The 288,358-nt window shown below is 38.2% G+C and overlaps 9 protein-coding genes and 4 long non-coding RNA genes across 20 annotated transcripts; 9 read left to right on the top strand and 4 right to left on the bottom strand.

Annotated features, from left to right (window-relative positions):
- Nucleotides 1–40,028: 40,028 nt before the first annotated feature.
- LOC126969817 (uncharacterized) lies at nt 40,029–45,202 on the bottom strand. 6 transcript variants are annotated; one of them, XR_007730455.1, is made up of 6 exons: nt 44,384–45,202; nt 43,147–43,248; nt 42,637–42,738; nt 42,229–42,296; nt 41,685–41,718; nt 40,424–40,528 (listed from the first exon to the last, which is right to left on the bottom strand). It is a non-coding gene; the product is annotated as an uncharacterized LOC126969817 (long non-coding RNA). The 6 variants fall into 6 exon arrangements; XR_007730454.1 differs by lacking the exons at nt 40,424–40,528; nt 41,685–41,718; nt 42,229–42,296 and adding exons at nt 40,128–40,222; nt 41,209–41,276; XR_007730456.1 differs by lacking the exons at nt 40,424–40,528; nt 41,685–41,718; nt 42,229–42,296 and adding exons at nt 40,128–40,222; nt 41,073–41,140.
- A 960-nt stretch (nt 45,203–46,162) lies between these two features.
- Nucleotides 46,163–82,700, bottom strand: LOC126969793 (uncharacterized). 3 transcript variants are annotated; one of them, XM_050815357.1, is made up of 16 exons: nt 82,555–82,700; nt 68,030–68,104; nt 67,170–67,235; nt 62,559–62,645; nt 61,834–62,088; nt 56,985–57,270; nt 55,921–56,020; nt 53,884–54,007; nt 51,810–51,963; nt 51,014–51,129; nt 49,812–49,935; nt 47,786–48,093; nt 47,584–47,710; nt 47,396–47,501; nt 47,070–47,159; nt 46,163–46,336 (listed from the first exon to the last, which is right to left on the bottom strand). In XM_050815357.1, exons 1-16 carry the CDS (start codon nt 82,586–82,588, stop codon nt 46,178–46,180), a joined length of 2,211 nt encoding a protein of 736 aa, XP_050671314.1. In that variant the 5' UTR covers nt 82,589–82,700; the 3' UTR covers nt 46,163–46,177. The 3 variants fall into 3 exon arrangements, with proteins under 3 accessions (XP_050671314.1, XP_050671316.1, XP_050671315.1); XM_050815359.1 differs by having other exon boundaries at nt 49,812–49,932; XM_050815358.1 differs by having other exon boundaries at nt 67,170–67,232.
- A 5,658-nt stretch (nt 82,701–88,358) lies between these two features.
- LOC126969809 (SOSS complex subunit B homolog) lies at nt 88,359–90,714 on the bottom strand. Its single transcript, XM_050815377.1, has one exon. It carries the CDS (start codon nt 90,170–90,172, stop codon nt 89,618–89,620), a length of 555 nt encoding a protein of 184 aa, XP_050671334.1. The 5' UTR covers nt 90,173–90,714; the 3' UTR covers nt 88,359–89,617.
- A 1,146-nt stretch (nt 90,715–91,860) lies between these two features.
- Nucleotides 91,861–100,736, top strand: LOC126969803 (protein Rae1). The gene is made up of 8 exons (XM_050815369.1): nt 91,861–92,454; nt 92,688–92,780; nt 93,809–93,886; nt 96,576–96,671; nt 96,755–96,826; nt 96,915–97,190; nt 98,161–98,367; nt 100,564–100,736. Exons 1-8 carry the CDS (start codon nt 92,323–92,325, stop codon nt 100,645–100,647), a joined length of 1,038 nt encoding a protein of 345 aa, XP_050671326.1. The 5' UTR covers nt 91,861–92,322; the 3' UTR covers nt 100,648–100,736.
- A 34,882-nt stretch (nt 100,737–135,618) lies between these two features.
- LOC126969700 (prolow-density lipoprotein receptor-related protein 1-like) lies at nt 135,619–151,918 on the top strand. The gene is made up of 19 exons (XM_050815247.1): nt 135,619–135,667; nt 135,930–136,072; nt 136,606–136,767; nt 137,864–138,044; nt 138,799–138,887; nt 139,823–139,909; nt 142,173–142,337; nt 142,434–142,602; nt 145,164–145,263; nt 146,231–146,456; nt 147,163–147,317; nt 147,385–147,472; nt 147,654–147,890; nt 148,436–148,551; nt 150,293–150,380; nt 150,965–151,136; nt 151,214–151,430; nt 151,501–151,657; nt 151,725–151,918. Exons 1-19 carry the CDS (start codon nt 135,654–135,656, stop codon nt 151,916–151,918), a joined length of 2,760 nt encoding a protein of 919 aa, XP_050671204.1. The 5' UTR covers nt 135,619–135,653.
- Nucleotides 151,919–152,083: 165 nt separating this feature from the next.
- Nucleotides 152,084–153,693, top strand: LOC126969818 (uncharacterized). The gene is made up of 3 exons (XR_007730460.1): nt 152,084–152,194; nt 152,266–152,390; nt 153,511–153,693. It is a non-coding gene; the product is annotated as an uncharacterized LOC126969818 (long non-coding RNA).
- A 3,075-nt stretch (nt 153,694–156,768) lies between these two features.
- On the top strand, nt 156,769–157,305 carry LOC126969819 (uncharacterized). The gene is made up of 3 exons (XR_007730461.1): nt 156,769–156,921; nt 156,990–157,130; nt 157,205–157,305. It is a non-coding gene; the product is annotated as an uncharacterized LOC126969819 (long non-coding RNA).
- Nucleotides 157,306–159,170: 1,865 nt separating this feature from the next.
- LOC126969699 (prolow-density lipoprotein receptor-related protein 1-like) lies at nt 159,171–166,303 on the top strand. The gene is made up of 8 exons (XM_050815246.1): nt 159,171–159,231; nt 159,940–160,063; nt 160,781–160,946; nt 162,172–162,274; nt 163,184–163,314; nt 165,283–165,487; nt 165,556–165,760; nt 166,106–166,303. Exons 2-8 carry the CDS (start codon nt 159,941–159,943, stop codon nt 166,301–166,303), a joined length of 1,131 nt encoding a protein of 376 aa, XP_050671203.1. The 5' UTR covers nt 159,171–159,231; nt 159,940.
- An 8,873-nt stretch (nt 166,304–175,176) lies between these two features.
- Nucleotides 175,177–179,200, top strand: LOC126969798 (prolow-density lipoprotein receptor-related protein 1-like). Its single transcript, XM_050815365.1, has 7 exons — nt 175,177–175,257; nt 175,350–175,502; nt 175,578–175,743; nt 177,469–177,551; nt 177,625–177,975; nt 178,045–178,368; nt 178,984–179,200. The coding sequence occupies exons 1-7, from the start codon at nt 175,251–175,253 to the stop codon at nt 179,166–179,168; spliced, it is 1,269 nt and encodes a 422-aa protein (XP_050671322.1). The 5' UTR covers nt 175,177–175,250; the 3' UTR covers nt 179,169–179,200.
- LOC126969789 (prolow-density lipoprotein receptor-related protein 1-like) lies at nt 179,198–231,205 on the top strand. The gene is made up of 26 exons (XM_050815352.1): nt 179,198–179,341; nt 180,082–180,299; nt 181,852–182,013; nt 183,182–183,340; nt 183,719–183,919; nt 185,224–185,384; nt 185,459–185,602; nt 185,783–185,995; nt 187,944–188,125; nt 188,480–188,546; nt 188,857–188,918; nt 189,658–189,766; nt 191,683–191,869; nt 192,369–192,565; nt 193,811–194,013; nt 195,909–196,178; nt 196,606–196,760; nt 197,128–197,358; nt 197,468–197,603; nt 198,761–198,822; nt 199,814–199,964; nt 222,832–223,029; nt 223,102–223,297; nt 225,271–225,379; nt 225,832–225,906; nt 230,048–231,205. The coding sequence occupies exons 1-26, from the start codon at nt 179,296–179,298 to the stop codon at nt 230,114–230,116; spliced, it is 3,963 nt and encodes a 1,320-aa protein (XP_050671309.1). The 5' UTR covers nt 179,198–179,295; the 3' UTR covers nt 230,117–231,205.
- LOC126969814 (uncharacterized) lies at nt 226,533–229,655 on the top strand. The gene is made up of 5 exons (XR_007730452.1): nt 226,533–226,906; nt 227,007–228,706; nt 228,807–228,886; nt 229,087–229,406; nt 229,507–229,655. It is a non-coding gene; the product is annotated as an uncharacterized LOC126969814 (long non-coding RNA).
- Nucleotides 231,206–235,020: 3,815 nt separating the features above from the next.
- Nucleotides 235,021–265,642, bottom strand: LOC126969790 (DNA ligase 1). Its single transcript, XM_050815353.1, has 15 exons — nt 265,244–265,642; nt 265,023–265,154; nt 263,860–264,217; nt 263,111–263,365; nt 262,533–262,736; nt 256,891–256,975; nt 243,151–243,295; nt 241,341–241,531; nt 240,264–240,395; nt 239,424–239,544; nt 238,796–238,958; nt 238,008–238,171; nt 237,379–237,620; nt 235,651–235,797; nt 235,021–235,247 (listed from the first exon to the last, which is right to left on the bottom strand). Exons 1-15 carry the CDS (start codon nt 265,478–265,480, stop codon nt 235,109–235,111), a joined length of 2,715 nt encoding a protein of 904 aa, XP_050671310.1. The 5' UTR covers nt 265,481–265,642; the 3' UTR covers nt 235,021–235,108.
- A 1,042-nt stretch (nt 265,643–266,684) lies between these two features.
- Nucleotides 266,685–287,987, top strand: LOC126969811 (non-canonical poly(A) RNA polymerase protein Trf4-1-like). Its single transcript, XM_050815379.1, has 10 exons — nt 266,685–267,167; nt 272,066–272,259; nt 274,242–274,381; nt 274,962–275,024; nt 279,972–280,259; nt 281,748–281,852; nt 282,750–282,955; nt 283,789–283,928; nt 286,232–286,492; nt 287,952–287,987. The coding sequence occupies exons 1-9, from the start codon at nt 266,830–266,832 to the stop codon at nt 286,486–286,488; spliced, it is 1,731 nt and encodes a 576-aa protein (XP_050671336.1). The 5' UTR covers nt 266,685–266,829; the 3' UTR covers nt 286,489–286,492; nt 287,952–287,987.
- Nucleotides 287,988–288,358: the final 371 nt, after the last annotated feature.

Below are 288,358 nucleotides of genomic sequence, written 5' to 3'. Positions count from 1 at the left end.
ATTTAATGATGATTAATACGCTTCCGAGGAACCAACAAAGCTGAGTGATTAAAATGAAGCACCTTACCAGGATCTAGGTACTATGAAAATAAGCAGCAGTTGAATGAAAACTAATTGTTGTCTCGTAATGTCTAAACTGCAATTTTCGACCTGTTATAAGCCCAAGCTCAGGTACAAATCATACCGAGTACATGTACTTAATTATGCTAATTTGACTTCCACATTTACTTAGCATGAGGCTTTTACCTTTTTTGGATACGTTTGCTTCTTTACGCAATCATGTTTATCAGTATATATTATAGAGCAAAGTCCTCCGCTGCGTCTGTCTGTCTGTCTGTTAGCAATAAACTCAACATCATCGATTTTCATGCTGTTTTCACCAATGGATAGTATGGTTCTCGAGGAAGCTTTAAGTATAATTACAATTTGTTAAGTTTTTTTACATTTTTTGTATACATGAAAGATATTTCTTGGAGGTGTTGGAAAAAAATAAGTCGTCTGGAAGCTTTCAAGGAAAACGCTGTCTAAGCCCTTTGAGATTTAACAAAATAATGTATGGTGGAATTATATATCTACAGAAAAGTCCGGCATGGCATATGTCTATCTCGGATAACTCACTATATCCATTTTAATACTTTAAAAAATTGTTATATAAAAACTGTTTACACAAGTACAATATTAATCCTTATCATTTTTGTTACTGCATATTACAAAATCATTCAGAAATGCGTTTTTGTTCATTTTAAACTCATTAACTTTGATATAGTACACATTTCTAATAGCTTTAGACTACTTTTCCCGAATACTTAAATTTTTTTCTTGTGACAGAACAGCGTCTGACGTCAGCTAGTAGATTATAATTAATTTAAAATAATTTACAACTACTTTATGGCTGCTTCACATAATATCGTAGAGTGATCATAAAAGTGAGCGTAAAATGTGCTTTAAAGGCATCATAACACGAAGTGATGCTAGAATCACCCATTGCATTAGTAATGTCTCTTAATATTTTCCTGACTTCCTCTAATAGAACACCATTTAACGTCCCGTTTGTAAATATTTTAAAATGATTTATTATGTATAAATTAACCTATGCTATATCATAGTGGTCGGAGAGTAGGTGATCACCACTTTCCATTAAATGATACGCGATATTTATCGTGGAAAAATTCTTAGTTTTTTGAAGGAGAACGTCCTAATGCTTTGAAGGAGAACGAATAAAAAGTTCATTTTCAAATAAAAATATGCAATCCAAGCATTTTTTAAAGGCTTTATAGTGAGAAATATCCCAAAAAACTATTGAAATAATATCGTTTTTCGTCTCGCATTTCTAAATTTGGTCCATAACTTGAAATAAATTTTTGATGCTGCATTATTGGCTTATTTTGAAAAAGATGATTCACTTTTGCATTATGCATATCGGGGCATTAGAACTATCGCAAATAATACCACCTCTTAACCACAATACGTCGAATTATCAATAATACTTTAGACAATAATACAGGAAATATAAGGAAATTGTTTTTTAGCCGAATAGCAGACAAACTGAAGCTTGAGAAGATGGGCGTCATAAATAGATCACGGCAATACTTCATGCTGGCCCACATTCACACGATAATAATGTATCGCATAACAACCCGATTATGAGAATTTGTAGAGAATTTAACGAAGTGTGTGCTGATTTTGATATATTCTTAACAAATAAAGACTTTTTTTTAAATACTCTTCATAAAACTTTCTAGTTAACGTAAAATAATTTAATGTTTAACTTAAATTTCGTTATAATATAATTACTGTTGTGTCCATTTCTTAATTTTTTTACTGTATTTGGTGAATGATGTGTATAATTTTAATTGGATCTCAGGTTCTTAAAAATATGCTGTACTTGTTATTAGATGATAGTTTTATCTTGTTATCTGTTATTGTACCTACTTGTAAATAAATAAATTCTAGCGCTCTACAAAGCGCAGGTCCGGCCACATATGCAGAATTTCTGTCATCTGGTCTGTCGCGCCCAAGTATCAGTTCGAACCATTTGATCGCGTAGAACGCAGAACTGCTCGATTTGTCGTGGATTCAGTGCTCTGTGAACGTTTAGATCACTTCGCGTTGCGTAGAGATGTCACTTCATTATGTAATGGATGAATCCGAAATAAATTATTATTATTATTATGTGAAGACACACATCCGCATTTATCACGGGGAGTGTTCCGAAGATCTGTTTGACTTGATTCCTACCGCCGAATTTCACTTTCTCACAACATGCAATAAATTACGATATCATTACCACTATCTTGGAGTGTGTGAGCGTGTGGCGTTCCTCCACAGTGCGGTTTTCAAAGAACTTTCTTCCACATAGAACCAAGCTGTAGAATGAGTTTCCTTGTGCGGTGTTTCCAGGGTGATACGACATGGGTACCTACAAAAATTCGTATAGACCTTTGTAGAAGTGATTCCTCTGGTGCTGTAAGATAATGTAGGTGACAGTGATCACTTAACATCACGTATTAATGTCCCGTACGCTTGTTTGGCCTTCTCTTTCATAAAAAATGTGACTTTAATACAATTGCAGGCTTGGCACTCAAACGATAGATTCCTCATTGGCTTTGTTGATCTTCTTGTGTAGTCCTTCCTGACGTTACAATTTATTTTTATGGAAGAATAGGAGAAACGACCAATTATATCTAGTTGCCCCAAATATCTGAATAGTAAACAGAAATAAACAAAACATGTTTACACAGACACCGGCGCACTACACTCATACAAATTCACTGAAATCCTTCATCAAATATAACGGCACGCGAGTGTTAGCGAATGAATCAAAAGAAATCCGACTTGGCGTCTCCCCTTCTCATCTGGTGAGCCTTTATCTTTACTATGAAATAAAAGGAAGGAGTGCCGTATTGTAAGCAATATCTTATGAGAATGAGTGCTATGAAATATGAATTGTATCTCACAAAACATATTATTTCGTTATTACCAGATGTATGCTTACGTTACATTTGAACGATATTAGATTTATGAGATCTTAAGTTTTTTTTTAAGGAATAGGAGGAAAAACGAGCGTATGGGTCACCTGGTGTTAAGTGATCACCGCCACCCACATTCTCTTGCAACACCAGAGGAATCACAGGCCGGCAAAGATGTGAAAAATATATTACTGTTAATGCATCAAAAACGTATTTTTTTTTACATTGATTTGATTTCCGTTATTTTTACTAAAGTTTTTTTTTTATGGAATAGGAGGATAAACGAGCGTACGGGTTACCTGGTGTTAAGTGATCACCGCCCACATTCTCTTGCAACACCAGAGGAATCACAAGAGCGTCGGCGGCCTTTAAGGAAGGTGTACACGCTTTTTTTGAAGGTACCCATGTCGTATTGTCCCGGAAACAAATACAAGGAAGCTCATTCCACAGCTTAGTACTACGAGGAAGAAAGCTCCTTGAAAACCGCACTGTGGAGGACCTCCACACATCCAAATGGTGGGGATGATATTCTAATTTGTGGCGTGTCGTGCGAAGGATTCGGAATTCGGCGGCAGGAATCAGGTTAAACAGCTCTTCGGAACACTCCCCGTGATAAATGCGGTAGAAGACACACAATAAGTGTACTATTTACATAACATAACTTTTATTTTTATATGAATTTGTTTGGTAGTCGGAAAATTATAACATATTCCCTAACCCTAATAGATCAGTGCTGAAGCCTTTGAAAATGATAAAAAGTGAAAAAAATAATGATAGTAGGATGAAACCCATTGGAAACGAAATAACATCTATGAATTCTCTATGAAACGCCTTTTGATGGGCTTAAATTTTCCGAACATTTGCCATTCTAATTTATATTTTATTTACACTTTCGGAAAGTAGAGTGTTTGACAAACAGAAAACAGAGCAATTTTTTGAAAAAAGTTGATATTTTGACGGGTGAATTTTCGATTGAAAATAAGGGTTTTTTCGATATTTGAGTGAAAATAAGGTGAAAAAATCAATATTTCAATTCTAATAAAATACAGTGTGTTTGGGACAAAAAAAAAGGTAAATTTCACCAAATTTCGTGAGAAAAAAAATTAGTTTTAAAAAGATAAAAAAGAAAAACCAACAACTTGGTTTTTTGTATTTTTCACATAAATTTTGAGATTATGTCAAAAAACTGTAAAATCAAAAGTTGTAGATCTTTTTATTACCTACAACTTTGCCATTTGACTTTTTTTCATACAACTTTGCCATTTGACTTGCAGTTTTTCCAGAAATCAATATTAACCGTTTTTTACTTTAAAACGCCCCCTCTTTTCCACTTCCCGACCTCAGACCGCCCGTAAATTATTTTTCCTTTCTTTTTTGTTACATTCTCTTCTGTTTCCAATGGGTTTCATCCTAGGTACTATTATTATTTTTGGTTTCAAAAATTATCGACACTGGTGTATTAGACAACTAATGTCAATTAACCCAAAATACACCTTTCTTAATACCTACATTACTTTTTGAAGTAATAAACGTATTTAATAATATTCGCATTCGTTATTTGATAAAAATCACAGGCAAAAATTAAAATTATTTATTGGGACATTATACCTATAATGTTTGTAATTGACCCTCTAAATATACTTTTATAAATGAGCACTTTTAAAAATAAATAATGTATGTTTATGTTTTATTTTATATGAATCTCTATCCATTATTAAAAGGCATAAAAAGGCATAAAAGGCATTTATTTTCTCAAAATTGATTCCTTTAGAATTCTTTTCGATGTCATTTCTTATATTACTAGATACTAACTACCGCTTCGGAAACAAATGGCGCTCTGAGAGAGAAGAAGCGATGCAAGAAACTCTCCCAGCATTCTTTTTTTGCGCTCTTTTCAATAAAAATATACAATATTGTACAGTCATTTATATCGCTATAAAATAATCACAATCTAGTCCCAGGCTGTCCGATCATTTAGATATTCAGCATTGGAGTAATAGGATTTACGACAGAGCCATTTTTTTATAAAACATTTAAATTTATTTATAGATAATGCCTGAACAGTGACTGGGACTTTATTGTAGAAGTGTACACTTTTTACCCCTAAAGCTATTATGCATCTTATGAAGCCTACTAGAATTAGTTACATGCAATCCCTTATTTCTAGTGTTATAATAATGAAAATCACTATTAAGAGCAAAAAGGTGACGATTTTTGTGAACATATATTAAATTTTCATAAATGTACTGACAATAAACAGTCATAATATTTATTTCTTTAAATTTTTCTTTGAGAGACTGTCTATAACCAATCTGATATATAGCACGAACAGCTCTCTTTTGCAGTGCAAACACTATATCAATGTCAGCAGCATGACCCCATAGTAATATACCGTACGTCATGATGCTGTTAAAATAACTGAAGTACATTAATCTAGCGGTCGCAACATTCGTGTACTCTCTAATCTTTCTAACTGCATATGCCGCAGAGCTGAGTCTATCTGCTAGATGGGCAATATGTGGACCCCACTGAAGCTTTTTATCTAACGTGATACCCAAGAAGACCGTAGTGTCCACAAGTTCCAATCTCTGGTCATTTATAAGTACGTTGGTTTGTACCTCCACTGTGTTTGGTGTAATGAACCGTAAACACTTTGTTTTTTTTCTGTTTAAGTGCAGATTATTCGTCTCAAACCAACGCACTATCTTTGAGAGTGCATTGTTGACCTCGTCATCAATATCCGTACGTCGCTTCACTTTAAAAATAAGTGAAGTATCATCAGCAAACAATACAATCTCATGGCTATCATGTACCACAAACGGTAGATCGTTAATATATATAAGAAACAAGAAAGGACCGAGAATAGAACCCTGTGGAACACCTATTCCCAGAGGTATACCTGAAGACCGTTTGCCATTTACATCGAATATCTGAACTCTTTCGCTTAAATATGATTTTAACAGATTTAGGGCTCTATTTTTCACTCCATAATGTTTTAGTTTTAGGAGTAAAGTTTTATGGTGGACGCAGTCAAATGCTTTGGACAAATCACAAAAAATGCCCAATGCATCCTGTGACTCTGATCGTCAGGCGTCAAAGATGTGCCCAATGATGATGTCTCAATTACGTCCAGATAAAGTACTCTATGGTCTAGATATGTTTCAACATACTCGATCATTGGTTTACAAAAATTATTATTTGAATCCTTTTTTCCTAAAAAATCCTACTACGAATGGTTAGGTGGAAATAGATGCCTCAAACGGAAGCGGGTAAAATATTCTTACAGATAATATTTGTAATTGTAGGTATATATAGAATTATAGATCGTAGATGGACAAAATCAGTAATATGTGTTATTAGTTTATTACGGTATGGAAAGTCCCATTGAGTCACTTACTCAACCGTCACTTATAGACCATTTACTAGATGGAAGATGATGTTAAAAATAGCTGGCCCACAGTGGTAGAAAATAGCCCAAGACCGGGAGAAGAAAGCTTTGGAGGATGCCTTTACCTGAGAAGGGTCCCAGTAGAATAATATATCAATACTAACGATCTATTGAAAAAGTGTAGGTTTTTTTAGTATCATTAGTATAATCATGATACATTATATATATATTTTATTTATTTTCGCTTTGTATAGAGGTCGATAAAGTGTTTTTCATCTTTGTATTAGTTTGTAAAACTGGAAACAAAAGGCTTTTTATTTATTTTTTTTGTATTTGTACATTCATATTCTTTTTAAAGAGAGAGAAAAAGTCTGCGGACTTCTCACCGCAGCAAGTATTGAACCTGCACTACGAAACTCCCTACTAACCCTGTCGCATGCAAGCACTAACAAACACGAAGAAATTTGCTTTTGCGTATGAACAACAATGAAAGCTTCCAAATGTTAAAGCCAAATAAACTTTATTCAATTAGGCTTAAACTAATAATAATAAATAAATATTTACCAGTATGAGTCAAAGAGATAATTTTGTGATAGCGACCCAATACACGTGTACAGTGTCTGGAGTCAATTTGCGAGTGAAGCCCGACGCTGATCCACTGCAATCTGTCCCGAACAATAAGTCGCGTTCTAACAAAAGCCGGCCATTTGAACAAGTCGGAAACTTTTGTAAGTTGGACATTCTACGTAGCTCTTGGCAGCAGCCACGAATCGCACAATAGCTACAATAATCGTTAAGACTATAAGAAAGAGAATTACAAAAACAGCGTACATATTCCCGTATTACTTAAGGTTTTCTCTGTGCCAACTAATTCTCTTTTGTATTCCCATATAGCTATGTATTACTTCTTATTGCCCGAGCATTAAATGAGATTAATAATATTTAATGCACTTAGTTTTTTAAACGGTATAAATAAGTTATATTTTAATCAGTGTGTAATATTATTACAATAGCTTTGATTTTTTTGTTAGTATATTAGTAACTCGATAGTTAGTTATAGTGCATTTATTAAAATTTTCAACACTCAACAATAAATCCAATCTTTTTTATGGAATATGTGGACAAACGAGCGTACGAGTCACCTGGTGTTAAGTGATCACCGCCGCCCACATTCTCTTGCAACACCAGAGGAATCACAAGAGCGTTGCCGGCCTTTAAGGAAGGTGTACGCGCTTTTCTTCAAGGTACCCATGTCGTATCGTCCCGTAAACACCGCACAAGGAAGCTCATTCCACAGCTGCGTAGTACGAGGAAGAAAGCTCCTTGAAAACCGCACTGTGGAGGACCGCCACACATCCAGATGGTGGGATGATGTCCTTACTTGTGGCGTGTCGTGCGAAGGTGAAATTCGGCGGCAGGAATCAGGTTAAACAGTTCAAATAACAAATCTAATATACTCGTAATATACGAAAGAAATAGAATTTGTGGGAAATAATAACAAGTCAATGGTGAATAACGGCCGTTCCCAATATACTATCTACAGATAGAGTTTAATTACTACCTTCTACTGTCAGTAATTAACCGTCAATAATCTGAAGCTGTCCCAATATACCCGATAAGTCATTCTTATCGCCTTATATTGGGATGCGTGAATTGCAATTTCCATACAAACTTTATATAGTTGGTAAGCTATACGTCTTCCCATTGACAGACAACGTGCACGGATAAGGTGAGTTACCGTCGATAAGTTTATTGGGACAGAAAAGACAACGATAGTTACGATTTTTTTTTATGGAATAGGAGGACAAACGAGCGTACGGGTCACCTGGTGTTAAGCGATCACCGCCGCCCACATTCCCTTGCAACACCAGAAGAATCACAAGAGCGTGAGGAAGGTGTACGCGCTTTTTTTGAAGGTACCCATGTCGTATCGTCCCGGAAACACCGCACAAAGAAGCTCATTCCACAGCGTTGTAGTACGTTGAAGAAAGTTCCTTGTAAACCGCACTGTGGAGGACCGCCACACATCCAGATGGTGAGGATGATATCCTAACTTGTAGCGTGTCGTGCGAAGGTGGAATTCGGTGACAGGAATCACGTTAAACAGCTCTTCGGAACACTCCCCGTGATAAATGCGGTAGAAGACACACAATAAAGCGACGTCTCTACGCAACGCCAAGTGATCCAGCCGTACGCAGAGCACTGGGGTCCCCGACAATTCGAGCTGCTCCGCGTTGCACGCGTTACGATTTTTATCTCAAATAAGAGATAGACCGAATATTGGGAACGGCCGTAAATCCATAAGAGCGTTGCCAGCCCTTCAAAAAAGAATTACATTTCTTACTAATTAATTTACCTTCAGGTTAATTAACCTGTTCTTGATTTTCTCTTTTATTATTATTTATTGATTAAACAATATATAATTATCCTGGGACTCCATCAAAATTCAAATTCAAATATTTTTATTCAAATTAGGATTTAAAATCACTTATTGAACGTCAAAAACTACCACCCATTCCAAAGAGACTGCCTCAGACCTGAGAAGAATGGGCGCAGAATGATCATTTCATCATTAAATTCATTTTATATTCTATATAAAATTCATGAATACCACTTTCACATTTATAATTTTCACATATTAAATAAAATAATTGAGAATAAGAAATATACGGTTAGATTATTATTAGCACATATAGATGTAAAATTGTTATTGCATATTAACGAATATGACTATGGTATGGGCTTGAACCCTTTGCTTATCCTAATAATGGACGAAGAAACCAAAAAAAAGATTGTCGCAAACGTCAGGAAATTTCTGTTGTCATTGTCTCTGCCATGATTACGATATCGTCTGCGAATCGAAGGTGAGTGATGTATTCGCCGTTGATGTTGATGCCAAGTCCGTTCAAGTCCAGAACCTTAAAGACATCTTCATGAGACTTATATGTGAGGAACTCCTGGCATTTCCTTGCATTCTTTTTTTAGGTAGGGTTATGAAAGTTGACTTTTGCCAATGCTTGGGGATATTTCCAGTACTATAGATGTAATTATGGCATTGTACCAGTACTGAGATATTTTCCGGATCTAACACTGTGAAAACTGATATTAATTATTATTATTTAGATTATTTATTACAAAAGTAGTAATAATCAATTTCCACTTTTCAAATATCTTTATTATCATAACAATATGAATAAAATGTTCAAAAGCCAGTGTAAGTATATTAAGTCCATGGGTACAACATCATAAGATCTGTTTCACGAACAAAAAGTCCATCACAAAACTTTTAACGTACAGGTACTTAAATTAGAATATTATATAATGACGACCTGTAATGCCGAGTGGTTAGCGATCCTACCTACTAAGCTAGAGGTCCCGGGTTCGAATCCCGGTAGGTGCAAGCATTTATATGATGAATATAGATGTTTGTTTCCGAGTCATGGATGTTTAAATGTATTTATGTATGTTTAAGTAAGTATATTGTATTAAATATATCATTGTCTTGTAACCCATAACACAGGCTATAATATATGCTTAACTTGGGGAAATATAATAAATAAATATTTTTTTTTGTACGCGTAAACGTGATGCGTAGTTAATATCACGTTTAAAATTGATATTTAACAAAAAGTAGTAATAAAATAAACAAAAACATTTGGAGATATTCAAATTGAAAATACTGAGTAATTTAAAACAAGTTTTTTAACAACATTATAAAACCATTAAATTATAACGGTTAAAAATTGTTTCAATTGATTTTTTTTTAATTTCTGAGTTACCCCCAAGTCGCGGCTAAAGATTTTATGAAAATTTATTGAAGTAGGCGTTACTTTGCGGAAATCCATAATTATATGTGGTGTCTCGTGCCAGATTTTGGCGAGAGAACACGTCCTGAGGATGCCTCGTGTAGCTGAGTCTCGTGCCAGATTTTAGCGAGACAAGACGTCCTGAGGATGCCTAGTTGTTCAAAAATAAATATTAGCGGAATGAACACTAAAGAAAACTTAAATCAATTGTATAAAGATTTTATTTCAAAAACTTTCCTCTTTACTACATAAGTATAGATAAATGTAGTATAATATGTTTTCATCAATAATGCGCCGGCAATCGGCATTCTTTAAACTTCGGTCACTATGTCCTAAGCGCGAATTCAATTTATATAAAACATCTGAGTCACTGAAAGTAATTTCCTCTGGAATCCAATAATACCATTGGGCCCGTTGTGAGATTATTTGAACGATTTAATATTAAACAATATGTTATTTTTTGTAATGAACTAATCAATGTCATTTATACTTATTTATGAGTTAAGAATTAAAAAAATACTAGTGTTGAACAGAGACGCTTACCAAGATCTCCGTAATGTTATCACTTGTTTGAAAATCTCTCTTTGTGATAATTTAAGCCCTCGTGGTTGTACATAGAGTTCATTTTCGTGTCCGTTAAACATTCTCCTTAACTAAACATATTTGTTTGCTACGGTTTTATGCTGATGATTTAAAGCCCTAATAAGCTCCATTGTAATATTTATACAATCTAACTCAAATTGTTAGTTAATTTTGTTTTGCTAATTTCGCAGCTAAGGCGGAAATTCGTGTAAATATAGATGTTATTCATGCGCGAAATCTTTACAATTACTGCTAATTATGTAAATTCATACAATATTCTTTTCCACTAGTAGGATGCTTCTTCGCACAGGATGACCAATCCGGCATCCGGGTGTGGTACCCACTCTCTTTCTCGTCTAGTCACATTTTCTCTTTTTTTTATGAAAGAACAAGCAAACAAGCGTACGGATCAGCAGATATTAAGTTATTGCCGCTGACATTCTCTTGCTACACCATAGGAATCACAGGAGCGTTGCCGGCCTTTCAGAAAGACACGCACTTTTTTGGAGGTACCCATGTCATATCGTCCTGGAAACATCAGAAAAAAAGAGTGGCAATTAGTTTCTTGCCACTTCTTCTCATTAAAGCTCGAGCTTTTCCAAAGTGCCAATAAAATAAAAAATAAAAAAACTTTTGACATTCAGAAGTGACATTTGATTTTATTGATTTCATTCTTGTTGTAAGTATTTAATAAAATTACGTACTTAATTTTTCAACAAGTTCTAAGTCCCTCTAAATAATTGAAGTGTTCTATACCACAACACTGCATGACTCATTCGTTGGTTAACCGCAAGCACCATCAGGTCCGTATATCCGCCTTTCTGCTTTCTATTTCTTGTATGCGTGTAGTTCGTGCGTTCGCGCGGTGCCCATGCCTTGCGTAATTAATTACTTACCCAGCTTACTATTAAGTCATTGACACTATGCCTTTCATGCTTTATTTTGTGTACATTTTTCAAACTACCTATTTAAAAGAGTGAGCCACATCACAGATTTAAGATTTAGCCGGTATTACGAGTATGTTAATATAAATGTAAAGAAATATGTTACGAATTCCCGCCTTAACTACTCTTAACAATATGTTATTTTTTAAGTGATAAACCTCACTTCTGGAATTAATTACACAAATCAAATTTTGAAAACAAAATTTATGAACGATGCGGGACTCGAACCAGCCACCTCATGCGTTCCACGCGAATGCTCTTCCACTGAGCCTACCATTCGAGTGACGTCTCGTATATATAATATATAAGTATATAAATAAATATATATGCAAACAAATCTGACAACTGTAAAAGGATCCAGTTGTCAAATTTGTTTACGAATTGACATTTTAATTTCGAACTAAACGTCATCTCGACGGATATTAGAATAGATGCCAATATGTTAAAACACCTGAGAAAATGGTACAATAAGTTTTATTGTGCATTTATATAGTACGTCCTAGGTGGACGCTAACAATACTTGGAAAGCACTCGATACTCGTAGGTCCTTCTAAACTGGAAGTGAGTTTTAAAAATGCTTATAATAGATATGCTACAGAAGCATTTCATGATTCATTTTTCATGATAGCAACTTAGATACTTTAAACGTAGATAGAGTCTCTTTCACTTACGATGACATTTTAGTTTGTCACGCATCTGTAATTGAATTTAATCCATAGATTATTAACACGTCTAGATAGACTATGACACCTTTTTTTATGGAATAGGAGGACAAACGAGCGTACGGGTCACCTGGTGTTAAGTGATCACCGCCACCCACATTCTCTTACAACACCAGAGGAATCACAGGCCGGCAAAGATGTGAAAAGGTACAAAAAATTTGAATTTAGAACCAACCTCCATTTGGAGCAATTCACGCACACTAACACAAAGTGTGATACAAATCGCGAGTGTAAGACGTAGCTTGTCACGCACACTAAAGTATTATTTCGACTTTTTTAAATTTGTGTGCGTTTTTAAAAATAAAATAAATTCTTTTACTGTCGTGAAGATACACTATCCCCGCGTGACATAGGCTTTATTACATTTTGAAAAAAATTAGGGATCCTTACTAAAAGTTCAATAATTTAACCCAAAGTGTAAAATAATGTACGCGGACGACGTCGCGGGTATCGGCTAGTATTCAATAAATTATAAAATTCAGATATCGTCTTGCATATTATCTTAATCAATAATCCTTAAAATGTGTATCCAACAAAACAAACAGCCATTTTTTGGATATTTTTGTCGATCTTCAAAGAACAGAAGCCGCAAGACTTCTGTTATATTATTGGTGTAAGAAATAATACCAATTCCAAATGTACAGCCGCAGTCTGGCAGTTTTCTTCTTCTTCTTCTTGGTTTATTGGCTCTGCGCGTTAAGCGATTGAGCCATTGTCAAGTTTTTTTTTTCTTTATTTCTTTTTAAAACGGAGGAAACTTATTTACTTAGAAAAAAATAGAAAATTACTAGCGAATTTTTTGATAGGATCAGGAAAGGATAGAAAATAATATATACTTAATGGAATACTTATACTACTTATTTACAGTTTAATATCATTTAATAGGATAAATGAGGAAAGAAGTTTAAATACACAAGGTTTATCAGAAGATAAGAGGATGTCAACAGAAGTAGGAAGTGGGATATGACACTGAATAAGACCGGGGTATAACGATTCCCGGTTATTTTTTGGGCATGATAAAAATATATGGTTCAGGTAACCCAACTCATCACATTCACACAGATTCACAATTCCAAATTTCGCCAGTTGAACAGGAGAGCAAACGTAGACAGTTTTTGTTACTGAATGAAATTTGATCTAAGTGCTAAATAACACAGCATGATTTAACATCTTATCCCCTATAATAGATTTTCGTTCACATGCTCGGCTTCCGGCCCAGCGTCGACCGAGATAGATAACTTCCCGATGATTTACTTTTATTGTCATCCACGCTTGATCTGTTTTCGAGCTAATTTAGATATTTTCTTTGCTTTCTCTTTGTTCTGTGTAATTTAGGATTAACAAAACATTTATCTTTAACATAGAAATAATGTTTCTTTTGTTATTTTTTGCCGACAATCTAAAACATTATCTTCCTTATAAATAAACTTGGTATAAAGTTATACCTGGGAACAAAGCAAGAAAATTTTTTATGACAGTAAGGGACGAGATGTGCAGGACGTTCAGCTGGTGGTAATTGATACGCCCTGCCCATTACAATGTAGTGCCGCTCGGGATTCTTGAAAAACCCAATAATTCTGAGCGACACTACAATTGTGCTGGTCACCTTGAGACATAAGATGTTAAGACTCATTTGTTCAGTAATTTCACTAGCTACGGCGCCCTTCAGACCGAAACCACAGTAATGTTTACACATTAATGCTTCACGGCAGAAATAGGCACCGTTGTGGTACCCATAATCTAGCCGGCATCCTGTGCAAAGGAGCCTTCCACTGGTAAAATGTTTACAAATATAGATTTTGCTTTAGAATTATTTATTCGGACGTATAACGTTTCCCGCGTTTAAGAGTTTTTTTGACAGATCGCCAGATGGCGCACATCACACATGACTTTGACTTTGGAATGTTTATGGTTTTCAAGACAAGTATCACGATTGTTCTGAAGCCGCAACTAGGACATTTGCGTTTTTTATATTATATCTATATATATAAGAGATTTCCACGTATATAGCCACTCATCACGATATCTCTGGAACCATTAGAGCTAAAGACTTGAAATTTGGTAGGAATATTCTTTTTACCGAGTAGAGGTCAGCTAAGAACGTATTTTCCAAAATTCCATCCGCAAGAGTTTTTTTTTTTATTATGAACAGAACAACGTCTGTCGGATCTAGCATCTATCTAGGATCTAGTAGCTAGTCACATATATAATAACATGCATGTATCACATATAAACTGTACATTTTATTTATTTAAAAGGATAGACACAGCATTGCATATTTCCTGTATGCAAAAGGGGTATATGGTGTAGTTTTTAACCGACTTCAAAAACGGAGGAGGTTCTCAATTCATCGGTATGTTTTTTTTTTATGTTTGTTACCTCAAAACTTTCGACTGGGTGAACCGATTTTGATAATTCTTTTTTTATTTGAAAGCTAGTGCTTTCCGTCCCATTGTAATTTGGTCCAGATCTGACAATGGCATGCATGAGAAAACCACAAAAGTCTTACATTTGCTATACGTATGTGGATGATAAATTTACAAATAACTCAATAACACGCCAACCGATTTCGATGATTCTATTTTCATTGGAAAGCATATACTTCCAAGGAAGTTTGGTGGGAGTTTGGTTGGGTTCTGTTTATGGAAACCATGAGAAAGTAACGGAACTCTTCAATTCTTAGGAGCAAATTAACGATACTCGGCCGAATCTTTTTATGCTATTAGGATATTTAAGTCATCTACTATAACATAGTTATGGTCAAGTAAATGTCATAGTCGAATATGGTGATAACTATGATAAAGTTAGTGTACTTCAAATTCCCAAAAAATCAAAAAAAAAATTACAATAAACAACCGACTTCAAAAACTATTCCATAGCAATAGGTATAATATGCACTAAAAAGTATAAAAATAATCGCGTATTTTTATACAATCTAATTCTAGTTACGATTATTGTAATTTTTGGAATCGGAATTCATTAGATTGTATAAAAATACGCAATTATTTTTATACTTTTTAGTGCATATTATATCTATTGCTATTTTTATATACTTAGTCAAAATTTCTTGTAGTTTTTCCTCAGACGAAGGTCAAACTTCACTCTGTCATAGTTTTTGAAGAAAATGGCACTGAATTTCGAAGGATTACCATATATTGTGAAGTTTTTTTGAAAATCCCTTCTAGCTTCATGCAAGATTAAGAGTTATGGTACCATAACGTGTATAGTTTTGATAATGTTATGTTACTTATTTACAGAATCACGGACAAAATTTACCGAAATCACTCGTTTTCAGGACAGCCCCTTATAATTTATAATAATAAAATATTACTGCGTTGGTTATATTGAAACATCATAATCTTAATATATATAAATTACGTGACACATTGATTTGTCCGCGATGGACTCCTAAACTAATGCACGGATTTAAATGGGGATTACTTCATGGCGTGCAGTTTAGTCCAACTTGAGATACCTTTTATTTCGATTTGGGACCCATAATTATTTTTATTTCCAATATTTGTCTTGAATGGACGTATTTTCTGTGAGCTCTGAAGACAGTTCTGCTGTGAAACAATTTCATTATAACAACTAGGAGCATACGTTACGAAATAATTCTTGATGTTATGAAAAATTATTGACAAATACATAAAAAACAGTATTTTATTTATTATGTACAGTACAACGTCTGTCGGGTCAGCTAGTATTACATAAAATAACAAAATACTTAATATTACCTAAAACTATTAATAAAACTTGGATTCTCTTCCGATATAAATGTTATTGTTACTGATTAAATTCATCTTCAAACCTTCACCATTAGATGTATTAAATAATTACACAGACTTTTCACACATACCCAAATGAAAGTAACGCCGACACCACAAGGATGCCTTCCAAAGGTTTCCACATTAATTGACACTGACGAAGGTCTGTAAGAGGATTTTTCCTTAGCTGTGAATAGAATATTGAGTAAGTAATCGCTGATTTATAGGTAAGTAATATGGAAAACGTATGTTTATCTCGTGTCAATGTATAATAAAAAGATGTTGATATAATGCTCGGCGTCCGCACAATACCTTTATTTAATGTGAACTGATTGATGCATTAACTGTACTGACTAACTCCTGTGGTTTGTCGACATTACACCACGACGAGTTAAAAAGGACTCCGTGTCACCTGACATAACAGTGAAGCACCAAAACAAGCCGGTAAACGAGTAAATACATAGCCCCACGCACACACTTACACTAACAATGCCGTCGTGCGTTGTGAAAACGTAGAAAGACGATACTATAAAAGTATTTGTGGCCATATATGATTAAATGATAGCTAATTTCACGGCAATTTCTTATCTGTTTTTATAATGATTTTTGTGGATATATTATAAAAAATTAAAATGTCTAACTTTTGACTTAAAAAGAATATATTCTGTAATTTTTAATGCCTGATGATTATAAACACACGCATTTATTAGTACGTGAAAAGAGTTTTTAAATTGAATTAAAAAATTAAATGCTAAATTCTCGGCGTCTAGACATTTAGACTTAATCTGTGTTATTAATAAACGCGAAGTAAATTTATTTCAAATTTAAAACTTTTTGTCTTCTGTCACTACAGAATTACATGACAGGGGGAAGTAATTTTAAACTTGGAGTAACTTTACATTGCTTTAATTTAATAAGTCAGAATAAGAATGAAAAAGACAACCTAAAAGGATGTAATTATTACATATATTATGAATATGTATCTTATCTAACTAATCTCAACATAGACAGATTACACGATTCAATGTGATTTAATTGTCGCGATTCAAAATGCGGACCGGAGCGGTAGCGGATAGCGGGCACCGAGTTGTAAGTCGTCCAAGAGCGATTTATTATTTCAAATTATGCGAACAACTTTCAATTATTGGATTACGTATCAACGAATAACTTAGGGTTTTTCTATCTATGTATATTATATATATAAAGACAGGTTTGGAAATTTTATGCCTCAGCAACCACAATATAATCCCCATAATATATCGTTGGAGTGGTCTTGATGAGAAAAGCTTAAAAACATTTCCCATAGAGTTACAATGAAAATGAGCATTGTTCAATAGAAAGGACCTAATTGGAGCATTTATTTTTAGTTTTAATCGGGCAAGAGACGACGAGCGAGGTGTCACTAATAATTACAAAATGGCAAACTTAATCCATTCTTCACTTTAACATTACCGGCCTTACAAATAAAGTTGGTATAAAGTAATACCTGAGAATAAGCCAAGAATATGTAAAATGTTATTTAATGTTGACTATATCGCTGACAACACTGTTAATAAAATGATAATTCTGAGTTTTCTGAATGTCAAGCAGCCTTGCAAATAAACACGGGAAACTTTAGACGTCCGAATAAACCAATCATAAGCAAAATGTCTATTTGTATACGTTTCCATATTCTTGGTTTATTCTCAGGTATGACTTCATACCAAGTTTATTTGTAAGGCCGTATGAAAAAAAAAAATAGAAGACGTTTCAATAGAGGTATGCCAAAAGGAAAGTGGGTTGGGCATTCAAAAAACAATAATTGGAAAAGATGAAGACAGTTGCATCTTGCAAGAATGAGGTAACGTGAACGGCGGAACCCACCTGTAGAATATTATCCAGAGTTCGAAAAGAATGGAGATGAAAGAAATACGGAGGATGCCTTTACCAATCTTATTTTAAATATACTTATTATTATGTAATTCGTTTAAATTAAGCAATTTAAAGTAAAAGTAAAGTAGCTTAATCAATTATGACTGCCTCGTCGGTAGTTAAGTACGTACATACAATTCCAATTTTTGAGAAAATGGGTGCAAAAACTCAGCGGGCCTCCTTTTATTTATAAAAATATAGTTACAATGTAATATCGTACAATAAAATTTATTATATTAGACCTGATGGCGCTCGCTCTATTCCCAATCTGTGGTATCATTAAGAAAGTAATTTATGTTATAGTAACCTTTACCACACAAACGTTTTTAACAATTCTTTTGAATTTCGTAATACATTTGTTTTGAACATTATCTGGGATCTTGTTGCAAAAGCATATATATACAAACAAATTCATGCAGAGCATCTCTTAAAAAGATCAGAAAAGTAATTTTAATTACTTAATATTATCACAATTCTACCGGATAAGGAAAATTTAAGTATAAAGATAAAATTTCAAATATTAAATATCATTATGAAAAAAACTGAATACGGTCCAAAGAAACAACATCGGGTGCATTGAGCAAATTACCGTCATATTCTTAACAATAGTCATACAAAACGCGTCTGTGATATCTTGAATATCAGCCGAGTCGGTGCCAAGATATAATCCGTTATGGTGATATTATTTGAAACAGTACCACCCCCTGCCAACATTGGATATAGACGAGAACTTAAGACGATGTCGTTCTACTTAGCTGCATGTCTTTATTGCTTTAGTTCAAATTGTTTAAGGAATCCAACTGTAGTTCCGGTCCAACTATTTTTTATGGTTTCTCGCTTTTTATCTTTTTTTTTTCTCGTTTTTTATGGTTGTACATTGCTGGTTCAAAACTTAACTATATTAAGACTGATTTGCGAAATTTAGTTCAATTACCTGAAATCCACCAGTTCCACCACCAAATTTACCAGTGGGAAGCTCCTTTGCACAGGTTGCCGGCTAGATTATGGGTACCACAACAGTGCCTATTTCTGCCGTGAAGCAGTAATGTGTAAACATAACTGTGTTTTGGTCCGAAGGTAGCCGTAGGGCTATGGCTGCATTTGGCTTTGAAATAGTTGGGTTCCTCTGTATTCATTCGACGGGTACGACAAAGGCGCCTACTTCTGCCGTGAAGCAGTAATGTGTAAGCATTATTGAGTTTTGGTCTAAAGGGCCGTAACTAGTGAAATTACTGGGCAAATGAGACTTAACATCTTATGCCTCAAGGTGACGAGCGCAGTTGCAGTGCTACTCAGAATTTTTGTGTTTTTCAAGAATCCTGAGCGGCACTGCATTGTAATGGGCAGGGCGTATTAATTACCATCAGCTAGTCTCGTCCCTTATTTTCATAAAAAGAAATCTAATGCACTATTGAAGGAGCTCTTTAAAATTAGGTATTTGGGTTCATAATATAAAATTATACTTCTCTCAATTTATGTTGAGTTATCTTAATTTAAATTATCTAACAACTTATTAATATACTTATAAGTAAAAATAATTTTCCTATATATACAAAAGTAATAATAATAATAACTTTATTTCTCAAACATTACAATAATTAATAATAGTATTACAAACAATATGTTATGTTTTTTTTTTTTTTAAATTGATAACCCTCACTTCTAGGATCAAAAATAAAATTTGATTACATCATTAATTATTTACATATAATACAGGGAGCAAAGATAACTAAACTAGTATGAACCGGCAAACGTTGTTTTGCCACATAAAGTATAATTCACGCGATAGTTTTATAAGTAATAAAATATTGCCTATATTATAGCCTGTACATCATTTTGTTCTATTGTCAATAGTTTTTGCAGCGCACGCAAAAATAGGTTTTCGATTTTACACCTTGTGTTACAAAATAGCAATTTTATTACGGATCCCAAATTTTGAAAAAAAAACAGCCTATAGCCTTCCTCGATAAATGGACTACCCAACACTGAAAGAATCATTCAAATCGGACCAGTAGTACCAGAGATTAGCGCGTTCAAACAAACAAACAAACAAACAAACACTGCAGCTTTATAATATTAGTATAGATTTAGATAGTTAAATCAATAACACATAATTATACAAATATAAATTGAGTTAGTAAATAATTTGGGACACAACAAAATGTCATACCTTTACAGCTGGTGTAAACAGCATTTACAAGTGTAATTAATATGAAAATGTGAAACAAAAATAAGTCCACCAAATAGCGATTATGAGAACTACTTAAATAATATTTTTATAAAGAATAGAGAGAAGTATTAGTTTTATTATATCGATAGTTAGACCATTGAAGCGTTTTGAAGGGAAAAGTCAATATTTAAAAAATCTGAAATATTAATATATTTTGCATTTATTATCCCTACGTAAGACGTACAAACTGTTTGTATTTATATGAAAATTTAAGAGCCACATATATCTAGCTGCTGTAATAACTTGTCGAGACTTACCTTTCTATTTTTTATTAAGGCACGCACTTGTCGCCCAATAAATCTACCCCTGGCGCCCCACTTTACTATTTTGTCAATTTAGGAGTACACGTACTGTGTATTGTTTCTATCCTTTTGTTCATAAATATATACACGCAATTTGGTTCACGGATTCATTCACGGACGTAAGTCATTAGAATTGTTGTAATGACGAAGAGATATCATATTATCTATATATCTACAAGATATATATTGTATACCGATAAGCCGTAAAACTTTGACCTTATTGCTTGTACTTCATATATAAATCTGATGTGATAAATACATTTAAGTTTGCGGCTTCAACTGAATGGCAGTCTCTTTCCATAAGATAATCTTAACGCTCGGTGTGAAACTATTATTTGGTAAAAAAAAATTAACATACAAACGGCAAACTTAAAAAAAATCTATTCCAATACAATAAAATATACACTAAAAAGTAAAAAATACACTGGCCTGCAAAAGTATCACACTTTTCAAATTATTATTTTTTTTCTTAACTATAGAAGGTAGAGATTTAAGATTAATAACGTTTTGTTGCAAATTTTATAGGCTTAAATTCTTAGAAACTAAAATTATACATTAGTAACATTTTTAACTTAAAAAAGATAAAACAATGAAACATTTTTAGTTTAAAAACATTCAACTAAAATGTATTACATGTTATTTAATTTTTAATAACTGGTATTGCCTCCTCTGATTACAGCTTCGAGCCGGTTTGGCAAACTGAACACTAGGTTTCGAAGCCGATGTTGGGGAATATTCTCCCATTCTTCTACCAGGGCCTGCTTTAGTACCCTGAGGTTAGTAGGTGGTGGTCTGCGATTTCTGACTAGCCTCCCAAGCTCATCCCAGGCGTGTTCAATCGGGTTGAGATCAGGACTTCTCGATGGCCATGCCATCACGCTGATACCGACCTCCTGAATATACTCTTGTACGATATGAGCCGTGTGTGGCCGGGAATTATCATGCATCAGCATCGATCCATCACCCATATTTGCTAAAAACGGCCCTGCATACTCATTGAGAATCTCTTGAGTATATCTTTGCCCAGTTAGGGTGCCATTTTCTATGGCTACTAGCTCTGTTCGACCTTCTGAAGATATGCCAGCCCATACATGTACACTGCCTCCACCGTATTGGACTCTTTCTGAGATGCAGGCTTGAAGGTATCGCTCACCAGGTCGCCTGTAAGCACTTCGCCTTCCATCAGAAGTGTAAAGGGAGAATCGAGACTCATCTGCAAACAAAATTCTTGACCATTCTTCTTCATCCCACCGCATGTGTTCACGGGCGTATCGCAGTCTCGCTACTCGATGCTGTCTCTCGAGTTTTGGGCCACTCGCTGGTCTTCGGGGTTTCAAATTTGCTTCAGCAAGTCTTCTTCTCACTGTACTGTCACTAATGTAGTCCCTCCGGGTCTGAAGTAGCTGTTGCTGGACTTCAACTGCATTTTGGTGGCGATTTCTTAACACAGTGGAAATAATATAACGATCTTCTCGGGCACTGGTACACCTGGGTCTGCTATTACAAGGTCTCCTCAGATGGTGTCCAGTCTCTTCGTACCTTCGCTTTACCTTCTGGACCGTTCGTACCGTCACACCCACCATTCTTGCAGTGCGACGCATACTGATGCCTAGTTCCAGAAAAGCCATGATCCGAGCACATACTTCAACTGAAAGAGGCATGATAAATAAATGTTATGTGCTTTTTAGCATAAATTTTTAAAAACAAGACCCATCGATCTTGAAAAAAATTTAAAACAGAAAGAAAAATGTGAATGGTAAAATTGTAAATCGGAAACGTCCACTTTGAAAAAGGAATGGTTTTGTTTTTGAGGTTTTTTTTTGCAGCCAATTCTTAAAAGAAGGTTACTGACTATAAAGTTTTTATGTACAAAATTATTTTCTCTTTGGAGTCCTTATTATTTCGAAAGTATATCTTGTGAACTTAAAACGTTATCCCAATTTTAAAAGTGTGATACTTACTTTTGAAGGCCAGTGTAGTTGGGTATTCATCTACAACTTAATAATGAACTTATTCTTATAGTTCTCTTAAATAAAATGAAATGAAAAATATAAGAATACCTAAATTCAATCAAATTAATACGACAATATAATGTAGTTACAATTATTGTTATTTTTGGAATCGGTGGCCTCCTGCCGTGGCCCCGCTCTCTTCCCTCGCCTCGTCGCGTCGCGCGTGCGAAATAAGCACATCTCACCTATAACCATGTATGTAGTTAAAAACCTACCTTATCTGACATCGACGGGGACAACACGGGAAACACCAGCTTTCAAATCAAAAAAGAATCATCGAAATCGGTGCGATGCACCCAGTCGAAAGTTCTGAGGTAACAAATATAAAAAATCCGTCGATTTGAGAACCTCCTCCTTTTCTGAAGTGCGTTAAAAATTGTAATTTACTCCACTGCAAATAGTTCTAAGCATCCATAGGGAATTGTCAGTTGTGTTACCTAAGAGCAATAATCCTGAAAGCAACATCACACGGCTCATATTAAATGCTAATTTTTCCGGGAACTATTTTCTCTAAGGGCCGACCGGTGACGTCTCCTCGCAGTCTCATCTTGGACAAGCTCCATTATTTAGAAATTTTATCCGACTAGACAAGTCTTGTGAAAAGCTTTTAGTATAATATTACCAGCGATTCATGGATTATCTGTACAAACGAACAAAACGGACAAAACGGTCAAACAGGCTACTACTAGTTTGCCGTGGCTTAGTAACAAGTTCTCTTTGGCACCATTTCGGATGATGATCTTCCACAAGTTGAATAAAGCTTTTAGTTTTTTACTGATTTTAGCTGCCAATTCCGAATCGGGCGCCTGAATGCACTTGCACGACGCAAGTTTTATTTTATGAAAACAAGACGAGCAGGATGTTCAGTTGGTCGTAATTGATACGCCCTGCCAATTACAATTATTTATACTATTAATCATTTACAGAAAGAATCTTAAAAGCTAACATAGTCCCGCAAAACTGTTTGGACAGTTTGTCTGCAGGATCAAGTCTCTTGTAATACATTAATGCTTATTAGAACATTCATTTTATACAAGTGTAATTTTAAGTACAATGCAGTGCCTTGAAAAACACAAAAATTCTGAGCGGCGCTACAATTGCGCTCGTCTCCTTGAAGCATAATAAAGATGTTAAGTCTCATTTGCCCAGTAATTTCACTAGCTACGGCGCCCTTCATACCGAAACACAGTAATGCTTACACATTACTGCTTCACGGGAGAAATAGGCGCCGCTATAATCATCATAACCATCCTGTGCAAAGAAGTCTCCCACTGGTAAAACTCCCACTGGTTGTATGAACAGTCCCCTTAATTATTATAGCAAGTCCAGTATTATCTTCAATGTTCTATAAATTGAGAATTTCACATGCTAGACAATTATGTTAATAATGTTAAACCGTTTAAATAAAATCCTTTGAAAGCATTAAGACGCGTGTGATTGTTACTGCGTTTTCACATTAGATTTTTTCGTAAAAGTTACATTTTTATTATTATTTCAATAAGCCCGACGTTTCAAGACCTTTCCAGATCTCGTTTTCAGGGGGACTGCAGATAAAATGAGTCAAGATTGTATTTGGTCATATGAAATGAAATGATTTATTTGCATGAATCGTGGTTACATAGTTATTAACAATTGGTAGATACACAGAACAATTCGTCAATACCTAGGTAACACTAAAAATTGTTAGAAAATAAAAACGGCTTAATGTAGAAAGTTGCCAATACTTTTATTGTTTTTCGAAGTAATCTCCGTTCCTCACTACACATCATCGCATTCGATGGAACCACTGAGAAAAGCAGTGGGCCCATTCTTCCCTAGGGGTCTCTTCTATGGCATTTTCGTACGCTTTCACCGCATCTTCAGGGCTCGTAAAGCGAATACCTCGAATGTTATCTTTAGTTCTTGGGAATAAATTCAAGTCGGGGGGCGCCAGGTTAGGACTGTATGGCGGATGACTCATTATCTCGACACCTCCCATAGTCAAATATTCAACAGTCCGTTTTGCGGAGTGCGCTGAAGCATTGTCGTGGTGAAGGAGGATCCTGCTTCGAGGGCGCTGCTGTCCAATTTTTTCCAAGACAACAGTCAAACAGCGATTGACATACCAGTCTGCAGTAACTGTCCTTCCATCTTCTAGCACAACTGTCGCGAAATGACTTTTCCGACCAAAGAATGAGGCAATCACCTTTTTTCTTTGACTTCTTCCTTTCTTTACCTTAGTTGGCCGATCCTCGAAAGGATCTCGATCCCACTGAACTGATTATCTTTTGGTTTCGGGTTCGTTGCAATAGATCCAGCTTTCATCATCTGTGACGATGTCAAATACAGCATTTGAGTCACCGCCGTTAAACTTATCTAACATTTGGCGACACCAGTCCAGGCGAAGGTGCTTCTGGTCGTCGGTTAAAGTATGGGGAATTTATCTGGTACAAAGCTTCCTGACGCCTAAATATTCGTGTAATATTTTTTGAACTTGACTCATACCAATGCCTAGGCTTGCCCGTATCTGCTGATAGGTCACTCTCTTATCTTCTCCTATCATGCGTCGCACAGCACTGATGCTATCTTCAGTAGTCGCTGTTAAAGGACGTCCCTCACGCGGATCATCATTGAGATTGCTACGTCCACGCTTAAACCAATTGTAAATACTGGCACGAGATGGAGCTTCATTGAGAAATGCAGTAATCGCAGCCTATCATAGCTTTGTTGTTGAGTAAGACCACAACGAAAGTCATAATAAATCACTGACCGAAAATTATCTCGCATTAGGTTCATTTTCACGTATAACAAGAGTTTTAGATTTGCCGCTAATTCACAAAAACAAATGACATATGAATGCAATATACTACATTAGGTTACCAAAGAGTTCTCAAATTGAAATTCAATAAAAGTTTTCATTAGCAATGTTTCTAACTGGCCAGTTCTAAACATTTTCTGTGTTTCCCACATAATATAAAACCACCCATAATATAAAATAAACATTAGTTTGTAGGTACCTCTCAAATAATAACATTTAAATTGGTACTATTATTTTTGGCTAAAGAATTCTTTTAAACTATAGAAGCAATTATCTATTAGCCATAATTTTTATTTTTTATGCATTATTATTTAAGGCATCTCTCTAATATTCTTTGGAAGGTGGTTAAAGACCCTAATACACATAACATTTGCATTATTTTGATGAAGCGCTGTTCTACAGTATGGCATCAAAAGGCGAGTTGGATCTCTTAATCCTAATATGGAATAGTCCTTTGCTGGTTTAAAAAATTCACTATGTTTTTTATTGAACATACTAATTTCTAATATATTATATAGACCAGTAAGCGTTATCAGACGGTGCTTTTTGAATAATGGTCTACATGATTCTAGAGGACTGACATTGCATAAGGCTCTTATATATATATATATATCTTGTGCCAAAAAACATTTGAAATATTAGTGGAGTTTATTTGTATTGTTGTCATTGTGAAGTTTAGTGCCATTTGTTAAAAGGCATAAGAGGCATTTATTTTCTCAAAATTTATTCCTCAAGAATTCTTTTTGATGTCTTTCTAATATACTAGATATTACCGCTTCGGAAACAAATGGCGCTCTAACAGAGAAGAAGCGGCGCAAGAAACTCTCCCAGCAACCTTTTTTTGCGCTCTTTTAAATTAAAATATACAATATTGTACAGTAATTTCTATCGCTACAAAATGACCATAATCTAGTCCCAGGCTTACCACATAGGATTTACGACAGAGCCATTTTTTATAAAACATTTAAATTTATTTATAGATAATCCCAGAACAGTGGCTGGGACCTTATTATAAAAGTGTATACATTTACCCTTAAAGCTTTTTTATTTCTTCAGATGAAAGCAGCTATTTAAAAATTATTACATTATTATCAATGAAATATTTCAAATTATTTACATATGACTTAATAATTAATAACGCTCAAAGCTATTATGTATCTTATGAAGCCTACTAGAATTAGTTACAAGCAATCCCTTATTTCTAGTGTTATAATAATGAAAATCACTATTAAGAGCAAAAAGGTGACGATTTTTGTGAAATTTTCACAAATGTACTGACAATAAACAGTCATAATATTTATTTCTTTAAATTTTTCTTTGAGAGACTGTCTATAACCAAGCTGATATATAGCACGAACAGCTCTCTTTTGCAGAGCAAACAAAATTTACTGACAGTGTCTTCTTTTGTTTTTTGATATGTGTAGGTTTGGGTTTTAATTCAGAGATTATTGGAACCCAGGGTTTATCGATAATTTTAGACCGTCTCCTCTATTGAAATTTGGGTGTTTTTTAATTTCAATGGCTTCACGTACCAGTCTTGGGAGAAATCTATTCTCTTTAACCAATACTTTTGGTTGGTCGAACCGGATGTAGTGGTTTGGATAGCCTGTTATGTGTTCATATAAAATGTTAAACTGTTGCACCAACTAGTCCAATTGTGAATATATTCAACGCTAAAAACTGCATTAGACTGATCCGTCTGCACAAATGAGTAAAAAACGAACTGGGCGAGATCGCAGCACCATGTGTAGATGCAGGTGCCCTCCGTTCCCACACAACCCTTTCAGCCACCGACCTCTGCCGCCCTCTCAACACTTCTCTCATCAATAAACTTCAAGATGAAACATCACCACCCTCAGTGCAAAAACCAACTTTACAAATATAACCTATAAATTGTCATACATGTACAACTCAAGATTAAAATGAATGCGATCATAGCACATTGACTTTATAACCAATAAGTTTAAGTTAAGTTTATTAAAAATTAAAAAAAACGTTATTTTTTAATAAAGTAATACAGTTCGATTGGATTTAGATACCACACTATACAAATGATTTAAGTTTTCTTTAGTGTTAATTTTAAATTTAATGTGACCAGCAATTGCTTACGATCTGTTGTGTTTATTACCTGACCAATTATGATACGTTGTAATTATAACCTGACCAATCAGCATTCAGTGCCTCAAGCCCGCTCTCTTCACTTGGTTGACTGAATAAACAATCTGAATTTACTTACCACAATGTATGGCCGCTACGGAATTTGAACCCGCGCGTCTCGAGATACGCCTCAGTGCTTCGATCACTTAGCCAATAGTGCAAATGACGCATCATCCATAAATCTGTAACTCTCGAAATGTGGCGCCATCCACAGAATCTTCGTGACATTTGATAATCACCCTTACTCTCCCTTATTCTTTCATATTTCTTTATATCCCGATGGACAATGTTTATACGAGTGTTAATAGTCCCCTAGGGTTAACTTTTAATTATCTAGCTTATAGCAAATATGCTAATCTAATCATATGTACATAAGTATAATATAACATTATCAAGAATCTATTTATATGCAACAGTTAAGATGTTTATTTCTTAACATTTTTCTCTTTTAGATTCTTTAGGATCTAGTTTATGAATAGCGTGAATAAAGGCTATTCATGCTATATTCTGCAGCACAAAGATGGTATAGATATCGGCTGCACTGCACTGCACATCAATATGCCCTCAACATTTTAAATTAACGAACTAATGAACTAATTTCAAAATAAAACCATAAAGTCGCACGTTCGTTAAATGGCCATTAGTTTTGTGTTTAATCAGGGCCTATTCGAGCAGAAGGAAAGCTTTTGCGGCAACTTTTCTCCGCCGACCCTTTCTTTATATTACGACACCAGAATTCAATTAAATGTAGCGAGCTAGCAGTGATTGAGGCATCTGTTTATTTATGTATTCAACCCAAAATAATTCAATTAAGATAACTACTCACGTTTCTTATCGTCTTCATTCGATTACGAATAGAATTCTCTAGATACTTTGTACCAGTATACTTTGATGGAGGCAACCCCCTCCACAACACTAGGGGTCAAAATATGCATTGCTGGCCTTAGGCGTATGGGGCAAATTGAGGGAGGGGGGTATGCTCTTTACTTCAAGGTATAATAGTATATTACGATACAAGTGAGCTAAGCTGCTCATTATACACGAAGCTGTGGGTTGCAGCCCAAGCAGCAGGCGAGGGTGTAAATCAGCCGAGTGTCTAGTGTCGTCGATTAATTATTCTAAATAGGTGGTTAATTAATCTATATAAAGATAAGAGATTTCCACCGGTCATAGACTCATCATGACTCCTCATCTCAGGAACCATAAGGCGTAGAGACTTGAAATTTGGTAGGAATATTCCTTTCGCCGAGTAGAGGTCAGCTAAGAATTTTAAGAAATTCCACCCGCAAGAGTTTTTTTTGTTCGAGAACAACGTCTCTCGGGTCAGCTAGTTATTCATAAAACAACTTAATAACCTATTTTCACATATACCTGTTTTCAAAAAAATGTGCTTTTTAAGGTATTATTTTCAAAATAACATCATTTGTCTAGCAATAAAATATTTTTAGCAATAGACATCAAGCGCTCAACGCTTTTTTTTCAATTATGTTAACACAAACAAATTATTTTCTACTTAACTTGATTAGAGCGTTTTTCTCTAACTTTAGGGAGTGTTTACTAGATTATGGTTATAATTAATTATGAATTATTAGTTTAAGGTCATTTGTATAATTATAACAAAACGTTATAAAGAATAACTTCATGAAAAGTATTTAAATAAGTACCTAATAGTACCACTGGCTAGTTAGTGGGTATTACCTGTGGGGGGTTTCTTTGCACCGGATGCCGGCTAGATTATGGGTACCACAATAGCGCCTATTTCTGCCGTGAAGCATTAATGTGTAAGCATTACTATGTTTCAATCTGAAGGGCGCCGTAGCTAGTGAAATTACGGGGCAAATTAGACTTGACAACTTATGTGTTAAGATGACGAACTGACGAGCGCAGTTGTAGTGCCGCTTAGAATTCTTGGGTTTTTTAATAATAATGAGCAACACTGCGTTATAATGGGCAGGGTGTATGAATTACCATCAGCTGAAAAGAAATAAAAAAAACAATAGTATGAAGTTCACACACATTATTATAATCGGAAAACTTACAATATACTTATACTAATACAGTTTTCACTTAAATCTGTAATAACAAGAATCTCATCTCACAAATTTTGTACGGTAGAAGAACTGAGCTGCGAGTCTTGGTTTTTTTACAAGTTACGTTTTTATGATAATGCAACGTTTTTCCTTTCAAGACTTGTGATTCCTGAAAGTGCCACGGTAACTTGCAACACAAATACCAAATGCATAAATAACTTTGTAATCTATACTTATATTAATAAGGGATTATTTGTTTAAGTAGTACTTGGGTGTATAAAAATGTATCCCTTGATTTATACACCCAAGGAATACCTTAAATTGATTGTATTCCAAATTTGAAGCTTCTATGTCTGCTAGAAGTTCATAAAACTTTTAATGATCGGTCAGTCAGTCAGACAGTCAGTGAGTGTAAATTGAGAAACTTTGACTAGTCATCATTCTTAAACTACTTGTTCAAATTGAATGAAATTTTAAATATACCATGCTTATACAATGCCTGTTTGGTTACTGAAAAATTCTTCTAGTTTTCTCCATAACGAAGTTATAGAGGATCGAAAATGGTCTGAACTGCCTCGAGAAAAGGACGTGCCGCTGGTTTATGCTCGACTTGGCGGGGGCACTACAGTGTAAGATACGAATTGAATTTTTCACCATAAACGATGCGGGACTCGAACCGGCGCCTCTCGGGTTCCGTCCGAGCGCTCTTATCAATCGAGCAAGCCGTTCCAGTGACGCATCAAACGTAAATTCTCTTATGTCTTGTTCAACTCTCCGGATGTGGCTCCATCTACATACTTTACAATTGATAACAATACTCAATTAGGGGAATTGAGTATTAGGAAATGAAAGATGGGCCGGGTGCTGGTATGGGATGCAACCTGTTCGGACCTAGAGCCTTCCCATTTACATTGAACCAGCAGCAGAGCTGGTGCGGCTTGTGAAGGGGCTGAAAAAGCTAAAGCATGCAAATACAGGGTTTACGCTCCGAATATGATATTGTCCCATTCGGTGTCGAGACCCTTGGTCCGGGGGTCCTATAAGACATCACATCATAGGAGACCGAAGAGCTGGCAGCTACCTCGGACAAAGAATTAGTCTAGCTATTCAAAGGGAGAACGCTGCCAGTACCTTCGGAACCATGCCTAAAGAGAACTCCTTTTAATAATATATTCTAGTTATTATATTATATTTTTTAAGGTTTTCAGTTTTAAGTTCATTGTTCTATCAAAGTATTGTATATAGTTTTAGGAAATTGACCTGTAATGTCGTTCTTTCAAATTTAAACAGTTTGAGAGGCGCGGGTTCGATTCCTGCGTCGTTCATAAATTTTGTTTACAAATTTTATTTTTTACAAGATATTATATGTCAATATTGAAATAGTTGTATATTATAGAGCTGGATATTTTAGCAACAATAAAGGCAGAACAGGTTATTAGATAGCATGCAACGATAGAATCTAACGCTTGACAAATTTGCATAATAATTCCGGCAAAAGCATGGCTGCTCAATTCCTCGTATGAATTTGCATTTGCGACGGCAGTGGGTCTGAGCTGCCTCCGGCGAGGACAGGTGCATCACTCAAATCTCCTCAGTCCTCGGGGGATTGGCAGCACCATATACTAATAGACATGGACATTCTTTAATCGACATAATTACAAATATGATATAATTTTGGACTTAACTATGGTGTGTATATAGTGTTATACTGAAAAGGACCCTTTATCAGCATTTGTTGGAACTATAAACAGCAACACTGGTTTTTAAAATATTTTTTTTAAAAGACATATTAATTTAAAACAAACTATCACTATTATAGAAAAAAGAAAAAGTATTTTAAATGTTGCCTTTCGTTCTTGATAATGTAATGTGTGTCACACAGTTTTGATTTCTATGGATATTTCTAGATACTATAATAATCATAACTCTGTTAAGTCAAGTCAGTAATTGGTTTTTTTTTTTGGGCGATGTATATGCTTTTACAACGTGATCCCAGAAAATGTACAAAACAATTAATGTGTTATGAAACTTAAAATAATAGTTGCAGATGACAAAAATGGTTTGCTTAGTGATACCACAGATTGAAAATGGAGCGACCGTCCACAGACTGTGTAATTAATAACTATTACATTGTAATGTTATTTAACAAATAACAAGAAGCCCTCTGTGTATGGTGCTCCCCTTCTGCTCAGATGTTCTTCTGTTTTTTGTCGTTCACTAAGTTTAATTTGAAATCCCATGTTGATAAAAATAACTTTGGATTTGACTGCAGCCTTAATTTATCATCAAGTAGACCACAAATCTGTTTTCTGCTTTTTCTATATCACTGATATTTAAAGTGAAAAGAAACCAGGTTATATATATGGTGAAGTAAACAACATTCTATCTGACATCGTGTACTGTTCTAGCGCCAATAACCAAAAGTCAAAAAAGTGAATACGCCGAGAAGGGGCCTCCACATGAAATCCATGATAAAGTATATTTTGTGTATTTTTTATGCACAGTTATAAAGACAGTGAAAAAACAAGACTAGAGTGTTATACAGATCTACGAGCAACAAGATTGTATAAATATAAACTTATACTTTTATCTAAATATAACGGGTACGTAAGCTAGACCGAATTACTACGACTCTACGAGTGAGTTTTAATTATTTATAGATACAAGTACGTAGTAATAACGTAAACGTAGAGATCGTAGTTTGTAGTGCCGTATCCGCGTAGCATCGTAGTACTAGGCAATCCAATTATGGCAATAGTAACACAACAAAATAAAGTTCATGAGCATAGCTCATTGAAACTTATACATGCAACGTACGTACACACTGTAGCTCATAGCAAGGAGTCTACCCACTACATTGTACCACACCTATACACAGATACATACATTCATAACCATTTACCAGTGGGAGGCTCCTTAGCACAGAATGCCGGCTAGATTATAGGTACCACCATACAAAATGGGTTGGCACAATGTCATAGCCATCTCTAGGTCATCGCGCGCGTTCATTGGTCCTTCCCCGGTTTCCTGTAAGATATTTCCGTCCGTTTTCTTGAAATCACTCACGCAAACATCCAGCAACCTTAATTTCTTATGATTTAAGGCTTTCCCTGTATATCGACGATGAACACTTTCTTCTCGTGATTTTTCTTTGTTTATGTATCTTTTACACAGAATTAGTAATAGAATATTTTTAATTTAAATCTTTGACGATTTGTTTTCTGATGATCATCTTTAGGTAAAGTATTTCTAAATACCGTTAATTTCATGTTTATATAAACTTATATCTAGTAGCCGTAGCTAGTGAAATTACTCGGCAAATGAGACTTGATATCTTATGTCTCAAGGTGTTGTAGTGCCGCTCAGAATATTTGGGTATTTCAAGAATCCTGAGCTGCACTGCATTGTAATGGGCAGGGCGTATCAATTACCATCAGCTGAACGTCCTGCTCGTCTAGTCCCTTATTTCATTAAAAAAAATATCTGCCTACATTGCTAGCTAAGTATAATATACAGCTTGTGACCATATTTAACATTTACAAGCTAGAGTTTTATGCAAAAGCATTTGATCAATCTTTGAATAATAACAAAATTTGATATTCCTTGCTATTTAATATGAATGGGCTTTTAACAATGCCTTTTGTTGTGGTCCTTGTTATTTACAAATGTGTATCAAACTGCAATGTGAATGCTAGTTGTCTTTCCTTAAGAGGAAACATTAGCTGGAGCCTTTTTTAGATTTAGGAATTCCAAAACAATAATGTGCGCTAATGAAACTTAAAAAGCAGGGTAAGTTTTTCAGCAATTTCTTCCTCTACAAATTAACCAATCCAAAGAAATTTTGGAAGAAAATATATAGAGGCAGAAGGCATATTCATGGTATGATGTGGCGTAGTGGGCAGACACCTTTATAACTGTAACATTTTCCCAGCCATAAATGTTAATTTAATGTTTTTTTATGATATTATTAATTTGTTGTGTCTATTATAATATTGACTGTAATATTGACAATTAAATATAATTACGCCTTTGGTATTTTGTATGTTTTCATCGGTGAATAGTGCTGTGCAACTATGATTTAGGAAATATTTTATAAGATTCATAACAATAAACAAATTTCACTGCTCAAAATTTATGGTCATTTGTATACTTTTATGACTAACAACATAGAAATACTACTAACGTGATAGTTTAATATATTTAATTGTATCGATCGTAGTAGGAATCCTGTAGGTGACAGGAAGGGACGAGCGATTAGCACCGCGATTTATGAATAAGACTGTGAGTTGTACGACAGAACACATTAACAATCATGGAAATTTGTCTTTCATTTCATATTTTCGTGGAGTAATTTTTTGACATCGTTTTTGAAGTGAAATGTACTTAAGTCGCGTTGGGTAATTTTTGCTAGGGGAATGACGTTCAACACTGGCTCAAGCGATTTAAGTTGATTGTTCTATCAAAGTATTGTATATAGTTTTAGGAAATTGACCTGTAATGTCGCTCTTTCAAATTTAAACAGTTTGAGAGGCGCGGGTTCAATTCCTGCGTCGTTCATAAATTTTGTTTACAATTTTTATTTTTTATAAGATATTATATGTCAATATTGAAATAGTTGTATATTATAGAGCTGGATATTTTAGCAACAATAAAGGCAAAACAGGTTATTAGATAGCATGCAACGATAGAATCTAACGCTTGACAAATTTGCATAATAATTCCGGCAAAAGCATGGCTGCTCAATTCCTCGTATGAATTTGCATTTGCGACGGCAGTGGGTCTGAGCTGCCTCCGGCGAGGACAGGTGCATCACTCAAATCTCCTCAGTCCTCGGGGGATTGGCAGCACCATATACTAATAGACATGGACATTCTTTAATCGACATAATTACAAATATGATATAAGTTTGGACTTAACTATGGTGTGTATATAGTGTTATACTGAAAAGGACCCTGTATCAGCATTTGTTGGAACTATAAACAGCAACACTGGTTTTTAAAATATTTTTTTTAAAAGACATATAAATAAACAAATAGTTAAAAAATAAATATAAATATATATAGTTACTAGTTAGACACTTTTTGAATGGGTGAAATTTCGTAATTTCGCGTCACCGAAATGCTTATTTATATCTGTAGCTATACAGCTGCCGTATTGTGTAACATTAGTGCTGTGTATATCTTATAAGTGAAATTGAATGGATTAAGTGAAAAGTAAAATATATACTGTGCATTGTCGAAATAGTGTTTTTGTACGATTAATATATTATTGAAAATAAGTTTTAATAATATATCGAAATTAATAAAAATTAATAAAATATTGTTAATTATTTAAGCATTATGAAATTTCAAATTTTAACACTAATAATAATCAAAGGACAAGATGCGTCACAAGCCGAACGCTTAGATCATTTCTCTCTATCGCTTGTTCCTCTCTCTCTCTTGCACGCTCAGCTCAGTAGGAACGTGACACTTTATCGTGCGTGCAGCCGGCGTTCATCGATTTATGTGTCATTACGTCAAAAATCACTTCAGATGTGATATATTAAGTATTGTGTTGTGGACAACATGCAGAATCTTCATGGAGAAACTGATCGCAGACGTGAGCGGTAGAAACGACAACGAGTCTGTACGTACAAAATTTGTTGTGTTCTGGTTCTAAGGGTTGTAGGTGCTGCGTACAAGTGAAACTACTAAAGAATATCTATAACCAGGCTTCTATAACAAGTTCTAAACAAACAATTTCATTGCTATATCTATTTTTAATGGGTGGTAGTTTTTGACGTTTAATAATTGATTTTAAAAATATTGGATATATACTACTACTATATACTATTTGGAATAAAAATACTTGAATTTGAATATACGGTTGGCCGTAAAGGTGAAGCAAATAATTTAAGAGATTTAAGTGACGCGAATGAGAAATAATCGAAAAGAAGACAGACACAGAACGGTTGGCCTTCGGCCGAATATTTAACATAAAATCAAATAATGTATAATAAAAGTATTATGTTACAGCAATGGAATAAACCATACAAGAGAAGACTTATACTTTATTATTCTAAGACCACGTGTGAAGGAACGGCTCACACGTATCAGTATGAAACAATAATGTGCATTGTTTCGTGTTAAAGGGCGCCGGAGATAGTGAAATTAATTGGCAAATGAGACCAAATGTTTTGTGTCTCAAAGTGGCTAGCGCAGTTGCAAAGCTCATGGTCGGGAGGACAACGAGAATATACTTTACATAGAATACTTAATACTTACAAAACTCACTGTCTTATTAATAAACGCAATGTAAAGTTACTCCAAGTTTAAAATTACGATACGATAAGATACATACAAACGGCGTTACAAATCAAATTGGTACAATGTTATACCTGATAATAAACCAAGAATATGCAACATGTTGAATATATCGCCGACAACACTGTCAAAACAATTAAAATTATAAAGTTTTCCGAATGTCAGGAAGCCTTGCAAATAAACGCGGGAAATGTTATACGTCCAAATAAACCAATCATAAGTAAAATGTCGATTTGTAATTTTTTTTTTTATTTTCCTTGTATTATTGTCAGTTATTCTGCCAAGTTTATTTGTGGGTGAAATTAAATTAAAGTATACATTAAAGATATTATCAAAACTACGATAGTAATAATATAAAATTATAAGGGTCACAAAAACATTCAAGTGAACTTAAGAAAAAATACTCGCGAAAGTAAAATTTAATATGAAAAGGTTCGAATAACGTCTTTGTTATAATCGTGTAAGGGCAAATCAAATAAAATAGGTTATTTTGTTACACTAGATTGAAAATGTAAGGGTATTTGGATGGAAAATGTAACTATTTTCTTGTTCATTGTATGTGAGGTATAAATAATGTGTCAATTGAGTGAGTTGTTTTATCTACAGACATATCTATTTAGGTATTTCGAAGTAACCTACATGTCTACTGTGCCTACTCTGTTTCTTCTGCATATCAATGATATGCTGCAAATCAGCAGTATTGAATGCTATGCAGTCGAAAGCAAAGTGTATGCATGTCTGAAATCGAGACTATGCTTTGTAAAGTCTCGGAATGGGGCCGACAAAAGTTAATCCAATTCATCCCCAAGAAGACTCGTCAAAGTCCGACTCAGTTTCGTGGCCACTTGGAAGAAAAGGCCTCTAAAACTCTTGGTGTACTCAGTAAGGCGAAACAATACTTCACTACAAGCCACCGCCTGCAAATATATAAGGCGCATATTCGGCCTCACATGGAGTACTGTTCTCACTTATGGGCAGGCGCTCCCTAGTAGCTAGCTTCTTCCATTTGACCGGCTACAACGAATCATCGACCATCAAGTCATCCCCGATCGGCTTGACTCTTTGGCGTTGCGTAGAGTTGAGGGTTCACTCTACACCTTTTACCGCATTTATCACACAGAGTGCTCAGATGAGCTTCGGTTTGATTCCAGCGGCCGAATTCCACCACAAGACTTTACGTCAAAATGCAAAATACCACCCGTATCACTTTGACGTCTGGTATTCGACAACCACGCGTTTTTCAAGAAATTTCTTGCCACGCACAGCAACTTTGTGGAATCAATTACCGACTGCTGATTTCCCGAACCGAAAGCACCACTCCCATCCTCTTGCCCGTTTGCCTCCTCTTATATAAAGAAAAAAAATATTCGTTCCGTGTGAGTAATCACCATCAAACATCGAAAACCTGTGAAACACGCTGCATCTTATGGTATAAGTATTATTCTGAACTGTTAAGTATTTTTCGCAGTACAACCGATGGAAGAAAAACGGCTTTCCATTTATTAATACAGGTTTTGATATTTTTCATTTTGACGACTTAATACAGACGACTCACGCAATGATTGCAAGTTCTAAATAACTCGATGTAAATTACTAATGCACGTTGTTTTTAGAATGCCATAGGCCAACTCAAAATTTCACTATATTCTATGTATTCTGTATATCTTGTCCCTTTTATCCATATGATTACTTCATTTGTGACTGTGACTTTAGTAAATACAGTACTCTTAAAATGAGCTCAACCACCTTTGTGGTCTTTTCCTTATTATTTTATTATTTATTTTGAAGCCTTTCAAAGGTTCTTAATTTGCCAGTAATCGGCAATAATCCCGCATAAAATGATATATTCGTCAAAAATAAATATATTTGTATGCAAGGCAACATAGAACGTCATTGATGGCAACAAAAGCCGTGCATGTAGAGTTGGTGTCGGAGTTAAATACGGACGCTTTAATTGCTGCATTATATAAAATATACTGAGATAAAATTCACAAGCATTCGCTAAAGACTTAAAGATTCAGTCTCTCATAAATAAAAAATTTTCTGAAATATGATTAATGCGAACGTCCATAACTTTCAATAGCTAAATTTTGAAAATAAATATAAAAATAATATTATTTAGTGAAGTGACGAGGCATGCAATACGTTCAGGTAATGGATTGTGATACGCCTATTACAAAGATGCGCCATTAAAAATTATACCAGTGGGAGGCTCCTTTGATAGGATGCCGGCTAGATTATGGATACCACAACAGCGCCTATTTCTTCCGTGAAGCAATAATGTGTAAGCATTATTATGTTTCGGTCTCAAGACTGCCGTAGCTAGTGAAATTACTGGGCAAATGAGACTCAACATCTTATATCTCAAGGTGACGAGCGCAATTCTAGTGCCACTCAAAATTATTGGTTTTTCCAAGAATCCTGAGTGGCACTCCATTGTAATAGGCCATGTAGTATCGTAGTAGTATAATGACCTTCAGCTGAACATCCTGCTCGTCTCGTCCCTTACTGTCCTAAAAAAGCAGTGCAGATTCTAGAAAAACACTAAATATAAGCACTACGAATACGCTCTTCACTTTGAGACTAGCTGGCTAGGCTGCGACACGACATAAAAAGTTACCGCTCAGGTAGTAGTAATAGCACTTATTATGGACAAGGTTTACAACAAGCAAAATGCAATAAAATAAACAAAAGTTAACATTTATTTATTTAATTTGGCTGGACAAGTGACAAGTCAAGTAGCGGTGCGGCGTCAAGGAGCTCGCAGCACGTCGGACTGCTCGAGGCGTGGGTACGAGGGCTTGGTTAGGACTCCGCACGTGTTGGCGCGCGCCTGGACTCGCATGTAGCCGCGCTCGCCCCACGCTGCCGACCACGAGTTCTTGAGGATGAAGTGCGGCTCACCGCGACTACTGCCCCAACCTACTGCCAGCACCGCGTGGTTCAGCTTCTTAGGAGACTTTCCACTGCGCGGTGCAACAAACAAATCACGGGTTACTTACATACACGGGTCAAAGAAATTAACATCTTGACTGTTGCTTCTCAATATATTCTTGATAATGTAATATATGTAATATGCACATAAGTGAATTTGCTAGAAACTGTGATAACCATAATGTTAACACCAGGAACTACTACTCGGCTAAGTTGAGTTAGTAAGTCTTTTGCGGAGCGATGTATATGCGTTTACAACAAAATCCCACAAAATGTTCAAAACAAAAGTATTACGTCATTCAAAAGAATTGTTAAAAAACGTTTGTGTGGTAAAGGTTACTATAACATAAATGACTTTCTTAATTATAACACAGATTGGGAATGGAGCGACCGCCCTCAGGCCATTGTAAACAAATTTTTTGATGAAAAAAAAGACCCACTGAGTTTGTTGCGTCCATTCTTCTCAGGCCTGAGGAATTCATTTTGGAATGAGTGGTACGTTTTATTTTGCTTTCAATAAGTGATGTCACACCCTATTTTGAATAAAAATATTTAAATTAGCTACAGTATTCTTGCACAGTATGTAGTTCCAACATAGCTGCTGTACGTAGCTATAGTTATTTATGCAACTGTTGTGTAATAAGGGGTATTAAAACACGAATGTGGGTTATAATAGTATCACATTAATACCTAATTATCAACAGTTGCATGCAAGACTTTATCTACACCCAGAATATGAATACTCTACAAATTATTCTGAAACAGCTAGCTTACATTAAAAAAGCCAGTCCTAGTAACCATAATATCATCCAAAGGAGTGTTATTATGAAAACGGATGCTGTAATATTGTACTGAATTTCATTACAACACTCGTTTGGATGATGGTTATTAGGATATATAACTGTTTTAGAATCTTTCATAGAGGATTTAAAGCATATTATATATATATATATATATATATATATAAGCAAATCGAAATTAAGCTCATTTTCTTATGGTGGTTGATTTCCTATTATGGTCAGTTACCTATTATGATCAGTTATCTATTATGATTCGTTACCTATTATGTTTGGTAACTTTTGATGGTCAGTTACCTAGTATGATCGGTTATCTATTATGGTTCATTACCTATTATGTTTGGTAACTTTTGATGGTCAGTTACCTATTATGATCGGTTATCTATTATGGTTCGTTACCTATTATGTTTGGTAACTTTTGATGGTCAGTTACCTTTTATGATCGGTTATCTATTATGATTCGTTACGTATTATGTTTGGTAGCTTTTGATGGTCAGTTACCTATTATGATCGGTTATCTATTATGGTTCGTTACCTATTATGTTTGGTAACTTTTGATGGTCAGTTACCTATTATGATCGGTTATCTATTATGATTCGTTACCTATTATGTTTGGTAACTCTTGATGGTCAGTTACCTATTATGATCGGTTATCTATTATGGTTCGTTACCTATTATATTTGGTAACTTTTGATGGTCAGTTACCTAGTATGATCGGTTATCTATTATGGTTCGTAACCTATTATGTTTGGTAACTTTTGATAGTCAGTTACCTAGTATGGTTGACTTCCTATTATGGTCAGTTACCTATTATGATCGGTTATCTATTATGGTTCGTTACCTATTATGTTTGGTAACTTTTGATGGTCAGTTACCTAGTATGATCGGTTATCTATTATGGTTCGTAACCTATTATGTTTGGTAACTTTTGATGGTCAGTTACCTATTATGATCGGTTATCTATTATGGTAAGTTACCTATTATGTTTGGTAACTTTTGATGGTCAGTTACCTATTATGATCGGTTATCTATTATGATTCGTTACCTATTATGTTTGGTAACTCTTGATGGTCAGTTACCTATTATGATCGGTTATCTATTATGGTTCGTTACCTATTATGTTTGGTAACTTTTGATGGTCAGTTACCTAGTATGATCGGTTATCTATTATGGTTCGTAACCTATTATGTTTGGTAACTTTTGATGGTCAGTTACCTATTATGATCGGTTATCTATTATGGTTCGTTACCTATTATGTTTGGTAACTTTTGATGGTCAGTTACCTATTATGATCGGTTATCTATTATGATTCGTTACCTATTATGTTTGGTAACTTTTGATGGTCAGTTACCTAGTATGATCGGTTATCTATTATGGTTCGTTACCTATTATGTTTGGTAACTTTTGATGGTCAGTTACCTATTATGATCGGTTATCTATTATGGTTCGTTACCTATTATGTTTGGTAACTTTTGATGGTCAGTTACCTATTATGATCGGTTATCTATTATGATTCGTTACGTATTATGTTTGGTAGCTTTTGATGGTCAGTTACCTATTATGATCGGTTATCTATTATGGTTCGTTACCTATTATGTTTGGTAACTTTTGATGGTCAGTTACCTATTATGATCGGTTATCTATTATGATTCGTTACCTATTATGTTTGGTAACTCTTGATGGTCAGTTACCTATTATGATCGGTTATCTATTATGGTTCGTTACCTATTATTTTTGGTAACTTTTGATGGTCAGTTACCTAGTATGATCGGTTATCTATTATGGTTCGTAACCTATTATGTTTGGTAACTTTTGATGGTCAGTTACCTATTATGATCGGTTATCTATTATGGTTCATTACCTATTATGTTTGGTAACTTTTGATGGTCAGTTACCTATTATGATCGGTTATCTATTATGATTCGTTACCTATTATGTTTGGTAACTCTTGATGGTCAGTTACCTATTATGATCGGTTATCTATTATGGTTCAATACCTATTATGTTTGGTAACTTTTGATGGCCAGTTACCTAGTATGGTTGACTTCCTATTATGGTCAGTTACCTATTATGATCGGTTATCTATTATGGTTCGTAACCTTTTATGTTTGGTAACTTTTGATGGTCAGTTACCTAGTATGGTTGACTTCCTATTATGGTCAGTTACCTATTATGTTTGGCAACTTTTGATGGTCAGTTACCTAGTATTATTGACTTCCTATTATGGTCAGTTACCTATTATGATCGGTTATCTATTATGGTTCGTTACCTATTATGTTTGGTAACTTTTGATGGTCAGTTACCTAGTATGGTTGACTTTCTATTATGGTCAGTTACCTATTATGATCGGTTTTCTATTATGGTTCGTTACCTATTATGTTTGGTAACTTTTGATGGTCAGTTACCTAGTATGATCGGTTATCTGTTATGGTTCGTAACCTATTATGTTTGGTAACTTTTGATAGTCAGTTACCTAGTATGGTTGACTTCCTATTATGGTCAGTTACCTATTATGTTTGGTAACTTTTGATGGTCAGTTACCTAGTATTATTGACTTCCTATTATGGTCAGTTACCTATTATGATCGGTTATCTATTATGGTTCGTTACCTATTATGTTTGGTAACTTTTGATGGTCAGTTACCTAGTATGGTTGACTTTCTATTATGGTCAGTTACCTATTATGATCGGTTTTCTATTATGGTTCGTTACCTATTATGTTTGGTAACATTTGATGGTCAGTTACCTAGTATGATCGGTTATCTGTTATGGTTCGTAACCTATTATGTTTGGTAACTTTTGATAGTCAGTTACCTAGTATGGTTGACTTCCTATTATGGTCAGTTACCTATTATGATCGGTTATCTATTATGATTCGTTACCTATTATGTTTGGTAACTTTTGATGGTCAGTTACCTAGTATGATCGGTTATCTATTATGGTTCGTAACCTATTATGTTTGGTAACTTTTGATGGTCAGTTACCTATTATGATCGGTTATCTATCATGATTCGTTACGTATTATGTTTGGTAGCTTTTGATGGTCAGTTACCTATTATGATCGGTTATCTATTATGGTTCGTTACCTATTATGTTTGGTAACTTTTGGTGGTCAGTTACCTATTATGATCGGTTATCTATTATGATTCGTTACCTATTATGTTTGGTAACTTTTGATGGTCAGTTACCTAGTATGGTTGACTTTCTATTATGGTCAATTACCTATTATGGTCGGTTTTCTATTATGGTTCGTTACCTATTATGTTTGGTAACTTTTGATGGTCAGTTACCTAGTATGATCGGTTATCTGTTATGGTTCGTAACCTATTATGTTTGGTAACTGTTGATAGTCAGTTACCTAGTATGGTTGACTTCCTATTATGGTCAGTTACCTATTATGATCGGTTATCTATTATGATTCGTTACCTATTATGTTTGGTAACTTTTGATGGTCAGTTACCTAGTATGATCGGTTATCTATTATGGTTCGTTACCTATTATGTTTGGTAACTTTTGATGGTCAGTTACCTATTATGATCGGTTATCTATTATGGTTCGTTACCTATTATGTTTGGTAACTTTTGATGGTCAGTTACCTATTATGATCGGTTATCTATTATGATTCGTTACCTATTATGTTTGGTAACTCTTGATGGTCAGTTACCTATTATGATCGGTTATCTATTATGGTTCAATACCTATTATGTTTGATAACTTTTGATGGCCAGTTACCTAGTATGGTTGACTTCCTATTATGGTCAGTTACCTATTATGATCGGTTATCTATTATGGTTCGTAACCTTTTATGTTTGGTAACTTTTGATGGTCAGTTACCTAGTATGGTTGACTTCCTATTATGGTCAGTTACCTATTATGTTTGGTAACTTTTGATGGTCAGTTACCTAGTATCGTTGACTTCCTATTATGGTCAGTTACCTATTATGATCGGTTATCTATTATGGTTCGTTACCTATTATGTTTGGTAACTTTTGATGGTCAGTTACGTAGTATGGTTGACTTTCTATTATGGTCAGTTACCTATTATGATCGGTTATCTATTATGGTTCGTTACCTATTATGTTTGGTAACTTTTGATGGCCAGTTACCTAGTATGGTTGACTTCCTATTATGGTCAGTTACCTATTATGTTTGGTAACTTTTGATGGTCAGTTACCTAGTATCGTTGACGACCTGTATAGCCGAGTGGTTAGCGAACCTACCTACAAAGCTAGAGGTCCCGGGTTCGAATCCCGGTAGGTGCAAGCATTTATATGATGAATATGGATGTTTGTTTCCGAGTCATGGATGTTTAAATGTATTTATGTATGATTATATATATGTTTATATGAATTTATGTATGTTTAAGTAAGTATATTGTATTAAATATATCGTTTTCTTGCAACCCATAACACAGGCTATATATATATGCTTAACTTGGGGCAAGATAATTTGTGTAAAAAGTGTGACAATATTATTATATTATGGTTCGTAACCTTTTATGTTTGGTAACTTTCTATGGTCAGTTACGTAGTATGGTTGACTTCCTATTATGGTTCGTAACCTTTTATGTTTGGTAACTTTCTATGGTCAGTTACCTAGTATGGTTGACTTCCTATTATGGTCAGTTACCTATTATGATCGGTTATCTATTATGGTTCGTTACCTATTATGTTTGGTAACTATTGATGGTCAATTACCTAGTATGGTTGACTTTCTTTTATGGTCAGTTACCTATTATGATCGGTTATCTATTATGGTTCAATACCTATTATGTTTGGATACCTATTATGGTTGGCTACATAGTGTTGTCGGTTACCGGTGTTCTATGTTATCCATTACGGTCGGTTACATACTATGATTTGTTACCTATTACCGTCAGTAACTTCGTATGATTGGTTATCTATAATGGTTGGTCACCTATTGTTATGTTACATGTTCGGCTATCTACTTTGTTGGTAACCTATTATGGACCGGCGCTCCATCGAGTGAATGGTCGATCCTGTTATCCCGAACTCCCTCTTAATTTAAATTAACTCTTGCTCCACTGATTATCTCAACATACAAAATTTTTGTAATTATTATTATTTTAGGCACTTAAAAGTTATACGTATATATTCACTACTAACTGACCCAACAGACGTTGTTCTGTATATAATAAATAAAATAATATTTTTTTATGAATTTGTCAATAATATATCATAAAATCAAGAATTATATCTAAAAATGTGCAGCCTGTTGTTGTAATGAAATTGTTTCACAGCAGAACTATCAAACCGTGCGTCAATAAATTCTCTCATAGAAAATAAGTCCATACAAAGCAAATACTGGAAATAAAAATAATTGTTTGAACGAAATCTGGCCGTTTAAAGTGGGCCAAAATCGCGTCCAAATGAGTCGGCTACGAACAAACATACATACAGGTGAAGCTAATAAAAAGCATTTAAAAAAGAGCACATCACTTGAAATGTCATTATCACAAAGGATAACCGAAGTAAAGAAAGTTCTCGCGCACGTAGCGGTAATCGTCACTCACAAAGATCGAAGGATGCACTCTTTGTATCGATCGACGTAGAGGATGGATCGACATATTGGATGTCAAATGTCAAATATTATGGTTAGGTTCAGAAATTTAATTTGTGACAAAACTTATGATTTATCAATCTACATAAAAATAATCTGATAGATAGTATAACAACTGTAGTTAATCTACCAACTATAGTTAGCTAAAATTAAGTTTAAGTTTATTTTTTTCAAAGTTAGAAAGAAATGTAACAATTTAATTAGTTATACTTTTGAAACTATTCTTTCAATTTGATTTCTGAACAACGTGGCCCACATCAAAGGAAAACAAAATTGTTGTTTTTATTTAATTCCGAGCTTTTTCATATTTATTCACGTTTTAAACCTTCCCTGGACATCCAAAAATAGTCCAAGACCAAAATTAGCCAAATCGGTCCAGTCGTTCTCGGAGTTTTAGCGAGACTAACGAACAGCAATTCATTTTTATATTTACAGATTATTTATCTATTTTTGAAGTTATACTTCTTTAGGTGAGTAATGAAATAGTGATGAGAGTGAAATTTAAAGATGCACGCGCATCACTGTAACACAAAAATAACAGGGTGAAGTTGGTTGCTAAAATTTTCTGACGTCTGCGACATTCGTTATATTTTTTTAGATTCTTCGTCCATTATTAGGATAGGCAAAGGGTTCAAGTCCGCACAGCCGTATTCGTTATTTAATAATTAATTGTCAAAGTCATCGTTACAATATTGTTAGTAGAATAGCACGAGGAATAAATAATTTTAAGGATTTATGCTTTGTTAGACCAAATAGGTATAACTTCTTGAGTGCATACATAAGTAAGTACACACACACTTTTTTTAACCATTATTCATTAGCTACACAAACATTATGCTGATACTATATGTTCCTAAATCTATTGTTTGGTAAATGGTAGCTACCTATAGTGGTAGATGGTAACTATATTTGCCGATATTATTTTTATTGGTATAATTTACTTGATCAGTTTAGTTCAGTATACGTTTGTATATTACGAGAACAAGTATCAGGGGAGGACACTGACCATCTGTCGTCGTACAGGACACCCTTCTTGTAGAACACCACACTCTTCGCCTTCGCATCGATGATGACGACGCTCGGCGCATGTTGTTTGATCGCCACCTTCAATAAACAAACAAACCTTGGTTACTGTTTCTATCAAATCATTTCTTTTTGTTGGGTGTAGCGATAAATGTCTTTTTATGAAAATAGGAGACAAGACGAACAGGACGTTCAGTTGATGGCTGATTCAATTGATATCCCCTGCCCATTACAATGCAGTGTCGCTCAGGATTCTTGAAAAACACACAAATTCTGAGCTGCACTACAATTGCGCTTGTCACCTTGAGACATAAGATGTTAAGTCTCATTTGTCCAGTAATTTCACTAGCTACGGCGCCCTTCAGACCGAAACACAATAATGCTTACATATAACTGCTTCACGGCAGAAACAGGCGCCGTTGAGATACATTTAATCTACCCGGCATTCTGTGCAAAGGAGCCTCCCCACTGGGTTCTATTAACTTCGTTATAATTTTCTCTAGAAGAACGTTAGCGACCTACCTGATGTTTGAAGATAGCAGCTTCACATATTAACATTGACACAACCGATGTGTTACGCGGTAACGCTGTACGCGTTATGCGATACGACCCCAGAGAATACCAACTTTGAATGGAAATTTGATGTAATATCTCATCTGCTCCTAATGCTTTGCAGAATCAACCGTGTCATGGACACGGTGTTAAGTGTCTGCTCTAGATTGTCTTCAGACTGACCCCATCGAGGCGGGACCTACATAGAGCTCTCCATGACTATGTCTATTCTAAAGAAGACGGGAGTGAAGCTGGACAGTACCTTGAGCGCAGGTACACTGTTCGCTGTCACGTTGACATGTGAGCTGATGCGGGTGACGGCTGGGATCACCTGGTCCTTGCACTCCAACACCTGAAAATCACGAAACATTATATCAATATGTGTACGTTAATATGTGTTTATATAGAATATATTTAACTTTTGTAAAAGACCTATATTGAACCCTGAGGAATTTAAATTCTCTTAATCCAAATGAATTTATATAGGCTTTCAGTAGGATTGCAACAGACAAGCAAATTTGATTTTGAATTTATATTATATTGTATGATGCGGGGCAGCACTCTGTATATTGTAGGTAGTTGAGATACCTTCTCCTGGTACGGCGTGTACTCGTCGAGTGCGGGTAGTCCACGGCTCTGCACGTAGTCGTATGCGTTACTGGGCCAGGTGCCTTTGCAACCCTTGGCGCCAAACCTGGAGGACATGATAATGACAGCTCAGTAATGTGTAACACAACTCCTAGTAGGTGTTATGTATGTGTGTGTGGTAATATTACGGTTGGGCGCAGTCGACGAGACACTGCTCGGAGAGCGGTACGAGCCGGCGTGTCTTCACGAAGAGTGCGCCTTCTACAGCGCCGGCCACTGCAAACGCCCAGCAAGACGCACACGAAGCGCCCTGAACTGCAGAGAACAAACTCTCGTTATATAAAACTCCGGGAATCATGAGCACGTGGTAGTAAATACAGGGACACGTACAGCGCACTGGCGATACGGCGCCGCGCGGCCGCCAGTCGAACTTATCGGGAAGACGTGGCTCGGCGCGCTGCAAGTCGCGGCGCTCATGCGGGAATCGCTCGGCCGGGAACCGCTCCTGCGATAGCTGCACTCCCATCAGACTCTCCAGCTCAACGTCGAGCCGGTCCCCGAGGAAGTTCAGGCCGAGCTCGACGGTGGCACCCTCTCTGTTCCCGGACGAAGTGAACCTGCTGTGCTGCATCAGGAGGTTCTTCCTCACCGCCTCCTCCTTGTCGTCAATATACTGACGATCGAATTCTGTTTTAAATCTGCAAAAAAAAGCGGTTTATTAGATTAAAACACTTCATAGTTACATTCTAAATGTCAACTAGGTAACTGTCTGAGAATATTGAATAAGGAAGTCACATTCAATACCGCAACGAAAGGTCAGCCCAGCAAAATACAATTGCAACCATATTATTTCCTCCACATCATTTGCAAATATTGCAATTGGCAATATTCATCTTGTGAAATGATAATATATTATTAAGGTATTCGCCTCGGCAGTTAGAACATATACTATGGAATGTGATTAGTGCCTCATTATGTCTCTTCCTTGGTCCCTCTCCCCTCCACCCACGAAATAGTTAACACGCTGAGGCAGTACCTATCTTACAATACTTACTTATCACTTCACAGTCATAGACAAAAGCACAGCCATCAGGTAATTTAGAGGCGCTTCACAAATTATCGCTATCCGTATAAAGGTCTTTTTCAAACCACAAGGAAATTTTAATGGAAAAACAACAGAGCCTGGGTCAGATATTGGATTGAATACAAGTATTTGCAAGCATTTCGAGTAAACTATTAAATGCCATAAAAAATCATTTACGAATTTCAACCAAAACTCCGCATCAACTTTTCGTGAAATAACCTATGTGCAATGTAGTAGCCCAACCTGAATCTATTAAAAAAATTGTTAACCAAAATGAAGACATACGCAAATCAATAAAATAATTTATGTCGTCACAATATGATGAGATTTTAGAAAAGGTTCATCAATTGGAGAATGATAACGTTGAGCAAAACTATTAAATCTTCACACTTGAACAAAAAGAGCTTCTTGAGAAGAAGTTATCGATTGTGGTAGAGTTCACTACTGAACAGTAAAAGAAAAGATATAAGATTACATTTCTTAAATATTGGATAATTCAATAAGAAACAAACGCGACTGCAAGACCACACAATTGAACACTATCGAATACGATTGACTTACCGAGAAGAGCGAAAGGAATCTTCATATCTGATAACTTAACTAAAAATAGGAGACTTTTTGAGTGGGACGCCAAATGGACGAAAAATATCTGCCGCTTGGACAAGCTATGCCAAGGTATATTTAAGAAAAGCTGAAACTGATGATGAAATATATTGAAAATCACCAAATGGCTATGATATAACTTAATCATCTGGCTGTCATAAATAAATATATTCAAAATCACCAAATGGTTATGATTTTATTTTATTTTTATTTCTATTTATTTATTTATACTTTAATAAAACAGCGTAAGCCAATTACAATATTAACTTGAGAATAAATTACAAACAAAACACATAACACAAATAATAGTTAATAAATATAAAGTTTACTGTAAATAACTAACAATTAATTAACATCCCAATACCGTTCATCCATTCCTCTCACAAAAACGCAAGCACTCTGTTCAAATCGTCGGGCATGATATAACTTTTATCGTAATAAATGGATTCGAAATGCGCGATATCAGGCTGTCATATCTAGAATTACTTGATCCCACATCTTGCAAAGAGAATGACCGCCCCGAGGCTATTTAATGAATAAATTTTACCGTAACGAAAATGTAGGTATATAAAACAAGAGGCGCAGAAGATCTTTTCGACTGGGCGGTAGATTTAGACGTTCATGAAGTAATTTTAAATTATATAAATCCTATTTTTTAATTCTGAGATCAGATGGAAGTCGTCTCGTAACTTCCTATCATTAATGATTAGTCAGAAGAGAACAACGAACCGCTTCAATTTGTCGTCGTATCTCGCGTCCCTCTGCTTCATCGTGAACTCGGCGAGTGGGTCAAGTCTCGCGCGGTGCTCGGGGTTGGATGTGTTCAACGACTCCACCACGTCACAAAGTTCTTCTGGAAAATGTTTAGAGTTTATATGGGCTGTGTATGTCAAGAGCCGCCGAATTCTACCTTCGTACGACATGCTACAAATTAGGATATCATCGCCACCATCTAGATGTGTAGCGGTCCTCCACAGTACGGTTTTCAAGAAACTTTCTTCCACGTACGTGTGGAATTATCTTCCTTGTGCGATACGACATGGGTATCTTCAAAAAAAGCGCGTACACCTTCCTTTAAGGCCGGCAACGCTCCTGTGATTCCTCTGGTGTTGCAAGAGAAAGTGGGCGGCGGTGATCACTTAACACCCGTACGTTCGTTTGTCTTCCTTTTTCATAAAAAACAAACCATCTCCCGTTGTAAGCGTAGCTCTAGTGCTGTTGTATTCCTGGTTGGAAAGTGGGTGCCATTCCATGTTAAAAATCAGGATGACTTAGATGAATGATGAAGTCATCTGGATCGGTTGAATTACGCTACGCCAACGGATGTTTAAGATATTTCATAAAAATATATGTCTGTACTTATGTACGCACGCAAGAAGTTATTCTTTTTTGGCATAATAATACAAAAGTCCATAACAAAAGAAAATATTTCCCGTACGTATAACGTAAAATAACGTTTGTAGAAATAACAATATTGTGATAAAGAAGCTATTAAATACAGCCAATGAAAATATCATTATAACACATTATTTAGTTAAATAACGTGTAATTAAATATCATTAAATTATTGTTATGAAATTAGAGAAAAAGAATATGTTTATTTTAAAACTTGTATATAAAATGAAATTTATTTAATTCTCGTCCATTGGTTATGGTTCAGTAAACATATGACTTGGCTTGACAAGAGGCTTGGTAGCTGAAGTATGATACAAATGGTCTGGTTGACCAGCTAACGTCAGGGTGTCGAATTTGAGTAACGGTGTGCGCGCGCATCGTAAAAATTCACTCTGATAATTTTTCTCTAACGAGCCATAAGAAATTTAACCTCAAAAAGTGATGTAATCTGGATCGATTGAATTAAGCTACGCCTGCCAAAAGGTCATTTGTTCATTCATAAAAATGCAATAAAAATTATTTGCTAAAATTGTTACCAATATTCGGTCTGAAGAAATCGTTTCCTTTGTCGTGCGGAGTGACGACCAAGTACCGATGTTGATATCCGTCACAGTCTGGTCCCAACACCGAGCTGTCTACTGCCACGGTGTACCTGTGTGACGGACATAACTCTTATATTATCAACTCAACTAAAGTCACTAAGTATAGTAATGTTGTTTACACTTTCCATACTAATATCATTAGTATACTCCGGTAAATGGTTAACTCGACTAGAATTTAATTAAATTAAATATTACATTATACATCAACTCTACGTATTACCACGTATTTAGTATCCTAAATCCTTCTCCTCATCGTATTTAGGAACTGGTGGTGATTGGTCACTGATGAATACAGTGGGTCGGTTTCAATGAAACGTTATTTGTTTGATAGGTGATTCGATTATTCAAATTTAAGTTATTAAATTAAATTATTTACACCTTATTATATAATATCATTAAATTTTAATTTTATTCATATTAATGATAGAATTGTGAAATCCGACGTGTTTCAGTATAACAGTAGTGTGTTATCACTATAACATATTTTGCATGTCAATTGACGAAACATATTGGATTATTAATAATATCATGTTAACATCTTAACTACAATGTTTCTTGCAAATCAAATTTCATTTCATTGATTCTACACGAGGTTGATTGTCTCTCTCTTTTTTATCGCGTTTATGATTACTATTAAATTCAAAGTTGGAGCAAGCAGAAACACATTGAGACGAGTTGGGCCCGATGATGCTCAGCACGGTAATGCGGAGGAGTGCGTTGTGCGACCTACACGAGGGGCTGCACGTTGTCAGGTTCACGCCGCGCCAGTAGCAGGTCATGGCGGAAGGTGAGCACCTCCCCCCGCGCGGCGCCAGCCTGTCCCGCGCGTCCTGACACCACGTGACGCCACCGCTCCACCTTCTGCTCGCCGTACTGCTCGTAACCTGCCAGACAGTGATATCTTTGATTTACAGTTCATTGCACAGAGTGAGCCAAGATAAAAGTCGTATAAAAGGCATTCATCATCGTCTTCAGATCAGTCGGAAGACGTCCACTACTGGACACAGGCCTTCCCCAAAAATATCCATGATGATTAGTCCTCCGATGCCGTCATCCAACGTGACCACGCACCACAGCGTCAGAAACAAAGTGCACTCTCCAGAATTCTCTTTAGCGCTCTCTTAAATATACAAATAATTCATAATTAATTATTATAATCTAGTGACAGGCTGTTAAATCATTTAGATACTCTGCAACTGTGTTGTACGATTAGCAGCATAAAAGTATGATGATGAAGGTATATTGTTCAAGGTAAATCTATCACACAGCTTTATTACCAACGGGTTGGACTTAGATTTGATGGCGTCCAAATTTGTCAAAAATTTGCCTAAACACATGAAAAATAAAGTGATTTTCTTGAGATGGGTCTCAGAGCATTCTGAAATCATTTCAATGGTCGATGAGCTCGCAAGAGCTACAGCCAAAGCAGTCCAATATGCTAAATAAATAATAAATACCCTGAGAGCGGCATTCATCACACCCTCAGGAACCAATGTCAACAAGAAGTATTTAAACATTGGAACAACTCAACACCTTTAAGCCATTCCAAAGCACTGATGAAGGCACCAATAGAAACTCGAATGAAGCCCTATCACTGAACAGGAAAAACCTATTCATACTCACCAGGATGCTTACTGATCACTGTCGCCTAAACAGGCACATCTGTGTGGTTGGAATCAAAAACAAAACCTTGCAGATTTTGCAATGAGGCTGATGAAACACCTCTTCATCTCCTCTGCAGTCCACTAATGCATGAGCGTAACACCAATCTTGGTAACTACAACCAGCTACAGGTGATGTTTGTAAAACTCGCGCCAAGAAGATACTGCGGTTTGTAAATACGGCAGGGCTTGACGACGAGCTATGAGTATGAGTGGCTAAAACAATAGTTCAAATCTGGAAGCGGTATTACTAAGACTAGACAAATAGCCACTCCAAACAAATAAAAAAAAAAACTGTCATTTTATTTTCAGGTTCTATAACTACTTTATGAAACCATTCTAAACTTACGGAAAGCAAATTTTATTTATTTTTTTTATTTTCAGGGAACATACAGTCTTTAACAAATGATATAGTTAAAATTAATATCGAACATGAGTCCCATACAGGTTAAACATAAGATTTTTTTTAAAGTATAGACACTTATACATAGTTATCACAATTTTGACAATTATCTAAAATGACTATAATATTTTTCTTACATGTATCTTAAACTTACCAAATGAAAGATGAAATATATCAACTTCTAAAAGAGTGCTGTTGAACAAGTTAATAGTTCTTCTAAAATAGGTATTCTTTGCATAGTTGGTATGACACATGTCTATGGAAAATAAATTGAGGGAACAAGATGATTGCCTGGAATTCTAAAGTTTATTTTATTTATTAGAGAGGGTGAGTCGACAATGTTATTTAATATTTTATATAAGAACATGGTGTCTAAATATCTACGCCGACTGTTGAGTGATCGGATATTATGACGTTTGGCAGAAGCATGACAGTCTTGGAATACATTTCCCGTGCAGTAATCAAGTTGTTTCAATAATTTATTTTGAACTTTCTCAAGTCTAGTAACGTGAACCTGATATTGCGGACTCCACCCAACTGAACCGAATTCAAGTATGCTTCTTACGTACGAGAAATAAAGTATTTTAAGAGTAGAAGGCTGAGTGAAAGGTCAAAGGTCATATTGTCAAACAAAATGTTCAATACATTAAAAAATGACTACCAGTTGGCTTACTCGTATTATCACACAGATCGCCATGACACAAATGGGATAAAAATAATTAATATTTACAAAATCTCACCAGCAAAATTGAACAAGCTGAGGTTGGGCAGGGCTGGCGGAGTACGCGCGCCGTCCGTGGCTGGTTCACGCGGCGTGCGGCCGCAGCGACGGATCGCGACCTCTCCGGATCGGTCCACGCGCATCTGACAACATCACACCAATGACATTCTATATATATGTAAGGATATATCATTCAAAATCTGATAACAGAACGGCAAAAGCCAAGTCAAGCGCACTGTATCTCCCGAGTTAAGCGGGCACCGCTGAAAATCAGTGCTGTTTCATAGCCACGGCCGTGTCACAGATAATCCTGAGTCGATGACCCATTTCGTGCACTGCACAGGAACTCTCCAATTTTAAATCAATTACTATTTAAATACGTTCTTTTGTGTTTGTTACTACTTTTATCTGTTTATATTAAGTGTAACCTGTGTTTTGTGAAATAAATGTTTTTCTTTCTCTTTGAGATAGACAATGCAAGCACTCTTTTCTCCTTACGTCCGTTCCCAATATTCGGTCTATCTCCGGTTGTGGCCTACTTGAGATAAAAAATCGTAACTATCGTTGACTTTTCTGTCCCAATAAACTTATCGACGGTAACTCATTTTATCCGTACAAGATGTCAGTGAAGAAGTTTGCTTGGAAATATCATGAGTGAACTGGCGATAAGAATGACTTATCGGTTATATTGGGACAGCTTCAGATTATTGACAGTTAATTACTGACAGTAGTAGTAGTTAAAGGTAGTAACTTATCTCTATCTGTAGACAGTACATTGGGAACGGCCGTTAGTCGTGTGTCAACTGTTACTGTATGTAATATGAACTGAAGGCTGCTTATTGAGAAATAATATTTGAAATAACTGTAGTAAATGCAATGGAATTTATAGATAAAGCAGTCAAAGCTTGGTATGGTGTAGTTTTTTTATGGAAAAGGAGGAGAAACGAGCGTACGAGTCACCTGGTGTTAAGTAATCACCGCCGCCCACTTTCTCTTGCAACACCAGAAGAATAACAGGAGCGTTGCCGTGAATTTGTGGCATATTACATATTTTGGCTCTGTTTTTATACAACGTGATTTGTCCATAATTTGTATAGAACGTCATTGCATCACACCACTATTACTACACGGCCACATTATCACTGTACCTCGCTGGAACGTGAAGCCCCCTCCCGTTCCCCTTTCAACCCCTCGCGCTCGTCCTGTTGCGTCAGTACGGTTTACAGTTTCATTACTGTTAGGTACATGTCGTGATATTTTCGTACTATCACCGTTTTGTTTTTTCTGTTTTCATTGAAACTTTTTGACTTTTGTTGTTAACTGTTATGTAGTTTCTCTTTATTTTTTTTTTGTGTCGCTTTAATAGTTCTGCTAGTAAAACAAATCCTTTTTAGGGTTCCGTAGCCAAATGGCAAAAAACGGGACTCTTATAGATTCGTCAACACTGTCTGTCTGTTCGTCCGTATGTCACAGCCACTTTTTTCCGAAGCTATAAGAACAATCCTGTTGAAACCTGGTAAGTAGATGTATTCTGTGAACTGCATTGAGAATTTCACACAAAAATAGAAACAAAACAATAAATTTCGGGGTTCCCCATACTTATAACTGAAACTGAAAAAATTTTTTTTCATCAAACCTACTATTTACATGGAATCTATGGACATGTCTATGGACAGGTCTTCAAAAATGATGTCGAAAATATAAAATGTGTGTCACCCCCCCCCCCCTGTAACTTCTAAAATAACAGAATGATAAAACTAAAAAAAATATTGATGTATTCATGCAAACTCCCACCAAAAATTGGTTTGAACGAGATCTAGTAAGTAGTTTTTTTTAAATACGTCATAAATCGTAAACCTAAAAGAATTTTTAGATTATGTTGCTGCTACGGAACCCTTCATGGGCGAGTCCGACTCACACTTGGCCACTTTTTTTACTTAACCGAGATACTTTCATTGATTTTCCATCATTATTATAATAATAATCAGCGTCATCATTCGGCATCACGTACCATACAGAAGACAAAGCCTACGAGAGAAGAGCATCTCTAACTCACTTCAAGGTTCTGAACGCTTCCGTTTGGCTCGACAGTTCTGTAGGTGGAAGTGGACCCTCCATAGTATTCGACGCGAGCAGCGCCCGTGTTGGCGTCCCACCTGAAACAGGAAACAGGAATTATACCTCGGTGCTACCTAGTCTTGCCATAAATACTGAGACAAAGAATAAAAATTCAATTGCAAATACTTAACAATTTAAAATACAAAAAACTTATTCGAAGTGGTCTTTCGGACAGGATTTTTTCGAATTCTTACCCTTACTGCCTTGAACACCTTTTTCGTACGAACACTACGTGGACGGCCAGATGTTTTTCTGTCACAAACAGAGGAGGTCTCATTGTACCAATTTATAGCCCGGTACACAAACATTTTACTAATACCAAGCGTATGGAGAGTTTTAAAAATTGCGTTCGGCTCCATACCCTATGTGTAATGCAATCACAGCGATTCGGTTCTCTTTATCACCCCACTCCATTTTAATATCGCAAAATACTGTACAATGTATTGGCGCAAAAATGAGAACACTCAACGAACAATCATATAAAAATGACAAATTCCAAATTCAAACCTAATATTTGTTTATTTTCAATTGATACAGTATTTATGGCCAGACTAAGTATTTATGTTCAAAATATGATATTTAATCACTTTAAGAACGTCAGAGTCTTCTATGCAATCGATAATAAGTATAATTTGCCTCAGATCTGAGAAAACGCTCGGCTTCTTTTTAGTAAGATTTCTTTACAGTAAAATTTATTAATTAAATAGACTGGGCGTGGTCAATCGATTCAAAAGGTGTGATAATATGATCAACAAAGTAATGTTATAGTAATCAGTTCAACACAAACGTTTTCAAGTTTTTATTTCTGCTGATGAAGTGCTTCCCGACTTTAATATAATTTTACTACGTTTTAAATGTCAGGAAAAACGGCACGTTGAAAAAATTTGTTTGTAAGTATTTATTTTAACCGAAACACCACATACAGTATATATACCCCATAATACCCTATCTACATACAGCGGTGTTGGAGGCTCAATCCGCCTAAGAACTTAAAATTCTCACCAAGCCATGTAGGACTCGGTGTAGTCGGCGCGTGGCACTGTCAGCTCGCCGCTGATCAGCAGGGAGCGGGTGATGCGGGGCGCGGGGGGGTCTCGTGCGGAGAACCGCCCCCTGGCCACGGGGACGGCGGGGGCCGCGTCCTGCTGCGGACCAGGTGCCGCCGCGTCCGCCAACTCCGGCATCTGGTGGCGCTCGCTGCGATCGTGGGCCGACTGGAGAACTGGCGGCAACTCGGGCGCCACGGGAGACTGCGCACGGAACAGCTCCACCAACTCCTCGGACGTGTCTGACGCAACAGATTCATGTTCATTATTTGAAAGAAGAAAGAAAGAAAGAAAAACTTTTTTATTTTGAAACGTATAAGTAAGTAGTTTTGTACAAAGACATAACAAAAAACAAAAAGACTAAAACATTTCTATTATATACGATTCAAAAGATATATTATTTATATGGGGGTGACAATACGATGAATAATGCTGAATTATATTTGCAACCGAAATGCGGGACTCAAACCCGCGCCTCTTAGGTTCTGTCCGAGCGCTCTTATCAATTGAGCCAACCGTTCGAGTGACGAATAGATCGGCAATAAAGGTTTTTAGTCGGTGTCATGGGTATCTTGGGATAGGTTTGTTACTACATACATTAGTTATAAGTGAGATGTGTTTGAGTTGTAGAGATGCGAGAGCGGGTTGCGGCGGAAGGACACCGATTCCAAAAATGGCAATAATCGCAGTAACTAGAATTAGATTTAATGGTTTAGATTTAATTTAGTGCACATTATATCTATTGTTTTGGAATAGTATTTTTGATGTCGGTTGTTCTTTTGTTCAAATTTTTTTTTTGGTCAACTCTCAAGGTTGTTGTTGGTGATAACCTGCTCAACCCCCATAATTGCATTTAAGGAAATTGGTTGAAATTACAATTATTTTATTCAAATAACAAATTGAATAGATAATGCTGATTGTCAGGCGGCACTAACTAACCGCACCCACTAGTAAGTGATCTGAACCTTTTAAACGGACCAAAAAACGACGTAACCTCATTCATGGCGGTTTCGAAAGGTCGAGGAGCTATGTTTCTCCACCCAAATCAGGAGTTTTTTAGTTTTAGAATTACAACAAGTACGTAACTTAAAACAAAACAACCAGCTAAATACATATAAGGCTATAACTTCACAAGGGTGTGTACACAGCATGCTTAGCAGAAATAGATACCTAAAGTATCTAAGCTTAGATCATTTATAGGTCTAGACACACCAGTGGGAGGCTCCTTTGCACAGGATGCCGGCTAGATTATGGGTACCACAACGGCGTCTATTTCTGCTGTGAAGCAGTAATGTGTAAACATTATTGTGTTTCGATCTTAAGGGTGCCGTAGCTAGTGAAATTACTGGGTAAATGAGACTTAACATCTTATGTCTCAAGGTGACGAGCGCAATTGAAGTGGCGCTCAGAATTTTTGGGTTTTGCAAGACCCTGAGCAGCACTGGATTGTAATGGGCAGGGCGTATCAATTAACATCAGCTGAACGTCCTGCTCGTCTCGTCCCTTATTATCATAAAAATAAGACTTGACGATTGTGAACGTCGAAAAAATTTACTTAGAACTAACCTCTATTTTGAGCAACTCACGCACCTAACACAAAGTGTCATACAAATCGCGAGTGTAAGACGTAGCTGGTCACGCACACTATACTAATATTCCTGGCCTGTTTTATCGGTTGTCTAACAGTAAGAGTATCTAATCGTATAAATCATCTAAGTATTTAATGTACAATAATAATAAACGATTTTAAACCAGCTTTATGTAATATTATATTATAAGAGAAATATGTAAATAATATAATTTTGGACAGATAGAAGTAAAAATAATGGTAAAAGCATTTTAAGACTTTTTTTTTTAATTCATTTATACTAATTTAGGATTGTATATAAACTAGATTTTGATTTATAAACAGATGAACTGTGGATGTCCAGGTACTGCACGATTTCCGTATAAAAGAGTTATTGGGTGACGACAGATTCGATAGATAGGGTTGTGGAAGGACAGGTAATTATTACAGAACGGAATGGTAAAAGGCTTTCGATACCTTGAAGACCCATTGGGAACACTTAGATGTAGATTCGACAAGAGGATATTAAAAATTGTGCCATTGAATACATTGAATAAAGTCATAAGGCCATGCAATTTGCGACCACTCGCAAGGCTCATTAACTAGAAATAACATAGCCTCTTTATTACAACATTATGCCTAGGATATTACCGGTCTTACAAATAAACTTGGTGTAAAGTTATACTTGAGAATAAATATAGGAATATGCAAAATGTTGCCTATATCGCTAACAACACAGACAATGCAATCACAATTCTGAAGTTTTCCGAATATAGGCAGCCGTGCAAATAAACGCGGGAAACGTTGTACGTCAGAATAAACCAATCAAGCAGACGTATATTTGTAAGCATTTTGCATATTCTTGGTTTATTCTCAGATATAACTTTATACCAAGTTTATTTGTAAGGCCGTAATAGAATAAGTGACGTAATGAGCGGATGTGCCTAACATATTACAAAGTAAATATAAAGTATAACGTAATGTGCTGTGACACCATGCTTCGTGGCGCCCAACCAGACTCTAGCACCTTGTTAGTTATTTACTCTACCGATGAGGGCCATTGATTGAGTCAGTAGCACTTAACACAGATAGATTTGAAGTACAACTGAAATATGGCGAATACTATATTTTCCCTATACTTTTAATGGCATCAAAAACATAACTTGTAAAAAAAAACAAGTCTCGAAAGTCAGTTCTAGACTAGTAATCACTAACTTTTGATGGCATCTCATTTGTTTCCTACTTTTATCCTTTCCGATACCTTCCACTTCGACATTTATATGTAAGAGTTTCTTTTTGCCAACTCAAGTATTTAGTCCTACCATGGTCCGCACGCGATTTTTGAACGTTCTCGAGATGGCCGTTGATATTAAGGTCATAAAAGTGATTAGCATCGACCGAGTTAAAGCATCACTTATAGATAATGATTGTAGCGTTATAGGTCACTAGACTTCCAAGATCAATTACTTCTGCACTGCAATATCTGGTCCACTTCTTTATGACCGTACGGTTCATCTGATGATAAGTGATCACCGTCGCCCACAGTCTTTTGCATAAACAGAGGAATCACATGAGCGTTTCTGGTCTTTGAGGAAGGTGTATGCGCTTTATCTGAAAGTAACTATGTCGTATTGTTATAGAAACTGATTGCGCAGAAAAAATACAGGGTGGACCAAAAGTCCGTTAGCATTTGAATCGGTTGCCGCGTCTAGCAACGGCGGCGGAGGGGGGTGGAAGGGTTACGCGTTGCAAGAACGGCCAATGGGAATTTAGTACCATGGCGTCATTCAGCGGTAGTCGACGTGCGTTTTGTGAACGCGAGTACTATCGAAACAACGATTCCGCGACCTTAGCTCAACGGAAGTTTTGCAATCTTTACAAGATACGACACAAAATTCAAGCTCCATCAGGTTTGTTAATTAAAAAATGGGTGCTCAAGTTTGAGAAGACGGGTTCAACAATGGATTTACCTCGATCTGGCCGGCATAGAACGTCGAGGGACCCAAAAACCTGGAGCGAGTAAAATCGTCTGTTCGTGACCAACCTGGACTTTCAACTCGAAAGCGGACTGCTGTCCTTAACGTGCGAAGAACATCATTAAACCGCATTCTCAAGAAAGATTTAAGTCTACATCCCTATAAAATCCAAATGGTGCAGGAATCAAGGCCTCAGGACCATGCCACTAGGTTGCAGTTTGCGAACGAAATCGTAGAGCGATTCACCAGTTTTACAAACATTTTTTTCTCAGACGAGGCACACTTCCACCTAAATGGGCATGTTAATAGACAAAATTGTCGTTATTGGAGTGACACTAATCCGAAATTAAGGCATCAAAAACCCCTGCATTCATCCAAAGTCACAGTATGGGCTGCTTTATCAGCAAGAGGCATTATTGGTCCATACTTTTTTGAAGACTCAAAAGGACGTACGGTTACAGTGAATTCCGAGCGGTATATCACCATGTTACAAAACTTTTTCGCTCCCGCACTGCAGGATTTTGTTGATTTTAATCAACGCTCATGGTTTCAGCAAGATGGAGCCACTTGTTATACATGTAATGACTTGTATAACAAGTGGCTCGTACTCGTTAAGGACAGCTCGAGACATTTTTGGCCCAAAAGCGATATCGAAAAGAGGGGACATTAACTGGCCGCCTCGTAGCCCGGATCTATCACCAATGGATTTTTTTCTTTGGGAATATCTTAAGGCTAAAGTTTACGACACAAACCCAGTAACTCTTGACGAATTTAAGGATCGTATTCGCACAGAAATCCAAAACATCACAACAGAAACATGTAAAGCTGTTATCGAAAATTTCCGCTATAGATTGCAGCAAAGCCAGAATAATGAAGGATTGCATATGTATGATGTGATTTTTTAAGAATAAATCCCCCTTTTGTTTACTATCGAAAACAATAAACAATTTCGATCTACTTTAATTATTTTTTTTAATCATCATTCCAATTATAAACGGACTTTTGGTCCACCTTGCATATACTGGTTGCGGGTTTACGTATACAAGTCATTATGAGATCCAATCTACAAAGCGCCCAATAAATAAACACCAAACCAATGATTTTAACTGTCATACTGACGGACAGACAAAGATATGTTGTGTTTTATCTTATATTAACATTCCAAGAAAGATATAAGTCCACGTTGACGAATTAGTGGGCACAGTTAATCAATATATAAAACTTTATAAGTTATAGGTAACAAAATAACAGAGATACTTTACATATGGTCTGTATGCGCGGTGCAGAAACTGTCTGGTCGAGCTCCTCAGGCCGCACGTACGATGGATACTGCTGTGGCTTTGGGGGCGGTGCTGGGGCTGCAGGGGGTGCTGCCGGGGGCTCCGCTGGAGGTGCACCCGGGAACACCGCGCTCTGCGGTCGCGGTGCCGGTTGTGGTTCCGATCTCACGTAGTCCTTTAAATCATGCTCGAAATGAATCTTGTTCGAGTTTTTATCTTCTTCGCTTATTCTGCACTCTGAAATAATATCCTCTTCTGTATAAATGCACCACAATAAATATTTTGTTTACTAAATAATAAAATCTAGACGAGACATCATCAATTATCGTGATTGTTAATTCTATTTAATGTAATTATTGTCATTGGCTCTGGCAGTATGTGGCTGTGGCGGGACAGGCGCAGCGGGGATCGGCAGCGGCAGGTGACGAGCGGGAGCAACGAGCCGCTCGCATCTCGAGCTAAACAATGATATTGTTACGTTACCAGTCTGTGGCTGTGGCGGGATAGGCGCAATGGAGATCGGCAGCGGCAGGATGACGAGCGGGAGCGACGAGCCGCTCGCATCTCGAGCTAAACAATGATATTGTTACGTTACCAATCTGTGGCTGTGGCGGGACAGGCGCAGCAGGAATCGGCAGCGGCAGGATGACGAGCGGAAGCGACGAGCCGCTCGCATCTCGAGCTAAACAATGATATTGTTACGTTACCAGTCTGTGGCTGTGGCGGGACAGGCGCAGCAGGAATCGGCAGCGGCAGGATGACGAGCGGGAGAGTCGAGCCGCTCACACCTCGAGCTGACGAAAAAATGTTAAAGTCATAGTATGTACGAAATGTACTTTACAAACTTTAGATTCCATTTTGAAAATTGTTATCGGAGAAGGGGTCGTGTAAGTATTTGCATGCTTAACCAGTTTACACAGGCTAAAGTGCAGAAAGATCAAACAAATAAGTTGATGAACTAACAATCATTTTTTACGCTATATTAACAATGTCAAACAAGAGCCATAAAATGACAAATCAATGGCAGTTGACAAAATTCAGTACGAAACGATTTAAAGTAAATAAATTTAATTTAATTTATTTCATATAATTTTACGTCCATAGCATGCTAGAAGAATCTTATGACTACATTATCGTTATAAGTAATACATCTTGGAATGATACAATTCATAATTGAAGAATCGTATCTCTCTGCCATAGTGTTCGGATAGGAGGTGATTTCCACTCACTCTGAAAAGCATTGACTTGCGCTTTCGTGAAAATATCATGCACTTCAGAAGCGGGAAGGCCCCGTCATCATCCTTCATCTGTCGTTATATTTGACCCACAGAGCGCTGATAATCCACTTAGTGTAATTCGTCCACATGCTGTACTTGTTAAATATTTGGAAATAAGCTTTGAAAAGCCATACTTGTTTTCCCGTTTTAATCCGTTACCATTAGTTTGATCACAAGGACGAACTTATTTACCACCGTTAGCCTTAAAGACAGAAGCTGACTTTTCTTGGTATTATACAATAAGCCATGCGCTTGAGCATACCATTCACAACAAGAAGGCATCTCTCAACAGTACCATATCTAACTCCTGAGATTAGGTCAAATGCTTGGTGTGAAAAAATGTGAAAAATAGGAGAGATCTAAGAAACAAGCATAAACTGGTGTTCGACCGTCGACGATTCGCATACCATAACAACGTATACTTAAGGTCGGGAATTGCAATTTCAGTATCTAGATCATTCAGAAACCCTAACATCGTGTAGCAAGCAATTATCTGAACGCACATCTATCTAGTTGTCTCATTCGTTACAATTCCTTGGCAATTATAGGAGCAAGGGAGATGGGCCGTTAGTTATTTTCATTGACAAGGTCACCAGTGTTGTTTTTTTAATATTATAGGAACGACAATAGTTTGCCTGAGTTCACGGAGCAGATACGCCTGACGCGAGTGCGAGTAAAGGATTACTAGAACTCAAAATATATGAGGACCGGCAGGTGTTTAATGCTGAAGCCGTTGTAAATCTTCAGTCGTGAGACTCCCGTAATCTTCTTCATTTTCTTAAACTTGACATTTGTTTAGCGGAAAAACCAGATCTGAACCCATGGGTCCGCAAAGATTGCATTTGGGTCAATTCGGTTTCACGCTGTTGAAAAATTTTCATGTAAGTAGGTATAATTTAACATACAGAACACAACATTAAAATTATAGATTTCGGATGTGATCCTCTTCGTATTGTAAATATATTTATGCAATCATGTTAAAATCGAGGACAATTTCAGTCGAAAGCCTTTTTGGCGGCCTTTATACCATTTTAGAAAAAGATACAAAAAAATTGAATTATATTCAATTAATCTTATTAAAATAAGTCCAAATGATTAAACTGACAAAGTAGTTTAGACACATGCACAATACAAGTAATACAACAGAAGCGTAACTCAGCGGTCTCCTTCAAATTTATACCTACGTCTGGGTAAAGCGTTAGGGTTGGTACATACAAAAAGATTGACGACGCGGACGGGGCTTCGCAGCTTATTTAACTCTGACAGCGAACAATCTTGGCACCGTACGGCGCGGCGTGGCACTCAATTATTTGTCTTCCCAAGATTGCTTAGCGGTGTCGATTTGTGCGCTCTAGTATGAAGCTTTGTTCAATTACTGTATTGTGACACAAGCCACACAGCCAAACTTAACGTCGCAACGTGATGGTACTTCTCGCTTGATGGAGCTTCTAAAGTCCTAAACAACAGTACCTACACCTTTGTTAAATAATAAATAATTATTTACATTGTCTTTAAGATGAAACTCAATAAAATGTGTTCAGCTGACAAAGTTGTGGCTGATTGCACAAGTAACCTTAATATTATAATATTAAACCTTGAGGTGTGTTGTAGAATAATTATTATAAACTTAATTTCTAAAAGTTATAATGTTCTAATGTTAGAAGTCATAAATGTTGAAATTGATTCATTGAATTCCAAGACGACGCTTCATAATCAAAAAACGCTCCGAAAGCGCAAATGTCATACGAAATATAATACTCCCAGTTCACAAATAACATTTGAGCGTTAGTTTTTGCTATAAATGTTAAATATCTAACTCGTTAACATGTTGCAATCAATATGTAGGTATATGTTACTGACAATGTTTATGATCCGGTATTCTGTACAATATATAGGCAATTTATAAAATACCTAAAGTTGTCCGTTATTGAATGAAATAGGAATTCTATAGAATACCCAATATGAATCAGTAGGTAGGTAAATTAACGTGAATCGAATTTATTATGTGATAATTTTAATATTTCAAAAGCAATTATCTTTTTATTAAGAGATATTATTTTTACGAGATATATTTTTTTTTTTCATGCAGATCGTTATTTTGTCGTGCTTGAGAAAAATTATTGGTAGATATTTCATAAAAAAGGCCTGTCTGATAAAAAAGGATCGAAAGTTATTTTTGAGTACCAAAATTTTAATTGAATACTAGTTGACCAGACAGACGTTGTTTTGTATAACTATACTAATATTATCAATAGGAAAGATTTGATTGTTTGTTTGTTTGCATTGAATAGGCTACGCAACTACTGAACCGATTTGAATAATTCTTTCACTGTTGGGAGGCTACATTATCCCCGAGTGTTATAGGCTATATAACATTTTCAAAAAAATTAGGGATCCCTACTAAAAGTCCAGTAATGTAACCCAAGGTGTAAAAATACGTACGCGAACGACGTCGCGGGGTATCAGCTAGTAATAAATAAAATAATGTTTTTTATGAATTTGTCAATAATATATCATAACATCAAGAATTATTTCGTAAAATATGCTCCCTGTTGTTGTAATGAAATTGTTTTACAGCAGAACTGTCAAACCGTGCGTCAATAAATTCTCTCATAGAAAATATGTCCATACAAAACAAATACCGGACGACGGAGGACACATCAAAGGAAAACAAAATTGTTGTTTTTATTTAATTCCGAACACTCTCATATTTATTCACCTTTTAAACCTTCCCTGGACTTCCACAAATAATTCAAGACCAAAATTAGCCAAATCGGTCCAGCCGTTCTCGAGTTTTAGCGAGACTAACGAATAGCAATTCATTTTTATATGTATAGATATATATGAGTATACCTGCCTGCCTGATTTTTTGATATTTTTTTAAAGTGATAACCCTCACTTATGGGATTAATTACACAATTTATGAACGATGCGGGACTCGAACCCGCGATCTCTCGCGTTCCGTGCGAACGCTCTTCCACTGAACAAACGATCGAGTGACGTATCGTTGATAAATCTTGTATGTCTTGTTCAACTCTTTTTGTTTTCAAATTTAATTTGTGAATATACAGCTTGTATGAATTAAGATTACCGGTGACAAATGCATTCTATTTGTACTGACTCATAATCTGGTGAACTTTGTTACAAAGCAATTCTTTTTAAAGTTTGAGTATCAACAATTTCATATTAGGTGAAGATACTAGATAATTGTCAAAATTACGTTATTAATAATTGTCGTAAAACATATATATTAGCCTGTTGTATATTTTTATTATTAATTACTATTGCAAATGTGGCTTCATGCTGCCTACCATGATTTTTATATACTCTTTTAACTAAAACAAAGAGTTCCACTTAATGTTTTGAATTCCTCCAGATGACTCAAAGAAAATCATGTGCAGAGTGAGTATTGAATGTATTAGATTATCTGATATTTAAATAAAATACTTTAAAAAAGGTTAAAATGTATATTTACATCAGGTTTTTGCGTTAAAGGTACATTTTGATTATAATTTTATTTAAGCCCGCCTTTTCTATTGAAATTTGGATATTTTTCAATTTAAGTGTCATAATAGCACGCGTTTTAATCCTTTTGAAAGTATTTTATTTAAATGTGTTACACTCGCGTCAATCAAAGAAGTTAATATCATCTGATATGTTAAATAGGTTTGACGACAACTTCTAATACAATAATAATATGTGTTGTGTAGGCGAGCGGCGCGACCTCTTGGTATTTCCCCAAACTCGTTAGGCAGGTGCCCGGTGCCCACTCGATGACTTGCGAGTGCCGGACAATATTATGTTAATAATGCGAAGGTCGGCTTGATGCCGGTAATAGCCTTGACACATCATGGATTTATCCACATTATTTTTATTACTATCGTACCAAGTACGACGCAAGACCAGTTAGTGGAAGGACCGTCCGATGGTCCGGCCGTACCAAATCCGACCGAAAATGAGCGTAATGAGTGGTAAGGTTAGTATTGTAATGGGAAGGTACCACGGCCCAAGGATATAGGGCATTGTGGAGTTGTGACTTACGGATGGGAATGTTGACGGAGAGCGGCTGCCAGGGCCAGGCTGGAGCGCTCGTCTCGCCGCGTCCTTCTGGAACAACGGCATCAGTTAACAAAACTCTTTGCTTCCCCGGGGCATAAAAAGAACAGGAATTCCCAGGCCCAAGGGTGTCGTAAGAGGCGACAAAGGGCTTTACCAGAGAGAGGCTTCTTTGCACATGATGCCGGCTAGATTATGAGTACCAGAACGGCGCCTTTATTGCCATGAAGCAGCAATGTGTAAGCATTATTGTGTTACGGTCTGAAGGGCGCCACGGCTAGTAAACTTACTGGGCAAATAAGACTCAACATCCTATGTCTCAAGGTGACGGGTGCAATTGTAATGCCGCTCAGAATTTTTGTGTTTTTCAAGAATCCTTTGCGGCACTGCATTGTAATGGGCAGGGTGTATCAATTATGATCAGCTGAATGTCCTGCTCGTGTCATCCCTTATTGTCATAAAAAAACACGTGTTGTACTTCCCACTATGACTGGAGATTCATCCGCAAAGCAACTACGGCTCAGCAGACAGCTGATGAGGGACTCGCCCCCCATCTAATGCAACATATGATTTACATTGTTATATTATTTCAAATACCATGTTTGTTTTTCCGTTCAACATGAAAAATCTCATCAAATAAGCAGTTTCCTCAGATCTAGAACCTCTAGCAGCAAACTCAATTCCAACTAGTAAGGTTTTTATATATATTTTGGAATGACGGAAGCAGGTGTGCCTTTATGTCGCCGACCGAAGTCCAATCGTCCTCCCCAGCTTTCTCATGTATGTGTTCCTGTCTTCAATGCCAGCACACATTGCACTGCACACACACATACACACTCACAAACCTGCTCGGCCACCAGAGAGAGAAGACCACGGGTGTCCCCCAGCATCGTTGCCCCCCACCACCAGGGCCGTGACGTCTGTGAACATAGCAAGTAACGGAAATATTACGTAAAAAGTTACTTTACTTGGAGTTTCCCAACGAGATCGAATCAGAAATGAGGATATCCGTAGGAGAACCAAAGTCACTTACATAGCCCAAATGATTGCAAAACTGAAGTGGCAGTGGGCAGGGCACATAGTTCGAGGGACAGATGGAGCTGTTAATCCCGAGCACCTAGAAACCAAAACTCAACGCTTTTCTCATCAAGACCTTACCAACGATATTATGGTTTGTACCTATTGCCGTTGCTGAGGAATAAAATTAGAAAGCTGCATCTTCACTGACATAGGCTAATGTATTGACATATTATGTCATTTAAAAAAAATAGGCATCCCTAATAATATAACCCAAAGTGTGAAAAAAATAGTCGTCAAAAATCTGTAATCACGTGCGCTGCGGAAACTATTGATGATAAAACAAAAAAAATATTCGACAATATTATAGAACATATCAATATCGACTAAAAAGTCCGCAATACCATCTGTCAAACTACTGTAGTTATGCCACTTTAACAATTTTTTTACATTTTAAAAGCTGATAAAAGTGCCGAAAATAATCAAACCATATTATTCATACCTCTGTATAATCCTTATCCCATTAAATGAATATATAAATATTTTATTAAAGACCATTTCAAAACCTGTAAAATACTTTTTGAAATATTAAAATCGGACATTCCATTCAAAAGATATAATGAATTTAAAAATGTCACTCTAAAGAATATAATGCAATAATAAAATAATAACTTAGTGAAATAAAACTTTTATGTTGACAAATATCAATATATAGTCCGACTTAGTAGACTTTCCTGTAGATATACGCGAGTGCAACCGCGGAACATTGCTAGTTAATTAGATGTTTCATTATCTGGGTGACTCTAACATAGCATTGTGAATCGCAAACATTTATTTATTCGAAATAGAAGTCGTAAGAACGTTACTTAATTCGTATATTGTTAAAATGATTCATACATAACAGAATAATTGAAAGCTTTACATAATACGAATTACTTTACATAATAGCATTTTTTGGTTCTTAGAAGCATTATAGTTATTGTGACTTCATACGAATTTGTTATAAAGGTCGGCCCTGATTAGATCACAGCATAGTTAATATAAAAATTAATGTTTATTGCTTCCCTATGCCTTTTGAAACCAGTGACCAGATTGAAGTTAAGCTTCGATAGCGGTCTGACAGCGTCAACAACGGCTCCTGGCTCAAAAAATTTTTCCTCCATATCTAACATGCGAATTGCAACGTGTGCTGGCTACAGCTAGTTGCAAATAAAATGTACATTCATCAATAAACAAGGAAACATCACCAACTGTGACATCAGTAAACAAAGTAGTTAAATCAAGTATTAATTTACATTTTTCGACTACACGTGCAAGGCATTTAGTAATAGACGTTTGAGTATTTTTGTTGCATCACTTTGCATAATATTGTAATTGAAATGATTAGTAAATTTAATTGAAAATAAGAATTTGTAACACCATTCTGTTTTGAAAAGAGCAACCTAAGAGTTTCTTGCTCGTTCTTCTCTAAGGAAATCTGCCTTCTGAATGAGCTGTATGAAAAAATATGACATATTTCAAGCATAATGCAATAAGATATTTTTGATTTGATTTGATAGTGTTCTGACAGCGCTCACGACGGTTCCTGGTTCAATTTTTTTCTTTCATACCTAACATGCGAATTGCAACACAGCTAGTGGCAAATTAAATTTATATTCATCGATATACAAGGAAACATCACTATATAGGTTGTAACATTAATAAACAAAGTTGGTAAACCAAGACGGTGTCTGCGTACCGTTCTTTCATTCACGGTGTCTCTGCTTAAAATATTAATTTGGTGTTAACCAATTTAAAACAAGTCAGTGTAATCCATCCATGGACTATGTCTTACATGACAGCTGACGTTCAGCTGGTGGTATTTAATACGCCATGCCCATTCTAAATTCAAATATTTTTATTCAAAATCACTTATTGAACTTCAAAAACCACCCATTCAATAGAGACCGCCTCAGACCGGCGAAGAACGGGCGCAAGAAACGAAGCGGGCATTTTTTTATAAATATATGGATTACAATGTAATATCGTACAATAAACATTTATAATTAAAGAGCCTGAGGTGGTCACTTCTTTCCTAGTCTGTGGTATCATTAAGAAAATCGTTTATGTTATAATAACCTTTCCCACTTGTGTCGAAACGTTTGTACGTTTTTTAACAATTCTTTTAAATTTCGTACCGCATTTGTTTTTTAGATTTTCTGGGATCATATTGTAAAAGCATATACATCGCCCAATAAAAGACTTACCTACTAACTCGACTTAACCGAGTAGTAGGCATAACAAGTTTATGTTTGTACCTCGTGTTAACATTGTTACAGTTTCTAGCGAATTCCTCAATGTGCTTTTGAACAATCACACACAGAACAAAATCACTCTTAAACAAACAAAATGTACAAAATTCACCATATTATTATAACTGTCCTCAATTGCTCAGTGCTGCGCCCTCATCTGTAGGAAACGATTTTGCATTTCTTTTGCCATTATAATATGACTCTCTTAAAAGTCAAATAATTAGCAAGAATGACAGTCAGATTAGATACCAACATCCACTGACCTCTACTATATACCACTGGACTGGCGGCTGTCAAAATGCTTTTGTGCCTGTTTGATATCCGCCACTTTGGCGCTGTTGGCCATGTAGCGAGAGTCTGCGGTACTAAAACTAGTAATGACAGCATCAGCAAACATCGATAGATGGTGGGAAACTATTTACAAAAAAAACTGTGTAGGTACTTTATTACGTTGATTCTTGAAGTATCTGTGGTGAGGTAGATATTTTTAAGGTGTCGTTACCTGCGTTTAAATAAAATATTACGAGATTGTTAGGCGACAAATGACTGATGTCCTTCTTCTTTTTTTTTATTTTATAATTTGAATTTGTATCTTGATTTTATAATTTTTGTTTTATTTTATATAATTGTGTTCTTGGTGTCACGGAAGTAGAGACTTTGCATGTTGTGACACCTTAATCTGTTGTACATTCAACTCATATTTTGTTAATATTCGATATATTTTAAGCGTATTAGAATGTAACAAGTAACAACTACTAGATGTCCTATAAATAAATAAAAGTATAAATAACACCGAAAACGAACGAAATTAATTCAAAATGCAAATACTTGCATGCGAAAATACTTCAGATTATTGTACGTTCCTTCGCACCTATTTGTATTATACGTCAAAATCAGTTCACTGGACACTTGTGAGTGCCGCTTCAAATAGGCACAAAAAATTTCCTGTAAAACATATTATGGAATCGAATTACATCGCTTAACATACTATTAGTTAATACGTAAGTATCCATCCCTACTATGTGCTGACTGACTGAGTGATATGATGCATTCTCTAATGACAGCCGGTCATACCAGCGTGGGCAACGGAACAATAATTATTATGAGCGTTTCAAGCACTTTGAAGCAGCAGCTTAGATTAACAATCAGTGGATGCTTAATGAGGGCATTACGTGAAACTTTTTCATTAAAAAATATTACTGGCACTTTTTTAATATTCAAAATATTATTATTGAAAATAGTTGACAAGATAAAACACAATCATGTCGCTGAACTGTTAATTAATTAAATGTTAGTAAATAAATTAGTAATAGTTGCCGTGGCGTAGTGCCACTGTGGTATCTGCTGTCTATCGTATGTATTTTGTTTAATTTCATGTATGTGCTTTTACAACATGGTCTATGATATATTCTCCTCTGCTGAATTATATCAAAAGTTTTGTAAGTTAACAGATTTAAGCATTTTGTTAAAATTTAAAAGTAAATTGAGTTATAAGACCTTTTAAAGTTTAAAAGACTTCATTATTTATAAGGCTTGGTAGAGAAACAGATAAGACAAGCCTTATAATCACTTATTGTCTGTATTATTGTTTCGTATCACAATTATTTGCCTTATGCCCTCACGCTATTTAATTATAAACTTGATTGTATCGAAACTTTATTAGAAAAAGGAAAAGAAGTCCACTGGCAGTGAAGGCAGTGGGCAGGGCACATAGTTCGAGGGACAGATGGAGCTGTTAATCCCGAGCACCTAGAAACCAAAACTCAACGCTTTTCTCATCAAGACCTTACCAACGATATTATGGCGGTTTGTACCTATTGCCGTTGCTGAGGAATAAAATTAGAAAGCCGCATCTTCACTGACATAGGCTAGTGTAGTGACATATTATGTCACTTAAAAAAAATAGGCATCCCTAATAACATAACCCAAAGTGTGAAAAAAATAGTCATCAAAAATCTGTAATCACGTGCGCTGCGGAAACTATTGATGATAAAACAAAAAAAATATTCGACAATATTATAGAACGTATCAATATCGACTAAAAAGTCCGCAATACCATCTGTCCAACTACTATGCCACTTTAACATTTTTTTTACATTTTAAAAGCTGATAAAAGTGCTGACAATAATAAAACCATATTATTCTAACCTCTGTATTAATCCTTATCCCATTAAATGAATATATAAATATTTTATTAAAGACCGTTTCAAAACCTGTAAAATACTTTTTGAAATATTAAAATCGGACATTCCATTCAAAAGATATAATGAATTTAAAAATGTCACTCTAAAGAATATAATGCAATAATAAAATAATAACTTAGTGAAATAAAACTTTTATGTTGACAAATATCAATATATAGTCCGACTTAGTAGACTTTCCTGTAGATATACGCGAGTGCAACCGCGGGACATTGCTAGTTAATTAGATGTTTCATTATCTGGGTGACTCTAACATAGCATTGTGAATCGCAAACATTTATTTACTCGAAATACAAGTTGTAAGAACGTTACTTAATTCGTATATTGTTAAAATGTCCATACATAACAGATAAATTCGATTATTCTGCTATGTATGAACTTACATAATACGAATTACTAATAGCATTTAGTTATTGTTATTGTAACTTCATACGAGTATGTTATACAAGTTGGCATGGATTACATCACATAGTTAGTATAAAATTAATGTTTATTTGTTCCCTATGCCTTTTGAAACCAGTGACCAGATTGAAGTTAAGCTTCGATAGCGGTCTGACAGCGTCAACAACGGCTCCTGGCTCAAAAAAATTTTTCCTCCATATCTAACATGCGAATTGCAACGTGTGCTGGCTACAGCTAGTTGCAAATAAAATGTACATTCATCAATAAACAAGGAAACATCACCAACTGTGACATCAGTAAACAAAGTAGTTAAATCAAGTATTAATTTACATTTTTCGACTACACGGGCAAGGCATTTAGTAATAGACGTTTGAGTATTTTTGTTGCATAACTTTGCATAATATTGTAATTGAAATGATTAGTAAATTTAATTGAAAATAAGAATTTGTTACACCATTCTGTTTTGAAAAGAGCAACCTTAGAGTTTCTTGCTCGTTCTTCTCTAAGGAAATCTGCCTTCTGAATGAGCTGTATGAAAAAATATGACATATTTCAAGCATAATGCAATAAGATATTTTTGATTTGATTTGATAGTGTTCTGACAGCGCTCACGACGGTTCCTGGTTCAATTTTTTTCTTTCATACCTAACATGCGAATTGCAACACAGCTAGTGGCAAATTAAATTTATATTCATCGATAAACAAGTAAACATCACTATATAGGTTGTAACATTAATAAACAAAGTTGGTAAACCAAAACGGTGTCTGCGCGCCGTTCTTTAATTCACGGTGTCTCTGCTTAAAATATTAATTTGGTGTTAACCAATTTAAAACAAGTCAGTGTAATCCATCCATGGACTATGTTTTACATGACAGCTGACGTTCAGCTGGTGGTAATTAATACGCCATGCCCATTCTAAATTCAAATATTTTTATTCAAAATCACTTATTGAACTTCAAAAACCACCCATTCAATAGAGACCGCCTCAGACCTGCGAAGAACGGGCGCAAGAAACTAAGCGGGCATTTTTTTATAAATATATGGATTACAATGTAATATCGTACAATAAACATTTATAATTAAAGAGCCTGAGGTGGTCACTTCTTTCCTAGTCTGTGGTATCATTAAGAAAATCGTTTATGTTATAATAACCTTTCCCACTTGTGTCGAAACGTTTGTACGTTTTTTAACAATTCTTTTAAATTTCGTACCGCATTTGTTTTTTAGATTTTCTGGGATCATATTGTAAAAGCATATACATCGCCCAATAAAAGACTTACCTACTAACTCGACTTAACCGAGTAGTAGGCATAACAAGTTTATGTTTGTACCTCGTGTTAACATTGTTACAGTTTCTAGCGAATTCCTCAATGTGCTTTTGAACATAATAGAACATATTCAAGAAATCACTCTTAAACAAACAAAATGTACAAAATTTGCCATTATAATATGACTCTCTTAAAAGTCAAATAATTAGCAATAATGACAGGCAGATTAGATACCAACATCCACTAACCTCTACTATTTACCACTGGACTGGCGGCTGTCAAAATGCTTTTGTGCCTATTTGATATCCGCCATTTTGGCGCTGTTGGCCATGTAGCGAGAGTCTGCGGTACTAAAACTAGTAATGACAGCATCAGCAAACATCGATAGATGGTGGGAAAATATTTACAAAACCTGTGTACTTTATTACGTTGATTCTTGAAGTATCTGTGGTGAGGTAGATATTTTTAAGGAGTCGTTACCTGCGTTTAAAAAAAATATTACGAGATTGTTAGGCGACAAATGAGTGATGTCCTTCTTCTTTTTTTTTTATTTTATAATTTGAATTTGTATCATGATTTTATAATTTTTGTTTTATTTTATATTATTGTGTTCTTGCTGTCACGGAAGTAGAGACTTTGCATGTTGTGACACCTTAATCTGTTGTACATTCAACTCATATTTTGTTAATATTCGATATATTTTAAGCGTATTAGAATGTAACAAGTAACAACTACTAGATGTCCTATAAATAAATAAAAGTATAAATAACACCGAAAACGAACGAAATTAATTCAAAATGCAAATACTTGCATGCGAAAATACTTCAGATTATTGTACGTTCCTTCGCACCTATTTGTATTATACGTCAAAATCAGTTCACTGGACACTTGCGAGTGCCGCTTCAAATAGGCACAAAAAATTTCCTGTAAAACATATTATGGAATAGCCAGTCCACTAATATTTATACAGGTCAGTGCCTACATCGCTTAACATACTATTAGTTAATACGTAAGTATCCATCCCTACTATGTGCTGACTGACTGAGTGATATGATGCATTCTCTAATGACAGCCGGTCATACCAGCGCGGGCAACGGAACAATAATTATTATGAGCGTTTCAAGCACTTCGAAGCAGCAGCTTAGATTAACAATCAGTGGATGCTTAATGAGGGCATTACGTGAAACTTTTTCATTAAAAAATATTAGTCGCACTTTTTTAATATTCAAAATATTATTATTGAAAATAGTTGACAAGAGAAAACACAATCATGTCGCTGAACTGTTAATTAATTAAATGTTAGTAAATAAATTAGAAATAGTTGCCGTGGCGTAGTGCCACTGTGGTATCTGCTGTCTATCGTATGTATTTTGTTTAATTTCATGTATGTGCTTTTATAACATGGTCTATGATATATTCTCCTCTGCTGAATTATATCAAAAGTTTTGTAAGTTAACAGATTTAAGCATTTTGTTAAAATTTAAAAGTAAATTGAGTTATAAGACCTTTTAAAGTTTAAAAGACTTCATTATTTATAAGGCGTGGTAGAGAAACAGATAAGACAAGCCTTATAATCACTTATTGTCTGTATTATTGTTTCGTATCACAATTATTTGCCTTATACCTTCACGCTATTTAACGCTAATAAAGTTTCGATACAATCAAGTTTATAATTAATAAACTTGATTGTATCGAAACTTTATTAGAAAAAGGAAAAGAAGTCCACTAAGTTTCTTGCGCCTATTCTTCTCAGTTCTGCATTCATTTCCGAATAGTAGTTTTTGACTTTCAATAAGTGAATTCATATCCTATTTTGAATAAAAATATATTTCAATTTTAATCAGAAAACAACACAATTCGATACCCTTAGCTTTCATTAATCAGGATTAGAAAAGGTCCTAAAATTATACCCTGTGAAACGCCCATTTCCTTTTGTACAGATTTTCTCTAGTTTAGGTAGGATATCGGATAATAGGATAATGTTCATATTATATTTCTATTAACTAATGGCATAACTTTCTGACCAATGATGATCAATACAACGGTATAATTTCGCAAAATACACCAAGTACATCTCGAGACTCGTCCCAGGTCTCAAACATGTTAGAAATCCAAATATGCAGAAAACAAGCTTATGTGTTAGATATTGATTTGATCAACAGCCACATACTTTATGTGGCTGTTGATCGTGGCGTCTGTCGCGGACGGAATGGGGAACCGGACGGCGGACAGAGAAAGGTCCGCGCCTCGCGAGACCTTGACATTATGTTAGCCCCGACTCGACATCCAAAATATGTTCAATACCAAAGGTTGTTGTGTCATCTTTGTCGGTATATACCTCCGTGGGCCTCTCTATAAATCAACTTGATAGAGGCGTGTCCATGATAATGTCAATATGCGATTTAACCAGCTCAATAATTTGATTGGCTTGCTATATTATCTCTGCAATTTTATTTTACAAATATGTATGTATCTAAATAATATCAGTCTCTAATAGCTAATACAGCGTGATAAATAAAGACCCCACGAAAAAGAAAATATTTATTAAACTGAAAAAAGTGCCAACCCTAATAGCCTGTCACTTTAATGAAACTGAATTTTCATAGATTATTTCAACAGAAGAGAATATAACGGTTTTCTGTCTAATTAATTATTTAGTGCATTTCGTAATAGAATAAAACAAATCGCTTTTAGCACTAACCTCTTAAAAAGATAATAGAAAAATATGTTGTCGATTAAGATCTTACATGATCTGAGTTAAGACCGGTCTGAGCCAAATTGGTTTGTATCCTATAAATAATAATATAAACAATAAATACAACTCATCTCAATTAATCTTCATCAACATATTACATTTCACAACTTAAAGACTATTTCGCGGTTTTGTTCCAGTTCATCATAAATTGAGAAACATGAGCATTTATTCGTAACTCAAGAGTATTATGAAACGATATTAGGTGTAGTTGGCTATGAAGACGACAATTTAAATTGTGCCCGTGAACTGTATCGGTTTTTGCAAAGCAATTTAAAAGACCGACGACATTTCAGTCCCAAAGTGGTTAAAACAATGGTACTTATTTATTCAGTAGTTGCATATTATAATTAATATCCGGACGACCGAGCCTTGCTCGGATTTTTAAGAATGTACAAAACTTGAACAAAAAAAAACTAATAGGACATCTGGATTCGAACCGGGGTCTTCTGCTTTCCGGATCACCCAATGTCCCATCTGAGCTATTATAGTCTTGTATATAATGGCGAAATTTACCTTTGTATTCTAATGTTATTGTAGCGGTTTCTCATTCAAACATGGATAAAACCATTTTTTTTAATTGAAACCTAGCTAGATCGATTTATCACCCCCGAAATCCCCTGCATACTTAATTTTATGAAAATCGTTGGAGCCGTTTCCGAGATTCAGATTATATATATATATATATAGAAGAATTGCTCGTTTAAAGATATAAGATATACACTTGTACTTGTCAAAAAATGTAAGTAATATTAAATTTAAATTAAATTACTCATTATGTTATTGTGACAGTATGTATTTCTCTTTATGTTTCGATAAGCAGCCACGCGCTTTTGTCATTCAGGTAATCATAAATATAATATAGTGTAATAAGCCTTTTCAGTTAAAATTTTCTTTGTTAAATTAATATAATGATTTAAATCTATTAAAGGGCAATTCTTGCATGCAAATTGGTAGTTTATTATAAATGCGGACACCCATTCCCATAAAAGAAGAATGTACTTTTTGTGGACGACACTAATCATTGCCTACGCAATTTATGTTTGTGTCTTGTGTTGAAGGTGTGAAATTCACTCCTCTTTACAAACAACCGTTGAGAAGCAACCGTTAAAATATATATATCCTCAAAAAGCTCCCATAGGGAAAATCTTGAACCTGACTGATAGATTGATCATTGCGCCCGTTTTTGTAACACAAAGATGCTGTTAATATTAATTGTGAGCTGTCTAATCTTCCAGCTCTAAGGACTAGGTTATTTACCGAGAACCACTTTGTTATTCGTGTGACTGTACCATTTATTTCGTCAACATAATTTCTATTTCTGTCCACTCTAAAAATAAGTGAGGTGTCATCAGCAAAAAGTACATCACACAGATTTTTACCACGGTTTGTGCGGTTTTCAAGGAACTTTCTCCACTAAGTTGAATCAGATTGAGGCCGTGGAGTGAATTAAAAAAATACTGCAGTTACCAGTATCGTAACTCACAATTATAGTATTTCTAGTCAGACAAGATGATGCCTTCGCAGAATTTAAAGGTCGTCTGTGTACAATGTCATCTTTGACATTCTAGAGCTAAATAACAATGTTTTCAGATAACACAGTTGTGACGGGTGTAAGGCAAACGCAAGATGCAGAGTCCCAAATCAAAATAAAAACTATCCTATCTCTCAAGTTGATCTAAACTACACTCCATGAAGTAATCCCCATTAAAATCCGTTCATTAGTTTAGAAGTTCACTGGAAACAAACATCAGGACACTGGATTTATATATATTAAGATCACCCGAGAACAACCAATAGCCTACCACAATACAGCCAAGTAACATGGCGAGACATAAGACTTAAAGCTATGCTGGAAAGCTCATGTCAAGAAGAAACGAGATGAGCGAGAGGTCCGCTACAAAACTATGAACTGAATTCTTCAAAAGGAATCAGTGAAAAACAAAGTCACCTTGCATAGACAGATACTTATACCTGTATAGACTTATTGCAAACAACTTTTTGGTTGGTGGCTTACAAACATTCCAATTGTATAACGTTTTTGTAATAAGCTACTTAGAAGTATTATAAATCACCCCTTGTCCGTAAGAAACGACGTCCTTCACCGCGACCTTACGATGTCAAAATTCCACAAAGATTCGAAGCACATTTTTGTATGATTGTAACGCCCCATGGCAAAGGCTTGAAAGTCATGTGAACTCGTCGTTAATCTGATCCTGAATGATTAAAGCTTTTGAAATAGTGTAGTGACAGTCTATAATGCAGTGCAGGGCAACTCAAATGTACTAAGTGTAAGTGATCACAACAATAAAGTGATTTCCCCTTAATATAGACAAAAAGAAAAGTACTAATGGTGAACATATTATTAGTTTAATTCTTTTTTTATTGAGCAGGACGTTCGGCTAATGGTCATTGATACGCCCTGTCCATTATAATGAGGTGCCGCTAAATTTAATCTTATTTATAATAGGTATTATGTGCGGAGTGATGCAGCAATTGTAACTGAATAGCTTTGGTGTTTAATTTACATTGTCTATATTTTAACATGGTCGGGTTAATCGCACTGTTGAAATAATATTTATGTAGCATTACTTTGCGCAGTAATTAAAGTAATTTGTAAAATAATAAAGCTGTAAATATTGATTTAAAAGAGTGGCAAAGAGTTTCGTACCTTCTCAGCGTTTTCCGAAAGAAAAAGGTAATATGTATAACTTTTGAGTTCTGACTCATGTATGCAAAAAAGCCTTTTTCCTGTGTAAGGTTTTTTACCCAATTAAATAAATCACTTTTGATTTTTGAATTTTAGTGTTAGCCTTATGATAGTTTATCAGCAGTAGGTACTTAAATAATACGACAATGTCTAGATAATCAGGACAGCGGTCTAGAATCTAGATTATCAAGAACAAAAGGGATATTTAGTGAATGGCGTCAACATAACCGACTATTACATCATTTATTTTTATTAAAAGTCTGCCATGCTTTACGACTTCTCGACTATAGCGTAGATAAATTTTAATACATATAATTTTATTTTACTCTATACTTATAATGGATTATTTAAGTTTACATTTCCTAAGTTCTTTATATCTTATTATGGATAAATATTCCTGCATTCTCAGTTGACTTGTTATATATACCTGGCAGCTACTAGAGCGTTTTTAGGAAGCAAATCCTTCGTAATCCCAACTTACATTAACTTATTTAAAACTAGCAATGCCCCGCGATTTCACTCGCTTAGATACCGATCTCGTGGTAGTGGAAAGTCTACTAAGTCGGACTATAGATTTATTTTTGATAACATAAAGTTTTGTTTACTTAGTTATTATTTTATTATTATAGTCACGTGACGGTCGGGCGGCGCCTATAGTTCGCAGCAGCTGACCGTGTAGTATATAGACCATTACTCATTTGTGCCAGTGCTCCACGCTATTTTGTTTGTTTTTGACCAGGGCTAAGACACAGAGTTCAATAAAAATATTAGGTGGAGACTTAGTCTACTTTTATAATTTCCCATTATCATTCCAATTTTGCAAGTATAAAAGTAAGATTGATAAAGCGATTTTTATACCCTTTATGGAATATTATTCCAAAAATTTTTAGTTAAATGTCTATAATGTGTAAAAAAGTTTCACTTTTACCGTGGTTTCATAAAACCACACAATCCTTTTTCTTTAGATTGACATTTTGAAATTCGTTATATCTTTTAAATAGAATGTCCGATTATAAAAAAAAAATATTATTATTTTACACGTATTGTAACGGTCTTGAATAAAATAGATATCAAAATTAAAATAATGGAATAAGGAAAACACAGAGATATGAATACTATGGTTTGATAATTATCTGCACTTATATGAACTTTTAAAATGTAAAAAGGTAGTTATAGTGGCATAACTACAGTAGTTGGATGGTAGTGCGGACTTTTTTTGGAGATATCGATACGTCCTATAATTCTGCAGAACATTTTTTTGTTCTATCGTCAATAGTTTCCGCAGCGCACGCGATTAGAGACTTCTTATGATTATTTTTTTCACACCTTGGGTTATAGTATTGATTTTTTAATGATTCCTATTTTGTTTGCAATAGTAATATAGCCTATGTCACTCAGTGAAGATACAGCTTTCTAATGCTGAAAGAATTTTTGAAATTGGTCCAGTAGTTTTTGTGTGAAAATATTACATATATACAAAAACGCATATGTTTCCAGTTTATTATATTACTTTAGATTATTACATAAATTACATAAAAAAAAACTCTTAATTCAAAGAAAACGTATTGACGTATTCGTTTATTACTAAATATAATATTACCGATATTAAAATCGCAATACAAAAGTAACTGTTGATCGTAGATGGGTGAGGTTGTATGTATTTTTAATGCTGACTCATAATCAAACAAATTGATAAAAAAATGTCAAAAAAATTAAAAAAAAATCATGTGGACCACCCTTAACATTTAGGGGGATGAAAATAGATGTTGTCCGATTCTCAGACCTACCCAATATGCACTCAAAATTTCATGAGAATCGGTCAAGCCGTTTCGGAGGAGTTCAATGTTTAACACCATGACACGAGAATTTTATATATAAGATTATTAAATAACCTTTCATACAATTTGACAGTTTATTTTATTTCACTAAACAGCTTACATTATATAAAATCACTGTTTCATTAGAGTAATCAATCAACAGTTTTTATTCAAAGATTATCTAACTAATATTTTGATAATTTCTTTATTTTTATCTCGAGTATATTTTATACATAAACGTATCGTATTATATCACTGACTTATATTGATATTTGCGTCATTAAACTTGGTGGTAGTGAACATGACTAATATAATTGAATAGGTTGTCAATGTTTTTAAAATATTATAGTTTAAAATTTTGTTATCATATAATTTATAATTTATTTATTTATTTTATAATTTACTTTTGATTATTTAGTATCAATGAACGTAGAGGGTGCATCTAGCTGCAGGTAGCAGCAGGGCAAAGGGCACGTCATACGTAAGTTCTACCATTAATGATTGCTTTCCAACAAGTTTCTGCCCGCAAATTAATTTACATGGACTTCAATACAATTGTAAACAGTGAATGCAAAAATAAATAGACAACAAATCATTGTTATAGGATCTGTTGCTTTTAAAACATCCTCGCGGGACTCGAACCCGCGTCTATAAGTCTATGCCCCTTGTAATAGTGTCTCTCAAATATCTTTCGTGTTCACACATCGATCCGTCGGAGTTTTGTTTTATAATATAATTACAAAATATTCTTGCGTTTTCAGTAATAATAATTAATATGTAATAAATATATTTAAAAATAAACGTCGAGGGAATGTCTTCTTTCGATTATTCTGCCTAATAAATTATAGCAACATGTATGTTAGGTAGGATTATAAAATACAATATATTTGAATATATTGTAAACAACTCACATAGTACGTAGAGAACAGGAGACGCCCGCGCCATGTTGGTGCGTCACTGTGACTGGTGCTGGTGACGAGGGAGCCGAGCTGCCAAGCAACTCGCCACCACCACCGGGCCAGTGTCGAGGTCGCCTACCGGCTACCTGACAGCGCAATGTCGCTGAGCATCGCGTCTCGAGAGCGGATCTCGCGGCTTCCACGACATTGCGACACCGCCGCGGTCGTCTGCACTCACTTGTGCCTGCTCGTCCGTTGTTCTACCGTGATACGATGATCTTGTCAACGGCATATCAAGAGTCACTGCCGGATTAACCACGTACCAATAGTAGTATATGCTATGGGCCCAGCGCGAAAGGGGGCCCTGCATATTTAAGCCCACACATCTCTGCCTGAGAGTATTTTTTTGAGTAAAACTTATTAAGATGTGATGTCACGAAAACGTTACAACATTTCCTCGGTAATCGACTATTTCGAATAAAGGTCAAGGACCGGTTTAATCCGGCACTGCCTACAGTGTGCTCGTTCCGACCCGGAGTAACATCTGTGTCTAACCAGGAAGACATCACCAGCCAATTTTGGTATTGTTTCTTAGTGCTGGCAATATGTGAATTGTATTGAATAGTAGGTAGCATTTAGCATTAAGATAAGTAATCTACAAACTTATTATTTATTCACAACATAACAATGCGTATTATTGTTTGGAATATGTACTTAATATGTTTAATCTACATAAAAACTATCACTAAACGAGGAAGAATACCAAGAGTACCCGCAAAAGCTGTACTGAAACGCGTAGATAATATTTTGTACTGCGACCGACATATTTGTGACGTTTGATGTTTTCAGCAGTTGAAGCAGGATCCCCAGCACCAACTAATGTAGCCTCGGCTAAAAATGAGTCAGTGTTGAAGCAAACTTAAGATAAAGTTATCTATTATGATTTTTATTAATCCTTCTAAAAGATTCATCACGTGAGAGCATTCACAGCATTCCAAGGATTTACCTTCTGGATGCCTAGTCTATCGTGTGTCAGAGCGTCAACTTACCTTTACAAAAGGCTGGCAACGCTCCTGTAATTCCTCCGGTGTTGCAAAAGGAATGTGGGCTGTGGTTATCATTTAACATCAGGTAGGTAACCTGCAACATCAGCTGTACGCTCGTTTGTCCTCGTCTTCCATAAAAAACAGCTCCCAACAATACGCGAGACTTATGACTATTATTAGCTTTATTATTCTTTGGTAAAAAGTATTAAGTACTTCAGTTTATCCAGTTGCTATTACTTCAGTTTTTTTTGAAGAAGTAAAAATTCCTTACAAAAATAAGTCAAATATATATAAGAATGCATCGACGGCACGAGCAGCAAATTTTTTTATGCATTTTTTTAGCATTTCGAACTCAACCCGCGGATTCGCTTGCGATTATGTCCTTTTTTTATGGAATAGGAGGACAAACGAGCGTACGCGTCGTCGTCGTATGTCCTTTGATCAATTATCACCGAAATAAGAATTAAAAATATCATTTCTTTCTGACCAGGAACTCATAAGCATTTTAGATTATATACCCAGTCTTGCCATAAATACTGAAACAAAGAAAAAAAATTCTATTAAAATTAAATAACATTTAATACTTTTACAGTGTGTTAGTTTAATACATATATATATAAAACAATTTAATATATAAGAAAAGCTTATTCGAAGTCGTCTCCATTGGCTGCAATACAGTCTTTTAAACGTTGAGGCCAGTTATCAATAGAAGCACGCACTCTTTCCATGAGAAAATTGTTCACTGCCAATCCATCCGGATTGTTTTAGGGGCTCCAGATTATCATGGCGTTTAGAGCAAGCCGTACTCTCTAAAACTGGTATAAATTATAAACCAGTGGGATTAATATCGGGACTAAACGACGGATAGTCTTCAGCTCTGATGAAGTCCGAAACGTTCGTTTCCAGCCAAGACTGTGTAGACCGAGCTTTAGGAACCGGCGCTCAGTCTTGCTGGAAAGACCATTCTTGGTTATTGAATATGGTATAGTTAAGGGGCTTCACTACCTTCTCAAGAATGGTATCTGGATACACTTGTCTCATTTTTTTTAAACCTTTTTCACAAAAGTATGGCTCAGTCACTCCTTCATAGCTAATACCCCATCAAACCATCACTGAAGTCGGATAGTACCCACGTTGCACTCTGTCGACTAATTGGGAAGCTTCCTTAGAGCTTTGAGCATAAATACCGTCATTTTTTTTGTTAAAATGTTGCTCAATTGTAAAAAAGAATCTCATCTGTAAACAAAAATTTTCTGTGACCTCCCTTTGCATACCGCTTCAGTAGTTGCTTCGATTTTACCACCCTATTCTTTTTTAAATTACCACTTAATAAACACTGACGAGTAAAAAAAGGACTCCGCGCCTTGATATTAGGAAGTGAAGCACCGTTATGCTAGTGTATGTGCGCTTACGGGGGATACTAGTTACACAATTTTTTCTCCCTTAAATAATCATATATGGCCACAAATACATATATAGTATCGTTTTTACACTTTTTCACAACGCACGACGGCCCTTTTTTAAATAGTTTATTGAGACGCAAACTGATCTGTTACAGACGATGACAATTCCCACAATGGCCGCCTATCAGCCTGTAGTAGTGTATGTGTGTGCGTGGGGTTATGTATTTACACGTTAATGGGCTTGTTTTGGTGCTTCACTGTTATTTAAGGTGACACGGAGTCCTTATATTTTACTAGTCCGTGTTAAAAAATGACCAGTACGCCTCTTATAGGCTGCAAGTCCTAACTCATCTTTTAAAATACGCGACATGGTTCTAGGTGCTGAACTAGATGAAGATCATCTCCCGAGATAAAATCTTTTGCTTTCGGACAGGACTTGTTCGAATTCTTTCCCTTACTGCTTTGACCAACTTTTACGTATGAACACTACGTGGATGGCCTTTTTCTGTCACAACCAGAGGAAGTCTCATTGTACTATTAATAGACCGGTACACAAACATTTAGTATTACCTAGCGTTGGAGAGTTTTTAAAATTGCTTTTGGCTCCATACCTACTTTATGTAATGCAATCACAGCGATTCGGTTCTCTAAATCACTCCACTCCATTTTAATATCGCAAAATATTATACAATGTATTGGCGCCAAAATGAGAAAACTCAATGAACAATCATATAAAAATGATAGATTCTAAATTCAAATATATTTTTTTTATTATTATTTATTTGATACAACAGTATTTACGGCCCGACTAAGTGGTATACTGACTGGTAGTAAGCTATAATAATTTAAAAAAACCTTTAGATGCGTCTCTCTTGGTTCGTATAAGTATATATCCCGAATAGCTCTTTTCTGTAGCAGAAAAATATAATCATAACCCACATTATCCTATAAAAGTATCGATAACATATGACAAAATGCTGTAAAAGTAACAACAATACAATCTTTCAGTATAAACGTCTAGGAACGAACCCCATTATAGTTTGGAATCTAATGTTATTCCAAGAAAATTAGCGATTTCGACTGACTACATTATGCAGATACTCTAAACTTGGTTTGTCAGTTGTTTTAAATTTATAGGTAAACTGAATTAAGTGCCTAATGTAAAGCAAACTCAAAAACAATAAATATTCCAAATAGGTGATAAATAAAATCAGAGTTTTATGTTTGATTTATAAATTTTAATTAATTAAGAAAATATGTTATAATAAAATTTTGATATAGTAAATCAAAACCCACATAAACAATAATAATTCTGTAACCTTAACCTTTAGCCTTTAAACCATAGTGACCAAAGCCTGCTGTATACACTTAATTTATGTATTAATATTATAATATAAAAATATGTATTCATCAATCAAGGGTTTCCATGAGATCCTTGCACAACTATCTAAGTTATTTTAATAAATATTTTGCCTAAAATGCTACTCAGGACCAGAAGTCTACATAAAAAATAAAAGTAGTATTTTCTTCTTAAAAGTATTATTACCCAAAAATTAAAAATGTATCTGTGTGTAACACGTAGTAATTGTAACTGTGTTTTTAGATTCGATTTTTTCGTAAGCGATACATTTTTATTATTATTTTAGTTGAACCGACCGACGTTTCAAGACCTTTCCGGATCTCGTTTTCAGGGGAACACAGTTTCAATAACACACGCTTTAAAACTAAGTGGTTTTTTTATGTGTTACACTCGCGTTAATCAAAGAAATTACCAAAGTAGGTAACAAAAAAAGGCCATGGAACATAATAGCATAGTTTGCTTAGGAACAAGATCATTAATCGGTCTTACAGATAAGACAGTACTTACTTAGAGGTAAATATCTAAAAAATCAATCTTCCTGACAATTAGGACAGTATCTAAATCACTAACCAAGCTAATGCAATCCTTGTGGTACCTTCTACCACTGACGACTCTCCACACATTGTCTCATATTAGGATAAGTAGGTAGGTACTACTATTGTCTATCTTGAGCTGATTTTGGTTTAATGGAATGTTTCCTTTTTTATTCATAGTTTTCTTTCCTTTCCTTGATTATTTGAATTCCTTTGGTATTTATGATATTTAAAATGCTGAAGACTAACTCAGAACTGAACTCCTTGGACTACAAATTAGATCAGTTTTATAAAACATGATCTGTATTAAACGACATGCCAACAGTGGCAAAATTTCCCATGAAAACAGCGTACATTAAAATTCGTGTCCTGTCAGATTAAAAGCCTGCATTAAAGACAAAGGTCAGTCAGTCATTTTGAATAGAATTGTATTAAATAGAATAGAAGCCATACTGTCCCAAAATTTTATAAGTCGTCTAAAACTAACATCATTAACTGCCGTTCTGAACCTTACTTTGGACCAGATACCCCTTTTTAGTCTCGAAGGAGACTGACCAGTAGGATAATGATAAAATCCTAATAAAAACAAAACTTCAAATTCCACTATAATCGCAAACGACCGGCCACCAAAATTTTTGTGATCGCTACCAGCCCGCTAGCGCACTCATATTTGCCGATCATCGATCGTGGAGCTGTCGTGTGTGAAGTATTTTTTTATGAAGGTAATTTAATGGCCTTAAAACCGGTGGAATCTGCTATATTTCTTGGCATTAATCTTGGTTCCAAATGACAATGGGGCCCCCATACAGAAGGATTGGATAATATACGTAGTTCTGTAGCATACGCGGTTTAAAAGATTAGACAATTAAATGAAATAGATTCGGCGCGACTAGCTTAGTAGTACAGTTACATAGTAGGTATTATGTCCTATCCTATTATCAAACAAATATACCTTTTTAAAAAGTTTATTTTTTAAAAGACTTTTATGTGGTTAAAAGTTACTAATATAATCAGGTTGGTAACTTTCTTAGTGAAACCACAGATTGGGAATGATATGACCACCGTCAGGCTATTGAAATTATAAATTTGATTGTATCGAAATTTTATTAAAAAAGCCCGCCGAGTTTCTTGCGCTGGTTCTTCTCAGGACTGCATTCATTTTCGAATAGTACTTTTTGACTTTCAATGAGTGATTTCATATCCTATTTTGAATAAAAATATTTGAATTTGAATCAGAAAATAACATAATTAGATATTTAATCGTAGTGATCAGGAATAGAAAAGGTCCTAAAATCGTACCCTGAGGAACCCCCACTTTAAGATAGATTCAGAAGACCGCTTTCTATTCACGTCTACCTTTTGAAATCTAAACAGGAAATCGTAATGTTCAATAGTATACTTCTAATAACTAATAGTAAAAATTTCGGACCCATGTTCAACACAATCAAACAAATAAATCACAAAAGACACCAAGCACATTTAGAGGCTCTTCCCAGGCCTTAAACATATTTTATTTTGGCAACAGTGATGTACAAAAAAAAATTCTTATCCTAATACATAATATATAAGGGCCTCGATTGCCCACAAATTATAATATAGTTAACAATTACTGTAAATATTCAGGAAATTAAGAATAAAAAGAAAGAAATAATATTATGTAAGTCAACACTAGCATGTGCAGTTGAACATGGTACTGGGTACCCAACGGTTTAGTGTGTATTAATTGTTATTACAGAAATTATTAATTAAGCATTGTTTTAACTTCAATGAGGTTCAAGAAAATTTAACTGTCCTAGGGATGGGTATCTAATTCTAGACAGACACAAACTTTGAATGTTTCGTTTGTCTGTGTCAAGTAGTCTTAAAGAACAGAATAAAAAATAGTGTAAGGTTGAGTGATGTACCACTGCACAACACAGCCTCCTGGAGTGTACATTTGATATAGTAGGTATTATATTATATGAAAGATGGTATAATGTCATTGTATTGTTGCCTTGTTGTCAAGAATGTATAGAATAGGTCGCTTTAGTTTTAAAAGGGTCATACAAGTGATTGTTTTATTCCTGAACTAAATTATTGAGAAAATGTTAGCTTCTCACAGCCTGAATTTTATTAACAATATGTAATGTCATAATTACTGAAGCATAAAAGAGTACTTTATATACAATAATTATACATTAACAAATAACATGGGTTGTTAATGTATTATAGGTTATCATGGGCTACTATCCTATTTAAAATCAGAGTATTTAATCGCTGTATTTAAAAATTGTATTCTAGTCTTGTGGAAAGGAAAGGGTGTAAAGATACAGAATTTTAATTGAAATATGGAATACATTTTTTTGTTCACTGTATGTACATACAACATACAAAGTTATTTATGATGATAGGGTACATATTATAATACTTATATCTAGATATTTATTGTTCAATACATTTTATGCTATTAATTTAACTACCTACTACATGTTATATGATATGATGATATATACAGTTACTCTATTCATGACATATTTACATAATATGATATGGATTGGATTCCTCAATTAGATATATTAGAAAGATTCAAAATTCAAAAGAACATAATTTCATGAGACAGGTGTTCACATTAATATAATAAATATTATGTACAATGATTTGATATAATGTTCCTGACCTGACCATCATTCTTTTTCATAGTTTTATTTTCTAGAGTCCCATGTTTGGCCACTGTGTATCAAAGAGTGGAGGCAACTACCGTCGGCCATTGCCTCTCTGTTGACCCCGACCTCGCACATAAGTCTTGTGTTGGTGTTTGCCGCCCTCCTCTTGCCGGTTTTGGTTGAACCGTTCATTTTTGGGTGGCCCTTGATGTGGGGCACCCGCGGCAGCAGCGGGCTGTGCGGTGGCGGAGGGCACGCGGCCCGCGTGGTTGTTGTGCGCGGGCGCTGCTCCAGGCGGCGGCGGCTGCGGCTCACTCATGTTGACCTGCTCGTTGAACAACATGCAGAACTCGCCCACCTTCTGGATGTCGCCCGACTTGCCGGCGTACAGTGTCAGCGCGTGCCGCCACAGGGCCGCGTAGCCGCGCGTCAGCCGCACAATGTCGCCAGGCTGCAGCAGTGCGCCCGCCTCGTCCCACACCGACAGGTGCACGCTGGCAGACGCGTCCGCCACGCGCAGCGTGCGCACCTCGCGCGCTTCCTTCGTCAGCGTGGGTGCGCTCACCTCCAGAACTATGAAAATCGCGTTTATGTTCTTCATGCCCGACTTCAGCTCTTTGATTTGGACGTACTCAGTTGTGTTCATGACTTCGAAAGCTTCGTGTATAGTGTGTACTTCCGGAGATAATGTTGGTAAAGGCAGAATACAAGATGAGGTGGCCTTAAGTATTATCTGCTTATATTTCAATAGCTAGCTGCATATATTAGGAATATCGATATAGTGATCCAATTATATGCAACAGGCAATCAAAGTCAATGATTAATATAAAAATAATAAAACCTAATTAAGTATGTACTAGAAACTAATTAACAATTGTAGGCAAAACTAAATACTAAAAGTAAAATAAAATATTGTGTATAAAATATTTAATAATAAGCCCCAATACGTCAATGTCAATATAAATTGTCTGCACAGTTACACTGTCCTGTCTGTCTCTGCTAAATGTCAAAAACAAGTATGAAAAATGAACTACTACTATTTAAAGGTCTAATGGTTGACTTTCCAAACGGACAGAGGTTCCCCACCACAGAACACTTTTACACACTTTTCCCCTCTTACTCCCCTTTACTCAAAAGTCCTGTCTCAAATAAGCTTGAGCTTGTGTCATGTCACCTTCCGAAAATTACACAATATTATTCGTTTCATTTGCAATGGAGCTGGAGATCCTGGAGCCATAGAGTATTAGTGCTAAAAATTAGGCTAGCTATAATTAGTGTAAATGTTAAATAAATCATAAAAAGCATCTATTGTTTCTCTTAATTTCCTTGATCCTCCATTTTAATATTATTAGAACAATAATAATGGAGGAGGCCAAATCGAAAAATGGTGGGAAATTAAGAAAAATAGGTTGTTATTCACGCACTAGGAATAAACGTATCGAATACATTTTCCTAGTTAAGGCGCTATAGTCTTAAGAACTAACATTTTTGAAAATCTACTTAAAATACTTCTACAAATACTACGGTTGCAATTTTATGACATGCTTACTTGGTTTTACGAAAAAAAATCTGGATAGATTTGTTTTTTGAAAACTAGGCTTTTTTATATGAATTGTTATATATTATCGTAAAACTATGATAGCTATCAACACAAAGTAGTACACACAACTGTAGATCTGTTGAGTTACTGGTACGAAAACCAAACAAATTATGTAAAATGGGGCGACACCACCTCTAATGACTTGAGATTAGAGTGCGGCGTGCGGCAAAGAGAGCTAACCTCTCCGGACCTCTCTAGCCTTTATTAATGGCTACCGAGCAAATAATGAATTCAACAATATGGGTATTGTATCCGAGGTCCTCGAGGGTGCAGAGAACGATTTTCATATCATTTTTGAAATCCAAGATGGCCGCCGCGCAAAATTATGCTTTTAATAATATGGGTATCGTATCTGAGGTTCTCGGGGGTGCAGAGATCGAATTTGGGATCATTTTTGAAATTCAAGATGGCCGCCGCGAAAAATTATGCTTTCAACAATATGGATATCGAATCCGAGAGATATTATATTATTAGACATTATATTATATTATATTATTGAGAGATTATATTATTATACTTACAAATATAATAATGTTAAAGACGAAAGTCTTTTCTTCATGAGTGTACATGCGCAGACGGGCGCCATTGCCCATATTATGGTAAACTTTCCTGAATTTACAATAATATAATACTAGGCTATGGAATTGATACAGAGTACTTTTAGTTATACTTTCACGCAATCTAAAAGTACTCTGTGGGCTATACTTGACAAGTGTGAAGTGAGGTGCAGGTGACAACCGACAACAAGTTTGGAGTTAATTTTTTGAATTTAGAAGCATAGGAAAAAATATATTTTATAGGTTAACGCGGGCTATCACTTATCACTGCGGCATTTTAACTTTTTAAAATAAATACAATACGGCACCTAGTGCCTACCATTTTCAGGACACACTCTTATCATCACAACTCGTATGCTTTATCTAAATTATTGTAAAGGATAATATTAGGTATACCTCAGGCTTCACGGTTGTAAATCTTTATTAGAGTAGACATTTAATACGAATTACGATGAATGTTTTATGATTGAGGTTAGGTATCCTTTTTACTTAGAATATGAAAAACTATTGTAATTTTATGCAACAAAAAAAAATTTTCTTCCAATTACTAAGATAACACTAATTTCTTCCGGCTAGTTCAAATTAGTTAAGCTATGCATTTATAGTTAAATAATATCTTGTGTTTAAAAGTAAAGCAATATGTTTGGCGGGAGCAATCCAAACAAGGACCTAGAGGTAGTTTCACCACCAGAGGATACTGTCTCTGCATTAAAGTTCTCACCACCTGCCATACCACAAACTTTTCTCGCAGCAGGCAGCTGGGATTCCCAGGTATGTACCATTTAAACTTAATCACATTTTGTTTTATAAAATCGCCAGACATAAAAATATTCAAGTACTGTTACTACTGTAGGACCAATTGCATATCAACACAGTTTAGGCAATATCTGAAAATTTCCTACTTATTGAACTATTCAAATTTGTCATCAATACTATGGATGTTAATTACCTCAAAAAACATTTCAATGTTATATTTTTTAATTTAAATTGTAAAATTGATGTAGGTGCGGATATGGGAGGTGGAGCAGTCAGGAAAGACAGTTCCTAAAGCAGCTCAAACATTAGGTGGTCCTGTACTAGATGTTGCCTGGCTTGATGTGAGTACTAATATTGTTTAGAAATAGACCATACATTTTTAAAATATTCTGTATATAAATAACTTCATATAATATCACATTCCCATTCAATCAAAGAATTGGAAAAGTGGGCTATTTCTTGAAATTAGTACATAATATGCGCAATGAACTGGTAAGTAACCAGCTGTTACCAAACTTGCCATCATTACCATTCCCTTTCAATTTAATATGGATATGGATGTGCCAGAGTAACCTACATAATGGTAATGCCTGTATTGGTGAAACTGTGCATTAGTATAATGATATTGACACACTTTTACACAAATTATCTTGCCCCAAACTAAGCATAGCCAAAACAAGAGAACAATATATTTAATACAATATACTTAAACATACATAAATACTTATAAACATTCATGACAAGGCAACAAACATCCATATCCCTCATATAAATGTTTGCACCTACAGGGATTTAAACCCTCAGCCTAGCTCAGTAGGCACGGTCATTAACCACTGGTTGTCTTAGTATAATTGTTTCTGTTTTTAGAGTGATGTATTTAGTGAAATTACTGAGCTAATGAGACATCATGACATCTTATGTCTCAAAGTGATGAGAGGAATTGGGATGCCACCCAGAATTTTGGTTGCTACCAAGTACCCTGAGTGTTACTGCATTTAAATGGGCAGGGCATATCACTTAAAATAGGATGAACTGCATCTCAATCATCTTGTCACTATATACACCACTATAGTCACTATATACTGTGTATTTGTCATATAAAATATTGGATGTAGTGTGGATCCACCACTACACATTCAAACTTGTTATTCCATTACAGCATTATTATTGGTTCTATAATTTTAAAAATGCTAACATGAATAAGAAAGACATGTCATAATAACTGAAGTATTATATTGATTAAGCAACTATTGAATGTCAAATTTCGTTATAATTGGAAATGTTTCATACCTTCACAGGTATTATTAGTTAAGTAAGTACTCAAAAAGATTGAAAGCAAATTTTTGTACAAAATCAATTAAAATTTCAGGATGGTTCTAAAATATTCATGGCTTCAACAGACAAGAGTGTCAAGTGCTGGGACCTGGCCGCCAATACTGCTGTGCAGGTGAATTATTACTTACTCTAATAATAAGATTTTTTTTGTCCAATATGAATTTGCCATTTCAGGAATTACTTTATTATTATTATTATTTTGTTTGATTATCATTGAGTTACATACATTTATTTCAATAAAATAGTATTTAATGAATAAAAACGGGTGTATTTGTAACTTTATTTTTACAATCAGTTTTTGTGTTAAAGTAACATTTTATTATTAACAAGCTGACCCAGCACATGTTGTATTGCCAATTAAGGTAAAAAAAAATAATAATTAAAATGTTTGGTGTATAAAAAATAGATGACAGATTCTCAGACCTACCAAATAGATTGTACATAAAATTATCGTACTACTAATTATTCAGTTCTCAGGAACAAAATAATATAAAAATCGTGATTAAACAGGGGTTGATTGTAGAAGAGTGAAAATTTGAAGTTGTATGTATTTTTCAATGCTGAATCATAATAAAATAAAAATAAAAAAGTTAGCTAAAATTAAGTTTTATTACCTCCTGAGAAATATATAAAAATTGTAATTAAATTTCCTTTCTAAATTAAATTGCCTCATTTGAAACTACTCTTTCATTTTGATTTCTGAACGACGGGGGACACATCAAAGGAAAATCAAAATTGTTGTTTTTATTTAATTCCGAGTATTTTCATATTTCTTCGACTTCTAAACCTTCTCTGGACTTCCACAAATAATTCAAGACCAAATTTAGCCAAATCGGTCCAGCCGTTCTGGAGTTGTAGCGAGACTAACGAACAGCAATTCATTTTTATATATATAGATTATTTATTTATCCTGACATTTTTGACCTTTGTATGATCAAATAAATAAAAAGCATTTTATTGAAATTAATTACTACTTTTAATGTAAAGGCAGTTAACTTTCAAAATAATGTTATTGGCTGTTAAATGTGTGTGAATAATATAACTAATGTAGGTATGTGTTACTTCTCAGATTAGTAAATATCAATACATTAGTAATAATTCTTTCTGGATTTGGTGATTCATAAGACAGTCTTATGCTACTTTTGTAGTTTCTATTTTGCTTTTGTTAAATTAAATTTGTAAACAAATTTTATGAATGATGCGGCTCTCGAACCCACAACCTCTCGGGTTACGTCCGAGGTCACTGGCCCAACTGTTCGAGTGATGTATGGTTAGTAAAATTTGGTATCTCTTCTTCAACTCTCAGGTTGTGGCTTCATCTACATGGTCTACTTTACAGTTGATAACCTGCTCAACCCCAATATTTGCATATTTTGCATTTTAAACTGTTATCCCTCACTTCTGGGATTAATTAAATTAAAGAAAATTTCTGGACGATGTGGGACTCGAATCCGCGACCTCTTTGGTTTCCGCCGAACGTCCTACCACTGAGCCAACCGTTCGAGTGACATCAGTAGATCCTGCAGATGAAGTCACAACCTGAGAGTTGAACAAGAGACACCAACATTTATGAACTACACGTCAATCGAATGGTAGGCTCAGTGGAAGAGCGCTCGGATAGAATCCGAGAGGTCGCGAGTTGGATTCCCGCATCGTTCAGAAATTTTGTTTACAAATTTAATTTATCCCAGAAATAAGTTAAGTATATCACTTTAAAAATAACAAATTGTAAAGAACTTTAAAATTAGTCACAGTTAAATGTATTTCTTTAAAATATATTGATAATAAATATTATGTAACTGCTATTGTGGAGTAATTATTAGTTTAAGCGATAAACACCTTTAGAACTAACTGATCTTGGTCAAAGTACAAAATAATTCTTTGAGATCAAAAATAACATCTATCAATTTCAAACTGTTACATTTACCCTCACAAATCTCTTGGAAATGAGAGGTTTAATGAGAAGATGTGGCAAGAAACTTACCAATAGAGCATCAATATAAGATACATAGAAAGATAGATTTGATCATTAAACTCAACCAGTTACCCCAAACAGCAGCACAAGGAATGTAATGTACATATTCCCAAGGAGAACTTTATTCTCGAAATTGTTGAAAAGTATTTCTTATGTACCTTGGACAAATGATCCAGTTAGGCAGGTCCAATTTAGCTATAGAGGTCACAAGTGAATCCAACTAGGGTGAGCAGCATTCGGTAAGCTCTATAAAATGTCTTTCTTTTCTTGTCCCAAATACCAATGTATGTATCTCCAGACAAAGGTTTTTTAATCACTGCGTGTTGCCATTGCTAACTTTGTATATATAATATCTATATATATAAAAATGAATTGCTGTTCGTTAGTCTCGCTAAAACTCGAGAACGGCTGGACCGATTTAGCTAATTTTGGTCTTGAATTATTTGTGGAAGTCCAGAGAAGGTTTAAAAGGGAAAATGCTGCTAAATTAAATAAATACAACAAATTTGTTTTTCCTTTGATGTGTCCATACATAATTTCTATGAGAGAATTTTTTGACGCACGGTTTGACAGTTCTGCTGTGAAACAATTTCATTACGACAGCAGGGTGCATATTTTACGAAGTAATTTTTAATCTTATGATATATTATTGACAATTTCATATGAAAACATCATTTTGTTTATTATGTACAGAACAACGTCCGCCGTGTCAGCTTGTACTTGATAAATATTTGAATGAAACAGAATCTTATAACTATATTTACAATACTATGATTACATTATATGCTGATGTGTGTAATATTTTAATTGTTGAACGTTATGACAGGTGGCGGCTCACGACGCGCCAGTCAAGACATGCCACTGGGTAAAGGCGCCCAACTACACCTGCCTCATGACAGCCTCCTGGGATAAGACACTCAAGGTATTGTCATCAATCTGTTGGTTGTATTTCAAGTTTACTGAAATTGTAATATTATTTCTCACTACCGCCGATATATGTTTCAGTTCTGGGACTCGCGCACCTCGGTGCCCATAATGGCGATCAATCTGACGGAGCGCTGCTACTGCGCGGACGTGGTGAATATGCTTACATGCCACATATACCACACGTGGGTAATTTTTCAATATTAGATTCGCACATGGAGACGCTGTCACTTGTTCACAGGAGTACCCGCTCGCCGTCGTTGGGCTGGCCGACCGAGCAATCTGCCTGTACTCACTAGAGGGCAAACCCTCTGAGGTGAAGCGCGTGGATTCACCGCTCAAGTACCAGCACCGCTGCGTGGCTGTGTTCCGCGATAAGAAGACCAAGCAGCCGGCTGGCTTCGCTCTGGGCAGCGTCGAAGGTCGCGTGGCCATCCAGTACGTGAACCCAGCCAACCCTAAGGACAACTTCACCTTTAAGTGCCACCGTTCCGCAGGCTCGACGGGCAATTTCCAGGTGATCGAATATTAACATTTTAACGTGGACAACAGCAATAGCAACAATCAATTAAAGACTTGGCCATTTAAAAAAAAACACAGTGGTGTAACATAGTTCCAAATTTAAATTTAAATATTCGAATTCTCATTTATTCCAAGTGTGGGACTAGTCTTCTAAACGCATCCTTTAGGTGTTCTATGGGATTGCCATCCCAAAGCGTAATTACCTCTTCGCTGAAGTATTAATTTAATTTATAATGCCAGTAGTATGAGCTCTGGCATTGCCCTGCTTAAAAATAAACTCTTTGCTAGTAAAATGTGAATTGGATACCACACATGGCTTCAGACAATCTTGTATGTAATGAGATTTATTACTTTTATTACTACTATATTTCTATTAATTTGTGATGGTAAGTGACAACCAGATACAAAAGTGGTTTAAAAAATTCACTTTTTAACTCAGTAACAATAATGATATTTTATGAAAAAAACGATTGATAGATAAATAACGTAAAGTTATTTTTATGTTTTTAAAGTGATAACCCTCACTTCTGGGATTAATACACAAATAAAATTTGAAATCAAAATTTTATAAAGCCACAACCTGAGAGTTGAACAAAGCATACCAGATTTTATGACAAAACGTCACTAGAACCGTTAGCTCAGTTGGGAGAGCACTCGTACTGAACGCAAGAGGTCATGGGTTCCAGCCCCATATCATTCATAAAATTTTATTTGTGTATAAATAACTTTCTTAACTTATATCTTGAGAATGGAGTGAACACCCTATTGATGTTTAATACATAAATTAAATTGAAACGGAATTATGTAAAAAAGAGGCCCACTCAGTTCTTTGTGCCTATTCCCCTCAGGTCCATTTTAAGCATACATTTTCGAAAAGGTGATAATTTTTAACGTTGAATATGTGATCTAATTTATATTTTAGTTATATAACAATTAAGAAACAACAATGATCCATTTCGTTTCAGGACATCTATGCAGTAAACGACATAGCTTTCCACCCAGTTCATAGCACACTGGCCACAGTGGGCTCCGATGGTTCTTACTCCTTCTGGGACAAAGATGCCCGAACCAAGCTTAAGTCTTCAGAGACCATCGACCAGGCCCTCACCAAATGCGCCTTCAATCACACTGGTCAAATTTTTGCATATGCAGTTGGATATGACTGGTCAAAGGTATACATTTTTTTTTCCTATCAAAGTAAAGTTCGTTAATTTTATCACTCTGGAATTCTGACGCGTGTAGGCATATAGCATCTATGAACAAAATCTTCGATGGATCTTCTCTCAGTTTCCTGCTTTGAGAACATCAAATCTGTAAGACACGTCTAAGCTTCTGCGGCGTTTTAATAACTTCTTGTTAAAAAGTCGCCTTTTAACATGAATTTACCTACCTGACAGAAAACATTGACATTTAAATATAAATTTGACGTAACTATTTGATAATAATTCATAATTAATTAATGGGCAAATTGAAAAAAAAAATATGATTATTAAAAATATTAATTTAATAACTCAGAATGCTAACCCCCACTACTCTGTGGCACTCACGTAGTGACAGCCAGGAAGCTACCGCAAGTACTCTTTTCACTTGTCGAATACATCGTGAAGATGTTCTTATGATATGATATTCTTTTTTTATAATTTGCCATATGTAACAAATGTAGCCTAAATTTGGTAAAAGTAGCTGCTTATGTCCATAATATCACATAGACACTAATGCTATCTGAATTAGTAAAAATAATAATAATGTGATGGATTATTTGTACATAGAATAAAACTTCTTTTCTTAATTCATTTGAGAGCCACGGTGGGAAATGAATGAATGTCTTTAAGAGTTTTAGGTAAATACTTCTCACTTTAAAATAGTAGCTTATATAATCAATTAAAATCACTTTATTCGTGTAGATCATGGAAATGACACTTATGTCCAAAAATTATTTTTCTTATTAAACTTACCGCCACTTCGTAAACGACACCCCTTTGATAGCTAATGAGAAGAAGTGACAAGAAACTCATTGCCACTCTTTTAAATCAAGATTTACAGCTTCATTTTTTTACAAATCATTTCAATTACATTATAATATGTAAAGTGTTGCAACAAAAATACTCAAACAACAAATAGTCAATGTCTTACACAAGTCAAAATTAAAACAAAACATAATTTATTGAGTACAAAAGTTGCATCATCCACACACCATAAATAAACAGAGGTATTTTGCGAGCAGTTTATTACTGATTATAAAAAAATATAATAACTTTAAGAATAAATTATTATAAATATGATTTTAATAATAAAACTGTTTCCATGTTAGCTGGAAGAGTAAAATTCAGAAGACATTTATTTAACTCAATCATAGAAATTCCATTGAATTGTAGCTTCGTATTGTTGTATGAGTGAGAAAGTAATCAAAAGAGTATAATAATATGAATAGCAATAAAAAAAGAATTATTACAAGTGAAAACTTTAAAATCATAATATATTGTGATGACTTTCTATTTCATCATAAATTATTATTCCATAAATAAAATGTTGACACATTAGATTAAATTGACATTAAAGAAATATATTAATTCTAGTCTTTTAAATAATGACATCTAATAAAAATATATATAATTTAAATTGACCTAAGTGCTTAAAATATAGAGTTTAATAATGTTAAATCAACTATAATAATAACTAGAATTTTGTAATGAATGTAATTTTGCATAATATTAATAATGTAATTCGGCATGCCAGAAATGGCTGATAACATTGATACCTTAAAATTATTTACATGCATTGGTACATGTTTTCTGGCAAAGTAAAGGATTTATTTATTTATTATTAATTATTGCATTGAATGAGTTTTTATGAACAATGACTCGAACCCGCGACCTCTCGCGTTCCATTTTAGCAAGAGCAACATCTCAAGTCAATTTTCCAAATATGCAAATATTGGTATTGAACAGATTAACTGTAAATTAGATCCTGTAGATGAAGCCACAACCTGAGAGTTGAACATAGCATACATGATTTTATAACACTCACTCGAACAGTCGGCTCAGTTGGAAAGAGCGCGAGAGGTCGCGGGTCGCGGGATTTTATGAACGACGGGTCGTTCGTTCATAAAATTTTCTTATCAGTTTTATTTGTGTAATTAATCCCAGAAGTAAGGGTTATCTAAAAAGATGAGAAATTGTTGAGTTTGTAGATATTACAAAATCTTAAGAATTTTCTGCAGATCTTATGATTTCTATCATATATTCAGGTTTATTAAAATTACCTAAGAGCTTAGAATTATTATTTAAATCTGGATAGTGATTCAATACTGGTGAGCCCATTATTTATTTTGACCAATTCCTTTAATTAATTGTATAATGTTATTGTAGGGACATGAGCACTATAACTCTGCCAAGAAGCCCTACATCTATCTGAGGCCGTGCTTTGACGATCTGAAACCTCGTTCCACATGAATGGTGTGAACAATGTGAGCAATCTACAACAAAGGTACAGACTGCTAGTGATACTACTTATGTTTAAGTGAAATAAATATTTTTACTAGTCTCATCTTTTATTTAAATAAATATACACAATAACTAACAACTTTTAATGTGAGTGGCCATGATCTTCACCTCCACCACTAAGTTTCTGGAAGCCCACAGCTACCAATGTAAGTGCAAGCCCCAATGGGGCTCCTCGGAAGAAGACCTTCATAGCACGTGTTGCTCGTGTTCCAAATGCAGGATGATATCTCCAAGCTTCATTTCTAAAAAAAACGAAATTATTAAGGCCACATTCAGATGACAAGCGCTCAACGCGCGCTTACAACTATATACATTATATTCAGGCCGTACACATGCTAAGTTTTGCAACGTGCGCGTTTTAATAAAGCACACGTTGAAGGCTGCGATAGCACTCGATTGTAGTCAACGCGCGCTTTGAGATCATTGGTTTTCTATGTTTCCGTTCAGTTGAGCGCGCGCTTTCGACGCGGATAGACATTTTAGGGTTCATCTAGTTTGTCCGGAAATCGTCCGAAATAGAAATCGAAGCCTTTAGAATGGCATTATTAATTGATGAAATAGAGAAACATCCTGCAATTTGGGACATGACAAGTAGCGATTATTCAGATAAGAATTTAGAAGACGGGCTTGGAAAGAACTCGTCCTTATATTCTGTAAAGGACATGACAAGAAAAGAAGAAATTGTTTCTACGTCCATCTTCTTGTGGAATTCAAACTGAAACAGGTCGGCATGCATTTAACGCCTGACAAACGCGTACTTTGTGAACACTACAAAATATCAACGCGCGTTGAGCGCTTGTCATCCGAACGTGGCCTAAATATAGACCTTTAGAACAATTGGTGGAACCAATCCACAAACTGATCAAAGCAAATAAGGTATACAAATGGCCTTGTACAATAAATGTTAAGATCTTATATTTTTATTTGAAAACTAGCTGACCCGACAGACGTTCTTCTGTATACAGGGTGTCCCAAAACTCAACGATAACCTGGTACCGGGTGAGAGGCCAAGGTATACCAGTTATGAAAAAAATAAGAAAAAAAATCTATGTCACTTAGTCAAGCGATGATAGACATTTTTCGAAAATGTTAAAAATTTGACACCCTTTGTCGCATTTTTAGGTACTGTGATCGCAATTTTCACAATTTTACAGTGATTTTTTTAATAATGTTATCTCAATTAACAGTGCTATTAATGGTAACCACAAATGAAAGTAATAATCATTGTTAACTAAGTAAAATAAATTAAATTTTGACGAGTTATGGTTTATAAAATTTATGTCAGTCAACTTTGACACTCTACGTTGGAAAAAAAATGTACTACACTACCTATGGCAAGTTTTTTTAAAAGATGGTCCATTTAGTCTAGGTTTCAAAATAGTACAACACTTGCCACTTTTCTTGCCAACAAAACTGCTATTTCGTATTTTTTGCGAAAGGAACTCATGGAAAATTTAATCAAAATAAAATGGTAAATTATCGTAACACTTTATTATCCTCCTAAAATTAAAGCAGATGCTCAAATTGTTTCCCTCCAGCACGAATACAAGCTCTGCATCGCCTCAGAAATGACCTGTTCAGCAGTCTTGCAAATCTCCTCGCATTGATTTCTTCTGATGCTGCATCAATTTTTAAGCGCAATTCTGTTACATTTTGAATTGGTTTTGAGTAGACCTTTTTTTTTATGCATCCCCAGTAAAAAAAATCTACTGGATTCAGGTCTGGGGACCGAGGGGGCCATGAAATTGGTCCAAGGTGTCCGATCCATTTACCAGGATATAATTCGTTTAAATATTCTCTTACAGGCCGGGCATAATGTGCTGGGCAACCAAAATTTAATTTATTTTACTTAGTTTACAATGATTATTACTTTCATTTGTGGTTACCATTAATAGCACTGTTATTTGAGATAACATTATTAAAAAAATCACTGTAAAAATGTGAATATTGCGATCACAGTACCTAAAAATGCGACAAAGGGTGTCAAATTTTTAACATTTTCGAAAAATGTCTATCATCGCTTGACTAAGTGACATAGATTTTTTTTCTTATTTTTTTCATAACTGGTATACCTTGGCCTCTCGCCCGGTACCAGGTTATCGTTGAGTTTTGGGACACCCTGTATAATAAATAAAATAATGTTTTTTATGACTTTGTAAATAATATATCATAACATCAAAAATTACTTCGAAAAATATGCACCCTGCTGCAGAATGAAATTGTTTCACAGCAGAACTGTCAAACGGTGTGTCAATAAATTCTCTCATTGAAAATATGTATGGACACATCAAAGGAAAAACAAATTTGTTGTTTTTATTTAATAAAGCAGCATTTTCATATTTATTCACCTTTTAAACCTTCCCTGGACTTCTACAAATAATTCAAGACCAAAATTAGCCAAATGGGTCCAGCCGTTCTTGAGTTTTAGCGAGACTAACGAACAGCAATTCATTTTTATAAATATATATATATATATAGATTATTTTATTCACCATCCTATTGTTAATAAGAATAACTCCACTTGGCTTTGTTCCACTATTTATATTATATATTGTTTTACAATTACAGTAAGTATTGCTTGTAATATAAAAATATTAATGTTTACACAATGGTAGGTAGGTAGTTATTAGCTACTATTATTATTTTATGTACGTATTAAATGTGACCTTGATCATAATGAAAAATACAGTTGCATGCAGATATGACATCTCCACACATGGTAATTTATAGGAACACAATAAACAAAGTTTGTATAAAACAAAATTAAGATATTTGTCACAATTAAGCTGTTGATTAATTTCGTTTTTACTTATTATTTATTTATTTAAAATTACATTGAGATTGATTTCATCATCAAGATTGAGAAAATTATTGATCAATTAAAATAAATAACCAATAAAGGTAAAAAGAAATAAATTATAGGAAACAAACATTTTAGTATGCAATTTTTTTTCCTTTTTTACCTTAATATCTATGTAGTCCATGTCCATATCTGGGCTATCAATAACCTAGTATAGCCCCTTTTAACTATAATATAATCCTAATCAGATTACCAATAAAATTTAGAGGAATTGCATAACATACTTCCTATAACACATTCTTAAATTGTCTCAAAAAAGTTGGGGACAGGATTTCTTATCATTTTATATTCATACTAGCTGACCCAGCAAGCATTGTATTGCCATATAACATATTAAAAAAATCAATTATTAAAATTTTGATGCAACTGATTCTCAGACCTACCAAATATATTGTATTTAATTGCCATCTTGCAACACTATATCGGTTTGGTGGATGGAACAGAATAATGTAAAATTTGTTATACAAAAATAGTTGAAGATCATAAAAGGGCGATAATTTAATTTTTTAATTAATTTTCAATACTGAATATAACAAATAAAATAAAGAAAATAAATGGACTACCCTTAAGATTTAGGGGAATGAAAAATAGATAGTAGCCGATTCTCAGACCTACTGAATATCCATATAAAATCTGGTAAAAATCAGTTAAGCCATTCCGGAGGAGTAAGGTAACTAACATTGTGACATGAGAATTTTATATATAAGATATATTTTAGTATGGTGAGAGTGCTGGCCTCATAACATTTATATCTAGATCTCAAGGGTATTCAATGACTATGTCCATTATAGTGCATAAAAACATAACCATCTCCTATTAAAAAGGCTACTGTATTACAACTTCTTAAAATTATCAGTTACATATCCATTTATGTGCAATTCTCACAATCTGGACTCATCTGTAATATTATAGAACATGCTCCAAGCTTCATTGTTCCAATTATCTATGATTAAAGATCAAAATCAACTCTAGCTACTCAGTGGCATGTAGCAAGAAGGGTCCGGCAGGCAAGTGTGAAATAAGACTGCTAAATAAAGGAATTTTGTAACAGCATTAGAGTTCTGTGGCCGAACTTGTTACTTAGTACTCTAAAAATTGTATTGTTAGGTAAGGTATCCTCCCAGGCATCAAATATATGAATTACGTCAATAGAGTGCATGAGTAGTTAAATGCCTTTATGTGGAACCAGCTTTTTAGCCTGTTAGTAGTAAATTTTTGATATAGAAATGTTGGAGCAATTAAATTACAGGCATAGGTCTAAATTAAGTGGTACTTCCCGATTTGAAGTGGAACTATTTAACCTTGTTTCGTTAGGCCAGAAAATTCCCAATACTCTGTACAGATATTAGGTAAAAATATATGATAGCTAGCTCAGGTGCACAATATCAATCAACAACATACAAAACTGACAGATGCATAAAAATGTTTGTGAAAGACTTTATCAGATTGTAAATATATCAATGATTTGTGATTGAAACAGGTATATGTGTAAAGTTTTCAAGAACTTTTGCATCTTGTGATTGCAATAAGCACTCACCGTATCCAGGGATCTTTCAGACCTTTCTTGGCAAGTTCTCGTTGAAGTTCCTCCAACTGTGGAATCCCCTCAATTTTAAATTGAGTATAAGGTGGTACTTTATAAGGAGCTTCGTGACCCATACCTTTACAAATATTGGAAACAATAAAATAACCAATTTTAATATTATGTAATGAAATCAAAACAAAGAGAACCAACAATTCAAAAATTTAATTAAAGGCTTGATAATTAGTAATTATTTTACCTCTTAAAATTAAATACAATATTGTATTGTACAGCGGATATTTAATACTTTGCTCTAAATTACATCAATATTAATTTTTTTTTTTCCAACTCTTGCCCAGGCCCAAAGATTTTTTTTTTTATTATTTCGTTCTTTCAAACAGGCTATAGCCAGAGGCCTTACGGCCTTGTCTTTAGTATTTTCATTTCTTTGGTATTTATTATTTTCATTAACAATATTTAAGGGCCCGCACCCCACGAAGTTGCACACAAAGATTTTAATACATTATAAGCTTTATTCGCTTTAATTGTAACACTATCTGCTATATTTTTGCCAAGAAAGTTTCTCCCGGCACTGCTCGACGATTTCCCGAGAGAGACCTACATGGCCCGTGTATACGGCATCACCAGTGCTGTCGTCTGCATAGCAATGTATGTTGGAGATCACCAACATATCATTGATATGCAGAAGAAACAGCGTGGGAGATAGCACACAGCCTTGGGGCACACCAGCATTCACGGACTTCGGGTTCGAGCAATTTCCGTTGACAACGCTCTCGGGAAGCCCAAATGATGGAAGTTTCGAGTGGAGCGCCGTGTGCCATACACGATCAAAGGCCTTCGCTATATCCAGACTAACTGCCAGGCCTTCCCCCTTGCTTTCAATAGCCGCCGCCCATCTATGTGTTAGGTATACCAGAAGATCACCTGCCGACCGACAATGGCGAAAGCCGTACTGTCGGTCGTTGATCAACTGGTGACCTTCTAGATATACCAAGAGCTGGCGGCTGATTATGCTCTTCATGATTTTGGAGAGCAGGGAGGTAATTGCAATAGGCCTGTAGTTTGCCGGATCCGAACTGTCTCCTTTTTTTTGGATCGGATGGACAATTTTTGGATTTTGACGACGTGCTTCGATTTCACACGGGCGATTTGCCGCTTAAAAAATCTGGAGGCACGGTTATATTTCATCTTAAGAACTTTGCAGTTCAGATCCTTTGTGCCCAGCGCCGCAACCCAAGTTCGATAGGCCTGTTTTTTGCAGTCAGATGCTGCTTTAACTGACGCATCGAACCAGGGCAGTGATCTGCCACCGGTCGGTACTACAGAGCTTGGTATAAAAATATCGATATCCTGTAGTATCACATCGGCTACTGCAACGGCGTAGGCACTAGGATCATCCGAAAGGAAACAAACCTTGCCCCAAGGGTAGGATGCAAAAAAGAAATACATCAAAGTTAGTTTTTTAGCTTAATGATTAAGATGGCAATCCTGTCTGATGTCTGGCAAATAGCATAATATAATTCCAAGGAGTACCTCGGAATTACAAGGACGGCCTAGCGCCGGGATCGGTTAAGTATACCTACCACACATATATAGATTATCTTTGACAGAAACAAACAAGAAAAATACCGTCGAACTGAGAACCTCCTCCTTTTTGAAATCGGCTAAAAATGCGGTTAGAAAATTATTTCTATTTATTATTAAATAACTCATACTATAAATACGTACCTGCGCCGGTTCTTGGGAATTGTGTATCATCACGGGAAGGATTGTCGCCTATATAAGCATGGTATTGTGGTGATTAAATATAAAACTACAACGTATTATGAAAATTGCATGTTGGCGCTTACATATTCTTGGAAAAAAAAAGTAATATTTTTAAAGTTTAGGGGTTCATTTAGCCCCGCTACTGTTACTATTTACCCAGCCAGGTCTGCAGCTCCGAGTTGTGATATAATAGGAGAGATATGGAACAAGTTTTCAGCTTGCCTCAAATACCTACCAAAAAGTTGGTGCCAGCTCTCGGACTATAATATCACTAGTACGGTCCTCGGTTCTATCTTATTACTTTACTCTTTGGTCTATTGCAAGTTGCAACTTACAAACTGCAAGCTTGAAAGCTGCTTTTGAAGTTGCTTTCTTGCTTTGCTACTAGTTCTGTTGCTATTTGCTACAGGTACTTACTAGTTGCTAGTTGCTACTGCTAGTCGGACGATTACCGATCAGGCTCGAGTTGTATTAATTCTTTTCTTGTATTTTTTGGTGTTGTAGTTTAATTACGATTTCATGCTAAACAAAGAAGTGTATTAAGTTTGTGTCGTTTTAATTTAAAAAATCTGTTAGATTAATATATCTCCATTCCCTTAATGTAATTGAAATATTTCGTTACAATAATAATTATTATTAAACCGGTGATAATTAATGATGTTTTTTTTAACATAAAGGATATTATGGTGTGTCTTTTTTATAGAAACATTAGATTAAACATGGACCATATACTTAATTTGTGTATTGTTTACGTTTATGTAGTTATTTGTAGTGGTATACTATAAAGAACCGGCTGTAACGCCGACAGCTTCTAAGGGCAGGAAACAGCAATGGCTGGACTTGTCCTGTTTGCCTGGTCCGTCCTGCACTGGGGCGCGGGTTTAGCTGTCACCGACAACTCAACGATACAAACCGGTATGTTATTCATATATATAAGAAGAGGTTACAAGTTCCACATACAAACGATTCAACCCCTAAGTTTAAATATTATCGTACTTTGATGCCCTATTGAAATGTACTTAATATGAAACCAATTAAATCGCAATAATCAGGATCTATTTATAAACAGACACTAATTCAGAATGATTAACAGAGGAGCCAGATCAGGAAATAGAAAAGATACTATTTCAATTCAATTTCCAGTGACATAAGCTATAACAAAGCATGTTGTTGGACTGGAGTGTTCTTTGCTAAACTCAAAAAGGTTGTGGGACATCATGTCCACTGAGGGATTTTTTAGGTCCAGATAGACTCATTCCCAGAGTTTAGAAACAACAGGAGTGAAGCTTATAGGCCTGTAGGACAGCTGCATTTCACAAGCTGATATCCCTGGTTTTATTATCATTACTGATTGTGGAAATTCATGCTTCATCATGCTCACTTAAATGTCATTGCTTTTGGTGTAGTGAGGTGGGTCGTTCATGTCATGGCTATACAGGCCTCAGAGATAAGGAGGAAGTCTATTTCATGTTCACACATAAACAGTTTAACTCCATCATTCTTATTGGCAAGACAATCATCCATTTACCAGTCAGAGGCTTCTTTGCAGCGGATGCCAGTTAGATATTGGTTACCACAACAGCGCCTATTTCTGGTGTTAAACAGTAATGTGTATTTATTATAGAGTTTGTCAGTGGGGAACCATAGCAAGTGAAGTTACTGGGCAAATGAGACTTAACATTTTATGTCACAAGGTGGCGAGCACAGTATAAGGCATTAAAAGGCATTTATTTGCTCAAAATTTATTTCTTTAGAATTCTTTTTGATATCATTTCTAATATACTAGATACTACTACCTCTTAGGAAACATACGGCACTCTGAGAGAGAAGAAGTGGCACAAGAAACTCTGCCAGCATTCTTTTTAATAAAAATATACAATATTGTACTGTCATTGCTATTGATATAAAATAATCATAATCTAGTCTCAGGCTGTCCTATCACTTAGATATTCAGCTGTGGAGTAATAGGATTTATGTGTAATTTCGTGCCACTCAGAATTTTTAGGGTTTTTCATGAATCCTGAGCAGCACTTCATTGAATTGGGCATTGTGTATCAATCACTATCAGCTGCTCAACTCGTCCCTTATTTTCATAAAAAAAGGGCACAATACAAAGTGAAGTTGTTTTGTTGATGAGCTACGACACTGGAGAGAATAGCTAATAGTTCTTTGGTCTGTAGATGCCCTGTAGTTACAATTGAAATTATTTTTAAGTGGTTTAACAGACTTAACCAGCTAATCAGAATACTAGAAACTTAAATGCACTCTAATTTACACTCATTTGTAGTAACAAACGTGTATGTGTGATTTATACAATAATTTTATTGAAAGCTTTCTAGTCTGTCTGGATAGAGTTAGCATATAACATAGGTGTACCCTGGGTCTATTAAATTTTGTGTACATTTACTCATTTCAGCTCTGATTTAAATTAAGTTTAGGCATCAGTTTATCAGTAATAAATATGTAAATACTTATTTATTATTTTATGTCTGTATGCTTTTTGGCCCACATTTCTTTTCTTAATGTTCATTGTACTTTTAAGGGTAAGTGCTTAGGCAGTTAAAGATTATGCTGTTTACTAACAACTATATCATAACAATATATATTTTTTTGAATGGAAGAGAGGACAAACAAGGGCACAGGTGGTACCTGTACCTTTGTTTGTCCTATGTGACTAATTAACATCAGGTGTGATGTTAATTAATCAACTCTGCTCACATTATTTTGTAACACCAGAAAATTCATATGACCTTTGCCGGCCCATTAGAGATGTGTATGTGCTTTTTTGAAGGTACCCATGTCATATTGACATGGAAACACAACATGAGGAAGCTAATTCTGCAGCTTGGTAGTATGTGGATGAAAGTTCCTTGAAATATGCAGTATCTAGGCATGCCACACATCTGTGGGGATGATTTCCTAATTTTTGGCGTGACATACGAATGTGTAATTCGGCGGCAGGAATATTAGTTGCTGTTAATTTTTTTGTTAATGTTGCTGTTAATATTTTTCCACCATCATTGTGGTGAATCATTTTTTTTATTAAAATAAGGGATGGTACGAGCTGGACGTTCAGCTGATGGCAATTGATACGCCCTACCCATTACACTCAGGATTCTTGAAAAACTCAAAAATTCTGGGCAGCACTGCAATTACGCTCGTCACCTTGAGACATAAGATGGCGCCCTTCAGACCTAACACAGTATTGTTTACACATTAGTGCTTCCCGGCAGAAATAGTCGCCGTTTTGGTACCCATAGTCAAGTCGGCTTCCTGTGCAAAGGAGCCTCTCACTAGTATGGGCTCGACCCCTCTCCAATTGTAATATAAATTATGAACAAGTGAACGTTGCGGGTAGGGGGAGCTTTCGCCGCACGCACTTGATGCTGTTAGCGCTTCCTGTACCGCCCCCGCGCCCTCTCCCGCAGACCGCGGAGCTACCACATGTTGTAATTCAATGATACCAACAGAGATGACAAACAGAACTATGTTATACTAAAGTTCTTCTTAGTTCGAACAATTATTACTATACTTATATATAATAATTTAGCAGTGGGAGGCTCCTTTGCACAGGATGCCGGCTAGATTATGGGTACCACAATGGCGCCTATTTCTGCCGTGAAGCAGTAGCAGAGCGTATCAATTACCATTAGCTGAACGTCCTGCTCGTCTCCTCCCTTATTTTCATTAAAAAAAAATGTCCACCGAGACCGCGGGCAGTTTGCAGCGGAGATCGAACCCGCAATCTATCAACACGGCCAAAGGGCTGTTGAATAAAATATATTAGATAACTAGCTGAGCCGACAGACGTTGTTCTGTACATTATAAATAAATTACTGTTTTTTTATGAATTTATCAATTATATTCCATAGCATCAAGAATAATTATTTCCCTATTTTCCCTGTTGTTATAATGAAATTGTTTCACAGCAGAACTTTCAAGCCGTGCGTCAATAAATTATCTCATAGAAAATATGTCCATACAAAACAAATATTGGCAACAAAAAAACATCATGAGAACCAAATAGAAATAAAAACTATCCTATCTCTCAAGTTGGACTAAACTGCACTCCATGAAGTAACCCCCATTAAAATCAGTTCATTAGTTTAGTAGTTCACTGGAAACAAACATCAGGACACTGGATTTATATATTACTTATTATATTAAGATGGGAACTGATATATATAACTAGCTGACCCGGCAAACGTTGTTTTGCCATATAAAGTATAATTCACGCGATAGTTTTATAAGTAATAAAATATTGCCTATATTATAGCCTGTACATCATTTTGTTCTATTGTCAATAGTTTTTGCAGCGCACGCAAAAATAGGTTTTCGATTTTACACCTTGTGTTACAAAATAGCAATTTTATTACGGATCCCTAATTTTGAAAAAAAAACATAGCCTTCCTCGATAAATGGACTACCCAACACTGAAAGAATCATTCAAATCGGACCAGTAGTACCAGAGATTAGCGCGTTCAAACAAACAAACAAACAAACAAACACTGCAGCTTTATAATATTAGTATAGATTTGTATATATTTATAAAGCGGCCAAGTGCGATTCGCCCATTGAGGGTTTATTGTAAAGATTTATGACGTATTAAAAAAAACGTATTATTAATAGATCTGGTTTAAACCAATGTTCGTTGGAAATTTGCATAGTTCACTTTAGAAAAAAAATATACTAGAAACTTCAATATTATTTTTGAAGACCTATCCATAGATACCCGCATGGGTTTGATGATAAAATATTTTTGAGTTTCAGTTCTAAGTATGGGGAACCCCCAAAATTTATTGTTTTTTTCTATTTTTGTGTCAAAATGTTTATGCGGTTCACAGAATACATCTACTTACCAAGATTTCAACTGTATAATAATTATAGTTTTGGGAAAAAGTGGCTGTGACATACACGAACAGAAAGACAGACATGACGAATCTATAGGGGTTACATTTTTTGCTATTTGGCTACGGAACCCTAAAAAACCTACCGGCCTTGGACATCCGCAATACAAGAGGTCGACAAAATACGTTCCTGGTCAAGTTCACTCGCGTTTCGCTTACGGCCGCGGTCCACAGCCGCCGAGAGTGTAGTGGAAAGGAGGGAAGGCCATGGGGTTATCTGACCGTCCTCCGATATCTGACGAACAACGACGCCGGTGTGTAAGCCCGCCCGCGATCACAAGCTGAACACAATCGTTATTATCTAGCTCATGTTACAAGTAACATGGCTTCTTTAATTTTATAATATCAATAATCCCTTAGCCGTCATCTTTTAGTTTACTGATACCAATATTATGTGCGGAAAATGAAGAAATCGCGGCAAGAACAGACTAAAACTTCCTGGCCAATCTTTTAATAAGACAAAACAGTTGTGGCAAATTATAAAAAATATAATATTATATTATTCATAATAAAATAATTATCGTAAGATGTTTGCTGCATCCAATAAACGATTCGTAGGTAAATATTCTAAATGGAGAGAGCTCTCCCCTCCTCTTCATCTTATAAATATCAAATATTTTTTGAAAACTACAAAGTTATGCAAGAAACATTCATAAGATATCACACATTCATAAATTAGTTAGTGTACATGTTTCGTCTTGATAGACGTGCAAATATCATGTGATAGATATCATTTTACAAAATTGTATAGATTAATAATCATTCTATTTGAGTAAGTTAATTCGGCGTTTTGTTATGTTTTTTTTAAGTGATAACTCTCACTTCTGGGATTAATACACAAATAAAATTTGAAATTTTTATTTATGACAACCCGAGAGTTGAATAAAGCATACAATATTTTGTGATAATACGTCACTCGAACGGTTAGCTCAGTTGGGAGACAACTCGCACGGAACGAGTCCCACATCGTTCATAAAATTTTGTTTTATAACTTTTATTTGTGTAATTAGGCGTTATTTGGTATAAATCCATAATTATCTAAATATATTGAGTTATCTTAACAGTTAATTCCGCTAAATTTTGTTAGTCTACATGCGCTCTATGAAGTATTGCTTCCATCTCTGATTCTAGTTCACCCCATTTGATAGATTGAGCTCGAACCGTTTAATCACATGCAACCCAACGAATTACTTGACGTTGTGTAGAGTCATCGCTTCATTGTGTGTCTTCTGCCGCATTTATCATAGGGAGTATTAAGAGCTGTTTGACTTGAAGAGCTGTTTGATTTGAAAACCGGATGTACATAAAACAAAGAAATGCGTTTCCTTGTGCTGTGTTTCCAGGACGATATTAAAAAGATTTACAAATTTTGGATTTGTCTTGAATAGCTAACATATTAATAATAGTGTCTTAAACGCGAGTTAATAGTATTATGTTAATTCTCTTAAAATACAAAAAAAAAACAAAAGTATACACAAGAATTGCTCGCTTAGATAAACAAGTGTTTAATTATTATGTTTTATTATAACTGGTCTTTTTAGTTAAGGTTATGTATAATCTTAAATTTAAAAAATCAGATAGAACAAACTAAAAAAGGTAAACAATTCTTAGCTATAGTTCAAATACATATTAAAGTTGAAGTACCTATTATATAACATGGAAATCATGGATCAATCAAGGATGAAGCTTATTTTACGACATCAAAGGCGTGAAAGAGAATAATTTGAACACTTTGGAAAAGGTTCAGCTTTAACGAGAAGAACAGTTAAATTATTTTAATTTACAATCTATGTGAAGCGCTGTAACAAAAATATAAGAGTAAGTATAGTAGATGCATCAATCTAAACACACTGTAAATAAATAAAGCGACAATGAACATAGCATATACATTAAATAGTACAAGTACAGAAGACTCACTCCGCAAAATCAATAAAAGAAATAGGAACTCTTGCGGTCATACAATAAGGTGCAATTCAGATCATATTGCGCTATTAACTTAGATTTTTATTCACCTAGAATTTGCCTCTTTCTATCGCGTGATGCAGTAAAATTGCAAACGAATTTATATTGTAATTACAGCCACTGTAAAATACTCTATTTGATTGAAAAGAGAGACCGTTTGGATGCTACCCACCACGCTAAAACAACAATACGCGCGAATATGTCCTCAGATTGGTATCGTACGTGTAGTTTCAATAGCTCGGTACAAATTTCGAAGGGGAAGTGTAGGTCTAATCGGCAGCATAAATTTTGTAAGTGTCGCGTATTTTCTCTACAACCCACAACTCATGTAAGTCCCACATGCTATTTAATTCATTGTCATAATGGGAATACTAAACTCAAAGTACAAAATCAAATAAACTTCATTCAATTCGGGCTTGATTAGGACCTAATTATTAGGCATAAGCTGAGCTCTTTTGCATCGTCACTATAACTATTTCTAATAAATTATTGAATTTACCATAATATGTTCGGAAAAGTATACCTCTTGAGAAGAATATACAAGAAATTCAACGGCCACTCTTTTCAATCAAACACAGTATTTTACAATGGCTGTAATATACATAACAAATTAGTTTGTAAAGGTGCTGCATTCAACATATGAATAGTCTTTATATAATATCAAATATTTCATAAAATGTAATATAGTATAAACTGTATAAATATAAATTATCGTTTATAGGATGCATCCACTTTTAGAGCTGTTAATCAGATAGAATACCCCAACGAACTATAAAATTTCTTTTCTTTTAATGTGTATTGGTGTTCATAATAAATGTATTTCGGTTCAGTACTTATGGTGCTATCATTCAAAGTAGCATAATATAGTCGAGGAAGATTTGTCAGGGTATTACGATTTAATGCCTCGGTGACGAAGACTTAGCTTCTTGTATGTGTTCGGCAGGTGCGGGCGTGGTCGAGAGCGCGACGTCGTGCAACAGTGCGCAGTTCTCGTGCGCGGACGGATCACGCTGCGTGCCGGTCGCGTGGCGCTGCGATCGCCGCGCACAATGCGACGACGCGTCCGATGAGCACGACTGCTGTAGGTAGCGCCGGCTGTGTGTTGCCGTGTTTGTTGGATGTGTGTATGTAACGGTGTGACGTTGCAGCGTGGAACACGACGTGCAGTGCGGGCCAGTTCCGGTGCGCGCGCAGCGGCCTCTGCGTGGCGGACAGCTGGCGCTGCGACGGAGACGCGGACTGCGGCCCGCACGACGCCTCGGACGAGGACCCCTACATGTGTGAGTTACCTCGCCGCGAACACGAGTCAATTGACGAATTCAAATTCAAATATTTATATTCCAAATAGTATATGAAATCACTTATTGAAAATCTTTAGGACCTAGGTTATAAAAGCGTGAATATTGGCAGTATTGCCCCATAGCAATATACCATAGGACATAGTACTATGAAAATAACTAAAGTAAACTAGTCGCGCCGTATCTATGTCAGTTAATTGTGAATAATATACACTCTATCTTACTCTTCGTTTAAGAACATCCCAAATGTGCTGTATGGGATTGTGGTTGGGACTTCCAGCTGGCCAATCCTAACAATGAATCCCTACCTCTTGAATATACGCTTCCACATCGCCAGACCTGTGAGCGCGACCGTTATCATCCATAAAAATAAATGTTTCTCTTAGAACCGGTATGCGGGTTGTACGTAAGGAATTAGGACTTCTGATATGTACCGGTGTGCATTCAAAGTGCCGTTTTCTATGAAGACTAACACCGTACGGTCCAATACATTAATCGCTGCCCAAAACATAACTGAGGCTCCACCCTAAAGTACTATTTCTTCAAAGCAAAAAGTTCCCCTTGCCTACGCAGTACTCGCCGACGTCGGTCCTCACCATAGTGGTATTCTGGCTTCATCCGAGAATAATACTCTACCCCAGTTTTCTTGAGTTCACGTCGTACGATTTCGAGTGAATCTAAGTCTCTAAACTAACTCTGTACTCGAGAAGCCTCCTCCTGACATCCTACTCCTCCTAATCGTTTGTACACATCTCATTTCCTCTAGAGTCATTTTGAGATCGACATAAGAAGATTTGCGATTTCTCAATGCCTCGTTCACCAGGAAGTAGTCTTCTCGAGCCTCTATGCATAGTTTTCTTCCAGACCCAAGCCTTCTTCTGACGGGACCAGTCTCTTGATATTGTTGCTATGTCCTCTGGACAGACGAACGACTCACATTTAGCGTCTGGGACACATCAGATTCAATACCCCCCTCCTCATGTAGCACTAAAATTTTACTCACTGTTATCGTCCTATCAACCATTTTAGAGACCGCTAAATAATGGTATCAAAACAAAAATATCAAGGAAAAAGTACAATCCGACAGTAATTATCTAAAAATGATTAACGGGTTAATACGAACCATCCATGTGCCAGTAGTATTCTCAAATCATTTAAACGTCTTCGGTATTGTATTTTCAGAAGGGACGGAAAAGATTAAAATCGCCCGTTTATTTTGCAAATTAGTTTATAATATAATCGAAGTAAATAATAAATTGAACATGACAGGTGAGAAGGACTTCAAATGCTGGGGCAATTGGGCGCGGTGTGCGACGCCCGTGGACGGCCGCTTCAGCTGCGTGCCGGTGGAACACTTCTGTGACGGCGCGCGGCACTGTCTGGACGGCAGCGACGAGTGGGACATCTGTGACAACTGTACGTGCTCACAGTGCGGCGCAACATGCACGGACACAGGCGTAGTGTAGCGTACCTATCGGTGGGATGATGGGATGTTTACCGATATGGAACGCGCATTTATAATAGCCTAAACACATGGCCGGATTTGGTACGAACGGATCATCGGACGATCCGGTGGTCGCCTCGCACCAATTGGTCCGGCGTCGTATATTTTGATAAATATATCATTGTCTTACACCCATAGTACAGGCTTTGCCTAGTTTGGGGCACGATAATATGTTTAAACTATGTTAATATTTATTTTATTTTCTTACTTTACTCCTACTGTTTTTTTAACACTTAACATCGTCCTTTGTAACACTTGGCTCCAAATATTTGAGTCCTTGTACCGGTCTATTATTATTATTATTATATAAAAGATTGCGTTATATTATACAATGACAAACGCCTGCGTAAGCCACACACGCACGGTTTTAAGTTGTCGTAGGCACGTCAGTCAGGGGTTTCACTTGTGCTCTTTAGGTACAAAAATATACCGACGAGTGCGCGGAAATCTCGAAGTAAGTTCTCGGGGTTGTCAATCGCTCACCGCGACGCGCGTGCTATCTTCATTCTAGTCCCGTAGACTAGGTTTTCTTTTGTTTGTTATTTGATCGGAGTTTGTTTCTCAAATATGGAAAAACATAAAAATAAACAAAACAAACCAAAATTTTACACCTTGGTACATAATTAGGCAAAGTAATTAATACTTTCTATTCATCGTGCGAGTTTTAAGGTTGTTTTGGAGTTGTTCTTCAACTCTATAGTAACAAGTAAATAGATAAGTAGCGTGAAAGTTTGAGTTTAGCTTTGGCCCAAGTAAGTAAGTACGAGTAGATGGTAGTGTGCGTATCATAGTTTATCAATGTTTAATTAGTCTGCCGCATTTACGAACCGAGTACGATATTAAATGAACCTTATACGCTTCGTGAAAATATGGGAAGCACTTACCGCACAAGGGGTCCACAATAAATACATTCGTATAATAAGGAACATATATGGGAATATGAAAGCTAAAGTACGGACAGAGAAGGTAGGAGATTACTTCCCATTAGAAGAGGAGTCCGACAGGGTGACCCTCTATCACCCAAACTCTTCTCGGCAACCCTAGAACACGTATTTCGGCAGCTCGATTGGTATAAACACGGGATAAATATTAATGGGAAATTACTAAACCACCTTAGATTTGCCGACGATCTAATACTAATAAGCGAAGACCCAAAAACCCTACAAAACATGATAGAACAACTAGTACATGAAAGTGAGCAGGTTGGACTATCAATGAATACAAAAACCCGCATATGCCAATAGAAGGCAAAAAGAAAATATTTAATACTTGTGTTCTACCCAGTATGACCTTACGGGTGCCAGACTTGGAGTTGCACAAACAAAAATATCAAAGCGCTGGAAACCTGCCAACACAGAATGGAACGAAGTTTACTTAACATAAAACTTAAAGATAAAATTAGGCTAGCAACAATAAGAAAACGAACTAATGTGATAGATATAAAATATCATATCCAACAACTGAAATGGAAATGGGCTGGACACATGATACGAAGTAAGACTGAGAAATGGACTAAAGAAGTGACAGAATGGTGTCCAAGATATAATACCAGAAATAAAGGAAGACAGCATCGAAGATGGGAAGATGATCAATCAATTTGGGCAGCGTTACCCCTTAGAATTCACAATAAGTAATATCCACTCGAACTTAGCGCTCTGGCTTATATAGGGCACGGCCGTCTACCGTGATGATGCTAACAACTGTTAGGTGGCACTGCTGTAGTGCCAACTAACTTACTCGAATCAAGTTAACTAAAGATCTAAATATTATATGCTACTAGCTGACCCCGCAATCGTTGTTTTGCCATAGAAATTATTTTTAGAGTTAGACCCTTTCTTGGACATTGCGTTGGTGGGATCGTGACAAAACAAACTATATATGTAAACCTTCTTTGAGCTTCAACGAATCTATTACAAAAAATTTCATTGAGATCGGTCGAGGTAGTTTAGGAGTTATTAGGGAACATACAAACAACCATAGAGATAATTATATTCAATACATGTATCTATCTTATGACAGTTCATGTCGTTGGTAGCGCTTGTTAACATCAAGCTGACACTATTGCTCTTTAATCTGTGTTTCAGTCACAGAGGCGCGGTGCACGGCCCTCGGCTGCGCACACTGCCGCCCCACGCACGAGGGGCTGGCGTGCTACTGCGCGCCCGGCTACCAGCCGCGTGACGGATCATGTGAAGGTGAGACAAACAAACAGTAACATAATACATAGAGTCCTTTGTATTATGTAAATAATACATAGAGTCCTATGTATTATGTAATCAACTTATCACACAACTTTATACATTTTAAATTTGCAACCAAATTAATGAACCTCTCGGGTTCCAACTGAGCCAACCGTACGAGTACGCTTGGCTCGTAAATTTTGGTATATCTAGTTCAACTCTCAGATTGTGGCTCTATCTATCTACATCTATAAATAATCCCTGAAGTGAGGGTTATCTCTTCAATAATAACAACTTGTTTTAACACAAATTTAATTATTATGCACTTGCGGACCTGGACGGGTAATTCATTAATTGTTCTTTCCAATTTATATAATTTGCTTCTATATATGAATTTAATGCTTAAGTTACAAATACACTGGAGTTGTACTGAGTCGTGCGAGTGTGTGCGTGTTTCAGACAGCGACGAGTGCGAGTGGGAGGGCGCGTGCTCGCAGCGCTGCCGCAATACGCCCGGCTCCTTCGAGTGTTCGTGCGCCTCCGGCTACACCCTGCGGGCTGATCAAAGGACCTGTGCTGCTATCAACGGTACGTGTGCCTGTACTTCTTCAAGCTATTATAATTAATTTTTATTTTGAAAATGTAAAAAATCACGAACATCATGACTATACTATGATGACCTGTATAGCCGAGTGGTTAGCGATCCTACCTACTAAGCTAGAGGTCCCGGGTTCGAATCCCGGTAGGTGCAAGCATTTATATGACGAATATGGATGTTTGTTTCCGAGTCACGGATGTTTAAATGTATTTATGTATGTTTATATGAATTTATGTATGTTTAAGTAAGTATATTGTATTAAATATATCATTGTCTTGTAACCCATAACATAGGCTATAGATGCTTAGCTTAGGGCAAGATAATTTGTGTAAAAAGTGTGTCAATATTATTATTATTATTATCTCGGCCATATCAATCGAGAGTGACCTTTCAATTATATAAAAATAAATAGTCGTTTGTGCCGCACACGTTTACGAGTCAAGCCTCGTAACTACCAACAACTCGTACCACTTTACTGTACTCTTCACTAGACTGCGAGGGTTCACGTTTCTGCAAATGATAATTAAATTCCATTCTTGGGTCATTCGCCCAATACAAACACAGAAAGACGCACTATTAAATAAATTATGTATTTGTAAGATCCACGTGAGCTAACAATACTCAATAGTACGAAAAAAGTTATCACACAGAGTAATAAGCAGTGTCATTACGTACAGACCCGCCCGACGAGCCGCTGTCTCTGATAGTGGTGACGCAGACCGAGCTCGTGCGTGCGTGGCCCGCCCCGCCCCCTGACCCCGCCCCTCGGACGCATTCGCACGGCGCACTCAACGTGCGAGCCATTGACATCAACTACTCGAACAGGTGACGCACCCTACTGACTGTTTGCACTGTCCAAAGACATTTAAAGAGAAGAGAGAGACCAGCAATAATTCGGCCTGTCTAGATCTTCATGCAAAATACAATTTTACGTGCAACAATGTATTTAATTTTCGTAGTTTATAAGTTAAATGGAACTGACTGTATTGAGAATTGAGATGACTTGTTGTGCACACGTCCGGGTGGCAGCAGGCGTCGTGGCCGTTAGAGCGATCAGACGAGCCAAACTACATAGTGTCCCCTCTGGATCTGGAGTGCATGGAGCGCCGTGACATGCGCGTTCAGGCGGACCGACACAGAATATGATAATTGTGTTGTACAATTATCACAGATGTTTCGTATAAATTATACAGTAATTCTATCAGATATTTCTATATATCAAATATATTTTGGCGGGAAGCGATGTGATTGGTTATTTATTATCGCGTCATAGACGCCGCGCGCAAATCTCCCACTAAAATTGGTCCTTGACCTCTCATAGTAATCGTTTGTATTGTCGGTCTATTCTCTTCCAGTCTTATTAATAAATGCAATGTAAAGTTACTGCAAGTTTAAAACTATTTCTTCCTGTTCCCTGTATGACAAAATTTTAAATTTGGAATAACTTTACTTCGCGTTTATTAATAACACAATAATTGATGTCTTTGGCACTGTCTACAATAAATGTCTATATCTGCCGTGAAGCAGTTATATGTAAACATTACTGTGTTTCGGTCTGAAAGGCGCAGGGAAAGTGCGAAAGCGCTATTGAAACTATTGGGCAAATGAGACTTAACATCTTAGTTTCAAGGTGACGAGCGCAATTGTGGTGCCGCTCATAATTTTTGGGTTTTTAAGAATCCTGGCGGCACTGCATTGTAATGGGCAGGGCATATCGATTACCATCAGCTGAAAGTCCTGCTCGTCTCGTCCCTTATTGTCATCATAAAAAAAAAGAGTTATTGCTCGGGAGGCATACCCGCGTGACCTGTGTGTGTGTGTGTGTACAGGTCGGTGTGTTACGTGCACCACAGTGTGGGACTGGCGACGCTGCGTTGCGCGCCTGTCGACGACCTTTCGCGAGGCTCCGACCTGCCCTCGCCCGACCTGTTCCCTGACTTGCAATGTGAGTACCGCATTCTGATACCATGCTTCTATGTAATCTGCAATATAAATGATTAACATGTATATGAATTAACTTAAGCATTTCATAACAACAACAATTAATTTGCGATGGGCAATGACAAGACTTATCTGCAATAATAATTAATTAGATTGTATAAATATACGCAATTATTTTAGTACTTTTTAGTGCACAATATATTTATTGTTTTGGAATAGTGATTATGAAGTTGGTTTTTTTTTGTTAATTTTTATTTAAATAGGATTATTTTCTTCATGTAAAAATTATATGATCGGTTATGATTATCGTTCGTACTGCAGCGGTCTCGTACCTGTCCCTGGACTGGATCTCCGGCAACTGGTACCTGGCGGACGAGGCGCGCGACGTGGTGTACGTGTGCGAGCCGACCCTCCGCCACTGTCGCATCTTGATCGACGACGGGCTCAACAAGCTGCACGGGTTCGCCGTCGACCCACTGGCCGGGTAGGTAGCGCCCGCACGCCCGCACGTCGGACGTCGCACGTTATAGTAATACCAACTTGTCTGTGAAGTGGCAAAAATAGGAACTACGGTCGCCATGTTGAAATATCACTCGACTGTCAGTGTCTACTACTTTCGAGTATTCCGTGTATTTTATTGCAATACTTCTGAATTTTAAGCGTGAAATATGCCCTTGGACTTTTGTTCACATTGGAATTAATTAGCAATACTGAAACGACGATGGCGACACCTATCAGTTCACATAGTTGGTGCCACTGTACACTGTGTGTGTCGCAGGGCCATGTTCTGGACGGTGTGGGGCGGCGCCGGCGCGGCCCTGGAGCGAGCGTCCCTGGGCGGCGGTGACCGGCGGCCGCTGGTGAGCCGGCGCCTGGTGTACCCGGCCGCGCTGGCCCTGGAGCCGCGCGCGCGGCAGCTGTACTGGGCCGACGCCTACCTGGACTCGCTGGAGCGCGCGCGCTACGACGGCTCGGGCCGCGTCACGCTACGGAACGGCTACTCGGTGACCCTTATTACGAATCTTATACATGCAATACTATTTGATGCTAGAGAACTAAATAAACTTATACTTGTATCGACTGCAGAGTCAGAAGCTGCACCAGATTTCGGTTCTGGAGGGAGCCGTGTTCGCGCCGCAGTGGGCGGAGCGCAGTGTCACGTCCCTGTCCCGCACGGAGAGAGCGTCCCGCGTGGTGGTCACGCTGCGAGACCGTCCCACCGCCGCGCTCGTCTTCCACCGCCAGCGGCAACCTGTCGGTGAGTGAGCACCGACATCGGTGCTGCGTTGTTGAACCGGCCGCGCTCGTAGACGTTCAGGTTTGCAATTAGTTAAGAAAACTATTTCGTTTTTTGTGTTAATATAATTTAATTTTGTGTTAGAGGAACATCCGTGCGCGGTGAACAAAGGCGGCTGCGATCACATTTGTGTGACGGCATACAGGAACGCGACTGCGCACGCACACTGCGTGTGCAGACACGGATACCGGCTCGTTGGCCACGGCGCCTGTGAACGTGAGTATCGCCTGCATACAGATGCACGCTGCACGCTTACTCAATAACTATATATAACAAAATTTTATGAACGATCCGGGACTTGAACCCACGACCACTCGCGTCCCGTGCCAGTGCTCTGCCAACTGAGATGACCGTTCGAATGACGTATCGTTTATAAAATCTTGTATGCTTTATTCAACTCTCAGGTTGTGTCTTCATCTTCTTCAAGTCAATTTTACAGGTTATCTAATATAAAGTAGATGAAGCCACAACCTGAGAGTTATCACTTTAAAAACATAAATTGTTTAGAATAACTATATATCTCATTCCTCCTGTTCCACCAATGTCGGATTATGTGTTGTCAACGCGTTAGCTATACAAACATTTTGGCGTTGACAATTGAAGGCAGATTACATACATACCATGTTTACATAAGGCTAGTATAAAGACTACATATATATTTTTTTATTTAGTGGCACGGACTATATATTTTTGCTTTGTAATGTTGCTGCTATAATAAAAAACTTAGATATTTAAATTAACAAAAATGCAGGTGTTTAAAATTATTGACGTACCTTTTTGAAACTACTAAATTTAATATTTCATGGGGCATCGCATTTGTGTTTTGTCTAGTGATCGCAAAAATAAAACTCCATAAAAACAGGGCATGTATTTTGTACCCTCTCGATCGATCGAGTAAAGTCGCCATACATGTTAAAGGATATTAACGATTCCGATTGTTTAAAGCAGCAGTAGCAGAGTTTTTCGAGAACCGAGCACAATTTATAGACCTTATTGCAGAGCCAATATTATAAGAATCAGTTGTTATTTCAAGTATGACTAGTATTATTCAGACATAATATCCTATTCGTTAATAACCGTAAACGTCTCAGAATGATAAAAAATATAAATCGGTTTAAGGGTAAATATAAAATGGCTTTATTAAAAAAACAACAGTAAGTCGAAAATTTCAATTACTGTGTATAGAAAGAACTACCCTGAACTGAATTTAAACTGACATTTTGGCACACACTCATATACATATTTATACAACACACATACTCTCACAAATACAGAGGATGATACATTTAAAAATCTTCTATTTCTTTATCTGCATTTTAATAGTTATTATATTGCCCTCTCTTTACTACGTATCCCACCTTACTACGTATTACACCTTAGGGAGATGGGGATGGCTGAAAACCAGCATGAAATAATTATTCCAAGCAGCATAAGCTGGGCCTACTTTTTTCTTTTGTCTTAATGTAGCTTATAAAAACTTGATTTTGTATACTTAAATTAAATTCAAGGCAATGAATCTTATTATTATTGTTATTAAATGGTTGTGATGATTTAGGGCCTTTAGGGGTCACTCTGACCCATACCTGGACACTATTACAAAGGCGTCCCCGCCGTGTAATATTATTTGGTTTCACATACCGCCATAGTTTGGTAATTATTAAGAAAAATTTACTTGGCAGTCCTACGGCATTGCAGCCCTATTATTAATAGGGAAACGTTCAGTCTACCCACAACAAGAATAAATTATGGTCAACATTCTAGTTTGTATCACATTTGTTCTCTGTATAATGAAGTCTGTCAGGAGGAGGACATATTCAATCCGTCAGTCCCTAGGTTCGGAAGACTTCTGCTAGAAATAGTGTTATATTGGCTTTTGGAACTGTATTGTTGAATTGTGTTCATCTTTAGGTTATTTATTGTTTTTAGTATTATATATAATCTAGTTAAAAACATGCTGTGTTCACTTCCAGAAAGAGGCACTTGCCCCTACATGCCTAGAGTGTATCCTGTTTAGTGAACCTAATGAAAAAAAGACGTGTGGCACTCGGGGACTGCCGCGGTAAAGCTATTGCATAGCATTTTTTATCAATTTATGCCATTATAATTATTTATTTATTTTATTTATGCAGTATCTTGTTTTGATAAAATTAAATTAAAAAGACTGACAGCGGGACAGGTTTTTATCTAAATAAAAATACTTGTCATAATAATAAAAATTAAAAAACCGTGATAAAAAAAAAAAATTAAAAAAAATCAAGACGTACCCTAGGCACGAACCTGGCACCTTCTGCACAAAAAGCATATGTGATAACCGCTGTTCCACGGCAACTGTAATGACCGTAGTAAGTGTTAGGTTATTTTCGTTACGGAATTTCTGGATTCGGTCTCCACGCTCAAGGCCCGCGATAGAAGCTATGCAATAGCTTTAAAAAGATATGCGTAAAGTGACAGTACCCTCGTGTCGGCAGGCGTGGTCCTAGAGCGGTGGCTGCTGGTATGCCGCGGCTCACCGCCGCTGGTGCAGAGTGTGAGTGTGTCGCCGGCGGCCGCGCACGCGCACTGGGAGGGAGCCGCGCCCGCCGCGCACGCCGCCAGACCTACCGCCGCCGACGTGGACTTGGCCGCCGACATGCTCTACTACTGCGACGTGCACAAGTAGGTTGGCATGTAACACACATAGCCACCTCGCTAAATCCAGGCCCCGTACTCTATATACAGTATGGAAACAGCTTATATGAAATAAATGAAAATACAAGTCATACTGGTCCACAGAAGTATAGTAAAATTAATAACTTCAACAAAAACTTGAAACAATCGCGGGCTGCGTATAGCACTCGCTTGGACACTCCAACCGCGATACACACATTCCAAAAGCTCGCGTTAAACTGAATAACAAATTACAAATACTTAAATAAAATGATGAAAATAAATAAAGGCGTAAATAGGGCATACCCCACAATTCTAGTTTATCTATACTTTATTCACAATTAATAACCAACAATCGAAACAAGGCATTAAAAACTAGTAGTTTTGTGTTATTCGAATGTTTTATATTTTTTTTTATGGAATAGGGGGACAAACGAGCGTACGGGTCACCTGGTGTTAAGTGATCACCGCCGCCCACATTCTCTTGCAACACCAGAGGAATCACAAGAGCGTTGCCGGCCTTTAAGGAAGGTGTACGCGCTTTTTTTGGAGGTACCCATGTCGTATCGTCCCGGAAACACCGCACAAGGAAGCTCATTCCACAGCTTTGTAGTACGAGGGAGAAAGCTTCTTGAAAACCGCACTGTGGAGGACCGCCAGACACATCCAGATGGTAGGGATGATATCCTAACTTGTGGCGTTAAACAGCTCTTCGGAACACTCCCAATAAATGCGGTAGAAAACACACAATGAAGCGACATCTCTACGCAACGCCAAGTGATCCAGCCGTTCACAGAGCACTGAGTCCCCGACAATTCGAGCTGCTCTACGTTGCACGCGGTCGAATGGATCGAGCAGATACTGAGGTGCACCAGACCTGAGATGACAGCAATACTCCATGTATGGCCGGACCTGCGCTTTGTAGAGCGCTAGAATGTGGGCCGGCTTGAAGTATTGCCGTGCCCTATTGATGACGCCCAGCTTCTTCGAAGCCAATTTGGTTTTGCCCTCCAGATGGCCACGGAATTGGCAATCGCTCGAGATTTCGAGACCCAGTATTCCGATACTAGGCGCGGCTTTAAGAGAAGTGTTCTCGAAGAGCGGTGATACGACAAATGGGGATTTTTTAGTGGTAAACGCGCAAACTTGAGTCTTCTGGGGGTTAAATTGGACAAGGTTCAATTTACCCCATTCCGCGACCTTCTCGAGAGAGGACTCGATAGAAGACACAAGTTTCTCCCGGCACTGGTCGACGATTTCCCGAGAGAGACCTGCATGGCCCGTGTATACGGCATCACCAGTGCTGTCATCTGCATAGCAATGCATGTTGGAGGTGTCCAACATATCATTGATATGCAGAAGAAACAGCGTAGGAGATAGCACACAGCCTTGGGGCACTCCAGCATTCACGGGCTTCGGGTTCGAGCAATATCCGTCGACAACGACCTGTATGCTACGCCCAGTGAGGAAGCTGTAGGTCCACTTGCACAAGCTCTCGGGAAGCCCAAATGATGGAAGTTTTGAGAGGAGCGCCTTGTGCCATACACGATCAAAGGCCTTCGCTATATCCAGGCTAACTGCCAGGCCTTCCCCCTTGCTTTCAATAGCCGCCGCCCATCTATGTGTTAGGTATACCAGAAGATCACCTGCCGACCGTCCATGGCGAAAGCCATACTGTCGGTCGTTGATCAACTGGTGACCCTCTAGGTATACTAAAAGCTGGTGGCTAATTATGCTCTCCATGATTTTGGAGAGCAGGGAGGTAATAGCAATAGGCCTGTAGTTTGCCGGATCCGAACTGTCTCCTTTTTTTGGGATCGGATGGACAAGGGCTGACTTCCATGAATCACGGACTACGCCTTTTGAATAAGAGTGCCGGAATAAACGCGTTAGCACCGGCGCCAACTCAGGGGCACACGTTCTAAGCACGATTGGAGAAATGCCATCCGGCCCACTCGACTTCTTGACGTCCAACGAAAACAGAGCTCGCCTAACAGTTTTCTGTCTGAACTGTACTTCAGGCATAGAGCTCTGACACCGCGGGATGGTCGGCGGTGTTTTTCCGTTGTCGTCAAGAGTCGAGTTGGAGGCGAAAAGAGCGCACAGGAGCTCGGCTTTCTCTTTTGCCGTATGGGCCAGGGTGTCATTCCTCATGTGCAACGGCGGCATGGACGGCTGGTTGAAGTTACCAAGAGCAGCTTTCGACAACGACCAGAACTTGCGTGTTCCGGTCGGGTAACTGGAAAGCTGCTCGCCGATTTTGACGACGTGCTTAGACGTCGCACGGGCGATTTGCCGCTTAAAAAATCTGGAGGCACGGTTATATTTCCTCTTAAGAACTTTGCAGTTCGGATTCTTTGTGCCCAGCGCCGCAACCCAAGTTTGATACGCCTGTTTTTTGCAGTCAGATGCTGCTTTAACTGACGCATCGAACCAGGGCTGTGATGTGCCACCGATCGGTACTACAGAGCTTGGTATAAAAATATCCATGCCCTGCAGTATCACATCGGCTACTGCAATGGCGCAGGCACTAGGATCATCCGAAGGGAAACAAACCTTGCCCCAATGGTAGGATGCAAAAAAGGAACGCATCCTATCCCAATCTGCTGACTTGTAGTGCCAAACGCGGCGGGTCGCTGGTGGTCTGCGACGTTGGCGTCGGATAGGCACTACACTCCTGACCAGGCGATGGTCGGACGTTCCGAGAGGGGCGTCGACAAAGACGTGGTAACCATCGGGATGTGTAGTCAGCAGAAGATCTAATAAGGACGGCATGTGGCTATCCACATCCGGGAGCCGCGTTGGCGACTCAACCAATTGGGACAAACCATACGCCAATGCAAAATTATGCACAGATCGCCCTGCGTAGTCTGTGGTACGTGATCCAAGCCATTCGGCATTGTGCCCGTTGAAATCACCCAAGACTACGATTTCAGCGGAGGGGATCTGTGCAAGCACGACGTCAATTGCCGCTTGAACGCAGCCCATGAGATGATCGGTTTCTGCGTTACCACTATGGGACCTGTAGACACACGCATAGATACGGACGCGGTCGTCTAAATCTACGTGGAGCCAGAGAGTAGACAGGTCCCTACCCTCAAAATTGCCGAGACGGCGACAGCAGATATCCTCCCTAACGTACACACATACCCCGGCATGAGGCCAAAAGTTGTGCTCAATTTTGTACCCGGGGTACGTTAAATATGACGTATCGCTAGGTCGAGATATCTGCGTCTCCGTAAGGAAACACAAGGCCGGCTGCGCCGTCTCAAGCTGGTGTTGGACGGCGTTTAAATTGGAGTGAATTCCCCTGATATTGCAAAAGTCCACGTTGAGCGTGGAGCGGGGTCCCGTGGTGTTACTGCCTCGTTTGTCCTCGGTCATGCGCGGTTCTGTGCCCACCCCAGAATACGAAGGGCGGCCCGAGCGAGAGTGCTCGGGGAGAGATTCTCCGGCTCTGGTAGAGCCGGTACCCTCCTGGGGTAATATCTTTTTACGGACCGCTCTCAAGGGATGGCCTCCGGTCCTCGACACTAACCTATGCGAAACATAGCGGCACTAGGCCGCTACTTCACGCCGGTATTCTGTGCGAGTGTGGTAATTAACCCGGACGAGTCTGGCCCGATTGTGCTGACGTCATAAGACGGCAGCGTGACTCTCCCACTTCTAAAAAGCCCTTAGTCGCCTCTTACGACACCCATGGGCCTGGGACTCCTCTATTCTTTTTACGCCCCGGGGAAAGTACAGGGCAAAAAATTATATATTTAAGAATTAATAAATTAATGAATGGATAAGCTTTGCAAAAAAAATAGTTTACTTTTGTGAGTTCAATACTTACGAAACCACTGTTTTCTGAGTGATTTCCTGAGCAGCGAACAAATGGGAGGCTCCTTTGCACAGGATGCCGGCTAGATTATGGATACCACAACGGCGCCTATTTCTGCCGTGAAACAGTAATGTGTTAGCATTACTGTGTTTTGGTCTGAAGGGCGCTGTCGCTAGTGAAATTACTGGGCAAATGAGACCTAACATCTTATGTCTCAAGGTGACGAGCGCAGTTGTAGTGCCGCTCAGAATTTTTGGGGTCCTTCAAGAATCCTGCGGCACCGCATTGTAATGGGCAGGGCGTATCCAATACCATCGGATGTGCGTCCTGCTCGTCTCATCCCTTATTTTTATAAAAAAATAAATAAAAATAAAAAGTAAGTTGGTACGATTTTTGATAGGTTGCTTTCAAATTACAAACAAGTAATAAATTGTTATTGTTTAGTTCTTCCTTATTCACGATCATTATCTCTAAACTACTTCATAATTTATAAAAATAAAAATTCTGAAGCTGCTTGGTTTTAAATACCTAGGTAGGTGTAGTATTTTTACAGAACAATTTCAAAATAGACTTAAACAGCTTATTATTTATCCAATCCAACTCCCTTTAAAGAAAGCTTATTATCGATAGAAGATGTCCTTCCCTACCTTTGAATAAATTGCGCCGCAGTCAAAGAGACACCGCCGGCACGTGTATCTCTTTGACGGTCGCGGGCGGCGCAATTCAAAGGCTCAAAGTTCATTGAATCATTGACCCAGTTACACAAATCTTACAGGACGTTTAAATTTGTTCAAAATGAAAAGCCTACTTTTTGACAAAACCACTGCACGGATTTCGTTAATTTTTGGTATATCGTCAGCTAATATGCTTACAAGTATGTACCTCCATTTATTTCATATAAGCTGTTTCTTTACTGTATATATAAATATTATCAACAAATCACTAATTATGGACGGACTATATATATATCTCATTTCAAACAATTCAGAAAAGGGTTCGAAGAGAAAACAACTCGATTTGTTACTGTTTAATAATGTGATATATTGAAAGTAAACTGCATTTCCTAATCGACTTGTTTCTCTGTGGTTTTTGAAATAATTTCTCATGCTTATGTCAAATTTACTGAATATCAGACTTGTTACCCTTTGGAATTGAGGTACTGATTTGGTTCTTATAACTAATAAAATAATTTGCTTAGTGAAACTTGTGTGCGGGTGGTCGTTGTTATTTCCAGTTCGGTCGGTGAGCTGATTGTAATATCGATGTTTCTGAATAGGTACGAGATCGCGCGACAGAAACTGGACGGCAGCGCGCGTGAGGTTTTTATGGCAGACGACGTGGACAACTGCGAGGGTCTCGCCTTCGACTGGATAAGTGAGTAGCTGCTCGCAAACCCCACACAAACACCCACGAAGGTTCAACCTAATCCTCGCGGTTGTACCAACTACTGCATATTCGTATGTTATGGGGCTTCTGTTTCGGAAAATATTATTATATAAATAAGAAGGGGCTAACAGACACGAGGCTCACGTAATATCCGCAACACCAGAGGTCAAGAGACGCGTTGTCGTCTTTTTAGTTGGGAGTATGCTTTAATCTGGAAGGTCGGTAAGTCGTATCAGTTCGGAAAAACTGACGCCGGTAATTGATTCCACAAAGTAACTGTGCGAGGTAAGAAATTCCTCACAAAATGCGCGGACGTAAAACGCCCGACGTCAAATTGATGCGGGTGGAATTTCGCATTTTGACGTAATTCGGCTGATGGTTTCGACCCGAACAACTCTGAGCACTTCCCGTGATAAATTCGGTAGAAGATGCAGAAAGTCCCCACAACGTTACGCAACGCCAAAGTACCAAGCTGATCGGTGATGACTTGATCGTCGCTGATAAGAGCCGCTCTTGTGTGCGGCCAAATGGAAGGAGCTGGTACTGGGGAGCGCTCGCCTAGAGGTGAGAGCATGTGTGACTGAATTTTAGGAGTAGTGTCTCGCCTGAGTTTTAAGAGGTCAGTTTGACTTTCTCTTTCACCTGTATTTATTTACAGTGTATGCGAATGGTTACATCTCAGTACCTAGAGTAGGTAGTAAAATATTGCTATTAATTTAACAAAGAATTTCTTAAATAATGATATTCATAATTTTGATGTATAATTGCATAAAAATTTACTTGACCTGTTTTGAACGAAACAACTGGACATTCTTATTTTATAACAAATGTTCCAACTGAAGACCACCCACTCTGATGAAGGCCCTGCAAAATTGAATAAATGCCACAAACGATCGCATCTTTGCTGCAGCTACCTGGCCGGATTTCTAAATTCTTAAGGACCTCGTAGGATTTCGCAATAAAAATCCAGTGGTGTCAGCTTCGGCCACAAAATGTTTGTATCAGACGGTCGATAGAGATAGAGTAGTGCACATGACAGACATAATTTAGAACGATTGCGACTTCCTCAGCGTTCTAAAAACTCCATATATCTTAGCTACTTATATTGCTTAGTAATTCTAAAGGGCCTTTTATTTGTCCATTTAGAATATATCAATTATTTATTTTAAATTCGTACTGTGGTCCTCCTTCACAGACTTTCCGATTGAGCGTATCCAAAATCCAAATCACCTCAAATGATAGCCAGCATTGAAATTGGATTATAAAATGAGATCCAATAACACGAAAGACTTAACCACTAGTACGAAAGCATAGTCAGTTCAACAAATAGGATGGACTAATCTGACTCATATATTCTAGTTCCAATCGTCTATCCTTCTTAAGATATTTATTAATTAAGTCAAAGTATAATTTTAGGGAACGTTGTTATTCTAAAAACAATAAATATCAAACGCAACGATTGTTATCGACACGCATGTCTTTCAATAATTTTGCGCGATTAAGAAGTTTCAACTGTTTACCAAAATTTCTAAAAGGAATCAATGCATTCATGTGTTTTCGAAAATGCGTATTCCTTTTAATGGCTCCAAAATTCCAAAATATAACCGCATTTAATCTTTCAACTGGTAATATGTCTTAGTCAGCCCTACTCCTTCTTCACGGACTTTGGGATCATTAATGCATAATATTAAGTATTTTGAGATAATATTGAATGTGTTGCAGGCGGCAACCTGTACTGGACGGACGAAGCGCTGGGACAAATCAGCGTGGCCCGGACGCGGGGCGGGGCCCGTGGAGGAGTGCGCGCTGTGTTGGTGCGAGACCCCGCCTCCAGCCCGCGAGCCATCGCGCTCGACCCGCCCAACGGGTGCGTGCCACGCAAGCCTTTATCAACCAGTAGCTATGCTAACATTTATAGCTTAAACACATCAGATTTGGTACGGCTGAACCATCGGAAGTGGTCTGGTAGACCATATTCGATGATATGCCGCATTGTCCATCGCACAAAATTATTATTTTTACCGTCCGGACCGTACCGAGTACGACGCCGAACCAATTGGTGCGATGCGCCCACCGGACCCTCCGATGATCTGGCTCTACCAAACCCGACGACGTGTTTATGTATTACAAACCCTAATAATTCGACTTCTAATCTGAACATAATTTTTCATATGTTAAGTGGCATATGAGATTCATAATTATGAATACGTTTTTAATCTTAAGGCGAAAGCATAATATGTAAAAGTACTAACAACAGACATTGTGTCAGTATACAATGTGTACAACAGCTAGTTTCAAACACTGTTTGTGTGTGTCAGGGTGATGTACTGGAGCGTGTGGGCGGGCAGCGGCGGCACGGGCGCGCACGTGGCGGCGGCCCGCGCGGACGGCTCGCTGCGGCGCGAGCTGCTCGCGTCCGGCCTGCACTGGCCCAGCGGACTGGCGCTGCACGCGACCACCATGCAGCTGTACTGGTGAGTGACGCTCGAACGAACACGTGTTAAAGATAAGAGCGGCCCGCGCGGACGGCTCGCTGCGGCGCGAGCTGCTCGCGTCCGGCCTGCACTGGCCCAGCGGACTGGCGCTGCACGCGACCACCATGCAGCTGTACTGGTGAGTGACGCTCGAACGAACACGTGTTAAAGATAAGAGCGGCCCGCGCGGACGGCTCGCTGCGGCGCGAGCTGCTCGCGTCCGGCCTGCACTGGCCCAGCGGACTGGCGCTGCACGCGACCACCATGCAGCTGTACTGGTGAGTGACGCTCGAACGAACACGTGTTAAAGATAAGAGCGGCCCGCGCGGACGGCTCGCTGCGGCGCGAGCTGCTCGCGTCCGGCCTGCACTGGCCCAGCGGACTGGCGCTGCACGCGACCACCATGCAGCTGTACTGGTGAGTGACGCTCGAACGAACACGTGTTAAAGATAAGAGCGGCCCGCGCGGACGGCTCGCTGCGGCGCGAGCTGCTCGCGTCCGGCCTGCACTGGCCCAGCGGACTGGCGCTGCACGCGACCACCATGCAGCTGTACTGGTGAGTGACGCTCGAACGAACACGTGTTAAAGATAAGAGCGGCCCGCGCGGACGGCTCGCTGCGGCGCGAGCTGCTCGCGTCCGGCCTGCACTGGCCCAGCGGACTGGCGCTGCACGCGACCACCATGCAGCTGTACTGGTGAGTGACGCTCGAACGAACACGTGTTAAAGATAAGAGCGGCCCGCGCGGACGGCTCGCTGCGGCGCGAGCTGCTCGCGTCCGGCCTGCACTGGCCCAGCGGACTGGCGCTGCACGCGACCACCATGCAGCTGTACTGGTGAGTGACGCTCGAACGAACACGTGTTAAAGATAAGAGCGGCCCGCGCGGACGGCTCGCTGCGGCGCGAGCTGCTCGCGTCCGGCCTGCACTGGCCCAGCGGACTGGCGCTGCACGCGACCACCATGCAGCTGTACTGGTGAGTGACGCTCGAACGAACACGTGTTAAAGATAAGAGCGGCCCGCGCGGACGGCTCGCTGCGGCGCGAGCTGCTCGCGTCCGGCCTGCACTGGCCCAGCGGACTGGCGCTGCACGCGACCACCATGCAGCTGTACTGGTGAGTGACGCTCGAACGAACACGTGTTAAAGATAAGAGCGGCCCGCGCGGACGGCTCGCTGCGGCGCGAGCTGCTCGCGTCCGGCCTGCACTGGCCCAGCGGACTGGCGCTGCACGCGACCACCATGCAGCTGTACTGGTGAGTGACGCTCGAACGAACACGTGTTAAAGATAAGAGCGGCCCGCGCGGACGGCTCGCTGCGGCGCGAGCTGCTCGCGTCCGGCCTGCACTGGCCCAGCGGACTGGCGCTGCACGCGACCACCATGCAGCTGTACTGGTGAGTGACGCTCGAACGAACACGTGTTAAAGATAAGAGCGGCCCGCGCGGACGGCTCTCTGCGGCTCGAGCTGCTCGCGTCCGGCCTGCACTGGCCCAGCGGACTGGCGCTGCACGCGACCACCATGCAGCTGTACTGGTGAGTGACGCTCGAACGAACACGTGTTAAAGATAAGAGCGGCCCGCGCGGACGGCTCGCTGCGGCGCGAGCTGCTCGCGTCCGGCCTGCACTGGCCCAGCGGACTGGCGCTGCACGCGACCACCATGCAGCTGTACTGGTGAGTGACGCTCGAACGAACACGTGTTAAAGATAAGAGCGGCCCGCGCGGACGGCTCGCTGCGGCGCGAGCTGCTCGCGTCCGGCCTGCACTGGCCCAGCGGACTGGCGCTGCACGCGACCACCATGCAGCTGTACTGGTGAGTGACGCTCGAACGAACACGTGTTAAAGATAAGAGCGGCCCGCGCGGACGGCTCGCTGCGGCGCGAGCTGCTCGCGTCCGGCCTGCACTGGCCCAGCGGACTGGCGCTGCACGCGACCACCATGCAGCTGTACTGGTGAGTGACGCTCGAACGAACACGTGTTAAAGATAAGAGCGGCCCGCGCGGACGGCTCGCTGCGGCGCGAGCTGCTCGCGTCCGGCCTGCACTGGCCCAGCGGACTGGCGCTGCACGCGACCACCATGCAGCTGTACTGGTGAGTGACGCTCGAACGAACACGTGTTAAAGATAAGAGCGGCCCGCGCGGACGGCTCGCTGCGGCGCGAGCTGCTCGCGTCCGGCCTGCACTGGCCCAGCGGACTGGCGCTGCACGCGACCACCATGCAGCTGTACTGGTGAGTGACGCTCGAACGAACACGTGTTAAAGATAAGAGCGGCCCGCGCGGACGGCTCGCTGCGGCGCGAGCTGCTCGCGTCCGGCCTGCACTGGCCCAGCGGACTGGCGCTGCACGCGACCACCATGCAGCTGTACTGGTGAGTGACGCTCGAACGAACACGTGTTAAAGATAAGAGCGGCCCGCGCGGACGGCTCGCTGCGGCGCGAGCTGCTCGCGTCCGGCCTGCACTGGCCCAGCGGACTGGCGCTGCACGCGACCACCATGCAGCTGTACTGGTGAGTGACGCTCGAACGAACACGTGTTAAAGATAAGAGCGGCCCGCGCGGAAGGCTCGCTGCGGCGCGAGCTGCTCGCGTCCGGCCTGCACTGGCCCAGCGGACTGGCGCTGCACGCGACCACCATGCAGCTGTACTGGTGAGTGACGCTCGAACGAACACGTGTTAAAGATAAGAGCGGCCCGCGCGGACGGCTCGCTGCGGCGCGAGCTGCTCGCGTCCTTCCTGCACTGGCCCAGCGGACTGGCGCTGCACGCGACCACCATGCAGCTGTACTGGTGAGTGACGCTCGAACGAACACGTGTTAAAGATAAGAGCGGCCCGCGCGGACGGATCGCTGCGGCGCGAGCTGCTCGCGTCCGGCCTGCACTGGCCCAGCGGACTGGCGCTGCACGCGACCACCATGCAGCTGTACTGGTGAGTGACGCTCGAACGAACACGTGTTAAAGATAAGAGCGGCCTGCGCGGACTTCTCATCAACTTGTCCACATCCTGGTTAAAACTATATAGATTGTAGACCAAGGTGTTTGAATTTCGCAGGTGCGACACGTACCTCAACAAGATTGAACGAATACGCGTGACGTCACAAGGCATGCTGGCGCCAGGCGCGAACCGCGAGCTGCTCGCCGAGCATTCTGATCATTTCCCCTTGCTGAAGCCGTACGGACTCGCTATTGACGGAGGTCTGTTACTACCTGATAAGTCCTTTGATACATATTGGTACAAATAGTAGTTAATGAATATTTCTATTCCTTTATTGTTTAGCTGTCACCTTCGGGCGCTTCTTGCGGTGGCTGGTCGATCCTACAATCTAGAATATTGCCCCATGTTGCTAAAATTTTAAGTTATATGGTATTTTTATAGTTATGTTTACTTTATAATCGTAAATATAATTGCACGCATAATAGCTTTATTTATTTACACTGTGTGTGGATTGATCCATGACTCTAGTACTCAACATCTGTGGTATAATTAATTAATTTACATTTATTTTTTAACTTTTCAAATAGATTGTAATTAAAATAATTTGTAGAGCCATTAAGATTAAGTATATGTTGACTTAAAGGAGTGGCAATTAATTTTGAAAGTGGCAAATAATTCTCAACCATTTCCGGAGTAATGGTAAATGTTAAAATTCTTAACTTTTTCATATCATATTGATTCATTTACTTTTAATAATTTGAGAGTGGTGACGCGTGTTTCTCTGTGACTGCAGACGCGGTGATATGGAGCGAGCACGGTACGGGAGCGTTGCGTCGCGCCCGCGTGCTCGCCGCTGCGGGTGCGAGTGACGCGCGGCTCGTGGACGTTACAGAGCTGCACTCGTTCGCACCGCCGCTCTACGATATCCGGCTGGTGTCGCGGGACGAGAGGATCGGTAACTAATAGTTATTTATGCAACGGTTGTGTAATAAGGGGTTCACACTCATGTGACACTATTATCAATCCACATTCGTGTTTTAATACCTAATTATCAACAGTTGCGTACAAGACTTTTTCTACACCTAGAATATGAATCCTCTAAAAGATTCTGAAACAGTTAGCTTACTGCTAACACTAAAACACCAGTCTTAGCAGTAACCTAATATCATTCATTACTGATTATATACATATAAACTAAGTATTGAAAAAAATATTTATTTTAGTAGTAATTTACATTTTTTGTATAGTGCGATAATTAAAAATCACTCGAATATAATGTCCTTTTGCAGCGTTTAAAATGAATCACTCATTTTTGTAAACAAAACAATAAAATTATCGAAGCAAAATGGCGGGGATTCGAATAACCTACTTTTTTTTTACGGCGCGCGACGTTCTGGTAGTGTGGAACGCGCGTAAATAAAAATGTTCTTTTTTTGAAATTCATACAAATACCACGCATCGAGCAATAAGAATGTGGCTATCTGTTGAAACTCTTTGCGCATGAAGGGATCGAAAAAAAAACTTAGGAGTGTTGTTATGAAATTCAGTACAACATTACAACACTCGTTTGGATGATGTAATGGTTATTAGAACATTGGGTGTTTGAATGTTGGCATTAAGCTGTTGCAGAATCTTTAATAGAGGATTTAAAGCGTGGGTGTAGATAAATATACAAACATATCCGTCAGTTGTTAATCTGGTAATTGTGACATCTTTTATAATTTTAGATATCCATCGACTTTGCTAGCCAAAAGTTATACAAATGATTATCTCTTAGTAATAAAAATGATAAAAAGATTATCATGTATTGCAACTATGTGGTGTGTAATAACTGTGTAGTATTGCGATACCAATACATTATATTTTAAATACAAATAGTCTTGATTACGGCGACGATTTTCTAGAGATTTAATTTTATAAATGTAAAGCCTCTGGCTGTTACATAAACAAGAAACGTTATTTTTGTCTGTGCATATCAGAAAAACAGTAACGGCCTTTTTTATTTATTCCAACGTATCAATATAAATTGTGCTCTTTACGCTCTATTATAGGCGAAAACGTGTGTTCACACAACAACGGAAACTGTGAAGAGCTGTGCCTGTTCGTGGGCGACTCTCATGTGTGTGCGTGCGGAGTGGGGCGGGAACTGGCCGAGGACAAGCGCGCGTGCCGCAATGTGACGCGTGCGGCGCCTGCTCGCTGTCCGCCCGACCAGTTCCACTGTGGACGAGGGTACGTACACACTGATAGCATGGGACAAACACGGGTATTCTCAAACTCCGACCTCTCAGATAAACATAAATGACCAGAAGAGAAGGAAGGGGATATCGATGACATGTCTATTAACTAACTCAGTTTCTGGTAGCGGACACCCCGGTGAATGTGTTTTGAAGTTGTAAATGCGACCCATATAAAATAAATTTATAACATACGCAATTAATATTATAGTCACTCATTGAACGGGATCCCAAAAAAGCTCCTCTAGTGAATGCGAAATCAAACAATCGATACAAGACTAGACATATATTACCGATGTCATTACACTCGCGCATCTTGTCTTCGATAATCTGCATCGGTGACGTTTCAGCAGCTATTGGTTGAAGCGTAATCATTGATTTTTGGGTAAACTTTAGTGTGACCTGGTCATCCACTGAGAGCTCCGTCCCCTCGTGCTCGGCCTTCTTGATGCTCATATATATATCCACTTCAGAATACCGGGGCATTTCTTGGGAAGTACCCTCATCTTCGCTTGGTGTCTTCTTGGCTTTGTCTTTGGGTATCTGAACACTCATAATATTTACAGCTCGGCACTATAGTAATGTTCGGACCACAGCTTTCTGGCGAAATATTGAATCACAAATTTAGAATGACTAAAAAACCTTTTCTTGTTGTTAAAAAATTAATTACAGAACGAAATTTGTGGACTATACAAAGTCTATACAAATAAGTTCACACATATTATAAGTATGTATCGTGTTTTGCGCAGGCGCTGTATCGACGCATCGCTTGCTTGCGACGGGGACGCGGACTGTCCCGACGGGTCCGACGAAGACTCCTCACCCACCGGGCCTTGTGGTAACCCACCAGCTAGATTATCGATTGAATTCAATTAAATGGAATAGGTGGACGAATGAGCGTACAGGTTATGTGATAGTAACTGATCACCGCCTCCTGCATTTGCAACACCACAGGAGTCATAGGTCTTTCAATCACTGGCCTTTAAGGTTAGTGTAAGCGTTTTTCTTCCAAAGTAACCATGTTGTATTGGCTTCAGATGGTGCATCAAGAATGCGGCTACATTTAACTCTTAGGATCACTGCACGTGATGAATGCGGTAGAACACAACTACTACAACAAAAAAAATATAAATAAGAATGTAAACGAATATCTTACTAAATATTTTAGAACAAAACCATCAATCTCTCCCTTGAGGTTCTTCTTTTTTACTCGAGCAATTTTCAGCGTAGAGATTGATTTCGCCAAAAGAGCGCGTAATAAATAAATACCATTTATCTACACCCATGCTTTAAATGAGCGATTCAAGTTTTGACAGCACACCACCGGATATTTTAAACACTGCAAAATAACATAATATTCAAGTGAATTTTAATAATTGCACTATACAAAATGTAAATTACTACTAAAATTAATAATTCTTTCATACTTAGTTTATTTGTATATAATCAGTAAGGGATGATATTAGTTTACTACTAGGGCTGGCCGTTTTAATGTTAGCAGTAAGTTAACTGTTTCAGAATCTTTTAGAGGATTCATATTCTGGGTGTAGATAAAGTCTTGTATGCAACTGTTGATAATTAGGTATTAAATACTCATGTGATACTATTATCACTAACTAACTAACATTCGTGTTTTAATACCCCTTATTACACAACAGTTGCATAAATAACTATTACTCTACAATATTTTTCTTTAAGTGTTGTCATCGTTATATATCAAATAAATCAAGGTAGCATTGTAATTAAGTACGTATCCGTGTTGTGTGCGTGCAGCGAACGTGACGTGTGACGCGACGCAGTACGTGCAGTGCGACACCAACCGCTGCGTCCCGACCACCTGGCTGTGCGACGGACTCAAAGGTGACCTTACCTTATCGCTTCTTTCACCTGCTTCACACATCATATACCTAGTCTTGCCATAAATACTGAAACAAAAAAAATCTATTGCAAATAACATTTATTACTTTTACAGGGTCTTAGTTTAATACATAAATATAAAATAATTTAAAATACAAAAAGCTTATTCAAAGTGGTTTCCATTGGCTACTTACAGTCCTTTGAACGTTGAGGCCATTGATAACTGGCCTTCAATAGTTCTATTGATAGAAGCACGCACTGTTTCTGTGGAAAAATTCTTCACTGCCAATCGTACGGATTGTTTTAGGGACTCCAAATTATCAATGCGTTTAGAGCAAGCCGTACTCTCTAAAACTGACCATAAACCATAATCGGATGAAGATCGGGACTAGACGACGACTCTTCAGCTCTGATGAAGTCCGAAACGTTCGTTTCCAACCAAGACTCTGTAGAGCTCTCTGAGCTTTATGACCCGGCGCCGAGTCTTGCTGGAAGGACCATCTTGGTTATTGAATATGGTGTTCTTAAGGGGCTTCACATACACTTGTGTCAATGTTTTGAAACTTTTTTGACATAAGTATGGCTCAGTCACTCCTTCATAGCTAATACCCCACCAAACCATCACTGAAGTCCGATAGTGCCTACGTTGCACTCTAACGACTAATTGGGAAGCTACCTTAGAACTTGCACAAATACGGTCATTTTGTTTGTAAAAAAGTTGCTCAATTAAAAATTTTCTCATCCGTAAACAACATTTTTCTGTGACCTCCTTTTGCGTACCGCTTCAGTAGTTGTTTCCATTTTACCACCCTATTCTTTTTTTATATTATCAGTTAAGAAATGACCATTACGTCTGTTATAGGCCGCAAATCCTAAGTCATCTTTTAAAATACGCGACATTGTTCAGGGAGCTATTTTCATCTCCCGAGATAAAATCTTTTGCTTTCGGACAAAAATTCTTCGAATTCTTTCTTTTGCTGCTTTGACCACCTTTTTCGTACGAACACTACGTGGACGGCCAGATACTTTTTCTGTCACAAATAGAGGAGGTCCCTTGTACCTATTAATACCGGTACACAAACATTTTACTAATACCAAGCGTATGGAGAGTTTTAAAAATTGCATTTGGCTCCATACCTACTTTGTGTAATGCGATTATATAGCGATTCGGTTCTCTTTATCACCCCACCACATTTTTATGTTGCAAAATATTGAATGAGAAAATTCAATGAACAATCATATAAAAATGACAGATTCCAAATTCAAATGTGATATTTTGTTTATTTTTAATTGTAACAGTATTTGTGGCCAGACTGAGTACATAACACTGTTATAAAGTGACGTGATCTTACGAACCCGAACGACGTTTGTCCAAACCAAGCCGATCCATGTTCACTATGATAAACTATATTATTTAGAGCTGAACCTACATCAACCTAAATACAGCCTCCTAGTTGCGAGATTTGATTGAAAATCAGAGTAAGTTTTGAATATGGGTTTACTCAGATCCGGTCAAGCAGTAAGAGCAAAAGTTATTTGTACAATCTTAGAAAAATTTTAGCATCTTTTTTTTCTTTATTGGTTTAGGGGCTTTTATACGTACGTACATGTCAGCCCCATTATAATCCATCATTAAAAAAACAAAAGAAAAACAAAATTCTGAACTTAACAAACTAAAAAAAAGTTAATAAAAGGAAAAGCAAGTTATATCTACAGTGTTCAACAAATAAGACTTATGGATTCAAACAGACTTATGGCAGCCTTAGATGCAGGACGGGCAAGTATATTTACAAACATGCCCGTATCAAATCTGTTCAAACCCATAAGTCTTAAAATTTTGTCTCTACTAGACTGAAATCGGACAGATCCCTAATTATAGCATCACTAGCAGTGAGATAGCCCCGACTCGTCAACTGATCCTTCATTATATGTCACCATTACAGCTCCATGATAACACAACCCACACGGCTTTAGAAATTTTAACTCTACAATACTTACATTAAGAAGACTTATGATTTTTTATAACATCGATTTAAAAATATTTTAGTAGTATTCTTTTATTTAGTAGTAGTTCTTTGATTAACTCAACATTGGGATGGTAAATAATGTTAATTTTATATCGGTCTAATTGCACGCGTACTAATTCTGTGAAACAAATTTATTACAGTATAAATTATGAAAATCTGCTGAAGCGATATGAGTTAAAAAGTAGTAAGTGTACCTGTTGTAGTAATTAATTGTCTTTACTGCTGTGCCTTTGCGTCAGATTGCCGCGATGGCTCGGACGAGAGTGCGGAGCGGTGCGGGCACGCGACGTGCGGTGCGGCGCAGTTTGCGTGCGAGCAGTCGCGGCGCTGCCTGCCGGCCGCCTGGCGCTGTGACGGAGCGCGCGACTGTGGGCCTCTCGACGACACGGACGAGCGCGGCTGTGGTGAGCTACTGCTGTACTATAATATAACATTCTGCCTAATTCACTTGTCTATCAGGATGTAGACCGTCTCGATATCATTGCTGTGTTGTCTGTCAGAGAGCCGCTCGTGCTCCAGCGCCATGTTCGCGTGCTCGGACGGCGCGGGCGCGTGCGTGCCGTGGGAGTACTACTGCGACGGTCACGCGGACTGCGCGGACGCATCGGACGAGCTGGCGTGCCGCTCGTCGCCGCGGACTACGCCCCGCCCCCGGCCCCGCCCCCACAGGTGACTGATCTTCCTGTCATAACATCAATTATCAAATTGATGAAAACGACACAATTTGTTCTAAGTGTGTCAGCAAATAAAAATCATTTTATCTGATTGTTAAATGACATGTTTATGCAACTGTTCTATTTCGCGTTCCTTATTCCATTAATAATTATCGGAAAACTTGTTTTTGTCTTGTCTTGTGTATATATATATATATATATATATGTATAACTACGTGCAACAAAGCTGTGGAATGAGCTTTGTACGGTGGTTCCGGGACGATACGACATGGGTACCTGAAAAAAAAAGGGTGTACCTCGCCCTTTAAAGCGGGCAACGCTTCGGTGATTCCTCTGGTGTAGCAAGAAAGTGTGGGCCGCGGTGATCACCTAATATCAGGTGACCCGTACGCTCGTTTGTCCTTCTCTTCCATAAAATAGAACCATACGTCATTATCCTCTGTATAATCTACTATACTCTAGTAAGCCTCCTTTGTCGAAGAAGTTTTAATATATTTCTTAAATTTGTGCTCTATGAGGCCTAGTATACTGTGTGGTATTTTATTATAAAATTGATTGCCAAGACCTATGAAACAGCCCTTAACCCAAGCTAACCATTTTTCAAGGCACTTATAGTTTTTTCTTCGATGATATCTTGAATTCGATAATAAGGGTTAGGATGTTTATCAACTTTATTTCCGAAGAGAGCTCTCCTTCATCGCTTCCCAGTAAAACAACAGTGACACGATGGCTGACACAGGTTAAGATATACTAAACCTATTTACTGTTATTACTCCTCCCTCAATATCAAGTTACCTGGTTTTCCAGCGCAGTAGGAACTGTAGATCTAAATAGTCTAAGTTGGGCTTATCATAAAATTATATATTTAATAAAAAATAAATAAAATTTATAATATTTAGTAGGTAATGAAGATATAAATTCGTTTACGGTTCGTATATGTAGTATAATTTGGAAATCCGCTTTCGTTACTCCAGTATATAAAAATGGAAATAAAAATGACATTAAAAATTATAGGTCTATCTCCGAGCTATGTATATTTGCCAAAATCTTTGAACGTATTATTAACACTCAGGTTTACAGCTCTCTTAAATCTACGTTCATACCTGACCAACATGGTTTCATGCAGACTCGGTCGACCACCACTAATCTGTTATCATTTATTGATTACACGACTGTGGATATGGACGGAGGTGGACAAGTAGATGCTATTTTCATTGATTCTAGTAATGCATTTGATCGAATTGATCACTGCATACTGTTATGGAAACTTCTATTTGCCACATGGAAATCTATTCAGATGGTTCACCTCTTATATTGAAAATAGGTCTCAACAAGTTCTTGTCAAAGGCTATGCCTCTTCTTGAAACACTGTTTGTTCTGGAGTGCCACAAGGCTCATTAATAGGCCCTCTATTACTTAATATATTTATTCATGATGTAGGTTCTTGCTTTGAATGTTCTAATTATTTATTGTATACTGATGATTCAGATTGGCAGCTTCTTCAAGCGGATCTAGAAAGATTTGAGGCGTACTTTCTTCTTAATAAACTAGACCTAAACGTGTTAAAATGTCATTAAATTACTTTTTCACGTAACTATAATATAATTGAACACAATTATAAAATAAAGGGCGTTGTTCTTAATTCTGTTAATGAAATTAGAGACCTTGGTTTTACACACACATGACAGTAAACTTACATATGAAAAACACATCGATAATATAGTGAAAAGGCCAAGAAATCTTCTGGATTCATCAAACGAATATGTTCTCAATTTTCTAGCATAAAACTCATTAAAATATTATACTGTTCATATGTTCGGAGCACCCTTGAATATTGTGCTCAGGTTTGGAACCCTCAATATGAAGTTCACATTAATAGACTTGAAAAAATTCAAAACAAATTCTTTAAGATATGTACAATATAGGTGTAATAAATATGATACAGATTATATAATAAGATGTAAAAGGCATCACATACTACCATTACAAATAAGACGTCAAATAGCTGATACAGTTTTTTACTCTAAGTTACTTCACTCTAAGATAGATTCGTCTAAATTAACTTCACAAATTGGTATCAAAGCGCCCAATAACTACACCAGGACAAAATGTACAATATACGTTCCTTATTGCAGTACTAATTACAGGCAACCTTCATATTTTATTAGGTGTCCCCAAGCAATAAATCAGATATTAGCTGACTTGCCTGATTTCGATCTATTTAATACGTCACCAAACGCGTTAAGAGGTAGATTGACGAGGCGTTGGATGAGTGCGTGTTCTCTTGAGTGCTAAATACCTGAATACCATACCATACCATTCATTTTGTCTTCGTGTATTATAACTATATAGTTTTATTGTGTTACTTCTTGATTTTTTTGTATTTTTGTTCATTATTTCTAACACGCTTATATGCGAAAACTGTCAAATGGTAAATAGATGTATACTTTTTTTTAACATATTTATATCATGTAATACTGTTTGTTTTAAATAATAGAATAAAAAATAAGTAAAATAATAAAATAAAATAATTGAAGCTCGACATTCATATTCTAGTTCATCAAACGAAACGGAGCGGGGTGGGGCTTCTGTCGCGGGCGGGCCGCTGTGTGAGGAGCACGAATTCCAGTGCGCCAACGGAGAGTGCATCAGGAAGGTAAGAGAATCAGCTGTTAATCAAACTTATTGATTCTTGTTTACATCACTTACTCCTTAACCGCGTTTTATTTTCATGTCACGATCGCAGTGAGATCCAATGTGTATAAGTGGTACAGTTCACTAAGTGAAATGATGTTGTGTTATGTTCTTATTATTATTTGTAGTGTTAAAATATAACGATAGATGACTCTGTCTGACTATTAGCTCGCGCTATCGTTTGTCTTTTTGTTATTTGTAAATTGAAGACGAATCAATGTGAGGTTGGTTGTTGTTATTTTACTAGATTAGGCCAGTACTGTAAATGTGTGTACCATTCAACCCACCTGTGGTTTAGTGCAATAAATTCTCAAAGTAGTGCAATGTGTTATTGTATACGGCTACTTAGAGAGTTTCGTGTTTGGTACTACGATACGGGTTGTACACAATGTAGCTAGTTCCGGCGTCGGGCTCTCAGTGACCATCAGGGGTGGGACAGACGCCTTATAGTGACGTTTTCAGAAGACTGTAGTGCCATGTGTTAGTTGGCCCGAAAATGAAAGCTTTGTCAGCTGTCACTCGCTTTGAAACCTTTCAACTTTTTTTTATTTGTGTCACTGCCCACTGGTCATAAAATGGCGGCTACTTCTAGCGTTTGCATTTGTATGTAGCTCTCGTGTTCCATTTTGCATATTTACACTACTAAATCTATCCTTTATGTTCTATGTTGTGGCAAAATTAAATAACTTACTCTACGAGCAATTTCAACATGGTAAAAAATTGCAATACCTGCATTAAAAAGTAGAGTTAGTTATTTAATTGCGTCACAACTAAATGAATTTTATAATTTCGAGCTTATATATAGTTATTTTCGGGTCCAATCTCCAGATGGCGCTAGTGTTCAAATAGACAACTCATAATGCGTAGAGAGGGCTCTCTTTTCTCTATATATTATTATACTCTTTGGTGACCACACTTGATTGTCACAGGAGTTCCGTTGCGACGCGCGCGTGGATTGTCTGGACGGGTCGGACGAGGCGAAGTGCGCCAACGTGGCGGGCGGCCCGCCCCCGCCTCGTCCCGCTCCTGCCCCCGCCGACTCATGCGCGTGGCCCGCGTTGCGCTGCGACAACGGCACTCGCTGTGTGCCGCTGTTGCAGCTGTGTGACGGCGTGTCAGACTGCGCTGACGGCGCTGACGAGGCTGACCGCTGTGGTCAGTGATGGGTTATCAAGTTTATTGTGCTTACTTACCCATTTTTGTGATAGTACCTACGTGGGCCGCAAAAGGTGCCCGAAATGGGAAAGATATACTTAAAGTCTAAATTCATTGTTACTAATAATATTCAACTAGCTGAACTCTGCCGTTAAATAGTTGAAAACTATGCTCGAAAGTATTAATTCATTGTTACTAATAATATTCAACTAGCTGAACTCTGCCGTTAAATAGTTGAAAATTATGCTCGAAAGTATTAATTCATGGTGATATATAGTAGCGATTTTCAAAATGACACCACAATGTTAAAACACGTGACAGTCGCATAAAATAAACTGTATTCTACACCCAGAGTTTCAGTTTCAAATTTTATAATATTTAAAAAGGGTATATATGTAGTATTATTTCACACGTTATTATATTGGTAACTCAGTATAAAAAGGGTTCCAAATTAACATTATGGTGTTGATTACGAGCTGTGTTTACGTTGTGGTGTTTAAGAGATCTTGTTGGCTTAGTATTTGTGTTGCATATTTTTCTTATATAAAGTTAGTTATGTTATATATTTAAAAAACATAAAAGAATATCTGATAAATAATTTAAAAATGGTTAAAGTGAAGTGCACGTTGTAGCGTTTCTGTATCGCATGGAGAAGTGTTTTGATCTTAGCGATGTATGTTGAACGAGACCGCTCGTTGTGTGTTAGGCGAGCCGATGTGTGCGGTGTCAGCGTGCTCGCACACGTGTCGTCCGACGCCGGGCGGGCCCGCCTGCACGTGTCCGCCGCACCTGGAGCTGCGGCCCGACCGCCGCACGTGTCGGCCGCACCACGCCTGCGCCGACTGGGGCGTGTGCTCGCAGGTACGTACGTGACGCCCCGCCCGCCACTACCCGCCCCGCCTCGTACTAACACCACGTCGTGTTACAGACATGCCAGCCACAGAAAAGCCGCTACAAGTGCACGTGCTACGACGGCTACCAGCTTGCAGATGACGGCTTCACCTGCAAGAGTATCGGTAACGACCACATTATACTTTAATTATTATTGTACATTTCTAAAATTATTTTAGTAAAAATATATTAATATACATTGTTTTGCCCTAAAATAAGTGATGGTTGTCTTTTTCGGCCGCTGTCATTTCTGCTCTCTGGTGCGGGACTTGCCGCAAGGATGTTAGAGTGACTCGATATGTGCAGAGGGCGGGCCGGGCCTGCTGGTGTTCAGCAACCGGCGCGAGGTGCGCGCGGTGCAGCTGGGGTCGCTGGCGTCGCGCGCGCTGCTGTCGTCGCTCAAGAACACCATCGGGCTGGACTGGCGCCGCGGGTCGCAGTCCTCGCAGTCCTCGCAATCCTCACAATCCTCGCAGCCCGCCGCGCTCTACTGGACCGACGTGTTGGACGACGCCATCTACCGCGGCCTGCTCGTCGACAACTGTGAGTCATCATCATTGTATCAGCCGGATAGTCGTCCACTGCTCGGCAAATGCCTCCTTAAAAGATCTCTACGACGATCGGTCCTGCGCTGACATCATCCAACGAATCCCAGCTATCTTGACCAGATTGTGAAAAGCGTGTAGTGTCGCACAAAATTATCACCCCATCTCTAATGACCAAGGAATACAAAGAACGGAGGATGGGCGGCAGCATCCTCCCGAGAGAGGATCACAATCTAATGCGATTGCCAACCCGCCTGCGAAGCGTGGCGATTATGACAAAAACCCCCCAAATGACAGACACTGTCAGGCTCCAAATGAAAGCTCCCAGTCCTCAACGGCCCAGCTCGTGGTGTCCGCAGAAGCAGCCACGTAAGTGACGGGGCGCGGATACTGAGAATGCCCGGGTTCGGCAAGACTACCAGAAACTGTGAGTGTAAACTCACCAATCTGTGTACACGTGTAGTTTCTCAAATAATTCTTTGTACAAAATTTATGAACGGCATAAAATGTGATATTCGGGTGTGATAAGAGTGTCGGTTGCAGCTCTGAACGACATCAAGGCGGTGGTGCAGGGAGGCCTCTCGAGTGCGGAGGGCCTGGCCGTCGACTGGGTGGCAGGCAACCTGTACTGGATTGAGAGCAGCCTGCAACAGATCGAGGTGACTCTAGAAAAAAAAACACTATTTCTATCCTTTCTATTTCTTTTCTATTCCTTAAAGGCTGGCAACGCTCCTGTGATTCCTCTGGTGTTGCAAGAGAATATGGGCGGCGATGATCACTTAACACAATGGATTTTATTAAAGACCCCTGTGTTATAAGCTATTTTTGTTTTTCACAAAGCTCACTTCCTCCCTTTTTTCTCGGTGGCTTTGATATTTAAATTTTTGATAAGTCTGGACGTTGAATGATTCTTAGTCTATTGTATTCACAAATTGAGGATTTCTACACTTTACTACACTATCAAAGTTTTAAATTAAAAATTAAACAGTTTTTGTTAAATCATCAGAAACAAGAGGAAACACTGAGACATGACACCAGTACTTTATAAAAGTATTCTACCTAATATTTTTATTTATTTTATTTATTACAATGTACAAGAATAGTTCTAGACTCACCAAACATTGTTTTCTCCATTATCTTTGTGAGGTGAAGCTAGTTTCAATTCAAAACATAAACTCTCAATTCTAATTAGATCTTTAAATATATAATTTAGGCAGTTGTCAACTGACAACTGCTAACAGCCAAGTATAAATAACTATTTATACTTGGCTGTTAGCAGTTTTATGAACTATAATGTTGATTGTTATACATATGCATTTTTTTTGGAATAAATTATAATAGACAGTTGACGTAACAAGCAACGAACAGAAATTATCAATTTATTTAGATGCGGTCACTGAGTATACAAGTAGAACGTTCTAACTCATTCATTGCCCATCGTTAATTATATCAGATCGAAACACTTAAGAAATTAATTTTAAATTAAATTACATTATGTAAGTTTATAGGATTTAGTTTTTATACCACGTTACTTTTAGTTTCCTACCATTAAAAAGTTTTGCTTTTATTTTATATCAAAAATATTTTTTCGTGACGTCACAAAATGGCCCAACGGAAGATCAGCGTTGGTTTTCAAACCAGAAAACATGCTAAGTTGGGGCCATTTTTTGAATCGTATATTTCGTTTCAGTCTTTTTGTTTTTGCTTGTTTATACTTATACATTTCAAAATAATAAAAAAATCTTTCCTTCTTCTTTCTTGAGTACTTCCAAACTAGACAGCCGCCCAGACTTAAAACTCTTGTAAGTGCCACATAAGCTTGTCATACAAACACCAACTACATAAATAACTTTGTTTTTCTCTTTTTCTTTTCTATATTTTTTATATGGGATAACAAAGTTATTTATGCAGTTAAATAGAGACAATAAATCGTAATTAACTCCGACATCTATGTAATAATAAAAAAGTAAGCAATAGAAATGATAATAATAGGAGGTTACATCTTTCAACTTACAAAAAATTGCAAATCGTCTGCGTATGCTTGACTTTTCATTTTATAGAAATAAAAAAAAACAGATTCTATTGGTACATTAAATTGTATATCATTTCAAGTACATCAACTCGACTTAAAGCAAAACCTTTCTGTTTACCGGTTATGAAAACTAATATTGGACGAAATGCACCTTGTTCTTGTACCTCATACAACTTAATAATTTAGCACTCCGTTACTCCCTAGCAAAAAAATACTCTCTAATTACTTTTAAAAATAAAACTAATATTATTATGTAAGCATAAAAAAATTATAAACAAACAACAACAAAACAAATTATAAATTTAACCTTTTAATTGAAATAAAAGAGAAAAAAAACTACTTATTTGATATTTTAATTGTACCGCTAGGTGTCACGTGAGGACGGTCGTTACCGGCGTACTCTTATCGCCGGCGATATGGACAGCCCTCGCGCTCTCGCCCTCGACCCCAGGAAAGGTAAGACGATCCTACATACAATGAGTATTAATTAGATCCTTTATATTATATCTAAGCGTAAAAATTTTATTTGAACAAACTGGGGTTCTAAAGGGAACCCTAGCTTAATAGTCAGGGCAAAGAGATTAAAACGCATAAAGAGGACAACTAGACCAAAATTGAAATCGAATTTGGTGTTGTATTTAGAGAGGCTTTTCCAGTGTGAAGTCTCTCACTCCTTGTCCACGAATCTTGCTGCTAGTACCTGAATATAAGCCGCTTCAGCCTAGAAAATTTAAGAAAGAAAAGTAAGCCTGAGAAAGTTCTTTTCTGTGACTGTTAAGTATACTCTGTTAGCTTCTATTTAATTATTCTATTTCTTGCTTGATATTTTCCAATTTTATGTTTGTGTACATCAGTTCGTTGCCAAATCAGTTTGTAACTTGCCAAGGAATATTAAACATGTGTGTGTGTGTTTTTCTTTGGAACCAGTATCTCTATGTAGCTGGTAAATAAAGACTAAATGCCTAAATTTGTAAGTTGTAAGAAACGCTAAGGATATAAATAATATTATCAGTAGTTAGTTAATTTAAAAAAATTGCAAGGTTTCCTGTTTTGGAGTGACTGGGAGCAGAGCGCGCCCCGTATCGAGCGCGCGTCCATGGCGGGCCGCGAGCGGACACGCGTGGTGCGGGTGGACGCTCTGGGGGACGGCGCCTGGCCCAACGGCATCTCGCTCGACCACCGCGCAGAACGACTGTACTGGATCGATGCCAGGTGCGTGCCCCTGCTGCCTTCCTCTACTTCTGTCTTTCGGTAACTGTGGCCTGCTGTAACGCTGACTCACTTCGCAGGTCTGACTCCATCCACACGACGACCTACTCTGGCGACGACCACCGCGAGGTACTGCGCGGGCATGCGTCGCTGTCGCATCCTTTTGCGATCACCGTCTTCGAGTCGCACGTCTACTGGACTGATTGGCGCTCCAAAAGTGTGCTGCGCGCCAACAAGTTTGACGGCTCCGACGTCACCGTCATCCAGCGCACGCTCACGCAGCCGTTCGACCTCAAGGTGGGCGGGACACTAATTTGTGACGGCGCAGTCGCCGCCAGTGGATCTCACGGTGAGTTTTGTGTTTCAGGTGATCCACCCGAGCAGGCAACCTCTGATGGAACACAGCCCGTGCGGGAACAACAACGGAAACTGCTCACACTTGTGTCTCATCCACTCGCCTACAGAGCGCGTGTGCGCCTGTCCGTATCTCATGAGCCTCGCGCCGGACCAGCGCACCTGCCGATGTACGTAAGCTCCCCGGCCCCGGTCGTCGGCCGCTCGCGTGTCGCTAACGTCGCCGTGTGGTTGCAGCGGGCGAGCTGGTGCTGCTGGTGGGCGTGGCGGGCGCCGTGCGCGGCCTCGAGCTGCGCGGGGGCGGCCGCCAGCTGGCGCCCACGCTGGCCGGCCCGCTGCTCAGCACGCCGGCCGCGCTGCGCTACTTCGCCGCGGAGCACGCGCTCTACTGGCCCGACACGGACGTGAGTGCGAGCCCGCTCCGCCGGTGACCTCCTGGCGCGGACCGGCTCTGACGGCGTGTCGTTCATTCGCGTGTTGCAGACGAACGAGATAAAGCGCGCGAACATCGGCGGCGGCGGCGTGACCGTGGTGGCGGACAGCGGCGTGGCGGCGCCGCGCGCGCTGGCGCTGGACTGGCTGGCGCGCGTGCTGTACTTCGTGGTGCGCGGCCAGCTGGCGGCGGCGGGGCTGCGCGGCGAGCGGGTGGTGCGGCTGTACGCGCCCGCGCCCGCCGAGATCACGGCCTTGGCCTCGCACCCGCTGCGGTACGAGCGCTTCCTGCACGGGTCCCGCCGCGACCGTCACGTGTCAACTAATTTGTCCGTTGTGTGCGCAGCGGGGAGATCTACTGGGCCATATCGGAGCGCGGCGCGGAGAAGATCGTGCGCGCTCGCGGGGACGCAACCGCCCGCACGACGCTCGCTGACAACAACAGTGATGTGCATTTTGGCGGCGTCACAGGTGACAAAATTCATATATAATGCACCCGTCGCAACAATGTCGCGAAATTTATTAACCTATGGCATTCACGTAATATACAGCATGACTTGTTAGACACTGACGATCTAAGCGGACGAGATATTTGGCGGTTTGTGGCAAATCTAATTTTAATAATAATTTTTGTTATACAAAAAACTAACCAGTGGGACTCCCTTTGCACAGAATGCCGGCTAGATTATGGGTACCATAAAGGCGCCTATTTCTGCCGTGAAGCAGTAATATGTAAGCATTAATGTGTTTCGGTCCGAAGGGCGCCGTAGCTAGTAAAATTACTAGGCAAATGAGACTTAACATCTTATGACTCAAGGTGACGAGCGCTATTGTAATACCGCGCAGAATTTTTGGGATTTCAAGAATACTGAGCGGCACTGCATTGTAATGTCCAAGGCGTATTAATTACCTTCAGCTGAACGTCCTGCTCGTCTCGTCTCTTATTTCCATAAAAAAGTAAGAAATATATTTTAAGTATTGAACTAAATTGGCAAATAAACTTTGTTATTTTGTTCCTAGAACAGTCAGGTAAATAACACACTAATGCCATAGAATATATAATAGTACAGTGAGATACTAATGCGATAACCTATGTATCATGTAACAAACAAAACAAACAATTTGTTAGTGTTATTGAAACTATACTTCTTTAAGCGCGTTGTTTAACAGGTTGAAGTTGATTCCTTAAATTTTCTAAGGTTTGCGTCATTCGTAATATTTTTTTGTTTGGTTTCTTCGTCCATTATTAGGACAGGCAAAGGGTTCAAGCCCATACAGCCGTATTCATTATTTAATAATTAATTGTCAAAGCCATCTTTGCAAGGTTTTTATAAAATTGTTCTTTCTAAATACGTAGAATAGCACGAGGAATAACTCATTTTAATGATTTTTGCTTCGTTAGACCAAAGAAGTATAACTTCTTGCGTGCATACATAAGTACACACACACATTTTTTTTAAATATATTTATTATAATTATATTATTTATAATTTTTATAATAATTATTATTAAATAAATTTCTTAGTGCGTGTTTAGCCTAACATGAAATGTTAATGTAATATGTAGCTCTGGAGTGGTGTGGTGTGTACAGGTCTGGCGGTAGACACGGCTCGCTCCACACTGTACTGGGTCAACGCGGCCTCCGCCACCATCCAGTACGTGGACCTGCGCACGGCCCGCCTCGCCACGGTTCGTGCACGATGCACGACGCACCAACTACTGCGCATGGTGCATGACGCACGCAGGCATGGCATGACTCAGCTTTAAGGGTGCCGAGTAATGGGCTGGTTTTTATATGGGCTAATATTCATTTATTTATTGGAACGCCAACAGTAGACATACATGCAATGATTATGACTATATATAATCTAGTATATACGTTTTATTAAAGGAGCTTATGAAATCATAATTAATTATTTCCACGGGGGGAATATGACAAGACTTTTTATTAGATTCAAATGATCAATAAAAAATGAATTCAAATTATTGTGTCATTATGTTAGAGCAAGTGTTAATGCCAGTCCTTGCTATACACAGGTATCACTAAAGGTGTGCTACGAATTTGCCCCTGCGGCTGACGCATGTTTAGGTTAAATCACCTGTCACTAATTTTGTCCAAATCACGCGGTCCCGATACAGCTATAGTCTAGCTAACGAAAGCTGAACCTGTAAATAAAAAAAAACCTTCATATGGTATTACCAACTTAAGTAGGAACAAATAATTTGGATACTTTTTCAATTTTTTTCCATAATTCCTTACCTTAGGTAATGGTTTAGGTCTTTCAATTTTATACAGTCATTAATTATACACACATTGTCTCTTGTACACACATTGAGACATGAGTTCTTTGCAGTAAAATGTATTGTTTAAAATTGTTACTTGAAAGTATAAAGGGATCATATTATCAGAACATTATACAGTGCCTGAACAATATTTAATTAAAACCACTACACAACTGAGGCGGCCGCGGTAGCGGCCGGCGAATGCCACAAACTAATTCTAGGCGTTTCCCTTTCTTTCATTCCCATAAAAATGTCCCAACCCTTAAAAATTTCATAATTTGAGGTTAGCTTATAATTCCTTTTTTCTCTGGAACGGTGCATTACCTTGCAATTAGGGTGGTAGCATTATAATCGTGGACTAAAGCTCTATCAATTAAAATATTTTTTACCTCATAATTCTTGCTACGGGATACTAAGTTTTAACCTTTATATTTCCATAGATTCGTCTGAACTACTAACAGAACTATCACCTTTACACTTATGATCAATGGTTCTAGCTCTTTTATTATTCCATCCCTCGTTTTGCTTTGAACTTCAACATGAAGAATATACTCTGTCATTGTCTTTAAATTTTATGGTATTAATATTATGTGACACACGTTTGCTTTTGTTTCTCTTTTTTACTTTGAGTATTTAATGTTTTAGTGAGAATTGTATTAGGCTTCAGTTGAATGTGTTTTACTAGTTAGCCTTAGTCAAGTTTATGTCTATGTACAACTGTTACTATTTTTTCTCCTAATAAAGTAAATAGATATATTATTTTGGAGTGCATGCAATGTGGTGCCAATTAATATGATTGTAGAATATATTTCATTATTTATGACTTGCTGTTCAAGTTTGAAAAATTGTGACCCTATTTTGCTTATATTTTTATTATTTTGAGCATGACGCATGATTTTTGAGAGCCGAGCAACGATTTTGTCAGGTAATAAGCTATAGGTTTGTAGTTAGCCGAATACGAAGTATTGTTTTTTAGTGATCGAATATCTGTCTTCCATGAGTCTAGGACTATGCCTTTTGAGGGCTCTGTAGGGCACTACTAATAAATAACTGCACTGCTACTGCAAGGATACTGCACTAGCTCAATAGTAATTCAACAACTAATTTTGCCACTTTTATATTTAAAAAAAATTGATAGAATGGATATAAGAGTTATTGGTATATAATTAATAGGTAGGTACAGTTTAAGTAGTAAGGGTCAATAGCCGTACAACTAGCACGTGTTGGTGGTAGTTACACCGAATGAAGCCACTCTGCATAATTGTTATTATATAAGTGAATTAATTTCGTTATTCACCAGTAAGCTGCCACATCATGCCAGCAACGCTAAGGACCTACAGGCTATGTTGGAGGAGTTGTATTCTACATCCCTTAAAATAATGTGCTGCAATGCCGAGGCCGAGAGGATATGTGACCTTGCACGGTCAACGGATCGACAGTGTTGCCGAATCCGTCTATTCAGGTCGAGTTATAAGTCTCGAGAGGAGCGGACAGGAACGTGAGATAAATTGACGTATTCAGTTGGGATGGGGGGCTTTTGGTAAACTTTCAGACGTGTTCAGAGACAAACGAGTGCCTTTAAACCGCAAGCGCCGCACATTCAAACAGTGCGTCCTGTAATGATTTATGTAGCCGAGACTTGGACGCTGACTCGGCAGCTCGTCCACCGACTACCAAGTCTCCGTAAGGGCTATGGAACGAGCTATGTTGCGGATTTTTCTACGCGATCACGTTCGGAACACCGAAATCTGTAAGAGAACGGGACTAATTGACATAGCAAAAACCATAGCCTCTAGGAAGTGGAAGCGGGCGGGCCATATTTGTCGTAGGTCCGATGGAAGATGTGGTAAAAAGTTGTTGGAGTGGAGACCACGAAAGGGGTTCAAGAATGTTGGAAGACAGTCAGCAAGATGGACAGACGATTTGATGCGAGTGGCTGGGAAAGACTGGTTGCGGAAAAGTCTGGACCGCACAAAATAGTCTAAAATGGAAGAGACCTATACTCAACATTGGGTAGATCAAGGTTGAAGAAGAAGAAAAAGTTGCCATATCCGATACTTATTTATTTATTAATATATAATAAATAAATAAATAAATCCGATACTGTTAGCAACTTAGAAGATCTCGATTTCTTAGTAGCAGCTCGTGGCAGATCCTATACTGCTCGCTACTCATCTTCCCATTCATCTGATCCTACATTATAAGTTAGTTATAAGAGTTAAGAAATTATATAATGCATTTTTGCATAATTTAAAGTTAGGCATTATCTCAGGATTATCTAAACCTTTGTATTTTTGTATAGTTAGTTTCACGTATTGCATTTGTGTTGATAGTTGTCGCTGGGGGCGGGCGCGCGGCCCAGTGCGGTGGAGGCGTGGGCGGGGCGGGTCCTGTGGGCGGACGCGGCCGCCGGCACGCTGCACGCGTGCGAGCAGCCCGCCTGCGAGCGAGCGGAGACCATACTGAACAACACGGGTGAGTGTGGACCGTGAGGCGCCGACACCATTGGGGGGGCCCCTCGGGAAACCAATCATCCGCCTTTGTTCAGAGGGAGTGATAGCGCTGCGCGTGTACGACGCGAGCGCGCAGGCGGCGCCGGGAGGGGCGTGCGCGCTCCGCGGGGAGCGGCGGTGTGCGCACCTCTGTCTGCCGGTGGCGCCCGCCCGCTCCGTGTGCCGCTGTGCCGCGGGCTACGAGCAGGACGACGCGCGCTGCACACGTGAGTAGCCGACCTTCCCGTTATCTTGTTATTTATAAATATCGATAATAATACAAATATGTTTGCAGCGAGGGATGACGTGCTCGTTTACTCCCTGAGCTGGGAGCTGCGCGGGCTGGCGTTGAACGAGAGCGGCGCCGACGAGCCGCCCGACGCTCTACCGCCGCTGCCGCAGGTTTCGTGCGCCAACGACATCGACTACTATGCAGGTGGGTGGGCGAGAGCCCTGCGAGGTAACTGTGGTGCGGGAGGGCGGGACTCTCATGGGGCGATTTTTCCACAGAGGAAGAGTGGGTGTACTGGGCCGATCCGGACGCGGGGGCGATATGGCGCCTCAAACGGGACGGCAACGAGCGCGAGCGCGTGGTGCGTCCGAGCGGGGAGGGCGGGGAGGCGGGGGACGCGCTGGGAGCCCTGGCCGTGGACTGGCTGGCGCGCCTGCTGTACTGGGCCGAGCGCGGCCTGCTGCTGGTGGCGCGGTTGGACGGCACGCAGCGCTACGTGCTGCGGGACACGGACCCGCTCGCAGTCACCGGTCAGTAGCCGGTCACCGACGATACGATATATAGTAAAATGTTCGTGACCAACAAACAAGTCAACAACCATTAATGCTTTTAAATAAGCTAACGTCACATTTCTCCACAACAACGCGGATTCATTTGAGGCAGAAGTTTAGATTATATTTTGTTAATTATAACATATTTTTACATCTGTGGTGTATATTTACCTCCTCCTTTAACTATACCACAATTGGATAACTTTCTCGACAGTGTTTCTAATATTTTAAACTCTTCTAATAGTAAAACTATTGTAGTTGGGAACATTTAATCTTAGCTTTTTGAAATAGTCTATGCACCGACTCCAAAACATATCCGCAATTAATTCCTTCTAACTATGATAGCAACACAGGTTATAGTTTTGTAGACTTCTTATCAGAAAATAATCTAATACAAATTAATCGCATTAAAAACGTTAACGATCGAACTAACGAGTCAGTATAAGATTACAAGCGGCTTACACTTATTATTTAATTATATTAAATAATAGGTGTAAGTAAACGTTGACAATAGTACAATATTGCAAAGGCCGGGAAATAAGCAATTGCAGGTCGAGTATGAGTTTGAAGGCCGAGGACTTCACTAAATACGGGACAGGCAATTGCCATTTCCCCTCGAGGCATATATAGTTTTTCTCTAAAGAATGCAAAGAAATAAAACATTTTTTAAATTACAGATTAAATTATATTTACCTTTGTCGCTAAATATATATCATGCGAGGCTTTAATTTAAAATTGCATTATGTTTTTGACCGTAAATAATTTCGATTTCTTACTTGTGAATCCGGTCGATTGTCGTTTAATAAAAGTAGTTAAATACCCATAATTTTCAAGTTAATGCCGTTTTAATATGACCATAATGTAAATAGCTTTTTAGTTTTAGCAATCTCATTAAAATACGCCAAAAATACTGTTTCGGAGAAAATTTTCTCTTTTTTCTTGTTTTTCCAACAAATAAATTTTTTTTATACTTTCATGTATTTATCTTTTGACTTCGCTGGAAGCAGGTTTTCCATTGCCGATTTGGCTTCTGATCTTAAATCTAGTGGAGTACATTCTACCTCCATTTCACTCTCTGAACCGTCGGAACTCATTTTATTTATTATTAAATTTATATTTATTAAGTAGGTATGCAAATAACTAATCAAGACAAATTTTCAGCTTTGCCGCCAATTTTTTTTATCATCTGTGCCGACAGGCAATCGCAAAGAGACTATGGTATGCCTAGAATGACAAAGGAGAACCGATCAAAGAGGTTACTGAATCCCCAGCAATAACGCTGTTTCATACAACATTGCAGGAGCGTTGTAATGTTCCAAATTAAAAAACGCTCCTGCAATGGATTTGATTTATTTGCCCGAAAATTCGATACTTCGCGTGTTCTTTTTTCGAAAACAATGACTGCATGTACAATTGATATTTGAACGTGCGGGTGTGTGCGGGTGCGCAGCGCTGGCCGTGGACCCGGTGGCCGGCTGGTTGTTCGCGGCGGGCGGCGGCTGGCTGCAGCGCCTGCGGCCGGACGGCTCGGCGCCGGCGCTCGTCCACAACGGCTCGGCCGTGGCCGGGCTGGCGCTCGACCTGCGCGCGCGGGCCGTGTACTGGCTGCAGCTGGGGCCGGGCGGGGGCGGCGCCGCCGTGTGGCGCGCCGCGTACGAGGGCGGCGCGGGGCCGGTGTGGCGCGGGGGGCCGCTGCAGCACCCGCTGGCGCTGGCGGTGGCGGGCCAGCCGCGCCACCTGTACTGGCTGGACACGTACGACACTCACTGACACATGACACGGCTTGTAACATCCGCCCGCCATTTATAATACCGCCCTTTCAAGGGGTGCGTTTACAGGTCTTTTTACGACAAACTCGACCCTCAGCGATGATCTACTTCTTCTTTATTTAAAGGGAGCGGCGTGTCAAAAACTATTCAGATAAGAAAGTTAAAAGTATTATTATATCTTTATAAAATAGTATGCATCTACGTCAATATGTTGGTGCATCCGATCGACCCACTGAGAAAAGCACTGCCCACTCGTCCTTACGGGTCTGTCTTCGACGGCCTTTTGAAACGCAACCTCAGCTGGGATTCCATAAAACGTTTTCATCAAAGATTTTCTTTTACTTTTGGGAATAAATAAAAATCCCATAGTGCGGGGTCGAGGCTGGACGGTCTGTGATCCATTAATTCCACGTGTAACGGTACAAAATAGTCGATAGTTGCCTGGCGGTGTGCGGCGAGGCGTTGTCGTGGTTAAGAAGGATCCTACTGCGAGGACGTTTCTTCGAAACTCTTTCCATGACAGATGGGAAACAATATATTAAAATTTAGAGAGGATCCTTTTGATCTTCCTGAGTATTGAGATTGAGAACAGCACGGCTCAGTTTGGGAGTCCCAACGAAGATTCCTAAAAACTTTAGAATTCTTTGCATGTGCATAGCATTTTAGACAAATAAGCATATGCGCACATTGCAGCATGGCTGAGGGCGGGTCGATAGCCCGTGCCCGACTGGACGCGGGATCGCTCGAGGGTGGTCTCAACCTGAGCGACCATAGCGTGCTACTGCGCCACGCGGGACACAGTCTCAAAGATTTCTTTGTGAGTACTAGCGAAACGCAATATTATTTTTTTCTTGCTAACTATGCAAAGGGCAATTCTCCCACGTCTTACAATAACATTCAACCCAAAAAAAGGGGTTTACAAATTACGTCTGAATTTTCACAGTCAATTTTTACTTCACAAAATTTTATAGAGAGCGAATGTTACAATTGGGGGGTGAGGTCGGCCCTATATATGGAGTTATATTGGACACAGTGCGCTGCGTAGAAATGTGATTGAACACTCTTTGTGGTTTGTTCTGTATTTAGTTATAATATATTACATCAGTTATTTTATATAACATCGATAAATGCATCTTCTTTTTCTAACATAACAATGATCTCTTCCAACTTTTTCATTCGGTTCTATCTCTTTTCTGGACCATTTTACAGCTCGGATTCCACGTTTTCCTTTCCTTAAAGTATCATGACTTAATTTTCATTATTCATTTTTCTCCAGCCTTAAGGTTGTGCCGTTACCAACACCATTCGCGTTTTGTCATAGTGTGCGTTATAATTTATAAGTAAAATCAAATTTCATTTTTATAAAATGGTTTATGATGTTATGATGTTTTTGAGTTATTCTTACAAACATAATTTAAATGATACGCAGGTATTTCAATTTATAATTATAACTTCATGTTTTTTTTTTATTTTGGTCCTTGAAACCGGACAAAAAATCTACTTTAAACATAATACAGAAATGTGTTATTGGCAGATATGGTCACGCGAAAGCCAGCATGCTCCCGAGCACAGCAACCCGTGCGCGGCATCAGGGACAGGTCAGGGCGGTGGCTGCGAGGCTCTGTGCCTGTGGGACGGACGAGCCCCTCGCTGCGTGTGTCCACACGGCGAGCTGGCGGAGGACGGGGCCTCCTGCAGGCGTGAGTGGATGTGGAGCTGAGGGAACCTGACGCCGACACTTCATTCATAAATACTTACATTTTAATTAATGCATATCAAGTCTTGCAATGTATTTGAAGCGTACCTGTAAGATGTCATCGTAGTGCTAGTGCAGAAAATAAGAATGATTTGAATCGTTCAGAAATATAAAGACTAGTAAAATACATACAATACTATTGAATTAAGACTCTGAAGTTAATTCAGATATTTTAGACTCGACTTATTCTTATAACTTGACAGCAGTGACAATGTAGATACAGTTAAATTTAAATTTGAAAAGTTTGTGCAAAACAATAAATTAACGCTTTTACAGAGTTATAGAACTTCATAGTTACTTTTGGATGACATTACCATCTTAATTTGTGTGTATTAAGTGTATCACCAATAAAATTGTACAAAGTTAGTGAAACTCGTAAATTCTCAATGTTACAATACCTGCATGTCACTGAATTCATGACTCGCTCGTAATTTTACATTCACCAATTCGGAAAAATACATCGTTAGGATTATGTGAAAAAATATTAAAGCGGTTGTCGATATACGAAAAAAATTAATCGTAGTATTCAAAATTTTGTCACAGAGGTTCTTAATCACACATGAATAATGCAAACGTGACCGGTCAAACGAGTTGAGTTATATAAAGATTTGATGGAGTTTTTCTATTTATAAAAAATCTTAGGAAGTACGTTTTATAACATGTATAATAGGTATTATATACATTCTTTGTTTACAATATAAAGGCCTACACCTAACCTACAAGAAATTATAATTAGGTACTTACATACTAAACAAGGAATCAAAAAAAAAACAATAACTTCGAACTTTGACTAACCATCTTGCAGTACTTTTATAAGTTTTTTAACTTCTTTTTTTAAATATCGGGCAGAATGTCAAAAATATCTATGCTAGCTCTTTTTAGCTAAATTGTTGTAGGTGATAACTATTGTACACAAAGGGGCGTATATATCCAGATTTGATGTAGTGCATCTAGGTCGGCACGTTAATTATTCTTGTAATAAAGCTGCTTCATCACGTGACTTATGAGATCTGCTCAGCTTTTGATCTGACTCATAGAATATTTGATGGATTCATAGTACTCTATCTAGCGCTTCTCCGCCTTACTGTGTTTTGGCAATCGAGAAAAATTCCCTTATGAAAACAGTTTCAGCATAGGGAGGAATACAAAGTTATATAATTTATGTGCAGCGTACACTGCGTTCCTGATGTACTCCCGGCTCACCAAAATCGACAGCATCCACCTGGAGGATTCCGCCAACCTCAACTCGCCGTACCCGCCCATTGAGAACAAGTGCGTACCTACTGCCCTCCCCATTACTATCAATCAATACACATATTTATCTACCTTTTATCAATAACTTAATACAAAGTGTTTATGTTGAATTCCCATAACTCATTAATACCTTATAAAGAGAAGATTTATTAGAATCTTAGTTGATTTAAACAATTAGTATGATTTGTTTTTATTATGATTGTTTTGAGTTTCTTATCTTTCATACATAATAATTGAAATGACTTATCATTTATCAAATATCAAAGTCACACACCTTTATGAGAAAATTGGCAACACTGCTTCCTATGAGCTTCAAATTTTGAATGATTGTACCTGCCTACATAGCAATTAAAAATAAGTCACTATCTTACTTTCACTGATTATTATGTCATTTCGTTAACTTTGTAAGTGTAAGTTTGGCAACGTCGCTCACATGTTTCTCAGACTTTTTTTAGCTATAAATTTATAACGTTAAAGTTATAGGAATTCATTATAAACAAGTTGTATATTTATCATGATACTATTCACTACACAGTTTAGCAATTCAAAATTATAACATGGAGGACAGATAATGTCATGTGGAACTGTCACCTTGAGTAATATTTATAAATATAGAAAAGCTACAGCCTAAGTTTATAATAAATAATATGGAGATTTTCTTTACATATTTAGGTAACAGATAAGTTTATTAAGATATTTCTTAAATACTCATGTTTAGTATTATCTGTCACTGTTTTTTCGCTAAATAAATAAATAAACTTGCTTTCCTCTCCAAGCTTGTTTTAAGTGACGATAGTACAAGACATTAAAGGCATTTCACATTAAAAGCCGGCACCGCTCCTGTGCTTACTCTGGTGTTGCAAGAGATTGTTTGTTTCCATAAAAGATAGACATAAGTAGGATGTTGCAAGTTACGTATGTCCGCAGAACGCTGATGCGGAACGCCATTGCGCTGGCGTACGAGTATGAAACACAAACGCTGTTCTATTCTGACATCCAACGTGGCTCCATCAACAGCGTGCACTTCAATGGCTCCGACCACCAGGTGCTCCTGGACAGTGAGTGTTACATGGGCTATACTTTAATTACGTATATATACTATATCACAAATAAAAGATCTTATTGGTTACTAAGCTGCTCGGACTGACTTCGTTCTGTTAAAAGTTAATGCATAGAAAAAAAATGTATACCGTAGGTATTTCCGAGTGATCCCCTTATTTATGTCTTAACATGCATTTTAAATCTGTAATATTTTCTAAAATATTCATTTAAATTACATGCTGTAAAGGGCCGTATTGATCTATGACATAAACCATGTAGGACTTTTTTTGTAGACCTTTAAAGATGTACAATACAGTAGCACCTACATTATTTTGATCTATCTCGCCAGGGTTTGCAATGTAAGCGCAAATAAATGTGTTCGCAAATCACATTAGAAACATTTAAAATCATCAGTGTTTCTCTAATATTTTTTTTATTAGGTCCAAAATTGGACCAATTAGACAGTAAATACAGTGTCTTCACTATAAAGGGTTGGCACGAAACTCAAATAAACGGAGATATTATGCATATAAATCTTTCTCTTGAATTACTCTATCTATTCAAAATCAACATTCGGTGCGTAGTTTTAAAGATCTCTAAGTATACATAGGAACAGAAAGAAGATAGCGACTTAGTTTCATACTCTGTAGTGATTGGCGAACTTGACAAATGTGCGAGTGCCTTCATAGTGAAAGTGTGTAGCAATTCGTATCGGTTACGGAATATTACAGTCAGCAGATAAGTCCACAAATTTGCTGTGCGAGGTAAGAAACCTCTCAAGAAAGGCGCGTTTGTGGAACAAGGGATATAAACGTCGTGCAGGTAAAATTTGGCTGGTGGATTGGCTGAAAATAAACCTACAGACTCTTTACATGAAATATGCTGTAGAAAAAAGAGAGACCCACATCTCCACGCAACTCATTAGCGTACTGCACGCCAAGCCGATTGGGAATGAGTTAATCTTCGATGATTTGACACGATTTTCTTTGTTGTGTGTGATGAAATAGAAGGAGCTTATTCTGGGGAGACCAACCCAGAGGTGAGACAACTCCAACGAGGCCGTGTTAATGTCTTTAATTTGCAGCATGCATTTGTTTGAAGTAAAGTAGTGTCTCGCCGTAATTAGTACACCAAGCCCATTAGAAGCCAGTTTAATCTTCCTTTGTCTTCCGTTGGTACCAACGGAACTGAACGTCACTTGATAGATACCAAGGGTGCCTGTGGTGGAAACGTTATGAAGTTAGATCGGCCCCGCTCGATAAATAATTTATATAATGTCTAACGTGAAAAGCGTCTTGCAAAAGGCTTAAATATTATCTCTCGAAATGTTGAGTCTCACCGTAAGCTAAGTCGTCAAGGTACAGGTAGTCGATGGCTAAGTCATCCAGGATTAAGTTAAAGGGAGAAAAGAGAACCTGCAGGAGATCTGTTTTCTCTTGATTCTCGCGAATTATTGACCCCGTGTTGTGGCAGATTGTTTATTTAAGAAGCCTTGGCGAGTTCCTGATGGAAGTCGCACAAGTAAGTCGTCCTGTCATTATTCTTTGATTGCACATCAGTAAGCCTTTGGACGGCTTGATTTCATTCCTGTTTCGGTACGAGGGTGTTCGAAGTAAATCCATCGAATAGCATTTTATAATCATTATTGCTTATGAAAATATCATTACTTTTAGCCATGTGTATTCGGTTAGGCTGTACACGTCTAACCATTGATCAGGCCGGTCCTAATTACCAGTCATAATTTTATTTCATTTATTACAATTAACGGGGCCGGTTCTAGTGCCCATTATTACCATAATAACTTAGTCGATGTCGAGGCTGTGCTGTCGTAAGATAGATGTAGTCGGCTTTTAGATTCTGGGTTCGAGTGTCCCGCTGCATTTGCCACGAGTAAACACAGCCAGGGCATCCAACATTCCGGTTGTGGACGATTAGGGACAGATCGAGCCAGCACGCGTTACTCATGGTGTCGTGTGTGCCCGCAGAATGCGGCGCAGTGGAGGGTATGGTGTTGGCGGCGGACAGCGGTGTGCTGTACTGGACGTGCGCGTCGTGCTCCGCACTGCGCTCCGCCCCGCTCGCCTCGCTCCGCGCCGCCCCGCTCGCCCGGCGGCGCCAGCGGCTGCGCACCGTGCTCCAGCTGCGTGCCGCCGACCGCCCGCGCGCCCTCGACTATGACCCCTGCGAGAAGTACGTAGTGGGCACGCCCGCACCGGCCACAACCGCCGACCCCGCGTGATGCGACATCGTGCTTGCAGGCGGCTGTACTGGACAAACTGGAGCGAACGGCGGCCGCGCGTGTCTCGCGCGCACGTCAGCGGGCGAGAGGTGCAGGACGTGGTGACGACCGACGTGCTGATGCCCAACGCGCTGGCGCTGGAGCACGACGCCCGCCTGCTGTACTGGGCCGACGCCCGCCTCGATAAGATCGAGCGCATGCGATACGATGGCTCGCACCGTCGGGTGAGGACATAGCGGGCACTTCACATATTAACTGAGTCTTACTATTGAACAAAACTTTGTAAATAAGGTTCTCATCACATTGTAGAGAAGGCAATGCCTGGGAGAAAATATCTTTTAGATATACGGACTGCATCATTTTTTAGCCCCATACAGCTTAATCATAGAAAATTTTCAACTATAGACGCAACTTATACATAGTTATCACAATTTTTACAATTATTCAAAAATAATATATAATATTTTTCTTATATGTGCGTCTTGAACTGTTCTGTGCGTTAAGCTGTTTTATGAATTATTTTCCCATCTAGACGTGATGGTCGTTCCTCATAGATACGTTATTCTCAGATCGTCAGCCGCGAGCTGGCGGAGCACCCGTTCGCGCTGGCGGTGGGCGGCGGCTGGGTGTGGTGGACGGACTGGGTGTCGCGCGCGGTGCTGCGGGCCGACGTGCGCGGCGCGCCTGGCGCCCGCACGGTGCGGCGCGGGCTGGCGCGGCCCGCCGGCCTGCTGCTCGTGGGGCCGCGTCGCCAGCAGTGTGAGTGACGCAGGCCGCACGACGACCGACCCGCGCTCGCCCGACATCCGCTCTGACACTACTACATTTCAGGCTCGGCGGACCCGTGCGCGGTGCGCAACGGAGGCTGCGCGGAGGCGTGCCACGTGACGGCGGAAGGCCACGCCGCGTGCGCGTGCGGCGCGGGCCGTCGCCTGGCGCGGGACGGCCGCACGTGCCACGCGCCCGCCGCCGCCTGCCCCGCCGGCATGTTCGAGTGCGAGGAGGGCGGCTGCCTGCCGCAGGAGCTGGTGTGCGACGGCGTGTCACACTGCAGCAGCGACGCGCCCGCCAGTGACGAGGACCTGTACTACTGCAGTGAGTAGCGCCTGGTTCACTATCATACCGGTCTTAATCTGAAGGCGTGGACGGGGGCTATGGTTAGTGGTTGCAGGCGTGTGTTCCTCCGCCTACCGCGATTTCACGATACCTCAATCGACCGCGACGCTAAAAGATGACTAACCGTTAGTTAGGCCTGCCAGTTAGGTTTAACGTCTTTGTCTTATCTGCAAAAATCTTCAGCATTGCAATCGCAATTCAGTTTCCAGTGTCCATTCCCTGCATGCTTTTTTTTTGAACTTACGGATTGAATATGTCTTCCTTCTGACAGACTTCATTATACAGAAAACAAATGCGATATAAACTAGAATGTTGACCATAATTACTGCGTGTTGAGGGTAGACTAAACGTTTTCCTATTAATAATACGGCTACAATGCCGTGGGACAGCCAAGGTAATTTTACTTAATAATAGAGAGAATAATAGAGGACTGTCTATGTGGCCATGAATCAGTTTGTGTAAAAAGACAAGGTCTGACACTTTCCTACGCTGTACGACACACGTCATGCCAATATGCACAAGTCTAGATTCGTAGCAGTTTAATCGACGACAAAGATTACTTGAATATGAGAGATGATATAAGAATTTCGACTGCACCTGTTCTAACCTCTTAATATGAACTTTGTAAGAAGGTTTCCACACCGAACTGCAATACTCTAAAAGACTGCGCACGTAGCTGTTAAAAAGTATCTCCGACACATCAGAGTCATTGAAAAATTTAGTTTGTCTAATCACAAAACCTGAAAGATGAGATGCCTTTTCGGAAATATAGTCAATGTGCTCTCTAAAATCAATTTTTGTGTCAACCATGACGCCTAAATCTCGCATTGTACAAACTTCTGTTAGTGGACACGCATTTATGAAGTAAGTAAGTAGTAAAGAATTTCGTTTTCGAGAAAAGTTTAAGTAAAAACATTTTGAGGAATTTAAAACCATCCTATTACTAATACACCAATCGCAGATACTATCAAGATCACTTAGTAATATGATCGTATCTTCTGTAGATTTAATTTCACGATACATTTTTAAGTCGTCTGCAAACATTTGAAATTTGGATTTTAATTTAGTCGCCAGATCGTTCACAAAGACCAAGAAAAAACGGGGCCCTAAATGGGAGCCCTGTGGAACCCCTGATGGCACGGCTCTTGAAATTGACTTAAAGCCACGGATCTTTACAATCTGGGAACAGTTCTGCAAATAGGATTCGCACTACCGCAGTAGAGAGCCACATATTCCTGCGTGACCGTGAAGTTTTTCTATGAGCAGTACGTGGTCAACCACATCGAAGGCTTTTGATAAATCAGTGTAAATAGCATGCAATTCGTGACCATCTGTGAAAGTTTGAGTAATGTCACTAACAAAATCCACAAGATTCGATGTAGTTGATCTACCAGGTAGAAATCCATGCTGTTGGGGTATGAGCAAGGGTTTAAGGTGGAAAAAAAATATTTTTCTGAATGAGTAATTCAAACAGCTTACCGATAGCAGACAAAATTGAGATGGGCCGGTAGTTAGTAATATCTCCAGGATCTCCCTTCTTGTGAATTGGACTGATGTGCGCAACCTTCCATCTTGAGGTAAAAGTTCCACATAGTAAAGACTTAATGAAAATAATTCGTAGCGGCTCAGCCAATTTTGTGCCACAGGCCTTTAAGAAACTAGGAGGTTTAGAATCTGGACCAGGACCTTTATTTGCATCTAGGCTTTTGAGCGCTGATATGACATCTGAGTCTGTGAAACGACATAAACTAAGTGACATGTGGCATTCGACGATTTCATTGTGTTTAGTTCTTGGGTTTGGGTCATGCTGATAGGTTGAGTGAAAGTATTCTTTGTTGTCTGGGAAAAGATGCTCGCACACGTACACTGGTTATTTGCTTTCAGCAAATAACAGGTGATTTGTATTGAGTTTATCTTTCTCGTGAGTCTTGGTGAAAGTTTTCACTACAGCTAATACTGAGTCACGTACAAGGGGACTCGCCAACTTCACGATGATGAAACGAGGTCGGTTGGACTCCTGGTTTCTCCTTGCAACACGATGGAAGTTCACAAGGTCTTGGGATGACAGGACAGCCGACGGTATTTAACAGTTGTTGAACTACGGCTTTCAGGTTCTCAGTCCTATACCCTATATACTCAGTCTGTCTAGATATCGCTTGAGCTCCTCGTTCCTATTCAGTGGTGGGGAGTCGTTTCTAGGGCTGAAGGCTACGGCCTGACAAGGTGTAGTAGTTGAATTGTCGCCTCGTTTATTTGTTTTGCAGTCGGGGCACTTTCACGACGGCTGTATGTATTGGACTCCTTTCCAAACGTTTCCGAAGGCACTCCAAGGCACTGGTAATGGTAGGTGTTGCTGCACTTGCAACTAATTCAACTAGATTCTGCTTTATTTTAGCGTTTCGAATTGAAATTGAATTTATAATATTATAATACAAGTTCAAACCTCTAATTATATAGTAATTTTAATTACCTATCAGTGTAAATTTACAAATTACATATATGTTTCAAAAGGGGTAAAGTTCCATTGATGTGAAGATCACTTTCAATGTTGTCGTATCAGATCTGTCTGTTTTTTTAAATGAGAAGTACTCCGTTTATGATGCCGGTACAGGCTTTGAGCAGGAGACTGTTACCAGTTGGTACTGGGTACTGTGCCGACTGGGTTTACGGGCATATGTTACGCTGTCCTAAGAAAATAGCATAACAGGAGATAAACAAAGGTTAAGGTAAAGGAGGTCGCATTAATTAGTAGTGGTGGTGATTTGTTTGTTGTGTGCCAGCGTCCCGCGAGTGCGGCGCGGGCTGGGCGGCGTGCGGCGCGGGCGGCCGCTGCGTGCCGGCCGCGCGCCTGTGCGACGGCCGCGTCGACTGCGACGACGCCGCGGACGAGGCCAGCTGCGACTGCACCGCCGATCACTACAAGTACGTATCCCGTTACTGTTTGTTGTGTGCCAGCGTCCGGCGCGGGCTGGGCGGCGTGCGGCCGTTTGCTGTTTTCCGATAAGTAAATTGTTAAGTACCGCTTCATCGTGATCACTTGTTACACTCAGGTGCGAGGACGGGTCGTGCGTGCCCGCGAGCGCCCGCTGCGACGGCGCGGCGCAGTGTCCGGACGGGTCGGACGAGCGCGCGTGCCCCGCGGCCACGTGCGCGCCGCCCGCCGCCCGCTGCGGCGCCGTGTGCTACCCGCCCGCCGCACGCTGCGACGGCACCGCCGACTGTACCGACGGCAGCGACGAGGCCGACTGCCCCACAGGTACACGTGCTGTGCTATGGCGACTATATTGTAATCTTTATCTACACCCATGCTTTTAATCCTCTATTAAAGATTCTAAAACAGCTTATTGCCAACATTAAAACACCCAATGTCCTAATAACCATTACATCATCTTCTCTTTCCTTTTCAATTTCAACCAGGAACAATCCTGAGTATGGCTATCAGATTAAAATACATTCATGTATACATTTTCCTGGTCGATCTGACTATTGCAACTGTCCAAATATTCAAAAAGCTGACCATATTAAATACCTAGGAGTCTACCTAGACAGACACCTGAGATGGGACATACATATCGATAACCAGACAAGCAGAATAAGGAAACTAATATATATTTTTAAAAGCTTACGACATGTCGCAGATCCGGAACTTATAAAAAACATTTATGTGTCCTTAGTCCAATCGCTATTAATATATTGCCTACCGGTATGGGGAGGAGCCCCTAAATCACACCTAATAAGTATGGAACGGGCCTAAAGATGCATACTTAAAGTAATGTTTTTAAACGTTTTAGGCATCCCACAAAGGAGCTTTATCGTGAAAATAGGCTAAAACACAATGAACTCCCATATGACACAATACGCGAATAAATTAAGCAAAAAAGGCTCCGACATAATGTCTTTCAAATCCCATCAAACAGAACAAAATTTACTAATAAACAAATCCCTTTCTTATCAAGTTCTCTATATAATAAATTAAATAAAACTAAGTTTTAATGGAATAATTATTTATTTTAGTAGTAATTTATGTTCTTTTGCAGCGTTTAAATTGAATCGCTCATTTTTTTGTAAACAAAACAATAAAAATATCGAAGAAAAATGGCGGGCATTCGAATAACCTACTTTTTTTACGGCGCGCGACGTTCTGGTAGTGTGGAACGAAAATTTTTTTCTTTTTGAAATTCATACAGATACCATGCATCAAACAATAAGAATGTGGCTGTTTGTTAAAACTCTTTGAGCATAAAGGGATTGAAAAAAAAATAGGAGTGTTGTTATGAAATTCAGTACAACACCACAACACTCGTTTGGATGATGTAATGGTTATTAGAATATTGGGTGTTTTAATGTTGGCAATAAGCTAACTGTTTCAGAATCTTTAATAGAGGATTTAAAGCATGGGTGTAGATAAAATAATAAATATACGATATTATTTATTATTACTTATATTTCAATAGGTTTAGGATACATTTAAACTTGTTTAATTTAAATCTAGGTAATAATTTAGATACCTTACGTTACTAATTAGCAGATAATCACATATTCTTTTAGAAAATATTATATCTATGTATATTTCATACATGTAATGAAATATACAATAATATACCTTCACTAGTATGTACATAATTATCTGGTGGTATACATACCTACCTACATATTTACTCATTACTACTACTACCTTTAAATTATATTTTACCTACTTAAATGGAATACTATATTATATTACTTAGTTATTTTTCCGGCAGATAGATTAAGGGTTGTGTAAGAGCCAAAGGAATACTTTTCGAATAGAATAACCTTAGATCATTTAGACGTCTACATAGACTGTGACATCTCTGAAAACGTCGAAAAATAATTAGATTGTCAGTTAACTTCAATTTTTGTCACGTTGTCTATCTACTACGTTGTTATCCAACAGAATTAATTACGTTTCATATATCGCTGAAATTACACTTAAACTGCGTCATAAAAACTATATTTTTATTTGGTTGGAAGTGGAATCAATTTCGTGGGTGGGTCGGACCTGATACTGTGTGGACGTTTGCAGAAACAACTGTACCAAGCCCGGTGGACGGTGCGGAGTCGTTCGGTGAACAGCCAGTGCTGGGCTGCAGCTCGGAGCAGTTCCGGTGCGGGGCCACGACCGCGGGCTCCGGCGCCGTGGAGTGCGTGCCGCTGGCCTGGCGCTGTGACGGCCGCGTCGACTGCACCGACGGCTCCGACGAGACAGAACACTGTGGTAACCTTCTTTTAGTGTTCAACATTAATAACTGGTGTCTTAGGCTGAGATTTATAGACGAACTTATACTGTAATCTAAACAAAATGGAGAGCAACAATTCCTTGCATCATTACAACAGCTGTTGCTCGACTGTTGCTATTGTAATTTTGATGACTGTGACATTTGACAGTACTTCAGCTTTTGTTGTGCGATGATGACAGTCTTAGCTATTTCCACTACTTTTGCTGCTAAGGCTTTAATTCGTGAGGTAGCCACTGATGTACATGTAACAGATTTGAATTTATGTTCGCTGTTCTTTGACTAATGACTGTCTTAGATCTTTGAATTCACATTGCCTGCTTATATTCTCAAGATCCGTGATAAAATCATCTTTTACTTTCTGATGGACATTGCTTTCTAGTGAAAAATGTCTAACGAACTAAAGTAGGATTTTTTTATATATTCAAAATAGTTGTTGCTCTATTCTACAGCATTGTTGTTTGCAATATCGGATGAGATATTGAAACTTGGCAATGACCAGTTGAAATTCACCACAATTTTTCTATCACCCATAGCTATCACGCATCTAAAAATGCGTTCCGTTTCTCATACCAAATAAGTTACCAAGACCGCATTCCACTTTTTCAATAACTAATTATCAAATGAGTTTTGGATGCTGTTATAATTTAGTATACTTTCTAGTGTAAATGTTTGTTTAATAATAATCGAGAATGTATTGTATAAAGTAGACAGTCCTCTTTTATTGAGTAAAATTACCTTGGCTGTCCCACGGTACTGCAGCCGTATTATTAATAGGAAAACGTTCAGTCTACCCTCAACACGCACAAATTATGGTCAACATTCTAGTTTATATCGCATTTGTTCTCTGTACAATGAAGTCTGTCAGAAGGTAGACATATTCAATCCGTCAGTCCCTAGGTTCAGAATACTTCTGCTAGAAAAAGCGGATTATTGGCTTGGGGACTGTGGGGTTGAATTGTGTTCATCTAGGTTAAGTTAATGTTTTTAGTTTTATATAAAATCTAGAACACATTTAAAAGCATGCTGTGGTCACTTCCAGAAGAAGGCACTCGCCTCAACATGTTAACATATTTTTCTGTTTTATACAACATTAAGAGTGTATGCCGTTTAGTGAACCTAAAAAAAAAAAAAATGAAACGCGCTAAACTTTTCTATTATTAATTGTCAAAGATATTGTTTCTTATTATATTATATCTTATGCACAGTTATAGAAACAGGTATTGACAACAATAGACTTAATCGTGGACTACACATTAAGATTTCTTCTCGAACATTAGCTCTTCCCAAAGATGTCTGAACGTTAAGTTTGTTCAAATATAAATTTAAAATACTTATGTTTAATGTTTTGTATGTTCATAAGCACATTGAGGAATTTTTTAGAAACTATGACATTCATAATGTTAACACGAGGAACAAACATAAACTTGTTATGCCTACTACTCGGTTGGGTCGAGTTGGTAAGTCTTTTGTTGGGCAATGTATATGCTTCTACAATGTGATCCCAGAAAATGTACAAAACAAATGTGTTACGAAATTTAAAAGAATTGTTAAAAAACGTTTGTGTGGGAAAGGTTATTATAGCATAAACGATTTTCTTAATGACACCACGGACTGGGATTAAAGCGAACACCCTCAGGCTCTTTAATTATTAATGTTAATTGTACGATATTACATTGTAATCCATATTTTATATAAAAAAAAAGCCCGCTGAGTCTCTTGCGCCCATTTTTCTCAGGTCTGAGGCAGTCTCTTTTGAATGGGTGGTAGATTTTGACGTTCAATAAGTGATTATAAATCCTATTTTGAATAAAAATATTTGAATTTGAATATTATAAAAGTTCGTAATAAACGGGAACAGGCTGATATACTAAAAATCCTGAAACATTCAAGTATTCCGGAATTTCACAAAATTAAATCATTTTACCCCACTCTGCGGGCTTCTCAAGAGGCACTGGTAGACGATTTCATATTCATAGTAGTAGAAGGAAATCATTATGTCCAATGCTATGTTTTATTTTCAACGCAACAAAAGCGTACGGTAAATCACAGAAGACGTTATATGCATTGCAAGATGTCTACCAACCCTTAAATATATAATGAATTCAATCAATAACAGCATCCTTAGTTGAACGCTCTTATTGTATAAATGGTAAAGAAATTATTTAACATTTATATTTCAACAGCCTTGCTAATAAACTTAGTGTAAAGCTATACCTGAAAATAAATAAATATGCAAAATGTCCTCCATATATATAATACAATGTTAATTCTGAAGTTTTCCGAAAGTCAAGCAGCCTTGCAAATAAACGCGGGAAACGTTATTCGTAGAGTGAATAAACCAAAATAAGCAAAATGTCTATTTGTAAATTCTCAGGTGTAACATTATACCAAGTTTATTTGTAAGGCTGTATAGGTTTACTGAGAGTGGGTAGTACAAATATTGGTCTATAGTTAGTGAGATCACTGGTTATACGCTATTTATGAATTAGCTACATATTTTAGTGTTTTATGAAATTCACCATATTTTCACTAGTTGATAGCTAGTTCAGATGCAACAGAGAGAGAGAGAGAGATTTTTAGAGAGAACTGCACAACTGGTATTAAAGGGCATCTACCGTACTGTCATCAGCATAACAATGCATGCTGGAGTATAGGTGTAGGATAGCACACATTTTTGGGAAACTCCAGCGTATTCGCGAAAGGTGGTGGTACAAAGTAACGCATAAATTTGGTGGTATTAACACTCGAGAAACCCAAATCAAGTTTCGAGAGAAGCATCCCGTGCCACCATAATTGAAGAGCTAAACTAACTCATTTGTCATTTGAAGCACATCACAACGGCAGCGTGGTGTGCGCCGCGGGCCAGTGGCGGTGCGGCCCGCGCGGCCCGTGCCTGGCGGCCGCGGCCCGCTGCGACGGCATGCCGCAGTGTCCGCGCGGCGAGGACGAGGCGGCGTGCTCGTGCCCGAGCGGCGCCTTCCGCTGTGCACACTCGCCGCTCTGTTTGCACACGGTTATTATATTTTTCGCTCCGCTCAGCTAATTTTTTGTACTCACATTTATCTAATTAATTTAAAACATTCCGGTACAGAGTCTGTACTGCGACGGTGACGTAGACTGCGAGGACGGCTCGGACGAACCGCCAGGCTGCTCGGCGCGGAGCACCGCAGCGCCGCGCGCCCGGCCAGAGGAGGTCGCGGGGGAGGCGGCGGCGGCGCTGCTGTGTGCGGGCGAGCCGGGGGCGGTGGCGTGCGCGGGCCGCTGTGTGCCCCCGCAGCTGGTGTGCGACGGCCGCAACCACTGCGGCGGCGGCGGCGCGGGCGCGGACGAGGACCCTCTCATGTGTTGTGAGTCGACCTGCACCTATACCTGTGTGTGTGTGTGTGTGCTCCTGGGCACGAACACAGGTGACATTTCATAAAACGTTACGTGTCGACAGCGTCGTACGTCCGCGCTTTCGGAGCGGCTGTGGCGCTGGGCGAGACGTGCGTGCGCGGTGAATGGCGCTGCGGCAACGGAGCTTGCGTGCCGCACGACGCGCTGTGCGACGGCGTCGACTCGTGCGGCGACTACACGGACGAGTCGCACTGCAGTAAGTCAACACGCAGTGTGCGGCGCGGTGGGTGTCGTGCGTGCGGTAAGTGGTGACAGCGGGTGTGTGTTGCAGACATCGACGAGTGCGCGGTGCGGAATGGCGGCTGCGCTCACTCGTGCTCCGACCTGCCGGTGGGGCGCGCGTGCTGGTGCCGCATAGGATGGCGGATCGGCGCGGAGGGAGCCTGCTCGGACGTGGACGAGTGTCTGGAGGACGACCCCTGCGACCATCACTGCCGGTACATGGCTATATTCATTTTAAAACACTTGAAAAAGATTGGTGTGTAGTAAAATCATATTGCCTAATGGATCGGCTATATACCTAGTATTGCCATAAATACTGAAACAAAGAAAAACATATATTTGTATTGCAAATAACATATATTACTTTTATAATGTGTTAGTTTAATGCATAAATATGAAACAATTTAAGATGTAAAAAATTAGCTTATTCGAAGTGGTCTGCATTGGCTGCAATACAGTCTTTTAAACGTTGAGACCATTATCAAAAGAAGCACGCACTCTTTCCATTCTTCACTGCCAATCGTACGGATTGTTTTAGGGACTCCAAATTATCATGGCGTTTAGAGCAAGCCGTACTCTCTAAAACTGACCATAAATCATAATCCAGCGGATTCAGATCAGGACTAGAGGACGGCCAGTCTTCAACTCTAATGAAGTCCGAAACGTTCGTTTCCAACCAAGAATGTGTCGACCGAGCTTTATGACCCGTTGCCGAGTCTTACTGGAAGGACCATTCTTTGTTATTGAACATAGAGTTGTTAAGGGGTCCTTCATAGCTAATACCCCACCAAACCATAACTGAAGTCGGATAGTGCCTATTGTACTATTATTGTGTGTATGCTTATAACAAACAGCCTAGGCTCAATAGCAACAAAATAAATATCTATACCCGCCATTAATCTTAATCATAAGAAATAAAGTCCATTATCTTAGAAAATTACAAATTGCTCAAATTAATAAAAAAAAATATTGCCCAAAATAGAGCCTAGTTAAATTTTTTTCGACGTTATCACAGCTGTCATAGTCTATCTAGACGTATAAATGATCTAAGAAATTACTGTTTACAACATTTGATTCCATAAAAGATAGATAGATTGGAAATGAATGCAAACTTGAGAAGAACGGACGCAAGAAACTTATTGGGCTTCATTTCCTTTTTTAATTAAATTTCGATTACCGAAAATAGTTTCGTATCAAGTGAAACACCAAGTTTTTGTATTGTATTGCCTCTATCCGCATATTCACATTTTAACTGGTATTTGAATAAAATTCGAAAAGAAAATTTTATGAACGATGCGGAACTCGAATCTCTGGCGTTCCGTGCCAGTGCTCTGAAGTGACCTAACCGTTTGAGTGACGTATCTTCATAAAATCTTGTATGCTTTGTTTAATTTTCAGGTTGAGGCTTCATGTACAGGTTTGGGTCCCGCAGCGTTCATAAAAATTTGTTTTCAAATTTTATTTGTATATTAATCTTAGAAGTGAGGGTTATCACTATAAAAACAACAAATTGGTATTTTAATATTTAAGGATGCCGATAATATGTGGTTTTATCATCGAGAATTTGAACACTGTTATTCTTATAACAGGTTCTAACAATATTATTTATTTGACTCCGATATTTCATTTCAATTAAATAATTACGGTCACGGTAGAGCTGCGATTGAAGCAAACAAAACTCTTGACAAATTGTTATTTGATACTGATGGTTTATGAAGCTCATGTCAACATACTATGTCATTTAATTTGTTTGGTGAACTAAAGATGTTCACACAAGTAAAGGTATTCCAAATTTAAAACTTTTTGTCTTTATCTTACCTTTGTCTCTACACAATTACATAACAGGGAGATTAAAATGATTTGAGTTTTCTTTAGTGTAAATTCCGCCAATATTTGTCTTTGGTTGTATGGCAACAATTATGAACATTGTTTATGCACAGGAACACTATCGGCAGCTTCGTGTGCTCGTGCGTGTCGGGGTACGCGCTGATGGAGGACGGCATCAGCTGCGAGCCGGTGTCGCGTGAGTTACTAATGAGTCGTGCTCGGGCCGCCGCCGGGTGGAAGTCGGGACTAACAGAGTGTGTCGCTTGCAGCGATCAAGGCGTCGCTCATCTTCACGAACCGCTACTACATCCGGCGGACGGCGCTGCGCAGCGAGGCCGAGGCGCGGCGCGGCGAGGCCAGTGCGGCGCTGCTCGTGCACAACCTGACCAACGCCGTGGCGCTCGACGCCGACTGGGCGCGCGGCTGCCTGTACTGGAGTGACGTCACGCGCCTGGGCAGCTCCATCAAGCGCGTGTGCCGCGCCGGCGTGCTGGGCGCGCGCCCCGCCTCCGTGTCCGTCGCCGCCGACGAGGTGTCCGTGGTCGCGGGCGCCACGCTGCAGAACCCCGACGGGCTGGCGGTGGACTGGGTCGCGGGCAATATTTACTGGTGCGACAAAGGTACGTTACTCACATGTGACTCCTCCGTGGACTGCTCAGAGGACAGGTATCACGGAGCTCTGTGTGTAGGTACGGACACGGTGGAGGCGGCGCGGCTGGACGGGCGCTACCGGCGCGTGGTGGTGCGCGGCGGCCTGAGCGAGCCGCGCGCGCTGGCGCTGCACCCGGCGCGGGCCCGCCTGTACTGGTCGGACTGGGGCCGGTCGCCACACATCGGCCGCGCCGCCATGGACGGACGCCACCGCCGCGTGCTGCTGGCCGACGGCCTGGGCTGGCCCAACGCGCTCACGGTGGTGGCCGCCTCGCAGGAGCTGTACTTCGCGGACGCGCGCGAGGACTACATCGCGGTGGCCGACCTGGACGGAAACAACGTGCGCATCCTGTTCTCCAGAGGTGAGAGGCGTCTTTGCATTACTTTGCGGATGATTGTTTACGCTATATTTCCGAGAGACATATCGAGATACACGAAATGAAAAGTCTTTATAAATTTTTGCCATTAATTATATTCACCTAAATGGCAAATATATTTCCTATTCCATTCCTGTGAATTAAAAAATATTGGAAGAAAGAACATCCTAGACTCAGGCTGAGGAATTTGGGTAACACGGTAATACTAGTGAATGATCTTTGGATATTTTATTAATGCGCGGCGCATGGATATTATAATAAGCTTAGATAAATTATACGTCTAGATAGTGTCTCTTGCTGCTAAACAACTGTTGAAAACAGGCCAGGTTTCTCACTTTTATGTGCGTGACAAGCTACGTCTTACACTCGCGATTTGTATGTCACTTTGTGTTAGTGTATGTGTGTTAACGCCTGTCAAAATCACTTTTACTTACTTAGATACTCTGTAATCTTAAAGATTGTATTGTGAAATATTGTTACTCTTCTGATATATATTCGTACCAACTGTCGAAATTAAACTATCTAGGTCAATTAAAATAGTGGCTATTATTGTTGTTTATCAAAATATACTGATCACTGTCGTGTCTGCTGGGGATGCAGAGCGCATGCCGTGGCTGCGGCTGCACCACGTGTTCGCGCTGGCGGTGTGGGCGGGGCGCGTGTACTGGAGCGACTGGGAGACGCGCGCCATCGAGACGTGCCGCCGCCGGCCCGACCCGCGCCACGACCGCCACCACAACGTGCGTACTGCCTGTGCCGCGCCGGCCCGCTCTCGACACGTGTAACACCCGGCTCGTGTAACACCCGGCTCGTGTAACACCCGGCTCGTGTTCGCAGGAGACGGGCCCGCAGCCGCTGGCGGCCGGCGGCGCGTGGCGGTGCCGCACCGAGGTGCGCGCCGTGCACAAGCCCATGGACCTGCGTGTGCTGCACCCCGCGCGGTACCCGCCCGAGCCCGGTCAGTACCGTCTCATGTAATTGTAGGTGACATATGCTTGCGAAACGCGCGACTTGGTGGAGTGGGAGGACACCGATTCCAAAAATAACAATAATTGTAACTACAATATATTTATTATACATTGTAAAAGAATACGCAATTATTTTTTGAAGTGAAACTTCTTTAGAATCGTTGTGTTCTGAAACTCGATGAACGGAAAAAGCGAGACGATAGAGACAGACAGAAATGTAGAGGATTTAACCGGCGTGAGAATGAGATCGAATCAATGAAGAGTCACTCAGAACATTTTCAGGCAGATGGTGTACTTCAGTATTTTCTGGTTCATCGAAGTATTTAATAAACAAATTCCTACAGGGAAACAGATCTTGAGGTGCGATATACACCTATTCTGATTAATTTTTGGACGGTTACGGTAGTAACTTAGATGATCTATGTTTAAATTATCTCGGAGTGCTCTGAGTGCGCTGAATAAACGATTTATCATCAATTTATTTCCCTTCAATTGATCATTAAGTTAATTATGTATTTTAAAATGCCAAGATATAACATGTTAAAATAAAATTCCTTTAAACCTTATTATGATGAAATAAAATATAAAATCTTTCAGTTTAATCTACTAAATTGAGATAAAAAATATTGTTATAATTATTTTCATCAAATTAGTTTCAAAACCTACTTGGGTTTATCTGTTTGTTGAAACGCTGGGAAAAGTGGGAGAGTGAGTATTGTGCTGTATTCAGAGCTGACCGACCTGTGCGCGCGGCTCAACTGCTCGGGCCTGTGCCTGCTGACGTCGGATGAGGACGGAGGAGGCGAGGTGGGCGCGCGCTGCGAGTGTCCCGAGCACTGGGCGCTCACCGACGACGGGCGCACGTGCCGCCCCAACTGTACCTCCGCGCACTTCGTGTGCGCCGCCGCGCTCAAGTGCATACCCTTCTGGTGGCGCTGCGACACGCAGGTATCCCCAACTTGTGTCCCGGCCTCTGAAATATGTGACTGTGTACAGGACGATTATCTACTTAGGAAACATCGTTTCAAGTGTCTTAAGAACCGTGTTGAGAAGTAAACTAATATGTAGAAGTTTAATTCTTTGTCACAACACGGCTTATGCAAATTGGTCGAATAGCAGACTATGCAAGTTAAACTTTCGTATTCAATGTAAGCCAATTGGTGGCATGATAACAGAGCATTGGTAAAACGGCGTTTGCCTTAGACCACATGATCGAAGACAAAACTTCATCAAGACCACGTTATTAATACGAAATAAAACCATATTATCTACTCAAACGTCCGGGCAACTAGAGCGGCTTTTTTCTTTAGACAGTCAAACGTCCAGGCAACCAGAGTGGCCCAGTCGACTTGCGTATTTATTTTGTGTTATAATCTGTAGTATGAATGAATTAGCTTGTCAAATACGATTTTTAAGACTCTATGGTAAGTAATGGTAATAGGCTTATCTTTAAATATCAAGTATCCGAGCAAAAATTAAAAGAAATAATTAATTGAAAATCGGTTTGCGGGGGGAATTGTCATTTGTTTATTTTTGTAGTGTCAAGTGTTTTGTTATTGTTTTGTTTATCATGTAAGTGTAATATTTTAATTACGTATTATATTTGTTTTATATATGAAATTAATCCTCATGATATCTAGTTTCCGATTTTATCTACAAATTACATATAAAATTCTGCTTACGACATTAAATCGACAAGTTATAACAGTATGATCGATACTACTTTTTCGATTTGGTTTAAATATCAAATTTTTATTGTAATCCAATTAATTAACACTAAATCATTGCTTGTAATAGGGACAAAATATCATAAATATAATGTTTATAATATTCAACAATCTGGATGTATTGAGACAACCAAGTATTTTACGTTTTACTTGTGCATTCCGCAGATAAATTGTAGGTATATACTAAGAATGGGTGCTTTATTTTAGTTTAATGCAACAATCCCGTAAGTCGAAGTAATGACATATTAATATCAAAAAATAGGTTATATAGTCTATTTCAATAATAATCAAGTTTTATTAATGTGTGCGCTAATATTTTACATAAAAACTTAATATAATGAAAATGTTATCACATTTCTACCTATAATCTCGAGCTTTAACCTTTTATTTATATATAACTTGGGTTCAAAAACATAATTTATGATTTTACACGTTGATTTTCTATACTTTTAACTACGTGAATGTATTTTTTATATAGCCATAGGTAGAGTCGTTATGTAATTATATCGCTTTTAATAATGATGAATCTCGCGCTCGCTGTCGGATAATCTTAATCGCGTCATCGGACGTTTCGCTACCTGCCAGCTGTCATTAATCGGACGTTGCAATAGTTATGTATTTGTTCAATATCCAGTGCGCTCCCTTATTCAAGGCGAGCTGCCTTTACCCTATCAGGTGCTAGTGTATCTACAGAAGTTTTAACCTAAATAATGTTCGCGAGTTCGCAATCCCTAGGGTTCAAAGCACTACAATTGACCACTAATCGTGCGCAGGACGACTGCGGCGACGGGTCGGACGAGCCCGCGTCGTGTCCGGAGTTCCGCTGCTCGCCGGGCCAGTTCCAGTGCCGCAACGGGCGCTGCGTGCACCCGGCACACATCTGTGACGGCCAGCAGCAGTGTGGCGACGGCTCCGACGAGACCGACTGTGACCAGGTGCCTCCGCCCGCACGCCGCACGCCGCATACTCATGGTCCTTCGAACCGCCACCCTTTATTATGCACAGATGCATCAACACATTATAGCATAGATTTATATATACTACAAGCAAATTCAAAATTTACTTCAAACATTTTTATTCAAAATACGATATGACATCACTTATTGGAAGTCAAAAACTACCACCCATTCTAAAACGAATGCCTCTGACCTAAGAAGAACGGGCGCAACAAACTCTGCGGGCTATTTTTTTCATCGAAAAAATATGTCTACAAAGTAATATTGTACAATTTAACTTATAATTTCATAGCCTGAGGGCTATCCACTTCTAATCTGTGGTATAATTAAGAAAGTATTTTATGTTATAGTAACCTTTACCACACAAACGTTTTAGCATATCTTAAAAAAAAATCTGATGTAATACATTCCAACTACAGATGTACATATAACATTGAGACACTGTTTAAAACTTTATTTTGAAGTCTTTTATAAACAACAATGTACGAGAGCTGTATTTATTTTCTAAATTTCAAACATCAACATTTTTTCAAAATATTTTCTAAAGTTGATGAGAAACCTTTTGTTCGATGTTGGAAATTTCGTCTATTTTAATTTAACTATCTAACATACCGTTGTGATGATAATTCTTCGGCGGACATCTTGGATTTCGAAAATGATCCCAAATTCGTTTTCCGCAACAATTTAAACTATGTGGGTTCTATCTGGGTACTGTATGGGTTTCACACACAAATCCAAATTTGTTCTACTTTTTCCTTTCATTGGTTGCTCTTGGGTATATATGGACCCAGCCTAAAATACGTATAGCAAATCTTCGGGAAAAAAATAAGCTATGTTTTTTCTAATAACGTATGAAGTTCATGATGATCGCTTATTTGATAAAAATAGAAAGGAATGCGTCTATACGTAGCAAATTTTTATCGTTCCGCATAGACCATAAATTTTGGAACAATTTAATTTTATGTATTTAATCCCAGAAGTGAGGATATCACTTAAAATAAACTGTTTAATTATTATCGGTGAATGAATAGTGATTTAATTATAAAAGAGAAATAGAAGATAAGTAGGCTAAATACTAGGCAATTTAATATAATGAGTAGAAAATAATAATATGTGTTACATATTATGATAATATATTGTATTACAGTTTACGTGCCTGTCGACTCAATGGAAGTGCCTTGGCAACGTCACTGCGGCGGTGGCGTCACGCTGCGTGCCCGCGGCCGCCCGCTGCGACGCCAAGCGTGACTGTCACTACGGAGACGACGAGTTGGACTGTCCGCCGCCAACCTGTCCGCCGCAACACGTGACTACTTTATATTGTACACACACACACACACATACTTTTGGCACCTTAACTTAGCATTCTTATGAAGGGTATTGATCGATTTAAAACAAAAACAGTTAACATATCAGTGACTTATTTTTAATCAACATTAAGTTTTACACCAGTGGATTATAGTTGCAACAACAAACTGCCATGTTTGTTTTTTTTTTTTAATTATATCAATTCTCTTTTTTATTAATTAAATGCCGTCTCTTGTTAGATTTCAATTGAGTTTGAATGTTGTGATGTATTTATTAAGAGGCATCTTCACTTTACCATAACCTAATATAACGCATGGCCCGGCCGTCATCCGACATAGACACCATAAGCTAGTAACGCGCGTATTGCGGGTCGCAGCTGAAGTGCGGGTCGGGCGCCTGCGTGCCGCTGGTGTGGGTGTGCGACGAGGACCGCGACTGCGAGGACGGCGAGGACGAGGGGCCGGCGTGCGGCAGTCGCACGTGCGCGCGGGACGAGTTCCGCTGCGGGTCGGGCCGCTGCGTGCCGCGCGACTGGCTGTGCGACGGCGAGCCCGACTGCCCCGCCAAGGAGGACGAGGTGAGCTGGCAAAGAGTACTTGGCCAACAAACAGTTCAGAGATTGTACAATCTATGGAGTCAGATTTTTTTGTACTTTTTGCTTTACTCACCGATTCAATTATGGAGATAATATTAAAACACATTTAATCTATTAGATTGGTGACATTGGGAGATTCCTGTGCACAGGGTGCCGGCTAGATTATGGGTACCACAACGGAGCCTATTTCTGCCGTGAAGCAGTAATGTGTGAGCATTGTTGTATTTCGGTCTGAAGGGGGAGCTAGTTAAATAACTGGGCATAAGAACCTTATGTCTCAAAGTGACGACCGCAACTGTAGTGCCGTTCAAAATTTTTGGGTTTTTCAATAATCCTGATCGGCACTGCATTGTAATGGGCAGGGTGTATCAATTACCATCAGCTGAACGTTATGCTCGTCTCGTCAAATACTGTCACGATACAAAAAAAATTCACTGTTCTTCACTTCAATTTATTTAGATTCATGCTAGCAATAACCTTATTTGACTTCTTCTTTCGTAATTTTTCTCATTATTATATGTAACTTATAATTATTTAAAATGTCATTCAATTTAGAACACTTTCTACAGTCGAGTTTGCCTTTAATTGGATTTTACCTCTAGGAAAATAGTTAATAGCATCTTAAATTATTGCTTAAGATCACAGTGTCAAATCTGATGGCAAATAATAAAATAAATTTAAAAAAGCACTTCGTATTGATTGTGAATTATAGTGTAGGCGGGAGCGGATTGGAAAGGGGATTGGAGACGTGAAGTCATTGTAGTGTGTGTGGTTTACCTTTTATACACATATGCACACACTCATATCTCCAACTATTATATAAGCTCTTACACAGCATAATAAAGGGGCTTATAATCGCATCATGTTGTGTTGTATTTTATAAATAGCATAGTGTATTGTGGATATTTCGTTCTTGTGTGTGTACAGTAATAATAAAAGCTATAACCATAATATGCTGTTTTCTTGTCTTCTCGTTTTACTTCACTTTACTTTGTCTTCAGTAACTGATAAATAATAATTTAATTTTTTTTTTCATTATATTGATTCTGTGCATAACAAAATTTGTAAATTTCTACTTCCTTGTCATCATCACTTTTTTTTGTTTGTTATTATTTAGTAGTATTAAGTTTATGTACTTATACCTCGAAAGATAGACGAAAATAAACAAGAGAAGTTATTACAAAAGTATCAATATAATGACATCTATAAGGCATAAAATCGTGTGTAATATGGGTGATGACTGTCGTGGTGTCAAGTGAATGTGTGACGGGCGGTGTGTGTCGCAGAGAGAGTGCGGGTCGCGGGCCGTGTGCGAGGAGACGTACTTCCGATGTGGCGACTCGCGCTGCATCCCGGGCCGCTGGCGCTGCGACTTCGAAAACGACTGCACCGACGGCTCCGACGAGCGCGACTGCACGCCGCGGAACTGCTCCGAGTCCGAGTTCAGGTGGGCCGCGGGCTTCCTGAGTCCACCCAGCGAGAGAGCCGAGCCGGAGAACTGACCCGACACTGACGTCACAGGTGCGACAACGGCGAGTGTATCCGCGGGTCGCTGCGCTGCTCGGGCGCGGCCGACTGCAGCGGCGGCGAGGACGAGACCGGCTGCGCACCGCACTGCGGGCCCGAGTCGCGTCTGTGCGCCACCACGCCTCACTGCCTGCCTAGGTGAGCGCCTATTGCCACACAACTGCTGTTAAATATTGTTGTAGCAAGTTTGCTCAATCATTACGGTAAATTTTTGCTTGCACGAGCGTGAAACTGCTCTACCCGAGTAATTGCCACATTGGTCTGCTATAAATGAGCCACTGTTTAAGCTAGTAATTGTATTGATTGTCGTGCGAGCAGCAGCTGGTGGTGCGACGGCGACGTGGACTGCCCGGACGGGTCGGACGAGGCGGGGTGCGAGCGGGCGAGCGCGGAGTGCGGCGCACGCCTGGCGTGTGGGCCGCGCTGCGAGCCGGCGGCGTGGCGCTGCGACGGCCGCCGCGACTGTGCCGGCGGCGCGGACGAGCTGCCGGCGCTGTGTGCCAACATCACGTGCCAGCCGCCCATGATCAGGTCACCCTCGCTGACATAACCTTCGCTCAAATAATTACTAGATTAAAGATAACCTCTTAAAGGCAAGAATGTAAGCGACGCGAGCAACGATCATTGTAGTTGACATTTACTTAGAACGTAGTAAAATTCTCTTTGATTGAGGCTGCCAGTGACCGTCGCTGCGAACGGAATCTCGATGTTTGAATAGTATAATAAGTGTCATTTTTCCCTGACTTGTGTCACCTTTTTGATTTATATACAAATTTTTACCAGAAAATCTTTGCTTAATGTTTTTACGGCTTTTCATAATATAACGTACTAAGTTGACTTTATATTATAACGTCCTACTTTTAATCATTCCCAGCTTTTTGTCCAAATCCTTGATTTTTATCAACATCTTTCAATAATATTTAACTATTTTCATTAACACTTGTATTCGGAGTGAAATAATAATAAAGAAGGCAGAAACAAATTGTAAGCTTTATATCGTATGGATATATGTTTTTATATTATTCAATTGGAAAAAACATTAATATTACTTTTTCTGCATATACGCCACACGTGTTGCTAGGCCAGCTAATGCATGACATCATGACGTTTAATGCCATTACGAGATAAAGTATTTTTTATTTGATTTAACTAATGAAATTTTTAACTATATATTATAATAATTATCAGGAAAATTAAGTATAATAAAAGATATAAATTTTGGAAAAGTATAACACAGTCTGTACTACAAAATAAAACAAACTTATCACGTTAGGTGAAATGACGCGAATCGTAATCATATAATGCGCAAGATTGAATTAACCTTTTACAAAGCTGGTAAAAAAAAACAATGTTAATTAAATATGCATTGTATCTGATTCTCAATTACCGATATTTATAAACAGCGCGAATTTCTTCTGCAGCCCACAAATAGTGTTAGTTTCGGCAGCATAGCCCCATAATAATATAGTCTAGTCGATAAGTTGAAAATGATACAAAATAGAGATACTGCTCTTAAAATTATGTGCGACGAAAATTTTCTCGAACTACCTTCAATTGTAAGTGAAAAAAATGTTTAAATATAGGTCGTAAAAAATTTTAGCTTCGTAGAGGCTCCACGACATAACATCTTACATACATAATTAACAAGATCGCGCCATAAAAATTAATAAATATTTCTACTTTGTTTATAATATTTTTTTTTTACTTGAACAAAAACTGAAAATCCAAGTATAAATGTTGTTAGTTAACAATTGTTTAACTTGTTGAAAAATAAACTTTAATTGAAATTTCCCATGGGAATAAATTATTTATAGTACAGAATTTATATATTTTTTTTTAATTTAAAAAAACAATATTCAATACATTAAATAAATAAATTAATGCGCCGTACTCGCTTTTGACGCCACGCGTGCAACCTAAAAATGTTGCGCGCAGACCTATTTTCAGCGTTAAATTAAAATTATAATTAATAATAGAGTTCCGGGAGTTAGTAGTTTTTTATTGGAAATTTCCTCCTCTTTAGGAATCTTTTTTTGAAATTTCTTACATATTAATAGTTTATGAAGTATTATTGGCAATAAACGAAATGCCTTTTTTTTCATCTTTAATTATTTATAACTTTTGCAATTTTTTATGTGCTAATACACGCTTTTAGCATATTTTCTAGGCGTCATTCCGAATCCAATGAGCTATCGCACATAATTTAAAGAGCAGTATCTCTATTTTGTACATATTAGGTTTTCTTGTTATTAAAATAGGCAAATAAACCAGTAGACAATTTCATAAAGAGAATTGTTTACTTTGTCATTCGTAATTTGATATCTTTTGACTTTGCATATTCAAAGTCTCCGAAAAAAACTACGTAAACAACACTTCTTTATGACTTTTTCTACAAGATTATGTTGATTATTAATTACAAATTAAAAATTGATGATATACTTCAATGGAGCCACACATGGTAAGGGGTTGTCTGCCGCAGGTGCGGCGATGCGACGTGCATCCCGGCGGGCGTGTTGTGCGACGGCCGCACCGACTGCGCCGACGGCAGCGACGAAGGTGCGGCCGCGTGCTCGGGCAGGCGCGCTGCCCCCGCGTGCGGCCCCTCGCAGCAGCTGTGCGAGGATGGCCGCTGCGTGAGCGCCGCTGGGGACTGCGACCAGGGTGCGTGTGTCCTCAGGCGACTCAGGCTGAGATCTATAGAGCGTACTTAGACTTTACTTATGTAAATCTTACCTGAGTGTGATAAAACGCGAACTTGACTTTTTCATTGGGCTGTCTTAGCTTAAGCTCAGCATAGTTTCAGCTGTCAAATGACTATAAAAACGAAATCAAAGTTTAAGCGTACACTCATCTGAGTTTTACGTAAGTAAGTTGAATAAACGTCCTAAGTAGAGTCTGAGCAAAGTTTATACACGCTCTGTAGATCTCATCCTTTGTATCGAGTGCTTCCGCTTGATATATAAATACTGGGTTAATGTGTTACTAATACTAATGTCACGCCCCCCGCCTCCACAGATACGTGTTCTTGGCGTACGTGTCCGCAGCTGTGTCTCCACAAGCACGCACACAACCACACCTGCAAGTGAGTTTCTTTCGTACACTAGCTTCAACACGTGATCCGTGAAAATAAGTCCCGAATGTATCCGTATCTGTACCCAGTTGAGACATGAAAGTGTAACCCAGACGCTCTCATTCGTATATATTAGCTAGGATGTAGCTCGAACGAGACTTGAACAGAAAAATTATCCTTTTACGCACATCAAAACTATTATAAAATTATTTTTATATTAAGAAACATCTTCTAACATCACCGCTTGTTTCAGCAAGTGCTCATTTGCTTCGGAGTTTTCATAAGATTACGATCAGTAAATGAATGTGGTGTTCACTTCCAGATGCGCCCCCGGGTACCGGCCACGTGCGCTGCCCGACGGAGGCGCCACCTGCCAGGCGCAAGGTGGGTCTGCCAGCTCACTCATTGCTGTTGCAACGAGCGTGGCAAGGGTCTAACATCATAAAGTACTGTTTATTCTTTTTCCATTTCTCAATATGTGCTCTACTCTCAGACCTGCTGCTCTGGTTTTCAGATATATGATGTTTGAGTATATATTTAATACTAATTGAAAAACTAAAAATTAATAGAATAGAAATAGTAGTAGTAATTTTAATAGTAGCATATTACGAAACTTATATATTTAACTAACAAAAATAAGTAACTTATAATATTTTTTATTATTATTTAATAACGCAATATTTGTATTAATTATTAATTTTGGGAGGCTTAATATTTTACAAAAACAGAAAGAATTTTTTTTAACTCAATTTATTAATACTATCACAAATAGAAGAAAAAAAATGTGTGGCATTAAAGTTAATTATACAAATTTTGTAACCGAGTACTCCGAGCGCTCTTACCAACTGAGCCAACCGTTAGAATGACGCATGGTTCGTAAATCTTGGTATATCTTGTGCAACTCTCAGGCTGTGGTTCCATCTACAAGATCTACTTTTCAGTTGATAACCTGCTCAACCGCAATAATTGCATATTAGTAAATTGACTTGAGGTGTGAAACGTTAATTGCTTTTGCACGGTAACTTTTGCGCACTTGTCTTCTATTCCGCGGTGTGAAAGGTAAAGAGCGGTTAAGCCACGCCCATTTCATTTGAATGTAATTCTGATGTCCGCTCTTACGCAGGAGGCGAGGCCCGGCTGGCGGTGTGGTCGTGGTCGGCCGTGCGCGTGTGGGAGCTCCACAAACACGAGCACGACGCACGCGACCAGCCCGCACTCAACTACAACTCCAGGTGGGCACGGTCGAACATCGCCCTTCTTACATAATCACCACAATAGTAACATTTTTCTTTCGGGAGTATGTTCGAAGTAAATCTATTACAACAGTTACAACTGTTCGAGCATCGAACAAATATTTATTTTAATAATACAATTTAGGTGGATATATAGCTGTATATAGCTATTCGCTTGATCAACAATCTTAAACGCGTAAGGCGGCGAGCAGTACACTCACAGCAGTGACCGAGTGCTCTCATTAATTATATCAGCTAATATATTGACCTAATTCAGCAGTAATTTAATAAAGTAATAGTTAAAATTAGCACAGATCTTCTCTATCTAGTAGCGACCTAATACCGTAAAATAACCAATACGTAAACCGGATATTACCAATATTGCTTAGTAAATATATAATTGATTACTTATAACCATATTGTGTTGCCTTCAGTAAGAAACTTGTGTCTTCTATCGAGTCCTCTCTCGAGAAGGTCGCGGAATGGAGTAAGTTGAACCTCGTCCAATTTAACCCCCAGAAGACTCAAGTTTGCGCGTTTACCACTAAAAAAACCCCATTTGCCGTATCACCGCTCTTCGAGAATACTTCCCTTAAAGCCTCGCCTAGTATCGGAATACTGCGTCTCGAAATCTCGAGCGATTGCCAATTCCGTCGGCATCTGGAGGGCAAAGCCAAATTGGCTTCGAAGAAACTGGGCGTCATAAATAGAGCACGGCAATACTTCAAGCCGGCCCACATTCTAGCGCTCTACAAAGCGCAGGTCCGGCCACATATGGAGTATTGCTGTCATCTCTGGTCTGGCGCACCCCAGTATCAGCTCAATCCATTTGACCGCGTGCAACGCAGAGCAGCTCGAATTGTCAGGGACCTAGCGCTCTGTGAACGGCTGGATCACTTGGCGTTGCGTAGAGACGTCGCTTCATTGTGTGTCTTCTACCGCATTCATCACGGGGAGTTTTCCGAAGAGCTGTTCAACCTTATTCCTGCCGCCGAATTTCACCTTCGCACGACACGCCACAAGTTACGAAATCATCCCCACCATCTGGATGTGTGGCGGTCCTCCACAGTTTGCGGTTTTCAAGGAGCTTTCTTCCTCGTACTACGAAGCTGTGGAATGAGCTTCCTTGTGCGGTGTTTCCGGGACGATACGACATGGGTACCTTCAAGAAAAGCGCGTACACCTTCCTTAAAGCCTGGCAACGCTCTTGTGATTCCTCTGGTGTTGCAAGAGAGTGTGGGCGGCGGTGATCACTTAACACCAGGTGACCCGTACGCTTGTTTGTCCTCCTATTCCATAAAAAAAAAGTAATACAGTACGCGATTAAACAATGATCAGGCCGGTCCCAGTTACCAGGAACCATTCATCTATAATCATTACAGGTCCGGTCCGAGTAACCGTTATAACCATTGTAATCAATATATAGAAAAGGTCCGCGTATTCACCATTATAACCATAATTAAATAATGGTATATATAAATTTTATAGTAACACGACAAGTGTAATAGTTTAGTTTAATACCTTAAATAAGTGTCATTTGCGTGACCTACATGATTAAAGTGATTTTGATTTGATTTATAAAAAGTCATAACTGTGAACGTGAGTGAGAGGCACGAGGAATTTTGAACTTAATCCGCACAACGAGGAACGGAAGCTTTTTTTCAAGGAACTACAAAACTATGGAGTGATCTTCCTTGTGCGGTGTTTCCGGAACAATACGACATTGGTACCTTCACAAAAAGTGTGTACACTTTCTTAAAAGGCCGGCAGCGCTCCTGCGATTTCTCTGGTATTGCAAGAGAATGTGGGCGGCGGTGATCACTTAACGGCGGTGACCCGTACGTTCGGTGGCCCTCCTTTTCTATAAAAAAGGCGAGAAGGTTATTTAGCGATTTTCATTTTGATTCATGTTGCAGTATCGAAGTGTCGTCCCTAGACGTGGCGCCGCTGGATGGTGAGTGGTGGGCGTGGTGGGGCGACAGTGCGGGCGCCATACGTCGCATCCGGCTCGCGGGAACGTCGGGTTCCACCGCAGACCCCGGGGCCGTGCCGCAGCTGCCCTCGCCCGACGTGCCTCTGGACATGGGGCAGGCTGAACTTATCGTAAGTTGTCTCGACTTTTTTTATGACAGTAAGGGACGAGACGAGCAGGACGTTCAGCTGATGGTAATTGATACGCCTTGCCCATTACAATGGATTTATGAAAATCCCAAAAATTCTGAGCGGCACTGCAATTGCACTCGTCACCTTGAGACATATCGGGGATAAAAAAATACCTGAGTTAAAAGAGAATATCTGGACGACCGAATCTTTATTAATAATAAACTTGCAACGGACATCGTGAGAGACCAAAAGTAAGGTATAAAAATGTAAGGAGAGTCCACATATTTGAAGTTATTATCAAATCGCGTACATTAGTCTTCGGCCGCGGTGGTTCGGGGGCGTAACCAAAAATAGGGGCGAGAGGGGGCGGGCGGTAGGCGCTTGCAAGCAACGTGTTGCCGACCGCACCTCTCGCTATTTATGTGGTGTACCTGTAGTAGCAATTCAAGTAGATAGAGGCATATGTTAGTTGCTATATTCACAACACAACCCTGTACAGGTGCAGGAGGATGGTGCGGTGCGGGGTGTGGCAGTGGACGGTGCGGGCGCGCGCATCTGTTGGACGGCAGTGGTGAGGGGGCGGGGCGAAGGACGCGGGGAGGTGCGCTCCGCTGACGGCGACGGGCGCCGCCGGGTCACGATGTGGAGCGAGCGGGGCGCCGAGCCCGACGACATCGTCGTCTGTGTTGAAACCGGGTAACTGAAACACACGACGCTACGACAAGACTACACTACGAAACAGCGCTGTTTTCTTAGATCGGTATTCATAAACTGAAATATGAGGAGGTCCAAGATTGGTCACCAATACTTCTCTATGATCAGTATGTCGAACACAAATTTATATCACTATAAAAAACTAAACTTATATAAATAGTTCCAATGAATGCAGTACCATCGCACTGAATACACACCAATCATTGCTTAAATGTAAACTGGAACTGCCGTAACATGGTGTGCGATGTTCGTAATCGCAGCGAGTCTATTTTGGCCACATGCCCTTTTAACTTGCAGTTGATAGAGATATCCAATGTGGGTTCCTAGCTACCTGGCAAAATATAAGCTTGCCAGTGGCTTGGCAGAAAGTTTCATTCTCCAGAACCTCGGCAGGGTTCACGACAAATGAACGGGAAAATCTCCCTAATTAGCGAGCCGGTTCGCTGTTTTGTTTCCTCCAATAACTGTTTCCCTCGGTAGCGCTAACCTTGGCGGATGTAGTTATTAATAAAATCACTGTTCGAAGTAAATCCATCGAACATATCACAAATACAAGCCGGATCCGGCTCGAAGGACCATGAAATGGGGTGCACTTACGGGTAGATATATATATATATATTGTTTTTATGGTAAAAATATTTATTTACTTAAGGTACTAAATTAATCTATGACACTTGTTAAATAACTATAATTAACGGTTCTACTTGTGAGTACGCGGATCTCTGCTATTAATTGGTTAAAATGGTTACTCAGACCAGTCCTGTCATGGTTATAGACGAATGGTAACTAGGACCGGACCGATCAATGACTACATGCGTACTGCCTTACTGAAGGCAACACAAGGTTATATTTAATTAATTTTATCTACTAAGCAATATTTGTAATATAATGGTGTTCGATGGATTTACTTCGAATAATGACAATACGAAGACATAAGTTATTTATTCAAGTCGATTGCATTACAATTACTATATAAAATGCCTGCTCGAAGGCAAGGATGGATCCGCGATGAGTGAAACGCACCATCTGACATACGATACTCGGCAGGTCTACTATGCGATTTCCACAATCTTTTTTGTACCAACGGAATAATTAGTTAATTTTTATCCTATATTTTGATGACGAGTGATTGCTGAATTAACCGAGCTTTATGTCACAAATACGATATGATGAATGGGAGTGTCACGTGCCGCCTCATTTCGGTAATGTCGTTCGTAACTCCCTCAGCGAGGTGTTCTGGTCGGACCGCGGTGCGTCGCCGGGCGTGTACCGCACGCCGCTGGCGGGTCCGCGCGGCGCGGGGGGCGGGGCCGAGCGCGTGGTGTGGCGCGGCGTGCGGCGCATCACGGCGCTCGCACTGGACGCGCCCTCGCAGCGACTGTACTTCATTGACTCGTACCGCGCTCAGATGGAGAGCGTCAACTATGACGGTAAGTTCGTATTACTAACATCGACTCGGATTTCTGACTCATAGAACGCCTTTTATCACACGTTGGCTATTTTTGATAGTAGGCGCCCATACGTTGGAGTCAGATTCATCTTAAATAAACGCATTTTATCTTGGTAACTGCTGTGATGTGTGTCTAAAGAAAAAGTACAGTAAAATCAATAGAATTTTCTGTGTGGGTACAGACCAAGTAATATGTCTTCTTCTTCTCTTCTCCGTCGGAACGTTAAAGTCTCCCATTTCTCCTATGAGTGTCGTACGAGACTATTATTTGTCGCTTACCTGATGAATTTCTTTTTCTCAATCGGTCACTCTTGTCAGAGTGGTCGTGGTTGGCAAGATGACGCACATTAGTCGCCGTTCATATTCCCAGTTATGGCTCGCACTGCTACCCTTGCGATGCTCCTCCACTTTTACGGTTTGCAGCATTGCGAGAGCACTCCACCATAGGTGTCTGGCTCACTGTTTTGATAAGGTCCGTCCATCGCGTGGGTGAGCGTTCTCTCGCTCTTTTCCCCTCCACCTTGCCCCACACTATCAACCGCTGAATCGATCCTTCATTTCTGGAGATGTGACCAAAGAACTTCAGAATTCGTAGTCTACGATAGCCTTTCTTTTACCTTCAGTTCTTTTAAGATGAGGTTGTTGGCTCGGAAAGCCGTCCAAAGCATCTTCAGGAGTCGTCTCCAACACCACATCTCTAAGGCATCAATTTTGCGGCGGTCTTGAAGTCTAGGGGACCAGGTTTCAGCCCCGTGGAGGAAGATTGGAAACACAAGGCACCTCATAAATCGAATCTTGGTGATTTTGGTGATCCTTCTGTCCTTCCAGATCGTATTGAGCTTCTCTACCGCAGACCTGGTTATAGCACATCGCCTTCGGATTTCCAGCTCACAACCGCCGGTATTGGAGATAGTAGAACCAAGAAAGGTGTAGGTTGGCACCGTCTCACAGTTGGCAATGTGTTGAAATTCTACCCTGTTGTTATTTACGCGGTCTACTATCATCATCTTGGTTTTAACTCTGTTGATATCCAGTCCAAATTCAAGGCTGGTTATTTCCAAACGTGTTAGTTCTTCAAAATCCTCCTTTGTTTGGGCAAGTAGTGTTATGTCGTCCGCATATATTGAGATTATAAATTTTCTGCCCCCAATAGATATGCCTTTATCCCAGTCCTGCAGAAAAATCCGCTTTATATGCTCGGTGTAAATGTTTAATAGCAATGGTGAAAGGATACACCCCCCGTCGAACACCAGCCTCGGTTTTGAAATTTGTCGAATCTATTTCGTCCACCCGAACAGCTGCTGTACCATCTATGTATAATCTTTTGACGAGTTGTATCAAATGCAGAGGTACTCCCATTTGTGATAGTACGTGCCAAAGTTTTGTCCATTTAACAGTATCAAATGCTTTCCGAAAATCAACAAAGCAGATGTATAGAGGGGTATTGAACTCCCTAGCTTTCTCTATGATTTGACGGATCACAAGTATTTGCTCTCGTGTTCCTCTACCTTTAACGAAACCATCTTTTTCGGGTGCGATTTGATGCGACAAATAGACACGAAGTGTTGTATTCAAGATGATGATTTATCATCAACTTGATGAGATTAGCACAGACCAATTACCTCATTACGTGGTTGTATTAAATATATGTCATTATATAATGTCTTTAAAAGCTTCTGTTAATTCGAAATCAACTTCTGACTTTGATTATGCAGTATAATGTTGCTATGTTTAAAAAACTGTCAGTTTTTCTGGGTCAGATTATGGGTTTGTGTTATTGATAATCGTTGTCTGGTTTTTTGCGTGACGTGAAGTGACGCACTCAGATAATTTTTTAAACTCTCGCTCAGACTATATGCGTATGTGTGCTTACAGGTACGGACCGCGTAACACACGCAGTGTTCCGACAGCGGGGTTCAATCGCTGAAGGTGCGGACGTCGCGGGGGACACGGCAGTGGTGTGGGGCCGCGCCTGCGCTCGCATGCGGGTGTGGGAGGAGTGGGTGTGGTGCGCGGGGCCCCGCGGGGTGGCCGCCGTGCCGCGTCGCCCCGCGCCCCGCGCTCACGTGACGCCCGCACCCCGCCACCGGGCGCCAGTCCCCGCGCTGGTCGTGCTGCACCCCGCGCTCTACACTCACCACGACTGTACGTATCTAATGAACCTCAGCGGTCGAGATATTGTGTTCCATTTGGTGGCTGTTCGTGTATAGTGTGGGGTGGCATTTCGAAGATCGGACGAACGGAACTTGTGTTCATTGACATGGTTTGTCAAAACTGTAGATGTAATAGTAGTTAGTAGATGTGTAAAATTTTACTCTAATGCAAGATAGTGTCCGATCCCATGCCGCTGCACAAGTTCGCAATAAGAGTTTGGGATACGTACCATGAATTGGCCTGCACGCAACCTGTATCTTAAATCCATTGAGTATGTTTGGGACAGTTTTTTTTTATTGTAAAAACTAAAGATTGTATGTATATTTTGATCTATCTATATTAATTAATGTTGGTGCTTAATATATTACAATTGATTTTGTCTTACTACTTAATAATGTTTTAATAAATTATCAAACAGTAAAAAACCCGTGCGTTTTGGATGGCGGCAAGCCGGCGTGTCATGACAGCGCGGTGTGCGTGCGCAGTGGGCCCGGGAGCAACGGAGGCAACGCGGCAACAGAATACTCGTGTCTTTGTCCGGATGGACTGCGGCCGATCACGCGAGATACTCATGTGAGACTCCACTGAACATTAGAGTTACAAGAACGGCTATCACTTTTAAGTTAATGCTTAAAAAATGTCTTTATCTTATTAAAACATCAATATCCCAATTTAAGTTGCAATAACTTTTAGATTAAATTTCAAATATTTTTTTAAAGTAGGATTTTCAATCAGTTATTGAACGTCGAAATTTGAAAACCCAATTGAATTACCTCAGACCTGATAAAAATGGGCGTAAGTATCTCAGCGGCTTTTTTTCAATTAAAATTTCAGTGTAATAAAATCCATTTATTAAGTAGCCCGAAGAAGTCGCTCCATTAGTTTACTTTTATCATTATAATACCTTGTCAAGTCATCAATGTAACAATGGTGGTCGCAGGTGGAGTGCGTCATCGAGGCGGCCGCGGGCGCGTCGTGCCCGCTGGCGTGCGGCGCGGGCCGCTGCCGGCAGGGGGCGGGCGGGCGCGCGTCGTGCCGCTGTCCGCCGCTGTGGGCGGGGCCACACTGCGAGCACTACCGCTGCGCCGCGCACTGCAACCAGCGGGGCCGCTGCCACCTCGCCTCGCCCGACTCCGACACTTCCGAAACCTCCGATCCGCCGCCTCTGCAGGTACAATATAACGCTTTATTATTACTATTATCTACTTGAATAGTGTGTTCGATGCGAGGATAACATAAAATGAAGCAGTAGTCAATACTAAATATATCGTGTCGTGCAGTGCTCGTGCTACGCGGGATACGCAGGCGAGCGATGCGAGCAACGTGTGGACGCGTGCGCGCGTGTCGCTTGTGGAGCGGGGACGTGCCGCCAGGCGGGGGGCGCGGCCGTGTGTGAATGTCCACCTAACTATACCGGTCAGTACGAGTAGCCCCAGCGGTTCAAGCCTTTTTTGCTTATCTACAATATTATAATTTTGGTTAAATTTTACTCTTATAACCCTTTTCTTTGCATATGTGCGTAGATGGTTGGATTGGAAAGCGTAGCAATAGGTAAACTCATGAGATATGTTTCGATTTTTGTTTGTTATTGACATACCCAAGTGAGACTTTGTGTCCTACGGGTAAAATAGATATGTTTATTTGTATACCACAAGGCGAAATAATATCCCCTCTTCGTCGCACAATATATGTAAAGGCAAATATTAAATCCAAGTTCATTTTTCATGCGGCGAATTTCGACATCATAAGTAAAGAATTAATATATTACGTTAGAATCCATTCAAAAACTTCTAAAACATGTTGATGTAACAAAATGTTCTGTTGACTTCTCAGAAGGATGTTTTCCTTCAATTTGGAAAAAGGCTCTTATTACTCCTATCAATAAAGGAGGTGATAAGCACGATATACGACAGTATAGGCCCATCTTTTATGTATCATAATTCAAATTGTGTATATTAGATAAAATATTGGAAAAAATTGTAACTAACGAGTTGTCGGCGGTGATCTCCCAAAAAATCTCACAAGACCAGCATTTCTTTTACCGGGCAATAAGTGTTGATACCAATCTTGTATTATATACAGATTACATCCTTGCTTGATATTATCCTGCTATGGATTCAGGATATCTAGTTGACGCGGTGTATACCGATTTCTCCAAAGCTTTTGATAAATTAAACCATACCACGCTTAATTAATAAACTGTCGAATTTCGGTATACTCGGAGATTACTTCATTAGTTAATTTCTTATATTTCCAATAGTAGCCAAGCTGTTGCACTAAGGGGTTATACATCCAGGTACCTGGAAATCTCTTTGGGTATACCACAGGGCTCACATTTAGGGCCTTTTATGTTTCTACTGTACTTTAATTAAATAGAATTGTTTTAAGAACTCTCTTCATTCTCTGTGAACCGATCAAAAACTGCATAACGCATAAATTTATTTAACCAATAACTACTGCTATGTCATCTGTTAAAATCATACTGTGGTGATGCTGAACTAATATTCCATTTTGAATGTTGATTTTAAGCAATTCTGACTTTAATGTATACATAAAAATGTCTTCGTGCGCAGGTGATCATTGCGAGCGCTGCATCGGCCACGAGTGTCTCTGCGACAATTGGTGTGCCAACGGGGTATGTACTGTGTTCTGTTTGTTAGCCGCGCATGTAGCAGCATCTGCGTGTCGCAGCCATAAAGTTAGTATACTAGCGCAATAGACAAACACTCTCCTAATTATCGCGAGACTAAATTTAAAATGTCCATGTGTGCTAGTTTTACAGATGTGTTAGTTAGTGAAGTGTGTAGTATTTTGCTTTAGGTCGATCCCTATGACAAATATTGACAAACGGCGTATATTGACGTATACAATAATTTAATATCTTCTCTTATCACCTGCCTAATACCGACATATTATGATGCCCAATCGGCATCAGGTTGTTATGAAATAATAATTATTCATTTTAAGTAATGCTGCTAACTACTGCTGATTTTTTTGCAGTTCTTCTTTTAAGATCTGTGAAATATGTGAAGAGGCGTTAGATTCAGATATTGAAAAAGTACATCTAAAGTTACATTTTTCCAACCTCCATGACTAAAATCGGCCCGATAAGTACTGGTTACTGTTAATAGGTAAAACTGGATGGATATTATTTAATTATCACCATCATCATCAACTGGAAGATGTCTACTGCTGGACAAAGGCATCCCACAAAGATCTCCACGACGATCGGTCCTGCGCTGCTCGAATCCAACGTATCCCGGCGATCTTGACCAGATCGTCTGTCCATCTTGAGGGGGGCTTTCCAACACTGCGTCTTCCGGTACGTGGTCACCATTCGATGACTTTTCTGCCCCACCTGTCATTTTTCCGTCGAACTATGTGTTCAGTGTCGCAGCTATTTGAGCTATGTCGGTGACTTTGGTTCGTCTACGGATCTCCTTATTTCTGATTCGATCTCGCAGGGAAACGACCATGAGCTTTCTTCGTCTTTGATTCTCGTACGGATTCCTCATTTCTGATTATTTCTTTGATTACTATATCTAATAAGACTGTTATGTTAATGAATAAATAAATAATAATCAATAATTATTTAGTCTGGTAATGATATGAAGCATGTCTGGCAGGGGTCATGCCACGTGGTGGACGGCGCGGCCGTGTGCGCGTGCGGCGCGGAGTGGCGGGGAGCACGCTGCGAGCTGCGAGCGACGCCCGCCCCGCCCCCCCCGCCCCGCAGCAACGCGGTCGGTGGTGACGATCACGACTACAAGCCGCATAGTGAGTACCTACAACTAATTACATTTATAAATTTTATACTTAGATCATTTATACTTCTATATAGACTGTGACAGCTGTGAAAACGTCGAAAAAAATGGGTTTATCTGTATTTAAACGTATAAATTGTCTAAGATTTTATACTTATTATTTTATGAAGAGTGTACGCTACAACCTGTGTGCAAGAGAGAAGACCTGCTGACTCTCTTTTCTTCTTCTCTCTTTGAAGACTATTCACTAGCACTAGGTCTAAACACTAACCACTAACGATGACCTAGGTCGTAGCCAAGTCTAAGGTTTTACTCATCACGACCGGATTGGCCGATTCTCGAAAGCATGAACCCGGTTTTCGAGACTATACTTCTATATGGTTCCACAGTAGTTCCTCTATCGCCATCTTGTATTGATTAGGGGGTTTCATGTTATCTTTGTTCTTTGAGCGGTTTTACTGGTTGACGCTAGATGGCGCTAGTTTCGTTGTGCTTTGTGTGTTCGAAACAAAATCTAAAGGAGATACAGCAAGATTGAAAGGAATTTTATGAACCCATTTTATGAAAATTTTTGTTTACCTCGATGATATAATTGTTTTTTGTGTACGGCTTTTTTAGGAGTTTTCGTTCAGGTTGATTATCTTTATATATAAAAATGAATTGCTGTTCGTTAGTCTCGCTCAAACTCGAAAATGGCTGGACCGATTTGGCTAATTTTGGTCTTGAATTATTTCTGGAAGTCCAGAGAAGGTTTAATAGGTGAATAAGTAGGAAAATGCTGCTAAATTAAATACAAACAACAAATTTGTTTGTCCTTTGATGTGTCCGGATACATAATTTCTATGAGAGAATTTATTGACGCACGGTTTGACAGTTCTGCTGTGAAACAATTTCATTACGACAGCAAGGTGCATATTTTACGAAGTAATTTTTGATGTTATGATATATTATTGACAAATTCATATAAAAACATTATTTTATTTATTATATACAGAACAACGTCTGTCGGGTCAGCTAGTATACTATAATTGTTAACTCACACTAAAAAGTAAAAAATAAAAATAAAAACTCTACATAGTCCCATAAAAATTTTACATAGTTTAGCCCAGTAGTTTTAATTTTATGAATATCTTATGAAAACTTTTGTTTACCTCGATGATATAATTCTTTTTTGTGTACGGCTTTTTTAGGAGTTTTCATTCAGGTTGATTATATATTATTATAATTATTAACTGACACTAAAAAGTAAAGTATAAAAATAAAAACTACGTTTAAAAAAACCGACTTCAAAAACTGAAAAGTATCAAACCTTCACCACGCGTGACTTTGAGCGGAATAGCTTCGTCTAGAACAAAACAACCCAAGCGGACAGACACGCGTGGCCAGACAACCTTAATAATTACAGTAAGTAAGCCGTTTATAATATTAAGTTTTATTTTGTTTAGGGCTTGGCACCAACTTAAAACCTATCAATAGGTAGCACATATAAGTAATAGTATTTTATTAATATTAATTTAAAGGTGTATTAAATTTAATTTTTACTTATTTGATACTTTTAAATTTTTGAAGTCGGTTTTTTTAAACGTAGTTTTTTTTAAGTATAAAAAAGGAGAGTGAAATTTCATAGGATATTTAAATATATTGACTACTGATTCTCAAGACATTATTTATTTATCTATTAAGAAAACGTACAGCTATTAATAACTATGTTGACTATTTTTATAAGAAAAAGCCACTTACAAGTTTTCATATCTTTGATTATAATGTATAATAACTACATTTATGTTAGTAGGTTTTTTGCTTAGTAATTACATTGACTTGAGGTGTTTGAATATATAATTAGATAGCTGGGAAAATAGCTTTATTGTTTCTTTTGAACGAATGCAAGAGCTGCAATAAAGCGCCACAAACATCGCACGACTCACATCGTTTTCGGGGTCAATGGCGGCTTTACAATTGTCGTAATTATACGCTGTTTCGTGTTAACTCGACTATAATTGTAAGTTTCTTTTATTAAAATTTATACAATAAAGTACATTTGGTAAATTTAAATTTATTCAAACAAAAGAAATCTTATAATATTACTAGCTGATCCAGCAAAACTAGTATTGCCATATAAAATAATAAAAAATATTTCTTTCAAATTTTTGGGGTATAAAAATAGATGACGTCCGATTCTCAGACCTACCAAATACATCGTACATAAAATTTATCGTACTACAATAATCATTATATTCGATTGCCATCTTGCAACTCTATTGCGTATCTGTAGATGGCATAAAAAGGCATAAAAGGCATTTATTTTCTCAAAATTGATTCCTTTAGAATTCTTTTTGATGTCATTTCTTATACTACTAGATACTACTATCGCTTCGGAAACAAAGGGCGCTCTGAGAGAGAAGAAGCGGCGCAAGAAACTCTCCCAGCATTCTTTTTTTTTGCGCTCTTTTCAATAAAAATATACAATATTGTACAGTCGCTATAAAATAATCACAATCTAGTCCCAGGCTGTCCGATCATTTAGATATTCAGCAGTGGAGTAATAGGATTTACGACAGAGCCATTTTTTTTATAAAACATTTAAATTTATTTATAGATAATGCCTGAACAGTGGCTGGGACTTTATTGTAGAAGTGTATACATTTACCCTTAAAGCTATTATGTATCTTATGAAGCCTACTAGAATTAGTTACAAGCAATCCCTTATTTCTAGTGTTAAAATAATGAAAATTACTATAAAGAGCAAAAAGGTGACGATTTTTGTGATCATATATTACATTTTCATAAATGTACTGACAATAAACAGTCATTATATTTATTTCTTCAAATTTTTCTTTGAGAGACTGTCTATAACCAAGCTGATATATAGCACGAACAGCTCTCTTTTGCAGTGCAAACACTATATCAATGTCAGCAGCATGACCCCATAGTAATATACCGTGATGATGCTGTGAAAATAACTAAAGTACACTAGTCTAGCGGTCGCAACATTCGTATACTCTCTAATCTTTCTAACTGCATATGCCGCAGAGCTGAGTCTATCTGCTAGATGGGTAATATGTGGACCCCACTGAAGCTCTTTTTCTAACGTGATACCCAAGAAGACCGTAGTAGTGTCCACAAGTTCCAAACTCTGGTCATTTATAAGTACGTTGGTTTGTACCTCCGCTGTGTTTGGTGTAATGAACCGTAAACACTTTGTTTTTTTACTGTTTAAGTGCAGATTATTCGTCCCAAACCAACGTACTATCTTTGAGAGTGCATTGCATACCTCGTCATCAATATCCGCACGTCGCTTCACTTTAAAAATAAGTTAAGTATCATCAGCAAACAATACAATCTCATGGCTATCATCTACCACAAACGGTAGATCGTTAATATATATAAGAAACAAGAAAGGACCGAGAATAGAACCCTGTGGAACACCTATTCCCACAGGTTTACCCGAAGACCGTTTGCCATTTACATCGACTATCTGAACTCTTTCGCTTAAATATGATTTTAACAGATTTAGGGCTCTATTTTTCACTCCATAATGTTTTAGTTTTAGGAGTAAAGTTTCATGGTGGACGCAGTCAAATGCTTTTGACAAATCACATAAAATGCCCAATGCATCCTGTGACTCTTCCCAGGCGTCAAAGATGTGCTCAATGAGTCTAGTACCCGCATTTATTGTTGATAAGCCCCTAGTGAAACCAAACTGATTTTTGTTCATTAATTTACAAAAATGCATTTGTAGCTGTTGAAGCAAAAGTTTTTCAAAAATTTTACTAAAAACAGGCAGCACTGAAATAGGTCTAAAATTAGCAGAGTCAAAAGAACTGCCCGATTTAAACAAAGGTATAACTTTGCTGTATTTCATGAGGTCAGGGAACACACCCTCATCTATGCATTCATTAAATATTATTGCTAATTCAGGTGCTACAATGTCAAGTATGTATTTTACAATATTAGTCGAATGGCCCCATAGGTCTTTTATATTTTTTAGGTTAATTAATTTGAATATTTTTATTATATCGCTACCTGTAACTTACTTAAATTTCAAATCACTGGTACGCGTAATTTAAGCATATCATATGCTGCTTTTGGCGAAGAGTTAAGGTGTTTAAGTAAGAAGTATTTATCAAATTCATTTGCAATTTCTATTTCCGAATTTATAACGCGATTATTAATATTTAAACAGATAGAGGTGTTACGGCAATTCGATCTACCAGTTTCATTGTTAATTACACTCCAAGTCGCTTTTACTTTATTATCACTGTTTTTAATTTTATCTGCAATGAAACGTGTTTTCGCTTCATGACACACTACTTTAAAGAGCTTGGAGTATTTTTTTACATATATTTTAAATTCTTCACTATTATTGTAATGTTTCTCATAATAAAGGTCATATAAGCGTTTACGACTTTTGTGGATACCCATTGTTGCCCAATCATTAAAACAATGTTTGTTGTTTAGTGTCACCGTTACTGGAGTAAAAATCCTGTCAAATTCCTCACAGAAGGAATTGAAGACTAAGTTATAGTGAAAATTAGCATTTTCACCACAGTGTAAAAATGGTATCGTATTTACCAAATTATTTCTAAACCTCTCAAGACGGCTACCCGTAACTGGTATAATCGTCACCTTTTTTGGTCTGACATTGTCCAATCTTGTATTTACTTTTATAAGTTGCCCGCTATGGTCGGACTGAAGATTATTAATTATGAGTTTACTAGTAATAGTAACATCTGTAAAAATATTATTTAAACAGGTTGCTGTTGTAGAAGTGATTCTAGTAGGTTCCCAAATACATTGAACAAATTAAAACTTTGAAATAAATTTTTAAGGCTAGTACAATTGGCCGAAGGTTCAAGCAAGTGTATATTAAAATCTCCACACACTATAATTGACTTGCTGGTTTTGCTAAATTTTGATAGTACTATGTACTCCTCCATTCTATGTTGGAATTGTTCATATGACTCAGTGGGGGGGCGGTATACACTTACAATAATAAATTGTTCTAGTTCTATACGAGCTATCTCAATTAGTTTTTCTATAGATAGATTAACAATATCTCTTCTATTTTCACATTTTAATCTATTATTAATAATAATTAGGGAACCTCCATGTATTGCCCTACTTCTACAAAACGAACTGACTACTTTATGTTCTCTAAAACTAAACTGGAGCTGATGACTCTTACGCCAATGTTCTGTAATACATAATATAGCTATATTAAAGCAGCTCAAAAACAGTTCAATTTGTAATTCCTTACTTGAGATACCTTGTATATTCTGGTGAACAATATTTATGAGCTTTATATTATGATTATCTATAGCAGTAACAATTATATTTGGTGAATGTTGCCTATTTTGTATGATATTGCAAGAGTTGTCCTCCCTTGTCAAATAACTTAATTTAAATTAATTTAAGAAAAATCTTCATTGTTATTATTTTGTACATTAGTACTAATACATTCCCCAATAGAGGCTTGTATGTCGATTATTTTACAATTTTGCCCAATAGTTGCCAACAGAGGAAGTAGTTTGTTGACTAAGACTATAAGCTACTAAAGTAGCCAGCTGTCGCTTAACTCTAAATGGTAGGTTTAGGTTACCATTGGTTATTTTCAGTTTATAATTATTAATGAATTTATTTGTGTCAAATAAAATTAAATTTTCATTGTTGTGGAATGTCGCATTATACAAAGTTGTATTTAATTTAAATATTTTTCTATTTTGCTCCTGTGTCAAATCCGAGGAGTATGGGAATGTACACATCATCACTTTAGATTTTGTGTTATTGGAAATATTAATTATTTTTTCTATATTTTTAATTAGGTCCTTATTCTAATATTATGAGAGTTATTACTAAACATTATACCTATGATCGTGTTTTCTTTTAGATTTATTTTTGGTATGGAATTTATGAGGTTATTGAAAGTTATATTGGGTTTACATATATTTATCACCTCACAATTCTTTGCAACTGTATTATTTAATAAAGGTCCAAACCCTTGGCCAATTTTGTCTGAAAATAATATAAACCTACTTGATGCACTTGTATCCATACTTTGACTAGTTTTTAATGGGGATACACTTAGGTCTTGATAATTTTCTAATGAATGTTTATTAGTTGTGCTGGAGCAGTGGCACATATTATTATTATTGTTTATAAAGGATTCAAAGCGTTCCATGTTTTCATTGCCTAATTTAACTAAGCAATCAGCCTGCTTTATATGTTCTGATATTTGCTCCTGCGCTGAATTATATTTTTGAGTAATGTTTTGCAACATTGTTTCTAGAGAAGATATTTTATTATTTAATATATCTGTATCAATTTTATGTATTGCATGGGACTCTGTTAATTCTTTATTATATTTTTGTAATTTTTTCAGCAACTCTTGGTTTTTTGACCTAATTTTACAAAATTTTGGCCTAGGAATTGGTTATTAAGGAGTTTGCTACTTTTTGCTATAAACCTTTTGATTTTTAAATATTTTTTTATCTTTTTATGAGAATTTGTTGTAATATAATTCTTATTATTAGTGGAGCTTTCATTTGTTAAATCTACAGATACCATGCTTTGTTTTTTGAAGCAATTCAGACTCAAGTATGTTTATGATGGGATAGAATAAAACTAGGTGTTGATCGTAGAAGGGCGATTTGAAGTTGTATGAATTTTTTAATGCTGAATCATAATAAAATAAAAATAAAAAAAAATGTCAAAAAAAATAAAAAAAAATATGTTGGTGTGGGTGACCCTTATCATTTAGCGGTATGAAAAATAAATGATTTTCCCCGATTTTTAGACCTACCCGATATATACACACAAATTTTCTAACAAATTGGTTAAGCCGTTTCATAGGAGTTTGGTAACAAACAAAGTGATACGAGAATTTTACACATATTATACCGGAGTGGGTGTGCCTTAGTGCACCAGCTTCTTACAGCTCCTTACAGCCTGTATCACTTTCCCACACGATGTTGGATGAGATAGCATCCGTATTAACGAGGTGAATTTTTAAATTATTAAATTTGTTAAACGCCATTAAATATTCTATATGACGCTTATAAACTGTTGAAAAACAATAAATTCTATTAAATTATAATGTATTCTTGCAATAGGTTATTTTTTGCGTCGTTTTTTATTGTTAAAATGAGCGATGACGTTATCTCGTGCTTGTAATCTTTGTTCATCAATTCCGACTAAACACAAAATATACAAGGCATTTAATTTTTAAAGGTCAGTCTCAAACAATGATTACCATTTAACTGCATATATTTCTAGCGAGCTGCGTCTTGACTTAGTAAACTCTAAACTGACTTTTTATAGATCCGGTTTTACTAAAAAAAAATATATAATTTTTGAAGTAATAGGCCCGTAGAAATCGACAAAGAAAAGGCTAAATCACATACTTAAATCATTTATTATACGACTGGATAGACTATGACAACTGTGAAAACGTCGAAACAAATTCAGGATGACTTTTTACCTCCATTTTGAGCATCGCACGCACATTGATATACATGTCACTTTGTGTTAGTGTGCGTGCATTGCTTGCGTGGGTGCGATTTGGAAACCGCGAGTGTAGGACTGACTTTTGTAGGACATAGCTTGTTATGCACACTATATTACATTTCAAAATTCTTTATTAATAAACTGACCCGGCAAACGTTGTATCGAAACATATTTTTATAAAAAAATATGAAAACATGTCTGTCTCGCAATTTTCAATCTGTAATATCTTCGAAAATATTCATTTAAAACATATGCTGTAAATGGCCATAAAGATCTATATTAAATCAACAATATATTTAAGGTATTTAATTAGATAAGGATTAATGCCGTATTGGTTAAAATCGCTTCAAAAATTAGCCATTACTTGTCGTAAAAAGTAAATGACAAAAAAATGTTATTGTGAGATATCCATAAGAGATAGACATATACCATAGTGGAGTTTTCTGTAGACCTTTTCAATGTGTACAATACTTAGTACATTATTTTGATAAATCACGTAGGGTTCAGCCTGCGTTTGCAATGTAAGCGGAATAAATCTAATTATTTACGACATCACATTCGAAACCTCAAAAATAAAAGTATTTCTCCACTATTTAATGGATATTTTTTTACATATAAACCTTCCTCTTCAATCACTCTTTGTATTAAAAAAACCGCATCAAAATCCGTTGCGTAGTTTTAAAGATTTAAGCATACATCGGGATATAGGGACTGAGAAAGCGACTTTGTTTTATACTATGTAGTGATGATTAATACAACAGAAATGTACAGCGATTTTTGTTTGAACATTAAACATGAGAAGGGCTACACAACTTTGAGGCTAGGACAAAGAAGGAACGCATATTAAAGTTTTAACAAACATAACAACATAAATCTCGTTAAGACAATGTTTAGCTGCTACATTTAATAAAATAAATTGCACGATAACATCCAATACGTATTATTTGAAAATAATTACTCTTGTTGCAATATATATTCACAAATCTAAAGGTTATAATTATGTACAACTAAACAATAAATGTGTCATGCACACTAAAGTCGGTTGCCTAGCAGCAAGAGGTTCTATCTAGACGTATAACGGCCGTACCCAATATTCAGTCTATCTCTACTTTAGATAAAAATCATAAATATCGTTGAATTTTCTGTCCCAATAAACTTATCGACGGTAACTCACCTTATCCGTACTCGCTGTCTGTCAATGGGTCGACGTATAGCATACCAGCGATAGAAGTTTGTATGGAAATTGCAATTCACACATCTCAATATAAGGCGATTAGAATGACATATCGGGAGGGACAGCTTCAGATTATTGACAGCTAATTACTGACAGTATAAGGTAGTAATTTATCTCTATCTATAGATAGCATATTGGGAACGGCCGTAAGTTATCTATGATCGCAAAGTGTGATTTAGTTCTGATTTTTGGGTATGTTGTATGTAAGGTTTGATTCCGCGGTGTGGCCTACATTGTTGCCAATTTAATTATTCTAAAAAATACGATAGCATATGTAAAGAAACGCATAGTTTATTACTTTCAGAGTAACAGGTGGAAATACACCCATTTTTTGTCATTTCCGAGTTGTGTGTAGAGAGCACAAGGTTTTAGAAGTTTTCGCAAATTAGTTTTTTTTATGGAATAGGAGGACAAGGACCTGGTGTTAAGTGATCACCGCCGCCCACATTCTCTTGCAACACCAGAGGAATCACAAGAGCGTTGCCGGCCTTTAAGGAAGGTGTACGTCCTTTTTTTGAAGGTACCCATGTCGTATCGTCCCGGAAACACCGCACAAGGAAGCTCATTCCACAACGTTGTAGTACGAGGAAGAAAGCTCCTTGAAAACCGCACTGTGGAGGACCGCCACACATCCAGATGGTGGGGATGATATCCTAACTTGTGGCGTGTCGTGCGAAGGTGGAATTTACATTAACAGTCACAAAAACATGTTTGAAAACTTAAAATACTCTGGGCTCTAGGTCAGTTTCGACACATAACATTTGTATTGATAACTTATTGGATTTTTATTTTTTACTAGTTGACCCGGCAGAGTTTGGCCTGTCTCAATCGATAAATAAAAGACCTGAACTTTTGTATAAAATAAACTTAAACAAACAAAAGGAATCCTTTTTTTAAGTGTTAGTACCTGTGTTTTAAGGAAGTTTATTTTTTACCTCCTGAGAAAGTTAGAAAGATAAAACTCTAATTAGTTATTCATTTTAAACTATTATTTAAATTTGATTTCTGAACGAGGGGGGACACGTCAAGGGAAAATCAAAATTGTTGTTTTTATTTAATTCCGAGTATTTTCATATTTATTCAACCTTTTAAACCTTGTCTGGACACCCACAAGTAATTCAAGACCAAAATTATCCAAATCGGTCCAGCCGTTCTCTAAGACTAGAACTAACTAGAGACTAACGAACAGCAATTCATTTTTATATATATAGGTATATAGATAATGGCAATTGTTAGTCATATTATTATATACTATTTAATTATGTACTACGTATTTAACTTTGTAACACATTTGCGCATGTCCTTAATAATTGCGCACGTTATCCGTGTGTCGGTGTATTCAGAATTGATTAAGTTTTACATTTTTGTTTTATTTTATATGCAAATAGGTGTAGTTAAATGCGGATGGATGAGGAAAAATATAACGTATTTATAAATTATGAATTTAAATAAGATGCACCGAAATATAATAAAAATTGTAATTAAGTAATGACGGACAGGTTAGCTAGGTAGGTAGGTTGGCACTTGGCGGCCGTGACTCTAGATCGGCAGGAGCTGATCACTCGCTTGTTACACCATCAGGTCACGCCCAATACACGAATATTCATTTAATTTTGTCTCCTTATATAATTATCTCATTATCAATTAATTATTCAGTCTTAAAAAATTAAACACTCTTAGAATCGATTGTTGAATAATAATTTCTATAATAATTAACGCAGTAAGGTAATTAATACAACCTCGACATTTGCGGGGCGTTGTGAAGTGGCCACTGGCATGGATACCACACGGACTTGGCTGCTGATATGAAAGCCTCGGTCACTTCATGGTCGCGTGCATCCGACACTATATTACAAGTGGGAGGCTCCTTTGCACCGGATGCCGGCTAGATTATGAGTACCACAACGGCGCCTTTTTCTGCTGTGAAACAGTAATGTGTAAGCATTACTGTGTTTCAGTCGTAGCCGTAGCTAATGAAATTAGGGCAAATGAGACTTGGCATCATATTTCTCAAGGTGACGAGCGCAGTTGTATTGCCGCTCAGTATTTTTGGGTTTTTCAATCATCTTGAGGGGCACTGCCTTATAATGGACAGGGGGTATCAATTACCATAAGCTGAACGTCCTGCTCGTCTCGTCCCTTATTTTCATAAAAAAACTGTCACGTTTATAAATATAATGCCAATTTTTTTATTTTTTTATTAGGTTTAAATACGATCATTTACAATAATACCCACATTATAATATATAAAGTAGAACTAAAACTAGGAACTAAATGTAGTTATTAGTTACAATAAACAAAGCGTTCACAGAAATAACAAATTTTGAGTATTATATAGAATAAGTTATGAATTAAACAGTTTTTTAAAATGAATTATTGAGTAGGTTACATATTTATACACAGTTACATTAATTTTCCATTTTTTTATAAATTGGTGCAAATGGTCTTGCGGAATGTGGGTAAGGAAAAATCTGTCAATATCAGCTACGCTATAAGAATTTAAAATTTAACATAGCCTAGGGAACCTGGGAATTGGTACCTAGGATCGTTCGACGAAGTGGAGGACAAAGTGGAGTAATAGGCTTACGTGGAATTCTTACTGGTACCATTAGACAAAATGTATAATAATGATGTTATACTTACTTACACTCACACACACACGCAAGTTTCACCCAATAAATATCTGATACATTATGTTAGTTTGAAGTATCCCTATCCCCGGTGATGCTGATCGTCGGGGGAGGTGGCTCATACGTAATGACAAACAATATAATATAGTCAGAAAAGAAAGAAAGAAAGCATATATTTCAAACTAGCTGCCCCGACAGACGTTGTTCTGTCGATAATAAAAAAAATACTGTTTTATAGGAATCTGCCAATTATATTTTTAAACATCAATTATTTCGTAAAAAATGCTCCCTGTTGTTATGATGAAATTGTTTCACAGCGGAACTGTCAAACCGTGCGTCACTAAATTCTCTCATAGAAAATATGTCCATACAAAACAAATATTGCAAATAAAAAATAATTATGGGTCCCAAATCTAGATAAAAACTATCCTATCTCTCAAGTTGGACCAAACTGTGCTGCATGGAGTAATCCCCATTAAAATCCGTTCATTAAGTTAGGAGTCCATCGCGGACAAACAACGTATCACGTAATTTATATATATTTAAGAAGATAACACTCACAGGATATACTTAATAATATAGGATAATAGTAAAAACAAACCGAAAAAAGAAAAATTTAACTTATTTAAATAGTAATTGATTTAATGTTGGAGAGTTCCTGTGCAGTGCAGGAAATGGGTCACCGACTCAGGATTATCTGTGACACGGCCGTGACTATGAAACAGTACTGATTAACTCTGGATAAGTGTGCTCTACAAATAATAAATTATTCCAAATAATGTATATATATAACAAAATATATAGATGTTTTAAATTAAAAAGTAGTATTATAATAAATATATAGAAACAAGCATATATCTGTAATAATAGACTTCACCTATGTTTTCACCACCAATGCTACCAAAGCTGATCTTGTTAATGCCGTTGCAACAATCGTGACTTACATTTCCGACGAAGAGAAGATGGAAGAATATTCCAGCATTTGGTTGCATTGTAGCGAAAACTTCCTCTAAATGCAGCACTAGGGTGTTTTAAAACAGCGAGTCCATATTACGAGACTCTTGTAAAGTAAGTGATATTTATAATAGTACAAATACTAATGAGCTAAACAAAACTGCATGAGAAATAAACTGTTCTTTAGATCACACGAATAAATTAAATAATAAGTCTGACTGGAGTTAATAGTAATTTATGAAATTGTTCAACAACGAATTGATATTACGAAATATTCAAAAAATCACCGTTTGCGTAACGAACGCTAGTCGTTTCTTAACGCTCTCGTTACGAATTCGTCAGCTTAATCCCTAAGTACGCACACCTGGTGCGTAATGAAGTTTTACATCAAAATCTTTCATAGCAACGTCTATAATATGGAAAGTTCCATAACGTCCAGTAAATGTGACATTCGGAAAACCTATTTCTGTCAACATCAAATATGACAGATAATAAATAAAGCGGGCGTGTGTAAAGTTTTCATACATTACCTACATCGCGAGCATGTCGACGTCAACTGTGAAGCGAACCCATAAGTTTTATGCAAACTTAAATGTTCATTTTAAAAATCAAATTTGTAAATTATATTATGAATATGAATGTTTGTTTTCAAGGGGGCATATATATATAGTAATGCCCTTTATAACGAGGTATACTTATAAAGCGTTTTCATATTACGCGATTTCATTCAACTCTATAACACGGGCATGCCACCATTGAACACTGAGATTTCACACATACATACTGTGAAATTTATAATAATTTGTACAGAGTTGATAATTAGGTTCACGTAACTTTGCACGTGTGTCAATTGTGTTATTACAAAATAAAAATATTTTGTAGAATATGTGTATTAACACTAATATAATAGTAAAACTAGGTAAACAATTGGAAATACTTGTTACGAATTGTGATTAATGATTATTTTAACTAATTACGAGGTCGTAAAAATGCGTTATACGGGGAAAGTCCCTTATCGCGGTGTCCCTATACCGCATTATGATTACCTGCATATGTTTCAGTATGTAAATGGATAATTTGATGGAACATAGAAATGCTAGAAAAGTGTAGGGGAGGTGACTAAAATGCCATGTTCATCAATATCACAGCTGCGTGTAATAACTCGTAACTACGAGACAGAAACTGAGAGGCAGTCTATTCAATGGATTTTTCCGAATATTTGCGAACAATTGTGGCTCAATGCTTCCATCGCATATTCTTTGGTTTTTGATTTTGCCGTGCGTCCAGCTCTCCGAGCACACTGTGGATGCGCGTGCGATGGTTCCCGTGCTGAACTTCTGCTGTGAATATATTACGATGACTTTCCGCGTCGAATGTTGAGCAATCGCGATGGTAGAATACGTGTGCGTAATAGCTTAAACACATGGTCGGATTTGGTACGGCCGGACCATCAGACGGTCCAGTGGGCGCCCGTACCAATTGGTCCAGCGTCCTACTCGGTACGGTCCGGACGGTAATAATAATAATTTTGTGCGATATACAATGCTACATACCATAGAATATGGTCCGCCACCAGACCGCGTCCGATGGTTCGACCGTATCAAATCCGATCATGTGTTTAGGCTATTATAAGCACGGGCTCACCGGCGTTAGAAGGTCAGCCCCGGCCGCGGTTGTAACAATCTCCGAGCTGCGGTGATGAGCTGTCTGCTCGCTCACTGTGCCGTCGTCCGTCGCTGAGTGACATTCCTCGCAGGCCAGACAGAGCGACCGGCGCCGCGTGCGCGATATATCAACACTTTATTCAAGATCAACATTCGAATATAATATTGGCATTTAAAGAGTCGTCGTGTTTGTGTTGTGTTTGTTATGATGTCAGTTGTGAGTGGTCGCGGTGGTTAGCGGCGGGTCAGAGCGGGGCGCGGGGAGTATGAGCCGGGGTGAGTAACGCGCCAAGTGTTCACGTAGGGATGCTCCTTGCTCACTTGAAACCAGGAACTTGACTTTTGCATTGGGTTGTCTTAGCTTTTTTTATGAAATTAAGGGACGAGACGAGCAGGACGTTCAGCTGATGGTAATTGATACGCCCTGCCCATTACAATTCAGTGCCGCTCAGGATTTTTGAAAAACCTTAAAATTCTGAGAATTGCGCTCGTCACCTTGAGACATAAGATGTTAAGTCTCATTTGCCCAGTAATTTCACTAGCTACGGCGCCATTCAGACCGAAACAGTAATGTTTACATATTACTGCTTCACGGCACAGATAGGCGCCGTTGTGGTACCCATAATCTAGCCGGCATCCTGTGCAAAGGAGCCTCCCACTGGATTGAGATGAGATCTACATAGCGTACTAAGACAAACTTTAGCTATACTCAGCTAAAGTTTATATATATAAAGTTTATAGATAAAACCAGGAACTTGACTTTTGCATTGAGTTGTCTTAGCTTAAGCTCAGCCTAATTTCAGCTGTCAAATTATTATAAAAACAAAATCAAAGATTATGCTAAGCTTTATGTGAGTAAAGTCTAAGAACGCTTTATCTATCTCAGCCTGGTATAGAAATAGGTCGTTAGGTAATTTTAATTAATAATAATATTATTTAAAAAAATATAAAGTGGTTTTGAATCCAAGTTGAAGAAAGTGCAATACAGGGCAGGACGTAGAATCTGCTGACGAGGGCCGCTGTTGTTCACGATTACCGTCGGTTCTGAATCTGCAGGAAACAGATCCACAACATTGTGACTAGAAGTTGGTTGTCGCTTCCTATAAGTGCTGCGACCGGCATCATCGTCACCAGTCAACATATTATAACTATCCTTAATGGTTGCGGATCTATATAGGATCTATGTTCCATATGTGGTATCCCGGATACCACTAAAGGAACACCCGGGTTCGAATCCCAGTGGATTCAAACATTTGTTTTGCAGCAGCCCAAAACACTATCCGTGGATTTGGAACAGTCGAAAGCGCTGTCTCAATTACCTTACGCAATGTGCACAAATATCTGGTGCAAACTGATCAAATATTCAATTATTATAGATCATAACTTCTAATTGATAGATTTATTATTTACATCATAACATATCATTATACAAGTATATAATATAATGATTTAAGATCTGTGTAGTTACGGCCACAGTATATCTAACCCAGTCACAATTTTTTAACTTGGTAAGGAAATAAACGTCAAATAGTAAAACTATCTGGGATTTTTAAATTGCCGCTTGAAAATATTCAAAATTTGGGAAGTTATTGGTTCTACCCCGTTTTTCGAAAATCGAGTTTTCATCGGTTCTCGACGTTTTAAGGTCCTAGGAAGCTTCCCTGACTATTACCGCGATGGTGTCCGTATGTATGTGTATGTGTGTATGGATGTATGTAAACCTCTTATAGGTATAACTTTTGAACGGCTCGACCGATTTATTCGCGGTTGGCGCCATTGGAAAGGGTTTGATCAAACTTAGATTTTGAATACGATTCGGACCGGTAGATTTTGAGAAATCTCAAAACAACTACGAAAATAAAATTTTCTAAATGTATTTCTTTTGGTATAGTGTTTAAACGGCTTTACAGATCGACTGAAAACTGCATGAACATCGGTTGGTTCATTCAAATATGGTTTAAAAATTTAAAAATAATATGGAATAAAAAGGGCTCTTCTTTAGACTTTTGAGCCCGAAAAATTCAAAAACATTGATCGACTTACTCTTTGATCTCGAAGAGCTCAAAACCGTTATAAATACGATTTGAAGCGTTTAGGTATGGAATTACGGGCAATACAGGAATGTCCATTAGGGTCAACCGTTTTCCTTAGTTTTTCTCATGTAGGTATATAACATCATGTCAGGAGATTTGATAATAATTTCGTATGCAGCCATTATTGCCACACACTATCAAGCGAGGGTCAACCAGTTATCAAAATGAATAGACAATAAAAATATTAAAATAGTAACAAAATTAAACACTACTTTGAATATAGAAGCCTAGTTTGAAAAGAATACTTACCTACTATGTGTTCAAAAAACAACACCGAATCTAAAAAAAGTGTTTTATATATTTTTTGACTGTTTGTCTGTATGTTTATTTACGGGCAAAATGCATAAACTACTAAATTAATAAAAAATTAGCCTTTAAAAAAAACTTCATCGAGGCTCGTCACCAGTGGGCTGGTGATATGTAACCTCAACCGGCCCGGTGACCTCGTCATTGGTCGAGGTCGCGCGCGATACAATTACATAACATTATATTTATGTATACCTTGCTACATCTCATCCAAGGTAATTGTAAAGTTGATTCTCAGAACGCAAACATCAAATTTTCTATACGTTTTCCCCATAGTTTCGTTAATCCCCGCCGCGTCGACACATCCGGCTGACACGCATCCGACGCGGACTTCCCCGCAACTAATCACATAAGGTCTCGTCCACACTCGAAGAACGAAAGATCACTTTATTCATGGTCAAGGAAATGACACTTACGAATGTCAAGTTTTCTTTTCTTTTTACATTTACCACAATTTCGCAAAAGGTTGAGTCCTCATGTATGGTTACGTTTACGTATTTAGACCCCGAAATAGGACCCATTTGTCGAGCTCGGGTGTAAACACTCCCTACCGTCTAAAAACCTCCTCTGTACTGAGCCCCAAAAACTTGTTCAGCAAGGTGGGGCGGGACCTTAGAGACCGTATTGTACCACAAGGTGTACCTACGTCCTGTGTACATCTCTAACGTTTTGATTAACAATATGAATGTGGAGGTGAGGTAACAGTTAACGCAGTAGTGCCAAAGTTTAAGAATTTAAATATCATTTACATATTTGTAGACTCTATAATTAACATTTAGCTTCTTTTAAAATATCGAGCTAATTAAAGTGAAGGAAATTGAGAAACTATAATTTATTCCCTTGCATGTCACAATAAAATTTTCTCAAACAGATTTAATTATCTGCGGTTCGGGCATGTTAAGGTCAACCGATCGGTAATTAAACAATACTGCAGGCGGAATTAATTCTATTGCCTCGCTTGCCACTTATTTAATTAACGTGTAAAAATTCACACTTCACTTATTATTATAATGATCGTTGACTGGCCTTATATTAATATACGTAAACATTAAAACACAATGCATAGTAACATATCACATACTTAACACAGTAAAACCCGTGTGTAACAGGCTTTATGTGTCGAAGTAGGCTTTTTTTTTGACTGGTTTCGACTAGGTATTTTAAATTAATATTAGATTTAAATAAAATAAACGTTAAAGATTAAAACATAATTAGAGTAAAGACTATATTTTTATTGTTTATTTAACCCTACGTTTAAGAAACTTTGGGACAAGATTATAAATACAGTCATAAAAAAAATTGCGTAAGCACAAAGTACTCATGTTAGAAGTAAAACCTGCATTGTACATGAACCTCTAAACTGCATATGAAGTACTGGTACATGACACATGATTTCAACCGCTATGAAAGACATTGTGTCTATGTAGTAATACGCCGCGGCCGTGCGCATAACGTCAGAATATATTAAGGTATACTCCTATCATATATAAGACAATCTCTTCTTTCACTATGATCGCCTGGTAGCAAAACACTGTATAATGATTCCTATCTTATTTTCTCCCACGTTAAATCTTATGAATTTGTGTGTCTGTCTATTTTTAGTGTGGCGCTTTTTCGTTTCATCGTCTTTCAAATAACAGCAATGCTAAAGAAGTTTTCATTTCAATAAAACTAAATTCACACATATAAATACTCTCATTGACCACCAGAAACGGTGCTTTACTGGTCACATGCTACGTAGCACAACAAACGGAGCAAGAGAGTTACGATCTGGTATCCTATACGACGACTACCCTACACTGTCACTTCTTCTCCGAATTTGTTGGAAGTATTTGGGTATTTTGGCTTCATTGCTATTTCGCTGTGATTACATCTGGTTTTTGTTTTTAATTAGTTAATTATATATTTAGCTAGCTATGTCAGTCACTGTTTTCTGTCTTAGCGATAAGATTCAAATTAAAATACTTTTATTCAAAATAGGATTTACATCACTTATTGAAAGTATAAACTTCCACCCATTCCAAAATGAATGCCTCAGACCTGAGAAGAATGGGCGCAACAAACTCAGCGGGCTTTTTTTTCATCGAAAAAAATATGTTTACAAAGTAATATTGTACAATTAAACTAATTATTTAATAACCTGAGGGCGGTCACTCCATTCCCAATCTGTGGTATCATTAAGAAAGTCATTTATGTTATAGTAACATTTACCACCCAAACGTTTTTTAACAATTCTTTTCAATAACGTAATACTTTTTTTTATCATTTCCTGGGATGTTGTTGTAAAATCATATACATCGCCCCACAAAAGACTTACTTATAGGTTAATATCTGTTCCTGGTGTAAACATTATGGTTATGACAGTTTCTAGCAAATTCAATTATGTGCCGGGTATATGAACATACATTACATAATCAAGAATATATTGAGAAGATATGATATATATGAATATGTCAAGATGTTAATTTCTTTGAATTTTGCTCTCAATGATTCTTTAGGTTATAAATAGCGCGAATAGCCCTCTTCTGCAGCACAAATATTGTATTAATATCGACAGCGTTGCCGCATAGCAATATACCATAGGACATAATACACTGGCCTGCAAAAGTAAGTATCACACTTTTCAAATTATTTTTTTTTCCTAACTATAGAAGGTAGAGATTTAAGATTAAAAACGTTTTGTTGCAAATTTTATAGGCTTTAATTCTTAGCAACTAAAATTATACATTATTAATATTTTTAACTTAAAAAAGATAAAACAATGAAAATAGACATTTTTAGTTTAGTGTAAAAAAAAATCAACTAAAATGTATTACATGTTATTTAATTTTTAATAACTGGTATTGCCTCCTGGAGCTCTGATTACAGCTTCGAGCCGGTTTGGCATACTGAACACTAGGTTTCGGAACCGATGTTGGGGAATATTCTCCCATTCTTCTACCAGGGCCTGCTTTAGTGCCCTGAGGGTAGTAGGGGGTGGTCTGCGATTTCTGACTAGCCTCCCAAGCTCATCCCAGGCGTGTTCATTCGGGTTGAGATTAGGACTTCTTGATGGCCAAGCCATCACGCTGATACCGACCTCCTGAATATACTCTTGTACGATATGAGCCGTGTGTGGCCGGACATTATCATGCATCAGCATCGATCCATCACCCATATTTGCTAAATACGGCCCTGCATACTCATTGAGAATTTCTTGAGCATATCTTTGCCCAGTGAGGGTGGCATTTTCTATGGCTATTAGCTCTGTGCGACCTTCTGAAGATATGCTAGCCCATACATGTACACTGCCTCCACTGTATTGGACTCTTTCTGAGATGCAGGCTTGAAGGTATCGCTCACCAGGTCGCCTGTAAACACTTCGCTTTCCAACAGAAGTGTAAAGGGAGAATCGAGACTCATCTGCAAACAAAATTCTTGACCATTCTTCTTCATCCCACTGCATGTGTTCACGGGCGTATCGCAGTCTCGCTACTCGATGCTGTCTCTTGAGTTTTGGGCCACTCGCTGGTCTTCGGGGTTTCAAATTTGCTTCAGCAAGTCTTCTTCTCACTATACTGTCACTAATGTAGTCCCTCCGGGTCTGAAGAAGCTGTTGCTGGACTTCAACTGCATTTTGGTGGCGATTTCTTAACACAGGGGAAATAATATAACGATCTTCTCGGGCACTGGTACACCTGGGTTTGCCATTACAAGGTCTCCTCAGATGGTGTCCAGTCTCTTCGTACTTTCGCTTTACCTTCTGGACCGTTCGTACCGTCACACCCACCATTCTTGCAGTGCGACGCATACTGATGCCTAGTTTCAGAAAAGCCATGATCCTAGCACATTCTTCAACTGAAAGAGGCATGATAAATAAATGTTATGTGCTTTTTAGCATAAATTTTTAAAACAAGACCCATGGATCTTGAAAAAAATTTAAAACAGAAAGAAAAATGTGAATAGTAAAATTGTAATTCGGAAACGTCCACTTTGAAAATGGAATGGTTTTGCTTTTGAAGTTTTTTTTCAGCCAATTCTTAAAAGAAGGTTACCGACTATAAAGTTTTTATGTACAAAATTAAATTCTCTTTGGAGTCCTTTTTATTTCGAAAGTATATCTTGTGAACTTAAAACGTTATCCCAATTTTAAAAGTGTGATACTTACTTTTGAAGGCCAGTGTACTATGGAAATAACTCAAGTATGTCAGTTAATTGTCTAAATCTTTTTAACCGCGTATGCTGCAGAACTAAGTCTGTTCGCCAATCCTTCAATATGGGGGCCCCATTGTTATTTGGAATCTAGAGTTATGCCAAGAAATATAGCAGATTCCACCGGTTTTATCACCTCTCCGTTTAACAAAACACTTGCATCTACATTTTTGACATTTGGTACGGTAAATTTAAAATATTTAGTTTTCTTGCTTTTTAACAATAGGTTATTAGCGCTAAACCATTACACGATATCAGATAGAATATCGTTTACTTCGTCATACATAACTTGGTTTTTATTCACTTTGAAAATCAGTGAAGTGTCGTCCGCAAACAAAACTACCTTATGTTTTTTCCTGTTTTTTTTTCCAAAACGTTCTTTAGTCTAGAATAATGAAACAATTTTTTTGTAGTTTTTACGAATCATGTAACGGAAATTATTAAACTATATGTAGTTAGATGCGTTTAAACCCTAGCTGTGTTATCACAAAAAAGTTAAACATGTGTTCAACATTTGTTTAAAAAAAGATCTTTTACAAATCTGTGTCTTTCCGTTGTTTAGCGTTCAACAATCTTATTTATTTATTTATTAGGCACATCAACAGAATACATATTAATACATTTACAAATATAAACATAACATTATTTACAATTCTAATATGCATTCCTTTAAGAGAAATGCACAGCATTGACTAATAATAATAATCTAAAGTGTTTTACAACTAAGTTCAAATGAAAATTAATGTGAAAATAAATTTAAGTTACTAGGTTTACAGTTAATTTATAGTATGACTTAAAATGTTAGTATTTTATTCTTAAGTGAGCCATGAGAGTCATTGAATATAATTATCTACATTTGGGTGTTTTTTAATAAGCATGTTATATTGTTCACCAGCTCTGATAATTGGGGAGTTTAGTCCTAAATTTGATTTTTAAAGAGGTCTGCTAAATGTATTATGAATACTTGACGCGGATACCTCGAAGGTACAGTGAAAGACATTTTATCGAGTAGCTTCGTATTATTGACGTAACAATTAACTATTTTGGATATAAATAAGATATCAAACATTTTATGGTGCGTGTTTAGGGATTTTATCTTAAAGAAAGAAAGGCGCTGTGTGTAAGGACATCTGTGGCTAATTGCACTTGCTAAAAAGCCAAGCGTCTAGTGAATGATCTTTGATAGTTTTCGATGCGTTGCGAATGTATATTATAAAAGGGATTTCATATTACATATTCTAAGTAACTTCGAACTAAAGCGTTGAAGAGATAAATTTTGGTGGATAAGAGCTTATACTCTTTTGAATTTCTTTTAATAAAACCAAGCATTTGTGCAGACTGAGTTACAATATGATCAACAATCCTTTATTTCACTAAGTTTAAGCAATGTTGTAGTACTGAGATTGTGATACGATGGAATTGGTTTCCTTGAAAATCTAACATGATAGCACTTTTGAGTGTTGAGTTCCATTTTATTGTTTGTGCACCACTCTTCAATTCGGTCAATTCAATTAGGTCAGACTGCATTGAATTATATCCTCTGACGATATAATAGTCTTATAAATTTTCAAATCGTCGGTAAATAAGAAAATTTTTGAATAATGTATATGAGAGGCAATATGGTTGATAAAAATTAAAAATAATATAGGATCGAGGTGAGAGCCTTGTGGAACGCCAGACATAGCAAAGTAAGGCTGCGAATTGTAACCATTCACTGAGACCACCTGAAGACTTTTTGCTAGGCAAGACTGAAACCAACTGAGGAGTGAACCATTTATTTCAACGTCGTATAGTTTTTTGATGAGGATGTTGTGATCAACATTGTCAAATGCACTAGCAATGTCTGTGTAAATTGCATCCTTCCTCACCCCGATCCACTGTAGTGCAAAGATCTGATAAGAAACATGCTAAATTTGTTGTAGCGGAACGACCTGCTCAGGTTAATGTTTCATTTAAACACGAGTCGAAGCTCGTTTAACGGATGAATAATATTCATATGGAAGATTTAGATTATATGGTGACAGATAGATGACAGTTGTAAAAAATTGCGTTCCGATCGTTTTGTTTCTGAGCACTTCAGTTTATGTTGAGCTTAACGTTGATTTAGTTAACACTGTTTTTTTAATAGAAAAAGATAACTCCATTTTAGACGTCATTATTGTTAGGTCACCGACGTTGTTATAGTTAGGTGTGTAACAAAACTCGTGTCTAACCTATGTTTAAATTGTTTTTGTGTTTGCGGGCTCAATAGCTGTAGCCGAGTAGCCTTCCAACCAGTGTGGTGATGTCGTGTATTGTTGCGTAGAGTCGTCGCTGTGGTGCTCGGGCGCGTGCCTGCACGGCGGGCGCTGCGTGGCGGTGAGCGCGGCGGAGGCGCGGGCGGGTGCGGCGTGCGCATGCGCGGGCGCGTGGGGCGGCGCCACGTGCGCGCACTACGTGGGCCACGACCACGCCTGTGTGGCGCGGTGTGCGCCGCCCGCCGTGTGCGTGTGGCGACCGGCAGGTACGTGGGGGACGGGAGGTAGGTAGGTAGGTGTGGTGTGGACTACCACTGTGACCGGTGCTGTACCCGCAGACGGGCCGAGCGAGCTGGGCGTGCCGTACTGCGCGTGCCTGGAGGGCGCCAGCTGCAGCGCACCGCGGGCGGGGCCGGGCGCGGCGCCGGACACGGGCACGCCGGGGGAGGGGGCCTGGCTCCACGGGCTGCTGGCCCTGCTGGCGCTGCTGGGGCTGATGGCGGCCGTGCTGTTCCTGCTGCATCGGCGGCGGCGGTGAGTACTGAGCGGAGCGTGGAGATGACATGTGTACACAAATTTACAGAAAAGATCAAAGAATAAGATGATCTACTTCCAGTTACAATCTTGCTTTAAATAACAAATGAGCACTACTTGCGGTCGATAATGCTCTTGAAGACGATAGACGAGAGGGTGTCATGACTTTATTAGACTTTTCCCGGGCTTTCGAATAAATATGCATCAACTACTCTAAACGTAGCTTTTAATAGGATTTTGTAGTCATTTTGTAGTCTTAACCTACATATATTATTAATTAATATGTGTACAATACTATAATACTAATAACAACATTATAATTTAATACTAATAACATACGCAACTATAAAAATAAATTCAAAACTTACCGAAATATTCATATATATTTTCTATACATATCTACTTTAAATGCTTTAATTAACATAAAATACATACACGTAATTAGTGTCATTCAAAAAAAATATATATATATATAAAAAATTATATCAAACTATCCTTACCCCGACGTGCCATGCCGTATCTAGTAGCTCTTAATGCATGTGTTGATCATAATGTTTACGCGGTTTTTTCATTTCTACCCACTTTGTTTTGTATAGACTCGCAGTACTACGAATAAGATACCTAATGTTTATATTGTTTTCTCATGTAAGTGAATATGTTCTGTTCTTAATGAGAATAAAGTTCTTTAACCATATTTTGCCTGATTATTTTTGAACGTAGTTAAGTATTGAATACCATTTTACCTATTTAAAAAGCCTTAGAGGCTGTCGGACTGCTTGCAGTGAGCAGACAGATCTAACACATTTCTTTTAAGCTTTGAATACTTCATAAATCCCTGGAGCATTACCCCAGAATAGATCCCATATCTCAGGGTGCAGTTATATCAACTGTTTTCGTCAGCATATGTAGAGCAAATGAGAACCTATTTAGTTTTTTAATGACATAATCTATATGTGTTTTCCATGACAGGTTGTGTTCAAAATAAATGCCCAAGAATTTTGTGGACTTCTCTTCATTAATCGCTTTACCTTCATAATCTATATTAAATCCATAAGATTGTGTTTTTGTAAGCAAATTTCGTCGTGCATGTTTTATTTAGATTGATTTTCAGATTATTATAATTTAACGACTCTATTAGTTCGTTAAGCGAGTTATGCAATTTTCATATGTTTATGGATTGTAGTCAATAAATATGGCAGTACTATCGTCTGCAAATAGGACCTTTGGATCCTTAATAGTTTGAGGAAGGTCATTTATATAAATGAGAAAAAGCAGTGGTCCTAGAATACTGACTTGGGGCACGCTAAATGTTGCTTTCCGGGGGTCTGATAAATATTTCATTTTGGTTTTAGTTATCAAATTCATTTTAGTTATTTCTGTTAATTGTTGTCTACCAGATAAATATGATTTTATTAAATTAAGAGCATTGTTTCTTATGCCATACGTTTCTAGTTTATTGATCAGTATTAAATGGTACATAGTCAAAAGATGACCAGAGGCTGACTGCTGCTTTGACTATGAGGTTTTTGTAATTAGTCCGTTGATATTTTGTTGTGAGATGGTTATATTTTTATACACGAAAAAGATTATTTTTTAATTCACCGTCACCTTGGATTTGGTCAGAGTACATTTTATTTGTGTCAATATCAATTAAGTCCGTTTGTGTGCCTTTGTCAGTTTGAATTGGGTTGTATTGTGTGTCTATGTCTACAGTTCTTTTAGCGATATAATCTTTTGATGTACCACGTTGTTCGTCATTTTGCCGTTTAGATTTCGTGAAATTTATCTTATAGCCGATGTGCAATATCTGTCTGAGTATAAGCCCACACATATGTCTAGTATAGTTGCGCCTTTTCGGTATATATTGTTGGTAATCTAGATCTAAGTAACAGGCATTGGCGGGCCCGATCTGTTGATGGTTCAAATTACGTCACCAAAACTTACAGTTTTTGTATGTGATCTGTTTTTTCCAGTGGTGCATTTGTGCACGCGCGCCTGCCCGACAACGTGGAGATCAGCAACCCGATGTACCTGGCTGGGGAGGACGAGCCCGCACCAGCCACCTCGCACGCTGCACGCCAGGTACGAGCACGTCACGTCACCTCCACCATGCAGATCTCCTGCAATGATCTCCATCGTCAACCCATGATCCTGTAATGCGTTCTGTGGACAAGACGCTTGGAAGCATGCTCGAACCGTCCACTTTAGACGTTAACATTGTGTTAATATAAAACTTTATCATCGTGTTTATTCGATGTCGAAACAGCTTCGCGTAGTAAAATAATGGTTTTACGGTCCATGAGTGACATCTCCTTCATCGTGCATACTCTCGTTACAAGACAGCATTATGAAACGCTTCGGACGCGTGCGGACAGTATCATATATGTATACAGGCGGCATACAATGTTTCGAGTGTTTTGTACACTTCTAATAATTGGACGTGATTGATCCGTTGAATATATGCAATATTGAGTGGTATTGATAAAATGATTGCAACCTGTAATATAATAATGAAATCGTAATGTTATCGACAGAGCGGCGCGGCCGGCAACCACTTCGCGAACCCAGTGTATGAAAGCATCTACGAGCCGCCACGAATCGCGCCCGAGGTGAGTGCTACCAGCTTGAAGTGAGTGTTTCACGTCCAAGCTGAGTGATCTGTGTTGTAGCTGAGTATTACGCGACCGAGGTATGTTCTCCACTCCTTAGGTGAGTGCTCCCAGTCTGAAGTGAGTGTTTCACGTCCAAGCTGAGTGATCTGTGTTGTAGCTGAGTATTTCGCGACCGAGGTATGTTCTCCACTCCTTAGGTGAGTGCTCCCAGTCTGAAGTGAGTGTTTCACGTCCAAGCTGAGTGATCTGTGTTGTAGCTGAGTATTACGCGACCGAGGTATGTTCTCCACTCCTTAGGTGAGTGCTCCCAGTCTGAAGTGAGTGTTTCACGTCCAAGCTGAGTGATCTGTGTTGTAGCTGAGTATTACGCGACCGAGGTATGTTCTCCACTCCTTAGGTGAGTGCTCCCAGTCTGAAGTGAGTGTTTCACGTCCAAGCTGAGTGATCTGTGTTGTAGCTGAGTATTACGCGACCGAGGTATGTTCTCCACTCCTTAGGTGAGTGCTCCCAGTCTGAAGTGAGTGTTTCACGTCCAAGCTGAGTGATCTGTGTTGTAGCTGAGTATTACGCGACCGAGGTATGTTCTCCACTCCTTAGGTGAGTGCTACCAGCTTGAAGTGAGTGTTTCACGTCCAAGCTGAGTGATCTGTGTTGTAGCTGAGTATTACGCGACCGAGGTATGTTCTCCACTCCTTAGGTGAGTGCTCCCAGTCTGAAGTGAGTGTTTCACGTCCAAGCTGAGTGATCTGTGTTGTAGCTGAGTATTACGCGACCGAGGTATGTTCTCCACTCCTTAGGTGAGTGCTCCCAGTCTGAAGTGAGTGTTTCACGTCCAAGCTGAGTGATCTGTGTTGTAGCTGAGTATTACGCGACCGAGGTATGTTCTCCACTCCTTAGGTGAGTGCTCCCAGTCTGAAGTGAGTGTTTCACGTCCAAGCTGAGTGATCTGTGTTGTAGCTGAGTATTACGCGACCGAGGTATGTTCTCCACTCCTTAGGTGAGTGCTCCCAGTCTGAAGGGAGTGTTTCACGTCCAAGCTGAGTGATCTGTGTTGTAGCTGAGTATTACGCGACCGAGGTATGTTCTCCACTCCTTAGGTGAGTGCTCCCAGTCTGAAGTGAGTGTTTCACGTCCAAGCTGAGTGATCTGTGTTGTAGCTGAGTATTACGCGACCGAGGTATGTTCTCCACTCCTTAGGTGAGTGCTCCCAGTCTGAAGTGAGTGTTTCACGTCCAAGCTGAGTGATCTGTGTTGTAGCTGAGTATTACGCGACCGAGGTATGTTCTCCACTCCTTAGGTGAGTGCTCCCAGTCTGAAGTGAGTGTTTCACGTCCAAGCTGAGTGATCTGTGTTGTAGCTGAGTATTACGCGACCGAGGTATGTTCTCCACTCCTTAGGTGAGTGCTCCCAGTCTGAAGTGAGTGTTTCACGTCCAAGCTGAGTGATCTGTGTTGTAGCTGAGTATTACGCGACCGAGGTATGTTCTCCACTCCTTAGGTGAGTGCTCCCAGTCTGAAGTGAGTGTTTCACGTCCAAGCTGAGTGATCTGTGTTGTAGCTGAGTATTACGCGACCGAGGTATGTTCTCCACTCCTTAGGTGAGTGCTCCCAGTCTGAAGTGAGTGTTTCACGTCCAAGCTGAGTGATCTGTGTTGTAGCTGAGTATTACGCGACCGAGGTATGTTCTCCACTCCTTAGGTGAGTGCTCCCAGTCTGAAGTGAGTGTTTCACGTCCAAGCTGAGTGATCTGTGTTGTAGCTGAGTATTACGCGACCGAGGTATGTTCTCCACTCCTTAGGTGAGTGCTCCCAGTCTGAAGTGAGTGTTTCACGTCCAAGCTGAGTGATCTGTGTTGTAGCTGAGTATTACGCGACCGAGGTATGTTCTCCACTCCTTAGGTGAGTGCTCCCAGTCTGAAGTGAGTGTTTCACGTCCAAGCTGAGTGATCTGTGTTGTAGCTGAGTATTACGCGACCGAGGTATGTTCTCCACTCCTTAGGTGAGTGCTCCCAGTCTGAAGTGAGTGTTTCACGTCCAAGCTGAGTGATCTGTGTTGTAGCTGAGTATTACGCGACCGAGGTATGTTCTCCACTCCTTAGGTGAGTGCTCCCAGTCTGAAGTGAGTGTTTCACGTCCAAGCTGAGTGATCTGTGTTGTAGCTGAGTATTACGCGACCGAGGTATGTTCTCCACTCCTTAGGTGAGTGCTCCCAGTCTGAAGTGAGTGTTTCACGTCCAAGCTGAGTGATCTGTGTTGTAGCTGAGTATTACGCGACCGAGGTATGTTCTCCACTCCTTAGGTGAGTGCTCCCAGTCTGAAGTGAGTGTTTCACGTCCAAGCTGAGTGATCTGTGTTGTAGCTGAGTATTACGCGACCGAGGTATGTTCTCCACTCCTTAGGTGAGTGCTCCCAGTCTGAAGTGAGTGTTTCACGTCCAAGCTGAGTGATCTGTGTTGTAGCTGAGTATTACGCGACCGAGGTATGTTCTCCACTCCTTAGGTGAGTGCTCCCAGTCTGAAGTGAGTGTTTCACGTCCAAGCTGAGTGATCTGTGTTGTAGCTGAGTATTACGCGACCGAGGTATGTTCTCCACTCCTTAGGTGAGTGCTCCCAGTCTGAAGTGAGTGTTTCACGTCCAAGCTGAGTGATCTGTGTTGTAGCTGAGTATTACGCGACCGAGGTATGTTCTCCACTCCTTAGGTGAGTGCTCCCAGTCTGAAGTGAGTGTTTCACGTCCAAGCTGAGTGATCTGTGTTGTAGCTGAGTATTACGCGACCGAGGTATGTTCTCCACTCCTTAGGTGAGTGCTCCCAGTCTGAAGTGAGTGTTTCACGTACAAGCTGAGTGATCTGTGTTGTAGCTGAGTATTACGCGACCGAGGTATGTTCTCCACTCCTTAGGTGAGTGCTCCCAGTCTGAAGTGAGTGTTTCACGTCCAAGCTGAGTGATCTGTGTTGTAGCTGAGTATTACGCGACCGAGGTATGTTCTCCATTCCTTAGGTGAGTGCTCCCAGTCTGAAGTGAGTGTTTCACGTCCAAGCTGAGTGATCTGTGTTGTAGCTGAGTATTACGCGACCGAGGTATGTTCTCCACTCCTTAGGTGAGTGCTGCCAGTCTGAAGTGAGTGTTTCACGTCCAAGCTGAGTGATCTGTGTTGTAGCTGAGTATTTCGCGACCGAGGTATGTTCTCCACTCCTTAGGTGAGTGCTCCCAGTCTGAAGTGAGTGTTTCACGTCCAAGCTGAGTGATCTGTGTTGTAGCTGAGTATTACGCGACCGAGGTATGTTCTCCACTCCTTAGGTGAGTGCTCCCAGTCTGAAGTGAGTGTTTCACGTCCAAGCTGAGTGATCTGTGTTGTAGCTGAGTATTACGCGACCGAGGTATGTTCTCCACTCCTTAGGTGAGTGCTCCCAGTCTGAAGTGAGTGTTTCACGTCCAAGCTGAGTGATCTGTGTTGTAGCTGAGTATTACGCGACCGAGGTATGTTCTCCACTCCTTAGGTGAGTGCTACCAGCTTGAAGTGAGTGTTTCACGTCCAAGCTGAGTGATCTGTGTTGTAGCTGAGTATTACGCGACCGAGGTATGTTCTCCACTCCTTAGGTGAGTGCTCCCAGTCTGAAGTGAGTGTTTCACGTCCAAGCTGAGTGATCTGTGTTGTAGCTGAGTATTACGCGACCGAGGTATGTTCTCCACTCCTTAGGTGAGTGCTCCCAGTCTGAAGTGAGTGTTTCACGTCCAAGCTGAGTGATCTGTGTTATAGCTGAGTATTACGCGACCGAGGTATGTTCTCCACTCCTTAGGTGAGTGCTCCCAGTCTGAAGTGAGTGTTTCGCGTCCAAGCTGAATGAGTCATAAACAACTTCAATCTAAACAGGATGTAATCGTTCGATGTGACCAGGCGATTATTCCGTAACTATTCCAGATATCAATAAACATTAAACATATATCGAAAGTATGTTACCTAATTAGTAAAATGACATCAATAACTTTTTTTAAATCAAACGAGAAGTATCCTAAATGTTAATATTAATATTAAACATACACATAATATGAGATGAGTTGAAATCATGCTCTCATTTCTGAAGCTTGTAGCGACCAAAAACGATATACGACGGTGGTGACCATGTCGTGTTGTCTGCAGGAGCAGGCTACTCTGCTAGGACGGGCCGAGGGCTCCCCGTCCCCCGCCGAGGGCGCCGCACTGCTGTGACCTGCTGACACCTGAGGAGTAACCCTCGCCCGTGATACGCCATCTGGGACTAACACCGTGCCGATGGCGACATCGCAGCTATTGCTTTAGAGTTAATTTTTATAATGTTGTTTAATTTACTGTTTTCACACGTAACACGGACACGTTTACGAAACGTATCAAAACACACAATGAATCTTCCTCCGATATATCTCACGTTGCTGCTATTGTCTTACGGCCGTTTGCAATAACCTATCTTTAGTTTAACTTACTATAGGTAGACAAATTTAATCTTTAACGCTTACTTACATTTCAGTAACCTTTTGACAGATAGTATTGGACTATAACTATATTGGACATTATTATGAATAGATAAGATCTTGTCATTAAACGGTGACAGCAATGTAGCCGTAAGTTAAACAAAGGGTAGATAGGTTATTGAAAACGGCCGTTAGTAGAGTAGGCGTGTCACTCCGGTTACGTGCTTATCATTGGCCAGACTGGCGTGTGCGCGAGGTAGCCTCACCAGTTTACTGGTTCTATATCCAAAATTGACTATCACTCACTGTGACTACGAGTGTTTTGCCAGTGTGCGGCGGGTAATATAATTAAGATAAATTATATTAATTGCAATACTTAGGTTTAGGTAGGCATACATACCTAAACTCTTGTAAAAACCATGGCATAATAACATACTCCGCCTGGTATTGTATTCCCGTGAGATGGGTCACGTGATTGGCCTAAGAATACGTCATCAATTGCGATAAGTGTTCTCAAACTATTTTTGAGTTCAACAACGATATGGACTTCCTATAGGTGTGAGCGACACGACAATAGCGATGAAATGGCGAGCTGTCAGTATGACGTAATATATTATATTGTGGTCTTAGACCATCGTGGGGAGAGAATACAACGCGGAGTATATTATGATACTATGTTAAAAACAAAATAGTTGACTAAGCAAAGAATCATCGATGTTGCTACTATTATTTTTATTAGTTTATATTGATTATTGTACATAGTGTTAGGAAATTCATGAATTTAATGATGACACTGAAACGTTTTTTTTAGTTTTCCTTAATTTCACCATATCATATTAGTTAATTTAATGAGTCGGCGAGAAATTTACAACGGATAACGTTGAAACTTTGAAATGTGACCTCTTGCACAAATGATAGTTTATATTTTAATCATAAATAAAAATATAAATCCACAAAAACACCAAGTTCACACACTGCGATAATTATGATGGTCAATCCAGGACGGCCAGCGTTACGACCGCAACATGGCAGACTTACTCTTTTAGATGGAGGCAGCAACTTAGAGATTCTTGCCCAGACAACCCAAACGACATGAAAATGTTTTTTTATTAGTTAGTTAATTATTTAGATAATCAAAGTGTGTGTCAGTCATATGCTAGTTCAGTACAGTACAGTACTGGGTGGTACACGTACTGGACACGGCGAAACAAGTTTTCCTTTCGCGTTTGGGGTTTAATTTTAATAATTTGCTCCTAGATGTTAGTAATTAGATATTATGGACGTGCCATAATATATTGTAATAATATGTATTTGGTTGTTATGATGTTCCTTTAGAGATCGTCCGCGATCTGTGGGCAGCTACTCGGAAGTGCGCGGCGGGGCCGCGGGCCACTGTGCCTTCACATCTCTTGTTTTATTTTGTATTTCTTGCACGATTGTGTGTTTCAGATATCTCATTTCTACTTAGTTATAAAACTCGTCTTATTTTTAAGACTGTAATTGAAACTTACGCTTTTTTAAAGTACAATTTTATTTTGAATAATAATTGTTATACGATATACGATCTTGTGAGGTGAATCAAGTTAATGATATAATGACAAATATGTAGGGCTATACTTAGTCAAAAATTTGGAGATACGTTCTGCTATCTCAAACATATAATTTGAAACATATCGAAATTTTCATAAAATTGTAAAAATAATCGCTTAACAGTAGGTAGTCAAATCATGTTTTTATATGGAAATTTATACTTAGTATAATGTGATACCTAAAATGAATTCTTAGTTCATACATTCAATTAATATTATTATTAACTTTCGATAAACTTCAGATTTGGTACAATACCTACAATAGATGTATACCTATAGTTCGTAAGATTTTTTTGTAATAAATAAATATTATAGAGTTATGTGTTTTATTGAAATAATGGTCCAGTGATTACAAGGGTTAGGTGGCCTCGTTGGAATAATACAAAGAGCCTCAACCTTCCCTGATATATTGGTGATGCAAATGAGCATAATGATATTGCTAATAATTTTAAAAACCATTTTTGTGTACGGTCACCCCTGCATTCCGATCTGTACAAAGTGAGCGATGCTGAGGTCTTGAACACGTATGAAAACATAAAAATACCAGCCACGTGCATTTCGGATATAATTTCAACAATGCAATGTGGAAAAATTTCCTGGGTATGACAGTCTCAGCATCGAGCACTTTAAGTATGCTGGTGTTCATCTTCCGCGTGTTCTCTCTCTGTTTTACACTTTGTGTATAGGTCAATCATATTTACCGGAAGCATTAATGCGAACTATTGTCATCCCTGTTGCGAAGAATAAAACAGGTGACACTTCTGACATGAGCAACTACCGTCCCATATCCCTTGCTACAACCGCGGCTAAGATACTTGACAGCTTGCTTAATAAGCATCTTGGTAATTATATTAAAATCCATGATGCGCAATTTGGTTTTAGAACCGGTACGTCAACGGAACTTTGCCCATTAAAATGCAGTACCGTTTAGTCATAGGAAGGCTAGGAATAACACCTCCTTTTTCGCGTTTATTATTTCCAATGACCAAACATTATTAAATTTGTTTTCTATTTCCACTCAGTGTGTGTCACAGATTGTGATCAGAATATGGACTCACTCAACCTCTCCAATTGGATTCCTAATTCGCTTATATTTGGTATAATTTGGTTTAAATAACTTTAATGGGATTTATAAGCCAATATTGGTGTATCAAATTTTGTAACTCCAATCAGATTCAGTTTTCAATGTGAACCAAAGATCTTCGTGATAGTCTCCAAGTAACTATATCAGTAAGACATATTTTTTTTGAAACTGCAATCATCACTACCACCGTCCAACTTCAGGCCAATACTGGTACAACAATCTTTTAATTTTAAGTAAAATAATAAGGGTATTGAAAGTGATCCTAACATAAACCACAAATAAAAACAATGTTTTGTTATCCAATCGATAAGTGGTTTGTGAATAAATTTAAATATTGTATTTAAAGCACGGGACGCCTTGATATTCTACTGCCATATCGTCAGTCCGTCATGTCAACATAATGCTAATATAACTGATATGCCCATTGAGTGCTAGTATTTAGGCTTATAACGATAATACATAGGCTGCAGTAAAAGTATCGGGAATGGAATACGAGGGCGGCACTGAAAATTTCGGGAATGAAGGAAGTGACACAACATTACTATTTAAAAATTTATTTATTGCTTTTCTTCGTGGAAGATTTTAATATGACAGGAACAGTGGAAATATTCCATTCCCGATACTTTTAGTGCAGCCTATGTATTTCCACTATTCCTGTTATATTAAAATCTTTTTAATTGAAAACTCCTTGGTTTTAAAAATCGAATACCATTTATTTATTTAAAAAAAAAATTCTCGGTCTTGTCACAAGGTCTTGTCAAACTTGTTTGGTCGTTGAGAAAATGGAATTGACTCGAGAAAATTCTAGAGCGATGATTTATTATGACTTTCGATGATTTCTGCATTTGGTCATGAAGCCCCATCCAAAACCACAATTTATCGCTGGTTTGCTGAATTTCAACGTGGACGTGTCAAGCTCAGTGATGATCCCCATCACGGTCATCCAAAAACTGCAGTCACCAAAGAAAACGTTGATGCTGTGCGTAAGCTGATTGAGGAAGATCGACATGTGACATACCGCGAAATTCAGGCAACTTTAGACATTGGCATGAGTCAAATATAAATAATCTTGCATGAACAATTAGGTGTAAAAAAATTGTTTTCCCGATGGATACCGCATTTGCTCTGTGAAGAGCAAAAAGCGGCTCGCGTTACTTGGTGCGTCAGAACTCTCGAAAGATTCCACGCAGGATCCTCAAATGCTGTATACAACATCGTATCGGGTGACGAATCCTGGATTTACGCGTAGGAACCCGAAACAAAAAAACCAGTCACCAGTTTGGGTGTTCGAAAATGAGTTAAAGCCAACAAAAAATGTTGGCCACGTTTGTCTCCAAAACCGGCCATGTTGCGACTATTCCTCTTGGGGGACAAAGAACGGTTAATGCAGAATGGTATGCTAGCATTTGTTTGCCACAGGTCGTTTCTGAACTCCGTAAAGAGAACTGCAACCGCCGCATCATCCTCCATCACGACAATGCGAGTTCTCACACCGCGCACAGAACAAAAGAGTTTTTAGAGCAAGAAAACAGGATTATTAGACCATCCACCGTACAGCCCCATCTAAGCCCTAATGATTTCTATACATAAAGAATAAATTGCGTGGTCAGAGATTTTCATCACCTGAAGAAGCTGTGGACGCCGACAAAACGGCCATTTTGGAGACCCCAACTTCCGAATGGAATGGTTGCTTCAATGATTGGTTCCATCGTATGGAAAAATGTGTCAATTTTCGCGGATAATACTTCGAAAAGGAATAAATACATTTTTAAATAATCATGTTGTGTCACTTCCTTGATTCCCGAAATTTTCAGTGCCGCCCTCGTATGTACCTGATAAACAAAGATATATCTGAAAAAGTCACAAAAAATAAGAACTCCGGCGTCACAAGTACACAAGAAGTATATACGTAATTCAATATGTTTCCCCCAAGCAGCATCGCCAGGCTGTGTGGTACACAACAATATGAGAGTGATTGAGAACAGAAGCCGCTTTAGTTACAATTATATATATTTATTCAAACATTTTTTTTAATATACAATAACAGTGTTGTTACACGCGCGGCGTGTTGTGGGCGGAGCTAATAGAAGTCGAGCGGTTCGTCGCTGGCGGCGGACTGCGCGGAGTTCTTCACTTGGTCCTGCGCCAGGTACAGCTGCGAGATCTGACGCGCGCTCGTGGCCTGCTCCGGGCTCTTGTCATCGCGCACGCGGATAAACCTGCCGCGCATACAGAAACTACAGCATTACACATCTTCATACCTATGATTACTATTTATCTCATTTATAATTATTGAAATGAAGTAAGAAAAGGCAGGATTACCACTTCTTATTTCATTTCCTGATGAGGAAGCTCATTGCTCTTTGAGCGACACAGTGTTGGGAGGCCCCCTCCCACAAAATGGACCGACGATCTGGTCTTTTCTATTAGTGTAGTAGTGTGTAATTAGCTGTTGATATTCCTTGAAATAAATAAATCAAATATCGCTGGAATACATTGGATGAGGGCAGCGCAGAACCGATCGTCGTGGAGATCTTTGTCCAGCAGTGGACGTCTTCCTGTTGATGATGATTTCATTTCGCATATACTTATAAAAGTATATAATTTGGAGTGCATACAAACCTTGGGAATCGCAGCGAGATGCCCTTGTGCGCGTCCACCAGGCCAAGCGCGGCGTGGTGTGCGGGCGACAGCGACAGGTCCGCACACTTCACCTCCCACACGCACCGCGCCGAGAACCACGCGTCCGGCTTCAGGCTCGACTCGAACCTGCACGCAACATAGATAGCAGTAGAACGATATATGCAGTGCAAGGTACTGGAGGTCTATTACCAAAATCGAAAGCCGAAGTTTCGGTCCGAAACGAAAGAACGACGAACATCAAATTAAATCCTATTACCAAAGTAGTTCGGATCCGAATAGTATGATCCGAATTTCTTTTCGGAACCATAGATATTACCATAAAATATAAAGTTGTAGTTACGATCATATAATCATAATAATGTTAAACAACGAAAAGGTAAATGTCAAGTGAACTTGGGAATAAGGTAAAAGAAAGACAAAATGTCTAATTGCGAACTTTGTATCGATCTCCCGATCCGAAACACTTTCGTTATAGGAAAATGTACGATCCGTCAACTGAAACTTCGTATTTCGATTTTGGTAATAGGGCTCCTGTTGTGGTCCGCTTTGAAGAATGGAACGTTCCAACTTAAGTCTCGAAACAATGAGTGCTGTATGATGTGGTCAAGCTGGAATCGCAGTGTCCGCACTAGCCTGCACTCCAATTCTAGTGCAGGGACCAACCTCTCGGGTTCCGTCCGAGCGCTCTTACCAACTGAGCTAACCGTCCGAGTCAATCGAAATTTGGAATTTCATGTTCAACTCTCAGGTTGTGGCTTCATCTACAGGTAATAGTTATTTATACAACTGTTGAGTAATAAGGGTTATTAAAACACGAATGTGGGTTTATCTATACCACTACTACTTGTTTACTATCGTTGTTTGCAAACAATTTTACAATTGGTCGAAATAGCTATATTAGAATGTGTATGTTTGAGTATTAATTATCTATGCTATCTATTGTCCTATATAAATTTGGTATTTTATTTGGTCTCGAACTTTGATTGATAAATATCTGTGACCACTTAGTTCTAATGGAAGCTATTGAGCATTGAGCAACCTTGGGCCCGGCAATATGAAATATTCTCATTTCTGTTCTTGTGAAGTATCAGCTCGAAAGCTTTACACTTGGTCAAATGAACGCGTGCAACGCTGCTCAGATTGTCGGTGATCCAGTGTTCTGTCTACGGCTCGATTACTTGGCGTTGCGTAGACGTCGCTTCATTGTGCTTCTTCTAACACATTTTTTACGAGAAGTCTGATCTGGTGCCTATCACGGTATTCCATCTTCTCATCATTCCACAACCTGAAATATCATTATAACATCTGCACGGTATTTCCCGGACGATACGACATAAATATTGTTAAGAAAAGCGCGCACCATTTCCTAGAAGACACTCCTACTCAATAGCAGGAGAATGTGGGCGGCGGTGACCTCTTTACGTCAGGACCCGAACGCTCGTTTGTCCTACTCTTAAATCAAATATCTTATCGTTCACTCCCACTGCTTCTAAACATCCAGTATCATTTCAAGAATGTTGCTATAATTTTAAATGAAATGTAAATTGAATGAAATTCTCCAACTCTCCAACTTGAACTGTCAAACGTTTACTGTCAATGTTAACTATTATGGATCACTACTGATTTTAGCATACCATTTATATTGTTATTTACACCCGCAGGATCATCGACTTTCATTAAAAAGAAGTCCTCTCTGGAACAGTTTACCTATAGTAGTTCCGGGGGGCGTCAATGAGATCCTTATTGAGGTCCTCACTGAGCGTGGCCAGGTCATTGTCGGAAAAGCCGGTGCCGATCTTGCAGAGCGACTGGTAACTGTCGGTATCGGGGTCGTAACACGCCAGCAGGAAGCCGCCGTACACACCGGAGCGGCGCCCGCGCCCCAGGTACCCGCCGATCACTACCGCGTCGATGCTGTCGCCACACCCCTCCAGGTAGTCTTTCTTCAACTGTTGCAAATAAGTATTACCTCATAAATGGCTATTTTACTAACAAATAGTTTACGTCGTGATGAACTTTTTTGGTCCTTCGAACCGGATCCGAGATTATTGTATAACATTATCATTACTCCTCTCATATTATACGCTATAATTTAATCTATTTGCAATCAACTAATCACATACTATTCCAAAAAATGTATTTTCAGTATGAAGGTCCATATTAATTTATATTTTTGATGTACATACATGGATATGTACTTTGTATATTAATTTAAAAACAATATGACTATCAGACGCAGACATTATTATTGATTTAGCTGATGTTTTTTGGTCTGAGGCACTTTACATCTCGAGTACACTGTGTACTTTGTTTTAATCTCCCGACTACAACCCCACCTTGAGCCAGTTGTGCGACCTGGTCGCGATGTCGTAGTGCGCTCGGGCTCCCGACAACGCCTTCACCATGAGCCCCTCGCACGAGCCGCGGATGGCATCCTGCAGCTCCGCTTCCACCTCTTCGCCAGTGCTGCAATCCTGGCCTCGCGCAAACTCCCATTCACCTGAGAAAATGACGTAAGCACGTGTGAGCAGATCGTACATTTTTTATATTTGATGATTTTAGAAGAAGCAAAATTGGAGATGCGATGTCGGCCTTTAACCAAATCATCACAACAACAGTGCATGATCAGCGAATCACTCGTTGCGAGTATATTATAGAGTAATCAAGTAAATGTACGACTTTCTTTAGAAATAATTTTTACACTATATGTAAGTAAACCTAAACACAATCCTCTTTGTAACGGATGACTTATGGGAAACCTAGTCTACCAGCCCGGAGACAAATATGATTTACCTACTTAATGAGCGCAAACAGACAGCGAATGACTATATTTATGGCAAGATTTGAAACATAATTTAAACGTTACCCTCTTTTGCCATTATAACATATACACGACTCCAATTATTTTTATATTTCGCAACTGGAATGAGAGTTATTATAATTTTATTATTTTTACTTATTTAGGTTAAGCATAAGGATTTTTCTAGCTATATTTTTTTTTTGATAAATGCTGGGCCCAATCAAGGTTGGCATGTCCACATACATCTCTACGCCAATGGCCGAATGCGGATAGCCGGATCATTGTAAGTTGGATAATGTCCTGTAGTGCGAAGTGCGCGGTCACCTAGCACAGTGTTGAAGTGCTCCCGCAGCAACTGGCGCCGCTCCAGCAGCGGGCGCCGCACGAGAGCCTCTCCGTTGAGGTACAGCAGGTCGAATACAAACATGCACACCTGCACCTTGATGTCCTTTGTCGACGCGTCTTTGCGTTTGCGGGTCGACAGGATCTGACAGAATAGGAAAATTTATTATTTCCATTGAACATTGTGATTTCACAACAACAAATTAGATTTACGCGAGTTATTACACATCATCATCATAAATGTTAGTGTATTCCATACATGTGGGTTGGGCTACTAAGTCATGATGTCATTTAAAGAGTGACAGTATGGCTAAAATTTTTTGTCAGTCCGTTAATACGAATCCCGTGACCAGTTTTGTGTTCTTAACTCAATTTCGACATGATTGTGGCTTGGAACGTTTTTCAGGAATTACGTCCAATTATCAACCATGCGCTATTAATGTGTGACTTGTTTACGGTTTGCTTTGTGGAACATTATTCAGGAAATTGCAGCACTTATGTACTAAGAATAGGAATAGAATTAATATCAGAAACTAGGAGCTTCGATTGCTTTAGGGACTCTAGCCATAATATGACGTCGAAGTACTTGTTACCTGTCTTACAGGCTTACCTGGAAGGGAAGTATCTGCTGCGTGCTGGTGTCGTAGGCGACCGCCTCACAGTCCAACACACAGCTGCGCACCGATGGCTTTAGTAGTGATTCCAGCCGCCCTATCACGTCGGGGTACTTGCTGCAAATTTCACGACCACATTAATGAGAACCTATTGAGGATAATTATTTTTTTTTGAATTTTTAATGCGTTTTTAGAATTGGTACAATTAATAAATAAATATTCTTACCTATGAATAAGAATATGTTCCACAGCAAAGTCAATGCATATTTTTAAAAAGTATCCAAATGCATCCAGTCAAGGAACACAAATTTGAATACGATCTAATTTTTAACAAATAAATAAATTTCTGCTGTTTTTTCTTCTATTTTTTTTCTGTTTCCTCCACGAGTGTGGCTGAATAACTACTATTGGAGAATGTTAAAGAATGTAAACATTTTAATTCTTGGAGCATCGAAGTAATAATAAAAAATTTAAACTTTTTGTTTTAAAAATAACATAATTAACAAACTAAACAATACCACTCCTTGGGCATAGTGCGACGGCAATTCCATGAATTAATTTAATGCTTGAAAAAAAGAAGCTCGCTAAGTACATCTTGTACCCGTTTTTCTCAAATCTGAGACAAATGTTTTAGAATGGGCGGTAAATTTTGTCCTTAAAATATTTGAATTTGGAATGTATCACAAGCAGCCAGTTAATGATAAGAGAAGAAAAAGAAAGAAAAAAAAACCGAATTTTAAAGAAAATATACGTTGGAGGCTAGTTAAAGATTGTTGCATTTGAGTTAATGACGGCAAACGCAAGAAAGCGTTACATTATGTGGAGCAGGTGTGTACCTGGTGTTGTTCTCCTGGTTGCGGCTGAAGATGGCAGCACGCGCCAGTTCGGCTCGCTCGTGGCCGGGCACGTGGAGCTGCGCACGTTCGCCGTCGTACTTCCACTCGCACGTGAACGGCTCGCCCACGAACCTGCACACATTTGACGTTTCGCACAATTTTATTTATTATATACAAACACTTTATCGCATAATATTACAAAGTATTTGGCCCCTACACTAGACATGCCTTGCCATAGCCTGTCCTGTAGGCAACCAATTTACATTCTATGGTTACCAATATGAATCGAAGGGTCAAAAAGTGCACTCTGTATGTATATGTGTTGTGTGTGTGTGTGTGTGTGTGTGTATCTGATTAATCAAGTCACAAAGTAGTAACATTATATGAATGCTAACCTATCACTTTAAGAATAGCTTCCATGTCTACATAAGTGAGTTATGAGTGAGATTAAAAAAGCCACTGAGTTAAATCCTCTATCCATTCGACTACTAGATAGCCTAGTTTATGGCCAATGTCGTAGAACAACATAATACTTAAGTAGCCAAGCAATGTGTATAAAATTATTCAATTAGCAACCCCTAGAATTAAAAACGACACAAAAAGGGTTTCCTTGGCTCCTGTTTAAATGGTTAATTGACAAAAAAAGTATAGTGGATATTAAGGACTTTTTAAATTAATTAAAATTAGCCGAATATAAGTTTACTGTATTCGACGCAAAAAATAAATTTCATTTCCTTTGAAGCCAAATTTGAACAATTCAGGTGAAGAACAACGTCTTGTGCACGGACCTTTCATATATAATCGGTAATAATTTGTTAGTTGGTCAACATTGACAGTTGACGTTAATCAGTTTTGCGAGTTGATAATTAACAAGTATGCTATATCATTCACTTCAGATTCATTGTCGTTTAAACTTTTATACATTTTTAACGTAAATTTTATGTTTTTACAGGTCTGGTCTTATCTTATTTATTATGTGAGCATATTTAGTTGTTAAAAAAGCTTAATTAGTATATTAACCTTCGGACTTTAAGTTAAATATATAAAAAAGCTACACATAAATAAGCAGTTAGGTACCTGGTGAACAGTTCGTGCACCCCCTTAGTGGGGTGCGCCAACATTGGCTTGAGAGGCACCCCGGGTGTGAGGCGGCAGTGTTGCGGCAGGGCCTCCACGCCGTGGGTGAGCAGCGCCGGCACTATCAGGTCGTAGTTGGGGCACTCGCAGTACGTCGTCTTTATTGTGAGCGCGCATTCATCTACGCGAGCCTGTAGAACAGTGTCCATATACCTTTTTTTTCTAGATAATAGAAAGAACGAAACAGACACAGGACAAACGGCATCCACTATTCATTCATAAACCGGCCCACAATAGGCCAGGAATAGCTTCTCACACTCAGTTCAGCCTCTCAACTAGTCCGCTAAAAATACACGTCTTGCTATGTGGAGGTCACGGCTAAGCACCTCAAACCCGAAAATCAGCGTGAATGGAGAGACTAGCCGAAGGATACAACCTCAGCTGGCCTATCTGGAAGTCGCTCAACCCCCTCAGAGCAGGAGTGGGGAAATCTAGGGCAAACTAAGCGAGGTGGGGCTACATCTCTGGACATGATATGGAGTGCATCTGCGGTCATCCAAGACAGACCGTTGCGCACATGACTGGGTGCTCTGCCTGCACAACACAACAACACACAACATGCACGAACGAGGAGCTACACGAGGCTACCGACCAAGCTTTCGTGGTTACGGCTTTTTCGACTGCCCGTATTTGAGGTGACCGTCGACTCGATAAGAAGAAGAATGATCTAACCTTTTTTTTAAGATTTGGGGTTAAACACTTAAATCCTGGGATCTATTGTGTTCCTGATTGCACTAGCGCGTCTGCTCTCAACTCCCCTATACCTAAAAATGAGATTTGGAAATCGAGGTAGGGAACGTGTAACTTACTATGTGTTCCTTACTATACCAGAATTTAAATTACATCCTCGAGACCAATTAATTATAAAAGGCGTAGGATCCTCGGACGGTTTAGGCAGGGTACGTTTTTTTTTTTATGGAATAGGAGGACAAACGAGCGTACGGGTCACCTGGTGCTAAGTGATCACCGCCGCCCACATTCTCTTGCAACACCAGAGAAATCACAAGAGCGTTGCCGGCCTTTGCATTCCTTGTTGTCCTCTGCCTTAAGTAATTATATTTTTAGACACCCCAACTTAATCTTTATTCCAGTGAGTGCAGGTAAGTCCAGGCAGTGGCCTCGCATTCCACTAAGATGTTTGGGCTCTTCAGTGGCTTAACAGCAGAATCTGTCCATATTATATATATACCTTCATAACATCGCAATAATATTCTTAAAAAACATTATGTGCTACGGACGTGCTGTCTGTTAGGTATCACCGCCATTCTCTTAAAACACTGGAGCTTTGTCAACCTTTTTGTGGGTTTTCTCGGTTTTATTGAAGCTCTTACACACCTCAATGGAAGACAAATTTTTCGTTGCAGACTTTCGTTGGACGTGTAAAAAAGTTAATGAAGAACTGTGGATACAAACCATTTGTTATGTTTTTAAAGTGATAACCCTCACTTCTAGGATTAATACACAAATAAAATTTGAAAACAAAATTTTATGAACGATGCGGTTGCCAATTAATTATTAAAAAACGAGTACGGCTGTATGGGCTTGAACCCTTTGCCTGTCTTAATAGTGGAAGAAGAAACCAAAAAAAAAACGAATGACGCAAACGGCAGAAAATTTTAAGAACCAATTTCAACCTGTTACTTTTTTATTACAGATATGCGCGCGCATCTTAAAATGTCACTCTCATCATTTTTCATAACGCGTCTAAAGAAGTATAACTTCAAATGTATTTAAAATTAAAATGAGTCACCTTGTACTGTTGCTGGTTGAGCAGCCCGCTGACATCCAGCTCCCCGGCGTGTCGGCCTGCGGGGGGCGTGGCCGCGCACGCAGCTCCCAGCGCCTGTAGCACGGACAGCTCCGCCAGACCGATGCGCAACTTACCTTCGAGCGATCTATTGGAGTGCAATATACTTAATATTTTTGAAGAAATGTATGTAGTCATAGTATCAACACGGACGAGTAAAAAAAGAAGGACTCCGTGTCACCTTACATAACAGTGAAGCCCCAAAACAAGCCGGTAAACGTGTAAATACATAGCCCCACGCACACACTTACACTATTACAAGCCGATCGGCCGCCATTATGAGATATGCCATCGTCTGTGACAGAACAGTTTGCGTCGCAATAAAATATTTTAAAAATGCCGTAGTGCGTTGTGAAAAAGTGTAAAAACAATACTATAAAAGTATTTGTGGATATATGATTATTTGAGGGAGAAAAAATTGTGTAACTGGTATCCCCCGTAACCGTACACACACTAGCATAAAGGTGCTTCACTTGCTAATATCAGGGCGCGGATTCCTTCTTTTTAGTCTGTGAGTATCAATAGTATTTCTAGTTGGTAAGCTTTTTTAATAAATAAATAAACATACAGTAAATAATAACTTCGTAGGTCCTATGAACGCCCCCTGAGCTGTTCCTTTATTTGTTGGGATTATGTCGCTAAAGGTTGACCACTTTAACTGTCATGTGTCATCTTTGATAAATTTAGAAGCGGCCCATGTATGCCATTGCTTGCGGCTATCTCTTGCAAATTTTTTATGTAGTAATTTGTAATGAGGCATATCGAAAGCCCTGCTAAAATCAATAAATAAGGCTAAAACATGAAGGTTATCATAAATTAAATCTATTTACATCAATAAATGTTCGCAATAACTGGATAGTGCTTTTGTTTTTCTGAAAACCGAATAATATTATGTGATGAAATGTGTGTGATTAAAATCTATTAATTTGGTTATAAAAAACCTTTCAATTATTTAATTCAAATAAGATAGTATATTTATAGGTTGATAATTATGCTAAAAATTATGGCTGTAATATGTCGTATAACTAATATCTTAAGCGGATTCAGATTAATAATCGTTTTGGATACAGTCTATTAAATGTGCAATGACAGGATTTAATGTAAATAAATAATAAATGTTTCGTGTTAAATTAATGGCTGACCATATAGAAAACTCATAATCATATTACAAAAACCATAACGTGCACCAGAAAAACAACATTCTTTTCAATAAAATAATTTAGAAAACCGATCTTAGCGGACGGTATAGAGTTGGGTCAACCATAATGCAAAGGAGTCGAGGTTAATCTCACAGTAGTAGGGATTCGCCGGTTCTGGCTCACTTGCTCGTGATGCCTACTAAAAAAAAAAAAAAAGAAGTTTGGTGTCAAACTGGGGGTTTTGATGTATTTCCGAGCGATTGCGCTGATCCGTTTTTCGATATCTCTTATAGTTTCAAAGTTAGCTTTTTAAATTAAACAGATCCATAATCATTAATAATCACTGGTCATTTAGCTAATGATTGGTGAGCGACTCAATGTCTAAATTTCCATGAACGTGATACAGGTAATTTACTAATTACCTCTATCACATTCGTTACTACGATTAAAAAGACAGTTTCTGTATTTATTATTTATTTTTAAAACATAATTTAAATAAAGTATATAATAAAACATCATTGCAGATTGTATCATTTTCAAAATATTTGATGAAATCATTCAAACTCTTCTTATTAAACTTAAAGTATAGATACATTATGCAGTACTCGCCACACACTGCGGTATATTCATTCTGTACTCTTGCAGTATTGTAGTTATACATTCTGGAATTCCTTTGTAAAAACATCAGCTGGAATCCCTGAGGTGGACGACCATATGAATCGAAGTATTGTCCAATACCCTGCTCATCAATGTGTATTGCAACCCAGTGAGTGCCTGGCTTATTATCACTATCTAAATTGCTGACAATATAACAGGGCGTTACAACATACGAGGGGAGGTCAAAAAGTTCGCGGAATGACTGGGAAAAAAGATGAAATGATACATTATGTTATTTTTCCTTTTCAATATATTCCCCCTTAACACGAATACATTTTTGGGATCTGGCATATAACTTATTAATACCGTCGAAAAAATAGGTTTTGTCTTGGGCGTCAAAATACGCCGAAATCGCCGACTTGACTTCATCATCGTCTCTAAATTTTTTTCCACGCAGCTCTTTCTTCATCTTTGGGAATAAATAAAAATCGCTAGGGGCCAGGTCTGGACTGTAGGGTGGATGGCGTAGTTGTTCAAAACCGCATCGATGAATGGCAGCCGTCGCAACATGACTCGTGTGAACGGGCGCGTTGTCGTGCAAAAGGAGTACACCTTTTGTCAGTTTTCCTCTTCTTTTTTCTTTAATAGCTTCTTTTAATCGGTCCAATAGGGAAGCGTAGTACTCTCCCGTTATAGAAACACCACGTTCTTTATAATCGATCAAAAGAATACCTTCAGTATCCCAAAAAATAGTCGCCATGATCTTTCCGGCCGATTGCGACACTTTAAATTTTTTTGGGGGTGGTGTGCCTTTTTTGTGCCACTGCATCGACTCCTGCTTTGACTCAGGCTCATAGTGGTGAACCCAAGTTTCATCACCGGTTACAATTCGGGCCATAATTTCTTCCCTAACTTCTCCACAGCGGTCCAAATACTCGCGGGAACAGTTGACGCGCACGTTTTTGCAGCGGCGTGAGCATTCTCGGGACCCACCTTGAACACACTTTACTCATGCCAAGATGTTGATGAAGAATATTTAAAATTGTGGTTTCTGATACTCCAACTGATGCTGCAAGTTGTTTCTTCTTCAACCTTCCGTCTTCCAATACAAGTTTTTCAACTTTTTCAATGATTTCCGGCGTAGTGGCCTCAATGGGCCGTCCAGGTCGAGGATCATCTTCAATTGACTCCCTTCCTTGCTTGAAAAGGCCGTGCCATTTGTAAATCATGGTTTTACCAGGAGCAGAGTCTCCGTAAACAGCTAACATCTCTTGCAAAATAGTTTGAGGCGTTTTTCCTTGTTTGGTGAGGAACTTTACGACGGCGCGATGTTCAATTTTCTCCATAGTGGCTAGTTTGTTCCCGATTTACTTGTTCACTCGTTTGTAACTCGAAAGCTAATGACCCAATTAGGCTAGAAATTGGCATATATAGTAATTATGAGTTACTCAAGTAGCGGCTACCTGGAGGAGCGACCTCACCCCCGCCAACCCCGCCATTCCGCGAACTTTTTGACCGCCCCTCGTATATCGGCAATCGGTTTGCCGCGAACCTTATTTTTAATACTGGGATCGATTTTGTTCAAATAATTCTGTATCTCGATTGTATTCATATCAGTTGAGAACAGGGTCTTGTCAGTTGCGATGATTGAATAGTTATGTGGATCATAATAACATAAGCACTCAATAAATAAGGCTTTAATGTATCTTATTCATGTATTTAAAACTTATATGGTTACAATAAAACAAAATATCATTACAAGCGATTCAAATATAAATCTATGAACATTTGATGAAATTATATTTTCATCAATTTTATTATAATATAAAAGCTGATTGAAAACGAACTTTGTACCTACATACTTACGTAGTCATTAGTACAATCTGGAAATGTTGACTCCATTAAACTATCAATAATTGAACTTATCATTTAAGTGCCATTATGTTTCATCACAATATTTAAAAACCAGTACTTATCATAAACAAATTTACTTTTACGATATTTTAGTATAAAATGCTAGAACTGTTCAGAAAAATAATCATTGAAGTGGCGTATTCAGTCAAATTATTATATATTTTGTGTGTTGTGTAATTGTTGAGTGATTTGCTGCAATGGAGGTAAGTTTTATCTATTATTCACTTTGAAATTAAAAAGTAATATCATTTGTTATATTAAGATATGTATGTATAATACTATTCTAAAGCAGTCTTATTGTTGTTGTAGAATGCATTCAACCCAACAATGGAAGAAAATACATATAAAACATTTTACTATCCATTGTCTGAAGATAGGCAGGATTCATTAAAAGTTCCTCAACTTAAATCCTTGAAGAGGGCCAGCTCAAATGAAAATATAGATGCATTATTCGAAGTGAAAAAAACAAAACAAAAGAAAATATCATCATCAATATCCAGAGCACATGAGAATGGAAGTATTTACATTACAACTAATGCAGATGACGGAAGAAATGCATCACATTTGGTTTAAATAGAAATCTATGATCTCATTAATATAAAAAACACGCCTGCACAAGAACAATGGAAATACGCTGATTATAGATTAAAATATTATACAATCGACAATAATGAAAGTTATAAGGACATAAAAAAGATTTTATACAATGTTACGAAGAAAATTTTAGAAACAGAAAATTATAAGAAATATAATTTTAACAATAAGTAGGTAGCTATGAAGAAATACATAAATATTAGTCCAGTTTAGTTATTAGTTTATTTATTCTCTTATACAAATAATATTATTATATTCTCATCATTTGGAAAATTAAACATAACGATATGGAACTCTGCTTTGTATGTAATGAGGTTGAAAAAATGATCAAGTGAGTTATTTTCTTTGTAAATTATTTAGTATTATATTATTGATGAAATGTGGTTAATATCATTCACTTATGTTGTAGTCAACCTGTTCTACAAAGTGGAGGAGGTTTTAAGAGAGGAAGTGCAGTATTACAAGACAGTGAAGACAATGATACAAGTACAAAGAGAGGAAGACAAGGGGAACCATCCACATCATCGGGGCTCACCAGTGTGAACGATGAAATGGTGAACTGTTCTTTATGTCAAATCTTAATACGGAAAAGATATTATGCAAATCATCTTAGAAGTAACCTCCATAAGAATAACGTAATGCAATTACATAGTACTTTAAAAAATGTCACAGTACACGAATCGGCTTTTGGTAATAGAATAATCTCATATAAAATAAAGAGTAAATCCAACCAATTACAAACATTCGAAACACCAGAAATGTTTTTGAATTCTATTAAAAATGAAATTATTTCACTATTTGAGGAATCTGTTCGATTGCTTACAATTTTTAAGGTTAATTTTATTCTGCACGCTAATTTTGTTCAAGAAACAAAAAGTATTTCTAATGAATTTGAATTTCAAACATGTAGTTATACTATAATGCAGGGTGAGGATTTAAATTTTTTCTTTTCGTCCTTATGTGATATGTTGATGACTAAAATTAGCACATTTGAGAAAAAAGATAGTGGTTGGAGTCTTAAGAAAATAAATGCATTAGACATGAATATAAACAAATTCAATCCATTACGTGGAAAATCATACATTGAATTACCTAAAGAAATCAAATTAAAAAAAAGTGTTATAAATGTACAAAACTCGGATGATTTATGTTTTAAATGGGCTTTGCTTTCTGCATTGTATCCAGTTACTAAGAACTCTCAGAGAGTTTCATCTTACAGTAAATATTCAAATAAATTAAATTTTAACGGAGTTACGTTTCCTGTTAAAATGACAGATATACAAAAAGTAGAAAGGCTAAATAATTTAAGTATAAATGTTTTTGGTCTTGAATACAATTGTAAAAAGAAAGTACATGAATTAGTTGGTCCATTGTATTTAACAAAATCACGGAAAATTGTTCATATCAATTTATTATTTATTTCGCACGGAACAATTAATCATTTTTGCTACATTAAAAACCTATCGCGTTTAGTAAGTGGTCAAATTTCAAACCATGAACATGCAATCTACATCTGTGACGGTTGTCTTTTACACTTCTCAACAAATGATAAGTTATCAGCCCATCAATTGAATGATTGTTGTCATATTAAAGTGGAATTGCCTAGTACAGACAAAACTTTAAAAGATTGGTTTGGACAACCAATTTCAAACAATGTCTTAAAATTTGATAAATTTAATAAGATGTTACAAATACCCTTTGTTATATACGCGGATTTTGAAGCTTTCCTTAATCCAATTCAGACATGCTTTAACGATCCATCAAAACCTTATACAACTAATGTTCACAAACACGAAGTTTATAGTTTTGGGTACTATATCAAATGTTCATATGATGATAGTTTATCAAAATATGAAACATATAGTGGTCCTCATTGTACTCATGTCTTTATGAATCAGTTGTATAAAGATTTAGAAGTGATTTGCGCAAAGAATTCTTTTGTCATAAGTCCAAAGCCTTTGACTTCCAATGATAATGAAATTATTTCGCAATGTAAAGACTGCTTTATATGTCAATTTAATTTAAATGGTGAATGTGCATTATACTTTGACTCGCATACAGGACATTTTAGAGGAGTTGCACACGAAGTATGTAAGACAAAGTTTAGAATCCCCTATCACATCCCAGTTTTTTTACACAATCTTAGTCAATATGACTCTCATTTTATTGTTCATGCATTAAATTCTATTGAAGGGGAAATTGATATTATTCCACAAACGAAAGAAAAGTACATTTCTTTCACAAAAACCATAAAATTTAATAATCATAAAATTCAATTGAGATTCGTTGATTCGTTTAAATTTTTGCCTTGTAGTTTAGACAAACTCGTTCAAAATTTGAAGGAAGAACAATTTCAAACATTAAAATATAATTTTCCAAATAATAATGATTTTTTACGTCTTAGAAAAAAAGGAATTTATCCATATGAATTTATGTCATCACATGATTCCTTAAAACTTTCAGCACTCCCTAGTCGCGATAAATTTTACAATACATTAACCGACACACATATTTCCGATGAAGATTATGAACATGCCAAGGATGTTTGGCAACACTTTCATTGTCAAAATATGTCAGATTATTCTGATTTATATCTTAAAACCGATGTTTTACTTTTAACAGATGTGTTTGAAAATTTCCGAGCCTTATGTTTGCAAACATATGGTCTAGATCCAGCTCATTATTATACAGCACCTGGGTTAAGTTGGGATGCTATGTTAAAATGCACAAAAATTAAATTAGAATTACTTCAAGACTTTGAACAAATAGCTTTTATTAGATCGGGCATTCGAGGAGGTGTATCTCAATGTAGCAATCGTTATGCCAAAGCTAATAACAAATATATGCGAGCATATGATAAAGACACACCAAACTCATTTTTAACTTATCTTGATGCTAATAACCTTTACGGATGGGCCATGTCTCAATTCCTTCCTACAGGAGGTTTTGAGTGGGTAGATGTCACAACTAATTTTGATGTCCCTGATGATTATGAATATGGTTTTATTTTGGAAGTAGATCTAGAATATCCTATTGAACTGCATGATTTACATTCTGACCTACCCTTATGTCCCGAGAATATATGTATTGGTAATACAAAAGACATAAAATTAGTTCCAAACCTTCGTAATAAAATTAAATATGTGATTCACTACAGAAATTTAAAGCAATGTCTGACAATGGGTTTAAAATTACAAAAAATTCATAGAATTTTAAAATTCAAACAATGCGCATGGTTACAATATTATATAGATTTAAATACAAACATGCGTAAACTAGCCACATCTGATTTCGAAAAAGATTTTTATAAATTAATGAATAACTCAGTGTTTGGAAAAGCAATGGAAAATATCGAAAAAAGAGTAAATGTAAAATTATTGAGTCATTGGGAAAATCAGGGTAAAATTCTAGGCGCACAAGATTTAATTGCTAAGCCAGAATTCCATAGTTTATCTATTTTTAATGAAAATTTGGTTGCAGTTCAATTACGAAAGACGAAATTGTTCCATAATAAACCTATTTATTTGGGATTTTGTATATTGGATATTTTTAAAACTCTAATGTACGATTTTCACTATAACTATATGTTTAAAAAGTTTCAAAACAAATTAAAATTATTGTACACAGATACTGATAGTTTAATATATCAAATTTTTACAGATGATTTTTACAGAGATATAAAACCTGATTTACATTTGCGTTTCGATACCTCTGACTATACAGAAAAAAATATATTTGGCTATCCAAAACTCAATAAAAAGAAGTTAGGCTACTTTAAAGATGAAAACAATGGTAACATATTTAATGAATTTGTAGGACTTAGATCTAAAATGTATGCATTAGATGTTGAGGGAAAATTCACAGCTAAAGCTAAGGGGGTTAATAAAAGTGTTACTAAGAATATGAAAATGGAAAATTATAAGACTTGCTTATTTGAAAATAAGAACGAATATTGTTCAATGCTTAGATTTAAGTCAATAAAGCATAATATTTTTACTCAAAGAATAAATAAATCTAGTCTGTCATTTAATGATACCAAACGGTACATTTTACCAAATAATATTGATACCTTAGCTTGGGGTCATCATAAAATAGAATAAATATTATATTAAATTTTAAGAATAAATTATTATAGTTTTAAAAAACCAAATGAGAGATTATTGTATTTAGATGTATAAGTTGCGGAGTAAAACATGATGTACTGTATATTGTTTCAATTATAGATTTTTCTGTTTAAATAAATGGTGGTTTAATAACAGATTGTTTCATTACTATACTAAACCTTAACACACATAGACGTAGTAGATAATGCATCATTTCAATCATCCATTCACTGCAATAGTTGCTGGTCCAAGTGGATGTGGAAAATCAGTTTTCGTAAATAATTTTATAAAATTTTTGAATGATATCTGTGATACAAATTTTACCCAAATCACCTGGTGCTTTGATGAAATGCAGCCTTAATATAATCTCAACCACATTAATTAATAAAGATAGTTTTTATTTAACTTTACTAAGCAATAGTTCTATGGATTATTTTCCTGATAATACAACAACATTATTTTCTACGAAACTGCCAAAACCAACAATACTAGAAGGTGAATGGAGGGTTGGAGTAGTAGAATTTCAGTACCCATGCACTATGTTTACCGTTCAAGAACATGAAAACATTATTTAAATAACAAAGTTGATGCAAGTACCCAATGAAAGTAAACCGTCATATGTTTATTACAAGACACATATTCCAGCCACAAATTACGATAACATAAATCATATTTTGATGGCACTGAATAACACTCGAGAAAAAATTAAATTTAAGTGCGATGAGGTTTCAAGGATTGTAGTTGCTACAATAACGGATGAATCCATAAAATCTGTAACTCTATCACCTAAATTATGTCTTCAACTAGGGTTCGAACCAAACAGGAACCTCGTTGAAAAAAATTTTGGAAAGTGTCCAGCTAATTTGCATTTGGGTTTACCGTCTCAATTATTTGTTTATTGTGACATAGTGGAGCCTCAAATCGTTGGAGATGTTATGACACCCCTTTTACGAATAATACCATTGGATCCCTCAAAATACATATATGGAGCGTACAAAATGCACGTTTTCTCTCCTCCCCATTACCTACCTGTGATGCGTAGAGAATTTGATACAATTGAAATAGATATAAGAACAAGCACCGGTCAAAAGATACCATTCCAATTTGGAACAGTGTGCATTAAACTCCACTTTCAAAAATTATAATGTACGGCAAACGTGATAATATTTCATGTCCATATGAACACTATTATACTCACCAGGCCGGATATTTAAATCAAAAACTTGTATCGCCACCGAAAAATACATATGCATATCGAGCTTATATTGAAACTCTATTGAATTATGCACCTGCTGCAAAAGAATCTCATCTCACTTGTGGTCTATGGTATGAAGATACAGCTGGAAAAATGGATGCAACTGATGAACAAAATAAATGATTTATTAAAAGACAAGAATTGGCTAGTGAAAGCAAAGAAATAGAAATGATAGGACATTTACATGGAGATTTATTCAACCAAGAAAAATTTTTGATTAATGGCGTTGACATGTGCGTAAAGTTAGTTCGTTCTAGAGAAAATTTCAATCTCATGGCTTCATCAACTGACTTTAAAGTGTCTATTACAGATGCAACTCTTATTATTCGAAGAGCACGAATCAACCCAACTGTGCTACTTGCACATCAAAAAGTTTTATCATCTACTACAGCAAAATATCCAATCACGCGAGCAGAAGTCAAAGTTTTAACTATACCATCAGGCATTCAGGGGAAAACCCTTGATAACATATTCCTTGGTCAAATACCCAAAAGGTGTATAGTCGGTTTTGTGAATAATGCATCCTTTAATGGTAGTCTCACAAAAAACCCATTCAATTTCGAAAATTATGATATTAATACATTTTGTTTATACATAGATGGACAACAGATACCTTCAAAAGCCTTACAGCCATCGTTTGACAATAATATTTTTACTACGGTCTATCATACGTTATTCTCAGGAACAGGTATACATTTCCTAAATGAAGGCAATGGAGTATCAAGAGAGCAATATGCCAAAAGGTTTTGCTTGCTAGCCTTCGACTTAACACCCGATTTATCAGCAAATTCTTCAAGTCATTGGAATCTTATAAAACATGGTAGTGTAAGATTAGAAGTTCGTTTTGAATCAGCTCTTACACAAACAATTAACTGTATTGTTTATGCGGAATTCGATAATGTTATTGAAATTGATAAAAATCGTAATATTTCTGTAGATTACAGCAGTTAGAATATAATAATTAATGTTTGAATCGTTTGTATCCTTGTGTATTTTTTATGTTGATTAAATACTAGATTACCTTATAAATTTATATAATAAAAATATGTATATAAAATGATATTTTGTTTTATTATGGTGAAACATAATGGCACTTAAATGATAAGTTCAATTATTGATAGTTTAATGGAGTCAACATTTCCAGATTGTACTAATGACTACGTAAGTATGTACGAGGGGAGGTCAAAAAGTTCGCGGAATGACTGGGAAAAAAGATGAAATGATACATTATGTTATTTTTCCTTTTCAATATATTCCCCCTTAACACGAATACATTTTTGGGATCTGGCATATAACTTATTAATACCGTCGAAAAAATAGGTTTTGTCTTGGGCGTCAAAATACGCCGAAATCGCCGACTTGACTTCATCATCGTCTCTAAATTTTTTTCCACGCAGCTCTTTCTTCATCTTTGGGAATAAATAAAAATCGCTAGGGGCCAGGTCTGGACTGTAGGGTGGATGGCGTAGTTGTTCAAAACCGCATCGATGAATGGCAGCCGTCGCAACATGACTCGTGTGAACGGGCGCGTTGTCGTGCAAAAGGAGTACACCTTTTGTCAGTTTTCCTCTTCTTTTTTCTTTAATAGCTTCTTTTAATCGGTCCAATAGGGAAGCGTAGTACTCTCCCGTTATAGAAACACCACGTTCTTTATAATCGATCAAAAGAATACCTTCAGTATCCCAAAAAATAGTCGCCATGATCTTTCCGGCCGATTGCGACACTTTAAATTTTTTTGGGGGTGGTGTGCCTTTTTTGTGCCACTGCATCGACTCCTGCTTTGACTCAGGCTCATAGTGGTGAACCCAAGTTTCATCACCGGTTACAATTCGGGCCATAATTTCTTCCCTAACTTCTCCACAGCGGTCCAAATACTCGCGGGAACAGTTGACGCGCTCACGTTTTTGCAGCGGCGTGAGCATTCTCGGGACCCACCTTGAACACACTTTACTCATGCCAAGATGTTGATGAAGAATATTTAAAATTGTGGTTTCTGATACTCCAACTGATGCTGCAAGTTGTTTCTTCTTCAACCTTCCGTCTTCCAATACAAGTTTTTCAACTTTTTCAATGATTTCCGGCGTAGTGGCCTCAATGGGCCGTCCAGGTCGAGGATCATCTTCAATTGACTCCCTTCCTTGCTTGAAAAGGCCGTGCCATTTGTAAATCATGGTTTTACCAGGAGCAGAGTCTCCGTAAACAGCTAACATCTCTTGCAAAATAGTTTGAGGCGTTTTTCCTTGTTTGGTGAGGAACTTTACGACGGCGCGATGTTCAATTTTCTCCATAGTGGCTAGTTTGTTCCCGATTTACTTGTTCACTCGTTTGTAACTCGAAAGCTAATGACCCAATTAGGCTAGAAATTGGCATATATAGTAATTATGAGTTACTCAAGTAGCGGCTACCTGGAGGAGCGACCTCACCCCCGCCAACCCCGCCATTCCGCGAACTTTTTGACCGCCCCTCGTAGGTACAAAGTTCGTTTTCAATCAGCTTTTATATTATAATAAAATTGATGAAAATATAATTTCATCAAATGTTCATAGATTTATATTTGAATCGCTTGTAATGATATTTTGTTTTATTGTAACCATATAAGTTTTAAATACATGAATAAGATACATTAAAGCCTTATTTATTGAGTGCTTATGTTATTATGATTCACATAACTATTCAATCATCGCAACTGACAAGACCCTGTTCTCAACTAATATGAATACAATCGAGATACAGAATTATTTGAACAAAATCGATCCCAGTATTAAAAATAATGTTTACGCGGCAAACCGATTGCCGATATATGTTGTAACGCCCTGTTATATTGTCAGCAATTTAGATAGTGATAATAAGCCAGGCACTCACTGGGTTGCAATACACATTGATGAGCAGGGTATTGGACAATACTTCGATTCATATGGTCGTCCACCTCAGGGATTCCAGCTGATGTTTTTACAAAGGAATTCCAGAATGTATAACTACAATACTGCAAGAGTACAGGATGAATATACCGCAGTGTGTGGCGAGTACTGCATAATGTATCTATACTTTAAGTTTAATAAGAAGAGTTTGAATGATTTCATCAAATATTTTGAAAATGATACAATCTGCAATGATGTTTTATTATATACTTTATTTAAATCATGTTTTAAAAATAAATAATAAATAGAGAAACTGTCTTTTTAATCGTAGTAACGAATGTGATAGAGGTAATTAGTAAATTACCTGTATCACGTTCATGGAAATTTAGACATTGAGTCGCTCACCAATCATTAGCTAAATGACCAGTGATTATTAATGATTATGGATCTGTTTAATTTAAAAAGCTAACTTTGAAACTATAAGAGATATCGAAAAACGGATCAGCGCAATCGCTCGGAAATACATCAAAACCCCCAGTTTGACACCAAACTTCTTTTTTTTTTTTTTTAGTAGGCATCACGAGCAAGTGAGCCAGAATCGAGGAGCCAGAACCGGCGAATCCCTACTACTGTGAGCCAGAACCGGCGAATCCCTACTACTTCTCACCCTATCTCATGTGGGGGAGAGAGACGACGCAATCGAGTATAAACTAGAATAAGTAAATATAAATCGAGGAAACTTATCTACATTATTATTTTTTAAATCTCACGTGAGATTAGGGGGTCGAGTTAAATCTTACAGAATCTCACCAAGATGAGAGGGCGAAAAATCGGCAAAATCTGTTCGCGTTTCTATTGGATGCCCCTTAGCTTGGTATATAATATGGCATTGGTAAAGAATAAACATATTGTACATAACAGGACGAATAAACATACATATAATTTTTAAGCGAAATCGTGTTGTAAATCACTTATTGAACGCAAATTAATATGAACTCAAAAAATTTAAAATAGACACACACAGAAGAAACGACACTAGCGTTTGCGTCACCGGTTTTTAATAGCGGATTCCGCATAAAAGCGGTGAAATTCATCATATCAGATGACTTACTGTTCAAAAACCTGACTAACTGTACCAACTAAATACTACTTATCGAGTACACTTGTTTAGCCAAAATAAATGTGCTAGCGACGAGTATAACACCCACGTCCAGACCACTCACCTGATCAGATACCGCGCCTCAGACTGCCTGCAGGCCACGTACAGAGACTGTATCTTGGATATCTTCTTGTTGACAGATGCCTGTCCTGTTACAATTTAAAAATACATTACAGTTCTAGCCCAACTATTCTTTATTGTATTTGATTGTGAGAACGAACTGAGTGATACAATTGAATTAATTTGATTCCTTTTGATGTCAGTTCCAACGCTACCACCGCTTCAGAAACAAATGACAATCTGAAGGAGAAGAAACAGAGTAAGAAACTCTCCCACCATTCATTGATATCAGAAGCAGAACTCATCCAGGGCATACACCACAATTTTTGTACCACAGCGTTTCTGCAGCAAAATAGTTAGGCTCTTGTACTGTTATATTCGAGTTTGCGGTGTGTTGCAGCCTGTGATTAATTAATAGTTCACTCAACGAAACTAACGCGCGAATGAACGATCCACCGGGGTCGTGCAAATTCAATATAGGCAAATAGGCATAGCCTACCTCAATAAAAACCTATATTAAAATTATATAGCACTAACGTTATAGATAATTAAGTTTAATTTTGTTCTATTATTGTATAACCAAACTTCCACTAAACACCCACCTGTAAGTTTTACCAAGGTAGGCAGTTTTACAAACGCCTATTAGAAGCGGCTCCCTTACATAGAAATTATTTAGCGATAGTGTTCGTCGAAAGTTATACGACTACAGAAGAAGGTGCGCTGTCTACATATCAAATGTTCCGAAAACATGAGTTCCCAATTTACCAGCGTTACGTAGGCATGCCTACTGGCCTATTATTGGCCCATCGCCTACATCTTAATGAATTATATGGCGACTCCCGAGGTAAACAATAACCAACGATCCCATATCTGTCTCACTCGCTCCCATGAGAGGTGGATTATAACCTGTTTCGCTCTGCTGCAAAGTGCAAGTTTTCTGTTTGTGCAATGAAATGAAGTTGCTGTGTGTTGTGTGTTAAAAATAGTTACCTACCTATTAGGTTATTCAATTATACCAGAGAAATAAGAGTGTGCCAGTTATGCTACACAGTTTGCATTCAAACAAAAATAAAAATTGTTTCTTTCAATATGTAGGCCGATTCAAATTAATGTTACTTGAGATATCTGTGATAGTGAAAATTTTGTTCGATCGCTATTCCTTTACAATACCTACAAGTAACAACACGAAGAACACCGCAAAAACAGTGGTAAGCGAATTTATATCGTTATTACCTACTAAATATTAGACCTACTTACAATATGTAGGAAAATATATATGTTTTGAATGACACACTGATTGTAGTGTCTAATTTCTACTTTGAGTTCATAAGTTTGAAAATTATATGGATTGCGATTAAAGATGTTTTTGAAGCTACAAATGTTCCAAATGAGTGACATCTACTGGTAATTTAAGAAATACGAAAGTACACAATACAATATCACGTCATTATAATATTATTATAAAAAAAATAGTGATCGTGAAATCGATGTTAAATTTATGCAACATCATAAATGCATGAAAAATCTACACAGTGATTGCAATTTGTGTCTTTACCGCTAGATGGCGGTAAAATTTAAAATTTCTAAATCATAGTTAATTTTAATAACAATATCATTTAAAAAAAAAACTACGCGTACCTATTATGGATAAGGAGCTACAATAGGAAAACTTACTAACATATTCTGAAGCTAATCAAAAAGCGGACTCTATATGTCATTTTTGAAGAGTTTAATTTAAATCATCTAATATATAAAATTCTCGTGTCGCTGTGTTTGTAGTTAAACTCCTCCGAAACAGCTTGACCGATTCTCATGAAATTTTGTGTACGTATTGGTTAGGTTTGAGAATCGAACAATATCTATTTTTCATCCCCCTAAATGTTAATGGTAGTCCACAATTTTTTTTTTAAATTCACAAATCCTATAGGGTTGCAAGATGGCAATCGAATACAATAATATTGTAGTACGATTAATTTGGTAGGTCTGAGAACTTTTTATACCCTAATTTTTTTAATTACTTTATATGGCAATACAACGTTTGCTGGGTCAGCTAGTATCAATATAAAATTATTTTGTAGAAAATATACGATGAATAATTAATTAAATTAAAATTGTGCTGTGCAATACCTAAATTTTTAACTACATAATTTCATATTATTAGAGTAGAATACCTAAAGTGATAAAAACTAAAATATTAGGTTGACCAATTAATGGTCCCGAAACTATACGCGAAACACAAACAACTTCAATATTTTGAGATCAAAACCTAGCGCTGTCGGACTAAGCCTAACTACAACTAGTTTGATCTTCATGTCTACCTTGCTGGAAAACCAATCCATGCCCCTGCGATCCACATGTTGCGGAACCGGTTCTTCAGCTTCGGAAACCGTAAATAAATAATTAAATGTATTTTTCGGAGTTGAAGAAAAGGGGAAAACGGAACCTGAATTGGTTTACTATATAAAAGAAATTGTTACGGATGCAGATATACATCTAGATAGTCAAGAAATAAGCAATGTTTAACGAATCGGAGCAATAACAAGCAAGAAAAGACCAGTAGTAGTTACTTTGACAATTTGGAAAAAGCATTTGATACTTAGAAACAAGTCCAACCTTCCTGCTAGTATCTAAAGGAAGACTACCCTAAGCACATCTTAGAAATACGAAAGCAACTACAATCAAAAGTAAAAGAGGAAATAGAAAAGGGGAACTTTGCATATATAAAATATGACAAGCACCGACCCAGGCCCTGAAAAAAGGAAGCGTGAACAGTTTGGCTCGCCAAAATCACCTACAAAAAAAGAGGTCAATCCCAAACAAAAATAGCCTGCCAACTGGAAAAAATTCAAGGATGTAGTAAAACCTAATTTATTAAATTATGTAGCAAGGGGAAGGTCTAGCTCACTTTCAGAATTACCAAAAAACAATTAACTACCCTCCTACAGCCGGAACAAAATCAAAGCTAACTCTATAATAACACTAACACAGAAGAAATGCACCCCAAGCCGGCTAGTCACCGTGGGGGAAGCCGACTACTACCCTCCAAATATAAATATTAAACATCAGATGCCTATGATACACAAAAATGTGCTACACATAATTACATACAACACACTCTCATTAAGAAAAGAGGAAAAATTATCGGAACTCAAAATGCCCCTGGAATATATTAACTGGTCCATCATAGGACTGAGTGAAGTAAGACGTTTAGGAGAAAGTTTAGAAGACTACAAAGAATTCATTTTTTACTTTAAAGGAGATACGCCAGGTAAACACGGAGTAGGCTTCTTAATACGAAAGGAATTAAAGGATAACATAATTGAACTCATAGGTATAACAGAGCGTATTGCAATACTAAACATAAAGTTGCCACCATTACGAGCTATGTGGTCTATTGTTCAAGTTTACTCACCAACGGAGCAATCGACTCAGACAGAAATTGACTCTTACAGATGCAATAAAAAATCATGCCTATAAAAACTTGATAGTCATGGGAGATTTTAATGCGCGGCTTGGAAACAAAAGAGAGGGGGAGGAAATATTTTTAGGCTCTTATACCTCCGGTAAAAGGACAAGTAATGGAGAGAAACTAATTCAATTTACTTATGAATATAATTTAAAAATACTAAACAGCCAATACAAAAACCGTACAAGGAACAGATGGACCTGGGAATCTCCAGATGGGAGTTACAAAAATGAGATAAATTATATTCTCTCGAATAGAAGTCTAACTTTTAGTGATTGTAGAGTAATAAATAACCTTAACTTCAACAGCAATCATAGAGCACTCAGAGCTAAACTAGAAGTAAAGACAATCAAGGAAAGGCCATTTAAAATTAAGTCAAAAATAAAGACAGATACATAAAGACCAAAGAATTAAAGGCGAAAGCAACAAACTTCATGAACATTACCAAAGAACTTATCACTCAGGATAAATACAACAAATTTGTAGAAATTTTGGAATCAAAGTCAACCAAAAAAACATTAGAAAAACCAGACAAAATATTACCATGGCTATCAGAAGCAACAAAGAGCCTATTAGCAATCAGGAAAGAACTATTTAGCAGGCCAAACAAGACTAAATAAATTAGAAGGAACATAACCGAAACTAGTAAACAAATAAATATAAACATACGAAAAGATAGAGAAAAATACAGATTAGAAAAGTTAGAGTCATGTATTCAGAACACAGGAGAAGCTAAGAAAGCAACCAAACAACTAGAAAAGCGAGACAGGATACCTAAAATGAAAACCTTGTGTGGCAAAAACTTGACCAGAAGACCACACATATACAAATTAGCAACAAATTTCTTTAAAAATTTGTATACAAGTCAATATCACAATATTCTGCCAACAGATCTAGAAAGAGATGAAATAGTACCAGACATATTGCTCATTGAAGTAGAAACGGCAATAGCATCACAAAAGAAGGATAACCTGCTCCTGGTTCAGACCTCATTACAAATGAATTCCTTATAGATAATAATGATATCATCACACCCATTCTTACACACATATTCAATGATGTTCTAAAGTGCGAGATGATCCCAGAACAATGGACGACATCAACAATAGTCTTACTGCATAAGAAAGGATTTAGGAGTGGCTATAAATGGTCTGAAAATAAATGGGGATAATCTGTCACATTTAAGATTTGCAGATGACATAATGAGCTGGAGACTGAAAGCAGAAAAGCAGGATTAGAAATGAACACCCAGAAAACCAAAATCATGACAAATGGAACAAAATAACCTATATACATCAAAAAAAATAGAATTGAGTATGTTGATGAATATGTATAGCTGGGCCAAATAATATCAACAAAAGTGGAAATTGGAAGTGCATGGAAAAGATTCTGGAGTTTGAAAGATATATTCAAAAATAAACAAACTAGTATGGCCATCGAAAGAAAACTCTTCAACACCAGCAATTCTGCCTGTATTGACATATGGCTGCCAAACTTGGTCCCTAACAAAAGCACAAATTAAAAAACTTCAACATGTCAGAATGCAATGAACAGAAGCATGATGGGGAAGAAACTTTTAGATAGATTAAAAATATCAACCATAAAAAAGCACACAGGAACGAAATATATATAACCATTAAGAAACTTAAAAGGGAGTGGGGGCAGGGCATACAATCAGAGGACAGGCAAAATGTAGTAAAACATTAATGAATTGGTACACAGGTCACATGAAAAGGAAAAGGGGTAGACCTTTCCAAAGATGGGTGAACCAAATAAGAACTGTTGCAGGTGGCACATGGACTAGAACTGCGGGGCATAGAAATTTATGGAGGAAATTGGAGGAGGTCTTTGCCAACAATAAGCAAACAGACAAGGTTATTGAGGGAGCTTAAATTTCATTTTAAATATAAATATTCTAGGTTAAGTAAAACACTTTGTATAACTTTTCTGAATAAAGGCTTATATTATTATTTTGCGAGCATTTTATAAGCGATTTATTTATGCTCAAGTACTGAACATGGAGTTACTGAGTCATCAGTCACATAAATTATTGAATGTTATTGTCGTCGGATCGCGGTCTGTTATTTAACTATTAATTATTAAATTATTTAACTTAAGATTAACATCACTCGAGTTTTGTTTCGCCACTCATTCTCATAAACATGATGGTGCACGATTACCCGTCATATTGGCGACCTGGCGCAGAGCGGCGTGCACGTTGCGCAGGCGCAGAGGCGCGGGGCGCATCATGGTCCGCTGGGAAGCGCGCGCGCGCTCCGCCACGATGCCCAGGTCGCCCTCACTGCGCGCCGCGGCCCGCAGCTGCGCCACCGTGCGCCCAGTGCACTGCCCCACCGCTTTCATTATGTACGTCTCCGCCATGCCTAACAAACACACAGACACATTTAAATTTATTTATACAGAAATAAAATTTTAAAACAAAATTTAATGAACAATGCGGGACTCGAACCCTTAGCTGAGCTAACCGTTCGAGTGACGTATCGTCATAAAATATTGTATGCTTTGTTCAACTCTCAGGTTGTGGCTTCATTTCAATTTATTTATATTCCCAATTATTTTTCACTTTATAATTCATCCATGAAGTTTCCTATACTATTATAAAATACATTGTAAACATTATACTATCAAGAAAATACATAGAAATTGTTTTCAAATGAAATTTTCGGTCTTTATAATTAAGCTCAAATATTTTCAGGGAAATTTATTCATATCAATTATGAAAATTGGTCACACTAACCAAGTTCTAAGCCCTGGTAGGCCGGCCCCAACTGATTCAAGCACATGTATATACTCGGCAGTAGGTCTTCCGGTGTCAATGCTATTACAGACCTCAAGTAATTGCTCAGTATATCAATCATCTTGAGACGAGAGGATGTAGCCTCAATAGCTTCCAGAGTCTTTGCTAGTGCTAAGTATGGAATGTCCTGTCCTTTAGTCCAGCATGCATCATTCACTGGGTGGTATCGTGTTTTAGCAGGATTGTAATCTGTTTCTAAAATATAAATGTAATAAAAATTCATTTAATATTATTCATAATAGTAGTCATGGGCTATCACATAATCATCAGGTTACCCCCAGTAGACCTGTTTGTTTCACAGATTCTAAAAAGCAATCAATATAAAAAAGTTTGATAAGTATAGTCTGATGTATGTATATGACATCACACTATTACTAACTTAATACTCATAAGTACACTGTTACAGAGGAGTACCCCTCCCACTGTGGTTCGGTTTGAAGGGCACCATAGCTAGTGAAATTACTGAACTGAATAGACTTAAGATGGTTTAAATTGACAAGCGCTATTGCCACTTAGAATATTGGATTCAGTCAAAAATCCTGAGTGGTACTGCATTGTAGGCATATTGGCTATCACTTACCATCCAATTAAGATCTGGCTTGTCTCTCTACTTTTTTCAACTCATAAAAATACCATTCAATTTGGCCATAAGTTCAACAATGTGTGTGACAGTATAATAAACAATGAACCTGCAACAACTTGAGCTGCATCACTCTTCTCCTCTTTCACACCGTTCTCCTTTATGTCAGTCTTAACTGGTGTTAGCTTTTCTTCTTTTACCTTCTTGGAAGTTATTGGACTCTTCTTTTCAGTTTTCTTTGGAGAAAGTTCTTTTGAATTTTCAATTTTTAATGTACTATTCTCAGATTTAATTTTGTTGGATGTTTTTATTTTATTTCCATTTAAAGGCTTTTCGATTTTTTGAAAAAGATTTTTCGGTGACTCATATGTCCTTAAAGGCTTATCTGACCTTAGGTTATCCTGACAATTTGGTGAGCTTTCTGTTTCACTATCAGAACTTTCAATTCGCTGCCGTTTTAATTTTTTCTGAAAGGAAATGTCAGACTAAATTAAAAGAAACAGTTGTGTGTTGGGATGAGATTGGTTTGTTACAACTTTTTTTTTATAAAATTTAGTAATAATTATATTTATTATAAAAATAAATAGACTGAGGGTGGTATCTCCATTCCCAATCTGTGGTGTCATTAAGAGTCATTTAAGTTATTAGTAACCTTTACCATAGAACACATATCTTACAAATATTAGGGACCCTGTATTGTTACCATAGTGACAATTATTATCCACCTTTATAAAAAAAATCTATATCTTTTATCCTTAAACTAGCAATTCTTGTGTATATATATTTATACTCTGAATCTCGGAAACGGCTCCAAAGTTTTTAAGGAAGTTTAGTATACAGGTAGTTTCGGGGAAGAAAAATCGATCTAGCTAGGTTTCAATTTAAAAAAAATTGTGAAATAGCTACAATAACATTAGAATACATAGGTAAATTTGCCATTATATACAAGACAAGAGTTGCTCAGATGGGTCATTGGGTAATCCGGAAAGCAGAAGACCCCGGTTTGAATCCAGATGTCCTATTAGATTTTCTATTTTTTTTCAAGTTTTGTACATTCTTAAAAAACCGAGCAAAACTCGGTCATCCAGATATTATAATTAAGAGGGTAAACTGTCTGATGTTACACCAACATCACTTAGGTGATGTGAACTTTTTTAATTTATGCTTACACTTAAATGAGTTACAGTATAAATTCTGTACAATAAATTTAACTCATACATATTTCAAACAGTATTAAACTAGATATAAAATACTAAGATATGACAATAAAACCTTTTCTATAACAGGTGAATTTATTGGACTTGACTCATTTTCACTACTCTGTGACCGTGTTCGCTTTGATGTTTTCCTTTTTGCATTTGATGGAGGTGTCTCATCTTTTCCATTACTAATTGCTTCATTAGTCTGAAAAAAATCAATTAATATTGTAAAAAATTATAGTACTGCGAAGTGGGAAACTACAAGTAACTGTATTTTTGTAGTAGTTTGGTTACCTGTGCTTTTTCATCCATATCATTTGTTTTCTTTTCACTTCTTTTTGGAGTAGCACTGAAAAAAGCTCTAATACTCGTCTGAGACATTTTCCTAACACAAAATATAGGGCTTCCCAAAGATGTGGTTTTGTTTGAAACTCTTATGATAAGGGGAGTATAAATAGTAAGTTTATTTCGTGATAAATAAGCAGTAGTAAAAAGGCATCTACTTATTCTCGTCAACGTGTATAAATTCATAAAAAAAATAGTTTATTCACGTATCAAATTACATAAAAGCAATTGTTTAATAATTTTATTGAATTATCTATATTTAATAGATATTACAATTTATTTACATACTATTTGAATTAGATAATAAAATTAAAAAAACAGCCCTAAAACTTGGATTAGGCGCGCTAAACTTTATTTGGTGACATTGACACAAACAGTAACCACCGAATACTTTTACTCTATGACAGTAACTATTGACTGTGAATAATTATTATCACATTTCTTTTTCAGTACAGTACTATAATAGAGAGAACTCAAGTTAGCGCGTTTAAGACTAAGAAAACCCCATTATTATCGTATCACCACACTCCGAGTATACTATTTTTAAAGCCTCACCTAGACTCGGAATACTGGGTCTCGAAATCTAGAGCGTTGCTAATTCCGCGGTCATCTGTATTTCGCGCAATTTCGTAGATTGGATGTCATAAATAGAACCCGGTAATACTTTAAGCCAGCCCACATTCTAGCGCATAAAAGTGTTGGAGATAGCACACAGCCTTGGGCCACTCCAGCGTTCACGGGCTTCGGGTTCGAGCAATAGCCGTCGACAATGACCTGTAAGCATACAGGCACACACATACCCTGGCATGAGGCAAAAAATTATGCTCTATTTAGTACCCGGGGTGCGTTAAATATGACGTATAGAGAATTCTGCATCTCCGTAAGGAAACACAAGACCGGCTGCGCCATGTCAAGGTGGTGGTGGACGGTGTTTTAAATTATGGCCTCCGGTTCTCGACAATAACCTACTGCGGTACATAGCAGCCCTAGGCCCGCAGAACACTTTTACTATAACGTGCCTAGGCCGCTACTTCACGCCGGCATTCTGTGCAAATGTGGTAATTAGCCCGGACGAGTCTGGCTCAATTGTGCTGACGTCATAAGACTGTAGCGTGACTCTTCCATTTTTAAAAAGCCCTTAGTCGCCTCTTACGACAACCTTGGGCCTGGGTATCCCCTATTCTTTTTACGCCTCGGAGAATCACAGGGTTTTTGCTAACACCGTACACGTCTGAGCAATATCACATTTTCACAACATCGTAGGAGTTGTATGTCACGTCATGTCACAAATAAAAAATCAAAAAGTTATAGTTATAAATCTAGACATTTTTACTCTTTGTTGTGATCGTGTTGAAAAGTTATTTTACTACATTGATGCCCTCTAGTTGATGAAGTGTCAACTATCCGCGTGTCGTCCATGTTACGAATGTGGTGTGACTTATTTTTGTTTTGTAATAAATTTAATGCGAGTGAGGTGCACATGTGAAATGATACAAAATGAGTTATCTTATGTAGTGAAACTTTGCTCTGGCTGAATGGATCCCAACGTGGGGTGGTATCAGCCCGAGCAGGAAGGACCCGCGAAGCGATTGTGGCTTCGTATATGGGAAACTCAAAGTGAAACAGACAAAATGAACCTTAAAAACTTAGAAAACGCAAATCCTAATGTTAATAAAGCTCCAGACTTTATACCTATTAATGATGTGAATGGTGAAAATAGAAATAATAATTATTTTAATCCAACACGGAGGAAAACGAACGATAACCGCGCATCAACATTTAACCTGAATCAGAACCACGATGCTCTCATAGGTGAATACGGCGGATGCCCTTGGCGGATACCGAGTTATAATTACAAGCCTGGGATTCTCGGGTGAGTAATATTAGGTTAGAGTTATCTTTGAAATGTCAGAGTTTGATGCTCCAGAAACTAGCTGTAGCACTCGTGTACGATGGTGGTGACTGGCGTATGACAGCGCGGGCGGCACCCGGCGGTCGGAGTTCGAACTCCCAATAATATTTCTTTCGGTAAATTTTGTAGTGCCTAGTCTCTTCCTACTACACTAAATTATGTTTAACTTTATGATGTAATCATGAAGGTTAGGTATAATTTTCGATGTATATTCACTATCTATAATCAGTAACATAAAAAGAACTGTGCTGCTGCTGTGAAAGTCATCATCCATATCTTATTTGTAAGTGAAATTTTATATATGATAAGTATCCTTATTACATATATCAAAACAAGCAGTAAAGTGTAAGTCTCACTTCTGCACCTATGGTTTTATACATACACACAGTGTGGTGCACAGTGCACAATTACCGACACCTGTGAAAAGGATTAAACCTTGTCCTTGATCTTAAGTTATTTTCCAGGAGTTCTGTAGAAAATAATTATAAATTGAATTAATATAATTCCTATAATAAAACAGTATTGCTAATGCAAATTTATTGCAAAATAAAAATTATTTTGAGATTTGTTTATTAAAGTACATTTTAAGTTACTTTTGCACTGCATTCTTAGGAAGATTCAACTTAATAACAAAATGATTTTTGGATTGTTGGGGCAGGTGATTGGTAATAAACAAATTAAGATTAATTATGAATTATGAAGTTTATAAAGTAGGAATCACTTGTATGCATTTTTACATTTTAAAATATAGTACTTTCTTCTGTGTACAACCAAGCTCTGGAATGAACATCCTTGTGGGGTGTTTCCAGGATAAATTATTAACAGGGGTACCTTAAAAAAATACTTAAACTTCAACAATCACCAAACAACAACATGGTGATCACAGAACATCCTCTTCATTAACCTTCCCAAATTGGTAGTGCCCCAGCACACTAGATTTTTCAGATATACCAAAACCGAGTGTGCCTTAGGGCACCCAGCTCCCTCACCAAGTTCTAACCCATATTTTGTTTATAAGATGGTTAATTTTGCATGGTCTTTTAGCTTTTTTCAATAGCTTTCTGATACATTCATTCAAATCAGCCTAATTATAAGCAATCTATTGCTATACATAAATTAATATGCATTGACAAAACTCTGTGCAAGCGCCAACATCACGCAGATCAAAGGCATACCATGCTATCAGAGTTTCCCGGAACGGAAAGGTTAAGAAAAAGAATACTAAGATTTCTTAAAAAAAAATGTAATAAATTTATAAGTATTAAATTTCCATAAAATAATATTAATATTTATATACAATTATTAAATACTTACTACCTATATTTAATATAATTATTCATGTTTTAATTACATACTTTAGTTACACAGTAAAAATCTTACATTAGTTGTTCATAAATACTAGAGCGAGATTATGGTGCTTATCACCAACATCCAACTTAATTGTCTTGTTTCCACTTGGTGATTATATTATGTCGGAAAGAGATACTGCCCAGTATATCAAAACACAATAGTAGTAGCCTGAGTAATGGTACAAGAAAATCAACATTGCATATATTATAATAAAGTATAAAATATAATTTGTAACAGGTATAATTATTATTATTGTTTGGCTTGATGGTGTATCCTTTTACTGCTGAGATCATTCGCCACAAAAAACACTATTTATGTATCTAAAACAAACAAGACAGGTATGTTGCAGTCACTAAGATTTGAGTTATTGAATTTGGTTTCTCTCAGATTATAACATACAAAGATAGTCGTTGCCCGTTATCATGATATCGCCGACGATGACATGTTGCCAAGTTTTGACAGCGAATCAATTTTAACTTAGACTTTTAGGGCCTTACAAATAAAATTGGCATAAAGTTATAACTAAGCATAAACAAAGAATATGCAAAATGTTTACAATATTGTTGACAAGACTGTCAATAAAATGATAATTATGAAGTTTTCCAAATGACAAGCAGCCTTGCAAATAAACGCGGGAAACGTTATACGTCCGAATTAACCAATCATAAGCAAAATATATGTTTTTAAACTTTTATCATCGCGGAACTTCAACATTGTAAGTATTATGATGGGTACTCACGATATATATATTATATCTTAATGTATATAAATTATGTGACACTCTCAGATTATAACATACAAAGATAGTATAGTATAGATAGACATTGTATTTGCAACAAGGCCATTGACTCAAACCAACACAAGTACACTTCTCAGAAATCAAAACACATCCGAATTTTTGTTTTCAATGGGTTTTATGTTTTTTTTACATTAAACAAAAAACTAATTATGCCAGGTAATTGCCGATATTATAATATTGGTGAAGGACATGTGAGGTTTGATGTTACTTGGTAGTTCTTATAAAAAGTGATCACAAACAATAAGTAATCATTGTAATGAGTATTAATGTTTCAAATTAAAATTTCTTTAAGTGTTGTGTTTTGTTCAACAGGTATAGTTGACGCCTATAAGAACAATTTTAAATCTTACTTTCTAGTAAGATTTAAAATTGCCTGCTTTTCCAGTTGGAGTTGTTTACCTTACTTTTATTTTAGGCCACACGAACCACACCAGCCTAAATACATTCTTACAATGTAACAGTTTATAATTTCTAAAAGTAATCTGATTTATCAATCTTATATTATAGAAAATAAAGTGATATAATAAATAAATAAATTTATTAGATCACTTAGATCAAAATGATTTAGTATAACTATTACAAATTATAAAATAGTACTGTAAATGTGTAGTTATGTCACAAGATTTCAAATTTAGTCATTCCTGCACACATACAAGTCCATCAATGCCTAGTTGTGGCCAAGGCTTGGATAGTACTTTTTTCAAATAATATGCGGAAAACAAAACTAAATGGCTCTTGTCGCCTCTTGAATGTCAGGTGGTGTTAAAGTAAGTTCATCATTCTCACTGTCTTCACTTGAAACCATTTGCAATCCAGATCGAGATTTAAATAAAATCTTTGATAAGTTACATCCTTTTTTTTTCTGTCTTTGCCACTGCACAGCAGTTACCTCCTTGGTTGCCATGTTTTGGAGTAAAGGAACATTCCATTTCTAAATTATATAACAGATATGAGTTTACTATGTAATTTATTTGACTGCTCAACTATAACAGTTTTCATACAGTACAGGACAGTGCAGCAATTTTGATTTATCTCAAAGGGGTTGTCAAAATGATGTTCAATTTTCCAAGCATGTTCGAGAAATAAGATTTTTATGAATATCGTCAGAATTACGACCAATGGGCAATCTGCAGATAGAAATAATTGGTGATGAAGTTGTTACGCTATTAATAATAATTATGATTAGTGTGTGTGTTGTTTCTGGCGGGTCGCGGGCCAGCGCGAGCGACCGTGTTTGGGTGAAAGGTGTCACAGAGGTCATTCACTTGTGGACCTTCGCGAGTGACATTGTGACATAATGTTACTCGCGCCTGCGACGGTGATGTCGGTGAAGGACACGTAAGGCTCAAGGTCACAATGGTTATTCATGTATCATTTAAGTTCCTGTATCCCCAGCTGGGGCAGGGGCCATCCACAGTGCATCTCCATCGTGATAGGTCCTGAGCATCTCCCTTGATTTGTTCCCTTGACTCCAGGTCTTTCTGATGTTTTTTGCTTCGTAAATGATAGTCAAGGGCTTGCCACGGTATATGATTAGGATCCCTCTGGAGTGTGTTGGTCGATTGGGACTTCATGACATGTCAGCGATGATCGTTGGAAATTTGGCGGGCGAGTGAATACTGAAGATATTGCAAAGGCATCGGTTAACGAAAACCTGGAGTTGATGAGAGATGCACTTGGTGATCTTCTAAGTCTCACACCCATACCCAGGTTACAATGGTAGTTATGATAAATTGATCACGAACGATAAGTAAACGTTCGGTAGTACTGTGGTTTCAACCAAAATTTCCTGAAGATCCAAATTCTCAATTAATTTTCTGGAATAGTGTTATACATTCAAGATTTATATCTGCAACTATATTATTTCATTTACACTCTCTCTTTCGCTTTTGTTCGTTATCTTTAGCAGTCGCTCGCTATATGTGGACGAGGCGTTACACTACAGGAAGTTATATATTAAGTCCCTTGCTCCATCGATGACGTAATTGAGCCGGAAACTATAGGTTTTTTGCTCACGTAAAAACTTAAATACAAAAGTATGATTTAGAATAATATTACACCATCAAAAATATTGTTTGCATAATCTGTTTTAATTTTGTTATCAATAAATATTATGATGAAGTTTTATGATCGTTGTAAAGGTATATGTTGGCGCGTCACGTCACTGCTGCGGCCGCGGTCATAAACTTGTTGCTGCTACTGTTTCGTGATAAAACAGATCATGTATTTTTAGGTCACACGTCGACACAAATTACTTACCTCATTCTGATAATACTACAATACGATATGTCTCCACGAGTCTGCTACAAAATGGATTATTATTGTGATCGGGTGTAACGGGTTTTTGGGTTCATTAGTTCCTAAAAGAAAAAAAAAGGAAAAGAGAACATTTATAGGATTACTCTGTGTAGAAAGTTGAAAGTTAACACTAAATACTTATACAAATATAAGTTGTCCCAAAGTTCATGGACGATGCAGAACTCGAACCCGCGCCTCTTGGGTTCCGTTCGAGTGCTCTTACCCACTGACCCAACCGTCAGAGTGACGCATTGACCGAAATTTTGGTATGTCTGGTTCAACTCTCAGGTTGTGGCTCGGACTGAAGTTACTTAAAAAATAACAAACTGTTTACACTAAATACTTTCATTTTAAATCAAGTTTCTAGATTGCAATATGCAAATAGCCTGTACGAGTGGATGTCGTGTTGCAGGCTGCACGAGGAGATCGAGCACTTCTACCTGTACATGTCTCCCACGGAGACGGAGCACCTGGTGCGGTCGACCGTGGTGACGCGCATCCGCAGCGCGATCCTGTCGCTGTGGCCGCAGGCGCGTGTCGAGGTGTTCGGCTCGTTCCGCACCGGCCTATACCTGCCCACCAGCGACATAGACCTCGTCGTCATTGGTCAGTATATCTAGCGTAGCATAACCTCATAAGACCTTACATATTATTCAAGTAGTCTCTTTTTGAAAGCGAGATATTTACTCTTTTTTTTATAAGAAGGAGTAAACGGGCAAACGGGATGGGTAGAGGTGAGGCAACCGCCCATGGACATCCGCAACAACAGGTGTCAAGAGAGGCGTTTTTTTTTATTATATTTATTTTACACACAAAAAAAGTATTTTACAATTTACTTAAATTTAAGTACAAATATAAACCCATTCGGATTTTACCGTGTACTACACTCGTCGCATGTTATAAATAACTAAGAGAAAACTAAGAATAAACTATATGACATAATATCAGTACTTCAAACTAATTACAATATGACTTCAAAGCATTAATAACATGAAACACTTATTCTAATAAGCCGTTGCCGGCCTTTAAGGTGGGGAGTATGCTCTTTTCTTGAAGGTCCCTCAGCCGTATCGGTTGGGATAAACCGCAGCTGGTAATTGATTCAAAACTCGGTTACTCTTTTCAATTTTTTTTTTAATTTATTAAATAAAAACAAACAGTCACATTCATAAATTGATTTCGTAAGTAGGGTATTAAATCTAGACTTAAAGTTCCCTAATTTTTATGTACAGCCAGTAAAGATATGAAGATTTTTATTTAAAATCACTTAGTGAATGTCAAAAACTACAACCCATTTGTAAAAGTATGCCTAAGACCTGAGAAGAACTGGCGCAAGAAACTCAGCTTCTACAACTATATTTACAATACTGCTTAAGAATAGTGCACTATTGCTTGGGATCACTTTATAACACACAACATGTTGAAATGCTGAACTATTTTACTAATATTACATACTTTATCGCCAAATTCAATGGAGTTCAAATAACTTCCTAGAGTACGCAACACAATATGACGTCATATTTGTCGTGGCGAAATGACGTCGATGCCCGTTATCGTGATATCGCCGAGGGTGACGTGTTGCCAAGTTTTGACAGCGACTCAATTTTAACTTAGACTTTTAGGGCTTTACAAATAAAATTGGCATAAAGTTTTTTTTTTGGGATTTTATGACCTGGACATAAAGTTATAACTAAGCATAAAAAAAGAATATGCAAAATGTTTACAATATCGTTGACTACACTGTCAATAAATTGATAATTATGAAGTTTTCCGAATGACAAGCAGCCTTGCAAATAAACGCGGGAAACGCTATACGTCCGAATTAACTAATCATATTTAAATAAAATACTTTTTAAAGGATTAAAACGCGTGTAATTGTAACGGTTTTACATTAGATGTTTGCGTAAAAGTTACATTTTTATTTTAGTTAACCCGACGTTTCAAGACCTTTCCAGATCTCGTTTTCAGGGGGACTGCAGATGAAGTGAGTCAAAGATAGTATTTGTCATAGTTGTCATTATGAAGTTTAGCGCCATTTATTTCCTCGGAGGCGGTATTTGCTATACACAGATGGTTTTTGGCAAAATTTACTGACAGTGTCCTCTTCTTTTTTGGTATGTGTAGTTATGGGTTTTAATTTAGAGATTATTGGATCCCAGGTGTTAGATAATTTTAGTCCATATTCTCTATTGAAATTTGGTTTTGTTTTTTAATTTCGATGGCTTCACGTACCAGTCTTGGGAGACTTTAAAAGTATTTTATTTAAATGTGTAACACTCGCGTTAATCAAAGAAAATACTTTAACCAATCATAAGCAAAATATGTGTTTTTAAACTTTTATCATCGCGGAATTTCAACATTGTAATTATTATGACGGGTACTCACGATATATATTTTATATATTATATAATTTCGGCATCAAATATATAAAATAGGCAAAATGTCTATTTGTAAACATTTTGCATATTTTTGGTTTATGATTATTTATAACTATATGCCAATTCTATTTGTAAGGCCGTTAAAATTGTGTTTTGACACTCTATATTGTAATTTTTAATAATTGAAAAGTGTTGATTGTGCGTGTCCAGGACAATGGGAGAAACTGCCCCTGTGGACGCTGGAGCGGGAACTGGTGAACCAGGACATCGCGGAGAAGGAGAGCATCAAGGTGCTTGAGAAGGCCACCGTGCCCATTGTCAAGATGACTGACAAGTACTCCGACGTTAAGGTCTGCATCTGTCTCGTCAATTCAAATCAAATCAAAATCACTTTTTTCATGTAGGTCACGGAAATGACATTTATGAATTCTTATTGAATCTACCGCTACTTCGTAAAGGGTTGAGCTAATGAGAAGAAGTAGCAAGAAACTCATTGCCACTCTTTTATATCAAGATTTATATTTACATCGATTTACAAATCATTTCAATTACAATATAATATGTAAAATGATGCAACAAACATACTCAAACGTCAAATAGTCAATTAAACGTCTTACGGCTGTTCCCAATATACTATCTACAGGTAGAGATAAAATACTACCTTCTACTGTCAGTAATTAGCTATAAATAACCTGAAGCTGTCCCAATATTCCCGATAAGTCATTCTTATCGCCACTTCACTGCAGGTAAGCTGTCTATCAGAGCACTCCCATGTGTTCTAGCTTACGCAAAATAATGGAGAGAATTTAGGGAGAAATTAGTCATCTCTTTCTCTCGTTTTATGCATATCAATGACATATGTATGTGATGAGTGATGCTATTACCTGGTTGTTAGTTAAAATAATGATTTTATTATTGTGCTGGTTCCAGGTGGACATATCATTCAACATGAGCAATGGAGTGAAGAGTGCAGAGCTCATTAAGCAATACAAAGTGAGTACCATGCACCGGCTATCACTACAGTATTTGAACTCTGTGTCACACTTGGGGCACCATTTGGAGGCACAGCTATCATATCTACTGGTATGCCTCAGTTTGTTTAGATGATATAATACCCTTCTGTGTCTTCTCACCGTAAAGTTAATAACAGATTTATCCATTCCATTGTGCTCCTGGCTTCATAAACTGATTTCACCACTTGATCTGGGTGGCCTACCACCCACCACTATAATAACTATTTATATTTATCTTTACATACTTTGTAACTAACGCACATTTCTCGATTAGTATTTTTTTTCACTTACTAATATACAACGTGAATCAAAAAGGGTATACTATGCTTTGAACCCGACATTCCTTAGGTCATCTCTAATTATTATGTGAAGTCAGAAATTAATTAGCGTTATATTGGAATACAATATTTAAAGTCCACGGTTTTCGCAAAAACTATGCATCCCGCAACCCTTATCAGCTGTTTTTCTGAACTCTCTTTGACCTAAAACAGATGAATAACATAGATGTGACATAATATCAGATAATAGTAAAATGCCTACTGCTCATTGCACATGTGAGGAAAATTATAATCTCATTTTGCCATGAAGACGAAGTTATTTTGTATGTGCATTTTCTTTAGCTGACATTGAAAATCAGTCTAAATTTTTATTTACTTTAATTACCAATAAAGATAGGTAATTCTAATCCAATTATGAAACTCTGTAATGCATATTATGCCACACATCCAGATGGTGGGGACGATATCGTAACATGTGGCGTGTCGTGCGAAGGTGAAATTCGGCGGCAGGAATCAGGTTGAACAGCTCTTCGGAACACTCCCCGTGATAAATGCGGTAAAGACACACAATGAAGCGACGTCTCTACGCAACGCCAAGTGATCCAGCCGTTCACAGAGTACTGGGTCCCCGACAATTCGAGCTGCTCTGCGTTGCACGCGGTCAAATGGATCGAGCTGATACTGGGGTGCGCCAGACCAGAGATGACAGCAATACTCCATGTGAGGCCGGACCTGCGCTTTGTAGAGCGCTACATTGTGGGCCGGCTTGAAGTATTGCCGTGCTCTATTTACGACGCCCAGTTTCTTTGAAGCCAGTTTGGCTTTGCCCTCCAGATGGCCACGGAATTGGCAATTGCTCGAGATTTCGAGACCCAGTATTCCGATACTAGGCGAGGCTTTAAGGGAAGTGTTCTCGAAGAGCGGTGATACGGGGTTTTTTTAGTTGTAAACGCGCAAACTTGAGTCTGGGGGTTAAATTGGACAAGGTTCAACTTACTCCATTCCGCGACCTTCTCGAGAGAGGACTCGATAGAAGACACAAGTTTCTCCCGGCACTGGTCGACGTTTTCCCGCATGAGAGAGACCTGCATGGACCGTGTATACGGCATCACCAGTGCTGTCGTCTGCATAGCAATGCATGTTGGCGGTGTCCAACATATTATTGATATGCAGAAGAAACAGCGTGGGAGATAGCACACAGCCTTGGGGCACTCCAGCGTTCACGAGCTTGGGATTCGAGCAATAACCGTCGATAACGACCTGTATGCTGCGCCCAGTGAGGAAGCTGGAGGTCCACTTGCATAAGCTCTCGGGAAGCCCAAATGATGGAAGTTTTGCGAGGAGCGCCTTGTGCCATACACGATCAAAGGCCTTCGCTATATCCAGACCAACTGCCAGGCCTTCCCCCTTGCTTTCAATAGCCGCCGCCCATCTATGTGTTAGGTATACCAGAAGATCGCCAGTCGACCGACCATGGCGAAAGCCGTACTGCCGGTCGTTGATCAACTGGTGACCCTCAAGGTATACCAAGAGCTTGCGGTTAATTATGCTCTCCATGATTTTGGAGAGTAGGGAGGTAATAGCAATAGGCCTGTAGTTTGCCGGATCCGAACTGTCTCCTTTTTTTGGGATCGGATGGACAAGGGCTGACTTCCATGAATCAGGGACTACGCCTTTTGAATAAGAGTGCCGGAATAAACGCGTTAGCACCGGCGTCAACTCAGGGGCACACGTTCTAAGCACGATTGGAGAAATGCCATCCGGCCCGCTCGACTTCCTGACGTCCAACAAAAACAGAGCTCGCCTAATAGTTTTCTGTCGGAACTGTACTTCAGGCATGGAGCTCTGACACCGCGGGATGGTCGGCGGTGTTTTTCCGTTGTCGTCAAGAGTCGAGTTGGCGGCAAAAAGAGTGCACAAGAGATTGGCTTTCTCTTTTGCCGTATGGGCCAGGGTGTCATTCCTCATGTGCAACGGCGGCATGGACGGCTGGTTGAAGTTACCAAGAGCAGCTTTCGACAACGACCAGAACTTGCGTGTTCCGGTCGGGTAACTGGAAAGCTGCTCGCCAATTTTGACGACGTGCTTCGATTTCGCACGGGCGATTTGGTGCTTAAAAAATCTGGAGGCACGGTTATATTTCCTCTTCAGAACTTTGCAGTTCGGATCCTTTGAGCCCAGCGCCGCAACCCAAGTTCGATACGCCTGTTTTTTGCAGTCAGATGCTGCTTTAACTGACGCATCGAACCAGGGCTGTGATCTGCCACCGATCGGTACTACAGAGCTTGGTATAAAAATATCCATGCCCTGCAGTATCACATCGGCTACTGCAACGGCGCAGGCACTAGGATCATCCGAAGGGAAAACAAACGCTGCCCCAAGGGTAGGATGCAAAAAAGGAACGCATCCTATCCAAATCTGCTGACTTGTAGTGCCAAACGCGGCGGTTCGCTGGTGGTCTGCGACGGTGGCGTCGGATAGGCACTACACTCCTGACCAGGCAATGGTCGGACGTTCCGAGAGGGGCGTCGACAGAGACCTGGTAACCATCGGGATGTGTAGTCAGCAGAAGATCTAATAAGGATGGCATGTGGCTATCCACATCCGGGAGCCGCGTCGGCGACTCAACCAATTGGGACAGACCTTACGCCAATGCAAAATTATGTACAGATCGCCCTGCGTAGTCTGTGGTACGTGATCCAAGCCATTCGGCATTGTGCCCGTTGAAATCACCCAAGACTACGATTTCAGCGGAGGGGATCTGAGCAAGCACGTCATCAAATGCCGCTTGAACGCAGCCCATGAGGTGATCCGTTTCTGCGTTACCACTATGGGACCTGTAGACACACGCATAGATGCGGACGCGGTCCTCTAAATCTACGCGGAGCCAGAGAGTAGACAGGCCCCTACCCTCTAAATTGCCGAGACGGCGACAGCAGATATCCTCCCTAACGTACACACATACCCCGGCATGAGGCATGAAATTATGCTCAATTTTGTACCCGGGGTACGTTAAATATGACGTATCGCTAGGTCGAGATATCTGCGTCTCCGTAAGGAAGCACAAGGCCGGCTGCGCCGTCCCAAGGTGGTGGTGGACGGCGTTTAAGTTAGAGTGAATTCCCCGGATGTTAAAAAGTCCACATTAAGCGTGGAGCGGGTTGCCGTGGTGTTGCTGCCCTGTTTGTCCTGTGACATAGGCGGTACTGTGCCCTCCCCAGAATACGAGGGGCAGCCCGAGCGCGAATGCTCGGGGAGGGATGTACCGGCTCTATAAGAGCCGGTACCCTCCTGGGGTAATTTCTCTTTAAATACCGCTCTCATATTTTGTTTGGGGGGGGGGGGGAGGGGGGGATAGGCTGTCATCTCTGGTCTTGCGCACCCCAGTATAAGCTCGATCCATTTGACCGCGCGCAACGCAGAGCAGCTCGAATTGTCGGGGACTCAGTGCTCTGTGAACGGCTGGATCACTTGGAGTTGCGTAGAGATATCGCCTCATTGTGTGTTTTCTACCGCATTTATCATGGGGAGTGTTCCGAAGAGCTGTTTCACCTGATTCCTGCCGCCGAATTCGGTCCTCCACAGTGCGGTTTTCAAGGAGCTTTCTTATGAATGAACGTCCTTGTGCGGTGTTTCCGGGATGGTACGACATGGGTACCTTCAATAAAAGCGCATACACCTTCCTTAAAGGCCGGCAACGCTCCTGTGATTCCTGTGGTGTTGCAGGAGAATGTGAGCGGCGGTGATCACTTAACACCAGGTGACCCGTACGTTCGTTTGTCTTTCCTTTCCATAAAAAATACAAGCCACGTGTTATTTCGGCGAGTGTGCATACTCCTTAATCATAATACCAAATTCAATGGACATTTTATTTAATTTTTATACTTTAGTTGTGTGCCGACATTCATGTTTGTTAGATCGATCGTCGCGTTGGACTTTTGGATTGCAGTATTTTCGTATGATAATCATGGCAGATTATGGGAACAATGAATATTACGACATGATATTGTGTGTTGTTGCGGTGACAATCTTGTCGCAGCTCGCGAATTGTACCGTCCGTGTCGGTACCGGAATAGGAGGCTTCCCTCATACGCCTGTTTCCGAAGATTGGTGCATGATTGAACCCTTCCTTTAGTGATGTTGCTGCAAAACCTACGTACCTCCTTATAACTGTATCATGTGTGATGTACCTGGGCTTTTTTGAATGTACTAGTGATGAAATAACTAGGTATCTACTTAGGTACCTAACTACCTAATACATAATCAACATGACGTGATGTGGTGTTTTCTGGGTATTTATTGTGAAACTCAAGGAGTGTTAAAAAGCTGCGCAGCAAGATTGGTATGTACTATTATTATCGAATACCTAATGTTTAAGTCCGTAGGTAGGTTACCTAATTTTGTTAACAAACAACGGCTCCGCCCATATTAAATGGCGGTCTCTTTAAAAGTTAGGGTTGTCTGAGAAAAGAAATTGAAAAATAATATTTTTATTTTGTAGGGGCTCTTTTCATTCTTATTAATTTTATTTATTCAAATTTAAACATCACAATACTATTGCATATGACTTATATAACGTAGCATTGAAGGGATGTTATACCCTTTTTGATTCTCGTTGTATATATATATAATAATATAATAATATCCAGGAGAAGTATCCGGTACTGTCGCGCCTGGTGATGGTGCTGAAACAGTTCCTGCTGCAGCGCGACCTGAACGAGGTGTTCACGGGCGGCATCTCGTCGTATTCCCTCATCCTCATGTGCATCAGCTTCCTCCAACTGCACCCGCGACCCGAGCGGTTGCGCCAGCCCCACAACTTGGGTGTGCTGCTCATCGAGTTCTTCGAGCTGTACGGCCGCAAGTTCAACTACGTGAAGACCGCCATCCGAGTCAAGAACGGTGGCTCCTACGTCTCTAAGGACGAGATACAGAAGGTATCCCACGTAACCTTATATCATTTATACGCCTAGATAGATGACAGCTGTGTGACACCTCTATTTTAAGCGATGATGCACACTAACACAAACTGTCATACAAATCGCGAGTGTAAGTGTCACTTTTAAACATGACATTGGCTGAATTGTAGTGCCCCATCCACGGAATGCTCTATTGGAAGAAAATAATAGATAGACTAGATGTATAGTCGAAAATATAATTCGAGATCAAAATGCAAAACATGGTGCTGCCAACAACAAATAATAACCTTTTCATTTTAAAATTATAAGTGTAGGCAATATAAATATAATTAAGTATTGCACAACATTTTCTCTTTCAAATATAGCATAAAATACATTCAAAAATTAAAATCTAAATTTATTGTGCAAATTTTGCTTTGACACTGGCAATAAGATAGAAGCTCTAAACATTTGCACGTGCCACTAAATAAATTAAAAAAAAAATTAATTCTAAACATTTGGCTGGTGTACAGAAGAAATACGAAAATAATGTTACAAAAAATCATGGTCGTAGTCACAGGTATGACTGGTCGCCATATTGTTTTGTTCATTCGGTTTCTGACGGTCATCGCCATTGAATGTGCTCTTCTTGCTTTTCGTTTATATATTAAACTATATTTTATATGTTTATGTAATAAACATGGGCCAATGAAGGTGTGTATTAATAAGATATATCTATACTATATATATAAATATAATTAAATATTGCACAACGTTTTTTCTTTCTAATATAGCATAAAATACATCCAAAAATTGATATGCTATATTAATACACACCTTCATTGAACCATGTTTTTTATATAAACATTTACGGCCTTACAAATAAAATTGGCATTAAGTTATAACTAAGCATAAACCAAGTATATATATATAGTAATATGTAAAATGTTTACAAATAGACATCTTGCTAACGAATGGTTTGTTCGGACGTATAACGTTTCCCGCGTTTATTTGCAAGGCAGCTTGTCATTCGGAAATTTCAGAATTATTAATGTATTGACAGTGTTGTCAATGATATTGTAAACATTTTGCAATTTCTTTGTTTATCATCAGTTATAACTTTATAACAAGTTTATTGGTAAGGCGGATAAATCATCATCGGTTGTCTAGCAGCAAGAGGATCTATCTACACATATATTATCTAAGCACATAACATATAACGGCACATGTTTTTAAGATGTGATTTATTATTTTTACTTCCATAGCAACCAACCCATAGGCGTCTGCAGAATACTAGCGTTGTGGCTAGTTTCACAACATAAAGCTGAGCAGATGACCTTTTGGTTCAAAGTTTATGACTTTGTGTATGATTTTTTTTTGTGTTTGTAAATATGTTTTTGAACCATATAAATATGTATTTCATTTCTCATGCTCTGAAATTGCTTATTTTTGCACGAGACACAAGGTACTATAATTACTATACTATACTATCACACAGATATATAAAATGCATTCTATATGCTACAGGAGATGAACGATGGGCATCGGTTTTCGCTGCTGTGCATCGAGGATCCTCTCACGCCTGGCAACGACATCGGCCGCTCCAGTTATGGCACCATTCAAGTCAAGCGGGTGAGTCCCCACATCCCACCTGAAGCATGCTCCAACACACAACATAAATGTGCTCTTGGTGTAGACCGTTAAATGAATAGGTTTAGTAATTATTTTGTAGTTGTTTTTAGGTCGCTGGATTAATAAGATCCTGTCCAGTTCCTATTGAAAATGCTCGTACATGTACTTTATAATAAACTTACACTATATAGTTCATACCAGGGATTCTTCAGTTTACAACACCACATAGTTATTTAGTCTATTGATCCACTTCGTTTGATTACCCACATAAACAATGCAATACAATTAGTTAGCCCGACGTTTCAAGACTTTCCAGATCTCGTTTTCAGGGGGACTGCAGATGAAATGAGTCAAAGATAGTATTTGTCATAGTTGTCATTATGAGGTTTAGCGCCATTTATTTCTTCGGAGGTGGTATTTGCTGTGGACAGATGGTTTTTGGCAAAATTTACTGACAGTGTCCTCTTCTTTTTTTGTATGTGTACTTATGGGTTTTAATTTAGAGATTATCCCATTATAGCTAACTAACTAACTCGCGTTAAACAAGTTTACAATAAACACATGTTTCTGAAACTTGGCCGTCCACACTTGTCAGTTGTTCACAGGATGCCGCCCGAGGAGGTAGTGATGCTCTCTGCTGCATACATAATAATTCACAAGAGCATTAATCGAAAAAAAAAGAAGAAAAGGTGGCGGTCCACACCTGTTGACTTTTGTTTATAAACTAGATGTTTCATCTTGCTCTCCACTCGTAGTGGGGAGCACCGCAACACGTATCATAAACAATGTTTCTGAACTGTTTACAGAGATGATGAAACATTGTTTATAAACAAATGTTTACTAATGAATACGTGGCTTTACTCTATCCATACGTCATGTTGTGTGTTTGTCGCGCAGGCCTTCGACTACGGGTACATCATCCTGCAGCAGGCGGCGGCGGCTCGCGGCGCGGCAGGCGGCCCTAGCGCCCTCGGTCGCGTGGTGCGTGTCACGGACCACGTGCTCCAGTACCGGCGCTGGGTGCGCGACACCTTCGAGCCGTACTTCTTCCCGCTGCGGGTGCCGCCCCGCCCCGCGCCCGCCCCCGCCCCGCCCCCGGCGCTGTCCGCGGCCCCCGCACCTCCCGAACCCCTGCCCGACCTGTCGCCCGAGCCGAGCGACAGCGACCCGGTGAGTGAATTCAATGTCTACCTAACATTCAATTTACAAATAGAAATATTTTATTTTGTCTCAAAAGAAAAGTATTATACAGAAAGCCATGTACAAGTTACTACAAAGTTACATACTGATAATACCTACTACACAACATTATACATCACAAACATTGGGTACATACATTAAGAAGAAGTTTACATAAGTACTTAAGTTTGGTAAATGAATCAAGACAAGTAGTTGTTACTGCTAGTACTTCTTAAATAACTAGGTACATAGTAGATTGTAGGTTTATGTAAAAGAGACATAAAAGCTTGTGCCTTTTTCCACAAAATAGCTATTTTGCTGGAGATTAGGTATGTAGTTTACATTATGACAACAATCTACTAGTACATGGCTGAGCTCTAACTCCTAACTAAGTTTCCCTGTGTCTAGGAAAATATGTACACCCATTTGTACTTTATATTCTTTGAAATAGGTATGATAGTATGTTTTGTAACTGAGCAACTAAAGTGTATTCAGTTTTGTGGTAAATAAGATTGATTGGGTTTGGCGGATTGGCAAGTGAGATTGAGTGTGTTCGGCAATTTAATTGAGGTCATGTTTGGTGGCTTAGCAACTGACCTTGAATATATTTGGTAATTTTACAATTGAGATAATTTCGTAGTTTAACAAGTGAGATAGTATCTGGTGGTCTAGCAAGTGTTTGGTGATTAAGGAGGTGCTGTTGATTATGTTTAGCGACTCACTAAGTAACATTGTGATCACAGGAGTGGTCGGACAGCCCGGGCGCGCGCACGTCACCTCCGCCGCTGTCAGCGCTGCAGTGCTCGTCGCCAACGCCGCGCCGCGTGTCCGCGCACCAGTCGCTCATCATCCTGCACCACATCACCAGCAACTCGCATTTCAACAACATGCCCTCGCGTCAGTATACACTTTTACTTTACTATTATGCTGGAAAACATATGGAAACCCATGTGACTATCTAGAATTTAAACTATTACGATCGCTTGAATCTAAGTTAGAGCGTGAAAATTACCGTTCCTACATAACGTCGGCTGAGTCCTACATAACTAAAAATCCAAAGTTTTTCTGGAATTATGTTAGCTCGAAAAGGAACCGTAACCACATTGCCGAAAATATGACCTAAAACAGAAACTCATCATATAATATATATATATATATATATATATATATATCATCGTAGCTGAAAAAAAATGCGACTACTTTAATGAGTATTTCCACTCAGTGTTTGTTGAAGATCATACAACTATTATAGACGAACTCCCGTCAATAAATATCTTCGTCAACATCTCATCTATTAACCTTACTCCCAATTTAGATAACAAATACTTACAAAACATAAATGGTAATAAAGCTGCAGGTCATGATGGGATTCATCCTTAATTATTAAAGAAATGTGCAAAAACATTATCCATTCCCATATTTATAATTTTTCAAAAAATCTATTACTCAGGGTGTGTAGCCTAAAATTTGGAAACAGGCATTAATTACCCTATCCTTAAAAACGGTGATACTAAACTAGTTACAAACTATCGAGGTATTTCTAAGTTATCCTCAATAGCCAAAATACTCGAAAAAATTGTTACTGACCAATTAGCTGAAGCAGTTAAACATCACATCTCCAGAACAACACAGCTTCTTTCGAGGTAGAAGTGTAGCTACCAATTTAGTTTGTTTTACAGATTTTATTCTAAATGCACTAGACGCTGGATGTCAAGTTGACGCAGTATACACAGACTTTTCCGAAGCATTTGACAAAATAAATCATCATCTCCTCATAATGAAATTATCTTAATTCGGTATACACGGAGACCTTCTAAGGTGGATTAAATCATACATTAGTAATCGAAGTCAAGCAATTGCATTAGGAGGTTACATTTCAAATTTTCTAAATGTTACCTCCGGAGTTCATCAAGGTTCCCATTTGGGTCCTTTACTTTTCTCTCTATATATAAACGATATTGATCACGTTTTAATAAATCTTGTTAATTGTTTTAAGCTGATGACACAAATATTTTAAAAATTATTACGAACTTAGTTGACTGTCAGCATTTACAATATGATCTAGATAAATTAAATGATTATTGCACGACAAATCATCTCTACCTTAACCTTCAAAAATGTCATGTTATCTCATTCACAAGGAAACAGAAGAAGATAATCTTGGTAGAGCAAGTCTTAAAAAGGTTATGGAAACCAGAGATCTTGGAATTACCCTAGATTCTATGATGCATTTTAATATACACATTAATAATATTATTAATGAAGCGTTTAAACTGCTTTTTATACTTCGTATCACAAAACATTTCACGCAGCCTTCTAATCTTAAAATACTATATTCGGTTCAGTTGTTCGTTCCCGAAATTTATTTTCCACAGATATGTGTCATACCAACTATACAAAAAAACTTATTTTAGAAGAACTATTAACTTGTACAACAGCACTCTTTTAGAAGTTGATATATTACATCTTTCAATTGGTAAATTTGAGATACATATAAGAAAAATATTGTACTGTTTTTTGATAATTGTAAAAATTGTGATAACTATGTATAAGTTGTGTCTATACTTTAAAAAAATTCTTATGTTAAACCTGTGTGGGACACCTCTGTATGGTAAACCTCTATATCATTTGTAAAAGGCAGTATGTTCTCTGAAAAAAAAATACTCAAGCTTTTAAAATATTTATATCCTGAATGATTAGTCGCGTACAAACTGAGCGAGCAGCCTCACGAGTAAGCCTCGGACGTTTGCCGGGGGAGGTCGCCTCGGTCTATAGATTTTTTTTCAAGGCCGAGCCACCATCAGGCTCTTTGAAGTCGAACAGAGATGTGCCTTACGCGACTTTTAGCCAGTTTTGCATAAGACCGTCATTGGACCGTACATTGTGAAAGCTATAGCCACCACTGCCCTTATATTAATGTTTAAACTGGTACTAACAAGAAAACGAAAACAAATAACAGGCTGTCCAAAGCAAGAAGTGTTGTATAGAATGCGTTTAGCATTTTAAGTTCTGTGTTCAGAATATTGAGGAAACCCTTACTATTAGAACCAGAAAACCAGACTTCAGTGCGCGCGGCAAACTTACTGAGGCGCTTTTGAGCTTGGATATAAACCGACAACATTTGCCTCGGACGATGCACATCTTGACCGACCGAGGCATTAGGCAATTACACCAATATTAAAAAGTGAAAACTTTTTCAGGTGTAATGCAGCATCGGCTGAGCGACAACACAATCTCCAACAATAGCAACAGCAACGGGAACAGTAACAGCAACAGCAGCAGCAGTAATAACAACAACAGTGGCAGGGGTGACGGCGTGGGCTCTGATCACAAGCGATCGGGGCGTTCATTCTCGTCCAAGCAGCGGCGCTACACGGCGTCTCCGCCACGGTTCCGCGCAGAGCCCGCCCACTCACGACACAAGAAGAGGCGCCAGCTGGCGCAGCCGCGGTCATAGCGGGGTGCGTGCCGACTTATATTACTTATATCGATTAGATTTTGTGGTGTTTCTAGATAAATACGACTCGAGTACCTTCATTAAAAATAAAAAAGCGCTTACTAAAAACACTCTGTGACACCAAAGAACATGGGCGGCTATAAGATTAATTTATTTAATTTAAGCTTTATAATTCCATATAATACTAGCTGACCCAGCAAACGTATTGCCGATATTAAAATCGCGATACAAAAGTAACTGTTGATCGTAGATGGGTGAAAATTTGAAGTTGTATGTATTTTTTAATGCTGACTAATATAATAATGAAACAAATTTAAAAAAATGTCAATAAAATTAAAAAAAAAATTCGTGTTGACCACCCTTAACATTTAGGGGGATATTTTTATTGAATTAGGCTTTACTTTGCGGAAATCTAAAGTTTTCAAAAATTTTGAAAACATTTATTGGTGGAATGAACACTAAAGAAAACTTAAATCATTTGTATATTTAGGGGGATGAAAAATAGATATTGTCCGATTCTCAGACCTACCCAATTTGCACTCAAAATTTCATGAGAATCGGTCAACCAGTTTCGGAAGAGTTCTATGTTTAACACCATGACACGAGAATTTTATATGTTAGATTAAGATCTGTAACATTTTTTTCTGTACATATTGGTGGTGTTAGCATTTGGTTGTTTGTGTGGTCACTGTTAGGGTCAAAATCTCCACCATTTTTGCAACATGAAACTTTTTCCTACCAATCTTACTATGTTGTCAGTCCATGTTTTCTCTTTTCATCCTTTGCATAGTCTTCCAATGAAGCCAGATCTTTTAGATATTTGACTTGCCCATTCTTATTTAATGGAGGGAGGGTGGTGGTTGTTTTTACCATATTTTGCGTGGGGTTGAGTATTTTGTGTATGAGATTCATGTTCTTATATTTTCTTTGTTTTCCAGTTGTGATTTGTTTTTTTTTGTTGGTTACTAATTGAAATTGAATTTGAATTATAAGTTGAAATTGCTCAAGGATGAAATAACTAATATGTTTTTTTAATTGTTTTTGGTGCGTTTTACATTTTTTTTGACCAATTTTTCTTTTCAAAAGTATGTATGGATAATCTCCATAGACATAGATGTTTAAGGGAATGTTTTTATTATTTTTAAGAGTTCACATTTTTATTGAAAGAGTAATCAGTATTGGTGTTTTTTTGACATGGAAATTTCTCATTTGGCCCACTATACTTGGCATGGTTTTGTTTTATGGAAGAGCAGGACAAATGAGCATATGTGTTTATGTTGTGATCTACATTGTGATCTATGTTTTCAAGAGAATACCTATAGCATATATGCATTCTTCTTACTTGTCGTTCACTGACTAAACTTTTGATGGCTCAGTAAACTCTGATTGTTATTAGAATTTTATTTATGTACTACAATGATGCAAATCAATGAAGCGGCAATAATTATGTTTTATGTTTTCAGGTGATAAAAACAGTTTATCTCACATGAAACCATGTTTGTTGTGTTGTGCAATGAAGTCATATGGTGTGATGTTGCTACGGACTGGTGGTGCGGTGATACCACACGGCTGTGAGTAGGGTACAACTAGGCTTATCATTGTTTTGTATTTATATAAACGGGAGTGCAGTTGATGGGAACATTTCATGGCAGGCAATTGGTATAAATTCTGCATGCCAACTGAATTACGGATGACCATGTAGGACCAACAGGAACCCATGCTCGGCTGTCATGCCGATATTGGACACAGAAGATTGACTGCAGATCTTTTGGAAGGGAATTCTGTAGTAAGTGTTCATGTTTTACTAACATATCTTCACTTGTTATAAAATATATCAGCATATTTGTATAAACAAACATCAATGAACTTA

This window comes from Leptidea sinapis, chromosome 19, assembly GCF_905404315.1.
Source record: "Leptidea sinapis chromosome 19, ilLepSina1.1, whole genome shotgun sequence".
Lineage (NCBI taxonomy): Eukaryota > Metazoa > Arthropoda > Insecta > Lepidoptera > Pieridae > Leptidea > Leptidea sinapis.
This window is presented reverse-complemented; position numbering and strand designations above follow the sequence as displayed.

Bases quoted from the DNA above. Each gene is read 5' to 3' on its own strand.
- LOC126969793 (XM_050815357.1), bottom strand. From the start codon at position 82,588: ATGGCGCGGGCGTCTCCTGTTCTCTACGTACTAT. The intron at 49,936-51,013 runs GTAACAATTTTA...AACATTTTCCAG, and splicing joins TTTCTTCAGACCGAATATTG to AAGAACTTTGTGACGTGGTG. The intron at 47,711-47,785 runs GTACGTGTCCCT...TGTTCTCTGCAG, and splicing joins CGCCGTATCGCCAGTGCGCT to TTCAGGGCGCTTCGTGTGCG.
- LOC126969809 (XM_050815377.1), bottom strand. From the start codon at position 90,172: ATGAACACAACTGAGTACGTCCAAATCAAAGAGCTGAAGTCGGGCATG.
- LOC126969803 (XM_050815369.1), top strand. From the start codon at position 92,323: ATGTTTGGCGGGAGCAATCCAAACAAGGACCTAGAGGTAGTTTCACCA. The intron at 93,887-96,575 runs GTGAATTATTAC...ACGTTATGACAG, and splicing joins CCGCCAATACTGCTGTGCAG to GTGGCGGCTCACGACGCGCC. The intron at 96,827-96,914 runs GTGAATATGCTT...ACTTGTTCACAG, and splicing joins GCTGCTACTGCGCGGACGTG to GAGTACCCGCTCGCCGTCGT.
- LOC126969700 (XM_050815247.1), top strand. The intron at 136,768-137,863 runs GTAACTAATAGT...GCTCTATTATAG, and splicing joins GTCGCGGGACGAGAGGATCG to GCGAAAACGTGTGTTCACAC. The intron at 139,910-142,172 runs GTGACCTTACCT...CCTTTGCGTCAG, and splicing joins GCTGTGCGACGGACTCAAAG to ATTGCCGCGATGGCTCGGAC.
- LOC126969699 (XM_050815246.1), top strand. From the start codon at position 159,941: ATGGCTGAGGGCGGGTCGATAGCCCGTGCCCGACTGGACGCGGGATCG. The intron at 163,315-165,282 runs GTGAGTGTTACA...GTGTGCCCGCAG, and splicing joins CCACCAGGTGCTCCTGGACA to AATGCGGCGCAGTGGAGGGT. The intron at 165,761-166,105 runs GTGAGGACATAG...CGTTATTCTCAG, and splicing joins ACGATGGCTCGCACCGTCGG to ATCGTCAGCCGCGAGCTGGC.
- LOC126969798 (XM_050815365.1), top strand. The intron at 175,503-175,577 runs GTAAGTCAACAC...TGTGTGTTGCAG, and splicing joins CACGGACGAGTCGCACTGCA to ACATCGACGAGTGCGCGGTG. The intron at 177,976-178,044 runs GTACGTTACTCA...CTCTGTGTGTAG, and splicing joins TATTTACTGGTGCGACAAAG to GTACGGACACGGTGGAGGCG.
- LOC126969789 (XM_050815352.1), top strand. From the start codon at position 179,296: ATGGACCTGCGTGTGCTGCACCCCGCGCGGTACCCGCCCGAGCCCG. The intron at 185,385-185,458 runs GTGGGCCGCGGG...CTGACGTCACAG, and splicing joins TGCTCCGAGTCCGAGTTCAG to GTGCGACAACGGCGAGTGTA. The intron at 192,566-193,810 runs GTAACTGAAACA...TAACTCCCTCAG, and splicing joins GTCGTCTGTGTTGAAACCGG to CGAGGTGTTCTGGTCGGACC.
- LOC126969790 (XM_050815353.1), bottom strand. From the start codon at position 265,480: ATGAATTTATACACGTTGACGAGAATAAGTAGATGCCTTTTTACTACT. The intron at 256,976-262,532 runs GTAATCGTGCAC...AAATTGTAACAG, and splicing joins CCAGGTCGCCAATATGACGG to GACAGGCATCTGTCAACAAG. The intron at 241,532-243,150 runs GTGACTCATTTT...ACTGTTCTACAG, and splicing joins TCAACCAGCAACAGTACAAG to GCTCGCGTAGATGAATGCGC.
- LOC126969811 (XM_050815379.1), top strand. From the start codon at position 266,830: ATGGATCCCAACGTGGGGTGGTATCAGCCCGAGCAGGAAGGACCCGCG. The intron at 275,025-279,971 runs GTGAGTACCATG...AATAATATCCAG, and splicing joins AGCTCATTAAGCAATACAAA to GAGAAGTATCCGGTACTGTC. The intron at 283,929-286,231 runs GTCAGTATACAC...AAACTTTTTCAG, and splicing joins TTTCAACAACATGCCCTCGC to GTGTAATGCAGCATCGGCTG.